This window comes from Sebastes umbrosus, chromosome 6, assembly GCF_015220745.1.
Source record: "Sebastes umbrosus isolate fSebUmb1 chromosome 6, fSebUmb1.pri, whole genome shotgun sequence".
Classification (NCBI taxonomy): domain Eukaryota; kingdom Metazoa; phylum Chordata; class Actinopteri; order Perciformes; family Sebastidae; genus Sebastes; species Sebastes umbrosus.
In genome coordinates, this window is record NC_051274.1 from 2,261,823 (window position 1) to 2,547,500 (window position 285,678).

At 42.6% G+C, this 285,678-nt stretch overlaps 5 protein-coding genes and 2 long non-coding RNA genes across 8 annotated transcripts in view; 5 read left to right on the forward strand and 2 right to left on the reverse strand.

The window, feature by feature from the left end:
- The window catches only part of usp19 (ubiquitin specific peptidase 19), a 29,548-nt gene extending 14,500 nt beyond the window's left edge, over positions 1-15,048 (forward strand). The window contains 18 exon segments of the mRNA XM_037771493.1: positions 773-1,011; positions 1,261-1,453; positions 3,384-3,517; positions 3,749-3,907; positions 4,135-4,245; positions 4,389-4,499; positions 4,627-4,728; positions 5,339-5,479; positions 5,576-5,694; positions 5,832-5,975; positions 6,416-6,807; positions 6,912-7,022; positions 7,286-7,502; positions 8,344-8,496; positions 8,669-8,835; positions 8,968-9,143; positions 11,484-11,753; positions 11,756-15,048. Coding sequence (XP_037627421.1) covers positions 773-1,011; positions 1,261-1,453; positions 3,384-3,517; positions 3,749-3,907; positions 4,135-4,245; positions 4,389-4,499; positions 4,627-4,728; positions 5,339-5,479; positions 5,576-5,694; positions 5,832-5,975; positions 6,416-6,807; positions 6,912-7,022; positions 7,286-7,502; positions 8,344-8,496; positions 8,669-8,835; positions 8,968-9,143; positions 11,484-11,753; positions 11,756-11,806 — 2,990 coding nt within the window. The 3' untranslated portion in view covers positions 11,807-15,048.
- Positions 15,049-20,176: 5,128 nt separating this feature from the next.
- si:dkey-32e6.3 lies at positions 20,177-33,612 on the forward strand. Its single transcript, XM_037773457.1, has 6 exons — positions 20,177-20,753; positions 22,215-22,387; positions 23,492-23,710; positions 25,012-25,172; positions 25,543-25,675; positions 31,614-33,612. Exons 1-6 carry the CDS (start codon positions 20,477-20,479, stop codon positions 31,788-31,790), a joined length of 1,140 nt encoding a protein of 379 aa, XP_037629385.1. The 5' UTR covers positions 20,177-20,476; the 3' UTR covers positions 31,791-33,612.
- Positions 33,613-41,771: 8,159 nt separating this feature from the next.
- Positions 41,772-243,512, forward strand: LOC119489737 (kelch domain-containing protein 8B-like). Of its 2 annotated transcripts, XM_037772518.1 has the most exons (7): positions 41,772-41,985; positions 42,113-42,210; positions 91,646-93,044; positions 182,397-182,561; positions 190,787-191,011; positions 233,696-233,797; positions 242,863-243,512. In XM_037772518.1, exons 3-7 carry the CDS (start codon positions 92,654-92,656, stop codon positions 243,057-243,059), a joined length of 1,080 nt encoding a protein of 359 aa, XP_037628446.1. In that variant the 5' UTR covers positions 41,772-41,985; positions 42,113-42,210; positions 91,646-92,653; the 3' UTR covers positions 243,060-243,512. The 2 variants fall into 2 exon arrangements, with proteins under 2 accessions (XP_037628446.1, XP_037628445.1); XM_037772517.1 differs by having other exon boundaries at positions 41,772-42,210.
- On the forward strand, positions 97,526-119,474 carry LOC119489740. Its single transcript, XR_005207246.1, has 4 exons — positions 97,526-97,538; positions 103,312-103,315; positions 104,104-104,107; positions 119,289-119,474. It is a non-coding gene; the product is annotated as an uncharacterized LOC119489740 (long non-coding RNA).
- LOC119489739 lies at positions 202,567-203,430 on the reverse strand. Its single transcript, XR_005207245.1, has 2 exons — positions 203,328-203,430; positions 202,567-202,836 (listed from the first exon to the last, which is right to left on the reverse strand). It is a non-coding gene; the product is annotated as an uncharacterized LOC119489739 (long non-coding RNA).
- LOC119489738 lies at positions 204,233-205,636 on the reverse strand. The gene is made up of 4 exons (XM_037772519.1): positions 205,327-205,636; positions 205,002-205,172; positions 204,738-204,823; positions 204,233-204,630 (listed from the first exon to the last, which is right to left on the reverse strand). The coding sequence occupies exons 1-4, from the start codon at positions 205,550-205,552 to the stop codon at positions 204,511-204,513; spliced, it is 603 nt and encodes a 200-aa protein (XP_037628447.1). The 5' UTR covers positions 205,553-205,636; the 3' UTR covers positions 204,233-204,510.
- Positions 243,513-283,079: 39,567 nt separating the features above from the next.
- The window catches only part of LOC119490516 (scavenger receptor cysteine-rich type 1 protein M130), a 21,704-nt gene continuing 19,105 nt past the window's right edge, over positions 283,080-285,678 (forward strand). The window contains exon 1 of the mRNA XM_037773964.1: positions 283,080-283,149. Coding sequence (XP_037629892.1) covers positions 283,092-283,149 — 58 coding nt within the window. The 5' untranslated portion in view covers positions 283,080-283,091. The remainder of the gene's footprint in view (positions 283,150-285,678) is intronic.

Sequence of the window (285,678 nt, forward strand, 5' to 3'; positions counted from 1 at the left end):
ATTGATTATCTGGTTACCATGGCACCTGGCAGTGGGGGGGATATATTAGACAGCAAGTGAACATTTTGAACTTTGAACTTTGTGTTGGAAGTAGAAACAATGGGCCAGCGTAAGGATGTGAGCGACGTTGACAACAAGGGCCAGATAGTGCTGGCTAGACGACCGGGTCAGAGCATCTCCAGAACTGCAGCTCTTGTGGGATGTTCCCGGTCTGCAGTGGTCAGGAAATACCAAAAGTGGTCCGAGGAAGGAAAACCGGTGAACCGGCGACAGGGTCAGACCCGAGGCTCATTGATGCACGCGGGGAATGAATGCTGGCCCGTGTTGTCTGATCCAATAGAAGAGCTGCTGGAGCTCAAACTGCTGAAAAAGTGAATGCTGGTTCTGATAGAAAGGTGTCAGAACACACAGTGAGGAGCAGTTTGTTGCGTATGGGGACCGGTCAGGGTGCCCGTGCTGTTATAATCTCTATAATTTCAAGGAAATTCCTGTTTTTCCTATAACTGGTACCAAATGATATTCTTCTAACCTCAGAGGTAATTTGCAGACCTTTAAAACTTAATGTTAAAACGGCAAAACATGTGAATTAGCTGATTGTTTGAGTGTAAATCGCTGTAATTCTATGATATGATTTCAAATTATGGGAAAGTAATTTTTTCAAAGGTATGTCCAAATGAAAAGGCTTCAAATGCTATATGTTATCCAGCCCTGTCCTGTCTCTAGTCGTAGACCTTCATCCTTTAAGCACAAGCTCCATTGTCCTCTGTTTAAGGTGCAGTGGGTGGCGCCAAGGTCGCTGTGCCCTCCAGCCCTTCCTGTATGGAGAAGAGCCAGCCAGGCAGCAGCCAGCACAGCCTCCCAGCCAAGGAGGAGCCTCCGAGGGTTGGGGAGGAGAAACCCAAGCCCCCTAAGGCCTCATCCAGAGTGGAGGACGGCGGTCTGGATGCTGTGGCTCCTCGCCCCGTCTCTGAGCACGTTGCCATCACCAAGCCAGAGCCCACTGTTAACACGGTGAGCAGAAAGATAAATACTCATCTAAACTGAAGAGATGAGGCAAAGGAAGGTACACTGGTCAGTCTGGCTGCATATTAATCAGTCTAAGAATAGAAACGGTGGGAGCAGAAGAGATATTCACAATATAAACCTGATGTTTGGATAATTAAAAAAAACCTCTATATTGCAGTGTAGTCCCAGCAGCTAGAAGGCAGAAGTGAAGATGAAAACTGAATTGTTGTAATGTGTAAATCTTTCCTGTCTCAGCCTAAACCCACCTGCATGGTGCAGCCCATGACCCACGCACCTCCTGCCAGCAACGAGCGCCATGAAGAAGAGGAGGAGAAGAAGGTGTGCCTGCCTGGTTTTACAGGATTGGTCAACCTCGGCAACACCTGCTTCATGAACAGTGTCATCCAATCCCTGTCCAACACCAGAGAACTCAGGGATTACTTCCACGGTAAAGTGCATGTAGTTTGTTTGCTTGTGATCATATTAAAAACTAATTCAAATTAGTACAGCTTAATAATATTTTAATGCTGTTCTGATAAAAAGTTGTTGACCAAATGCATCATTTATTACACTACTTTATTCTCCTGCCACAGACGCTAACCGGTTATGTTGCTAAGAAATAAGACAGGGTGTGCTTTATTAGTGCTTGAGTACACAGATAAACAGATGATGCTATGATAATTATGGCCTCATTAATTCTGGTTCTATTGGGTGCCTCTGCCCGCAGATGGTCCTAGCGACTGCTAACATGAACACGCAGGCGGTGCCAAGTGACCCACAGGAGCCAATTTAATGAGGACTCTTCCTCTCGTTTCATCTGATTATGCCAGAAAGACTGTAGTTCTGCACCAGCAGCAGTTAAAACACTGAAGTAATTGCTGCCAAATCTAGGTCACTTTGGTACGACTGTGAATTAGGGCCATTGTAGGTAAATAAAAAGGCCGGGGGAGGGGGTAATATTCAGAGAACAAACTTGAATATTCTTTGAGATTATAAAGTCATAAATATATGAGAAAAATCACCACAGACAACATCATTAAACACTGCAGTAACGTGAGCCACTGAGTGCAAAATATTTTAATTTTATATTGGTGTTTACTTATGTTCATAAAAGAACATGAAAGAAAACATGTATATGTACCTTTCAGGACCTTCACGCTCCTCCTCGCTCGGGGACCATTCTTACCATAAGAACACTACTTTAGGAGCTATGAAGGTCAGATGGCAGCTGGTGTTACCATGGTGTTGTTGGTGTTCTCTTTAATCCTTAATAAGTTTTACAAAGGGCATACGTAACGGGATAATGTACAGCTGGCCGGTCATTTTTGTGAAAGAATCCCCGACAGGGAGATGCTGCACCCCGACGCGAAGTGGAGAGGTCTCTCATCACCCTGAAGGGGTTTATTTCACAACAATGACCCGCTAGCTGTACATTATCCCGATTATTACACGGCTACCTACTGAAGAAATCAATATTTTGACACAAAACGGTCTTCCAGAATCCGACATCAGAGCCGCGCCCATAGCAACAGTCTGTTATACATAGCAACGGTCTGTTATACGAGCAACGGTCTGTTATACATAGCAACGGTCTGTTATACGTAGCAACGGTCTGTTATACGAGCAACGGTCTGTTATACGAGCAACGGTCTGTTATACATAGCAACGGTCTGTTATATGTAGCAACGGTCTGTTATACATAGTAACGGTCTGTTATACATAGCAACGGTCTGTTATACATAGCAACGGTCTGTTATACATAGCAACGGTCTGTTATACGTAGCAACTGTCTGTTATACGTAGCAACGGTCTGTTATACGTAGCAACGGTCTGTTATACGTAGCAACGGTCTGTTATACATAGCAACGGTCTGTTATACATAGCAACGGTCTTTTATACGTAGCAACGGTCTGTTATACATAGCAACGGTCTGTTATACGAGCTATGGTCTGTTATACATAGCAACGGTCTGTTATACATAGCAACGGTCTGCTATAGAGAAATTACAGAACGCCGTGATTGATCAATCAAAATCGAGTATTCAACACAGCCGTGTACTAAATGTGTATAATGTTGAGATTGTAGCAGTAACCAACAGCAAACACAAGGAGGAGCCGTTCCTGAAACACACACTGAGGCGTGTACATCTAAAATGTTCTAAATCAAATGACAGGTTTACCTGCAGTATTTTAGGCTCCGTGTTTCTAAAGTGTTTAAAGACTTTTGGATTGTTTCCACAGGAAGTCATTCCAAGGTAGTTTCACTGTGATGATGTCCCATGTGTCCATGCTTGTCCATCTATATCTAAGCTCCCAGTGACTTCTGTGATTGATGTCTGCTTCTATCATCTCATTGCTGTATTTTCGGTGCCCCTGCAGATCGAGCATTTGAGGCAGAAATCAACTGCAATAATCCTCTGGGAACAGGAGGCAGGCTGGCCATCGGCTTCGCCGTGCTGCTCAGGGCCCTTTGGAAAGGAACACACCATGCTTTCCAACCCTCAAAACTCAAGGTATACAAGCAGCACCCAGAGATATTTCCATGTGAAATATGTTCTCAATCTTTCATATTTGCTGTAGCTGCTAAGAAGTGTTCTGTCTTTGACGGCATGGATCACATTTTCAACATTCAGGGGAAATTCCCTCAGGGGAAACTTGTTAATGTTGAACGTAGTAAGGACAATATGATCTGTGTTTTAATTTCTCCTCTCTCTCCTCTTTGTGGCTTGTTTGTAACCGTACAGGCAATTGTGGCCAGTAAAGCCAGTCAGTTTACAGGTTATGCCCAGCACGATGCCCAGGAGTTCATGGCTTTCTTGCTGGACGGGCTCCACGAGGACTTGAACCGCATCCAGAACAAACCTTACACAGAGACGGTGGACTCTGATGGACGGCTGGATGAGGTGGGTGTTATTCTCACCTACCAGATTATCTAGAGCTGGTCTGGTTTTGAAATAAATTAAGTAAATTCATTGCAATTGCTGCTGTGATTAGTGACTTGTTTTTAAGTATAATCACTTCCACTTTACACAGGATCAAAACAAAGTCAAAGAATATCTTGCTACCATTGCTCCTCCAGTCTAGTCCCGCTTTGGCCTGGTGATGATGTGTGTTTTGTGTGTTGGTGCAGGTGGTGGCTGAGGAGGCATGGCAGAGGCACAAGATGAGGAATGATTCCTTTATAGTGGACCTCTTCCAAGGCCAGTTTAAATCCAAGCTGGTCTGCCCCACATGCTCCAAGGTAACGCACAGTAACTCTCCACAAAATGTTTACTTTCTTAAAAGTAAATGCTTTTAGATGTTTGTCTTGTTTCAGCAATGTCTAACCTTCTTCCTTTCACCTTCTCCTTACTTCTCACTCTTCTTCTCACTCTTCTTCTTCAGGTATCTATCACCTTTGACCCTTTCCTCTACCTGCCTGTGCCCTTGCCCCAGAAACAAAAGGTGCTCTCAGTTTTCTACTTTGCGAAGGAGCCTCATAAAAAACCCGTCAAGGTAAGATCAAATAACTGCTTTCCAGTGTGAAATAGTCAGTTAACAGTGTAATGCAGACATGTGGCTTCAGTTCTGTTCCCACCGTGACCCACGCTCTAATGTCCTGTTATGTATATGTGTGTCTCAGTTTTTGGTGAGTGTGAGCAAGGAGAACTCCAGCACTGCCGAGGTCCTCGAATCCATCTCCAGGAGTGTCAGGGTCAAACCGGAGAACCTCAGACTGTCAGAGGTTCGGCACAATTTCACACTCTGACAGAAATTTCTGATAAGATTCCCGTTTTTTCTGCACTCATTATAGGGCTGTACCAAATAGTTCCAAGCTTCATTCATAACGTTGATATTCAAATTCTAATTAATTTTTTTTTTGCATGTCTATTCATTGTGTTTAATACAAGTATTTCTGCACAGTTGCAGATAAAGTTGAGTCTTTGCTAATCAGTGTTTCTCCTATATTCATTCTGCAGCAGCAGAATTATTAGATAAAACTTCACCCAATCATTTCTCTCCTCTGCTCCGGTGTCTCACTGAGTGCGGGGCTTAGTCTAGAGGACAGACAGGTGAAGTGACGATAACGTTGTCGGTACCGGTTATAAACAGGCTCGGTAGTGAATAGTATTATACTATTAGTATTCCAGATTCCAGCGGTGGCTGCGTAGCATTGTTTGGGACTCGTGTGATGGAAACAGTTCCAATAACTCCAGAGCGCTGTAAAGTCCTAAAGTTAACATTTATTGAAAATAGATAGATGTAATCATTTCCTAAATTGCAGAAATAGAACGATTTAGAGATGGTTAAAGGACACTTGAAGGATAAATCTGGACTCGTTTGTTCACTCTCAGGTGGGGAAGAACCGCTTCCAGCGCATGTTCTTGTCGTCCCATTCCCTGGACACGGTGTCCTCCTCTGACATGTTGTTCTGCTTTGAGGTGCTTTCCAAAGACATGGCCAAAGAGCGAGTGGTGTTACTCCGAGTGCAGCAGGTAATTCAAACCAAGTCCTGATTTTTACATTTCTATAGCGTATTAAAGACGTCAGAGTTTACAGATATTGAGAGGGCTTTCTGTTTTGCCCTACAGAGACTCCAGGTCCCTAACATCCCCATCTCAAAGTGTGCCGCCTGCCTGAAGCCTCCGGTGTCTGAGGAGGACAAGCTGAAGCGGTGCACTCGGTGCTACCGCGTGGGCTACTGCAATCAGTGAGTTCTAGTTAACGCCGTCTCGGCCTCACTCCAAAGATTGTTAGGAACCATTTTGTTGGGGGGGGGAATGTGACATTTTTCTTCTTAAATGAAATCCATTAACGTTTCTATGAACATGTTAACTCTCTTCCCAGAGTGTGTCAGAAGACCCACTGGCCCAATCACAAGGGTATGTGTCGACCCAACACTGAGAACGTGGGCCTGCCCTTCCTGGTCAGCGTGCCAGAGTCCCGTCTCTCCTACGCCCGTCTCACCCAGCTACTAGAGGGTTACTCCAGGTACACAGTCCAACTTCTAGCCTTGGTGTTCGTCATCATTTAGAATATATCATTGCCCACCGGTATACATGTTAGAGCAGCTTAGTAAGATGTGAGATGAAGCCAGCAATGTTACTGATTCCATATCCAGGATACATAAACACACACTTGTGATTGTTCTATCAGTACCTGTTTTAGACGGGGGCATGATGTCATCATTACAACATGGACTCAACTTTGTGTCCGTCTCACACTGTAGTGGAAGTGGAAGTGGAAGGACAATCTTAAGTCAGCCGTCATCATGACACCCCACTAATAATTAGAGAAAATAAATGTCCTGTCACATCTACTAGTATATATTCAGTAGAGATGAAGAAGCGTGCATTGTTCATGTGTGGACTCTCTCACTTATCAGATGACGTGAGCTGATTATGGAACCTCCCCGATGTCTCTCTGTGCAGGTTTTCCGTCAACGTGTTCCAGCCTCCTTTCCAGTCAGGCAGGACATCCCCCGAAACATCCCAGTGCCGGGTTGACCTCCCCCCAATGCCGGCAGGCTCTCATGAGGGTCCGAGTCCAGGGGACGAGGCCGTGGGTGGTGGCGGTACTGTAGGAGCAGATGATCTGGAGCTGGAGAGTCCCTCTCTGCTGCCTGAATCCCAAGCAGAGTATGCTCAGGCCTCAGCCCTCCACTCCGGGGAGTCCGACTCCCTCGCCTCCTCCCAGACATCGCTCTCCACCACGCAGACTGCAGATTCAGGGTTTTCTGAGCCGGTCTCCTCCGCTTCCTGCTGCTCTCTGGACCCTCACGCTGAAAAGGAGACGTCCTGTGAGAAGGCGGTGCGGCCAGAGGGTAATGACACGGTTATCCACAGGCTGATGCTGCAGTATTTCTGTGATGGTTATTTGTTGTCTCTACATCCCGTTATTCCTCATTCTCGCCACTTGTTTTTGCAGCTGCAGTGACAGGGTATCAGCATCCAAGTGAATCAGCATCAGGTCACGCCAGCCAGTTCTACATAGCTCTGCTGGACTCCAACAACAAGGAACAGAGGCTGGATGAGAAAGGTACGACCAGAACCGTCTTCAGGACTGAAAATTGCATGTTGATTTTGAATGTCGAGTTTTAGTTGAGACTGTCAGAGAGGTGTTGATCTACTGTTCCTCTACAGTCATGTTTCAGACCATAGTTCATGGTCTATTCCACTCTCTGGATAGGCTATATGCTTTTTCACTGTGTGTACTGTTACTTAAGCTTGTACTTAATAAAGAAATACGGTCTAACACACCAGCACTGTTTTTCTCCACCCCCCCCTCTTACCCCTCTGCAGAGGACCTCCTGGTGGACCTCCCTGAAGATGGATTCCTGGAGCTGGTGTGGAAAAACAACGAGCGTCTGAAAGAGTACGTCCTGGTGAGCTCCAAGGAGCTGGAGTATGAGGAGGACCCCGGCTCTCTGAGTGAGACAGCCAGAGCGGGACACTTCACCCTGGAGCAGTGCCTCAACCTCTTCACAAAGCCAGAGGTGCTGGCACCAGAGGAGGCATGGTAGGGATCTTTACCTTGTGATTACGACCTCAAATAATCCTTCTGGTCAAAATGTCTTTAATCCTCGGGAAGGTGGTGTAAAAGGATTTATTGAGCATAGTTTTGGCTGCACAGCAGACCCAGAGAGAGCCCACAGCCCTTATGGTCCATGGCTGGAGTAGATCCTGGCAATGTGTACTTTAGGAGGAGGTCTCAGCCTGTCCAGGCACACAAAGAAACACATGTTGAACTTGTTTAAATGTCCCATATCATAAAAAGTGACATTTTCATTGCTTTTATATTATAAAGCAGGTTTAAGTTCTATATGAATACTAAGTATCGAAACACTTAATCCACAGAGAAATACACACAGCCCGTATTCAGAAACTGAGCTTTTGAAACAAGCCGTTTGTGATGTCACAGATCTACAATATTTAAACGTAAACATTCTAAATGTGTCCCAGTTTATTTCCTGTTGCAGTGTATGTGAATGACATCAGCTGACAGGAAGTAAACCTGGACCCAAGCTGTTGCCTAGCAAACTCCATTGAAATGCACTAAAATGGAGCGTTTCAGACAGAGGGTAAATAAAGGTATATTTAAGCAGACAGCATGATGAAAATAAAGTTTTTTTTAAACATTAAAGTATGTAAACATGTTCTAGTAGAAACACAAAATACAAATATGAACCTGAAAATGAAATTGAGCACGATATGTCCCCTTTAAGTCTAGTTAGCCTGAAACCGACTGACTTCTTTCAACATTTCATCCCTTAACTGTAGTGTTTTTGGTCGTTGTCTTTCACTGGGGAGCAGGGCGATGTAGAGCAGTGGTTTATATTCACACTCTGTCTGTTTTGAAGGTACTGTCCAAAGTGCCAGCAGCACCGAGAGGCCTCCAAGCAACTGCTGCTGTGGCGTCTGCCCAACGTTCTGATCATCCAGCTCAAACGCTTCTCCTTCAGGAGCTTCATCTGGAGGGACAAGATCAACGACATGGTTGACTTTCCTGTCAGGTAAATGTACCATAAAGCGTTGAATTTCCACCACATATCAATCTGCTGCACATTTTCTTTGTCTTTAACGTAAAAAGATGTGATAACATGTAAAACGTGTTTGTGATGATTAAGCCCTCGTGCAGTACTTGGGTTTCCATAACACAGCCTTGAATGTCATCCTGTCCTCTAGGAATCTGGATCTCAGTAAGTTCTGCATTGGCCAGAAGGATGAGATGCAACAACCCCCCATCTACGACTTATATGCAGTCATCAACCACTATGGAGGGATGATAGGAGGCCACTACACAGCCTACGCTCGCCTGCCAAGTGACAAGAACAGCCAGCGCAGTGATGTTGGTGAGTGTGCAGTCAGTGAGCTTTATTCCCATCTTTATATACAACTGTTGGTAGTTGTCTTCTAATCCATCCTCCCTTCTTTCCTCTTGTTGTTTTCAACCTCTCTTCCCTTCCTCCTCCTCTGTCCCACAGGCTGGCGTCTGTTTGACGACAGTACCGTGACAATGGTGGAGGAGAGTCAGGTGGTGACACGCTACGCCTACGTCCTGTTCTACCGACGGCGAAACTCACCCGTGGAGAGGCCGCCGCGCTTCCTCAGGCCTGTAGGAGCCGAGTCGCCCACTGCTGCAGGAGCTACTGCCAGCCAGGTGAGGGTCACGCCTACAGAAGGGCTTTTGACAGCCACGGTTAAGCCTTTATCTAAGGTTATAAAATCCCTGGGCTAATTCACATCTTACACCAACCTTTGAGTGGGAATATTCAGTTTAATTTGAACATCTTGTTCTCCACGCAACATTTCTGGTGATCAGAATCCAGTTTAAAGGGACCGTTTGTAACTTCTTACACGTATAAATCAATCCGGGTCGGTGTCCAATGCGCGTTCCCGTGTGGCTACGCTGTTCAGACTCAGACTCCAACACAAACTACACGGAAGCACCAAAACCTCTTGGTTGTATCTAGTGAAGCCCGTCTGTTAAACAGTGTTGGCCGCGGTCGGAGGACGCGGGGGAGACCGTAGCTTTGGTCTCCAGGACCGGAGTCTCTGCTGTACTCTGCTCCTCTGTCTGCCTGCCTTCACTCACACACCTCGCTCGTTCTCACTCCACTCTCACGTGCATGTGCGCACACTCCACACTGCAGAAGAGTTAGTTTAGCTCTGAGAATATCTAGTGAATGTACAGTGGACGTTTGTGCAGAAATAACTGCTGCAGCTCCTCCAGACCAACAGAGGTTTCCCGTGTCTTGTGAAGTGACGGGGCTCCGCAGAGAGAAACGTTATCGTCTCCGACCAAAACTCCGGTGTCTCCCCTGTTCTCTCCGGCCGCGGTCGGGAGGCTGAAGCAGGACAACACTAGGATCAGCAGTGATTCATGGAGAGACCTTCGTCTGGTCAGCTAACATTACTGCCAAGCAGCTGAAATATAGAGTGATATTGTGCTTTTAGCTGACGTGTGTCGCCTCACTGTGTTGACGGATGCTCGTTCTTGTCTATGTAGAGCGAGCACAAGCGCGAGCAACAGGACGCTGACTTTAGTTGACTTAACAGCCACAGGTGTCGCTGTTAACAAGCAATTCAGATTCTTACAAACAGTCCCTTTATTAGGTTGATAAAAGCAAAACGAATTCTTTCCAATGCTAGTGTAAAGCGTGGCAGTGTAGGCCAGGGTGAATGGATTAGCTTGGGTTGAAAGTGTTTTGGGAAAACAGCTGAACTGCAGCATCACAGTTAATTGAAAGCAAGCATTGCTCACCTGTGAAAACTGACTTCAAATAGTTTGCAGATGCGCCCCGTTAAAATCACTTTATTCTACATGATAGAGACTCAGATTGGGCCTGCTACGTTGAAAAATGATTCCAAATACTTCGCCGGGCATTGTGTGTTGTAAACGAGTGAAGTCCATATTCATGTGTTCAGATGGGGTTTGGGAAATTGATAAATGTGTCAGCAGCCACTACTCAGGAATTAGCAGTATATGTGGCGGGTCTTATGAGAGAAGCCCGTGTGTTCAGTGTCTCTGAGTACCAATGTCTCTGTTCAATTAGTCTTGACAAGAGCTCCTACTGTAAGATGCTTAATGATTACAGCCCAGTGGGTTCATAATGGAGAGATCCTTCACTGAGATAGTTGCTTCATTTGATCCCAACAAAAGCTCAGCTGTCAGGCAGCATTAGCATCTGTAGACCTTTCAATCTTTGTAGCTCCGGCGGAGTGCACGGCTTTAACGTAGTGGAATTGAAGGATTTCTGTTCAGCTGACGAGTGCCGAGAGGGAGAGAGCTGTGAATGCTCTTCAACATTAACGCATCCATATGGAGTGGAGAGGTTCAGAGGGGGGAACCTGCAGAGCACCATCTCTTTCACTCTTAATGTCTCCTATTTCTGACTTCTGCCTCTCTGAAGATGCACTTTAATTTCTGTATCCAGACGAGATCTTCCTCTCTCTACAGAAATTAAACGGATGCTGTGTTGTGTTTTTATCACATCAGTTGTCAGGGGTAACCTTGTGATGCTGATAATGACATGAGACTGTGTGTGATCTTGTGGGATAAAAGGGATCAGTGGTTTATTTTAAAAGCGTATTCACTTTTATACGCGTTGTTCAGTGAATGTATTGAAGACCACAGTCAAATTACGCCTTAACTTTCTCCTCTGACATGTACCATGTTGGTAAGTGTTGTAGCGTGTCAGGGTCAAACAGACATTTGTCTCCATGGGATTTGTCAGGAAAGGCTTCAGGAGAAGAGTTCTGGTGTTCTGGTGTGTTTGATTTACTCAACTGTGTTTACTTTTAAATCATGTGAATATCCTCCAAACTCCACAACCGTCTGGTTTGTGTTCCAGTTTGTCCCTAAACTATCATCAGGGAAGGTCATTAGCTTAATGTGACGCTGTGTGGGTAGACCAGCCTAATATGTCTAAATGTAATCAGAGTATTTGTTAGACAACGCCTTTTCCCAGAAGCTGACACCGGTTTCCGCCAATCGCAGGCCTCTCTAATATGGCGGGAACTGGAGGAAGAAGAGGAGGGGCTCGACGAAGGCCCCCGTGGACTGTCACGCTCTGCGCTGCGGAGGCGTCAGGCGGCGAGGAACCGAGACGAGGAAGACGAAGACAGAAGCGAAGGGGCGGTGCGACGGCACCGCGGGCAGAGGATGACGGACTATCCCGACGACGACTGCGTGCGCTATTTTGTTCTGGGCACGCTGGCGGCCGTGTTTGCTCTGTTGGTCAATTTGGTCTACCCTCTTCTTTACAAGTCCAACTGGACCTGAGCAGAGGCTCGTTGGTCACAGAGCAGCCAGGAGAATGAATGTGAGGTTGGTCAAACAAACAGAGCTTAGACAGGAAACTCTGGAAGAGGCAGTTTAACTTTTAATACTTCTCCACTCCTGTTGAAGAAGCCAGTCAGTCATCCGTTGGTCTTCAGCAGGTAGAACGGTTCCACCAGCACTGCTACACTTGAAGTGTGTGTAGAACTTTACCTGGCTCAACCCAGCTAAACAGCAGAAACATCCCGGTCATCATGAGAGAACCTGGTAGTTAAAGCTGCAGTAGAATGACACTATCAGCACACAGTGCCGCTACACTGACTGTAAACTATTCACTACATTGCCTCTATGCATCCTATCGACTCTTGCTTCCAGTGGATGGGTGCTTTTCAAACAGTTCTCAGATGATGAGCTCTGACAGCCTCACAGTTCAGGGGTTTCTCAGTGTGGTTGTACGAGGTCCTTCTCCATAGTCAGCGTATCACTACAGTAGATGGAGTTAGGAGAAACAGACGTGCTGTGGATGGAGGCAGCAGCAGAATGGATTTTAGACACCTAAAAGAAAGACCCACCAAGGGAAGGGTCGGGCTGGTGTCAACATTACAAAAAGGTTTGATATTAAGCCACCGGACCGGACCGGACCGGTATACAGAATTTTACCACTAGGTGTCGCACTTGACTCAGCAGCCACTCCACCAAACCTCGGAGGAGTGGTCACTAAAATGAGAATAGCCGGACCACCTTAACAGCCCACCTTAAGTGAGCCTGGGCCCAAGTTGTTGCTAGCTTCAGGGCTAACCGGCTAACCCCCTTCACTTTAATCAGCAGGTGGCAGCAAGACACGTCCAACAGTCTAAACTGTCCACACACTGTACTGCTACATTCAGCTCTAACATTACTGACAACTTCAGACTCACCGTCCGTCACACACACTCTGTCTGTCTCTCTCTCTCTGTCTGTCTCTGTCTCTCTCTCTCTCTCGCGGTCTCTGTCTCTCTCTCTCTCGCTGTCTGTCTGTCTGTCTCTCTCTCTCGCTGTCTGTCTGTCTCTCTCTCTGTCTGTCTCTCTCTCTCTCACTCACTCCCTCTGTCTCTCTCTCTGTCTCTCTGTCTCTGTCTCTCTCTCTCCCTCTCTCACACTCTCTCTCTCTCTCTCTCTCGGACCTCGGACTCGCTCACGTTACGGGCCGCCGGGCTTGCAACACACCGGCTGACAGTCCGTCTTGTCTCTTCACCCCAAAAGACACATGAACTTTCTAGCAAACAAACACGAGGTGGGGCGTGCGTCTGTTCCCCCTCCGACCTCTATTGAATGTGATCTCCATGTTGGACGTGTCAGTTGAAGTCAACGACCTCGGCTCATCAGACGCACACGTCCCGTCAGACACTCGTGGTTCCGTTAGTCCGTTTATAAACCGACATAATATTATGTTAATCATGTTGTCATATTTCTTATTACTGAAGCAGAACAACCTGGATTTAGTGTTGTGATGCCGTCGGCACAGGTTGCTGAAGTTCGGCTACTTTTTAATTTGCCAGAAGGTGTCACAATGACATGCAGAATCAACCAGGCGGCATAAAATCAAACCGATGTTAGCGCGTACACCGGACCGGACCAGCAAAACCAGAAATGGACCCAACTCGAGGCCCAACCTAATCAGTTTAAGTGTACGCTATATTTAGTATATTTTCTCTGCTTTATCCAGCCATCAGACGGCCCCTTTCTGACGGGGAACTGAAGCCATCATCTACTGTAGGTGATCCAGTGACTATGGAGAAGTAGGCTACCTCCTACAATGTGAACTATCCATTTAATCACCTTCACCTTGGGAACAGTTCACAAAATAAATCTTAACTCGAGTACCAGGAAGTCCATGAGGTGTGGTTTAAAGCAATGAAAAAAAGCTAGTAAGTGGACCTTTAGTTGAGATGTCTTACCCAACAAACTGTATATTTGTTCAGTAATGAATGGAGTTCTTATAAGCTGAGAAATGACAACGTTCTAGTCCAAAAAGAGCTCCAGAGGAAGCTGCTGTCCTTTAGTTTTTATTGCACTAACACTGTGGAGAGAATGACATCGCTGCTTCCTGCAGCATGAATATGAATATGAATATGAGAGAAGAAGTACTTCAGTCGTTATATCATGAAGCAAAGACAACGCTCTATTGTTTGTGTGACCAAATGCCTTTTTGATGTCCTTAAATTGAACACAAATGGATTGATGGGCCTTAGAAGGGCAGTTTGCCTCCAGACACCATCGACTCTTTCAGCAATACCTACTGCAGTTCACTGTTATTACATTTTAACATTTATTTTCCATTGTTTTTTTCTTCTTTTTTTTTTAAATGCCTGTCAAAGTCTGTTTTAGTTTCTTTTTAATGTAACATTTAGAAGCCATAGAGAGGTGAGGATTTAAAATTCTCAGGATGAAATGATATAATATAACAAAGGTCTAAATGAGACGAGACATTTACTGACCATGCAGTCCCGTCACAGCCAAGTTCAACGAGGAATGTGCAATTATTGATAAAGGAATTACCGTCCACCTCTGAATGTCATGTTTTTCAATGTGAAAGCTGTTGGGTATGGACAGTTTGGAGCTCTATAACATCACATTTTACATTATTCTACTCAATTATTTGTTCAATTGAAAAAACAAAACAAAAGATTTTCTTTATTGATTACAGCTTAAAATTTGTAGATGATTAGTCAGCAGTTTAAATGGATTCTTCAGATTTGAAGTGTTGAGACTCCAGCTGTCCATACTGGAGATGATGAGTGTACTGAGTGTGTGTGTGTGTCTCAGGGAACCCCTCCGGTATCCAGGTAGAACAGTGACCTTTGTTTGCCTTAAACGCGCCGTCACACTGTGGATACGTGACTCCGATATATGCAAGGCTCTACACTACTGTGGACTGTGTAAGACGTGAACAGCAGCAGTGGATCAACGGATGTTCAACTCCTGTCCAGACAGCTGAAGTTCAACTCACTACAAGCTGCTCTGTTTTTACCCTTTAAATGGTTGTTTAGGTGACTGGATTGAAATGGACCCGACTGAAGGATGAAACTATGTCTGTGTGTAGAATAATCCTGATTTAGGTCTCTATATCTGTAATATACATTAAATCACTGAGTTTTTGATTATTTAAAAAGAGAATCATAACCTATTTTACTTCCCCTGCAATAATGTATGTAGATTCCTCCATCTACACATATAGATATATATATAGATAGATATATATAAAGCATTGTACTCCTTTTGGAAATAAACTGTCCCATCTGTTTCTAGTCTGTACGTATGTTTTTTACATCCTCATCACTTCCTCCAAACAGATGAACTAAAGCAGCAACATTCACCGTTAACACTGGTTTATTTTACAGGCCTCTAGCCAGTCACTATTTGGGACAGACCTGGACCCTGAAGGACCGCCTACGTTGACCCCAGAGGTTCCCTCAGACCTCTTCGCCCACTCAGGAGAGTGTGCGGCACCGTCCTACAGCAACATGGAGGAGGTGGACTAGTCATGGAGTGGACTGGAGGGGATCCTGATCAGAGCCTGGTGATCCAGGGAGGTCCCCCCCCCCCCCACATTAACAACCGGCAGCATCTGAATCTGAGTCAACGTAGCGGTGCAGTGCTGGAAGATCTGGAGGTGGTCTTTGAGGATTCAACTGCTCCCACTTGTGAAAGACCTTCAGATGCACATATAGAAGTGTACTAACTAGACACACACATCACTGATATTCTCCCATTCATATTAACGTACCCATTGATAAACACTGAATAAGCTAGTTATATCCATTCGGTGTATGTAGTGACACGCACACACACACACAGAAGCTAACACACTTCTGTATATACTGTACATATACAGTATATATACTATATATAAACTGCTGCGTCAGGGATTCCTCCTCCACCAGCCGACAGGGTGCAGTGGAGCGGCTGCCAGGCTTCCTCTCACCAACACACCTTGAGGTCTGGTCTCCAGCTGAAGGCCTCCCTGCTGACCTGCACCACACCCGTTGATCCTCCGGCTACAGCTCCGGTCGGTCATTAGGGTACATCCGGGGGAGCTCGAGTACAGATCGTTGTAATGTGTGTACTTTTCTTTGTTGAGGTATTGCCTGGGTTGTTCCGTTTGTGGCGGGGTTCTTCTGTAACTGGGATTGGGAGTCATCTGATGTAAAGACAACCAGCGTGAGACGGGTGCTGACCTGCTACTTTTATTAATACGGAGGGCACACGCTTCTGTCTTTTGTCGCTTTATAAACTTCATTTGGCTTCTGTTGCTGTAGCGTATTCTTCTTCTTTTTTGTACTCGTTTAGATATTCGATCCTGTGGATGCAATTGTCAAAAGCTTCAGTATAAACTGAAATGTGCATGACTGCATGTTACTACAGGCTGTAAGCCCCGCCCCTGTTAAATACCCCCCCCCCCCACCTGAAACCTTTTCATTTCATTATCTCAGTTTGGTGTGAGTTGTCCAGTCTCCCTCCTCTCCTTTGTAATAGACTGCGTATATATAAAGTGGGGATAGTTGAATGCTGCTGTGGATACATATAAATGGTTAATATAAATAAAAACAATTTTGAGAACTGCTTACATTAATGGTTTTATTCTCTTTTTCTTTACAGTTTTAGTAGACATGTATAACTATTCTAGGTAGGTGTTATATCTGAGGTTTATACACCGATAGCCATAACATTAAGACCACTGAGGTGAAGTGGATAACATTGATTATCTGGTGTTGGGACCCACCATCAAGATGGTGGTAAGAAACCACATCAGCTCAGTAACCATTGGTTACTGTAGCATGATGACTCATTCATACGTACTAGTGAAATTCTATCAGGACAAAAGCAAAGGGATCCCCTTAGTTCTGCCTCTTTTTCTCTTCTCTCTTCCTCTTCTCCTTCTCCACCCCTGCTGACCTGCAGGAGGTCAGCTCTGGGCCTTTTCACCCAGACGCTGCAGAAGCAGCTCTGCTCTGATCTATGGACTGTAGCAAACAGACATAGAAACACAAGGAACTTTCTTCAAAGGCAGAAGATGCGAGAGCCTGCCTTTTGACCAGCTAACTTCAAGCAACAAGAGCTAGGAATTTAGCATCAAGCTATCAAGCTGCTAGGAACAAAGTATTGGAGCGACCTGCTTCCTCCAAACTGCGCAACAGGATCTCACACAGCAAGGACAACATCTTTGACCCAGGAACCACTTTCACCAGCCTGACCTACTCAATATTAGGCAGGCGGTCATAATGTTATGGCTGATCGGTGTATAGTCATTCTATGATGGGTTCTTAGGTTGTATTTTACTCTCCACACAGACCGTTTACCTGCATGCAACCAAAGCCTGCTCAGACGTGATTGGTCGATACTGCTCGGACTACAAACGGAAACCAGAACGCTTCTGATACCAACATCTGGTCCCTTTGCCTCCAGATTCTGCTTTCATACGCACACATCTGTTTATAGAGATCAGCTCTCGTTCCAGTTTGACTCAAATCACGAGAGTCTGAGGAAATAACAGGTCAGGAGTTAGTTATTCAGGTGGTGTTCCACCTTCCTAATGCAGTACAGAACCTGTGTGATTATAGGAGGGATCTTCTAATCCTCAAATGATCTTTAATACAGCCTACAGTTTTTATAGATAGGGTTACGTTAGTTGATGACGGTAAATGTCCCGTACGGTGTGATTGTGAATGGTTGGCCTGTTTTTCTTTGACTAAGCCTGCAGTGATGGACGCCCTGCCTCTAATGAACACTGTTTATACGGCCACGTAGAGGACGTCGATAGAGATACTTAAAGCCGAGCCTCCCATCCATACTAATGCTAAACGGGACATCGTAATTAGCAGCTAAAAAAAGTGTTAGTCTATTTAAATGTTTAGTTTCTCCTCAACATAGTAGTAGCTATAATGAGGTCAGGGCTCTTAAACCACAAGTGGACATCACACCCAAGAGAGGCGTTCAGACGTACCGATCACAAACCCCCACCACCATATCCCTGAGAGCCCTGTTACCATGGACTTCTTCTTCTCTTTTACAACCATGACATATTACCATGAACTTCTTCTTCTTCTTCTCTTTCACAGCCATGACATATCAGCTACAATAGGCTTCAAGGCTTCAAGTTTCTGAATTAAAATATCTCTTGATGTACATCAGCGTGCATCAGGAATCTGTTGCTCTTGAATTCATAGTGACTGTCAACTAAATATTACTATTACTGCTGTTATGTTTTGCTATTGTGTTATCTTAACGGCAGTAATAAGAACAATAGATGTGCTGCTCCAGTCGGCTAAACGTGTGTGTGTGTGTGTGTGTGTGTGTGCGTGTGTGTGTGTGTGTGTGTGTGTGTGTTGATGATCTTCAGGGTGGGTGAAGATGTTCTCCTGACGAGCGTGGCCTTTAGACCTTCCCAAGAGAGCACTCAGGGTTCTGTAGCTCGCTTGTTAGCTTGCTGGAGTGGAACACATTGATGTTGAGTGGAGAGAGGAATGGACAGATGATGGGGGGGGGGGGCTGTCTGGTTGAGAGCTCAGTAGTAGAAATGTTATTCCAGCAGTCTGCTGTCACATTGTGCTCTCTCTCTATATATTGCTTTAGACAGACTGAGCAGGGGGCCAATCAGTCACAGGACATCATGTGATTGTTCACTTTGTTTTCCTGCCTCCTTATCGTTGTTGTCTTGGAGACGGTCGCAGGACACTAAATCTAGGGATTATTGGTTTTTACCATTTAAGCTCAGAGATCACTGACTCCATGCTGATGTTCTAATATCTGTATGCAACTCAATATCACACCAAAGCATGTAATAGACCTGCCTGTCCACCAGAGGACAGCGTGTCAGTGGCACGTTTGGCCTCGCTGAAGTGTGGACATCACGTGTGTATAAAGGTGCAGTACCAGCAGGCGACAAAACCACATTTAGGAAAAAAATCCTGTTTGGCCTTAAAATAAATACGTAAACCAGTGCTGGAAGTGGGCCGGTACGCAGCGGTACGTAGCGGTACGCAGCGGTACGGTACGCAGCGGTACGCAGCAGTACGTAGCGGTACGCAGGGGTACGCAGCGGTATGGTACGCAGCGGTACGGTACGCAGCAGTACGTAGTGGTACGCAGCTGCGGTACCGGAACTTCTACATTTCACTCCTTGGCATACTGTGACTTTTTCATGTGTACCGGAGGTTCTCACAAGCTGCCGGTACTCTCCTCTGCCGTCTCCCTACAGGTTCTGTGGGAGATTCTTAACTGTGATCCATAACGGCACAGCGCCAGTGTATTTGTGCCGCGTGGGTTCACGTAAGGAACAGAAGCGGCGCGCGAGCTGAAGCCTGGCTGTTCACATCACAAGCGCATCTCTCCGTGCTGGTCAACTAGTGATTTTGATCCTCTGCTGTTTATTATAGAGCTGTCTGTCTCTGTGTCTCTGTGTCTCTGTCTGTCTGTCTGTCTGTCTGTCTGTCTGCTTCTCTGAGAACGAGGGGGGGGGGAATTTATCAACCAGCCCTACCTCAGGACTGTCATGGACCGTTTGCAATTGACACATTTTTTGTTGTTTGAAACAATAATAAATCAATAATTCAAAAAGAGACAGACAACCATTCACCCTCACATTCACACCTAGAGACAATTTAGAGTCTACAATGAACCTGCATGTCTTTGGACTGTGGGAGGAAACCTGAGAACCCGGAGAAAACCCACGCTAACACGGGGAGAGCATGCTAACTCCACACAGAAGGACCCAAGCAGGTTTGGACCTGTTGACCTTCATGCTGTGAGGCAGTAGTGCTAACCACCATGCCAAAATATATTGACAGTTATATTAAAGGTCCCATATTGTAAAAAGTGAGATTTTCAGGTCTTTATAAAGCAGGTTTAAGTGCTATATAAATTCTGTTCAAATATCAAAACGCTCAATATACAAAGAAATACACACAGCCCGTATTCAGAAATTGCGCGTTTGAAACAAGCCGTTAGGATTTCTGTCCATCTGTGATGTCACAAATATACAATATTTAGACCATTACTCGGTTTTAAACGTAAACATTCTAAATGTGTCCCAATTTATTTCCTGTTGCAGTGTATGTAAATAACATCAGCTGACAGGAAGTAAACATGGACCCAAGCTGTTGCCTAGCAACGCAATTCCGTTGCAATTCCGTTGAAATGCACTAAAACGGAGCGTTTCAGACGGAGGATAAATACAGGTATACTCAGGCAGACATTACGGGGAACATAATGTGTTTTTTGAACATTACAGCATGTTCTAATAGAAACACAAAATACAAGTATGAACCTGAAAATGAGCACGATATGGAACCTTTAAGTTGAGAACATAATATCAAATTTATTACAGCTTCATTTCATTCAGATAAACAAAACAGTGTTTTGTGTTTAAACTGAATATGTTTCTGTCTCATAATATGTGTGGAGAAGGTTGGTCCACGGAGATACTAACTCTCACTAGTCAGTGGAGCTCTGGGACCTTCAACCTGAAGAACTGGGGATGATAGAATCACATCATCAGCACCGGGAGGGGGCGCTCTGTCCTCTGTCCTCCATATGCCAGTCAACTATTGATCCGCAGAAGAAGAAGAGGAAGAAGCAGAAGAAGAAGGCGAAGGCCTCGGTGACTAGCAGCTGAGCCGGTCTGGTGGGTCTAGCAGCATGTTTGAGTTGTTAGACTGATCCTGTCTGTCGTCATGGAGGAGTTCAGTGAGAACTGCTGCCGCGAAGCTGAAGGACATGACGGGACAAACAGCAGAGATGTCCCTGAGCCTGTGTGTGGGACAGGGGACCCCGCGGAGACAGTCCCCCGGGGGCTGTTATCCTCTCATCAGGACCAGAGGAAGAAGCTGGTCCTGCATGTGGACCTCAACAACACCATCCTGGTGTCGGACACTGTGACGGCTCAGGGCCCGGTGGCGGCCCTGGAGGGCTTCCTGTCCACGGCCACCTGGGGACAGATGAGCGGACAAGGTAAAGTGATTGTCCCTGTTGTGTCCAATTGACACGAAGTCCGTTAAAGAATGTGTAGAACAAGTCCTCCTCCTTTAGGCTGGACACGGAGCCGAGACGAGCAGCTGTCAACAGATCCACAGCAACAAGAACTGAGCTTAGGGACATGAGATGTGTCGTTGGACCGGAGACAGATATGCCGAACAGCAGGTCATCGATAACACAACTACAGCTTGGTCTAAAGTCCTATTCTATGATATGCTCGTTATGTAGCGTGGAAGTGAACATTAAATTAACGTTTTTTTAAGTAAGGTCTGGTCTAGAGCCATTCATAGGACAGTTGATCTGTTTGTTGGAGCATATTTGAAAAAGTCTGAAACTACCTTAATGTCATAATACGTAGGAAAGCCATCCATCCATCCTCTGAATGCTCTAGGTCTCTAGTTTGATCCATCCATCCTCTGAATGCTCTAGGTCTCTAGTCTGATCCATCCATTCTCTGAATGCTCTAGGTCTCTAGTTTGATCCATCCATCCTCTGAATGCTCTAGGTCTCTAGTTTGATCCATCCATCCTCTGAATGCTCTAGGTCTCTAGTTTGATCCATCCATCCTCTGAATGCTCTAGGTCTCTAGTTTGATCCATCCATCCTCTGAATGCTCTAGGTCTTTAGTTTGTGGCTGTAAAGTTTCATGAGGCTGTGATTATCCTAGAGGTCACCACAGGTCATTTTATACAGTGAGGTCAAGTTTCATAAAATGGTCTCACTACAATGAAATGTCTCCTATGGGGACTAACATCATCACACATGAATACAGTTGGGCTCATTGGATCCACAACAGTCTCAGCTTTACAGTGATACCTAATTTATTTAATTAAACACTGTTTAGTTGAGAAATATTCAAATACACCATTTTAAAATAGGAGACAATAACACATTTATACTGCATGTGATGATCATAAAGTGGGCATGTCTGTAAAGGGGAGACTCGTGGGTACCCATAGAAGCCATTTACATTCACTGATCTGGAGGTCAGAGGTCAAGGGACCCCTTTGAAAATGGCCATGACAGTCTTTCAGAGCCAAAAATGTAGCCTAACTTTGTAACGTTATTTAACCTCCTTCATGCCAAGCTAACATGACATAGTTGGTACCAATGGATTCATCAGGTTTTCTAGTTTCATTACCAGATACCAGTATCTTCACTCTTCACTGAGAAACAGCCTCCTAAAGACGCTGAAGTCGGCCTCTCAGATGGCAGAGACGATGGAGAAATTGAATCATGAATGTTATTGACTATATATGTCCTTTGCTGCTTATGCATTTTTATTCTGTAGCAAGAGATTTTAAATTCCACTGAGAGCTTCAGAGCACCCCTGGGAGCCAGCAGGTCTCACCAGGATACTGCACTAGCCTCCTCCACTCATTATGGGATGTGTTTAATGTGCACATTTAAAACCCTGTTCTCCTCATCTCTATGCAGGGAAGTGGGAATGGCTGAGTGACTCGGCCTCCCTGCTCCCACCGTGCGACGGTGCTGTTAGTTACTACTCTCAGTTTGGACGGACGCCAGGTTTCACCTCCGCTGCAGGGCGGCGTTTCCGCGGGATTCTGGATGAGCATCTGGATCTGCTCCGCTGGCCCGAGGGCACCAAGGCAAGCATCATATAAAGGAGAACCTTGATTACGTGTTATACAATGCAGTAATGACAAACAACAATGGCACCTGGCAAGAATGAAGTGCACCATAAATGACTTGAACTGGTGTATAACACTTCCCCTTTGCCTTATCTGACTGTAATATCAACATTGATTTAAACATAGACGGTTTAAATGGTACTTTGGATATTTTCGCTATTACTCATTGTGCTTCCTCTCTTACATTCAAACTAAATATGATACTATACTCTGATTTGACAGAGTTTGTAGTGATTGACTGATTATTTCTGATTGAAGAAGGGAGGTTAAACACGCTTAGACCGCCTCACTAGGCCTGTCCTGTCCGGTGCTCACAGAGTAGGGCAATCTTGTAACAGGAGAGCCTTCAGAGAGCAGGTCCAAAGCACACTGGAGCACATGGATTTAAGGCAGTAAACTTTATTTAAAGACGTCTTCATCAGAGTCAAGACAAGACTTGACTCTGATGAAGACGCAGTTGGCGTTGAAACATTAGTCTTTAAATAAAGTTTACTGCCTTAAAGGGACTGTTTGTAAGAATCAGAAATGCTTGTTAACAGCGACACCTGTGGCCGTTAAGTCAACGAAAGTCAGCGTCCTGTTGCTCGTGCTTGTGCTCGCTCTACATAGACATGAACGAGCATCGCTCAACACAGTGAGGCGACACACGTCAGCTAAAAGCACAATATCACTCTATAATTCAGCTGCTTGGCAGTAATGTTAGCTGACCAGACGAAGGTCTCTCCATGAATCAATGCTGATCCTAGTGTTGGCTTTTCTTGCCTCAGCCTCCCTCCTTTTCTCTCAGCTGATGTGTGAGATAAGACAAACATACGGTGATGCAGATACACCAGATGTATACACGTTAAGCAACAAGTCGTACATTATGCAACTGATATTTATAGTATACTTGTGAGACTTCAGCCTGGGCTCTTCTCTCATCATGCTTGTGAATCGCTGATAGATGATAAAGTTGCTGTATAAAGATGAATTCTGAGCTTTTTGTTGTTGCAACCTCCCGTATATAGTATATATCATCCTTAATCCCAGATAGTGACTGCTCTCTGACTGTGTCCCCTGCAGGGAGACAGAGAGCTGTCTGTGAAAGGAGAGGGTGGACAGCTGTACCACTGGCTCCTCCCCTCCTTCTTCCAGCTGCTCAAAGACCTGGTGGAGGAACGAAGGGACTTTGCAATCATTTTTCGTACGTTTGGAACCGACCTACCTCGTGTGCTGAGAGCTTTATCCAGAGCGCTGAACGAAGGGGCTCATCCACTGTTCCCTGATCTGCCTGATCTCAAGGTGAAGTAGAATCACACTTATTTATCATGAAGCCATGAGTTAAAGTGAGACATTCAGTGGTGTACTATGTTTATTCTGGTAAGTTAAATTGATTACACCAACACATTTTACCCCAGCTGATAGTTTGGGGTTAATTCACCAGGGTATGGAAATGTCTGGTTTACTTATACAGTATAACTCAATATCCAATACAGCAACCCAATACAGCAACACTTCCTAACACAGACTTAAAGGAATACTTCACCCCGTTACGGTCCGGCTCTAAGACCACAGTGAATAAGAGAAGCAGACACGAGGGATTCATTAAAAGAAAGGAGTTTTATTTAACAAAGGTTGAATTAGTTTAACAAATGATACTGTCAGGAAAACGTCCTTAGCCCTATATTTGAACTTGCACTATATGTGATTTCCTTTTCTAAATATACATATTTAATGAGCATTGAGATCCAAGATTTCCAATTTACCAACGACTGCTTCGTTGTAATCGTTGTGCACGTGATGAGAAGAAAGAAAGTGTAAACTAATGATAATGTGATAATGTGACAGCCCTACTCGGGACACAAACACAATCGTTATAGAGTTTGAACCAACTGGACAACCTCCCCGAACATCCTGTGATTGTCTTCAAGGACAGTCTGCAGCAAAGCTAGTGTCTCTGTGAGGCAGTGCTGAGGCACAGTGCTGCTTTGAACTAAATGCTAACGTCAACATGCTAACATACTGACGACGACAATGTTAACGTGCTGATGTTGAGCAGGTTATGTTCACCATCTGAAACACAGGAATATCATTAGTTTACAGGCATGTGGTCTTTCTCTTTCTTTCTCTCTCTGACTCTGACTCTTCTTCTCTCTCTGTTTCTCTCTCTGACTCTTCTCCTTCTCTCTCTGTTTCTCTCTCTGACTCTTCTTCTCCCTCTGTTTCTCTCTCTGACTCTTCTCCTTCTCTCTTTGTTTCTCTCTCTGACTCTTCTTCTCCTTCTCTCTTTGTTTCTCTCTCTGACTCTTACTCTGACTCTGACTCTTCTCCTTCTCCCTCTGTTTCTCTCTCTGACTCTTCTTCTCCCTCTGTTTCTCTCTGACTCTTCTCCTTCTCTCTTTGTTTCTCTCTCTGACTCTTCTTCTCATTCTCTCTTTGTTTCTCTCTCTGACTCTTCTTCTCATTCTCTCTTTGTTTCTCTCTCTGACTCTTACTCTGACTCTGACTCTTCTCCTTCTCTCTCTGTTTCTCTCTCTGACTCTTCTCCTTCTCTCTTTGTTTCTCTCTCTGACTCTGACTCTTCTCCTCCCTCTCATCCTCAGTTAAATCTGAATATGACTCCGGGGAAGATTCGCTGCAGCAAGAGGGGAATCGTCCTGAGCCGAGGCGAGGACCGCATGTCAAGCCGTGATGGAGAAAGAGGCCTGTACCAGTACCTGAGCTCAGTCGAGGGCCTGGGCGGTTTTAATGACCACTTTGACTGGTATGCTCTCTCTCTCTCTTCAAGACACAACTAATGTGCCTTTTGTTTATTGGCAAGAGTATGGCGATATGCCGTGAAGCAAGGCAATATATTGATATTTTTTCAAATCAGATTTTAGGACTGTCGTAGTATAAAGAACAAACCACCATGTGTATAAAATCTGAGTTCAAAAAGTTCCCTTTTTTATGCCATTGGAAGAGCGGGATCAGCAATCACATTCATCACAGTCCCGTAACATCAACACACAACACAATGAGCCACTGTGGATGGATATTTCCTTCCACCCCTCTGTCCTCTCTCTATCTGTCCTCTATCTATCTGTCCTCTATCTATCTGTCCTCTACCTATCTGTGCCTGTTTTGTCGTTCAGGTGGGCCAGTAATTCCTTCTCCATCCGTGGGGGGAAGCCGTTGTGGGTCGACCCCTTTGACCAACATGTTCAGCACATCTTCATAGACCACAACATCCGTCAGAACGACGAGGATACCATCGTTCATCCCAAGGTACGTCGGGACATCAACATGAATACACCAACCACTATTGGCAGCCGTCAGGATTGTGACTATACAGTCACGCTGTTATTTTCAGTGTCCTAATTTTCGTTCCACTCTGGAGATGATTCTGTGTTTTAGTCGGAGCCAGGATCTCAGATATGGCTGTCGAACAGATAACTCTGTAAACATGCTGCGGTGGCATTTCCTTTCATGTTCTGAGAGCAAAATCTCAGCACTTTGTTATATAAGCATTGAGTCAGTGGTACTGACCTGCAGCTCTAAGAAACCTTTCTACAGATATGTGGTCATTTGGTTAGACTAGCTGGAGTGGATCTGGTGTTCCTGATGGCAGACTGGCTCCGACCCACTCAGGAAGACTTTGTGCAGCAGATTGTAGCAGCACAGATGAAACCTCAAACAGCCAATGATAAGGTCATGATCAGTCCTTAGAAACAGATCAGTTTACTCTTTTAGCATGACACTAGCTCTGTTTATAATGTGCAACTTGGTCTGTAATAAATGAACTTTATACAGTATATGCAAGGGTTTGTGATCTCCCACCCTCTCGCTCTTCACTTTAGTCATTATAATTATACGTTACGCTTCTGTTTCTTGGGAAAATGTTAACAGTTCTACTTTCTGACGATGCAACTTTATTTTATTTATAAATATTTGTATATGTTTATCTGTTGAAGTTATTTTGTACTTGAACACAGCTTGGCTCTTCATCACATACTGAAAACAACTGACCATGATGGTTTCTCTCATCTCCTTACAGTGCAAACACAGAGCAGGTGTGGTTGTTACCAAATATCAAAGATACTTATTAATATCAATTAAATTAATATTAATAAATTATATATATATATATATATATATATATATATATATATATATTAATAATAACGGGGCACCAAATTCGGTTGGTGCGGTAGGTCAAACGGCTGTTAAAGCAGCGGTGGGTAGAAATGGAGTAAATATGATTTAAAAAAAGTTTTTATATATATGTCACTGTATCCTGACAGTAGTGCATGAGACAGGTAATCTGAAAAAAAAATCATGTCCCTCGGTGTCCTCCGGTGTCCTCTGGTGTCCTCCGGTGTCCTCCGGTGCTCCTAACGGCATCTGCAGGATTTCACAGACTGGAGGAAAACAACCAATCAGAGCTGATCTGAGGTCCATTGTCCATCTGCTGTCTATAAGAGCCGGCTGTGAATCACTCACCAACTCTGATAAAACGGTCAAACTAGGCAGGGCTGATCAAATATGAATCAATATTCTGTTACTGTAATGCCTATTTCTCTCCTCAGATGTTTTAAGAAGCATCTTGTAGTGCACGGTTTAGCTGGGAAAAGGGAAAGTTTGTGACCAGGCAGCCATGTTGAGATCAGTTGAGGAAATACCAAGCACCGCCCACCAGCTGGAGCACAGCCAATCGGAACGCTCTCTCTCGCTCTCTCTCTGAAATGACCTGTGATTGGTCAAAGTCTCCCGTCACAGACTAGATGTTCTAAAGGCTGAAAACAGAGCCATGAGGAGGAGCAGAGGTCTAGTTATCTCTCAGAACACTTGAATTACAATATGCTGAAAGGTTATTATGGGATTTTTGCCCAATGATGCCAAAAACATTCCGCCTACTGCCACTTTAAAATGGCTATCAAAAGTAATTAGTAATTATCAAACTAATTATTGCGTAATTTGACTTACTTGATATTAACTCAACTCACTGGTCACTGCCTCGTGCTGCCAGTAGTGGTAACTTGCAAGACAATTGCCACCTACATGGTAGCAGGAGTTGATTTGGCTTGATGTGCCGGGGCAGCTTGTACACTACCTTAAAACCTGTCTGGTCTCATGTGGTATGAGACTGTAATCTGATACCTGGAAGACACTAGGTTAAAGGGAGAGGACTAACAAATCAACTCCACCAATAACCCTCAAACTTGAGGGTTGGGCGTGGGGCTAACAACTCTACCCCGTAAAAAAACATCTTGTTACAGAAACTAAAATGAGCAAAACTATTGTCACCAGGTCCATAGTAGATCACCTGGACTTCCTGGGAATAAGTGAAAGTCACTGGAGTGGCTCCGGACGTCAAGTGCTGTATGATGGATCTGTCATCCTACATTCAGGGCATGAGAATATCCATACACATGGAGTAGCTGTCATACTCTCAAAGGAGAAAGCCAAAACCTTGCTGGAATGGGAACCAGTCAGTGAGAGGCTGATCAGAGCGCGCCTCAACTCAAAGTTCTGCAAACTCACCATCTTGCAGTGCTATGCACCAACCAATGAGGCTGAAGAGGAGGACAAAGAGGACTGGTATGAACAGCTACAAATGGCGGTCTCTAAGGTACCCCAACACGACATGCTTCTGATAATTGGCGACATGAATGCCAAAGTGGGGACCGACAATTCCAACAACGAGAGGGCAATGGGCACCCACAGGTGTGGCGAAAGAAACAACAATGGCGAACGCCTTGTTGGTTTCTGCATGAGTAACAACCTGGTCATTGGCGGAACCATCTTTCCACACAAGAACATCCACAAGTTCACATGGAAGTCACCTGATGGTAGGACTATCAACCAAATAGACCACATTATCATTAATGGTAAGTGGCGTAGGTCACTACAAGATGTTAGAGCATACCGGGGTGCAGATGCCTATAGCGACCACTACCGTATCACTGCCACCATCAAGCTGAAATTGAAAAAGTCTGTCCCACAAGGCCAGCGACAGAAGAAAGTGAACATTGCAAAACTCCAGTATTCTAAGAACAACAAGGAGTTTGTGTTGGAACTCAGAAACCGCTTCAGCACACTAGATGCTGCCTCTGTTATGGAAGAAGAATCCACCATAAACAGTAAATGGCATGCCATTAATACCATATATTCAGAAACAGCACAAAAAGTACTGGGCTTCAAGCAGAAAGGGGCCAAAGAATGGATATCAGCTAACACCTGGCAAAAAATTGAAGAGAGGAAACAGCTGAAGGCAAAGATACTCAACACCAAGTCCCAAAGACTCCTTGAAAAAGCCAAGTCGTCCTATAAAAATAAGGACAGAGAGGTAAAGAGGAGCGCCAGGAGAGACAAGAGTCTTTGTTGAAAACCTGGCTAATGAAGCCGAGAAGGCAGCAGCCTATGGAAATCTGGGTACAGTGTACAAGATCACAAAGAGACTGTGGAAAATTTACAAGCCAAACTACTCATGTTAGGGACAAGAATGGCAACATCTGTACATTAGAGAGCGAGCAAGCAGCCAGATGGGCTCAACACTTCCAGGAAGTGCTCAACCTCCCTGAGCCAGAACAACTAGCTAACATCACAACAACGGACAATATCCTGGACATTAACATCAGCCCTCCTGACTTTGCAGAGGTTAAAACTGTCATCCTAACCCTAAAGGCTGGCAAGGCATGTGGCATAGACGGTATCTATGCTGAGATGCTGAAGGCAGACATTCTCACATCAACACGAGTTCTGACGGACCTCTTTCAAAACATCTGGAATAGTGACACCATCCCTGAAGACTGGTCCAAAGGTCTCATTGTCAAAATCCCCAAGAAAGGCGATACCAAAAACTGCGACAACTGGCGAGGAATCACCCTTCTATCAATTCCAAGCAAGGTGTTCTGCAGAATCCTTCTGAACAGGATGGAGACAGCCATTGACACCAGGCTTAGACAGGAGCAAGCGGGCTTCAGGAAGGGAAGAGGATGTACGGACCAGATCTTTGCTCTGCGAAACATTCTTGAGCAGTGCTTGGAATGGAACACACCCCTTTATATCAACTTTGTAGACTTCAGGAAGGCCTTCGACAGTGTTCACCGAAACACTCTCTGGAAGATACTACACTCCTATGGAATTCCACCAAAGATCATCCAAATCATAAAAACATTTTATGAACATTTTGAGTGCAGTGTCATCATGGGTAATACCATCTCTGAAAGGTTTTCCATACAGTCCGGAGTGAGACAGGGGTGCATCATCTCTCCTATCCTCTTCCTTGTTACCATAGACTGGATCACAACAAACACCACAGCAGACAAACCCAGAGGCATCCAGTGGACCCTGTTCTCGCAGCTGGAAGATCTTGACTTTGCAGACGATATCGCTCTCCTTACAACCAACCACTCGAACATGCAGGCCAAAACTGACAGGCTCAACAACTTTGCCAGACAGGTTGGAATCAACATCAACATCTCCAAAACTCAAGTGATGTGTGTAAACTCCACCCCTACAGCACCCATTCTTGTAAATGGGGCACCACTTGAGTTTGTGGAAGAGTTCACATACCTGGGCAGCCTCATCAGTAAAGACAGTGCAGTGCATAAAGACATTAAAACAAGGCTGGGAAAGGCTCAGGGTGCCTTCTCCCAACTCCGTTCCATCTGGAGGTCCAAGCAATACAGCCTTAAAACCAATATGCTTTTGTACAACAGCAATGTCAAGTCTGTTCTGCTATATGGCTCAGAGAGTTGGCGAGTGATCAAAACTGATATGAGGAGAGTGGAAGTTTTTCACAATGGATGCCTCAGACGAATATGCCAGATCTTTTGGCCAAATAAAATCTCCAACCACCAACTGTACAAGAAAACCGGTAGCCGGAGCATCATCAAAGAAATTACACACAGACGTCTGAGATGGCTAGGCCATGTGCTGAGAATGGAACAGGACCGGATCCCGAGAGTCACCTTAAGATGGACACCACCAGGCAAAAGAAAACCCGGGAGGCCCAAATCCACCTGGCGCAGAACTGTCATACAGGAGTTGGACAAGATGAACCTGTCATGGGGAGAGGCCCAACATGCCGCCAAGGACAGAATACAATGGAGAGAGCTCATTGAAGCCTTATGTCCCATAGGGGATGAAGAGGAGTGATGTGATGACTGGTCACGACCATTCTTAACAAAGGGAAAATGAGTCAATTAATGTGGTCTCATAAAGTATACTAAACTATCCATTTGGAACTCTGATTAATAATTAAAGGTTCCATATTGTAAAAAGTAAGATTTTCATGTCTTTTATAATATAAAGCAGGTTTAAGATCTTTATAAATACTGTTCAAATATCAAAATGCTCAATATATGAAGAAATACACACAGCCCATATTTAGTAATTGTGCATTTGAAACAAGCCGTTAGGATTTCTGTCCATTTGTGATGTCACAAATATACAATACATAGATTATTACACGGTTTTAAACATAAACATTCTAAATGTGTCCCAGTTAATTACCTGTTGCAGTGTATGTAAATAACATCAGCTGACAGGAAGTAAACATGGACCCAAACTGTTGCCTAGCAACGCAATTCCGTTGCAATTCTGTTGAAATGCACTAAAACGGAGCGTTTCAGACAGAGGGTAAATACAGGTATAATCAGGCAGACATGAGGAAAATAATGTGTTTTTTTAACATTACAGCATGTAAACATGTTCTAGTAGAAACACAAAATACAAGTATGAACCCTGAAAATAAGCACGATATGGGACCTTTAAATTAATAACTATAAAGTAAACCATGACGGTGTTACATTCAAGAGTCCCAGTAAACCACCAACAACACCAGGACCCTAAAACTAAAGAAACTAAATGATTAAACATGATTTAACATAACAAACCACCATCAGCCAACATGCATTCAATGTCATGTTTGATCCAGTCTTTTCAAGTATTCTCAACTATTGTGAGTGAATATTTATTTCTCGTCAGTGAGTTGTTGATGCCATGGTCACTATGATAAAATTATGTGTATTATGAATGTTTTTTTTTTTTTACTTGGTCAGAGACAGTATATTAATGCAAGTATTTATGGATAAAGTAGCTTCACCAGACGTGTTGGTGAGACTGTAGCTGTTTCAGAACTCCAGAAAGCTACCTGACCCCTCTCTCCTCTGGTTTCTCCCTTTCTTTCTGTGTGTGTGTGTGTGTGTGTGTTTCTCAGGTTTTCTTGGATCCAGGTGGCGCTGAGACTCGTACAGCGTGCACCTCTGAGCTCTATGACATCACACTGGTCCAGACCGACCTCCTCCAGGCCATTTCTCACCCAAGCTACTTCACTCGGCGCGTCCACATCTGCCTGGAAAACTATGAGAGGAACCTCCAGCAGGGGGCAGGCTAGGACACAGTCCACCTGTACAGTATGTTCCTGTTTGTAGGTAGAGCAGGCAAGGACACAGTCCACCTGTACAGTATGTACTGTTCGTAATGTAGGTAGGGCTGTTACACACAAAGGTTGATGACTTGTTGAAGGACTGCAGTTCATCAAACCACAGATGTGGAGGACGGTTACAAGAATAAATGAACATGAATGATAAGTAGGATTTAGATTAATCTACACACACCGTATCTGCTGCAGGGGAGCAGTAACAGGACGTCAGCGTATACGAAGGGCCCTTCACAGATGGACTGCACTGTCTGCTGTCCGAAGGTGAACCGCCACTAAAAGAGTTTTTGTCTCGATTAAGCACTGAAGTGGCCGAGCCAGACTGCATTGAAGGCTCTGTGGCTAATCACAGGATAATTACCCTAACTCTCTGAAATCTGAGTCAGACAGCAGAACTGGGGTCAGATAAAACCCTCCATGTATTGCATTAGTTGTCTTCATCTGTCATCCTCCGCGTGTGACGCTTTCATGTAGCTTCTCCTTTACTGTAAGATTGATTTCTCTTCAGCTGTCAGCCATCGTCTGCATTGTTTACATCCACTCAGAACTGAAAGGTGATACTTGAATATGTCCAGATGACTGAAAAAGAATCTGTATGAGTTTGTAACTGAAGAGAAATACCTCAAAGTGCTCCATAAACACATTATGAAGGCATCACATTAGAAAAAATGACTTCAAATATGAATACAGTCTAATGTGACTATATCAGAATCACACTAGTGGATATTATTAGACTCATAACGACAGGTCAGAGTAATCCAGCGTACTCAGTAACATCTATAGACATATCATTGGGTTGAACAGGAGTTTGTGTTTTTATTGTTTGACACACTGGATAAGTTGAATTTGTGTGGAAGTTAATAATTATTAAGTATATTATAGTGAGTACTTACTTTGCTTTTAAGGGTTTTAGGATTTACTTATTGTTGAGCTTTCAGGGGAAGTTTGAATTCCTATTTTTTCTCAGGTCAAAATTTAGAGAGACAGCTGAATGCAATAGTGTTAATAATCTAAAGACAAAATAGGGTTAATAAGGTTTATTAGAACAGTGGAGTGATGATACGCTTTTATCACGGAAGTGAAGACGTTGGTAAAATGAAAATATCCGTATCAAATTGTCATACATCACATAGTAGGTCTGTCAGAGCATCACAACATTGAATATGTTCATTTCTGAAATCATTGTTGCATTTTATAGTGAAATGATCATTATGATATAAGGGTTAGGGTTAATATTAATAATGCTGTCAATCAGTTACTAATTCTCAACAAACAGCAGCCTGCAGAGGTCATTCCTTTAATTATTATACAAGAAAACAAATATGCAATTCATGAAGGAGTGTTTGAAATGATGTCGAGCAAGTATGACTTCTACTGTCACGTATTATTCAAGACATCAAACTGTGGATGTATTTAAATGACTAAAGTTTGATCAACTAAAATACAGTAATACTGTATTTCTGAAGAATGCTTGCACATGATGCGTTGACTAAATGATCTGTAGGCTTGGTAATAAGCAATGCAACTCATTATAACTGAGCTAATATACAGTATATAAGAGGTGGTAGCAGGAGGACTGAGCATGGGAGGTTTTGCACACTGAAACTGACTAAACTAAAATATTTCAGTACTGTGCGTTAACGTCTCACCGACACCAGCTGGTTGTCATGGATTCTGATGCATTTGAATGACATCACATCAAAACTTGAAAACTGTCAGCTTATTTATTTTTCTGATATTTCCATTCGGGGTTAAATAAATGTCTGTTTTTTGTAAACTGTTTGGTGTTTTTCGTAATGTTGTGAGCACACAACATGAGATGATTGTTGGTGTCATGTAATCATTATTATAATAATAATAATAATCTTTATTTGTATAGCACCTTTCTAAACATAGTTACAAAGTGCTTGCACAGATACAATGAAATACAGACAAAATAAAAACAACAATAAAAGAACAAAACATAAAGACCAAATAATGAGAAAACGAACACCCGTAACCAGCGGTATCAAAATAATAGGTTACAACACATACTGTATGCCAAAAGAGGACAATATGAGGTGTGTAAAAGGTGCACCAAGCTGCTGCCTTATGGAGTTAAAAAAGGTTTTTAAAAGAGATTTAAAATTGGTTATAGAGCTGGCTAACCTTAGGTCCTGAGGTAGGCTGTTCCAGAGTCTAGGGGCATTGATGGCAAAGGCCCTGCCTCCCTTAGTCACCAGCCTAGACCTGGGTACAACCAGTAAGACCTTCGTCACCAGCCTAGACCTGGGTACGACCAGTAAGGCCTTAGTCAACAGCCTAGACCTGGGTACAACCAGTAAGACCTTAGTCACCAGCCTAGACCTGGGTACGACCAGTAAGACCTTAGTCACCAGCCTAGACCTGGGTACAACCAGTAAGACCTTAGTCAACAGCCTAGACCTGGGTACAACCAGTAAGACCTTAGTCAACAGCCTAGACCTGGGTACAACCAGTAAGACCCTAGGCAAGGCAAGGCAGCTTTATTTGTATAGCACATTTCAACAACAGGGCAATTCAAAGTGCTTTACAGAAACATTCAAGAACATTGCGAACATTAAGAAATAATTAAAACAGTTATAAAAACATAAAAACATTAAAACATTAAAGATTAGAAAATAAAAACAAGCTAAAAATAAAAGCTGGGATAGAAGCTAAAATTGCATAAAACTCAAAAGAGTAAAAGTTATAGTGCAGTGTCAGAATGAAAGGCCCCCGCAAACAGGAAAGTTTTAAGCTTTGTTTTAAAAGAAGTGAGAGTTGGAGCGGTCCTGCAGGTTTCTGGGAGCTTGTTCCAGATATTTGGTGCATAAAAACTGAATGCTGCTTCTGCATGTTTAGTTCTGACTCTGGGGACACTAAGCAGACCTGATCCAGATGACCTGAGAGGTCTGGATGGTTCATAACACAGCAGAAGATCAGAAATGTATTTTGGCCCTAAACCATTTAGTGCTTTGTAAACCAGCAGCAGTATTTTGAAATCAATTCTCTGAGAGACAGGCAGCCAGTGTAGAGACTTCAGAACTGGACTGATGTGATCCACTTTCTTGGTCTTAGTGAGGACTCTAGCAGCAACGTTCTGAATCAGCTGCAGCTGTCTGATCGATTTTTTAGGAAGACCGGTAAAGACGCCGTTACAGTAGTCAAGTCGGCTGAAGATAAATGCATGTACTAGTTTTTCCAAATCCTGCTGAGACATCAGTCCTCTAATTCTTCTTATATTCTTCAGGTGATAGAAGGCTGTCTTTGTAATTGTCTTAATATGGCTGTTAAAGCTCAGGTCTGAGTCCATGACTACACCAAGGTTTCTGGCTTGGTCTGAGCTTTTTAACATCACAGATTGTAGGTGAGCACTAACCTTTAATCTTTCTTTTTTGGCTCCAAAAACTACAACCTCAGTTTTGTCTTTGTTCAGCTGAAGAAAATTCTGGCACATCCAATTATTGACTTGTTCAATGCACTCACTCAGTGCTTGTATTGGACTGTAGTCTCCTGGTGATAGAGTTATGTAAATTTGTGTGTCGTCTGCATAGTTATGGTAATTTATTTTGTTGTTCTCAAAAATCTGACCCAGTGGGAGCATGTAGATGTTAAACAAAAGAGGCCCCAAGATGGAGCCTTGGGGAACTCCGCATGTGATTTTGTTCAGCTCAGATTTGCAATTACCTATAGACACAAAGAAGTCCCTGTCTTTTAGGTAGGATTTAAACCAGCTGAGTGCTATGCCAGAAATACCCACCCAGTTTTCCAGTCGGTCTAGTAATATATTATGGTCAACCGTGTCGAATGCAGCACTGAGATCCAGTAAAACTAAAACCGTAGTTCTACCACTGTCTGTGTTCAATCGGATGTCATTGAAGACCTTAACAAGAGCAGTCTCAGTGCTGTGGTTTCGTCGAAAACCTGACTGGAAGACATCAAAAGAGTTGTTTAGTGCCAGAAAGCTATTTAATTTTTGAAAAACTGTTTTTTCAATTATTTTAGACAAGAATGGAAGATTTGATATCGGTCTGTAATTATTTACTATTGATGAGTCCAGATTGTTCTTTTTGAGGAGTGGTTTGATGACAGCAGTTTTCAGGGCCTGTGGGAACACTCCTGAAACAAGAGATGTATTAACCATCTGTAAAAGCTCTGAGACCATACAATCTGATACTTTTTTGAAAAGGCCTGTTGGCAGAATGTCAAGGCAGCATGAGGAGGATTTTAGATGTTGTATGATTTCCTCCAGGTATGTCTGATTTATTGGATAAAACTGTGTCATGGTATTTGCACCAGGTTTAAGTGGACGCAGGGGAAACAAACATCCTGTACCTGCTATGGAGGAAGTGACTGCTTGTCTGATTTTGTGAATTTTTTCTGTAAAAAAGGAAGCAAATTCATTGCAGGCCCTGGAGGATAAAAGTTCAGAGGCTACTGACACAGGAGGGTTTGTTAGCCTGTCGACAGTAGCAAACAGGGCACGTGCATTGTTATTGTTTTTGGTGATGATGTCAGAGAAGAAGGACCGCCTTGCATTTTTCAGTTCTGAATTATAAATGCAAAGTCTCTCTTTATAGATGTCATAATGAACTTGTAGATTTGTTTTCCGCCACTGGCGTTCAGCTTTTCGACACTCTCTTTTTTCATTTCTTACCAACATGGTATTTCTCCATGGAGATTTTTTCTTACCAGAGACAATCTTCACCGTGGTGGGTGCAATGGTATCAATAACATTTGTCATTTTAGAATTGAAATTATCTACAAGCTCATTGACAGAGGTCCAGGGGAGGGTGGGTGTGGAAGAGAAAGCCTGAACAAATTGATCACTGGTATTTTCAGTGATATACCTTTTTGTGATTACCTCTGTCTTATCATTCCTGTGCACAGGAAGAGTACTCTCAAAGAATACACATGAATGATCAGACAGAGCAACATCCATCACTACAACCTTGGAAATGTTCAGGCCCTTTGATATGATTAAGTCCAAAGTGTGTCCCCTATTGTGTGTGGGCTCTGTCACATGCTGACTCATTCCATAGTTATCAAGAACCTGACACAGTTCTTTGGCCCCTCTGTCCTGTTGGTTGTCAACATGGATGTTAAAATCACCAACAATGACTACACAGTCAAAGTCAACACAAATTACAGACAGCAGTTCAGTAAAATCATCAAAAAAGTTTGCACAGTATTTAGGTGGCCTGTAGATATTGAGAAACAAAGCTCGAGAAGAGGAGTTCAGCTGAAGAGCGACATATTCAAAAGAAGCAAAATGTCCATAAGATATCTGTTTGCATTGGAGAGAATCATTAAACAATATGGCAACTCCACCTCCTTTCTTATGCATTCTAGCTTCGCTCATAAAACTAAAGTTGGGAGGAGTTGACTCGATAAGAACAGCTGCACTGTTATTTTGGTCTAACCAAGTTTCAGTTAAAAACATAAAATCAAGCTTGTGCTCAATAATAAAATCATTGATTAAAAAACTTTTTCCTGCCAAAGACCTGACGTTTAACAGGGCTAGCTTTAATGTGCTAGAAGCATTATTATTATTTTTTGGGACATGGTTTGGCTGGCAAGGAATCAATGCTAAATTTGATAAATTAGCACAATCAGTAAAAATCTTCCTGTTTCTTTGCAGATTCACCATTCTTTTTCTACTACTTATTAGAACTGAGATAGAAGAAGCTCTCATCACACAGGGCCCCAGCTTTTCCTGGAAACAGTCACGTGTATCATTAGCCTTGAAGCCTGGACCCAGCACATATCAATCTGTGCTTGCAACATTTTGTAAAGGAACATCCTTATCAGACTGCGGAGACAGAGGCTGATTCCATTGTGGAGGGGATGGAGGTGGTAGGTGTCGTGCTTGTGGAGATAGTGCCAAAGTTGTTCGAGGTCGACCTCGTGGGGGGATCATGGGAGAGAAAATGGGTGTAGGGCGGGGAGTAAGTTTAGTTCCAGCATTGACCAGCTCCTTCATGTGGTCAGTGAACTCCAAGAGGGGGGAGGAGGGAGAAAGGGTGATAAGCGAGGATGAGGACGCCTCCTCTTGTCTCTGCTGTATCCCAGGGCTGGCTTGTGGTGGGGGGTGAAATGATTCTCCTTGAGGTCCCCTGGCACATTGTGTTGTGTCTTCCTCCAGTGGTGACCCTAGTCACCAGCCTAGACCTGGGTACAACCAGTAAGGCCTTAGTCAACAGCCTAGACCTGGGTACAACCAGTAAGACCTTAGTCACCAGCCTAGACCTGGGTACAGCCAGTAAGATCTTAGTCACCAGCCTAGACCTGGGTACAACCAGTAAGGCCTTAGTCAACAGTTTAAACCTGGGTACAACCAGTAAAACCTTCGTCACCAGTCTAGACCTGGGTACGACCAGGAAGGCCTTAGTCAACAACCTAGACCTGGGTACAACCAGTAAGACCTTAGTCACCAGCCTAGACCTGGGTACGACCAGTAAGACCTTAGTCACCAGCCTAGACCTGGGTACAACCAGTAAGACCTTAGTCAACAGCCTAGACCTGGGTACAACCAGTAAGACCTTAGTCAACAGCCTAGACCTGGGTACAACCAGTAAGACCCTAGTCACCAGCCTAGACCTGGGTACAACCAGTAAGGCCTTAGTCAACAGTTTAAACCTGGGTACAACCAGTAAGACCTTAGTCACCAGTCTAGACCTGGGTACAACCAGTAAGACCTTAGTCAACAGTTTAGACCTGGGTACAACCAGTAAGACCTTAGTCACCAGCCTAGACCTGAGTACAACCAGTAAGGCCTTAGTCACCAGCCTAGACCTGGGTATGACCAGTAAGACCTTAGTCAACAGCCTAGACCTGGGTACAACCAGTAAGGCCTTAGTCAACAGCCTAGACCTGGGTACAACCAGTAAGGCCTGGGTACGACCAGTAAGGCCTGGGTACGACCAGTAAGGCCTGGGTACGACCAGTAAGGCGTACGACCAGTAACCAGTAAGGCCTGGGTACGACCAGTAAGGCCTGGGTGCGACCAGTAAGGCCTGGGTACGACCAGTAAGGCCTGGGTAGGACCAGTAAGGCCTGGGTACGACCAGTAAGGCCTGGGTACGACCAGTAAGGCCTGGGACCGACCAGTAAGGCCTGGGTACGACCAGTAAGGCCTGTGTGCGACCAGTAAGGCCTGGGTGCGACCAGTAAGGCCTGGGTACGACCAGTAAGGCCTGGGTACAACCAGTAACCAGTAAGGCCTGGGTATGATCAGTAAGGCCTGGGTACGACCATGTAGGGAGTAAGGAGCTCAGTGAAGTAGCTTGGTGCCAAACCAGGCAGAGCTTTAAAAGTTAACATCTTAAAATCAATTCTAAATCTGACAGGCAGCCAGTGAAGTGCAGCTAAATCCGGAGTGATATAATGGAAAAGTTAAACTGATTAGTCCGTCTCTGCTCTGACACCATGATCAATATGATCAATACGATCAATATGATCAATATGATCAATGATTACGGAGCCAACACATGGCTGACAGATTTTCAGGTACAGCTCATGGACAGTATAAATCATTGATAGGTTGTCGATCAATGTGTGTGTGTGTGTGTGTGTGTGTGTGTGTGTGTGTGTGTGTGTGTGTGTGTGTGTGTGTGTGTGTGTGTGTGTGTGTGTGTGTGTGTGCGCGCGCGCGCGCGCGAGAGAGAGTGTGTGAGAGAGACCAGGTCAGGTCCACTGGGTATTAATTAAAGAAAGTACGAAGGGAGGTGAGTACATGACTTTGTGTGATTCCATATATTGTAATGAACATTAAAAACGTCCTCCTGCTATTAAGAAGCAAATATTCAACACCATCACATTAACCAGCGTCCTGCAGCTACCTGGAGCTGCTACAGGAGGAAACAGCCTCCTGCAGCTACCTGGAGCTGCTACAGGAGGAAACCGCTACCTGGACCTGCTACAGGAGGAAACAGCTACCTGGGCCTGCTACAGGAGGAAACAGCGTCCTGCAGCTACCTGGACCTGCTACAAGAGGAATCAGCATCCTGCAGCTACCTGGACCTGCTACAGGAGGAAACAGCCTCCTGCAGCTACCTGGACCTGCTATAGGAGGGATCAGCATCCTGCAGCTACCTGAAGCTGCTACAGGAGGAAACAGCTACCTGGACCTGCTACAGGAGGAAACAGCTACCTGGGCCTGCTACAGGAGGAAACAGCGTCCTGCAGCTACCTGGGCCTACTACAGGAGGAAACAGCTACCTGGACCTGCTACAGGAGGAAACAGCATCCTGCACCTACTACAGGCGGAAACAGCCAAATGATGGATAGAATAGTTCCTCCCTCTGTAGTTTGGCATGAGATTAAAAATACAAACTGGGTTTGAAGTGAGGTTTCAACAGGTGTCCTGATTGTTGTTGTTGTCTCCTAAAGCGTTAGTGTAATTGACTGCTTCATTATGGGGGGGGGGGGGGGTCAGACACATTAAGCTCTGTCCCAGGCTGATTGGAATTGATGATAGCGGCGCTGCCGGCAATTGACTGAACATTTGATGATTTACTTACAAAGCAGATGGAGCGACGGTGTCAGCCAAGGTGACTAGATGGGAACTAGAGGATAGAACAGCTCTTTGTGTGGAACTGTAATATAAAATATACATTTATGGATCCATCATTCCTGCAGGATTCTTCTCCTCTGCTCTTGTTGAGTTCTGTTATGTTCTACTTTGCTCTGATCTGATCGGTTGTAGTATTTCTAGTGCTACGACAGAGTTCAACACAGCTCAGACTCACAATCATCACAGGAATTATTTTTCATATTTTATGTCACTTGCTGTCTTGTGTAGGAGGTGCCTTTATGATCACTGGACATTTTTACTTTCCTGATTAGAATTTGCCTTTTTCCCACCTGTTCCTTAAAGCAGCAGTGGGTAGAAATGGAGCAAATATGATTAAAAAAAGTCATTTTTATAAAACGGTCACTATATCGTGACAGTAGTACAAGAGACAGGTAATCTGAAAAAAATCATGTTCCTCTGTGTCCTCCGGTGTCCTCCGTTGTCCTCAGGTGCTCCTAACGGCATCTGCAAGATTTCACTTACCGGAGGAAAACAAGCAATCACAGCTGATCTGAGGTCCGTTGTCCATCTGCTGTCTATGAGAGCCAGCTGTCAATCACTCACCAACTCTGAACAAATGGTCAAACTAGGCAGCGCTGATCAAATATGAATCAATATTCTGTTACTGTAATGACTATTTCTCTCCTCAGATGTTTTAAGAATCATCTTGTAGTGCACGGTTTAGCTGTAAAATGAGAAAGTTTGTGACCCAGCACCCATGTTGAGATCAGGTAGAGGAAATTCCAAGCACCGCCCACCAGCTGTAGCACAGCCAATAGGAACACTCTCTCTCTGAAATGACCTGTGATTGGTCGAAGTCTCCCAGGCTAGATTTTCTAAAGCCTGAAAACAGAGCCACGAGGAGGAGCAGAAGTCTAGTTTTCTATCAGAGCACTTGAATTACAATATGCTGAAAAAGGTTATTATGGGATTTTAGCCCAATGATGCCCAACATGTACTGCCTACTGCAGCTTTAAATGTGGAACATGACCTATTTTATTTTCATTAAAAAAATAAACTGCAGTAGTAGTAGTAGTAATGTAATAACAATATTTGTGTAGCACCTTTCATACAAGAAATGCAGCTTTACAGTGATGGAAAACAAACATAATGAACATAACCGAAAATAAAACACTCCTGATCAGATAAAAAAAATAACATGCAATAGATTAAATGTAAAACATCAAATAAAATCACTTAAAGCCTCTGAATAATAATACTAATACTAATGATATTATCAGTATCAGGCCACAGGAGGGCAGCAGCGCCGCTCTGGGAGCAGCCTCACCTTTACACCCAGCATCCTTCCTCCAGGTGAGTCTGGAGGTACCTGCTACTGGTACCCGTAATGGTACTGGTCCTGGTACTGGTACTGCTGGTACTGGTCCTCGTCCTGGTCCTGGTATTGGTACTGGCGATGGGTGGGGAGCCGGAAACCAACGTCTCAAAACCAGCATGACACAAGAAGCAGCGCTGTGTGCGTGAACAGGTTCGAGTTAAAGCGGCGGTGATGAATCGGGTTGGTGGAGGACAGCGGGGACAGCTGGACAGCAGGGACTGCATGCACGCGCTGTGGTGAGTGAGGGGGGCGGGGGAGAGAGAGGAGCGCGAGAGGAGAGATGTTGATTCAGTGTTGGGAGGAGGACGGAGAGAGAGGAGCTGCTGATGGTCTCTCTGGTCTCTGGATTCTGTCTCTGAACAGGAACACGATCACACGGAGCGATCTGTCCACCGCTGTCCCCGCTGCTGACGGTCCGTGTCTTCACATTACGCACCGCTGACTGCCGGACACACAGACAGGTAAGGAGGACTGCTGTCTCCAAACTTTCCACCTCTCTGCGTCTCGGTCCATGCGGTCCAATGACGCACCGGTCCGGTCCGGGTCTGGTCCGGTCCGGTCCGATCCGATCCTGCGCTCCTACGGACTTTTTGAAGCCGCTCGTGAGACTTCGGGTTCGGATGGTTCAGGTCCGGCTCGGTCCGCAGCGGGCTTCACACGTGCTCTGTTGGCCGCGAGCTCCTCTCCGTGTTGTTGGGCGTTGCGGAGCTACTGACGGAACCCGACCGGGTCTGGACCGACCGGGTCTGGACCGGACGGGTGGGGGAGACCCACAAGTTGAATGGGACTGTTGTGGCGATACAATGGTGGATGAGGATCATCCAGCACCCTGTTAATAATGACTTAATAATTCTGATTAATATGAGAGATAATAGGACAACAAAGGGGACAGAGAGACATCAGGAGACATCAGTAAACAGAATAAGACAACACCTCATCACGGACTGTCCTTCTCAGTCACCAGCTGAGTGTCCACACCATCCACATGAGCAGCTTTTCTAAGTTTGGATGGTGATCTCTGGTGATCTCTGGTGACCCCTGGTGGTCTGTCTCTGGTGACCCCTGGTGGTCCCTGGTGATCCCTGGTGGTCTCTGGTGGTCTCTGGTGAATGTTATCTGCTACAGGGACATTGTTTCAGTGGAGTTGGAGCAGCGAAGCTTGCGTGATGATATTTGGTGCAGATTGGGGGATTTTGAGGTTGCAGGGCAAATCCATCCAGCTGTTTAGTGAGATGCGTCTTTTCTAGACAAGCCACTGCCATCTGCTGCGCTGCGTGCCCAACATCTGGATGCGGCTGTGAGTCACTGGCAGACAGACCAGAGTTTTTATTCTGTTTTTAGAGCTACCTCAACTTCCTGCTCTCTTTTTACTGAGTCCAGTGTCCAGGTAGAGTCCCTCTCCTCTGTCCCTCTCCCTCCATCCTCACTGGGTCTTCAGAGCAGCCTCCTGCAGTCTAATGGCTCCCTGCAGCTGCTGAAACTACTGCTGCTGCAGTTGCTGCTGTTGCTGCTGCTACTGCTGCTGCTGCTGCTGTTACTACTACTGCTTCAGCTGCTGCTGTTGCTGCTGCTGCTGTTACTACTGCTGCTGTTGCTGCTGCTGCTGTTACTACTGCTGTTGCTGCTGCTGCTGTTACTACTGCAGCTGCTGCTGTTGCTGTTGCTGCTGCTGCTGTTACTACTGCAGCTGCTGCTGCTGCTGCTGCTGCTGTTACTACTGCAGCTGCTGCTGTTGCTGTTGCTGCTGCTGCTGCTGCTACTGCTGCTGCTGCTGTTACTACTGCAGCTGCTGCTGTTGCTGCTGCTGCTGCTGTTACTACTGCAGCTGTTGCTGTTGCTGCTGCTGCTGCTGCTGCTGCTGCTGCTGCTGCGGTTGCTGCTGATGCTGCTGCCTGGTCTGCTGCTACTGCTGCTGCTACTGCTGCTGCTTCCTCTAACACAGATTCCAACTAGTTCCATCTGTCCTCCCTCCTCTCTCTGTCTCTGTGTTGGTGCTACTGTTCCCATCTGACCTGCAATGATTGCTCCTAACTTGGTGTGAGTTAATTTGCATAATGAGGATTACAGCTGACATGCAGCGTCTGGGCCTGTCTTGCCGGATCCAGCAGAGAAGCGTGGTGCTGTGTGGCAGCTCTCATTGTGCCAGCAGCAGCATGCAGCCCCCAATCAGGCCTCCCCAGGAAGGCTGCTCTGACACACCGGGCTCTGCCTCTGCAGACAATGACAAATGGACTGTCTGAGCATCAAATTATGCATGTATGAAATTAGCTATTGATGTTGTAGTTGGCACAATGGCTTGTTAGATATGGATTAATTAAAATGCATAATGTTTTCTTTTTTCACACCATATAAGCAGTGAAAAGGGATTTATCCAGTAATAGTTTTAATTAGCATCACTTCTGTCTGGAGGAGGAAATATATTTCATTTAGTTGGTGTTTGTTATTTATTTATTTTTTTAAATCTTGCCTTCTTTTGCTGCATAAACAGTTGAGCTGCCTTCTTTACAACTGAATGTATTCTGAAGTTCAGACCACGGGTCAGAGCCCACGAGAGGCCCCGCCGCCCTGCAGCTAGTCGGTCTTCACAGGACAGAAATGTATTTTTGATGAAGCCTTTCAGGCAAAAGACTGCATTTCACATCTGCTCTGCCTGTTTTCTCTGCTTTGTAGAGGATTTCTCTCTGAGACGATCGTCTGGTCGTTTCATGATGATATAGTGACAGCAGTGTGGCTCTTATCCTTAAATCACCTGTTATCTGTTACTTGTGATTAGGGATGCTCATTTTGAAAAACGCTTTTAACCGGTAACCGACCCTCGTTAACCGATTATTAATCGTTAACCGACAAGATTTGTGCCTCGTGCCAGCTGCAGTGTATGAGCACAACAGACAAATGAGAACCCAGTTCACCCGTCCGGGAGCGTTTATTTAGCAGCTACGATGCTGCGTGTAGTGTTGCGGACATGCTGAGAACAGCTGATGGTCTTCATGGAGCCTCATCTATCAACTAAGCTATGCATGCAGTTTTGTGCATAAACTGTGTGTACGCTCATTTCTACACATAGAATCTGATTTATCTTGTGCTTAACAATGTGTGTACATTTAGAACCACTCCTGACTGCAGGCAAACCACAAACCCTTATTAGTGTTTCACACAAGTAGGCCGAGCCTACAGTTGGGGGTAACATGCCTCCTAAATCTCTGCTAACGGCCGTAGAAGTAGAACTAACAGACTGATGTCTTTTTTATTTGGAAATCAAGGTCATGATTTCTCTCAGTGTGGAATGATTAATGTGTGTTTCTCTTGTTTCTGTGGTCGCTGAGCTCTTGTGGCTCCACATTGATTCAGAGAATCTGTTAATGACATTGAGTTATGATCAAGTTGCCTTAATAATGAACTCTGATATTTTGGTACCACTGATTGTAATTGATTTAATTAAGCCATGAATATTTTCTGTTGTGCTGAAACTGTTAAAATGTGCAATCTATGAATCACACTGAAGTTGGGCCCGATGTCTGTTTTCTGGGACACATCCTCATCCAAAGGTTCAGCACAGAACCTGTTTAAGGCAAAGGGTTAAAATCTGTTAGCTTGTTATTAGGGATGTTTTCAAATAACCGTTTAACCGTTAACCGACATTAAGCATTTTAACCGATTAACGCTATCGGTTAAAACGGTTAAGAAATGTTAATAATTAACTCAAAAGCTGAGCGGCTCAGAGGAGTGGCTCGTCACTTTAAGGAGAAAAGCTGGTCCACCTTAACAGCCCACCTTAAGAGGCGGAGATTGAGTTGCAGGATACAGGAAGTCGGCTCTGGTCTTTGGCTCGCTTGAGTGGAGCGGAAGAGTTGTAGTTTCATAGCATTTATTCACCGACAAACAAACTGTACACACACTGCTACACCTACGATCACAGCTAGAATGCCACCAACAACCTCACACTCATCGCCAACACACACACACAATGTGTGTTGGAAACTCACTAAAGTTACTCAGACTACGTGTGCGGAGGCGAGCACGAAGCCTCCGGCAATGCTAGAGCTGCTAACGTAGCACAAATACACACTGTTTGTTGGCCACTCGCTAAAGTTACGCCAGACAGACACACAGCTGACAACCTGCTAAACTAAACTAAATGTACGGTGGAGACTTTTACTGGGAAAGTGGCTGCATGTCGGCGACACTACACGCAGCATCGTAGCTGCTAAGTTAACGCTCCCGGACGGTGAACTGGAGACTCCCGTCAACGAATATCTGTTGTGCTCCTGCAGCTGGTGCACCGGTTAACGGTTAATAATCGGTTAACGAGGGTCGGTTATCGGTTAAGAACATTTTTCAAAATGAGCATCCCAACTTGTTATGTAACTTGACCTTCCGTGGCGTTAGTTGAGTACGTAAGTTATGTAACAAAAGTACAAGGTAAAATAAGTCGACATTGACTTGGTTTCACACGGGACACCATCAGCGCTCTCCTCGCTCTTTATACTACGTCAGCTGACTTCCTGAGCGGCAGCCCTGAATGTCCTGGCGCATGGTTATGTGGGTTATATACAGATTACAGAGTATTACTTTTTGTAATCCAAACAGTGAATGAGAACAGGTGTTTTTTTACCTGTCCCCATTCTGTTCCTTCATTTATTTATCTGGTAGCCGCATGTATTATTGTGCACACCACATCACACACGGTGTTACCCGACTCACTTGTCCGTTGGCCCCCGGTGCATGCTGGGAAGCTTCTGCATCCAGGATGCTACAGTATCTAAACTTCATTGTGATGTTTTACGTCTTCATCTGTCTCGGTTGCTACTTTTATCTCGACATCGAGGCTACGAGGACTTTCAGAGAGATGTGATTGGCCACATATATATATATGCACAAGTAGATGGATGTAGAGTAGGTGAGATTTATCATATGTGTGAACGTTTCATAAATACCAACATAGAACTTGTTCCATGCATGCTTTGATAAATGAGGCTCCTGAACTCTGCAAGACAGAGTTGGTGTATGAGTGTAGTACAAAATGTCTTTAGATGTGATTAAGGTGGTTTGTGTGGGACCGAGATGGCTGCTGCCACACGCACACACACACACACACACACACACACACACACACACACACCAGCCAGCTACAGACATTAACCCGGGCGGATGAGTGTGGAACTGAGCCAATATTCCCATCAGAGGATTAAGTGGGATGCTGGGATGCTTACGGTGGACAGTTTGGACATTAGCCTGCCAACACCGGTGTGGATGAGATGTCTAAGGGAGGGAAAGAGAGAGAAAAGGAGAAATGAATAAAACAGCTGGTGCATGTAGAGAAAATAACAATTAAGCAGGTCAAACAGGCAGAAAAGTCAGTAAGTGCATTTGGCGACATATGCATATTCACTTTCTGAGTTAGTTAGAGTAGAGGTTCCATACGCTCTCGTGTCTGTACGCTAAATATGAAGCTTCTGCCAGCAGTCGGTTAGCTTAGCTTAGCATAAAGACACCAGGCAGGGGGAACCGGCTAGCCTTGCCCTTTCCAAAGGAAAGAAAAATCTGCCTCCCAATGTTTAATCCATTAAATGTAATTTTCAGTTCTCCATTCCGAACCAAATGTGTCCATTTTAACCTTGTTTTGGAATAAATCTCAAAAGGGACATTGTCAAATCCAGTCTATTAAAAAACCCTGTAATAGCTCACCAAACCAAGTGGTCAGCCGGTGGTGAGAAACAAGCTAACAGGTTAGCTCACTAGTGGTCACATGACCCTCGCCTTGCAGACATTTCCCACTTGTTTCCCCTGATTCCAGCCTTTATGCTAAGCTAAGCTAAATGGCTGCTGGCTGTAGGCTAATATGTGGTATCAAACTTCTAATCTAACTCTCGGCCAGACAGCCAATAACTATATTTCCCAAAATATCCACCTATTCCTTTAGAAAGAGAGAAGAGAGAAGAGTCAGTGTACTCACCTCATTTCTATGTTTCTTCCCTCCACCTGTGAAGATGCTCACATAACCCAGAGTGTGAACCTGTTTCTCCTCAAGGCTGGTCCACATGCCAGCAGGTCGCCACCATGGTAAAACCAGCCCATTCGTGCGAGGCATTTAGCATGCAATAATTACGCCTTTCTTGATTTCTGCGTGTCATTTGTACTGGAGTTGTTCCGATATCGGGATCGGGTATAGGCAAGTACGCCAATTTATGCACCGATCCGATACCAGGGTTTCCGCCGGGCCTGAGATGACTCCCCACCAGGCCAAGGAATCGGCGAATTGTGTATTTTTAAGATATTTTTTAGGGGCGTCCTGGTAGCTCACCTTGTAGAGTGGACGCCCCATGTACCATGGCTGAGTCCTTACAACAGCGGCCCAGGGTTCGAATCCGACCCGCGGCCCTTTGCTGCATGTCATCCCTCTCTCTCCCCCTTTCACAGCTATCACTGTCACTATCTGCTAGGGGTGGAAAACAAATGGATTCACCTATGTATCATGATTTTCTTTTTTTTGAGATTTTGAAATAGATGTTTTTAATGCCAGAATTGATATATTTGCTTCCTTTTCAGTTTATGTGGAGGTAGAAGGAAGTTACCGCTTTTATTGTTGTAGTCTGAGTAACGCGAAGTCATATCCGTTCCGTATCCGTCAACCAAAACAAACCGCAGCCGGCTGCAGTGAGCCAATACAACCTGCACCCTCACATGTTAAATCCAGCGTGGTAAACACTACACATCCAGTAAAGGATGGAAACACTTTGGGTTTCACACATTGACAGGAAAAGCAGAGCTAGACATCACGGCTAAAGTTGCATGCTAACTCTGTCAAGGACAGGAAACGTTATCCTATCGCGGTAACGTGCGGTCGAGCCGGCCGTCGATCTCATCTCCGTGGTCAAATGGGCCGACGCTACAACTGTAGAGCACCCATATACTGACATTTATGTTAAATGCATTCAAACGGCCCTGATGGAGCTGATGGAACAATGAAATGTGTTTATTCTTTGATTTTTGACCTGCTGGGTAATAAATAATTCCGTCAGCAAGCGCCTGGTGGCCGGGCTTGCCACGGAGCCCGACCGGGGACACCCATGAAGAAGCGACGTGGCACCCCCCTCCTCTCCATCCTGTGGGCTCACCACCTGTGGGAAGAACTGCTGGGGTAGGGTGCGCTGCCACACGGGTGGCAGTGAAGGCCAGGGACCCCGACGGACCGGACCCGGGCGGCAGAGGCTAGCTCTGGGGACGTGGAACGCCACCTCTCTGTGGGGGAAGGAGACGGAGCTTGTGCGTGAGGTGGAGCGTTATCAGTTAGATCTGGTAGGGCTTACCTCTTCGCACAGCCTCGGTTCTGGAACCGTACTCCTGGATAGGGGTTGGACTCTATTCTTCTCTGGAGTTCTCCCCTCATTAGGCCCATTGACCCGGTACAACTGAGAGGTGGTGGGATCATGATTACAGAGACGGTGGGGGACACGTTGGCATGCACTAGTTTTATGTCCCATTCTTATATTGGGAACAATAGTCCTGTTGGGATAAAACCAATGCTTTGTTTCCAGCAGCAATAGCAGCAGTGTGTTTGGAAGAACAGCATGAGTGCACATTTGCACATTTACGACTTTGTCTCATTCCCAGCTCAATGCAGCAAATCATGTGTAATTGGGCCAAAACATAGTATCTTGATATTTTATGACAACATGCTCTAGTCTTGTACATTTGTACATTTTCTTTGAAATGGTGGTGCAAAATAATTTTTGAAAGATCTTGAGGCTTTCCACAATTGACGATGAGACAGAATAGACCTTTTTCATGTCGGACATTTTGACAAAGTGCAGGCGTGCTTAATATCCTCAACGACGGCTGAATTCTATTAATTGCAGATGGTTTCAGGGCCATATTGTGCACAAAGGCCGCTAGAATGATTGTTAATGTTATTAATTACATTTAAATGTCTGCTGTGGAAAAAAGTCTGTTGAATGAGGTTCACACACACACGCACACAAACACACACACACACACACTAAAGCCCCGGCCGGCGGCTGCCTCGCTGAACTGCTAGGTCTTTCTCACGTGTGGTGTTCACACCGGCAGCATTTCTTCTGCTGCTGCTGCTGTCAGCTCTTTATTTTTTCATGGAGATTGCCTTTCATTATGGCCATTTCATTTCATCTCATTATAAAGGTCATTTATATTTATTTTAGACAGAAAAAGGTTAAGAACCGTGTGCTCATTTGTAAATAATAATAATAATCCACCATTAAAACCCTGTACTTTATTCATTCATGGAGCTCTGCAAGTCACTGCATTTCCTACAACACTGTCCGGTAAATATTTCAGAATAAAAGCCTTATGTTAACAGATTAAGGAATTCTGTCCACAGAAAAAAAACGCTAGAGGACTTTTATTTTGAAATAAAACCGGAAGTGTTGATTTAAAAATAAATCTTTACTTTTTTCATGTCTGACATATTCTACAGATGTCTAGACATTGAAACTGTAGTAATGTTGCTGGTATGATGTCGATATACAGTCAGTAGATCACCTTCACTGTCTGTTGTTGCTGTGAACCGCGCGGCTCGGTATAGGCGAGACCTCGAATCTCTAGAAGAGACGCTGCTGACACGCAGCCGAGCCGTGCGTCCGCAGCGCTGCTCACGCGAGCTGTGTGGCTGCTCTAACCTGTTAACATGGACGCCGAAATAAAAAACAACAGTTTCAACAGCCGCCTGCTGCTGACGTTCCCTGTGGGACCCGGGCGTTAGAGCACATGGAAGTTGCATCGGAGTACTGGAATACTACACTGATTCAGCACACACTCGTACATTGTTGGATTCACAATGGACAGGGATAAATAAATAAGGGATCAAAATTGGTGCAGCGGAACCAGAGATATCCTCTTTTATTGCTTCTACACCTTCTTCTTCTTCCTTGTCAAAACCTGACGCCTACATGACCCATAATGCAACTCCACCGCTGACAGAACTCTAAGCTCACTTCTTCCTAGCTCCACATCCCCAGATTATTTTCATTTCAGACTTCATCACCTGAGGACATTTATCAGACTTCACACAGCTCCCCTGGAGCCTGCTTTAAACAACGTTTGGTATTCCCCAACACCTTTAAACACACTGGCTGTATTCGAAACCGCATACTATACTAGTAGTACATACTGATATGCAGTATGCGAACAAAAGCAAAATCTACAGAATGCCAAAAATACCCAGATGTCGTACTGATTTGGAAAAAATGGGGGTCCAGGCCCGTCCAAAAAGGTCACTGTGCCCCCTCAGCTGAATTTTCTCCTGACAAAAAACTAAACTGAAATAACAGCTAGTCTATAAGTAAAATGAAGTCATTCAGTTTGGTAATGGAAGGACTTAACACTGCAATGCAAAATAAAGCACAAAACAGTGATAGTTTTGCATTTAGGAAACAACTAGGACATGTACTTGGGCTTGATTACATTGTTTTCTATTGGACTGTCCTAACCGGCTGCGAGCAACACGGCGCTACACAGCAACACGGCGCTGCACAGCAACACGGCGCTGCGAGCAACACGGCGCTGAACAGCAACACGGCGCTGCACAGCAACACGGCGCTGCGAGCAACATGGCGCTGCACATCAACACGGTGCTGCACAGCAACACGGCGCTGTGAGCAACTCGGCGCTGAACAGCAACACGGCGCTGCGAGCAACACGGCGCTGCACAGCAACACGGCGCTGCACAGCAACATGGCGCTGTGAGCAACACGGCGCTGCACAGCGGGGCGTGACGTTTTGTCTGAACTTCTATCGGATACACGGTTCCTATTTTTTCCTGTCACTCATATTGAGAGGAACGGCTGATTAGTTTAGATAAAATGAGCCGAGAAAACCGGGTCAGTTGTCCTGGATGTAAATGAAGACATGAACTTGATTACTGACACTTTCAGCACAAGCATTGACTCTCGCAGTTATATGTAATAAAGTTCACTAGTGAAACTTTATTACGATCTACCTGTCAAAAGGAGGAAGATAACAAGTACTACTAACCCATCTTTGAGGTGGTTACGTCTTCAGCGCCAGTCTGATCTGGAGCTCACAGCTTATATGTTCCTGGTTTGTTTACATGATGTAACAGAAGTGCAGATTTAACGGATTCAGTGGACAGAGAGCGTCAGATGCGCGATGCAGCGCCATAGTTGGACGCTCGCATCCAGTTAGGACACAGTGTTAGTTTATAACCTGTTTTTGTGGACATAACAGCATGTGTATGCGTGCGTGCGCACCTTGCGCATTTTAAAATCACCAGCAACAGTGGAACCTGGACAGCTGTCAGCACCAGAGATGCAGAAGACAACAATGAACTGTGGTAACTGTTTTAGTTCCAGGCTGATGTGTTGTGGAGCTTCATGTGACAACAGAAAATACCTGTCAGATTATTATAGGTCCATTAATGCTGGGAGTCATTTAGAGCAACGGGGAGGTTTGATTAAATAATTACTGTAATGGCTTCAAGTTTTAGTTCAGTACTGAGACAATCCAGCTCAGTAGAGACATGGCTGTGTGATTATTTGCTATGATTGCTTCCACTTTTAGATGTGCCTGAAGCAAAGACTCGTCGCTGTGTGATTGCTCTCTGTGCCTGCTGCCACATGGAGTAGCGGGTATTACTCCGAGTTTGCCAGAGGCACGGAAATACATCAGCTCATGGAAAGCGATTGCTCTTTGATCGCTTCATGTGATTGCTGCCACCAGAAAACATCAGCTCTGATACGAGCTCTTGCTGGGGAGGTGTGTGAAAAGCTGCCACGATGGCTGAACTCTTCCATCAAGGAAACGGCAGATTCACCATGAAAAGATGGACGCGCTAAAGTCTACTATGGCTGCAAATGATTGTTTTCATTAATCAACTCGTTTATAGGGATGCTCATTTTCAAAAAATGTAACCGATAACCGACCCTCGTCAACTGATTATTAACCGTTAACCTCGTACCAGTTGCTGCGTGTAGTGTCGCGGACAAGCAGCCACTTTCCCAGTAAAAGTCTCCACCGCACATTTAGTTTAGTTTAGCAGGTTGTCAGCTGTGTGTCTGCCCGGCGTAACGATACTTTGTCTGCCCGGCATAACTTTAGCGAGTGTCCAACAGCGTGTGTTTTTGTGCTACGTTAGCAGCTCTAGCATTGCCGGAGGCTTCGTTCTCGCCGCCGCACACGTAGTCTGCGTAACTTTAGCAAATTTCCAACAGACCGTGTGTGTTGGTGGTGAGTGTGAGGTTGTTGGTGGCGTTCTAGCTGTGAACGTAAGTGTAGCAGTGTGTGTACACTTTATTTGTCGGTGAATAAATGCTATGAAACTACAACTCCTCCGCTCCGCTCAAGCGAGCCAGAGACCGGAGACGACTTCCTGTATCCGGATCTGCCTCTTAAGGTGGGCTGTTAAGGTGGAGCAGCTCTCTCCTTAAAGTGACGAGCCGCTCCTCTGAGCCGCTCAGCTTTTGAGTTAATTATTATTTCTTTTAACCGTTTTAACCGATAGCGTTAATCGGTTAAAATCCTTATTGTCGGTTAACGGTTAAACGGTTAATTATGGACATCCCTACTTGTTTAGTAGGGCTGAACCATTAATCACATTCAAACCGACATCGCAAAAGCTGCGATTAATTCTACACAATCTAACCAACCAGAGGGGTTGGAAACACCTGGCTCCTTGGGCTTCACATGCACACACGCTGCTCGACCGCCACGTGACACATGAGAGTAGATGAAGAAAACAGCTTGGAAAACAGCACATCACACGTAAGCTTTGATGCCAACAGTATTACCGTGTGAATATGGCCATGGTCGGTTTAAGTGTAGTCCACATAATTCCATATTACACTGTGTTATGGACAAAGCAGGGACCCAAATACAGGATTCAGACAGGGAGGTGGTGACATGGATGAATTAAAAGAACTGGATACATCGTTGGAGGCAGGGCCCCCGGTCATTCCTGTGAGAGTTGCTCATTGGCGCATGATGCCTAAATGGCTCGACTCCCGTCAGGAAAAGCACCCGGATCTTGGAGGAGTAGCGTCCGAAATGATTGGCGGAGTAGTGTCCGCTCGGTCACATGACTCGGTCACGGGGTCCCAACGTCACACCGTCGTCACGGCTTGAGCTCCAGCCTCAATCTGGGTCTCACTCACATGAGGAAGGAAAATAACTCTCGGTCTGGATCTCACTCACATGAGGAAGGAAAATAACTCTGGATTCCGATATTAGTGCGTTTTACAACTTTAAAAATGTAATGATTTAAATAAGGGCTATTAGAGTATTCGTACTGGGAAGTTAATTCACCTAAAAAAAAATTATCCGCTGAGTAACAGACATCTCTTTCCCAATGTAAGTCTATGGGAAAAAGTCTTTTTGGGTCCAGTGCATCACGTGAAGGACACGGAAGTTGCAGTACTGCCGTTTGGACACTACGAAAGTCGGGATCGACGACTGGCGCACTTCCTAGGGGCTTAAGTGGTGCTAAGACACGTAGAGGAGGATCTGGAGGATCTGGATGAGGGGCTGATGGCAGGAAGTGGGAATCGGCGGCAGCAGGGAAGAATGGATATAATGGAGAACAAGACTTGAGCGAGGAATGAGGGGGGGGGGGTTAGCCTTCTGGAGGAGCTTAGAGCGAGGACACACAGGTGTATCCTACTCTGAAGTCTTTTATCAAGTGACGTGACGTATAAATGCAGCACCTCCACATGTGGCACACAGTTTGAAGCAACTGACATCGCTCAAGATTGACGCTATGGAACCAAGGATTTCTCATCTGGCAGCTTTGGCTCCTCGTCCTCCTCCTTGTCCTCGCGTCTCTTCCTTGCATCTCTCTCTCACGTCCTCGCTGGGCGGAGCTAAGACGAGAGGAAGGGGAAGCATAGAGACACGTTAGCATAATGAAAAAAGCACAGTAGGAGGTTGCTGGCAGTGGTAGGAAGGCAGGGAGACGGGCAGGCGACTTGTAGAGCCTCTGAAGTAGTTCTCTTCTTTCAGAAGATGTTCCACAGAGCAGGAAGTCTGCAGCCACGGTCTATACTCAAAGATCATCACTCTGTAACACCACTGGAACCACAACTAGACGTAGACTAAAACCATCACTCGATCGCATCACGTCAGTCTCAGGAGTCCCATTGAGCCAGTTGAACCTCCACTCATATCAGATCAATAATTTAAGCCAATCAACCTAATAGTTTAAAACCTTCAGCAGCAGCAGGGATCAGTGTAATTCTCCTTTGAGCTCTCACTGCTTCTGCTTCTCTCTCTTTCTTAATCTTGATGAAATTAAGCCTAGCAGGGATCATTAGTGTCTTACGTTCACATTAATGCAATCATAGCTCTATACTGAAACAAGGAGCCCTCATGGATGAGTGAGCTGCTTACCGTATCACCCCCGTGGTTCTGTTTGTCTTCATGTCCTTGTTTTCTTTCTCATTCTTCATCTTGACTCCTCTCTGAACGCAGCTATCCTTTTCTCACCTCACATTTATTATAATATATTGTGCTTTTACTGCCACCGTGCACTATAGTCAACAGAACTGTGCCAGCCAGATATATTTTTGCATTTTTGTACTACCCTGTAGCCCACTCATTCCAGCTCTCCTTATTTTAGTCTTAGCATCCACCCTCACTGTCTTTTTCCTTGTTTAGTCTCTCTCTTCCATCATCTACTCTCCCTCCCTCCCTCCCTCCCTCTGTTTCTTCTTCTCTTAATTTAGCCTTACATCCTATCTATTTAAGGAAGAAAGCAGCATCTGCTGGGAAACTGCCGGGGTGGGTGGGGAGATTTGGCTGAATGGCACAGCAAGTCCCCAGATGCCCCGTTGTGGCTCATGGTGTGGAGGAAGAGCGGAAAAGAGAAAAAGAGGGAGCGATGGACTGCAGCAGATCGACAGATATGGACAGGGCAACAGCAACAGCAGGAATAAGAGAAAACAACTGTGACTGAGAGTGGACAGAGCAGAAGATTTACAATGGAAAACAGGGAGGAGAGAAAAGAAGCAGTGAGCTCCACCTCTGCTGCTACTGCTGCTGCTGCTCTTGCTGCTGCTGCTGCTGCTACTGCTGCTGCTGCTGCAAGCTGCTACTGCTGCTGCTACTGCTGCTGCTGCTATTGCTGCTGCTTCAGGCCGCTACTGCTGCTGTTACTGCTGCTGTTGCTGCTGCTGTTGCTGCTGCTACTCACCTCAGAGCTCTGCTGATCATAGAAAAGACAGTGGAAGAAGCCTTTGTCGATATAAATGGTATTTTGTTTTTGATTTAACTTCCATTTGGGCCCTTCAGGGAGTCCAAGAAGCAAGCTTTGTCACAATTTAAAACTGAAATGGTTCTTTACAGCAGACAGTTTAGACCAGGGGTCTCCAACCTTTCTTCCTCTGAGAGCTAATTTGACAAAATGAAAGAGGCCGAGAGCTACACATAACGCCACCAAGTTGCCCATCATCAATAGCAGACATCCTTTCTGTCTTACTTTCATGGTCCTTTAATAACACTGCAGCCACCACAGTCATCGCTTCTATTACAGTCCCTCCATAGGTGAAGGGCTTTGTGCTTCGTTAGGGTGTGTTCCACTAAACGAAGCCTCTGCTGCCGCGTTGGCCTTCTTCTTCCTCAGTTTGGTAAACAGAGACTGTTGTCTTTTAAGCCTTGTTTTCTGCTCTTTTACCTTCTCTGTTCCTAAACTGCTGCCAGACGGAAAGTCCTGTGAAAAGTTGCTGTGTACTTTGGTGAAGTGGCTCTCGACGTTACATCTTTTACTGACTGACACGCTCGCACCGCAAATGAGACGCACACATTTGTCATCACCCATTCCTCATTAAAATAGTATATTTGTTGCTTTTTATTGACCTGGCTATTTTCTGCGGTCATTGTCAGATCTGATGTACGCTTGCTGGTCTGCTAACATCGCCTGATGTTACTGCGTCGCTGATGTCATGAAATTTGAAAGCAGCACAACTTGTTTAATTGTCGGCCGACTGGCAAATAATCATTTTGTGTCAGAAGGAGGCGCGATGTATGTGAATTTGATTGGATAGATATTTAAACTGGTTTATAATGTGACTTTGTGTTATCAAACTTATGTCCATATTCTTGTAACTAGGGATGCACCGATACCAGTATCGGGTATCGGGTCCGATACTGTGCTAGTGTACTCGTACTCGTACTCGTACTCGTACTCGTAAAACGGCTCCGATACAACAGCACCGATACCACTTTACGGTGGTGCGCCCGACCCCGCTGGGCCGGGATCCCACCTCAGCCGGTGTGCACCGGCCCTCACTTTCATTGGGAGCCCCAATCTGGCGGCACGACGCGGTTGGGGTGCACTGAGGACAGTCCGGGGAGCGCTGTAAAGCTGTGGCCACGAGCCACCTTCACCCCGAGCCTTTCCAAGCCGACCTAGAGCCGGTCGTGGCGCACCGCCTCGTATGTGGAACTCCCCAGCCTGTCGTGTGTCGCTCACTCCCTCCAGCTGGCTGTTAACGAGGGTCTTTTGGCACAGAGAAGTACTGGTATCGGTACTCGGTATCGGAGAGTACCCAAATGTAGGTACTTGTACTTGTACTCGGTCTGAAAAAAAGTGGTATCGGTGCATCCCTACTTGTAACCTTTAGTGAGCCACTCAGACACAGGGCGGTACGAGCTACTTGTTGGAGACCTCTGGTTTAGTGACTGAATGATTCAACTTTAACCTTCTATACTTGTGCACACACAGATTTCCAGTGCAAAAGGAATCATTTCAGGTTCATGTAGTTTTACCTCCAGATAAAGTGGTCTATTATAAAGCTGTCTAACGTTCGATTGTCGTGTTTCTCGCCTCATCTGACTGCGTTGTAGAATTGTCACCTTGTTCCCAGATTCTAGCAATTAGTTTGGTAGGTACAGTATGTTGTTATCGTACCCAATAGAACTCACCGCCAAAACAACATCCATCCTCCAATAAATTTGAATTATGTTTGAAGGTTTATAGAAAGCTTTATGCCTGTAATGTGTACGAGTGTGAGAGAAATGGGAGACAACAGCCGTAGAGGAGGAAATCTAAATCAGATAGCAGAGGGAGGCAATTACCAAATAAATTGCTGCGCTCCAAACAAGATCATAACAGCGCTGGTCGTGCCAGACGGGTATGGTTTACACAAACTGTTTAGATTCTCTACACATCATGGCATATCCTGTTTGTGTCTGCATGAATCAACGGCTAGATGCACTCTAAAGAACACATGCACATAACACAACCCGTTCTCATCAATGAAATACGGCCGCTTTGTATCTGACGGATACAAAAGCTTCCTTGTACTGTATGTAGGTTTCACATACAAGGAATTTAGTGTTTTGGTGTTTAAACAAGAAACATAAATAAAGAATGGTTCGTATGGATTGAATAATAATTTATTACATGGTGCATGATAAGAAGAATAGTGCAAAGTCTTTGGCGATTAGACTCCATCGTGACATAGTATATTAAAGGGGGTAGTGATGCTGTGGTGAGATCAGGTATATTCCCCCCCGGAGTCTAGACACAGGTGGTGGTGGTGGTGGTGGTGAAGGGAGTAGCTGAAGATCCAATGAAGGGATGTAGAGCAGGCCTAGGCACTGAATATGATGATGAACCGGAGGTGATGGGGTGGAGGCGGGTTGCATTGAGTTGCACTGAAATGACAACTGACAGCAGCAGAGAGGAGAACAGTTCTAAAATTTGATTGCAACGATATGATTGGCTCAGAGAGAGCGTGGCCGAATCTGTTTGGTTATCTAAGAGTGAACCACCCACAGTCAGCTGATAGAGTAGGAGCCAGTAGATATAAGAGAGACAGAAAGGCTGTGAATGAGAGAGAGTAAAGAGAGTCTTCCTGTCTGAACCTTCGCATAAGCTTCATTTAATGTCTATCTTAGTTTGAACAATTTGTACGGTATAGTCGCACGGTATTACATTTGTACGGAGGGTGCTCCATGACGAACACAAAATGCTGTTGCACGTGGCCAGTAGATCGGCATCGATGCAGGCCCGCTGTCGGAGGGTTAAATCGGTTAACGTGCAAACAAAGGGAGTGGGTAGGAGAGGGTGTAGGGGCGCTTTGAGAAAGGCTATAAGTGTTTTAAATCAGAGTACAAGCTAGCGACTGTTGTTTTTTTCTGTCTATTATGACGACTGTCACCAGCAGAGGCACTCAGCTGGAGCTAATGAACGTTTAGTCTGTGAGTTGGCAGAACAACGAAGGAGAAACTCTTGGCCCTTTTAAGTCTCTGCTGACTGTACATTCACGCTTGGCCAAGTATGTTTTTTTAAGAAGACACACCGCTCTGTCGTTTCTTATGTTTTTGATGAAAAAATAAAGAGCGGCCTGTGTCTTTCTGCTGTTCATGAATAACCAACGCAAGACTACCGGCACTAACACCCACTGGAATCACTTTACCTTACATCTTGTTAAGAAATAAATACTTTTATTGCATCGCACTTTTTTTTTAGTGAAAATCCTTTTTAGTGAAAAACCAAATCAAACAAAAGAAATAAGGTAATCTGAAGTCATAAGGTCCCCCTAAATAAATATGGGATTAATAGAAATAAAGAGTCTGTTCTTTCTTACATGATAATTCCTGAATTTTAAAATCCGACTCTAGTTTTCACTTTCCTACCTTTCCTTCCTAGACAGGATTATCCTGATAATGGAAACTCACCACCATCAACTTATTGTGAATGTTTTTTTTTTACTACGATCAGTGTTGAATCCTATATCCTCATATCCCTACTCTGAATTGACAGTTATTACCATAACTGTTATCAACAAAATATAAAACCACTTTTGAAAGTCATGATAATATTTTAATATTATTGAGTTATGTTAAGCCTTCAATAACTGCTTGGCTTTTTTGGCCATCGTCAACTTTTAAGATGAGCTCTGGAGAAACATTATCATTCATTTGGAGTCTTATTTCTGTCCACCTGGTGAATGTATATCTAGTGATAACTCTCCTTTTAGCTCTGTTTTTGGTCTCCACCAACTTGGGGAGCGAAGGCTGGCCTGTGTTGTCTGATCTAATAGAAGAGCTACTGGAGCTCAAACTGCTGAAAAAGTTAATGCTGGTCCCAATAGAAAGGTGTCAGAACACACAGTGAGGAGCAGTCTGTTGCATATGGGGCTACGTTAGCATCTGTAGCTCTGCTGGTAGCTTTGTGCTCGTTGTAGTCACACGCATACGGTCTGTCAGCGCAGCGCAACTTCAGCAAGTTTTCTGGCAGACCGTGTGTGTGTTGTCGGTGGTGTTATAGCTGTGAACGTAGGTGTAGCCAGGACCGCCATCAGGCGAGGGCAAAGAGTACAGCTGTCAAGGCCAGGGGGTGGGGCCCATGCAAAGGTCTACGGTTGACCCTTAAATGGGATCAAGATAGAGATGTTCATAATTAACTGTTTAACCGTTAACCGACATTAAGCATTTTAACCGATTAATGCTATCGGTTAAAATGGTTAAAAGAAATATTTATAATTAATTAAAAAGCTGAGTGGCTTAACCATCATTGTGGCATGTCTTGATAAACCACAGTGGAGGTGTCAATAAATAGGTAATAAATAAGGTTCTGATCTGTCAGGAATAGACGTGGTTTTAAATATTAATAACTATAACAGACTGTGGGCCAAAATACACTAGAAGCCTGATTCTCCTTTACAATAATTCACTAGCTACATGTTTATAATCAGGCAGGCCAACTCATTAATATACACAATAATTAAGATCAGTGTATATGATGGAATAGTAGCATTAGAATGTACCACAGGTCACCAAATTTATCGTTATAATGTCGTTATAATCCGTTTATTGAAATTAAATCACAGCAGTCAGTTTATTTTGGGTTCATACCGCAGTAGCGATGTGCGATACATCAATATTTTGACACCAAAACGGTCCTCCAGAGTCTGACATCAGAGCTGCGCCCATAGCAACGGTCTGTTATACATAGCAACGGTCTGTTATACATAGCAATGGTCTGTAATACAGAAATTACAGACCGCAGAATGCCGTGATTGACCAATCAGAATCGAGTATTCAACACAGCTGTGTAATAATTATATTTAATATTTTGCCTTAATTATATATATTTGACCTTTTGTCCACAACTCCTCCTCACACTATACCTGCCACTGTTTGACCATCAGCTAACTGATTAATAAGCCAGCAAGGCAGAGCGGCGAGCAGCCATGTGATCACATGATGGAGAACCATCAGAGAGCCTCAACATTCATCTGATGGGTCAGTTAGTACAGGGACTGTCTACCTTCACAGCATCATATCTAATGACGCAGAAATATGTTTGTATATTATCTAACTATCTGGATGCCTCTTGTTCTGCTCTCATTCCAGTTTCAGTTTTCACCTCTTTGTTATTCTGACCTTCTGTGAAAAATCTCATCATCCTCCTCCTCCACTTGTCTCTTCCTTGTTTAAGTCTTGTTTCCAGGCAACCCTTGTCAGAGGAAGGAAACAGTGGCAGTGCCTACATCTGCTGCTGTATCTCTGTTTATGTTTACAAGAGGCCTGTTCTCAACCCTCTCCTCTCCTTTCCTCTCCCAACCACCCCAAACTTTTTATTAGTAATCTGACCTACTTCATGATTTCCCTTGGTCTCTTAGTGAAGGTAGTTCTCTCTCCCCTCCTCTTGATTTTTCATTTCAGAGTGATGCTGCTGCATCTTAGCAGTCGTGAAAGAGCAGTACACTGCTGTGTTCTCTGAAAACTTCACATGCAATATGAGCTGTGGGCTTCACTCTCTCTCTCCTCTCTGCTGGAAGGCACATCACTCAATATTCCTGCAGGTTGAGACCGCTGAAATGAATGAAAGAATTAAAGCCTGTCCGTCAGTGCCAGTTTCAGGTTTAGACAAAAGCAAGGGTGAAGTAGAGATAAAACGGTGTCAAGTGTTATGAATAATGCAAATATCAATCATATTCTTGAATTCAAATTAATATTTTCATCTTGCTCTACACAGAAATGCTGTATTGCATATATTCATTGTAAGAACTGTAAAGTGCGGGATGCAGACGCTGTACCCTCCAACTCTAGTCAGACCCACCCAGCATCCCTCCGGCTCCAGTTAAACCAGTCAAGCATTGGTGTTATGCGTGCGTGCATGTGTGTGTGAGAGAGAACTATGACCTCAACCCAGTAGTAGATTAAAACTTAAGGCTGACATTATGAAATAAACAGATGGACTCAGAGGATGACAGGCTGGGTTAGCATGCTCACATCATGTTGATGGTTAAGTCTCAGTGTTGTCACTAGTTCACAAAATCTAATACGAACACATTTCATCCAACTCCAGATGAATGAATTTGAATGCCAACCACAGCCTAATCCTAAACTAGGTTGTAGAAGTCATGTTTCCTTTATTTGCTGCGTCTGCGCTGACAGCCAGAACCTTCCCGCAATTTTTCCATCTATGGTGTTGAATGTAAAGTACTTCCACCCATCAGATGATGATCATGATGATCCACACGCCACAGCCCGTCAGTTTTCTCCATTTGGCGAGAACAAAGATAACAACCATAGCCTACAGAGAACAACGGAACCTCTTAGAACCCCCTACTGGAATTCAAGGCATGGCCTGTCGCGCTTATACACTAAGAAATAAAAAAAAAAATAGAAATTTAAAGTTTAATTGATGATTACAGACTGGAAATTAAAGGTCCCATATTTTAAAAAGTAAGATTTTCATGTCTTTTATATTAAACAACAGGTTTAAGTGATATATAAATACTGTGAAACTATCAAAACACTCAATCCATGGAGAAATACACACAGCCCGTATTCAGAAACTGTGCGTTTGAAACAAGCCGTCAGGATTTCTGTCCATTTGTGATGTCACAAATCTACAATACTTAGACCATTTAACAGTTTTAATGTAAACATACTAAATGTGTCCCAGTTTGTTTCCTGTTGCAGTGTATGTGAATGACATCAGCTAACAGGATGTAAACATGGACCCAAACTGTTGCCCGTGCCATTCCGTTGAAATGCGCTAAAACGGAGTGTTTCAGACAGAGCATGAATACAGGTATATTCAGACAGACAGTATGAGAAAAATAATGTGTTTTTTGAACATTAAAGCAGGTAAACATGTTTAAGTAGAAACCCAACATACAAACATGAACCTGAAAATGAGCATGATATGTCCCCTTTAATACATGTTTATCTATGTTTAGAATAAAAAGTGACAAATCTAAAAGCCACATACACTATACAACCGATTCAGCCAGGTTGGAGCACATCAGCTAACAGTTTCAGGTCCGGTTGACCTGGCGACACCTGGTGTTATCAACGGATGTAGTTTAATACTACAGCTCCCAGAGTTCACTCCTTGAGAAGCTACTTTATCAGTTGAACTATGGCAAACTAGCAGTAACTTAATACAGCTGTGATACAGCTGTAGGAGAGTAAACAGTCAACAGGCTGATATCAGTACGATAACATCACCAACATTAACGCTGCTTTACATGCATGCTTCATTTCCTGTGAGTCCTTTGTTTGTAGGAAGGCAATTTGAATCCTGTGTGGAAATGGCGGACTCCGCCACTAACAATGACAGCTTCTATATGGAGAGGTAATTACAGAAGTAAATACTGTGAATGGCTACTGCTGAAAAAATCCATCCATAAATAATATCAGAACTGGGGTTTGATGTTTGGGTGTGATATCACTGGTATTTGTGATTGTATGTGAGACAGTTTGTGTGTTAGTAGTAGACAGATGAATGTTGATTAATGGATAAGAAAATTACCTGTTTATTTTTCAAAAGCAGTTTATTTTGTGCCTTTATTGTAACTCATAATTCACAATGAATCAATAGAAGCTGAATTCTGAAGCTGTATGCTGCTTGCAGCGATGTTGGAATGATTTCCCATTAACAGTGGGCCAACTGCTTGGCCCTGGTAATGCCGCTTGGCCCTGGTAATGGCCCTGGTAATGCCGCTTAGCCGTGGTAATACTGCGTGGCCCTGGTAATGCCGCTTAGCCCTGGTAATGCCGCTTGGCCCTGGTAATGTCGCTTGGCCCTGGTAATGCTGCTTGCAGTGTTGTTGAGAACCGCTCATCACTTGTTGGCTCCAGGGAGTGACACACCAGGAACGTCAGCAGCGCGTGGCGGCTGCATTACCTGTTGTTTTTTATTTCGGCGTCCGTGTTAACAGGTTAGAGCAGCCACACTGCCCGCGTGAGACGCATGTCTCAGCTGCGTCTCTTCTAGAGATTCGAGGTCTCGCCTATTTTTGACGCGTGCCGCGTGGTTCACAGCAACAACAGACAGTGAAAGTGATCTATTGACTGTATAATGACATCATATCAGCAACATTACTACAGTTTCGATGTCTATCTCTAGAATATGTCACGGAGATGAAAAAAAGTAAAGACATATTTTTAAATCAACACTTCCTGCTTTCATTTTCAAATTAAATATGTGCCGGACAGTGTTCTAGAACATGCAGTGACTTGGAGAGCTCCATGAATGAATATAGTACAGAGTTTTAATTGTGGATTATTACTATTATTTACAAATTACCACACGCTTCTTAACCTTTCTCTGTCTAAAATAAATATAAATGACATTTATAATGAAACGAAATGTCATTATGAAAGGCAAACTCTATGTAGAAAGAAAGGGCTGACAGCAGCAGCTGCATAAACGCAGACACCGCGCCCTGATGTTCCCAGTGTGGATGAGGTGTAACGTTAGTAAAGCCAGCATCCAGCAGTAAAAGTGAACTACAGTCAATGAGCCGTGGCCTGTAAAGGTCCGCTGAGGACGACATGCTGGACTCAGTCTGCAGAGCCCTGAGGCCCTGCCCCCCCCCGCTGCTGCTAGCTGGTTTATTCAGAGTTTATTAATACTGAACGTGTCGTGTGTCCAACTCGCGCCAACTTCAACACTGCACTCCTTTGTGTCCCCATCAATACACCCACACACACACACACACACCAAGTGTGAGGTAGATCGGATGATATAGTATGAAGGACACACACACACACACACACACACACATACAGACAGTGATTCCTTGCTTTATAGTTAGATTAAAATAGAGACATATTAGATGACAACATTTTTATTTAAATGTGGGATAATAACGTCTCTAAACTAAATCGGCAATTCTCTGAGGTGGAGAACATTGTGAAAGTCACTTTGACAAAATGACTTATTTCTCATGACATAAACGCCATTAAGGACAATTGTGTGCAGTATTAGCTCTAGCTTTAGCTGTAGGAGGTATCAGTGGTACATCAGCACAACTGGACTCAGTTGGTCTCCTCAGACGGGGGCCTCTGGGTATTAATTAGAACATCAGTCAGATCAGAAAGGTCATGCCGTTAGTGCAGGTTAGTGTGAGACATCAGGGCTGGTGATGGTGATGGATGACACCAGTGGTGGAGATGCAGTACTGATAAGAAAACTAACAGTTTACACAGATAGGAGGCTGGATTAATTAGAGTGGAGTTAGGTGTAGGTCATAGAGTCGGTTGTACAGCTGATGACGGTCAGTCCCACCACGGATACACCTCGTTAAAAATGTCTGTTTGTAGAACTGTGAAACAGAAAGACAGGAACTATCACACTGCTGGATATAAAATATATATACACATTATTGTTTTTTTTGTAAGAGAGACATTTAATTTGAGTGTAGTTTCTAGTCTTTGTAGCAGCTCTTATCATCAGTAGTTTAGAGGGAGGGAAAGCCGGACCAAGAGGATTAAAGGTCCAGAAGATTAAATGGTACAGATTGAAGTGAAACAAGCAAACGTAATACCAACAGTCTTGTTTGTGCCCGTGGGGTCACGACACTGGTCACGTGGTCGCTTATCTGTTTGTGGTGTACGCTACCAGCCTTCACCCCCGATGATGTCATCGAGGCTGTCTCCGTGGAGACGGGTAGTGGAGCGACTGATTGGACAGTTAACCTCAGGGGCATCTGTGCCGCCCGGGCCTGCTGTTCCTCTGAGTGGGACTGATGGGGAATGTGCGGCGGAGAGAAACACTTTCATTTAGTGAGCCCGGCCGACGGCGTGCGTTGGTTTAATTCCCATGCAAACACATTTTTCTTTGCTCTTACGTGCCTCATTGACTGTGACCGTCCCCTCCCTCTACTTTCTGTTTCTCACCACCGTCCTCCTCTTTTTCCTGCCTGTATTTTTATGCGGTCACATCTTTCAGTAGCTGTTCCTTTTGTCTTCTTTTGTTCCTTCCTCCTTTATCTTTTCTCTTTCATGCAAATTGCAACTACTTTGCATTTAGCGTTCAGCCTTTCATACCTCTCTCCCTCCCTCTTCCTCTTCTCTGTCTGCTTTGAACGTCGTCTCTGCTCTTGTTCTTGTTTGGTCCTAATATGACTCAGCTGTACGTGTGTGCATGTGTCTCCATACCAGGGATGCTCATTTTGAAAAATGTTCTTAACAGATAACCAACCCTCGTTAACCGATTATTAACCGTTAACTGAGGAGATTTGTGCCTCGCATGCAGCGGTGTACCAGCTGCAGGAGCACAACAGATATTGGTTGACGGGAGTCTCCAGTTCACCGTCCGGGAGCGTTAACTTAGCAGCTACGATGCTGCGTGTAGTGTCGCGGACATGCAGCCACTTTCCCAGTAAAAGTCTCCACCACACATTTAGTTTAGTTTAGCAGGTTGTCAGCTGTGTGTCTGCCCGGTGGAACTTAAGCTAGTGTCCAATAAACAGTGTGTGTTTGTTCTACGTTAGCAGCTCTAGCATTGACGGAGGCTTCGTGCTCACCGCCGCACACGTAGTCTGCGTAACTTTAGCGAGTTTCCAACAGACCGTGTGTGTGGGTTTGGGCGGTGAGTGTGTTTTACCACTGTATGTGGGGTCGTTGGTGGCGTTCTAGCTGTGAACGTAGGTGTAGCAGTGTGTGTACAGTTTAGTTGTTGGTGAATAAATGCTACGAAACTACAACTCCTCCGCTCCGCTCAAGTGAGCCAGAGACCGGAGCCGACTTCCTGTATCCTGCTCCGCCTCTCAAGTTGGGCTGTTAAGGTGGACCAGCTTTTTTTCCTTAAAGTGACGAGCCGCTCCTCTGAGCCGCTCAGCTTTTGAGTTAATTATTAACATTTCTTTTAACCGTTTTAACCGATAGCGTTAATCAGTTAAATGCTTAATGTCGGTTAACGCTTAAACGGTTAATTATGGACATCCCTAGTTGTAGCCATTTGCTGTTTCATGAACTGACTTTAGGTGTATATCCAATAAAGCTATTTATCATCACTTGTTCAGGAGATATCGCTTCATTCTGCTGATATGGATTTATTTAGAAGGCTACTGAGCAGTTGGTTGGCTTGTAGGGTTGTGCCGATCGACGATGTTCAGAGAGATGGCCAAGACCTGATGCCTTTGCCAATGATCGTTTTACCATTAATCTATTAAATTATTATTATTATAAAATTTATATTAAATTCAATTTGCCCCGTCATAGTTTCACGTTGGCCTCCCCCGCATATAAGACACTTTCGATACTGACACAGACACACACCGACCAACTGACGGACATTTAAGCAAAGACCTGTGCCTTTAATATAGGCTTTGTGTCAAACACTGTTAGGAAATATAGACCTATAGAAAATGAAAATAAATAAATAATAATAATAAATTAAAGGTGCGAGCAGCGATGAACGTGCCCTCGCACCTTCCCGCGCAACGGGGGTACTGGCGGGATGCCGATTGATGTGGCCTGGCACGATGACCCAGAACTGTGATGAGTCCAATGACGCCTGCCACAAGACTCTACGACAAATTAGTTATGAAAGGGGGCGTGGCTAATGTCTTGGGGCGGGGCTATGAGTCTATTTTTGCATGTAAATGTCCTCAGGACTGAGAAATGTGGGGCAGATCGGACTATGTACAGTGGAGTTACAACAACTTCCTGTTTCATGGTGAATTGGTCAAAATGGCCGCCACGCCACGGTCAGTGAAAACTCACCATTTTAATAACTTTTCATCCTGAAGGTCTTAAGATGGTCCTGACCAAATTTCAAGTCGATCTGATTAAATCTGTAGGAGGAGTTTGTTAAAGTACGCGGCCTATAAAACGCTAAAAATGGGCAGAAATTGCACATTAAATTAAAAATGGCAGACTCCCTGTTGCGTTTTGGGCATATCTCCAAAAGGCTTTTTTGTGCATCTCCACATGTTACATCTGTCTGCCAAATTTCATAGTTGTAGGTGAAACCGGAGCGAGGGGCTACATTTTTCCAACTTGCTGGGGGCGCTAGCGAGCCATTTTACAACACCCAAGCCCGAGACCCTTAAAATATAAATTTTTTCACCGCGTCTGTGAAAGTGTGCCAAGTTTGGCAACTTTTTGAGCATGGCAAAGGCCTCAAAAAAGCGATTCCTTTGGGAGAAAAAGAAGAAACACTACAGTTTCGATAGGGCTTTCGCTGGCCCGATGTTGTCGGTGCTCGGGCCCTAATAATTTCTTCAGTGGAGTGTGCAGCATGAATGAGGATTGATGTTCCAACAACAGACTTGTATCCAGATTGTTATGCCGTGTTCTGTTATCGCTCAGACTCAGGAGAACCTCAGTTCTGTGCCACTCAGCATCCACAATATAGCTTCAGCAAAGCAGTTATTGCCGATGTGTGTGAGCCGGATCAGAATGGAGGTATTATTGCGTTAGAGCACTATTGGAATACTGTACACTGGAATGGATTGTGTTTTCTCAGAGCAATGAAAATAGCTGGAATGACAATCCTAAAAAACGCAGCCCTCTATCAACCCGCCCCGGTGGTGTTTTAGGGATGATTCAGCGTGAAACGCTGGGATCCAATTTAACACTTCAGAGGGTATTAACGGATCAACACAAATGTTTTTAACTCAACCCCACAGGAAATAATCTCTAAGTTTACTAGAGGCTTGTAATGCAGTTTGCATGTCTGTATAGTTTCCATGTAAAGCTGACAGCTGGCTCTGCACTCGGCTCAACATTTATCTTCTTGTACATGGCAGGATGTTGTCCTGGGATGACAGCTGCACACACCCAGCTGTACTACCTGGTTCAGCACGCTGTAGCAGATGGACATGAGCTACATCATACCTTTAGTTCTTAGACAGGGACAAGAAAATGTCTATGTGAGTAGAATACAGCTGAGCAGAATTAGACATCATAATCCTGTTGATGAAAATGACTGTCAAGCTTGTCATCGCTTCAGGCATTCTGGGTAATTATGATAATTAGACTCATTTTGTGACACATAGGATTTGGTTGCTGCAAAAATACAGCGTTTGTGTTTGTCACAAGGCAATAAAACCAGCATACTTGCTGTTGATGAATACATGTATACCTACATTGCCTTGAAGTGGTGACAAGACATGGACTTAGAGGACATCACACATGCTGTTGTAGTAGTGAAACTATAATATAACATTACATTGCAGACAAAGAACTCTCCCTCCTTCCTTATATAATCATCCAGCCAGAAGAACTGATCAGAAATGAAGGACAAAATCCTCATAAGCAATAAACATTGTTGACCATTGTTTTGGAAAAATAAAAAAAATGTAGGCTAAATAAATCATACAAAATAAAGATCTGACCTCCTTAATCCAGGGATGTCCACACCCTAGTGAAATCCTCCCTATGAAGAAATCATCTGCAGGAGATACATGTCATTTCTTAAAGGTCCCATATTTTAAAAAGTGACATTTTCATTGCTTTTTATTATAAAACAGGTTTAAGTGCTATATAAATACTGTTAAACTATCAAAACGCTTAAAATACGGAGAAATACAGACAGCCCGTATTCAGAAATTGTGTGTTTGAAACAAGCCATCAGGATTTCTGTCCATTTGTGATGTCACAAATTTACAATTTTTAGACCATTAGATGGTTTTAAACGTAAACATTCTAAATGTGTCCCAATTGTTGCCTAGCAACGCAATTCCGTTGCAATTCTGTTGAAATGCACTAAAACGGAGCGTTTCAGACAGAGGGTAAATACAGGCATATTCTGACAGACAGTATGAGGAAAAAAAAGTTTTTTTTTTAACATCACAGCATTTAAACATGTTCTAGTAGAAACATAAAATACAAGTAAGAACATGAAAATGAGCATGATATGGGACCTTTAATGTCTGTGCACACACAATTTCATAACTGATGCAAACAAAGGAATGAACAAGGGCTGATAGATCAATAAAATGTGCCCGAGTTATAAGACATACTGCTGGTCATCGCTGTCGGTGTGTGTTTAGACACAGAGCTGTGAGTGTTAGGAACGTCGGTGGTTGGTCCAGACTGAAATATCTCTGTGGTGGATCGTCTTGTCAGTCATAGTGTCCAGATGATGGAGCCTCATGACGTTAACCTTCTAAATTGTCCAACACTTTGCTTGATGACTAAATACTAAATACAGAACTAATGACATTCCCTTCAGCCTCTGATGTACTTTGTGTTTTGTGCTAATTAGGAAATGTCCGCGTGCTAACATGCTAAACTAAGATGGTCAACAACACACCTGCATAACATCAGCATGTTAGCAGTCTCTGTGAGCATGCTAGCATGCTGGCACAGTACAGCCCAAGCCCTCCAGGAAGTGCGTCGGTCGTCGATACCGACTTTCGTAGTGGCCAAACGGCGATACTACAACGTCCGTGTCAGTCACGTGATGCATTGGGCCCAAAAATACTTTTTCCCATAGACCTACATTGGGAAAGAGACGTCTATAACTCAATTTTGTTTGAGATGAATCAACTCCCCAGTACGAACACTCTAATAGTCCTTATTAAAAAAATGAAGAGTTTAAAGTTGTAAACGCACTAATAGCTGAATCCAGAGTTATTTCCTTTCCTCCGTTCATGTGAGTGAGACCCAGACCGAGGCTGGAGCGCAAGCCGTGGCGACGGCGTGACGTTGGGACCCCGGGACCGAGTCATGTGACCGAGCGGAATTTACTCCATCAATCATCTCGGACGCTACTCCGCCAAGATCCGGGTACTCTTCCAGGGGGAAGTCGAGCCATTTAGGCTTCATGCGCCAATGAGCAACTCTCATAGGAATGACCAGGGCCCCGCCTCCAACGTTGTATCCAGTTCTTTTAATACACCCATGGTACAGCCTCACAGAGCTGCTCGGAGCTGAACACTCTCAGTCTTGTTAACGTCTGTGTTTGTTCACCGCTGGTGAAGAGGTCTCATTATTCAGGGAGCTCAGATCGGCTACCAGTGAAACTAGCTCCTGCTTTGTTGGTGTGGTTTCTGTGGTTGCCATGGTCACAAGGCGAGTTGGAAAAAGCTCCTTCATCAAGCAGACGGCAGCAGCGGCCCTCCTCACAGCATGGCTGGAGTCGCTTCACATTGTTAGTGTGGTGAGGACAAATTTAGCAGCTTGTTCACACGAGGCTTCAACAGACATAATAGTTAAACTAAGCAAGTGAAGTCATTAGCATAAAATACATGGTTTCTCTGATCTCACAGGAGGGTTTCTCTGAGGACCTGGATATACCTGATGTGAACAATACCTGTTCTGTGTTCCAACACAGACACAAACACACATTCATAGACTCAGACCGAGCCTCTGTGGTAATGCTCAGACATGGCTGGACGTGTGTGAGCCAATGTGATATCTTCGTTCTCTCTCATCATCTCATTGGGTCAAACGTCCTGCTGCATCATGGGAAGCCTGGTTCTATTCAGCCTGCTTGGTTTTTCATGTGAAAGGCTGGAATTTAAATCTGTAATGAAGCCCATATTTTACCCCTATGTTCACTGACCCCGAATATTTTGGACTAAAGAGCACTGTGAATACAAGATCTCATTAGCTTACATAAGCACACGTCATATTTAGTTTTACAGGAAGAACATCCAGGATGTTGATATATAATATGAAGAAAATTACTTTTTGTAAAATCTTTGCACATGTTGTTAAATAGGTGCACAATATGACCAGGGAGGTGATCTAAAAGGGTTAAAAAGAGATCCAGAATTTCAGCTTCATTACATTCTTAAATACTCTCCTTCCAAAAACAAATTAGGCAACCAGCTGACCTTTTGCTAACACTGATTATCCAATCATGAGATAGATCAGCTGTAACCAGGCAGGCCAGTGAGCATGAGCGATCCTCACTAGTCTGTATAAAGAGTGTGGAGGGTGCTGTTGTGTTTGAACCTTTTACAAAACCAGAAACAAAAGAGCCAAATTGTAAACAGCTGATTAAACGGTCTGTTTATCTGCAAATTTTGTTCTTGGGCCCTCGCCCCAAACACAGGCACACGCACGTACACACACACACACACACACACACACACACACACACACACACACACATACCCACACAACTACTCCAGACAATTGCTATGCCACCATTGAGAGGCTCAGCATGCAGCTCCCATCCAGCTAACCAGCCTGTGATCAGTACCAAGGACAGCAGCTGGAGCGCTAACTGAACATCCTGCCCTGGACTCAGCGGCTCCATGTTCTCACAGACACAGATTACTAAGGGTGCGTGCTCATTTAGAAAAATGTCTTAACCGATGACCGACCCTCGTTAACGCCAAGTTCACCCGCCCGGGAATGTTAACTTAGCAGCTACGATGCTGCGTGTAGTGTCGCGGACATTTCCCAATAAAAGTCTCCAGCGCACATTCAGTTTAGTTTAGCAGGTTGTCAGCTGTGTGTCTGCCCGGTGTAACTTTAGCGAGTGTCCAACAAACAGTGTGTGTACTTGTGCTACGTTAGCAGCTGTAGCATTGCCGGAGGCTTCGTGCTCGCCGCCGCACACGTAGTCTGTGTAACTTTAGCGTGTGTCCAACAGACTGTGTGTGTGTGTTGGCGGTGAGTGTGAGGTTGTTGGTGGCGTTCTAGCTGTGAACGTAGGTGTAGCAGTGTGTGTTCAGTTTATTTATTTGAAATGAGGAGTTTTCTATACGATACCTCCTCCATCCATTTCACTACAACAACAGTAATAAGGTGGCAGCTGGCTGGAGGGAGATCACCAGAGAGCTGAACGTTTCCTACTGCTGTTGGCTATATTCAGTCATTTCCAGTAAATATCACAATATTAGACGTGTTTTCTGTTTAAAAAAGGACGATAAGTGGTCACAGCTGCGTGGTTTGTTTATGTGACGTAACAGAAGTGTATATACCGGATTCAGTGCGGACATGGTGTAGGAAGGTGATTTTTGGGCCCCTGACAGCCCCAGTGTGCCGCACTGGTTGCACCGTCAATATTTACTCTCTGTCCAGGGACAGGGACTCCTCCTCAGTTGCTCCTCCTGAGCTTTCTTTTCTTGGGGAGTTTTTCTTATCTGAATTGACGGTCTTTAGCCTCGGACACACCAGGAACGTCAGGAACGGATGGCGTGGCGGCTGCGTGGCGTGGTGGCTTTGTGATACACGTGTCGGGCGTTCACACCAGCTGCAATTCATTTGCTGTCAGCCCTCTCTTCTACATAGAGTTTGCCTTTTAATGGCCATTTCATTTCATTATAAATATCATTTATATTTATTTTAGACAGAGAAAGGGTTAAGAAACTAATTTGTAAATAATACTAATAATCCACAAATAAATATATTACTATATTACGTACTATATTTGTTCATGGAGCTCTCCAAGTCACTGCATGTTCTAGAACACTGTCCGGCACATATTTCAGAATAAAAGCCTTGTGTTAACAAATGAAGGAATTCTGTCCACAGAAAAAAATGCTTGAGGGCTTTTATTTTGAAATGAAAGCAGGAAGTGTTGATTTAAAAATAAGTCTTTACTTTTTTTTCATCTCCGTAACATATTCTACAGATCAACATTGAAACTATAGTAATCTTGTTGGTATGATGTTAATATACAGTCAATAGATCACCTTCACTGTCTGTTGCTGCTGTGAGATGCGCGCGGCACGCGTCAAAAATAGGCGAGACCTCTATTCTCTAGAAGAGACGCAGCTGAGACGCGCGTCTCTCGTGGGCAGTGTGGCTGCTCTAACCTGTTAACACGACGCCGAAATAAAAAACAACAGGTAATGCAGCCACATAAAATTGACTTGACTTGACCAATGTCGACTACTACAGTAGTAGAGTTACGTTACTACGGCTAACTACCCTGAACATACCAGAATAAAACTGCTGCTGTATTTCTATGTCTTGCCCTATTGAGACGTGTAGCTTAGTCCCATTCTCACTGATAGTATGTCTGTGGCCATCAGGTTCATATTTATGACTCTTTTACAGAGACCTTTTCAGCCAACACATGAATGCTAATGTTAATTAGCTAATGTCAGCTGGCTACAGCTGATGAAATCTGCAGTTGTCATTTCAGCCGACAAAATTGATGGTTGCCAGCTGGAAATGAGAAGCTGCTTTTGTCTGAAATCAGGGGTTCACTGTTTCAAAATGATTAAGGATTTCAAGTTGCTAAACAGTCACTGTGAGCTGCATGTGTGTCATGCTAGAGTGGGAAACTCACCAGGCATCAAACAGTCAGGAAGTCTGGGTTTAAAACAGCAGAGTACTACAGTGCATCTACAGCGTTAAAAACTGTTGGACTGATGAACATATTCTGATTAGGGTGTCAATTTAAAGTGGCATTCCACTGCCCTCTCCTCGGTCCAACTGTCACATGTCTTTAGTTCAGCATCACAGATAAGTGTTCACATTACACGACTTTACCCTGATTGTCTGCTCCGCGACACTTTTTAGAGCTCCCAGACAAAAGCCCCTGATCACAGGCAAACCGCCGTGGGCTCGCTGCTCGCACCATCGGTGCTCGAGTGTCATGTGTGAACGGTTCAAAGACGCAAGCAGCGAGGCTCACTGATGCCTCGCAGACGCATCCCAGATATCTAGATATCTAGCAGGCTAAATATCTGGACCTGTCGGGGAGCTACAGTCAATGAGAGCATGAGACAGGGGTCGAGAGGAAACCCGTAACAATAGGAACTCACTGGATGTGTTGCATTTGGAGCGCAAACCAAAGATGTTGTTGCACCTATAGGGCGTTGGATGTTTGCATGAATAAACATAACACATTACACAGTGATGATGATCTACAGAGAGGAACTAGTAAAGACGTGTGGAAACGGGCTGTTATGTGAACGTATGTGCCTAAGACAACATCAACCAGCACGACTACGTCCATCACTTCTCACGTGTTTCATAACTAAACGTAGTTTGGAGACCTCATCTGGGATTCCTCCTGGTTAGGGGAATATCAAATTCTACCTCTTAAAGGGATGCTAATATTGAAAAATGTTCTTAACCGATAACCGACCCTCGTTAACCGATTATTAACCATTAACTGACAAGATTTGTGCCTCGCATGCAGCGGTGTACCAGCAATGAATATCTGTTGTGCTCCTGCACACGTAGTCTGCGTAACTTTAGCGAGTTTGTTTTGTGAAATATAGCGACTTCAGGACTCCTGATTGATAGTGGGTTGTGTAGCGCGACAGACCTGAGATCTGATCACTTTGAAAGTCTTGTAGTGTGAAGTCGGCTTTTAGTCTGCAGTTAAACTTCTGTTTGCATTCCATGCTGTGATGTACTTGGTGAGAGATTATGAAAGTTGCTTCATATAAACCTTTGATCTGCTTATTTATTCTTGTAAATGAAATTGGCCATTGAATGTGTAATAGCGATCGGGGAAATAGTGAAGCTGCTGCAGCAGTCTGTGATTCAGTAGATATACAGTATATAGTACTGGGACATCTGGTAACCGACTACATCAGAGTACAGTTTTGTTTCAGGAGATTCCTGAATTCCCCCAAATGTTCTTCCTCAGCCTCTAAAACAGCCAACATGACGCCGTTCTTGAGCTCTTCCTCCTCCTTTCATAATAAGAATATATTAAAGGGACTGTTTGTAACTTCTTACACGTATAAATCATTGCGGGTCGGTGTCCCATGCGCGCTCCCGTGTGGCTACGCTGTTCAGACTCAGACGCCAACACAAACTACACGGAAGCACCAAAACCTCTTGGTTGTATCTAGTGAAGCCCGTCTGTTAAACAGTGTTGGCCGCGGTCGGAGGACGCGGGGGAGACCGTAGCTTTGGTCTCCAGGACCGGAGTCTCTGCTGTACTCTGCTCCTCTGCTCCTCTGCCTGCTTGCCTTCACTCACACACCGCGCTCGTTCTCGCTATTTCGCTCCACTCTCAAGTGCATGCGTGCACACTACACACTGCAGAAGAGTTAGTTTAACTCTGAGAATATCTAGTGAATGTACAGTGGACGTTTGTGCAGAAATAACTGCTGCAGCTCCTCCAGACCAACAGAGGTTTCCCGTGTCTTGTGAAGTGACGGGGCTACGCAGAGAGAAACGTTATCGTCTCCGACCAAAACTCCGGTGACTCCCCTGTTCCCTCCGGCCGCGGTCGGGAGGCTGAGGCAGGAAAAGCCAACACTAGGATCAGCAGTGATTCATGGAGAGACCTTCGTCTGGTCAGCTAACATTACTGCCAAGCAGCTGAAATATAGAGTGATATTGTGCTTTTAGCTGACGTGTGTCGCCTCACTGTTTTGAGCGATGCTCGTTCATGTCTATGTAGAGCGAGCACAAGCGCCAGCAACAGGACGCTGACTTTGGTTGACTTAACGGCCACAGGTGTCGCTGTTAACAAGCATTTCTGATTCTTACAAACAGTCCCTTTAACAGATATATCAGTTATATCATGAGTCGCCCTGCTAGATCACCAGGTAGAGCAACGTGTACCATTAAGGCTGAGTCCTTACCACAGCGGCCCGGGTCGAGTCCAGCCCAGGGCCCTTTGCTGCATGTCACCCCCCCCTTCTCTGTCTGCCTGTCTCTCTCACTATCAAATAAAGCAGAAATGCCCAAAAAATCACCCTAAAAAAAAATAACTAAGGTGACAGTACAAGAGCAGAGAAATAGAGAGAGGAGGAAATCTCAAGGGAGTAATGAACCCAGGGAGGAGGATGTGGAACACAATGCACATCACATTTAAATTATGAATGACAAGCAGGCAGCATCAAACTTTCAGACTGAATGTGGGATGCAGCAGGCAGCAGGGATGGAGGAGGAGGAGAGGGAGGGCACGGTGGAAAGCTGTCTTGTACTATTCTGGGTGCGGGGCGGACTTGGATTTCAGCGTATTGTTTGTCGTATTAGAAAACAGCCTTCACCATGAAATAACAGAGAGGAAATTATAAAGCCTTTTGAGTATTCACAGCAGAGCATCCGCTGTGGTTACTCGCCTGTCTCCACACACTTCACAGTTTGTGCATGGAGAGGCTCTCCAGCTCCGAGCTGTGGGAAGTGACACATAAACATACTTGACCTTTTTGTTGCACAAGATGTCTCGAGAGTTTGGCACACGTCCTGTTCAGAGAGGAGATCTGCTGCCGTGAATCAGCTGACCACACTTTGTGTCTGAACTCTGCACGTGTCTTAACATATTTCAGGTATTATTATAACTAATGCTTCTCTGTTAACCACATCTCACCAAGTGCAGCTGCAGAGCATATAGGCACACTAGTGAGATTAACATTGGGTGAATATATATATATAAACTGGGGAAAAAAAGTTCGGAAACTTGTGTTTGGTGGATTATTTCTCTGTTGTTCCAATGCTAATTGGCATTGTATTTTACATCGTTGGAAAGCCTGTTTATTTACCTTCACAATGATGTCCAACTTGTAAGGATCATGCATTTGTGGGATGAGCAGCACAACTGATTATGTGGGTGTATGTTATTATTGTTAACTGTAACTCATTTTTGGCTGGACTGCAGAGGGTCAGCCCTGCAAACACAAAAGTCTGTCACTGAGTGACTGACTGAGTGATGAAGTTACAGGATTGGTCGGCCGACTGTTGGAGTTTCCTCATTGGTCTTTGCTCTTTCAAAATGAAAAGGCGGAGAACAGTTCTGTGTTTAGGTTTTCTGGGGATCGTGCCAGTGGTTCAATGTATCATTACATAGTGCTGTTGTTGTGCATGTGCTATTTTTTAAGTTACGTTATGTTGTGCTTCGTATTGTGTTACCGTGTATTCACACCAAGCGCGAAGCAAATTTTCGCCTCGCTTTCCTCCAGAAATAACCACTGTTGCTGCTTTGAACATGTTGTGGAAGTCCCAGATAAACTGTAGATATCTGTATCTAGCAGGTCACACATCGCTACTGCGGTATGAACCCAAAATAAACAGACTGTGCTGTGATTTAATTGCAATAAACGGATCAAAATGATGCCGAAGTAACCACATTATGATGTTGATTTGTGTAAAAACTGAATTCATGCTTTGTGAAGTCTGTCCACAAGATGACAAGCAAACAACTTTTAAAATGCTTGTTTTCTGAATGGAGTTCAGATCGATCACTCCCAGGCTATGCTAACACTGTAGCTGCTCAACACTCTATCACACACCTTTCACATCTAGGAATAAATACAGCAGCAACAACGTCAGTGATGACATAAACTTTTGCGAAGTATGTATATATTGTTACACACCACTTATACTGTATGTTGAATGCTTTTGATATACATGCTTTAATAAAAAACTGAAATACTTTTAACCTTGCGTACTGTACAGTATGTAATACCTTTTCACCTTGTATAAAATGTATAATATACTGACTAGTAAATGTTACTATTTACTATTACTGAATGTCATTTGCTTCATTATAAGTTGTCTTTCAATCAGACATTAAGATATAAGTGGAAAAAACTGTTCATAAAATATTATAGACATGACCACTGACTATTTGTGTAACAATTTAGCCACAAATTCACATCCTGACCAGATACGGTCCAGACATATACTCGGTTTTGACCGAGTCTTGTTGTATTACAGGCCACTAATCATCCAATCAGCTGTGAGACCTTGTTGGGTTTCTCATACCTAAGTCCTGTATACTAATATTATAAAACAACAGTGCTGTTTGGATAGCTACTGTATGTAGTTCCTGTCAGAAGTTCTCTCCTTTGTGATCACAGTGAGGATTTCAAACAGCCACATGTTTGACCGTCTTCCTTTAGTCTGGCCTATTGTCGTAAAGGCCGTCAGCTGAGAGCCTGCTTCTCTTCTCCGATGTTATATTTAGTCACAGAAAAGGTCGTGAGCACTTCTTTAAATAGCTAAACTGTGTTCTGTCTGAAGATGCTGCTACAATACGCCGCCTTTCCAGGGTATTTACGTTGTGTTCGCCAAATGTGCTGGTGGTTGTAAAAAAAAAGGGGAACACTGTGACCAGCCTGGAGGCCGGCGGAGGAGGATTAGAGTCTCTGAAGATCCAGATGAGAGGAGATGTTCCCTCGCTGTGACCATGGGACTGTAGAGGACTTTAAGGCCATTAATGAAAGAGCCCCGAGAGCTCATCATCAGTGAGGGACTGACTACTCTTCTATTCATTGCTTACATTCTGAAGAGTACATGCACATACACATGTAATAGACTGTTGCTGAAAGCTATACACACTTCTTCAGTCAGATGTGGTCAAACAAAAGGCTAGAGCAGGGCTCAGCAACCTTCACTGTCAAAAGAGCTATTGTAGGCAAAAAAGATAAATAGTAATATGTCTTTAGCCGCAAAACATTTGATCATTGTGATGAAGGTGACACAGTTTATAGTCTGAGTATATAATATATAAGTCTAATGCAGTGAGGGCCAAAGAGACAATGTATTACGGAGTATTAGGGCCACATTGAGGGAAAAAACATCTGAGATTTCAAGAATAAAGTCATAATATTACGAGAAAAAAAGTCATATTATTAAGAGAATAAAGTCATACTTTACGAGAAAAAAAGTCATATTACGACAATAAAGTCATAACTTAACGAGAAAAAATGTTGGAATATTACGAGAAAAAAAGTCAGAAGTTTACAAGAAAAAAAGAAAATAACACCTCAAATTACTATTTTATAATATTATGACTTTTTTCTCGTAATATTATGACTTTATTCTCAAAATCTCAGATTCATTTTTTTTCCCTCAATGTGGCCCTAATACTCCGTCATACCGTCGTACCATAGACCTATAACAATGATAAATAAAAATGAAAATGTAAACAAAAAAACAGTTATTCATTTCCACTAATTTTTATTAAAAATCCACAGGGAGCCACTGGAGAGGGGCTCCAGAGCTGCAGGTTGCTGACCCCTGGGCTAGACCTAGAAATGAAAAGTCTGTGAGCTCCCCACATCCAACTAAGTCGTGATGTCTCTGTGAGCTCTGACGGTAGAGTTGGGGAGGTGGGAGCGGCCGCTGATCTGGAGGTGTTCTTCCTCATTCTCTATTCTTTAAATGATGTCCTCAATAGAAACACGGGACTCCTCCGGATGATGTCACGTTTATGTGACCGTCACCTGTTTGAATTATTTCAACTTCATCTCTAAGAAATCATGTTTTGTCATTTTGGCAATTACCCATGAGCCTCGGCCACTGTTGCTATGGAGAAGAAGCCAGTCAGAATCTGTTGTTGAATTTGTGAATAAATCACAGAGCCATGGTTGCAGAATTCCCGGAGCCCTGTGGCAATGAGACGCATGCATAACTCCAGAGACACACTACCAGAGACACTACCAGAGACGCACTACCAGAGACGCACACACTACCAGAGACGCACTACCAGAGACACACTACCAGAGACACACTACCAGACACACTACCAGAGACACACACACTACCAGAGACACACACACTACCAGAGACACACTACCAGACACACTACCAGAGACACACTACCAGAGACACACACACTACCGTAGACACTCTACCAGAGACACACACACTACCAGAGACACACACACTTTCAGAGACACAAACACTACCAGAGACACACACACTTTCAGAGACACACACACTACCGGAGACACACTACCAGAGACCCACACACTACTAGAGACACACTACCAGAGACACACTACCAGAGACACACTACTAGAGACACACTACCAGAGACACACTACCAGAGACACACTACCAGAGACACATTACTAGAGACACACTACCAGAGACACACTACCAGAGACACACTACCAGAGACACACTACCAGAGACACAGTACCAGAGACACACTACTAGAGACACACTACTAGAGACACACTACCAGAGACACAGTACCAGAGACACACTACTAGAGACACACTACCAGAGACACAGTACCAGAGACACACTACTAGAGACACACTACCAGAGACACACACACTACCGGAGACACACTACCAGAGACACACTACCAGAGACACACACACTACTAGAGACACACTACCAGAGACACACTACCAGAGACACACTACCAGAGACACACTACTAGAGACACACTACCAGAGACACACTACCAGAGACACACTACTAGAGACACACTACTAGAGACACACTACCAGAGACACACACACTACTAGAGACACACTACCAGAGACACACACACTACTAGAGACACACTACCAGAGACACACTACTAGAGACACACTACCAGAGACACACACACTACTAGAGACACACTACCAGAGACACTCTACTAGAGACACACTACCAGAGACACACTACTAGAGACACACTACCAGAGACACACTACTAGAGACACACTACCAGAGACACACTACTAGAGACACACTACCAGAGACACTCTACTAGAGACACAGTACCAGAGACACACTACTAGAGACACAATACCAGAGACACACACACTACTAGAGACACACTACCAGAGACACACACACTACTAGAGACACACTACCAGAGACACACTACTAGAGACACACTACCAGAGACACACTACCAGAGACACACTACCAGAGACACTCTACTAGAGACACACTACCAGAGACACACTACTAGAGACACACTACCAGAGACACACTACCAGAGACACACTACCAGAGACCCACACACTACTAGAGACACACTACCAGAGACACACTACTAGAGACACACTACTAGAGACACACTACCAGAGACACACTACTAGAGATACACTACCAGAGACACACACACTACTAGAGACACACTACCAGAGACACACACACTACTAGAGATACACTACCAGAGACACACACACTACTAGAGACACACTACCAGAGACACACTACTAGAGACACACTACCAGAGACACACTACCAGAGACACACTACTAGAGACACACTACCAGAGACACACACACTACTAGAGACACACTACCAGAGACACACTACTAGAGACACACTACCAGAGACACACTACTAGAGACACACTACCAGAGACACACTACTAGAGACACACTACCAGAGACACACTACCAGAGACACAGTACCAGAGACACACTACTAGAGACACAATACCAGAGACACACACACTACCGGAGACACACTACCAGAGACCCACACACTACTAAAGACACACTACCAGAGACACACTACCAGAGACACACTACCAGAGACACACACACTACTAGAGACACACTACCAGAGACACACTACTAGAGACACACTACCAGAGACACACTACTAGAGACACACTACCAGAGACACACTACTAGAGACACACTACCAGAGACACACTACCAGAGACACAGTACCAGAGACACACTACTAGAGACACAATACCAGAGACACACACACTACCGGAGACACACTACCAGAGACCCACACACTACTAAAGACACACTACCAGAGACACACTACCAGAGACACACTACTAGAGACACACTACCAGAGACACACTACTAGAGACACACTACCAGAGACACACTACTAGAGACACACTACTAGAGACACACACTACTAGAGACACACTACCAGAGACACAAACACTACTAGAGACACACTACCAGAGACACACTACTAGAGACACACTACCAGAGACACACTACCAGAGACACAGTACCAGAGACACACTACTAGAGACACACTACCGGAGACGCAGTACCAGAGACACACTACCGGAGACGCACTACCAGAGACACACTACCAGAGACACACTACTAGAGACCCACACACTACTAGAGACACACTACCAGAGACACACTACTAGAGACACAATACCAGAGACACACTACTAGAGACACACTACTAGAGACACACTACCAGAGACACACACACTACTAGAGACACACTACGAGAGACACACACACTACTAGAGACACACTACCAGAGACACACTACTAGAGACACACTACCAGAGACACACTACCAGAGACACACTACTAGAGACACACTACTAGAGACACACTACCAGAGACACACTACTAGAGACACACTACCGGAGACGCACTACCAGAGACACACTACTAGAGACACACTACCAGAGACACACTACTAGAGACACACTACCAGAGACACACTACTAGAGACACACTACCAGAGACACAGTACCAGAGACACACTACTAGAGACACACTACCGGAGACGCAGTACCAGAGACACACTACCGGAGACGCACTACCAGAGACACACTACCAGAGACACACTACCAGAGACACACTACTAGAGACACACTACCAGAGACACACTACCAGAGACACACTTGCTAAATTGCAAACTTTGCTAACCTGAGGGACATTTCGTGACATGGTGTCTTGCTACTCTTTCACTGTCCCTCTAGAAGAACTAAAGAAGCAGCTGTCGTCTGTCCAATAATTCAGTATTAATATACAAACTATGTTCTTTTGTTTCCTTTATTGATTTCAACCAGTTGAAATGAGATGTTGTAATTAATTGTGACATTTGTTAGTCAGTTCAGGAGCTCAGCTGCCTCTCCAGCATTCAGAGTTATTTCTGAATCCAGTTACTCTGTGATTGATATTCACATCGTCCACTAGGCAGTAGTTAAAGATTCACCTTGATACTCATTAGAATGGGAGGAAATGAAATCTGAGGACATGAGTGGGGTAACGATACCGATCAGACCACTGGGAGGATTGTTCACCAGCATTTAGATTTCAAGCAGTTATAAACCATCATTATGTCTCTGCACTCCTCCTCATCCTCACCTCCATCTTCATCCTCTATCACTGATGCTATTCTGTAAATGTTGGTGCCATAAACATCTGGTATTACTTACTTTACTTCAAGACAATAAAAGCACATTGTACACCAACATGAGCCAGTGCGATTTTTATTGCCACTGTCACAGATTGTGTCGAGGGACATTTACTTGTTTCAGAGTGTGATCACATTAACTCGTCGTTAAATCGTCTTCTTTAATATGTCGGCTACACATTAGCAAGACGGATCGCTCTCGCTCTGAGCCTCGATTCCCACGATGAGAATAAAAGCAAACATACGCTGTTAACATTTTTCTCTACGGATTGAAGAGACTGCTGACATCACTGGAGACTGGAAACTGTCCTGATCGTTTTGATTGTGAGACACGAGGGACAGAACAAATATTTGGTTCTTGTTGGTTGAATTGCAAAGTTCACCAACGGAAGCATTTTGATGTCTGTTTTGTCTGAATAGCAGCCAGTTGCTTCTGCCTCAGTAAGTGTAATCCAGTTGGTTGATTGTTATTTAAATTAAATGGCAAAAGCACAGTCAACCAGTCTTAGTCCTCGGCTCCAGACTGCGTCCCTGGTGGTTGTATTTTATGGAGAATATGGACAAGAATGGCTTGGCAGTTGACAAGGATTTTTTTTTTTTATTCTTTTTTTTTTCCCCATTTAAACCTGAAATTCTCCGATGACACCGCTGGCTCATGTAAATCATTTGTGTTTGGAAAGTGCAGCTCTTTATTGCTGCCATGTACTGATCGTTACTGAACACTCCTGCACACTTGAGGGGTGCACCCCAAACTTTGTTACTGCTGTATGGTCGTGACCCCGTGGTAGATAGATCTGTCCTACAGTACTGGTAAGCTCCATTAGAATACTCTAGTACATTAGTTGTAGTGAGTGAAAGTGTATTTTCTGTACATTGTATGTTAAAATAGCTTTTAATTACTGCACAGAAAGCTGCTGTTCGGTGACTCTGTTGTAGAGCACACCACAATATCAGTGACTCTCCGTGGTGACTCTCCTTGGTGAATCTCCTTGGTGACTCTCCGTGGTGACTCTCCTTGGTGTCTCTCTGTGGTGAATCTCCGTGGTGACTCTGCGTGGTGACTCTCCGTGGTGACTCTCCTTGGTGTCTCTCTGTGGTGAATCTCCGTGGTGAATCTCCATGGTGAATCTCCTTGGTGACTCTCTGTGGTGAAAATCCGTGGTGACTCTCCGTGGTGAATCTCCTTGGTGAATCTCCGTGGTGAATCTCCTTGGTGACTCTCCTTGGTGTCTCTCCGTGGTGAATCTCCGTGGTGACTCTCCGTGGTGAATATCCGTGGTGACTCTCCGTGGTGAATCTCCGTGGTGACTCTCCGTGGTGAATATCCGTGGTGACTCTCCGTGGTGACTGTCCGTGGTGACTCTCTTTGGTGAAAATCCGTGGTGAATCTCCTTGGTGAGTCTCCATGGTGAGTCTCCGTGGTGACTCTCCATGGTGAAAATCCGTGGTGAATCTCCATGGTGAATCTCCGTGGTGAATCTCCTTGGTGAATCTCCGTGGTGAATCTCCTTGGTGAATCTCCGTGATGACTCTCCGTGGTGACTCTCCGTGGTGAATCTCCGTGGTGACTCTCCGTGGTGACTCTCCGTGGTGAAAATCTGTGGTTAATCTCCGTGGTGAATCTCCGTGGTGAATCTCCGTAGCGAATCTCCTTGGTGAATCTCCGTGGTGACTCTCCGTGGTGAATCTCTTTGGAGAATCTCCTTGGTGACTCTCCGTGGTGACTCTCCGTGGTGAATCTCCGTGGTGACTCTCCATGGTGACTCTCCGTGGTGAATCTCCGTAGCGAATCTCCTTGGTGAATCTCCGTGGTGACTCTCCGTGGTGAATCTCTTTGGAGAATCTCCTTGGTGACTCTCCGTGGTGAGTCTCCGTGGTGACTCTCTGTGGTGAATCTCCTTGGTGACTCTCCTTGGTGTAGCCAGCTAGCTAACTGGCAGTTACACTATGGAGTACAGTACTAGGTAGGTACAGCTCTGCTACGGTGGAGCCATAGATAGAGAAGCCTGTAAACTCCTTTAAATCATGAATGATATTTATGTAAATGATCCGTCTGAGAAGCTACAGGGAGCTGCTCCTCATCGTAATACAAGCCAATTAAGCACAGCTGCTTCATATGTTGCTCACTGGTGATTATTGTGCATTAAGTAATCAGTCTCTTGCTGTATATTATCACTAAAATGTTAGCATTCACTCCAGTCTACACGTGGAGGAATGTGGTTCGAATAGTCTTAACACTTAATTGATACCGGAGGTTGGCTGTCAGATCTGATCCCTGATTTCCCACAGACTCTGTGTGCTATTTTAATCTGGACTTATAATACTTAATATGAATCAGCAGCTGCAGCCGTCCCCATCATCATCAGCTTAATGACTTTGGTAGGCATATACTGAAAGTATCTCCAGGAGGGTTTTGGCAGTATGCCACTCATGGGACGGCTCCCGGCTGATGATTATATTTCCTATCTTAGTAGAGACCCTTGGGCCAACTTCTGCAAAGTCTCTCCCTTAAAGTTCTGCTCTATATGACAGCAGCCCGGTCTCAGGAGAACAGTTAAAGTCCTGTTTTGGCTCTCTGCTCAGAAGAGATTGAGGAGTGCCTGGTGTAGTCTACGTTAATGCCACTCTGTGGCAGTTGTAGACTCTGAGGGCTTTTTCACATTAGGAACGATTGATCCGTACCGTGCCCGAGTACGATTTCCCCACATCGCCGCTCAGCTTCCACATTAGTAAAGTTGTTCCGTACCGGAGTACACTTATGTTATTATTATTATGTTGAGATCAGCTGTTCTAGTGGCGGAGCATGGTAAAACACTTCATTCAAACTGGATAGAAATTAAATAAAACTCACCAATACTGTCTTGGTTTGTATTTCCAACAATCACCAAGTCTGGTTTGATCGTAATAAACTCTTATTTCACCGAGTTTGATGTGAAAATATGCTGACTATTCCCTGCCCGTGCACACACCACTGACAGCGAAGCTGCACGAGGAAGAGTTAATCGTGCATTAAGTCGGTCGTTTCGTAAAACAGTTTCACTTTGATTTACACATTGAACATTTACACATTTTCTAACTAAAATTGAACTTGAGGATCCCTAAAGAGTCGTACTGCTGTAAATGTTCCTGCTGATTGGCTCACTGGTTGGCTCACTATATGAGGCTGACAGCATGTGCTGCTAGTCGGGACAGAGCACCCCAGGGAGTTTCGGTCATACTCACATCTGCCACGCAGGCACTAACACAGCACCATTCACAGCTGATTACCAGAGAGGATAACAGTGTGTAGCAGCTGAGCACTGGGAGAATGGGCTGTACTCTTTAGCCTACTGGTGTTATTATATAATGAAACGGCTTAATTAGATCCTCGAATCAAACACCTACAAAAGCTTCAACACAAGCATTTAATAATTCATCTTGGCCTTTAAGTTTTTGGATTAGCACCATGAATCACAGCATCAGGGAAGAGAGACAGAGAGACTGAGAGCGATCAGAGGGAGATGATATTTTTCCAGTAATGAACTGTGAACTAAATAAAAATACATTTGCATAATTCAGAGTTTGTCTGCTGATGTCTGTGGTAAACTGACTGGAAGAAATGGAGATCAACAGGAAGGACTGATGTCTCTTTTCTTCTCGGAGGTGTGAGGATGTGGGTGAACCGTTTATCATATGACGAGCTTCAGATGTTAAATTTAGCAGCGAGACTTAACCCGCATGTTGTACATCAAATGTTACCTCGCTGCCAGGAATACTTCTCCCTCTTATAACAGCATGTTTGTAACACAGCAGTTGGCTCGGGCTTGAACTGATGATAAATAATTGAAGAAGAACTAAAAACTCAGTTACCTTTGTAGTCGTCGCAGTGCTGATGCACAACAGAAACACTCATCACAGACAACAAGTGCTGGAAATATTATTCAAACAACTTCTGGAGATACAGACGCAATATAAACCATAATTATTAGCTACTTGTTGAGTGGGGCCTTCGGCTTTAACAGATCCGGAAAAGCATTGTTTAGTGCACATGTGGGACGATTGGAGCAATACATTATGTTGGAGCCATGTTTTCATTATACGAGTCTGCTCTGTCTCCACTTGAGGTAATTCCTTTTGGACAGTAGGGGGTTGGTGGAGTACGGCTGGATGAGTAATCACAGAGCAGGAGGAACTCTTATTAATAGATAGAAGCGCGTGTGGATCGCCATCAAAACTGTGGACGGACCTGATGGTGTAATTAACACTTTTTTTCCTTCTTTTTTTTACCTTTATTTATTCAGTGGGAGGTTCACTGAGAGCAATGCTCGGCGGCTGTGGCTCAGAGAGTAGAGCAGGTTGTCCAGGAAGGTTGGTGGTTGGATCCCCGGCTGTTCCGGGTCACATGTCGATGTGTCCTTGAGCAAGACACTTAACCCCAAATTGCTCCTGAAGGCATAGCCATCAGTGTGTGAATGAGTATTTAGATTAGATCCTGATGGGCAAAGTTGGCTCCTTAGCAGCCTCTGCCATCAGTGTATGAATGGGTGTGTGAATGGGTGAATGCTGACATGTAGTGTAAAGAGCTTTGAGTGGTCAGGAGACTAGAAAAGCGCTTTTTAAATGCAAGTTCATTTACCATTTACCATTTATGTAGCTAGAGTAAGGATGCCATTAGCTTAGCTTAGCATAAAGACTAGCTAGCCTGGCTAGTTGTGGTGTTACAGGGAGTCTTGTTGTCACTGTGTGGTTGCGTGAAGAACTCAGTCAGGAGGACGCTATTCATCTAGAAACAGTTCCAGCATATAACTGGTATTGTTTTTACATTTCAGTTTGTGTCCAGATGAAACAGATGAGATACAGCATGTCCTCCTGCCTCCAGTCTGTAGATATTATGACTGCACACAAATAAAAAAAAAATGGCTAATAATGAAGTACATGGAACCCCTGATGGTGCTGAAGGTGAATGGCTGCTCTGAGATCAGCAGTGCAGCTGCAGTGTGTTCCCTCAGCTCGTCATAAAGGGGATTATACTGGTTGGTCATCTTTCAATTGCCTTTATTTTTGCTCTTTTGCCACCGGGTTATACTGTATACAGTATGTATACTGTGTATACATATTGTATACACAGTATATATACTGGTCATACCAGCCACTCCCACTGGGGAGTTGTGTGTGTTAGCAGCTCATGTTGAAACACAAAGCTGGAGTGTGCCAGCGGAACAGATCTTCTCGTACAAGTGTTCCAAGTCAAACTCACTGAACTCTTTTAACTACATAAACTTGTCGTTTCAACTTGAGGATGATGAGATTTGATCATTTGCATAATCAGCACCCACTCCCCCCCATTGCTATTTAAGACTACCTGTTGTGTTCCATCTGTTAGCAAATGTCATTCATAAAAATGCCACCAGTAAAAAGAACTCCACTCTTGTTGTTGGTGTCAGTAATCATATCAGGAACCTGAACCAATGTGAATACAGCAGAGGATCACCGTACTGTGAAATAAAGGTTTAACATTAAGTCAGATGCTTAAAACATATTTCTAAAGCAAAGTGATGCAAGTGATTTTTTTCTACTACAGATACCGACTAAAATCATTGTCATGCCTCTCAGAACATTTTCCATGACGATGGTGATGTAATGAACACAATATTCAGTTTTTTTGTAATTTTTTGTAATCTTTTCTCTATATTTCAAGGAGTACTCCACTAGGGATGTCCATAATTAACCGGTTAACTGACGTTAAGCATTTTAACCGATTAACGCTATCGGTTAAAACGGTTAAAAGAAATGTTAATATTTAACTCAAAAGCTGAGCAGCTCAGAGGAGCGGCTCGTCTCTTTAAGGAGAAAAGCTGGTCCACCTTAACAGCCCACCTTAAGAGGCGGAGCCGGAGTTGCAGGATACAGGAAGTCGGCTCCAGTCTTTGGCTCGCTCGAGCGGAGTGGAGGAGTTGTAGTTTCATAGCATTTATTTACCGACAAATAAAGTGTACACACACTGCTACACCTACGATCACAGCTAGAACGCCACCAACAACCTCACACTCACCACCAACACACACACATGGTCTGTTGGAAACTCACTAAAGTTACTCAGACTACGTGTGCGGCGGCGAGCACGAAGCCTCCGGCAATGCTAGAGCTGCTAACGTAGCACAAACACACACTGTTTGTTGGCCACTCGCTAAAGTTACACCGGGCAGACACACAGCTGACAACCTGCTAAACTAAACTAAATGTGCGGTGGAGACTTTTACTGGGAAAGTGGCTGCATGTCCGCGACACTACACGCAGCATACGCAGAAATACGCTGCAATTTTACAATAATATTTTAGGGAAATACCACCCACCCCTGTCAGCTAGTTTGATGATCCTGAGCTTCTCAGGATTTTTCTGAAATCCATTCTTTCTAGACACACAAGGAGGTTCAAACGTCCATTCATATGCAAATACATCCACACATACAGTATGCAGGTACGGCCACAGCTTTAAGCTCTCTGCTGTCTTCCTCATTGCTCTTTCCCTCTCGCTGGTTAAAGGTCAGCATGTCCACAGGGCTAAGGCCACTAATTGGGACTAGGAAGAAGGCATCATTAATTATGAATATTATACTGTATATATGGTGTGAACTGGAAGATGATGACGGTCGAGGACAAACTGAGATTACATTGTGTTGCTTTTTTTCGCTCCATCCACCTGCTAAATGTCATCGCTTTCTCTGTCAATCCTCCAGTCACAGTGTGCTCGCCTCTTGCTGTGTCTCTGCCACACACACACACACGCACACACACACACACACACGCACACGCGCGCGCGTGCACACACATGCACATGCACAGCCAGCCATGTCATTGCTGTCAACCAGGCAGTAACCTCCAGGTCTGAGAAGTGACGCCAAAGCTGAAGTGTCTTAAACCTTCATTCTCTCTACCAGCCAGCTAGGGATGTCACGAGAACCGATCCTTCTGTACCAAGTCGATGCTCAAATTCTAAAAACGTGACGGTACTCTTTTTCTACAGTACCGAAGGTACCGTACGATGCCTGTAATGGTCATTGGTAGGGATGTGACAGTGAGGAAAATGTTCCCACCGGTTAATAAACTTGTGACAACACCGGTGTTACTGATTACACCGGACATTTTACAAGAAAGATGACGGTCAACATGTGCAGAGCGCTGACTCTGATCTTTAGCGTCGGGTGGCGGTGTGTCTGACCTCTCCGGTAGAGCTTTTGCTGCGGGGCTCCGCTGCGGGGGTCTACCTGGCGTCGCTGTCCCGTGCACACCGGCTGTGACGGCTCCATCCGCCTCGAGGTGATTACCTCATTAATGTTATGGTTCCCTTATAGCGTTGGGATTAAACGTGAAATATTGCCAAATAGGTGCATTTGCTTTTCGCTTCCACAATAAATCCTCTTCCTCCTGCTCCTACTACTCTGAGCTGACGGAACAGATGCATTCATGGTCAGTATGTAGTGTCCGTCGTCTGACTATCGGTTGATAACATGCCACTGATACGCCGAAATGAACAAAAAGGGTCAATTATTTTTAATTATTACTTAAAGGCTACATGCCTCTGTTTTTTGTAATGTTCAAATGTTTTTAATAAAAGAGTGAGGTTGAATTACATGGGATTTATTGTTGTTGTTGTTTTTTTTACTGTGGTATCGAATTGGGTATCGAGAATTGTAGAAATTCACTGGTATTGGTATCAACTACTAGATTTCTGGTATCGTGACATCCCTAGTGTGTAGTGAGTGACACATACTGGAGGAAATATTTGTGAGTTGAAGGATGTATACAGTATAATGTAATATAAGTGCACATTCCTCGTGGATGACTGTGTGATGAGAACGCCGTAGGTCCTCTGTTTGTTCAGCACATAATCAGGATGTTATTTTTCTTCTTTCATTTAAAATTGTAAGATTGTTACTCCAGTTCCTTGTCTGATCCGGTGTCGTCTTCTCTTCCAGGTTTGGCGCCGCCGAGGGACCCTCATCCTCTCCAAAGCCACCAGGAAGCTGCGAAGCACGCAGTTCATCAGGCCCTGTGCCTGACGGCGAGGCATAGAATGGCGCTCAGGGATTTGGAGTCCTTGTTTAATTAAGGGAAGAAAATCTTTCTTAAAATGCAAGAAAGTCTTGCAGTCATTGCACTCCCGTAGAGATCCATTTGAAGACTTTGATTCGTTTATTAAAGGTTCTTTCACTGTAGGCTCTATCACCAGGGTGCAGCTGAAGGGGACTGGTAAGCCCTGAATCATTTCCTTTTGTTTGAAGGTATAAAACTCTCTGCCATAAAGGCTTTCTGTTGGATTATCAGGGCGCTAGTGAAGGTCAGTGTTCCTCAACTCTCTCTTCCCGGAGCTTTGATCCAGTGCCATCTCCCCACTTATTCATTTTTCTTTTTCAACTCCTCCTCTCTTGACTTTGAGGTTTTGGTCGGATTAAGTATTAAGCTCGAGGACACCCTCTTCAAGCATCTTTTTTTTCCCCAGGAATATACTCAAGCAAAAACTTTAACCAAAATAACCTCCCGGCAGGATGCAGTGAAGGAGAGAGGAGGGCCGGAGTAGAGGGGGATTGAAGGGCAGATGGCTTCGCTGCTCGAAAAATACCAACAGCCGGATGAATAAAACATTTGAATAGAGAGGGAGTCGTGACATCTGGCTGAGGAGGGAGTAAGACTCTCTGCTCATTCCCTCTCTCTCTCTCTCTTTTTCTTTATTCTGACCACTCTTTCTCTCACTAGCATCCCTTTCCTTCTATCCTTCTTTCACTTTCCCGTGTCTCTCTCCCTCTGTGGACACAGGCATTCAGGCGGTCCGTCAAACAGACAGAAACAAGCTTGTGCCTCTGCTCTCGCTCAGTTGGTCCACCTTTGTGAGCCCCCTCACTCCACCTCTCCCTCTACTGCTCCTCCTCTTCTTCCTCCCCGGCGTGGTGTGTGATGGTGTGTCCCCTCCTCTCTGTCCTGGAGACATGCCTGTGCAGGAGATGGCGGTGAGTCCTGTCAAGTCCTTGTACTGGGAGCAGTTCCCCCCCATGTCGCAGCGCCGCGTCTACTGCACTCCCGTCTACCACGAAGGCCTGCTCTACGTGCTGGGGGGCTGCAGCGAGACCGGCACGCCCCTGGACAGCGTCGAGGTCCTGGACGTAGAGAGCCAGACGTGGAGCCAACTGCCGCCGCTGCCGACCGCGCGGGCGGGGGCCTCGGCCGTGGCGTTGGGGGTGCAGGTGATGGTGCTCGGGGGCATGAACCAACAACAGACCCCGCTGGCCTCCGTGGAGATGTACCACTCCGATGAGGGCAAATGGGAGACGAGGGCCGGCCTGGGTCAGCCGTCCATGGGAGCCACCGCTGTGGAGAAAGGTAAGAAAGTGGAATGTGTGTGTGTGACGCTGCTTTAAATCCCAAATGTGCGAGTCCTAAGGGTGAGGACGCACATTAACACTGTTGAGCTGGTTAGATTTGGGCGTCTGCGTGTGAACAGTGTGAGCTGCTGCTGCTTACCATTCATGTTTGCTTTGGTCCAAGAACATGTGACAGGTTTGTGTCTACCACCAGTACTCCAGTCGTCACCAGTCTTTCAGTGTATTTACTCAGTCATCAGGTTTATGCTGCTTCCTGACTTTGCATGACGGTGGAATCAGTCTTTCAGCTTCAGTCTTTCAGGCTTAAGCAGCTGCAGATGTACAGTAGTAGTAACGGGTGTCAATTGTTATTCTCGCATTGACGGAATGAAATGTAAAAAGACAACGACTGACCATTTTCTAAACCCTCCCCCAAACATCAATGTTCATCATAGCTAAGCAATTGTGAAAAGGCAGGTCTGTCGAGCTTTGGGTTTCTCTCCATGTGGAACCGGTGCACCACGTGGACTTGCAGTAAGAGCGGTACGACTTAAAGGTTTGGAGAATGGTGTCTTATATTTGTGTGTCTGTCTGCTCTAACATAAGCCACTAAAATTAGCATGCATGGCTATCTAGTTACCTAGAGTACCACCCTGGCATTACTCCCAAGGCTAGAAGTTAGCATATCATTAGCTAACAACGTCTTTATTTGGGGGTATAAAAAGCTCCACTGAGGACCAGTTTAAGGTGAGGCTAGCTAACAGCTAACAGCTCTGATCTGCTCTTGTTTGGTGAAGTACTCAAGTTAACTTTGACAAACTGGGTTTGTACTCAACCTTGAATCCTTTTGTCATGTGAAGTATAAATCGAACCGTTGGCTTGTTGGTCCATTTATAGTGAACATCTGAATGCTGCTCTGTTAGAAAGAAATAATAGTCTGATCTTACATTTTTATGCCTCCATGCCGGCGACACCGTGGCTGAAGGCGTTATGTTTTTGGGTTGTCCGTCCATCTGCCTGTCCGTCCGTCTGTAAGTACGTACGTTCATCCAGAGACCATTCTTTGGAACGCAATATCTCATGAACACCTGGAGGGAACCTCATTACATCTGGCGCAAACGTCCACTTGGACTCAAGGATGAACTGATTACAGTTTGATGGTCAAAGGTCAAAGGTCACTGTGACCTCACAAAACACATTGTCGGCCATAACTGAAGAATTCATATGTTAATTAAAGCTGCAAGCAGCGATGAACGGGCCCTCGCACCTTGTCGCACGACGGGGGTACTGGTGGGACGCCAACTGATGCGGCCAAGCACAATGAAACAAGAACTGATGCCTGCATCAAAATGGCCGCCACGGTCAGGTCGTTAAGTGAAAACTCACCATTTGAATAACTTTTCATCCTGAAGGTCTTAAGATGGTCCTGACCAAATTTCAAGTTGATTTGATTAAATCTGAAGGAGGAGTTTGTTATAGTACATGACCTATAAAACGCAAAAAATGGCCGAAAATCGCACATTCAATTAAAAATGGCTGACTTCCTGTTGAGTTTTGGGCATACTTCCAAGAGGCTTTTTAGTGCGTCTCCACATGTTACACGTGTCTGCCAAATTTCATATATGTAGGTGAAACCGGAGCGAGGGGCTCAATTTTTCCAACTTTTCAGGGGTTTCATTTTGCAACAGTTTCAAGATAACATTTTTCAACGGGTCTGAAAAGTGTGCCAAGTTTAACAACTTTTTGAGCATGTTAAGGCCCTCAAAAATTAATTTTCTTTCTTAATCCTTCGTAATCCTTACAGTTTCAATAGGGTCCTCGCGGCCCAACGTTGTCGGTGCTCGGGCCCTAATTATGTAAATATAACACAAATGTCTAACAGGATAAAATGATGAAGTGATGACATTTTGGACAGACATGGATATAAACTGACACTCGACCGATTAGAGGAGGAATACAACTACAGGGTGGTAATTATTGCTTCTTGTAATATGGAACAATGATACGAGGGCTAACGATGCTGCTCTTTTATCTCCACGTCTTCCACATATCATCAACTGGTGAGGAAGCTAACATCTTAGCTTGGGACATGTAGCTTTACCCTCGGTCTTTGTTGCATCATTCGTGGCACTGAATGCATGTAGCCATCAAATACATATTTAAGTTTTCAATCTACTCATTAAAAGTAATTTGCTAGCTACAGTTGATAAAATGAGTAACGAAGACAGACAGAGAAGCTGTTTTTTTCTGCCTCTAGAAGCCATTATGGAGAAGAATGGATGAAGGGTTAATGAAATGAAATAGAGTTAAATCCTCTCTCCACTACCTGGGATGGTAGTGCCTTCATAACATGTTTTATCATATTCTTTATTTCAGCCTAAATAACTGATTTGTCATGGATGACTGGTAGATTGTTGGTGTTTGTGAGTCAAGAGGAGCTCTAATGTGAGTTTAGTTATCCTCATACACGTTGCATGTATGCAGTCTTTGTTTGGCAGGTTTACGTGATTGCAGTGCTTAGAGAGGATTTCTGCTCTGATATTCTAAATCTGGGCCTTCACCCCGTCAATTACTGCCAAAAACTTCATGCAGGCTCATTAACAACTGATTATGTAGCTGCTTTGACATCTTCATGAGACTTTGAAAGAACAACAGCAACAACAAACTCCTTCCTCTGAAGTGGTGAAGTTAACTAATTAACCCCCACCTCCCCACCCCCCGACCTCCCGACCCCCCAGCCATTCGGTGATGGTGAAGCTGCTATAGTGTCTCTCAGAGGAGAGGGAGCTGAGTGATGGAGAGATCGATGGCTATGCACACAAACCATGAAGCTGCTGCTTCATTTGGGCTCAGGTTTCACAGTGAAGCAATCGCTGGATTCTGATGATGTAGATGCAGGGTCTGAAATTAGCACCCGCCACCCGCCAAATGCGGGTAACTTGTTGGCATTGGCGGGTGAAATCATCAGGACACCCACCACTTTGGCATGCAGGGAAAACACTAGAGATGGGAATAGAGAACCATAGTTGTCCGCTTTCTTGGCATCTCATGCCTCCGTGACCATCGATTCCTCGTATTGATGCTCCCACAGTTACTCATGCACAATGACGCGTACGCACGCTGGATCATGTTTCAGTTTGTTTCGTACCGGAGCCACAGCAGAGAGAAAAAAAGTGCTTAACAGTGTAGCGCTACTAAACTCGAGGGGGTGCACCCTATTTTAACCTGATAATGTGACACTGAAAACAATAAACCTGTGTTTAAATCAACAGAAGGAGAGTTAGTAACGTTAGCTGTTATCAGCCGTTAGCAGCACGGTCCTGATTGGATAAATAGCGGTGCTACTAACATTAACGGAGGTGCCATTGAGTTATCATTATGAGACGTTCAAAGTCTGCTCAGTAAAATGACCATTGGGTGAAGGTAAATACAACGTTATCATGATGTGTTCAAATGTAATCTCGTAAAATTAAGTTTTTGGTGAGAAACTTGAATAAATCCAGTTGTTTGAAGGAGATGTTTTCACATCAATATAAAATAGATATTAGAGAGAGAATTATGACCTGTTTAACTTCATAAAGACTTAACAAGATTTTTTTTAATCAAAGCAAATATTTAAATAATCATAATCGTTTGAATTGTGTGTATTCATGCAAATAACCACTATAGAGAAGTACAGTACAGTACTGTGTACACTACCCTCCCTCCACAGTGTAATTCGAACACTGTAATTTACAGCGCATATAATGTTTTTTGTGTAAAATATATCAAACATTGAATGACTTCAGATCTAAAATCGTATTCCTTAGCTTAGCACATGGATTTCAAAAGTGGCAGATAAAATTTCTGAGTGGCAGACAAAAAAAAATACTTGTCTGTCACAGTGGCAGGAAGTGAAAAAAGTTAATTTCAGACCCTGTGTCGATGGTCAATCTGTTGTATGTGTGTGTTTGTACAAGTCTACTGTGGTATCTGTGTGTGTGTGTGTGTGTGAGTACTACCTCACGTGCTTCAGCTGAATGTCAAACATAGCTTGTGTAGAAGAGCCGGTCGTCACGCGGTCCTCCTCCGCTGAATAAACATCCAGGACGTAAGGCTAGTCCTCCAGGCGTGTGCAGCCTGTCTGAGGCTGTGTACTCGCACAGAGGAGAGGAGAGTCGTGAGGAAGAGAGAAGAGAGAAGAGTGGGACCAAGGAAACAAGAAAATTAAGCAATAACAGGCCATAATAGGGGAAAAGATCTACAGCATATACTGTATGTACATAGCCAGATATGACACTGATAGAAGACTGAGAGCTGATGATGAACAGAAGTCAGATGCCGTGTTGAAATGGTTCTTGGCTGCAGTTTCCTGTGTTTACATGTCGGGCTGCAGGCTGTTGAGTGCTGACTTGATAAACTGAGGAGTCAATATGACCTTTAAAGGTAATAGAGACTAAGTGAGGGGATATTTCTCTCATATGCATTTTTATACTGTATTTCATACACAAGGTAAAACAAAACAGACGTTGCTGTTGAGTGTAACGCAGGTCAGTTACAGTATTTATGGGATGTTGTTTTCAGTCCACATCAAGCATTACATGTTGGATTAAATGGGTTTTATGTAATTACAGTCAAGGTTTTAAACTAGAAAGCTGTAAAACTCAAGGAAATTTAAAAATAGACAACAGTGGATTCACATTTCTCAGACAACAACTGTCCAATCAGCGCTTAGCAACCGTTACTATGAACTTATCCGCTGTAACGTAAGCTACAAACTTTGGCACGTCTCGCTAACTCGCCCACTGCTGACAGGCACAGGTTCACTATATACCAGGTCAGGCTAACGGTAGTGGTTCTGTACAGCAACCCGAGACAAACTCAAAGACCTTTTCTCTTGTAGCAATAAAAGTGAAATATGATATCTAATGTTTTACTAGCATCTACTGTAGGACATAAATAGGGTTATAGTAGAACAAATGAAGTCTGATCCTACATGTTTTCTCATTCTGCTGTCCTATAACAGGCTACCCTGCTGCTCCTTTATGTCTTCTACAAACACTTCACCTGGTGAGAATGCGGTCTCAGTCTTTTACCATAATATCATGTATAGGGTTGCTCATTTTGAAAAATGTTCTTAACCGATAACCGACCCTCGTTAACCGATTATTAGCCGTTAACCGACAAGATTTGTGCCTCACGCCAGCTGCAGGAGCACAACAGACAACTGAGGACCCAGTTCACCGTCCGGGAGCGTTAACTTAGCAGCTACAATGCTGCGTGTAGTGTCGCGGACAAGCAGCCACTTTCCCAGTAAAAGTCTCCACCGCACATTTAGTTTAGTTTAGCAGGTTGTCAGCTGTGTGTCTGCCCGGCGTAACGACACTCTGTCTGCCCGGATTAACGATAGCGATTTACCGATAAACAGAGGGTGTATTTGTGCTACGTTAGCAGCTCTAGCATTGCCGGAGGCTTCTTGCTCGCCGCCGCCGCCACACACATACAGTCTGTCAGCTCAACGTAACTTTAACGAGTGTCCGTGTGTGTGTGTTGGCGGTGAGTGTGAGGTTGTTGGTGGCGTTCTAGCTGTGAATGTAAGTGTAGCAGTGTGTGTACAGTTTATTTGTCGGTGAATAAATGCTACGAAACTACAACTCCTCCAACTTCCTGTATCCTGCAACTCTGGCTCCGCCTCTTAAGGTAGGCTGTTAAGGTGGACCAGCTTTTCTCCCTAAAGAGTCGAGCCACTCCTCTGAGTCGGACCTATTGCTCCACAGAAAAATCTTGATGGTAAATTTTCCCCGTTATCACCGTAAACACAAAGCTTGAGAGGAGTAGCAACAGTATGTCATGGGCAGGGGTCAGCAACCTTAAATATCAAAAGAGCCATTTTATGCAAAAAAAAAAGAAAATCTGTCTGAAGCCGCATAACATCTGATCATTGTGATGAAGGTAACACAGTTTATAGTTTAAGTATATAATATATAAGTCTAATGCTGTGAGGGCCAAAGAGCAAATGTACTACGGAGTATTAGGGTCACATTGAGGGAAAAAACATCTGAGATTTCCAGAATAAAGTCATAACTTTACGAGAAAAAAGTCGTAAAATTACGAGAATAAAGTTATAACTTTACGAGAAAAAAATTAATATTCATAATATTATGACTTTTTTTCTCGTAATATTATGACTTTATTCTTGAAATCTCAGATAATTTTTTTCCCCTTAATGTGACCCTAATACTCCGTCGTACCGTCATACCATAGACCTACAACAATGATAAATGAAAATGAAAATGTACAGTTATTCATTTCCATTTTTAAAAATCCACAGGGAGCCACTGGAGAGGGGCTAAAGAGCCACATGTGGCTCTGGAGCCGCAGGTTGCAGACCCCTGGTTATGGGGATGGGACTCAGTGAAGGCTGTTTATGTATAGTATATATTAGTGGTATATAATAGTATATATTTACCAAACAGAGCAGTGTTTTTTGTGAACAGTGCAGTCGGCGGTGCGTTGTAGTTCTAGTGAGCGTGGAGACGGGACTAGATACTAGTGCAGCAGAAGAGTTGTGCTCTGAAGCCCTGCAGTCAGAACACTTCCCTACGTGGATGCTGTCACACTCGTTAAAGACAAACTCCCATTAAAGTAGAGCTCATGTGCTCATGTTTTCATGTTGGGTGAAGAGATACACCAGAGTGTGTTTGTCCTCTTAGCGCCTCTAGTGTGAACAGGGACATATAAATACACACGAGACACCTCGTACTATTCAAATCATTTGTTCCATCCTCACTTTTTCCAGTTGAAGAAGAGATGTGGTGTAGTTGATAATCACCAGCAGCAGTAAACACCACAGTAGCCGGTGTTAGTTGATGAGGATTACGTCTGCTGTTGTGCATGTTAATATTAAAATGTGTCACCCAACAGGAAAACTCTGCAGCATTGTTATTGTGGAAACAGAACAATTGTTCATGTTATGTTATTTTCTGATGCCTCCTGACATCTGTGTGACAAATGACCACGATATGACCACTGTGTGTGGTGTGTTTATGTGTGTGTATTTGTGCACGTGTGGCACCTTGATTGCAGTATACTGCTTGATAGTTATTGGCCACCATTAGCTGTTAGTATAAATACAAGAGAACCTGGACAAGACAATACTTAGATCACACTATACTTCCCTGTAATCTATGTAGTGTTACAGTTACCATGCCTGGCTAAACTCAGGGATCTGGACCAGAACCTTTGAGAAACCATTATCCAGAACCCAGTCTACAGCGACATGTAAGAAAGTTTGCCTGCAGCTGAATGAGGTGAAGGTGCTGCAGTTGTAGTTGCCTGAGGGATCCAGAGTTTAAATGAGATTGGGTGTGAGGGTGATGGAGGAGCAGAGCAGCGATGAGGCTGGTTGGACACAACGTGAAAAAAGTGGCTTTCAAACCCCGTTGCTTCATTTAAATAATAATAAAAAACCTAAGGCTACTCAGGTTGTGACATGCAAAGTGTCCACTGAATTTAAACTGAGGATGTAGAGGTGACAGTGGGGATGTACCAAAGAGAAGATGTGATGTGTATACTTTCACTGACAAGGAAGCACTTACTGTATGTTAGTTGCACGTTGACGTCAATACTAAATGCATCAGCCGGCAACTGCACCTACAAAATCTGTAAAAGTAGATGCTTTGTTTTTCTTACGTGTTTATTTGATTCTAAATAGATTAACATACTAATAAGTTATGTAACATTACATCAATTTTTATCTTTTTGATCTGAAACAAATAAAGGAAAGATCCCCCCTTGGATGCTCTTCTACTATTAGATATCGATCCATGACATGTTATACAGGCATGCATGGTCAAACATTCATGAACTGTAACCACATTTGTGATCCTTTTCATTTCCTGTAGCATCACATCTTATTTGGTTCATGATCTGCAAACTAATGACCTCCCATCAGCTTCAGCTACACTTAGTGTTTAGTGCTAATTAGCAAATGCTAGCATGCTAACATGCTAAACTAAGATGGTGAACATTGTGAACATTATATCTGCTAAACATCAGCATTTTAACATTGTCACTGAGAGCAAGTGAGCATTCTGACTTTGTCATCCTCAGGCAGGCTCACAGAGCTGGTGTGGCTGTAGTGTACCCTTTGACCCCCCTGATAGCAGGATGTTACGCTTTGAGTGTTGTTAACTTGAATGAATGAGAACTAACAGGTAGAACTTTCAACTCAATCTGAATGCAACCTCCGTAGCCCTCATCCTGAACCATGCAGTACTAGTCATGTGTTTCCATGTCTTGGTGGTGCCTCCGTTAGTTTAGTTGTTGAAGTTAACGGGCGACGCCTCTGACTGCTTATCGTAGTAAAAGGCATTTTACAAAGTTAGTCAACAGCTTCACCTTCATCCAGAGTTTTTGTCATCTGCAGCGTAGGATTGAAGATGTTTCAACACATTAGACCAGTGGTTCTCAAACTGTGGTACGTGGTACGCGAGCTCTCTGTATGTGGAGGAATCAATGAAATATTTAAAAAAAAATTAATAACAAATAGGGCCGACCCATAAATCATATTTTCATCGTTATCATATGAATATGCGTGATGTACACATTGTAAAAGGCTGTCTGGAACACGATGAATAAGAAAAATCATTATATCAAGGGATGGTTAACGCTGCATCTTCTCCTCTGCTGCAGTCGGAGCTCTCCACTCACATCAACACACAACGCAGTCAGTCTGTTAACAGCTGATCAGAGAGGCCGCGGTGGAGACAGATACAACTACTCGTTACTGTAAGTTCAATAAAACTTTGCAAGTGTAAAGCCAAGACACGTTATCATTCCACCTGTTCCACAAGCATAAACATGATGAAACGGTTAAACATGTAGGAAAGCGACGTTTCAATCTGCTCTGTCTGCTGTCTCTCGTCCACCGCCGCTTTAGACAGGCACTGCGCGTTAGCTCGGCGGCTAACAGCTCACTGTAATCACGTGTAAGTTATTTAGTTGAGTTGTGAATGACTTTAGTTCCCTCTAGTGAGCAGTGATCCAGTGTTCAGTGTCCGGGGAGTTTATTGTGAAGGAACGGAAGGTGTGAAGCGGTGATGCGTTGCAGAGTGAGCCTCCGTGTTATTAATTTATTATCTTCATAAAGTAGCAGTGTAACCCTCAGCTACACAAGACTGAAACTAAAGCTGGCAGTAGGCTGTGTAGTCTCACTATTTAGGCTAGTTTGTCACATATCTTACTTGTACACTCATCAGCTGGCTGAAACCAAACAGCCCCTCTGCCCTCTATCAGCCCTAATGTTACCTGCAGCAGAGGGAGGAGGACAGAGGACAGAGGACAGGAGGACAGGAGGACAGGAGGACAGAGGGAGGAGGACAGAGGGAGGAGGACGGAGGACAGAGGACAGGAGGACAGAGGACAGGAGGACAGGAGGAAGGACTGATACTGACTGATGTCTGTGTTCTCCAGTCTTTATAAACTTCACTTAGTATTTTCATGTCAGGAATATGATTTATTTTATGAACATAGATTTGTTTCCAGTGAGATATTAAGGAGTTGATATGGTGACTTTGCTGTTATAAACATTACTGTTGCTGCTCTAGAAACAACATTTAGCCTAGTTATATTTTAAATACAGTATATGTATATGTCTAATATGCACACTTCAATATTTGTTTATTTATCGCAAGTCATATCGTCATTGCAATATTGAACAGTGTTATCGGACATTGCAGATGTTCCTCATATGGTGCAGGCCTAGTGTGAGAGGCTGCCCATGCGTAGTATGAGAGTTGTGTGGAAGAGTTTAAGTGCCAGTTTTAGTGCTACCTCTTTGTACAGCGTGGCTGTGGCTGACAAAAGTCAACAATAAGTAATATTCTTATTAGGAATAAATTTGCCTCCTGCGTGAACTGTGCATTGCTGAATAGGGTAGGCCTACGCTACCGTATTTTAACATCGGTCATAATGGTGGTACTTGGAGAGACAAATATTTTCTGAGGTGGTACTTGGTGAAAAAAGTTTGAGAACCACTGCATTAGACAGTTTGGTGTGGTGATTATCGGTTCAGCACTGTAACGCTGTGTTAACAGGAGACTTATTAGAGATTTATTGTAGAACAGCTCTGCTACTTACGCTTCGTTTCTTATCGTTGGAGAGGACATCAGAGATGAAGCTCCTCGGCTAGATCCTAACCAGAGACATGACATGTGCTCCGGACCACTGATCCAGCAGGACGCCCCCACTCTGAGTGCCTATAGTGTTGACATCCTCCCACCATCCTGTCAAGCTGTCAGGACTAGATGTGTGTAGGAAGACACACAGTGTTTACTGTGCCGTGAGCCTGGGATCATCTTTATATCCACTTTAAATGGCAGAATGATCTTTTAATGTATATAGCATTATTGAGATTGTAATAGACTTAATCAAATTATTGAATCAAATTATAATTAAGTTAATTGAAAGAATTTGACCTAACCCCGAGAAAAAGATGCAGACTAGGAATGACTGTAAATCCCTTCTGATATGTTGATCAGTTGGTACGTGCATGTAGATGATGTGGGGATAACGTGTCCTCTCTCTGGGCTCAAGTTGCTGCCGTCCTCGCTGACATATTGAAGAGTTAATTAACCTGTCAGTCCACTGAATGATGAATCAACCATTGTTTTGTTAGCAGGATTAATGGCAGCACATGAACATCTGGTGTTACTGTAGCTCGGCAGCGATGATGTTTCTGGCCTGTTGTTTTTCTCTTCTTTGCATAAAAAGGGTTAGAAATGTATAAGCTCTTATATACTGTTATAATATATACAGTGTGTGTATGTGTGTGTGTTCAGTGTGTGTACAGTGTGTGTAATGAGCATGTGTTGGGACGTGCTTTCAGCCAACGTTCACACATTGTGCTCTGGGATGAACCTGTGTGTGTCTTTCAGATGGTGGTCTGATGATTGACTTGTCTCCCCTCCTCTCCTCTCCTCTTTTATCTCTCTCTCTCTCTCTCTCTCTTTCAGAGTAGACTGACGAGGCATCATTGCTGTTTCTTGGCAACAAGTGTGTGAGCGCTGTGTTTGTTTTTAGACTCATCAGAGGAGCAGATTAGTTGTGTGTGTGTGTGTGTGTATGTGTGTGTGTGTGTGTTGCTTGTAGTGAAGTGAACACCATGTACTGTATGTGTGTAGATTTCTCTCTCTTATCCTCCCGTTCTCTCCATCCTCCATCATTAATCCCAGATGAAGTCCTCCGTCTCTCTGCTCAAACGTTGGCCCACTTTGAGTGTTTCTTTGATTCGAGTTTTGCCTCTTCATGTTGTCTTTCCCCTCTCACCTCTTCCACTTCACTTCATGTATCGGCGAAGCGTGAAACACATATCTCTCGTTCTCTGGCTTCATGAAACATGTGTATAATAAATGCACCCCCCCACTGCTCCCTTAGAACATCTAGATTTTAGTCCTCTTCATGCCGAGCCAGCATTTTAATTGCTGCTGTAGCGTGACTCTGAAGTGTCATCCTCACACTGCACTGATGAGTGTAATTTCCTTCTTCCCTCGGCCCGCTGCCCTCTCCTTCGTCATCAGTCACTCTGTCTGTCAGGTGGCCTGCTCGCTGCCTGACTGAAAAAGAACTGTTCTGCAGAGCTGCCAAGCTCCCAAAGATATGAAGTATGTTTCTACAAGGAAGAAGAGAAAGGCATGCTGTCATGGCTTCAGAGTGGTGGAGGAGAGTGTGAAGTCAGTTACTAACAAAATCACAGGGAACACTCCGCTCTGATACTGCGGCGTGTTTTACAGCAGACGCCTCCGATTCTTAGAACTTAATTAAAAATGTATGATTCTTCATCCCAACTTCCTATAGAGACGTCCACATCTTTCCTTGAACAACCTGCGGTGACCTGGTTTATGGGCTGCCGGAGCATCACAGTCTGCTGTAATGTCCTCTGTGATGTGATGATCTGCTGAGTTTGGGTCACTTTGTGATTGGAGAGGACTAAAGCCTCGGACACACCAGGAACATCAGGAGCGTGTGGCGGCTGCGTGGCGTGGTGGCTGCGTGATTCACGCGACGGGCGTTCACACCAGCTGCATTTCAGCTGGATATCTGCTGCATTTCTGCTGCTGCTGTCAGCCCTTTCTTTCTATATAGAGTTTGCCTTTTAATGGCCATTTCATTTCATTATGAATATCATTTATATTTATTTTAGGCCGAGAAAGTTTAAGAAACGTGTGGTAATTTGTAAATAATAGTAATAATCCACAATTAAAACTCCATACTATATTCATTGATGGAGCTCTCCAAGTCACTGCATGTTCTACAACACTGTCCTGCACATATTTCAGAATTAAAGCCTTGTGTTAAGAAATGAAGGAATTCTGTTTACAGAAAAAACGCTTGAGGGCTTTTATTTCGAAATGAAAGCAGGAAGTGTTGATTTAACCCCATACTTTATCAATTCATGGAGCTCTCCAAGTCACTGCATGTTCTAGAACACTGTCCATAATTCAGAATAAAAGCCTTGTGTTAACAAATGAAGGAATTCTGTCAACAGAAAAAAACGCTTGAGGGCTTTTATTTTTAAATGAAAGCAGGAAGTGTTGATTTAAAAATAAATCTTTACTTTTTTTTCATCTCCGTAACATATTCTACAGATAGACATCAAAACTGTAGTAATCTTGCTGGTATGATGTTAATATAGAGTCAATAGATCACCTTCACTGTCTGTTGCTGCTGTGAGACACGCGTGGCACGCGTCAAAATAGGCGAGACCTCTATTCTCTAGAAGAGACGCAGCTGAGACGTGCGTCTCATGCGGGCAGTGTGGCTGCTTTAACCTGTTAACACGAACGCCGAAATAAAAAACAACAGGTAACGCAGCCGCCACGGGCTGCTGACGTTCCTGGTGTTTCCAGGCTGTCAGGTCATGGAGCTCCGCCTGACTTTACTGTGATTATTCTCGGTACAGTATGTGTAATTATTGTCCTGTAAACACAGTAAATATCAAAGTGGTAAATACCTTCAGTAGTAGTAAAATAACAGAACTCCTTGAAGGAGGAGGGATAAGAGACGTCCTTCCAGGGTTTCGAGAGCTTTCTTTTATCAACACTGATGCCATTTCAGATTCCGTCTCTACCTCTCTGTGTTAACAAGGTAAAGAAGTGCTGGAGGACACAGCAGGACAGATTCCTCAGCACACACTCTCTATCTTTATCAGCAGTTTCTGTGAATCAAACAGTTGCTCTTGCAAAGGAAATTCAGGTAGCTATTGTGCAGGGTTATCTAACAAGTTCTCAGTGCGTCTCCTCAAAGGTTCTCGGTATAGCTGTCGGTTACAGTGCTGGAGTTTGCTACCAGACCTGCTCCACTGATCACCTCCTGTGCCTTTGTGCATTTTTAAATGGATATTTATTGCAGTGGTATGAAAAGAAACCCCTCTCATGCCTTCTGTGTGCATCCTGTGTGGAGACAAATCTGTGTTTTGCAACACAAAACAGCTGTCTTTGTCAGTAAATTACACTTTCATTTCATTATTCTCATACAGGCAGTAGACTGGAACTTTGTCAAATCAAAAAGCTCCATTCTCCCCCACACTTTCCTCTGCTGACCTTCATCAGACCTTCATCTCCACCAGGTACCTGAGCTGACCCAGTTATGTCTCATATTGCATTTTTGTGGACTGAATGGTTTGGAACACGTATAACCTCTCTAAACAGAATCATTCACATGGAGGATCCGGAGGCAACGGGACCAGATTTTGGTACCAGAAGCGTTCTGGTTTTCGTTTGTAGTCTGAGTAGTATTGATCATTCACATTTGACCAATCACAACTAGGGATGTCCATAATTAACCGTTTAACCTGTAACCGACATTATCATCAGAATCAGAATCAGAATCAGAATGGTGTTTATTGCCAGGTGTAAGAGGTATACACTAGGAATTTTCTTTGGTTTTGTTTCATTTTAACCGATTAACGCTATCGGTTAAAACGGTTAAAAGAAATGTTAATAATTAACTCAAAAGCTGAGCGTGGTGAAACACACCTTCAAGCAGGTAGTCCTGTTGTATTGGAGATGCAAATCCATGCCGTGCCGGGTCAAACCGAGTTAGCATGTGTGTTTGGAGAAAACCTTATTAGACTTCTGCACCTCCTCATGACTCTGTTTTCAGGCTTTAGAAAGGCTAGCCTATGACGGAAGACTTTGACCAATCACTGGTCATTTCAGAGAGAGCGCATTCCTGTTAGCTGTTCTACACATGCAGATGCGCGTGCACGTCCCTTCAGATAGTGAAAGCCTGATTCAACGGCGGAACATCCTGACGGAAAAGTTGCTATTCCAGTATTGGCAACAGCTGCCTTCACTGCAAAGCAACCCAGAAAGGGAAGACGGACTTCTAAAGAAGAGAGTCGGACAATATGGACGAAGTGTTTCAGAGATGGAGAGAAAATGTTGCTAATAGTTTAGCTTCTGCTAACCGTAGCCGGCTGCAGCTAGCTCGTGACGTGTGTTGTGTTCCTCATGTCACTGCAAAGAGTTTAAATTAGCACAACTATTGGCAATTTCTGAAATGACACACACACAGACAGACAAAGGCATGCACGTACTTACACACGCACGCGCGCACGCGCGCGCGCACACACACACACACACACAAGCACAAACATACGTGTTTATAGATAATATCAGGACTTTTGAAAAAAATGTGACAAATGGGTACGTGCCTTCCCCAAGGTCCTAGAGACGTGGGAATCAAAGTATTTCCGAGTTATGCTTCTACGAATACATCCATCTGTTGAGGTTTTGTCTAAGGCTATATTTTGGTCAGACCTGATTTTAATGCTACGGAGGCTCTAGAACACTGAGGTGAGCCTCAGAAAAATGAGGACGTCAAAAATGTCCTAATTTTTCCGAGCGTCCTGGTATTGAAGGTGTGTTATCATAGAATTGTCATAATTTGTGTTGAAAACAAGTACACACACACACACACACACACACACACACACACAATCGTACACATTTTTGAGATCTCTTTTCATTTAGCTTCAAATGAGCTGACTTAGGCTCACCCAGGGGCTAATTATCTATAGTGTGTGTTTGTGTGTGTGTGCACGCATTTGTACTTTGTGTGTTTAGTGTGTATATATGTGTGTGTACTTTACTTTGGTTACATATTCTGTTTGTCTTCATTAAAAACAATGGCTGTGTTTCACTCACTCCCACAAACACACAAAGACACCTCCGTTCAGATTATCTGGAGACGCTCACTGGATGAGCAGCTTGTTCACATCTCAGTATCTCAGCATTAAAAACTCAAAATGAACAGTTCCTTGGGGTGTTTGTGCAAACATGCAACCTTTAAGAATGGTCTTCTTCTAAAAAGGATTTCTCTCTGAGAGGCTTCTATCCATGAGAGCAGAAAAGCCTGAGATAATGACATCAAAGTGTCATTTGTCTGTGGAGACTTTGCATTCATGCAGTACTGAGGCTGTTTAGCCCGAGAAGGCTTTTCGTTTCAGTGAACTTTAAAAAATGAGACTTGTGCTCGGAACAAAGTTTCAAACTTTTTTGCTTTTCATGCTCCGCAGGAAAGCCCTAAGTCCACAGCGCTGAGCACAGTGGTTTCTATTCTAGGTGTGCGTCTCTCTGATGACAGGAGCCTCTGATAGTGTGGCCCGGCTGAGCTGAAGCGAGATGTTCTGCTAGAGGGCATAAGCTGGAGTTTCTGCATTTCATGTCTCATTCAGTACTGTGTCACTGATTATGAGAGCCATGCAGCTGAAAGGAACATCTGCATTTACTTTCGACTCACCGATTCTGATCTTCTGTGTTCGTCTGTTCTCTCTGTTCAGAGCAGCAGAACAAACTCCTGAGGAACACAAACGGGATTACTGTATGTCATTTAGAAAGATGAAACAACACATTCTTCCTCTACAAATTAAGGGATGAAATCATAATAATGCAGCCGGACTTGGTCTTATATGACCACAAGCTTATGGTGGCTAATTTTATATATATTTTATATGTATAACTGACATTACTGATTCAGGTCGCCTAATGACGCTTCTACATGCTACTTGTGCTTCTCTTACTCTAGTTTTTATTTTCTAGTAATCTGCATTTGTGGGTTCAGTGGCTGTTATTCAGCAAAAATATTACGCGTGTGTTTAGCACATTTGCTTTATACAGTACATAGCAAATGTGCTAAACACACTCTTTTTTCTCTTTTTGCTGTCTTTCCAAGAATAAGATTAGAATATTGAAGATTGATATAAATCTCAGCAGCCAGCCACTGTGGCCACCAATGACAATTAGCCGACAAGATGCTAAATGCTAATATATACTGTAGGATACATAGTGGATATGTAGTTTAACAATAGCACAAAGCATAGTGCAGAGTCGTAAAGTCAGTGACATGACTTAGTAATGCTTGTCGCACAGCAGTGCCTGTCTAGAGTTGGCTAACATTAGCCATTATAAGCTAATGGTAGCCAGACCGAGAACTTTTCAGTTGTAAAAGGTTAGGGATGTCCATAATTAACCGTTTAACCGTTAACCGACATTAAGCATTTTAACTGATTAACGCTATCGGTTAAAACGGTTAAAAGAAATATTAATAATTAACTCAAAAGCTGAGCGGCTCAGAGGAGCGGCTCATCAGTTTAAGGAGAAAAGCTGGTCCACCTTAACAGTCCACCTTAAGAGGCGGAGCCGGAGTTGCAGGATACAGGAAGTTGGCTCCGGTCTCCGGCTCGCTTGAGTGGAGTGGAGGAGTTGTAGTTTCGTAGCATTTATTCACCGACAAACAAACTGTAGACACACTGCTACACCTACGATCACAGCTAGAACGCCACCAACAACCTCACACTCACCGCCAACACACACACACGGTCTGTTGGTCACTTGCTAAAGTTACTCAGACTACGTGTGCGGTGGCGAGCACGAAGCCTCCAGCAATGCTAGAGCTGCTAACGTAGCACAAAAACACACACTGTTGGCCACTCGCTAAAGTAACGCCGGGCAGACACACAGCTGACAACCTGCTAAACTAAACTAAATGTGCGGTGGAGACTTTTACTGGGAAAGTGTCTGCATGTCGGCGACACTACACGCAGCATCGTAGCTGCTAAGTTAACGCTCCCGGACGGTGAACTGGAGACTCCCGTCAACTAATATCTGTTGTGCTCCTGCAGCTGGTACACCGCTGCATGTGAGGCACAAATCTTGTCGGTTAACGGTTAATAATCGGTTAACGAGGGTTGGTTATCGGTTAAGAACATTTTTCAAAATTAGCATCCCTATAAGAGGTAGAATTTGATATTTCTTCCTTCAAAAGTTGCTTCAACTAAAGAGCTGTAGTCAGCTAGCCTGGCTCTGTCCAGTCTGTATGCTAAGCTAGGATAAACACGCCCTGAATCTAGCTTTCTCTCTCTCTTAACATCGGTGTATCTCTAATAAAGACTAAAACAGTTATTGTTACAACACATTCTCACTCCCAACTCATCAAATACCGCCACTTGGTCAGCGCCCCCTCGGCATCAGAGACCGACCCACGGGGTACTCTCTAGGGTTACTGTTGGACGGACCAGGGACAGCGCGGTAATATACACTCATTACATGCATAGTGTCCTTTCAAAATAAACTTCCATTTTCACAGGAAGTTAGGTTTAGGCAAAACAACCTATTAGCCAGGATTAGGAAACGGTCGGGGTTGATGATAACTTTACTGATTAGTGACTCACATGACTAACGATACCGATGAGTCACGTGACTAAAGACTGACCTGACAAAATAAGTCAACGTTACTTTTTGTTTGAACCCTCCACCTCCACCTCCACCTCCACCTCCCCTCCCGCCCTGAACAGACTCTCACGCTATTAATGCTACGTGGGTTTACATTGGAGTTAGTTGAAAGCCCAGTTCGTCACTTACTGTTGCTAAAGGGCGCCTCCGTGCGTTGGTTTCTGGTACTGAGGGGCGCTGCCCAAACGGTGGTATTTGACGAGTTGGGAGTGAGACCGGGTTGATTGTTAATGTATTTTGTGATTTTGAGTCTGTTTTTTGTTGCATTTGTTAATTGCATACAAATACCTGTATATTATATAACAGCTTGGTTGTTTAAAAGATGGAAAAAGATCATCAAATTGATATCGGTATCGGCAGATACTCAAGTAGCGGTATCGGTATCAGTATATCGGACATGAAGAAGCAGTATCGAGCCATCCTTAAAACATTAACAGTAAATTGAAAGTTTTGGGGTCAGCAACTCAGAAAATATGTCTTGTGTGAAACGTTCTTTCTAGACTCATCATTGAGAAATCCACTGCAGAAGAGGCAGAGATATGCAGACAGAGTGCTTCTCAACTGGAAAAACACCCTCACACTTATCAGTATCAGTTGTGCTATTGCTCGCTCCACCTTCACATATAAACGTTCAACGAGATCCTTCTTTTGTCTACAGATACTCAGGAATTGAGGAAGATGAGAGCAACAGATCAAAAGTGGATAAGGCTAAAATAGTAGGAGAGAAAATAAGTTGTGGAGGAGCTGAAGAACATCACAGGCTGATGATGAATAACGGCTTTAGATTATCTGAGTGCTGATGTCCTTTTAAGAGGAGAGAAGTTGAGCCTTCACAGTGAAACTCTGACCCAGCACAGCTATAAGTCTAGACGAACGGGGCTTAGGCCAAACACTGAGGTGCTGACTCTTAAATGTTGAAGCCAGGATTACTTCTGCTGGAAGCCTGGTGTCTGATGATACTCTCTCCGTTTACCGTAGCCTCCAGCGTTAGCGCCTCATCCTCTCAGCGAAAACGCTTTACCAGGGGAAGCCTGGAGCCCTGTGGAGGCTTTCATTAGAAGCTCAGAGAGGGGATGATTACAGAGGAAGACCTACACAAACGAGAGCTGACAGTGTGAAATCTGACGGCATTAAACAACAACACCCACTTTCTGTAGAGGAAAGAAGGGATGCAGGGAAACAGAGCTGGAGAAGAGTGAAAGACAGAAATGAGATGCAAAGTAAAAACATGAGACACATGTAGGCAGTAGGAGACAAAAGTATATTTATTTGAACTCTTAACAGCTTTTGATTCAGTTTGATGAATGCTAGATGAATCCATGCAGGTACAGTACATTCATATGTACTGTACCTATACATATGTATATACAGTATATACATATATATATATAAATAAATAAATAAATATATATATATATATTATGATGGAATTCAAGTCTCTTTTCTTTCTAGTTGACTGGTGCTGCAGTTGCCAGCAGCAGTTGTTTGACAAAGAGGACTGGCAGCGAGCCCTGCAGGAAACGGTAAAAGAATGAGAGAAAGCCAGACATTAGGAGTACAGACAGCAGTTGGCTGTGTAGGGGGGCAGCGATTCTGAGGACACGCTGTGCTTTATAATAAAATGTATAATAATATAGACCTTTAGGTTGGCAAATAAAGCACTTCTATCAGTTTCTACATCCAGACTGAGTGACTGGGTACTGTAATCCACACCACTGGGATGGGAGCACCCACCGGGGGTGACTGGGTACTGTAGTCCAGACCACTGGGACGGGAGCACCTACCAGGGGTGACTGGGTACTGTAGTCCAGACCACTGGGATGGGAGCACCCACCAGGAGTGACTGGGTACTGTAGTCCAGACCACTGGGACGGGAGTACCTACCAGGGGTGACTGGGTACTGTAGTCCAGACCACTGGGATGGGAGCACCCACCAGGGGTGACTGGGTACTATAGTCCAGACCACTGGGATGGGAGCACCCACCAGGGGTGACTGAGTACTGTAGTCCAGACCACTGGGATGGGAGCATCCACCAGGGGTGACCGGGTACTGTAGTCCAGACCACTGGGACGGGAACATCCACCAGGGGTGACTGGGTACTGTAGTCCAGACCACTGGGACAAGAGCATCTGCCATGGGTGACTGGGAACTGTAGTCCAGACCACTGGGACGGGAGCACCTACCAGGTGTGACCGGGTACTGTAGTCCAGGCCACTGGGACGGGAACATCCACCAGGGGAGACTAGGTACTGTAATCCAGACCACTGGGACATGAAAATCCACCAGGGGTGACTGGGTACTGTATTCCAGACCACTGGGACAGGAGCATCCACCAGAGGTGACTGGGTACTGTAGTCCAGAAAGACTTACTCGGTTAAAGACGTGGGGAAGTGGAATTCCACAGCCACACACGTTGGAGACTCAGGAAGCTCTGCAGTGTTTAAAACCAGCTTCAAGCTTTGGTTAAAGTCAGCACAAACGAGTCCCCACCAATGATTGCTTTGTACATTATTTATTGTATTTATTATGCTGGATCTATTTATTATCTCCTGCTGATGGACTTTTATGTATTGTGTTGTTTTGTGTAGTCTATTTATTGTCATGTGGTTGTTTTTTGTCTTCCTGCCCAGGGACAACAGATGCTAATTAGCTTCTAGCTAACTCTGGTGTAATTAGTTTTAATTATGTGCTCTCACTGCAAAATAAACAATAGAGAGAGAGAAATAGAGGACAGAGAGACAGAGAGACAGACGTTGTCCTATAGCTGAGAGGCCAAAAAAAGAGAACATAACTTGTGTATTTAAAAGTTGAGGAGGAGACGGACAGACGGAGAAGTGAGGGGGAACCTTCTGTATTTCTGATGACAGTCTTGTGGACAGCTCTAACCGCTATGTTCACCACATCACCAACACCAACACCAACACCTCAGACTTGATCACAGCCTACGTTAACATCCAGCTAGTCAGTGACCCACACACCCTACACACTGTTGTTGTGAGGGGCAGCGAAGCCGAGGGGTTAATATATGGGGTATATAGGGGTTAATATATGGAGTATATAAGGGTTAATATATGGGGTATATAGGGGTAAATATATGGGGTATATAGGGGTAAATATATGGGGTATATAGGGATTAATATATGGGGTATATAGGGGTACATATATGGCGTATATAGAGGTTAATATATAGGGTATATAGGGGTAAATATATGGGGTATATAGAGGTTAATATATGGGGTATATAAAGGTTAATATGTGGGGTATATAGGGTTTAATATGTGGGGTATATAGGGGTTAATATGTGGGGTATATAGGGGTTAATATGTGGGGTATATAGGGGTTAATATATGGGGTATATAGGGGTTAATATGTGGGGTATATAGGGGTTAATATGTGGGGTATATAGGGGTTAATATGTGGGGTATATAGGGGTTAATATATGGGGTATATAGGGGTTAATATGTGGGGTATATAGGGGTTAATATATGGGGTATATAGGGGTTAATATATGGGGTATATAGGGGTTAATATGTGGGGTATATAGGGGTTAATATATGGGGTATATAGGGGTTAATATGTGGGGTATATAGGGGTTAATATGTGGGGTATATAGGGGTTAATATGTGGGGTATATAGGGGTTAATATATGGGGTATATAGGGGTTAATATGTGGGGTATATAGGGGTTAATATGTGGGGTATATAGGGGTTAATATGTGGGGTATATAGGGGTTAATATATGGGGTATATAGGGGTTAATATATGGGGTATATAGGGGTTAATATGTGCGGGGCAGCTCCTCATACACGTGCTTAAGATGCACAAACAGATTTTACATCTGCAGTTTGGCCGCTGATGCTGTCACAGGAATGTTTGAATGTTTGATTTAAGCGTCTTCCAGAAGGACTTTTACAGGAAGCACATAGAATGTTCTATGATCGCTGGTCTGTCTCTGGTAATGTCATACTGCCACGTTTAAACATGTTACTGCTCCTGGTAACTTCTGGCTACCACACTTGTTTCTGCATTACCCACTAATTCATCTGTTGTGTTTCGGGAGTTCTTTTCAGTAATTGGATCAACTTGTGTTTTCACTACTAATGAGCATCAGTGCACCGCTAAAAGCAGGGAGTTGTCCTGTTTAAACGGAGTGTGGCTGTGACTGAACCCTGTAAAGCAAAGGCTTTGTCCAATTCTGTTCTCTGTCCTCTTCCTCATGTCAGTTCTCATCATGTTTTTGCTCTTCCTCCTCTGCTCTGCTTCTTCTTCTTCTTCTTCTTCTTCCTATTATCCCTTTCCTCTTTTCTCTCTAATTAAACATTCACACTTTTAGCATTGTTCATGCCATCTCTTCTCCTGCGTCTGCCTCTGGCCATCGCTCCGTCTCCTCTTGCAGCCCATGCATAATAATAGGGAGCTAGATAACAGAGTATCATTGTTGTCTTGATGACACGGTCTAAATATGGATGAGAGTCTCATTATTGCTCAGGGCAGGTTGGGTGACAGATAACAATGATCAATGAAGAATGAGAATAATGAACTCTAATTTAATCTGTCTAACCTGATTCAAGGTCTGTATATTAACTGAGGTCAGGACAACAACAACAACAACAACAACAACAGGACAATAGTTTCTTTGACCACAGTGTAAAAGGTCCGATTCCACAGGATCTGATCTGGGAACAGAATAGGCAAAACAAGAGTTACATATGTAACTACGGTTCTATGAATTCTGGATGACCACCAGAGGCAGTGCTTAACACCGGATGTTATCCATCTCGTGCACGCGCAGGTCGAGTATTTAATATCAACAAAGTCACATGTGTGACCTGGGATGACGTAGCGTATCATCATCATCATCATCATCATCATCAAAGATGTCTCTACAGAATTTTCTAGCCAAGATTCCGAGTGACAGAGAACTCTGACGGTCATCCAGCAGTCATAGAACTGTAGTTACATATGTAACTCTCGTTCTATTTCATTCTTCCTGACCACCACGGGCAGTGCTTAACACTGGATGACAACTACCAACCTTGACAACCTGCCGGGGGTTCCGCCGCTGGGCTCCTTTAAGAAACCGTGTCACCTGAGTGTGAGACCCCGCGGTCTGGTTATCTACTCTAACATGCATGGCTGAAATTGCAACCACATAGACCCTTAAGGTAGAAGGAGAGAGTTTATTCTCCAGCAAAGACTGCAGAAATCTCAGTATTATTGGCACAGAGGCACTCTGAGGTACCTCCTCATGAACTCTACACCACTCCGAGAATATTTTCCATCAATTGGCATACAGTGCCTTGGTGGAGGGTGCTCTTGAGTCAGAAATGGTTTGGATTACAGCCCGGCAGAAAGCCTTTCTGAGCCGAAATACAGCCGGTCGCATCGCCTTGCACCACCGCAGAAGAACTGCGTCTGGCGAGAGCCAGCCAGCGCACCCGTTGAGAAGTGAAAAAAATATTTTGAGTTCATTATGAAACTGTGGTGGGATGAAATAGACTACGGCGGGCCTTCACAATCCAGGTTAACACTGGTGCTCTGTCTGTAACAACTTCCACTCTTCCACCAGATCTTGGAACCTGTCTGCAGAGATTTGCTCCCATTATTTAGTTATGATGAATTAGTGAAGTTAGACTGATGTTGAAGGATAAGGTCTGGCTCATAGTCATCTTTCCAATTAGCATGCAAGTAACGGTTATTATTTTCAGTATCAATAAATCTGTAGATTATCTTTTTTGATTAATCATTTTGACCATGAAATGTCAGAAAACAGCAAAAACATTTCCCAGAGCCCCTGGTGATTTTTTTAAATTGCTCGTTTTGCCCACACAACAGTCTAAAACTCAAAGTTAACAGCCGGTGGGCAGCAGAGTCCTGCGGTTTGTTTGGCTAACACCGCTAATGTAATGGTTATTTTTTGTTATATTAGGTAACATTCTCTTTACATCCTGACAGCAATCAATAAATCAAATGATCTGACAAAATAAGAAAAAAACTGGAGTCTGGTATCTGTGGCTGTCAGAGGACTGTTATAAACCGTCCAATCATTTCATTCAGCCTGAATGTAATGATTGTACGGGCTATCTACCTGTCTACTACCTGTCTACCTATATACCTGTCTACCTACCTACCCGTCTACCTGTCTACCTATCTACCTGTCTACCTATCTACCTATATACCTGTCTACCTGTCTACCTACCTGTCTACCTGTCTACCTATCTACCTGTCTACCTATCTGCCTGTCTACCTACCTACCTACCTGCCTACCTGTCTACCTGTCTACCTGTCTACCTGTCTACCTATCTACCAGTCTACCTGTCTACCTGTCTACCTATCTACCTGTCTACCTATCTGCCTGTCTACCTGCCTACCTACCTACCTACCTACCTACCTACCTACCTACCTAACTACCTACCCACCTGTCTATCTGTCTACCTGTCTACCAGTCTACCAGTCTACCTGTCTGTCTACCTACCAACCTGTCTACCTACCTACCTGTCTACCTGTCTACCTGTCTAACCATGTTTACCGTTCACGTTCATTATGATATGTGAATGTTCGTAATGATAATTGTGGGGGAGTGTCTTTGGAGGGAGGTCTGAAGTGACAGATTGACAGCTTCATTGTTTGAGTTCTATGAGACGTGGGGGTGAAAAACACGTTTGTATTCGTTCAGTCACAGATTTCAGCCATGGTCGTTGCAGACACACCTGGCTGAGATCTGCACTTTTCTACTTCCAGTTAGTATTTCCTCACACAAAGAGTGAGGAGAATTCACATTTCTTTTAACATGCTTACTTACAACCAGCCTTGACAGAGCTCTCCCCCCATCAGCACCGTTCCATGTTCCAGCCTATCTGGTTTCTGTCTGCTCCACTGGAGGGTACTACAGTATATGGTGGGACTCTGTTCATTAGTGATTCAGCTCATGTTTTCTCTGGCTTGCCAAAGACGTTTCTCTCTCTCTCTCGGATCACCTATTAAGTGGCCAAGGACCTATAGAGGTAGGATGATATATTCTACCCTCATCCACACACTCACATCAGCTACTGTCCCTCTCTTAATGCTGTCTGACTCTGACTCATTGGTTCTCATCTCCAAACTCTCCTCCTCCTACTCCATCTCCTCCATGTATAATCTAATCCTTTTATTATTCATATATCAGCTAAATCCATTTATCCCTCCAAGGGATAACGGCAATGTCAGAGTGTGAAAACCTGTAAAAGAGTTCTCTGGCTCCTCGGTAACATTGGCTATTTATTAAATTGCTTTTTTTAAATACACTTCATGACTTAGACGTCTCCGCAAAGAAAATGCACGTGATTTATTTAGTTGGATTTGACTGATCATTGTTGTCTACTGATAGAGTTGATTGTTTGGATGGTGTATGTGCTAGCTAGCTAACTAAGGTGTCTACACAGCACACTAATTCATTCTTTCAGTAGAACTATTACCCTTTCTTTATTGATAAATTAGCCTCTTTCACTACAGCAGCTTAAAGGTAAAATACACATTTTCTAAAAACTAATGTATAGACCAGGGGTCTCCAGCCTTTTCTCTTCTGAGAGCTACTTTGGATCAAAATGAAAGTGGCCGAGAGCTCCTCATATTTTATATTATTAGTAACATTTATTCACATCGCTCAGCTCCACCCAAACCAGCCGAATAAGCTTCTTTTGTGTGAACATTTAGAAAATGTTGATATCCAACACTCACATTTTGACATCATCAACATCTTACATTCAGCAGCATGTGCATGTTTTTTTTCTGTATGCATTTCTTTACATTTTCGATGTATCCAACTCACACTATTAAATTCACATCAGATTAATGTCAGAAAACCAAACCAATGTTGTTACTTATTTTACTGTCTGTCCACATATCACTGCATCACATCACTTCCCTTCACATCCCCTTCATCAGCTGTAGTTCACATTAGGGCTGTCACGACATACATTTTTCTCAATACGATTATCATGACAAAAAATATCACGATAACGATATTATCGCGATATCATTAAAAAAATTACGCACCTCTAAAATTACCTCTGCTGTGTGCTGCTATCGGTGTGTCAGTCTGACCGCTGAGAGGACAGGATGGAGTTGCCCTTCTGCTGTATTCATTCAAAATCCACCAACTCAGCTCCGTCCTGCAGCGTTGTGAGGAGGTGTGAGGAGGTGTGAAGAGTTAATTTTGTGTTTATTTATGCTTTAGAAGTAATGGCTGTGAAAGAATCAGAAAATACCGTTTAATTTCTCTGATTCACAGCTTTGTTTTCACTAACGCCGCTCCCTCTCTTCATTCATTCTATAGCTCGCTCCACCATCGTTGCTCTCTCTATGGTTGTATGTCCCACAACTGAACTCACCTAGAGAACAGCACATACAGTTTTTTAAACCTTTTTAATGTCATTTATTACACGGCGGTGTTGAATACTCGATTCTGATTGGTCAGTCACGGCGTTCTGCGGCCTGTTATTTCTTTATAGCAGACCGTTGCTATGTATAACAGACCGTTGCTATGTATCACAGACCGTTGGTATGTATCACAGACCGTTGCTATGTATAACAGACCGTTGCTATGTATAGCAGTCTGTTGCTACGTATAACAGACCGTTGCTACGTATAGCAGACCGTTGCTACGTATAACAGACCGTTGCTATGTATAGCAGACCGTTGCTATGTATAGCAGACCGTTGCTATGTATAGCAGACCGTTGCTATGTATAGCAGACCGTTGCTATGTATAACAGACCGTTGCTATGTATAACAGACCGCTGCTATGTATAACAGACCGCTGCTATGTATAGCAGACCGTTGCTATGTATAACAGACCGTTGCTATGTATAACAGACCGTTGCTATGTATAACAGACTGCTGCTATGTATAACAGACCGTTGCTATGTATAACAGACCGTTGCTATGTATAACAGACCGTTGCTATGGGCGCAGCTCTGATGTCAGACTCTGGAGGACCGTTTTTGTGTGAAAATATTGATTTCTTCAGTAAGTAGCCGTGTAATAAGCAGGATAATGTACAGCTAGCGGGTCATTGTCGTGAAAGAATCCCCTTCAGGGCGATGCTGCACCCCAGCGCGGGGATTCTTTCACAACAATGACCGGCTCGCTGTACGTTATCCCTTACATGTGCAATGGTATGGTTTGTAAAACCCAATGGACACACCAGGCAGAACCTGGAACCAAAGTCCTCCAGGTTCTTAAAAGACCTGTCAGTTCACTCATATTATAAAACCACATTTTTAAATCATGCTTCATGATATTTAGCAATACAAGTAGTTTGATTTTGCTAGGTTTTGAGATCTTGGCCACTAACACTCTTTATAATTACCATTGGTTGCTGGGCCAAATGATCCTGCACATAGCTAGCTCAAACTGTAGTTAGTTTAGGTGCTGACTGTAAGGACTCCGACCTGTTTGTGGCAGATGAAATCAACGGTACTGTTGTTTGCTGGCGGTCTGTTGTAACATTATCTGCAGTGACTTTTGGGTGTTGTTTGGGTTTTGAGTTGACGTTGCATCTATAGGTCTTTGTGCGGCACGAGCAGGCCCGATTGGTCAAGATGCCTTTCAGGAACAACATGGTCCATTTTTTTTTTATGTCTGCGTTTCAAATAATAAAAAACTCACTAAGATCACAGAAAACAACAATATTTTGTGAGGTTGATATTCAGTGAATTAGCCTCCAATCCAAAGCATGCCTGGCGAACGCACTTCCATAAATTTTAATCCACATCGATATGAGATCACATAGCGCCGGTTAGCTCACCGGGTAGAGCGGGCGCCCCCATGTATCAAATAGGCGAGTCCTTGCTGCAGCGGCCCAGGGTTCGAATCCGACCTGTGGTCCTTTCTGCGTTGTCATCCCCTCTCTCTCCCCATTTCACTACTCTCAATAAAAGGCATAAAAAGCCCAAAAAATGATCTTTAAGAGATCACAGAATAATTTATACATTATTTACACCAGCATGTTCTTTACTGTTTTACATTCAACAAATACGGAGCAGCTGAACTGAACTGGAGCTGCTGAAGCGATCGATATATTTTGGAGCAGCAATGCCAGCTCTCACTCCTCCCCCTCCATCTGTGATCGCTCCGAGCATGTTCAAGGTAGATGGTACGAGAGAGTGGAGAAAGTCCAGTGAGTCAGTCAGTGTGTGTGTGTGTTCTACTACATGCATGGATAAAACAGCGAGGATGAGTTTTCACCTTGTGAGAAGCGAATCAGATGAATAATGTAGGGAGTCCTGGTGGATCAGTGTGTTGGAAAGATAAAAGGCCGTTCACACTGCTGTTCTGCTGCACTATGGTTATGGTTATGTATGTGCGTGTACAAGGAGGTGTGCATGTTTGTGTATGCATGCGCATAAGAGTCAGGGTGTCTAAAAAAATGTCAGTATCTTATATAATATTTTGCAATCCATGAAGCCCTCAGGTGATGTGGCAGAGCAACTCTCTTCACAGCCTCCACAAATAACTGACTAATGAAAGTGAGTAACACACACACACACACACGCACACACACACACACACACACACACACACACACACACACACAGAGACTTGCCTGTAACAGCTTACGCCCTGAACCATCATGCATACTATGAATATTCAGATTGTTAGTTTTCAGATGAATTACAGTGAAGCTGTTTGAATAAGACACCACAGGAGGTCCGATATGTGAACTGTGTGGGTGGTTTGAGTTCAAGGCTACATCCACACTAATACGTTTTCGTTTTAAAATGCATAACTTTAGCTACATTTATGCCGAGCGTCCACGCTACTCTGCAGTTTTAGAACCCCTAAAACGGAGTCGTTTGAAAACGCTGATGGCGCCGTTTCAATTTGAAAACTCCGGGGTTGTGTTTTAGTCTGGACGGGTAGAAACGGAGACCTTTGAAAACGATTGTGTCCAATCAATCATGACGTGTCCTTTCCTGACTCGTCACGCTACCCTATCACGTATACCCTTTTGCGGAAGAAAGCGGCTCTGCTTCTCACTTTCTTTCTTTCAGGAAATTTGCAATTCAAATGAGTGGCGCGAAGAGAGATAAGGCAACACCTGATACCTCTCAAGCTGCTGATGAATGTGTGGCAGCGTTGCATTGAAGGGGAGAGGAGGAGGAGGAGGAGGACGGAGGAACTCTGATGGATCCATTTTGATAATGCAGGTGAGATAAATCAGGTCGAGGAGGTCAGCTGGTTCTATCTCAACAACAGAGAGGATGATTGACGACATCCTCACACAGACTTCTTAAAATGACTGCGGAAAGGTTTCATGATGAACACGAGTCAGACTCCTTCCGTGGCCCCTGTGACCACATGTACACACCGCTAAGACTTCCACCTGAGTCGTCCCTCAAAGACGTGGAGGCTTTCCTCTTGGTGAGAGGCTCAGTATCGATCACAATACAAACAGCCGAGGACAGCAGGGCAAGGACGACCAAGCTACTCTCAGCTTCAGTCACCTGATATTTCTATTAGTCTGTTATTGTCTCTGGTTCAATGTCAAGGATTGTTGGTGGATACAGTGGTACTGGCAGAGCTGAAAGTACTGGAACAAGAAAGAGCTGAGGGACTCCTGCTGAGATTATTTTGTCAACTGCAGTTTAAACACACAGAATATTTCACTCATATTAATGAACAGAGTGTTTCATGTTCAGTCCACCAGTAGGAACAGAAAGAAATATCACTGTAAAAGGTGCTCTTCTAACATGAAACAGCAGGTTGTTTTGTACAGTCAGTAGAGCTGGGCTGGATCGTGCTGCAGTCTCAATCAACTGCTCCTCCGGTCCTCCAGCCTAAATGAACAAACAGGTCGTTTGTCATTTCCTCTCACGGTGACCCAAATAGTTTTCAGCATAACAGCATCGTTTTTCAACCCCTTCCCGAACCTGTTACATGGGACAATTTTCTGATCCGCCACCGCCGCGGTAATGGATCGGTTTAGACACAAAGAGGTCGAGAGCGACCGTGGTGAGTGTGAAAAAAAGCTGACGTTAACTGTTGCTAGGAGATAGAAATGAACAGCGCTCTCCCTCCTCTCTGAGAAAGCCCCGTCGTACCAGCATTTCAAATGTAGAACTGCTGCGATTAGGAGATTAGCTCGGGTCCATCTTCACAGTACTGACCTTTCAGAAAACAGAGGAAGCTATCATAGCTTAGTAGCTGTGTAGCTCCATCAGCTCATTTCTCCCCTCTGTCGGAGCATGAATTTCTCCACAAAGAACAAAGAGTAAAGACAAAGGAACGGTCAGCGACTTAGCTCAAGTCATTTAGAAAGCTGGTTGACTTGGAGAGCATTTCCATCTTCAATAAAACTTTAAAAATCAGATGGAACGATCAACACGTTCTCACCCCCAACTCGTCAACCACCGAGGCCTGGTCAGTGGCCCTACGCTTCAAACTATGAGGCTCTAGGTACTCCTCTAGAGTTGGTGTACGTTACATGCATAGTGTCTTTTCAAAATACACTTCCAACACAGGTTTACTTAGTTTTTTAGGTTTACTTGGTCAGGTTTAGGCAACAAAACTACTTGGTTATGCTGAGGAAAATATCCTGGTTTGGGTTAAAATAAGTTTGTTCTGTAACTTACGAATGTGGCGTTAGGTGTGGACACAGCTCACATAACAAAAGTAAAGGTGGAAGTCTGTGTCAGTTCCTCCTTAATTGGATTTTCTCGCTCTTTATACTACGTCTGTGGCTCTGAGCATCTAATAATGACGCAGAAGGCTTTACATTGGAGTTAGTTGAAAACCTGTTGCGTCTCGACGCTAAAGGGTGCATCGGTATCAGACGCTGAGAGGGACGGACCGAGCGAGTTGGTAGTGAGAACAGGTTGGAATGATGAGCAATCCTGAAAACAAAATGCCACAGGAAGACTAGAGTACAGAGGAGGTAGAAGGAAGCTTAGGGAGCTACTGTGACTGGTTAGCATGTTAGTCGATAGTTTGCCGGCTACAGATCACCAACTAGCTCCACAAAGAGCCACCAAACTTCCAGACCTACACACCAGTTCCCCTCATACTAATACAAATGTAAACAGATTCATTTTCAGCATTTTCACAAATAACTAAAGTTGTAGGAGAACAGAGTCTCTTTCTTTATGGCACTCTCATACATAGGATAGGTGAATATACTATGTATAAGTACTGTATTACTATTCGACCACTCACAACTGTGATCCACATGTTATTATGCTAAGAGCAACGTGGACTACATTTTAGTATTTCAGAATAATTAAATAATTATATAATTTATCAATAGCGGACCCTTTTTAATGTTATTAAACTAATAATGTGTTACGAACCTTCTGTTGTGGAGCTTTGATGACTCCATCCTCAGGAAGTACGCCGCTGTGGTCATGTGACTTTTTTACACTAAAGAGATGGCCCTATTCAACACACACTGATAATGTAATATACATTAAAAAATGCTTTGAAAAAGTTGTTTTATTGGTTACTATTGTGACCTGAGGGATTAAATGGGATAACCCATTTAATAATATACAGTACGCCTGCTGGTGAACCAGCTGCTCGTCAGTCGGTGCAAACTATCTGTTCTTACTTTCAGCTGTTTTCACCGTGGAGTAGTGAATAAGATACTCGTGCTTCTCGGCGTATTTTCCGACATTAAAAAGGAACTTTCAAGTCTACAGCGTGTAAAAAATGTAGCAGGAAGTTAAACAAACAACGTCAAATCACTACAGCTCTGCAGTCTATGTACTGGTCACCCGCTGGGTTTCAATCTGTTGTCACTACTCATCAGACAATATACCTTTCACTGTCAAAATGTGTTCTAGGGTTCAAATAAAGCAGGAACAGCATGATAGCAGGAAGGAAAAGGCCAGAAGGGCTCATCACCCTGTCGACGTTGACACAGGTCAATCCCTTAACTTAAAAAGAACAAGCCCATAAATGATGTAAATATCATGGATGAAGACTGCTGGAGGAGAGGAGTGGAGTGTGTCTTCAAACGTTCACGCTGTAATTCTGGTATCTCAGCATGTAGAGCAGCTGTCACTACACAATCTTGGGAATAAGTTGAAACAAAAAGGAGACAGAGTCTCTGATCTAAATATGAACATGAGCAGATCACAGTATCAGAGGGGGCTGCTCTGACTGGAGCACGAGCACCGCATACTGAGTGTTGCCTTAAAAAGTTCTCAACTGTCAATCTTAACAACGGAAACTGAAGTAGCTTTATAGAAAAATAAAAGCTGTAGCAGCTCAGCCTCTTAAATCCAGCAATTAAATCAGACTTTGTTTCTACAGTATGTGTCCCAATCCACAAGATGCTGCCTGAGCTCCTCCAGGTTCTAGGAAGGCTCGTTTGTCATGGCAACAACTGCCACGTCGTCCTGTCCTCCATCCTCTCCTCCATCCTCTGCCTCTGATTCAGTATCACGGCACCCTGCAGTGTTCCTCAGATGGGCCAACGCGCTGCAAGATTTATTTCCATTTTTGTAACTGTACATTTTTAATAACATTTTTTAAATAAAAAGCAAGGCCGCATTCATATTAACATCTTTGTGTTACTTTTTCAAAAGTATCAAAAGAATACATAACCAATAATTATTATATTAATCTCCAGGGAGGAATTACATTTTTACACTTCATGTTATTTACACGCACACGCACGCACACACACACACACACACACACACACACACACACATGTACACACACACACACCTAAAATATCATTTTACTTTTGAACAGAACAAAAAACCCACATTCATCCAGTTAGTGTACTTATTATTATTCATTCATATTTAACAATTATTTATTGCTTAAGGTCAATATTTGCCTGCAGATCTGCAAAGTGATGCAGCCTAAAACATGAAGCCTCCTACATCTGTCTTCGTCTACATTCAGCCAGCGGTGTTTGGCTGATGGGAGGCGTCCATCTGTCATTAGTCAGTGCTAAATCTGATATATATCAGAGCTTTCAGAAAATGGGAGTATACAGATATGAATGTGGGATCGATCTTCTCATCGAACTCTCAGCAAGAAAGTGACTAAAGCAGATATCCCAAAATGTTGAACTATACAACTAATATTATTATTAACTAATATTTTCCCATAGTTATTAGGGATCAACAACAAGAACCAGAATGTAAATACCATTCAACAACTGTCCAGTGTAGACTGGACTGTGGGACAGTGAGGGCTTCACAGGACACACCAGTAACTAATGTGGGACAAACAAGACTCATTCTGTGCAGCCTGGAATGGGACAGGCCTGGAATGGGACAGGCCTTGTCTGCCTGCTATGATGTATTTGGTCTACAGAGGCCCCTAAATTGAGTCGCAGCATGTGTGCGGCACATACTAACCTCTGCTGCCATCACCTGACCAAGTCATCTGCCTGGCCAGCTGCTGCTCAGTATGATGATGTCAGAGGACATCACGCTCTGCCAGATCGGCTATGTTGCCTGAGTTATCGAGCCTTCACCGTGCTCTCTACCTGTTCTGAAGACCACCTGCTTGTTTTAACCCTCTGCATTATGTTGCCTGGTCTGCCTGCCTGTTGACCCAGAACACACACCGTTTTTACCACACCTGTGCAGGAAGCCAGCCGATTCATGAGCAGCTGATAACATGGATGAGGAGAAAAAGAGCAACATTTTTAATTCTGGCCTTTTGTGGAGAAATGTCTACTACTTCTGTATGGAGGTGTGTGTGTGTGGTTGCAGGGATCCTGATGTGAATGGAGTGACTCCCGTTACAGCAGAATTGTGATAAATGTCCATCTATTTCAGAGGTCAGCAACCTGCATCTCTTTAGTCCCTCTCCAGTGGCTCCCTGTGGAGTTTTAAAAATGGTTGTTTACATTTTCATTTTTCATTGTTGTAGGTCTATGGTACGACGGTACGACGGAGTATTAGGGCCACGTTGAGGAAAAAAAATAAATCTGAGATTTCGAGAATAAAGTCATAATATTACGAGAATAAAGTCATAAATTTAAGAGAAAAAAGTAACATTATGAGAATAAAGTCATAAGTTTATGAGAAGTAGTAATTTTACGTGCAATTTTCTGTTTTTCCCGTTAAGTTATGACTTTATTCTTGTAATATTACAACTTTTTTTTTCTCGTAATATTATGACTTTAATCTGGAAATCTCAGATGTTTTTTCCCCACAATGTGGCCCTAATACTCTTTAGTAGATTAGCACTTTGGCCCGCACTGCATTAGACTTATATACTATATACTTAGCTATAAACTGTGTTACCTTCATCACAATGATCAAATGTTTTGCGGCTCCAGACAGATTTTTTTTTCTTTGCCTAAAATGGCTCTTTTGATAGTAAAGGCTGCTGACCCCTAGCCTAGAGTGACGTGAAAATCACATGAATTCCGATGTGACTGTTTGCATTGTAAAAAATCAGACCTGTATCTGATTTAGGACCAAATGTGATAGTGACCCTAAATCAGAATTGATTGATTGATTGTGATTTGTGCTGTTAACATTGTTATGAAAAAACCATCTGAGTCACATACAGTATGTGCAAAACAAATCTGACTCGGGCCCTTTTTGCCTGCAGTGTGAACGTAGCCAAAATGTCTGCTATCAAAGGTCTGGTAAGGAATGCTAATGCTAAGCTAGCCAGCTACATCCATGAAAAACAGGGACAGTCAATAAGCACAAATGAGATGAAAGCAGCTATAAAAGGTGTTGTAAGTGGACTTAATGAAATAATAACTCTTAAAACCACATGACAGATGTTTAGGTAATTGCCCCTAGCATCGAAACAGCTCCTGTGTCGACTGAAAATGATGTGGATGGGACTGATATCTCTCTACTGATTGGTTAAAGCAAACCATAACAACACATGTGAGCGAGCCAGTACACATGATGGGGCAGATGTAAATAATACATGTGCAGATGAGAGGAGGAGACACTAAACCTATGATGGGTTGTTTGGTCACTGATCGTCTTCCATAGCTGATGGAACAATAAAGAATCAAAACAAGTCTGAAATGAACTAACCCTGTCAGGAGTAATGTTACTGTAGCACACTTTGGTCAAACTGAGGAGTTCAACGACATGTAAACACTGAAGAAATCTGATAACAAATAAGAATAAAATTAGAGTATAGTGGGAAGTTTGTGGCAGGTCACCAACACCAATCTGTCTTAAAGGAAGAGACTGAGGAATAATAACGCAGCTTTTTAACTTGTTGAAGCTTTCTAAAACTTTGTGTGGTGCCTGGCCGTCCGTTGAGCGAGTGTAACATCATGATGGACGAGGACTTGGAGCAGCTTTTATGGGTTCACTGAGGAGGAGACCCAGCTGGCAGCAGCACCACAACTGGGCTCTGACTTTTGTGTCTCAGCTTGTCAGAACATATTTAAGCCCAGCCAAGCTTTCAGCTATATACCTCAGCTCTCTAACAGCTACTGCCTGTAGTGGTATGGGTTTATGGGTTTTCAACACACATTCATCCATAACACACAGACACTTCTACCATTCTCCTCCTCACTGCTAAGGTACCCCATCCATGGCATCCTTCCCACTTCTCTCATATATGTAGTTATCAATACACAGTGAATTTATGTGACTGAGGCATCACATCACGTATACTGCAGCTCTCTGATTGCATCCTGAGTCGCTTTGCATGCCCTAAAATATGAAGTGATAATAAAATATGTAACGCATGTTGCTATAGAAGGTCTTTCTCTGTCTACCCAGTCAATGACGACATGCTGGGTCTTCTCTGAACTAACAGATATGAAATGATGGTGTTGCTTTTAGAAGATGAACCTCATTGCAAACCGTCAACGTACCTGAGGAGCAGCAGGAGGAGGGAACGACAGCTGATAGATGAGCAGAGAGAATGACATACTGTCATATCAACACTGAAGTTAGCAGAAAATAACAAGACATCACAGTGATCACAGTGTTTGTTTGTGTGTGTGTGTGTGTGTGTGTGTGTGTGTGCGTGCGAGATAGACCATAAAGCAGAGGATGCTTTAGAGCGGGGCTACCTTGTGATTGACAGGTCGCTACCACGGCGTTGTCCAGTCTGGACGTGTTTTTGTCGTAGAACTTTAACCCTTTCACAGTGTGTTTGTACTTCATGAAAGTTAATTATAATATTTTTTGTCGTCTAAAAATGTCTTATTCAGCGTTCAGTTGTACTTAGCTCCACCCTCTCGTGTCACTTCTGGTCGCAAATAACCAAGATGGCGACGGCCAAAAGGCAGAACTCGAGGCTTCAAAACAGCAGTCCACAAACCAAACATGGATGTATAAAGAGAACTGAATCCAGCGTTGGAGGCGGGGCCCCGTTCATTCCTATGAAAGTGTCTCAAAGGTCACATGACTTGGTCACGGGGTCCTAACTTCACGCCGTCGTCACGGCTTGGTGCTCCAGCCTCAGTCTGGGTTACATTCACATGAACGGAGGAAGGGAAATAACTCTGGATTCAGCTATTAGTGCGTTTTACAACTTTAAAAATGTAATGATTTAAAGAAGGGCTATTAGAGTGTTCGTACTGGGAAGTTGATTCACCTAAAAAAATGATCCTCTTAGTTACAAACGTCTCTTTCCCAATGTAAGTCAATGGGAAAAAGTATTTTTGAGCCCAATGCATCACGTGACGGACACATAAGTTATAGTACCGCTGTTTGGCCACTATGAAAGTTGGGATCAACGACCAGCGCACTTCCTGGAGGCTTGCAACCAACGGGTGACGTCACGGTGACTACGTCCACTTCTTCTATACAGTCTATGATTGTGTTCTATGTTTAGGATGTTGCACTGCTGTACTTTATAAACTCCTTCAAACAGCTGAAGTCAGGATCTCAGTCAGTGGCCTCATGCAGGAAGTTATAGAAGAACAAATGTTCTCTCACCAAGATAACAAGAACATATCTTGTTTTCCCAGTCTACTAAGAAACCTTTTAAAATCTGAGGAACATAAAAAAATCCCGGCAGGAATATAATATAATCAAATTGAGATTATTATATGTTTTAGAGGATTCATAATGATTGGATTATTACATTTGTGGGCTATCTATCCATCCATCACATGTTGGCATGGGCCTCATGCAGCCAATCCAATGCCACGGTATAATACAGAGCTCAAACAATAGTGACACTGTACAAATGCTTATCGACTGCTCTGTATTACATTATTTTACTTTCATCAACAAAGGAACAGCAGTCTGAATGATGTCAGACCAGATTTAACGGTATGAAGTGATTAATCCGTCTCATTAACAGTTAAACAGTTGTGAGTCAGTGTCTCCGTTCTGATTATACGAGGGACTGAGAGCTCACTAATTCAGACTATCATTTCTTCATCTTTCATTCTCCATTTGGAACATCCTCTCTGTGCTGAATTCTTTCTGTTCCTTCTTACATTAACCACCCCCAACCAACAGACCTTCACCCCCCACCTTAGCTTCCACACTGAAAGATTAAGGTCATGAAAGGGAGAAAACCGTGCAATGACAAAAATGGGCTTGATTTTCTGCTCCAGTAGAGTGATGCTGGACCTTTTCAAAGGATCGAAACAATCCCACTAACATCGTCATGTTACGTCTCTTTATTGTGTGTCTCCTGGTTTTCAGTTGTTGTCGTTGTTTTCAGCGTCTTTTTTGAATATTTATACTACAAGATGGTGAAGTCTTTAAGCTGTTGCAGTCAAGTCTTGGATTTAAAAATAATCTGCATAAGATTTAGTTTTCCTTCTTTTTATATTGTGCTGTTGCAGAACTGGTACAGCTGAGACCTGTGTGTGTGTGTGTGTGTGTGTGTGTGTGTGTGTGTGTGTGTGTGTGTGTGTGCAACGGTGTGTGACCGGCAGAGGAAGGAGGTTAAGGAAGTGAAGGAAAGAGAGAGTAAGGAGAAATGATGGGGGGAGGAGATTAAATATCTAAATATCTGTGACTCCTTCACCTCCTCCGACAGAGCAGTCAGTTCCCTCCTGTAGCTCTCTCTCTCCTCTCTCAGCTCCTTCACCTCCTCTGATAGAGCAGTCAGTTCTGTCCTGTCTCTCTCCTCTCTCAGCTCCTTCACCTCCTCTGATAGAGCAGTCAGTTCTTTCCTGTAGCTCTCTCTCTCTCTCCTCTCTCAACTCCTCCACCTCCTCTGTCAGAGCTGTCAGCCGTGCCATGTGGTTCTCTCTGTCTTGCTGCAGCTCTCTGACCTCAGTCCTCAGGGTGGTCAGCTCTCTCCTGTAGCTGTCTCTGTCCTGCCTCAGCTTGGTCAGCTCTGTGCTGATGGTAGAGGAGTCTTGCTGTGCTGTGGTGTCCAGGGTTGGCTGTTAGCTGATCAGCTCTCTGAATTGTACGAGCTCTCTCTCCAACTCTGTGAATTTCACCTTCATGTCAGTGATGGTGTGGTTCAGCTGGAGCTCCTGGGCCTGTTCTGCGCTGGCGGGCTTGTTCTCTTCAGAGGGCTGGTCAGTAGTGGGGCAGCTGGGAGCTGGGCTGGTGTCTGGCAGGGTGTGGGTGTTAGTGGGGGCAGACTTCTCCTGTTGGGCCCTTTTCTTTATAAGGAGAAAGTCCAGCTCAAACTGTTGAAGGTTCCCCTGCACTAACACAGTCCCGTTCTTATATATGTTGACTGTTGTCATGACAGTGTCTGGGTCTTCTTCTTTGATTTTCAATTTCCAGCCATTGCAGATCTCCTCTTTCTTCACAGAGGTGTAGTGGGTATTTATGGTAGAGTGCCACACTATTGGCTGGTCTGTGAGGAAGATCAGATGCTGACATCTCCACTCTCTCTCTCTCTCTCTCTCTCTCTCTCTCTCTGTCTCTCTCTGCCTCTCTCTCTCTCTCTCTCTCTCTCTCTCTCTCTCTGTCTCTCCCTGTCTGTCTCTCTGTCTCTCTCTCTGTCTCTCCCTGTCTGTCTCTCTGTCTCTCTCTCTGTCTCTGTCTTACATGAGCTTGTCAGGGTAGATCATACAGCCCAGTGTGTTGCCTTTGGCTGCTCAGCTTTTCATGGAGCCAGCGTACAAATACTGGTCCTGCATCCACACGCACGCACACACACACAGACGACAGGTGTGTACCTGTTCTGCGGTTCCATTCCCAGTACTGCTGTAAAGGTATCAGTAGGTTACTGCTAGGTTCTGCTCTCGTCTCTGTTGTTTCTTCTACAGTCACAGTGTGTGTCACAGTGTGTGTTCCTCTCAAGTCTTTGTGTTGTAATTTCATTTAAATTAAGGAGCTCACTTCATTTGAGTGCTGAGGATCATCAGAGCGTTTGTTTAGTACGGCTGGAGCTCATGAAGATAAACTACTGTAATGTTGTGGCTGCCTGGCTAAGTGACGACTGCTTAACACACACACATACACACGAACACACACGAACACACACACACACACACGCAAACACACACATACTCATACACAAGTCGCACTAGGTCTTGTGTGTTGTGAAGCTATATGTGGATGTGAATGTGAGGAAGCAGACCTCTATTCATTCTTTCAGCGTGTATGATCGGATGTGTCATTCATTTGTGTGCGTGTGTGTGTGTGTGTGTGTGTGTGTGTGTGCGTGTGTTTGTGTGTGTGTGTGTGTTTATGTGTGTGTGTGTCACTAGCTAGGACCAGGCCATCAACAAGGTGTCATTCAACAATTTATTGAAGGAAAACACGGATGATGCTTGTGATTTGTTGTATGCGGTTTAGGGAGCTTCCATCGAGGGTCCGCCGTAGCGTTCAGGCACGGCGTGGTTCACTAGTCACGGTTTCGGGTCGTGTATGAATTGTTCGGTTCATTTGAAATAAGTTATGAGACCGATGTATATTTTTTTCATGTAGAGTTAGGCTCCCGTTTATTGTCACACTACAAATCAAGGCCTATTGAAGGAGGCTGTGACACGGGTGGACATTGGTCTTGAGGTATGGGGTTTAACACACGAGCAGTGTAAAAAGAAAACCTAAACACAGAACTGTTCTCCGTCTTTTCATTTTGAAAGAGCAACGACCAATGAAGAAACTCCAACAGCCGGCCGACCAGTCCTGTAACTTCATCACTCAGTCAGTCACTCAGTGACAGACTTTTGTGTTTGCAGGGCTGGACCTCTGCAGTCCAACCAAAAATGATCAAAAGTTATGTGAAATGCAAACAGGGGTGTTTAACAAAGATAAATGGCATTGAAATAACCAAAAACGTTCAGTCTCGTCAGTATGAATTTCTTAGTTCCAGTTAAAATCCTTCATTTTTGAAGGTACATTCTGGCAACACGTCTTTCATCGTTAGGACAGCAGCAGCGTGTATGATGGGATGTGTCTGACAGTCATGTTGCAGCTTGTTGCTGGGGTGCTGCTGCTGCTACAGCTGCTGCTGTTTGAGACTGTCGCTGTGCTTTATCGTATGCGGATTCTTCAGCTGATAAACTGTGATATTGGTATTTCCCATCTTTGTCAGCAGAGTTAACACTATACAGTACAGTACAGGCCTACACCACCAACTTGGTTTGACTCTTGAGCTGTCCCATTCTGAGTCCTCTGAAGCAGTTCTCATGCCTCCCGTCATCTATCTGCTTCACTGAGACAACAGCCTGCGACCAGTTTGGCTACCAAACAAACCCACTGTGCCTGTGACTAGAGGTGGGCTGTCCCTTCCTGAAATGCTGCCATATGATTATTTAGAAATAACCTTGTTCCTGTGATATAGTACATCGTCAAGCAGTAGAACTCATTGACAGTATATTGAGGTTTATCAAGGAAACATTTGTACCCTGAATCAGTATTTATGTTGTTTATAAGTCCAGCCTTATTTACAGTTTGCTACATGGATGTCTATTGAAATAGACAAGGACGGCTGTGGCTCAGAGGGTAGAGCGGGTCGTTCACCAATCAGAAGGTCGGTGGTTCGATCTCCGGTCACATGTCGATGTGTCCTTGAGCAAGACGTAAGGCAAAGCAAGGCAAGGCAGCTTTATTTGTATAGCACATTTCAGCAACAGGGAGATTCAAAGTGCCTTACATAAACATTCAAGAACATTGCGACAAAGTGCAAAAGAACATTAAGACATAATTAAAACAGTCATAAAAAAATAAAAATTTAAAGATTAGAAAATAAAAACAAGCCAAAAATAAAAGCTAGGATAGAAGCTAAAATAGAGTATAACACACAAGAATAAAAGTTCTAATACAGTATAAGATCATTATTTGGTTTAATAAAAGGCAGCAGCAGCAATCAGGAAAGTTTTAAGCTTTGTTTTAAAAGAACTAAGAGTTGGAGCGGTCCTGCAGGTTTCTGGGAGCTTGTTCCAGATATTTGGTGCATAAACGCTGAACGCTGCTTCTGCATGTTTAGTTGTGACTCTGGGGACACTAAGCAGACCTGATCCAGATGACCTGAGAGGTCTGGATGGTTCATAACATAGCAGAAGATCAGACATGTATTTTGGCCCTAAACCATTTAGTGCTTTGTAAACCAGCAGGAGTATTTTGAAATCAATTCTCTGAGAGACAGGGAGCCAGTGTAGAGACCTCAGAACTGGACTGATGTGATCCACTTTCTTGGTCTTAGTGAGGACTCTAGCAGCAGCGTTCTGAATCAGCTGCAGCTGTCTGATCCATTCTTCAGGAAGACCAGTAAAGACGCCGTTACAGTAGTCAGGTCGGCTGAAGATAAATGCATGGACTAGTTTTTCCAAATCCTGCTGAGACATCAGTCCTCTAATTCTTGCTATATTCTTCAGGTGATAGTAGGCTGTCTTTGTAATTGTCTTAATATGGCTGTTAAAACTCAGGTCAGAGTCCATGACTACACCAAGATTTCTGGCTTGGTCCGAGCTTTTTAACATTACAGATTGTAGGTGAGCACTAACCTTTAATCTTTCCTTTTAGGCTCCAAAAACTATGACCTCAGTTTTGTCTTTGTTCAGCTGAAGAAAATTATGGCACATCCAATTATTGACTTGTTCAATGCACTCACTCAGTGCTTGTACTGGACTGTAGTCTCCTGCTGATAGAGTTATGTAAACTTGTGTGTCGTCTGCATAGTTATGGTACAATGAGTATTTAGATCAGATCCTGATGGGCAGGTTGCATGGCCTCTGCCATCAGTGTATGAATGTGTGTGAATGGGTGAATGCTGACATGTAGTGTAAAGAGCTTTGAGTGGTCTGAAGACTAGAAAGGAGATATATAAATGCAAGTCCATTTACCATTTACAAATAGTGACACGTCTCCATTTCAGAGACTGGCCAGTTTTCACCGACACATTCTTCCCACTGAACCCTGTAGATGGAGTAACAGTGGTCTTCGGTCTAGTTGGGAGCTGAGAGATTCTCCTGATAGAATAGTTCTGATGATCCACATATGTATGAGGAGAATGTTCTCATTTTTCCTACATGAGGTGTTGCAGAAACAAAAGAAAAGCTTCCACACATGACGGCTGATCCCGTCTGAAGAAGACTAACTGGTTAACCAGATATCAGTAGTAAACACAGATTACTCTGCTGCCCAGCTGCTGCAGCCCCAATCTAACATATTGGTCATGCTGATTTTAGAACACACTTTTAAATGGAGATGCCTGGGGAGTCAGTGAGGCTTGTAATTGGCTTACAGCATCTGGAGGTCCTCGTAGGAAACACGGAACCGAAGGCTTTATACTCCGTAGAGGAGAGGATGAGGACAAGACACATCAGATGCTGCCTCTTTCTACGGGGGATGAAAGAAAGACGTCTGAGGTCGATCTGAGAAAGAGGATTGAAGGAGAAAAGGACTGACATCGACAACAATCCACAGGCTGCATTGTTGGGTTCAGTTTGGGGATTATCTGAATGTGTGTGGGCGTGCATCCAGAAGGGTTTGACCCTGAATCTCTTTGGCTATCAATACAGCTTTCTTTCGGTCTCCCATTTCAGGAGACATCTCTCTCTGTCTGAATCCCTGCTGTGTCTTTTGTTCCTCTTCATCCCTCCATCCATACAGACCAGAGAGAGCCGGTTATATAACGGAGTCACTGCTGTCTTATGTGCATTAATGAGCCAACTTGTTTGCCGGAGAAGAGATGAGGGAGAGCAGGGAAATGTGAAAAATATGAAAGCAACAAACTCTGATCCCTGGAGACGCTCTCATATTCTTACCTGCATATGTTAATGTTCTGCCTCTGCAGTGAGCCGACAACCCACTTCAATGCCGGTCTCTGTGGGGGGAGTAGTCGACGGTGCACATTAAAACACAACACACAGTATCTACGGGAGATTAAAACACCTGAAGGGAAATGAATCAAAAAAAGAAATCAAGTGAAACAATACACATTGTTATATGTGTTGTCTTTTTATATTTGCATTTACTGTCTCACATAATAAACAACACTGATGTGCTGAAATGCAATACACCTCTTCACTTTGTTATTTCTGTTGATTTCAATGTGCTATGGAGAATTCGTGTCACAATGAAAAACAATTCATTCAGTTATTAATGACAAAAGGCTCAGTGCCAGCTTTAGAAGGAGGAGGAGCCGCTAGTCCCACCGGAGCTCCGACTGCAGCGAAGCCGGATCTGGTTCTGTGTCCACGGTGGGCCGGTTGCAGCCGGAGGCTGTGCTGGAGTCTGAGCTGAAGGAGTTTCTGGTGAACCTGCAGGTTTTCATCTGATTTCGCTGGAATTGGACCCGTTGGCACCGATGACCAGCGTTAAGAGGTTGAAAACAACCTCAAAATACCACTGCTCCAAACCTCATCATCGATGGCTTCTCCGTTCCATTCTCCACCCACGTCAAGAGCCTTGGGGTCACACTAGACAGCACCCTCTCCTTTGCACCCCACATTAAAGACGTCACCCAAACTGCTTTCTTCCACCTCTGCAACATCTCCAGACTCCACCCATCCCTGTCTCACTACAGCACAGAAATCCTGGTCCATGCATTTGTCACATCCCGGATCGACTACTGCAACGCTGTCCTCTCTGGCCTTCCCACCAAACTACTCAACAGACTTCAAATCATTCAGAACTCTGCCGCCCGGATCATCACCCGCACCAGATCCTCCAACCACATCAACCCCATTCTCATCCAACTGCACTGGCTCCCTGTTCAATACCGGATTGACTTTTAAAACCTTCTGCTCACCTACAAAGCCCTCCACAACCTCGCCCCCTCCTACATCACAGACCTCCTTCAGTAGTATACCCCCTCCCGTTCCCTCCGCTCAGCTTCAGCTGGTCTTCTGACCACCCCCACCTCAGCACCATGGGAGCTAGGGCGTTCAGCTGCTCTGCTCCCAGGCTCTGGAACTCCCTCCCTCCTCACATCCGGCAGTCTGACACTGTTACATCATTCAAATCCCTCCTCAAAACCCACCTGTTCAAACTGGCCATACTGTCTGTAGTGTCCGGTTGTTTTTATCTGTTTGAGAATAATTTTATCTTTGTAAGGTGTCCTTGGGTGTCTTGAAAGGCGCCACCAAATAAAATATTATAATTTTTTATTATTATTATTATTAATAATAATAATAATAATAATAATAATAATAATAATAACTAAATAGAAACAGCCAGTCTTGTCTCTGATGGTCTGGTTTACTTCTGTAGGTCATATAGAGACATCAGTGTTACATGAGACTGTTTCATAACCAGTTAAAAGTTCCTTACAGTAACTTTAAATATGACACAGTAAATACATACTGTACATCCAAAAGAAACAAATATAAAATTATGTGTATTATATTTCACCTTAATTCTTAGTTTGACTTGTTTTTCGTTAGGCATTTTAAATCTTCCATATATACCAAAGTGCACGCCCACGCCATCATCACAGAGCAGCAGGTGTTCTGGTCGCTTATTGATTAATAATACCTTCATTACGGAGTCAAAGATACCGTAGCTGTTCGCTACATGCATAAATCATCTGTCAGGGACCTCAGCATGGGATCGCACGTGTATTTAAATGATCCCAGATTTGCATTAAATATAAATGGGGCCCTCCGGAGTGTTAGTGCGAGGAAAACACAGAGCTGCCTGGCATGAAATGTAGGCCAGCATACAGACTACAGATGGAATAAACGTGTCACATACACTTAGTGCTCTTGTTTTCTCACCACCGTCCCTGGATGCCAGATGAAGCTGCAGGCAACAGCTGAGAGAGAAAGAGAGTGGAGGTTGTAGAGGAAGGAACAATGACATCCCATATTCTTAGAGCTGTATAATCCTGACAAATATCTGATATTCTTTAGTGGAGGAGGGGGGGGGGGGGGGGGGGGGATGCATGCTGCAACAAGCTGCTTATAAGAGAAACAACAACACTCTATCTGCTCACAGTGCGGCCATGTTGCACAGGTGTATACAGTCTCACAGCAAAGCGTGAATATTGCACACCTGCAGGAAGGTGCAATGTTTTGTAGTGACGGTTGTTTAACTACAGAGCTAGTTACGTAGTATAGAAAGACCACATACAGTATATATATATATATATACAGTATACAAAAGGGGCCTGATTGCAGCTGCAGCGTACTGTATGTGTCTGCTAGATTCATTATTGATTGCAGACCGTTCTTGGACTTCTGCTGCGAGTGTGCATGTACTGTGTGTGTGTGTGATGTGTGAACCTCCAGCTGGGTGGGTGTGGGTGTCTGTCAGCACCTTAGAGAAAGAGAGAGAGAGAGGGGGGGAGGTGATGGTTGGGAGAGGGAGATCTCAGTTGTGGATTGTGTTAATGAGGATAGTGATGTAGATGTCCTATGGCACTCTTCCTTCCTGCACCGTGTGCTGCTAACAGATAACAGAACAGGAGGCTCTGCTTACAGAGACAAGAGATCTATCCTCACTCACTCACTTTTATTTTGACCATTGTACTCACCTGGTTGATTGCTGTTACCTGGGGAACACGGTGACATTGCTAAAGAGAAGTTCAACCAGGCGAGACACCAGTGGTGGAACTATAGTAACTAGTAGCCCACATTTACCTCAGAAGAGTTTGGAGGTATTGCACTTTATACTTGAGTTCATGTTACAGACCTGGGCCCTGTTTCCTGATAACAATCATAGAAGTTAAGAGTGCACATGCATGATATTAAGAGCTTCTTAATGTCGTCTCTCCGTAATGCAGGATATCATGTTAAAGGTGCTAAATGAAAGATTGGGAGCAGGCCAGAATGCTGCTGAACTCTGGAGCTCCTGCAGCTCATCACCTGTCACTTTATTTATATTTATATACTTATATACTTTACATGCTGTTTTACAAACTGTTACACCTCTGCATGTGTATATATATATATAAGACCATGTTATGGCTGATCGGTATATATATACAGTATATATATATACAGTATACAGTATATATATATACTGAAAAAACAAAGTTTGGAAACTTGTGTTTGGTGGATTATTTCTCTGTTGTATCAATGCTAATTGGCATTGTATTTTACATGGTTGGAAAGCCTGTTTATTTACCTTCGCAATGATGTCCAACTTGTAAGGATCATACATTTGTGGGATGAGCAGCACAGCTGATTATGTGGGTAGCGCCCAAGAAAAATTTGCCAAAATGCTCCGTCAATGGTAAACAGTGTATTCTCATAAGGCTACCAGAAAGCCTGCAATGACTGCCCTTCACCGTCAGGCCCGTTTGCGCTGGTGTCGACAACACAGACAATGGAACCTGAACATGTGGGGGAATGTCATGTTCAGTTATGAGTCCAGGTTCTGTCTGCGAAAGTTGGATGGCAGGGTCAAAGTATGGAGACGACGTGGAGAACGCTATGCTGATTGTTGAACCGATGGAGTAACAGCTTTTGGTGGGGGCATCTTCCTCACTGGCAAAACAAGGCTTGTCATCATTGAAGGCCATCTCAATGCAGGGAGATATCGGGATGAGATTCTGCAGCCAGTGGCGATCCCATATCTCCACAATCTGGGACCTAACTTCATCCTTCAAGATGACAACGCTCGCCCCCACAGAGCCAGGGTTATCACAGACTACCTCCACAATGTGGGAGTAGAGAGAATGGAACGGTCTGCCAAGAGTCCAGACCTCAACCCAATTCAACACTTGTAGGATCAGCTTGGGCGTGCTGTACGTGTTAGAGCAACACAACCATGCTGGCTGACCTGCAACGAATCCTGGTTGAGGAATGGAACGCCATCCCACAGCAACGTGTGACCAGGTTGGTGACCAGCATGAGGAGGAGGTGCCAGGCTGTTGTGGCTGCGTATGGATCTTCCACCGCTACTGAGGCTCCTGACGGTGTATTAAATGAATAAAGTGTAAAATTGCCAATATGTCTTGTTTTTGTTCCTTGTTACTGATAGAGAGTTCAATCATCCAATCCACCAAACAACTCAAAACAAGAGTCAACACCAACAGGAGAATACACTGTTTACCATTGACGGAGCATTTTGGCAAATCTTTCTTTGGCGCTACCCACATAATCAGCTGTGCTGCTCATTGCAAAGGTAAATAAACAGGCTTTCCAACGATGTAAAATACAATGCCAATTAGCATTGTAACAACAGAGAAATAATCCACCAAACACAAGTCTCCGAACTTTGTTTTTCCAGTTTATATATACTGTATATATACTATATATATACCGATCAGCCATAACATAGTCTTCTGACCACCCCTATCTCACGCCTCCCCCCACATATCCGGCAGTCTGACACTATCACACCATTCAAATCCCTCCTCAAAACCCACCTTTTCAAACTGGCCTACTCTCTATAGTACCCATCAGTTTATCATACGTGTCTGCATAAATATGTCTCTGTCACGTCCAGTTGTTTTTATCTGTCTATGTTTAATTTTATCCTTGTAAGGTGTCCGTGGGTGTCTTGAAAGGCGCCACCAAATAAAATGTATTATTATTATTATTAACATTAAAGATCCCATATCGTGTTCATTTTCAGGTTCATACTTGTATTTTGTGTTTCTACTAGAACATGTTTACATGCTGTAATGTTAAAAAAAACTTTATTTTTCTCATACTGTCTCTCTGAACATACCTGGCGAAGGCTGGCCCGTGTTGTCTGATCCAATAGAAGAGCTACTGGAGCTCAAACTGCTGAAAAAGTTGCTGGTTCTGATAGAAAGGTGTCAGAACACACAGTGAGGAGCAGTTTGTTGCGTATATATATATATATATATATATATATATATATATATATATACTGGAAAAACAAAGTTTGGAAACTTGTGTTTGGTGGATTATTTCTCTGTTGTTACAATGCTAATGGTCATTGTATTTTACATGGTTGGAAAGCCTGTTTATTTACCTTCGCAATGATGTCCCACTTGTAAGGATCATGCATTTGTGGGATGAGCAGCACAGCTGATTATGTGGGTAGTGCCCAAGTAAAATTTGCCAAAAAGGGGCGAGGGCCTGTTCAACGCTGATCACAGCTTTAATTGTCTTTGTGTTCACAAGTGTTAAGGTTCACTTTCACTTTTGAAACAGTTATTTTAAGCCAAAACATGGCTGCTGATGTTTGGTGGTTTTGTTGCCTAAACCTAAAGAAGCCTTTTTGTTTGAGTTCAAAACGTTTCATTCGGTTTGATGTTACAACGTGTTACTTTTAAGTTTCGCTTTCACTTTTACAACGTAGTAGGTGTAGTAGGTGACCAATAACGCCTATTTAATGGCCTGATAGCAGTCGAATCAGGTGTCAAAGGTCAAGGTCAGTGTGACCTCACAAAACATGTTTTTGGCCATAACTGAAGAATTGCTGTTTGAGGTGTGGAGGTTAGTGAAGGGTTGTTTTTTAGAAAGCTGACATTTTGAGCCATGAAATATACAAATATTAAAGGTTATTCCATCTATTTTCTGACACCACTGATGTGCCCTTTAGTAAGGCATTGACTAGTGGACAGCTCCGTAGAAGTCTTTGCTGCAGCCTTGTGAATTGGATGTAGCGTGTTGTAGAAGTAGAGCCTGTCAGAGTATCGCCCCTCTGGGCAAATTAAAGGTCAACAAATGCACAATATGGCCTCTTCCATGAGCCAATTAAGCCATGGTTTAAACAACCACTGCCACTCACTGCTGCTGCTATTAATCTTCCATACAGCAACTCGAGTGGATCCAACACTCAGGTCTGTGGTTTTTCAGTGTACGAGTCCTTGCAATGCTCAATAAAAGCTCACAGAAGACATAATGGTTCAGGCTGCATACAGAAATCAAGGCCAAAATCAATATAGAAACCACCATACAGGATGAAGTATAAAAAAAGCATGCTTGTGTGTTTGTGTCATTGTGGATCACGTCCCCGCGGACCTGTGGAGGAGCTCACAGGCTCCTCTCTTTTAGTGTCTTCACAGCTCTTTGTCAGGTTGTGGTATTGAGTTATCCATCAGGATAATATCTCTGGGTCTTCTTGTTTGACTTGTCTCTTTCTTGATCCAAAGGACTTTTTCCCACGCGAATACTATTCGACCTATGGGGCTGTGGGGGAGTGGGGGGGGGGGCTCTGACCGTTCATCTGCAGCTTGTCAGTGGGAATAATTGAAGTGTTTCATTCAATAATGCATCTTCATTTATGACTGATCTTCATCTTTTTACAGCTGCAATCAGAATGTGTGATGGTTTTCCTCTGATGATGGAGGGATTACTGTCAAAGGCTGATATCTCATTTTAGAAAAGAACTTGATTTAATTCACTGTATAATCTTTTAAAGGTCACCTATTATGCAAAATGCACTTTTCCATGTCTTTTAAACATCAATATCTGTCCCCAGTGTGTCTACAGGTCACCATAGTATCATAAAAGACCATCCTCTCTCTTTTTCTTCTGCTCCGTTTGTCCGGAAATGGGTGTTGAAAATCACTTCGCAGCTTTTCCTTCTCTTCTGACGTCATTAGAGAATTGCAAGCCATGGGTTGGTTGAACCAGAGAACGCGCAGCTAGGTGACTCCGCCCCACAGCGCGTCACTCTGTGTAATCCACAACCGAACTTGACCAAAGTAGCTCCTACTAATAATCTGCAAGAACCAGCAGAACAGGCTTCATCTACTCCCATCATCTAAATATAACATGTTCTTTCACAAAGGCTTTATGTAATTACACTGTTTCAACAGCTGATATTTATATATTATATATATTTGATGTCATGCATGTAGAAGAGTACAGGTAGTAGTGACTGTAAGCAACACAACACATTTCTGTTTCACAGTCAAACTTTATTTGAGTAGACAGATGACAATATTAATTATTCACAGCATTTTTAATCATCCCACCTGTTAGTTAGTTATGTTGACATGGTACAGGAGAAAGTCTTTCAGCTCCGGTAAACTACGGTAAACTAAGCTCCGGTGGTCTGTAGTCATGGTAACACAGAGACAGCTCCTACAGTAATTAATATACCATTACTCTGATCTTCCAAACATTTATCAGGTGTCTTTTACCAGAAATAATGAACTGACTACTGTTTCACATCTTCTATTTTACACCCTGATGGTCGCTGTGTTTACACACCGTCTCATAGCGGTAGCATGTAGCTAACCCGTTAGCATGTAGCTACATGCTAACGGGTTAGCTCTGTATCTCCATGTAAACAGAACTATCTGCTCTCAGCTGTCTGCTCTCCTCTGGGATGATTCTGTCGGTCATTTCTCACAGATGGATCTGTAAAGACAGACGTAAAACAGAGTGTATGTTTACGGTTTACAGAGTTGATGCATAAGGTAAACACTGAGCTAACTAACAGAGCTATAAATAGCATTATTTACCTGAGAGAAACCATCAGGAGAACCTGGAGTCTGGACCGCAGATGTTGTTCATTTGTTGCCAATTTCTGATCAGATTCCTCCGGGAACTTGCGCTGGGTGAAGTTTCTGGTTAATAAACTTTAAAGTGGTTTTATAAACTTTTCCTAGCTGCTTCCCTTTACCTGCATAGCTACAGGTAGCTTTCTTTAGTTGCTCCAGGGGGGCGGGGAGATAGTGACTCTGTGTTGTTAAGGACGTTTGATTGACAGAAACGCTGACCAATCAGAGCAGAGTGGGAGGAGACAGGCTGTGAATCAGCTTCTGTCAAACAGAGCCTCTGAGCTGGTATATTCAGGCTGACAGTATGAGAAGAATAAAGGGGTTCCTGAACATTGCGGCATGTAAACATGTTCTAGTGCAACATTAAAATACATCTATGAACCTGGAAATGAGCACAATGAGACCTTTAAATGCTAATTATGTCGACCTACAGCACCTACGGTACCTGTCTGCCTATCTTAAACACAGCTTCTCCTAAAACTCAGATTCTCTCCCTGCCCTGTTGTGGAAACATATGATTTAAGGTCCCTTTAACATTAGCTAAGTAAAGTTCGAAAAAAAAAGTTTGGAAACTTGTGATTGGTGGATTATTTCTCTGTTGTTACAATGCTAATGGTCATTGTATTTTACATCTTTGGAAAGCCTGTTTATTTACCTTCACAATGATGTCCAACTTGTAAGGATCATGCATTTGTGGGATGAGCAGCACAGCTGATTATGTGGGTAGTGCCCAAGTAAAATTTGCCAAAATTCTCTGCCAATGCTAAACAGTGTATTCTCCTGTTATTACTGACTTTTGTTATTTACATACACTGCAACAGGAAATAAACTGGGACACATTTAGAATGTTTACGTTTAAAACCATGTAATGGTCTAAATATTGTATATTTGTGACATCACAAATGGACATAAATCCTAACGGCTTGTTTCAAACGCACAATTTCTGAATACGGGCTGTGTGTATTTCTCCCTATATTGAGCATTTTGATAGTTTAATACTATTTATATAGCACTTAAACCTGCTTTATAATATAAAACACATGAAAATCTCACTTTTTACAATATGGGACCTTTAAAGGATAAGTCTGGTGGTATTCTATATTTGTCTGATTGTCAATAAATCCCATGGAAAGACCAAAACCAACAAAGAATTGATCTAACAAGTATTGTCTGTGTATAGTAGATAATATATCTCCTTCCTCTGTGCGCTAGATGTCAGGATGCTCCTGATGGTTCCTGCTGACTTATCTTACGTCAGGATGGGAATCTCTGCTTTGTTTGCTGATTTTTTAAGTCTGATTCCTTTGTTAAGCGAGCTGGTTTTATTATTGTTTAGCGTAAATGTCAATGCACAATCAAGCCTGGTAGGAGAGCGTATAGGTGTACAGGCTCAGAATGAACACCTGGTGCTGTCGGCTCACTCTGGAAACATGTGAAAGCTTTTTGTGATTTTAAATGAAATCTCTAAATCTGCTCCTGTCGTCCTACTCAATGTTCTACAGCTACCCCCGACAGGCAGAGTGACTTCTTTCTGGTGTTTCTGTTGGTGAAAAATACAGTTTGAGAGGTATTTCTCTTTTGTTTTGCCAGCTCTTGACAGGTGACTGAAAATGTCATTATCAGACAGACACGGTGTTACAGGTGTACAAGGGAGGGGGATGGGATACCAGATTTCACCACTGAGCCTTCTGCTAGCATCGTGGGCCAAACTGATCGATCAGTGACAGGAGGTGTCCACTTGACAACCTCAGTAATGGAGCAGCTCTCCGCCCCACCCCCCACCAACTTTCTTCCTTATGACAGTCAGTCCAGACATTATTAGCGAATTTAAGTGCCATATAATCATCCTTCACTTTGAAGTCGGTTCATGTTCTTGATCACATCTCACCTCTGTGAGACAGGTTGTCTGACCTTCAGGTTTACAGGAAGTACAAGGACACCCAAAGGAGGCATTTCTTCTTCCCATGTATACGAGCATGCTTGTCTCCTAACTGACCCTCTCTGAGAACATGTCCTGTATGAATAATAGTACTGTGGAGAGACCTGGACCCTGCAGGCTCCTGCTTTATTGTGTATTTCTCTGCTCTGTTCTCACTGATCAGAACAGACTCAGGGTTGTTGCAATTGGAGGTTAACACAACGTGGGTGGTGATCAAGCTGCTCTGAGTGAAAACAGTGAGGGTGAGAAATATTGCCACACGGTCACCTACCTGTGTTTCTACCAATTATATCATTCAGTTGTCTGCAGCCAGGAAGATCAGCTTTCAGAGCAGATATAATGTTTACCACGTTCCCCATCTCACTTCAGTGTGTTGGCATGCTAACATTAGCTAATTAGCACCAAAAACAAATTACAACTGTGGTGGACGGGAAAAGGCATCAGTTTTGCAGGTATTTAGTCATTTGTATTGCATGAAAAAAAAAAATATCTGTACCAAATTTCAAAGCAGTCCGTCTAATTGTTGATGAAATATTTCAGACTGGGAATAGAAAGTGGTGGAATGAGGCGATCACAGAGCCACGAGCAGTTAGAAACTTCACAGGAAGACAAACTACATTTTCACATTGCTGCTTGATGTGAGTTTAATACAAAGTTAGAACTCACACTGAAATGTGCTGCTTTTGTGGAAGAAAAAAATAGGTAGAGGCAAAAAAAAGAGGTAGAATGAAATCGCCAGACCAAATCTGGAACCTCTTAGTTGGATTTCTAAGGGGGCGTTATCAACGAGCGTAGACCAACATGCCTCTGGAACAATTGGATAGACCAACAACCAGTTAGAACAACAAAACCTGTGACGTAGCGCTGACTACAGCGTGCAAAGATGAGCCGAGCATCAATATGTCTGTGGACGAGTGTTGCTGTTTTTGGCATCTGAATGTGTTCTCATATTACCAGTATAAACGGTTGTGATTGGCCGTCAGATGGGGAGGGGGTCCAGGCACATCTGCCAGAGCAAATAAAACGTGTTCTTGGGGGGCGTTTGAACTTTACACCAAATATTCATGACAAGACGAGTTGAAACTTGCAACTACTTGCAAAACAATGTGGTCTGCTAGAAAACCTGCCAGTTTACATAGTGGAGCGGATAGTGGAAAAATCATACAAATAGTGATACAAGCACCAAATTGGCATGATGATTCCCGAAGGAATGATTATTAAATATGAACGATTGGCCACTTGAAAATCCAAGATTGTGGCCATTTTTCAAGATGGCCGCCAAATTGACCTGCCGATAATGGTTTCTCTCATAGAAATTCATCTACTTGGTCGGGTAGGCGATCAGTCGAGTTGGTCGTGTAGCAGGAATATGACAAAGTCCATATCCAACACCAGGTGCTAGAACTGGAACTGTGGACTCTCAAGCCGCAAAAACCACAAAGCAAAGACTCAGCGGACAGACAGGAAGTAAGAACAAACTTAATGTAGGATGTTAAAGCTGTACAAATTAGATCCAGCATACCAGAAAATATATAACTCTACATCACACATTCAAATTGACCAAGTACATGCATTTCCTTAAGAAAAACATTCTCCGCGAGTAAATTTGACAGCCATCTTGACAAATGGCCGCCATATTGCAGTTAAAAATTGTTAAAACTATCAAAATTAGATCCAGCATGCCAGAAAACATCTAATTTGACACCAAGATCACTCAAATCAATCAAGTAGATGAATTTCTATGAGGTAAATCATTATCAGCAGGTCAATTTGGCGGCCATCTTGAAAAATGGCCGCAATCTTTGATTTTCAAGCGGCCAATCGTTTATATTTGCTTAGTGACCCCTCGGCAATCATCATGCCAAATTTGGTGCTTGTATCACTATTTGCACGATTTGATTGATAAATGGATGTTATCCGCTCCACTAACAACAATGCAACTAGATGAGACGGTGTATCATTTCCACAGCAACGACTCTTTACTTCAGTGTTTCTGTCAGCTTTCTGTAGCGCTGCTCCATATGCTGCCTTCACTGGAACGGGACGTCAGAGTTTCATTTCTATAAAATTTCACCAACATGGTGTTTACTGTGTCAACTCAGGAAAATGGACGCTCTCTTCCTTGGTATTACCCGTGGAGGAAATGAAGAGTTTCTTCCTCTTGAAAGCATCCATTTCTCCCAAGGATACACGGTGAACTCCTGTTTCTCATCGCCCTCTCACGGTTTCCTCCCGGGGTCACAATTCTCCCGATTTATGGCAAATTTTCACACTTTTTTTCCTTTTCGTTATCTTAGTCTGTGTCTGGAACTAAACAGTGTGTAAAGTCCTTACTGTTTCCACCCGGACAACAATAGAGCTACACCAGCTGTCGTTTCTTAGAGGAAGAGAGCAGTCTATGCTCGTGACAAGGCTCGAGACACGGCTCGGAGTTAAGCTTTGCTCGATGCAGCAAAAAGCCGTCATGGTGCGGCGCAAGCCGTTAGAAATAAACGGGTTTCAGAGCGCAGTGGCGGCGTTGTCACGTTGTGTCTGAAAGGACCTTCTGTGAGTGAGAGAAGTCTATTCCTTGCACTCATCCTCAGCTGGTCTTCTGACCACTCCCACCTGACGCCTCAGCACCCATGGGTGCTAGGACATTCAGCTGCACTGTTACAAGTTTAACATAAAATGCTGCTGCAGTGAACTTATTATTTTGTTATTTTCACTCTTTTAAAGTCACCAGAATGCAGGAAACAAGGTCTCTGAAACTTTGATTTTCCTGGGGGAGGACCCCCAGACTCCCGCTTTGGTTTTGAAATCCTCCCTTTTTTTAAGGTCTCAAGGTTGGCGAGTATGATTTCTGATACCTAATTAAATTCTGAATGTCAAATTTCTAACCGTTGCAAAACTCCTAAATATCTATTCATATGCTTTTTATAGAAGAATATAAGAAAAAGAATATAATGAGAATATAAATAAATAATAAATCTGCATAATAATAATAATAATCAACATACATTTTTAGGAAGACAATTTTATACCTTTTTTATGCCTACATTTTATTTGACGGGGGGGTGGTAAGGGACCTGGATGATGGATAGGGGGGGGCGCTAGCCTAAAAAAGGTTGAGAACCACTGCTCTACACTCTAAGAGAAGTCCGTAAAAATATGAAACGATGTACCGTGTTAATATGAAGGATTTTTCTGTATCGATTTTCCACAGCATTTTTACCCGTATTTTTAAGATATGCATTGCATTGTGGGAACACAAACCTCCGCTAGTGTGAAAGTTGGAAGAGGCAGAGACCATTACACACGGCAAAGTTTAGTTCAAATTTCGGATGTGGAGAAACCTTTCTCTCACTTCTGTGATAAAAAATCAACAATTAATGTCTAACCAGAGTGATTTATGCTAAGGACTAAACGTTAGCTCAGTGTCGTCTTAGTTGGAAATCTGTTTTGTTGTTTAGTTCAGCTGTTGTCGACCGTTAACGTTACCAGATACGCAGGGATATTTTGCTGACTCATTTTGAGACTAACGCAAGTTTGATATTGTAATTTACGTTTTACTAATGTTTATATTTTAGACTTCAGTGGACGTCAGGTAGAGTTAGCCCCGGTTTTAGCCTCAGGCGGTCCGCAGAGACCGATAGGTAATGTACAGATGCTAGCGTTAGCGTCTGTTTTCCCTCCAGAATGTAAAGGTTGGGCCTGCTATTCGGCTCGGTACGGAGGATGTACTGTACATTTACAGATATTTTCCAATTTAGGATTAACAGAAGCCTCCGTGAATGGAACATCCTGTAAATCAACAGAAATTTCAGTTGTAGGGTTGAAGAAAATGTCCGTAAACTTGATGGAAACTTGATGAAATTTTCTGCCAGGACATTTTCTGTTTTTCTACGGATTTTTTTCTTAGAGTGTAGATGATAGTTGGCCGTGGATCCTCAACACTGGCCTGACGGCGCCCGGCATCAGACTGTTGGCTGGGTGTGTCGGGGCCCTGAACCTGGTGAGTATTGCCATTGTTCGATACTAATTGAGACACAGCAGCTGTTAAAACAGAGTTTTGACACCTGATTTAATTCAATAAGAAAATAAAAAAAACAGTTTTGCTGGTCGGACATCTTGAATGACATCTATAGCCCTGTTGAGTCCAGCAAAGACTTCTCAGACAACACGTTGTGTTTCTGACAAATGACTCCGACCTCCCCTGAGCAAGTAACGCTGGCAGCCAATGAATTCTTAACAGCATGCCGTCCTCCACTAATGGCCCATTGTCAAGGAACACATCACCATAATGGAGAATAATTTGTTCTCTACCAACTCACTACCTGATATAGTGTCTTGCTGTAGTGTGTGACATGATGCCGTGTACCCAAGTCGTCTGTGTTTGAGTTAGTGCTCGTGTGTGTACTCGTATACTGTGGTTTAATAATCAGAATGTGTGTGATGGGATGTCTGCTCTGTGAAACCTGAAGGCGTGGCTCTGTAACAGACAGGTTGTAACATCATGTGGAGAACAATGTGCTCTGCTTTGGGGCAGGACTACATTTTCTGTTCGCTCCACTCGACAGTATGCAGGAGAAATGAGATATGCACCAAAGTGGCTGTCAAACCATTTATCATTTTAATAAGGCGGAGGTGGTTCTGGGGCCCTGAGTTGCTTTTTTTCTCTCTCCGCACTGCCATCTCCAGGGGCCAAATTCAGTTTGAGTTAGTGATTGTAAGACAGTACATCGCTCTACAGCTGGCTCTATGAAAAATGACTAGTGCTGCCGAAAAATATCTTCTTTAAACGTTGTTTTAATCTCACACAACCACATCTGTTTTTCATCTCTACATTGAGAAGGACTGCAGCCAAACATGGCTTTGTGTGTGTGGAGTTGACACAACGCTTGCCTTAGAAGGACAGCAACACCAGCAAACACTCCGGCTACCGGCGAGACTCAGGTGGTGACAGAGTGCAGATTCAGACAGTGTTTGAAGTGTGTTCAGGGCTGTAAAGACGACTGGTAAGTGTGTAACATTCATTACACTGCGTGATGGTGCACTGCGGTGACTTGGAGAATATCGTGTGCTGTGCACGGCTCTGCAGTGGGACACAAATCTAAGAACAGTGAGGCTAGATGGGGACATCCACAAATATCCTCTTTTTTTTTTGTTTAAAATTAATGATTTCCTTACAAGAAAAACAGCATGATGGACTGCAACTAATGATTATGTTCTCACATTAATCTGTCAATCATGTTAATTAATATCTGACCAACAGTGCAAAACTCATAAAACAGCAGAGAAAATCTGTAAATTACCACATTTTAAAAGCTCAAATGACCAAATTTTAGCTTAAAAAAACAACTTAATTTGATGAATCAGTTATCAAAATAGTTGCCGATTCATTTCTTGCAGACCAACTAATCACTTTGGCTCTAATGCCAGTCTTGGTTTACTGTTCACTGCCTTGGTTAAAGCAAGATAATTATGTTATTATGTTATGTTTTCACCAGCGTTGGTTTGTTTATTTGTCTGTTTGTCTGTTAGCAGGATAACTCCAAAAGTCCGTGATGGACTTGAATGAAATTTTTTGGAGGGGTGATGTGTGGCACAATGACCAATCCAGTAGATTTTGGTGGCGATCCGGACCATGGTCCGGATTCAGGAATGTTTTTAAGCATTACGATCAGCCAGAACATTAAGCTGCTCCGCTACGTACAGCTGATCTCAACATAAACAAAAATACACGTGGATGATGGCACAAGCTGAACGGAGAGGGGGACGGATGTCTGCGCTCTCCGAGGGCCATTGTAGTTCTTTTAACGAACATCAAGAAGGAGATTTAGATGGTTGACCGTCTGGTCAGTCCTACTGATTACCTACTGTATAAACATGACCGTAACAGTAAGGTTACATCCACATCCACCCTCGATTATGATTGGCTACCTTTTTTTATTTTTAGAAACGTCAGCATGATGACTGATTATGGTGTTTGTCCCAGCTGTTTTATTGCTGCTTCTAGTCTAGTTTTCAGTGGAATTTTAGATGAATTTAGTCCATGTGTTCCTTTTTCCCTTCCAAGAACAGTAATGTTAGCTAACATCACTGGCAGATGTTAGGATCAGTGAATGGGAACCCAAGCACAGACACAGACACAGACACAGACACAAGCACAGGCACAGACACAGACACAAGCACAGGCACAGACACAGACACAAGCACAGGCACAGACACAAGCAAAGGCACAGACACAGACACAGGGAGTGACTGTTTAAAGAGAATAGATTTATTGCGGAGATGGGAGGTGGAGATGGGGGGGAATGATGTCCGGAGGAGGTATGGGGAAACACCGAGGTGAGGCTGGGCTTGAGGGGAGCTGGGGTGAGGAGGGCGGCTGATGAGGAGTGATCCTGTGGCACAAAGAAAAACATTGCGAGTGAACATAGCACCAAAATAAGCACAATGCTGGCAAGAGATAACTAGAGGCCGGGTGGACATACTGTACTGCAGAGACGACCCAGGTATGGACAGCAGGACAAGGAGACACACACACACACCTACCCACACAGAGATAGACTTTTTCATGTAGAGTTAGGCTCCCGTTTATTGTCACACTACAAATCCAGGCCTATGGAAGGAGGCTGGGACACGGGTGGACATGGGTCTTGAGGTACGGGGTTTAACACATGCTAAGTGTAACTGAAGCTGCTGTCGTGCGTCTCTATTGGCTCAATTTCGGCGAGTGCAGACCAGATTTTACTGCGCATGTGTTGATGAAGCGTGACCCAGCCTCCTTCACGGATGAAGTGCAGAGTGGACACGATAAAGTCCAGTTAGAGGATACACCAGCATCGTTTGGCTCTGCTGTGTGGGAGCATTACGGGTTTAGTGTTACCATGAAAATGACGGAAAAAAGTGGTGGATAAAATGGCGTCTGTGTGAGCACTGTGCAACACGTGTGGCTTATGTTAGCTGCAATACTTCGGGTAGTAAAGACCAACTCCTCCCCGCAGCATTTAAACAGCCTCTACATGCAGACTCAGACTCAGACAGGGTAAAAACACAACCACAGCATCGGGGAGGTTTATAGTGAAAGATATGCAGCCTTATGCAGTCGTGGAGGACACTGGATTTCAGCATATGATTAACGTAACGTTACTTGAGCCGCGCTATAATATTCCCTCTCGCCGACACTTAAGCAACACAGTAATTTCAGCAGCACAATCCCTGTAATGTGTTTTATATTTATTCATTATTTTTAAATAACACAGTGGTACAGAAATCCAACCGTAATCCTCCTAATACTGCACTTTGAGTGAAAAAACTATTTTTTCAATTAAGAGCTGATAATCAGGGAATTGAGACATATGTTATACTGTTCTTTATTTTGTTAGTATAGTTCTGGTTGAGCTTATGCTTCAATTTATGTTGATGGCTTTAGTCTATTATTACATCATATTTATATGAAAATAACAAAGCTGCATTTTTTGTTTGCACTAATGACTGTAGAAGACCTATTCTTTCAGTTAAGATTTGACAATGAAGAAGAGTTTATGTTCCTTATGGAAGCCATACTTTTGTTAAGGCAAACATTTGTTAAATAATTTTTGCCAAATAAATGAAAAGCATGTTGAAATCAGAACATGACCTCCTCGCTGTAACATAAACTAACCGAACCGAACCAAAAACCGTGACCCCAAAACCGTGATATGAACCCAACCGTGAATTTTGTGAACCGTTCCACCCCGAATATATATATATATATATATATATATATATCAAAAACAAGTAATCTATTCAAGAGGCAGTTACCTTTTACCCGGACCAGCACATTCATAGACCTTAACCTGTTTTCTGCTCCTGATCTAAACTTCTTCCTGGTCAAGTACTTGACTATATACTAGAGCTGAATGTTTAACCCTATGTGTCCCTGAGGCTGTCCTCTGGGCTCTTTTTCGTTTTTACCAATTCCACAGAGGGATATCATTTGCAAGCTTCCCATTAATTTTTCGTGTAACGTATGCATTATGCTAGCAGTGTGGCGGGTTTAGAGCAGGAACCACTTTGCATCGACTGCTCTACATTTGCATAAAGTAAAGGTCCGGTCTAATTAATGCAAATCAGGGGGGAAAAAATGACTTGAAAATCACAAATCCTGTCAAGAAACATTTTAAACTTTAGTTCAAACGTTATACCGTGAAGAGTTTTGAGTGGAGTTAATTTTCCTTCCTTTTTAGACTTTAGAAATGCGTGAATGAATCTCCAGTCCCCCTTAAAGAGCTGCTGAATCTGATGGTTAAAGTGCTACCGTAAAGGAAGCTCTCGTGTCCGTCTAACTGCTGCTGTGTGATGTAGTGTTCTCCTTGTGTGTCTCTGTGTATTTGGGGGGGTTGTGTAAGTGCTTCTGTGGTTTGTGAGAATCGGAGCCATCTGTCTGGTTCTGCTCCGCTGTACTGGTGGAGCTGTGCTTCTTCAGCAAAATCCTCAGCGGAACATTAGCTAACGATCCCATCAAAAGTTGCATTACCACCGAGCTTACCCAGGATTACACCCTGCAGAGCGCAGCAGAGCAGCGCGCCACGCTGTCAGACACGGTGGAGTAACACGCCGTGGAGAATGGTGCAGACAACTTACAAGCATAAAGGAGACCCAAGCAATTTACTGTATAGGGTTATTTTCTCTATAGGCAACATTGAGTGTGCATCCTATAAGAGATAAAGGAGCTTTTCCAATATCTGTTTTGGGGAAATTCTAGGGGAATTTGGTGGGATTTACGTGGCCATTTGTTCCTGCATGTCCTGTGGGATATGGAGGGTTGGATTTAGCATCTATTGGGCAACAGGCAGTGAAAAACCCTGGATGGGTTGGACAGTCTGTTTCTGGGCTAACAAGATCACAAGATTACAAAAACTAAATAAATAAATAAATACACACAAATATACAAATGAAATAAAATAGTCATAGTAAAAAAAAACATATTTATAAACATAAATAAATAATGATAAATTTGTGAGGGCTGTGGTTTTGGACCCAGAAGCAGACACAGACACAGCTGGATGTTGGTTGAAAGTCAGGTGGATTTATTATAATAAAGATGGTGAGGGCGCTGGAGAAGCCAGGGGACAGGCAGGCTGCTGAGCATGGTGGAGTGGCTGGAGGAATGAGCTGAGGCAGTGTGAGGATGGCTTGATGGGAGGCTGGCACTAGAATCCAGAACACAGGAGAACACACTGTTAACACGAGAAACACAAGGAAAAAACACAAGAATTACTCTGGTGTCTATGGTACAGAGCGGCCGAAAGTATACCACATGGTAGGCAGAACAATCTGGCGAGGACTGGCAGGAAAGCTAGTGTTCTTGAACTGTGGGTTGATTAGGTGATTGTTGACAGGTGCAGAGTGCAGAGTGGAGAGTGATACCAGGTGCCTGATGAGGAAGCCGCGCCCCTGCCACACCCACACACACAGACAGACAAGGGAGGGGGAGACACAGGGGAAACAGAACACAGGAAAACCACTGGAGTCACGGCCAGAGCCGTGACAAAATTGTTATAGGTGTAGGACAGTACACCCTATCATCTAGGGCACTAACATGCATAAAACAAGCACAGGAGTTGAGCCGAAGAGTTGAACACAAAGACAAATCAGGGGTCCTTCCAATGCTTCGTTTGAAATATTCCTGGTCAAATATATACACACATATACTGTATCCATATACATACACACACCAAACTGTAATCAGCCACAAAGTTATCTGAGTCTAAGGAAACTTGACGGCTGACCCCTTAATAGTATACCGGATTTTCTCGAACTTAATAAAATAGAACATATCTCTGAGCCATTGTGGGAATGTTGGAGGGTTGCAATCTTTCCATCTAATCAAAATGTGTCTTCTTGCCACCAGCGTAGCAAAAGATAAAGGGTTTAGTTTATTGTTGTTTAAAGTGAAATTTTGTGGTACCACCCCAAACAAAGCAAGACAGGCTGAAGGTTCTAAGGATTTATCAGTAGTTTTAGAAAGCATACTGAATATTAATTGCCAACAATTAAATAATTTAGGACAATCCCAAAAGATGTGAATTAGAGTGGCCTAGTTCTGCTTGCAACGGTCACACATGGGGTCTATATATCGGATTTGGTTATTTCATTTTTTTACTGCACATTTAAAAGAGAACGGCGTCTCTTCTTGGATAGCAGAACATGGTGCCTGGCATAGTTTTAGAAGAACAGAGAATACGAGTGATTACAACAGATTCTGCAATCTGCATTTCTCAGAGGGGACATGAAGGGGACATGAAGGGCTCATGAAGGGGACATGAAGGGGACATGAGGAGGCAGTGATCAATTCCTTTATGATCAAATCCAAGACTGGCTGAAACTGTTATGTTCTAGTTCACAAAACGTGGACTCAAAAGCAGCACACCACGAGAGTCTTTAAAGAGTGAACAAAAGAATATTTATTTTAACAAAAAAAACAGGTTCCAGGTTGATCCAGGAGCAGAGTGCAGGAGTGAGCAGGCAGGTAGGTTGCAGCCACAGCTGGCAGGAGAACAGACCTGAGCACAAAGCAAAAAAACGAGGTTTAGTCCAAACAATCCCAAAACATAAGAGCAACCGCAAAGACAAGAGCCAAAATCCAGGGAGCCTGATATAGTATGTACCACTGTGGGTGACGGAACGATCTGGCGATGACTGGCAGGAAAACCGGGGTAGATATACTGCAGAGGTGTGTGTAGATTGGATGATTGTTCTCAGCTGCTCCGGCCGAGCCCGCCCAGAGGAGGAGGAGGAAGAGGAAGGCCACACCCCTCAACACACTGACAAACTAGACAAACCAGGGGAAAACACACAAGAGACAAAAGGACAGGGAAACATAGGAAACAAAAGGAAACCCTAGACTACAGGCAGTGATAACATGACAGAAACATAAGTATGGGCAAGAATCCGTAGCATCCTAGCCTCCTTGATGACTGTTGTCCAAAGGCACTTAGTGTGCCACACGTCTGGAGGTGGCGGATGAAAGCAGAATACTGCTCGGCAGCTGAAAGTAACCCAATAGCTCTAACCCTAAAGACAACCAAACTGTGAATTAGGGAACTGTGTTTGCGGGCGTTTGAGCTACGTTACTGAAACACAAGTAAAGGGAATACTTTGGTGCATACAGTACATCTTGACTGAATACGAAGCTCTGAACTGTGTTTTATTTGTCACACCGAAAAGTGTCACAGCGACGTTCATCATAGTAACTTGCAGGGAGAGTTGGTGAACTACTGTAGATGCCAAGTAAAACACTAACACACCAGGAAGATGCTAGCTTTAGTCAGTCACTATCATGGTCACAATAGCTCTCCAAACTAACTAGCTTGTTAGCTCATATAACAGGAGAGACTCCAGAGGCTTCAGAGAGAAGGTCCAAAGCTCACCGGAGCACACCGACTTAAGGCAGTAAACTTTATTAGAAGACTAACGTTTCGACGCCAACCCCCATACGGGTAATACATATAACATCAAATCCTTCATCAGCTGTCATACACATCCTGAAATGTCCTTGCGGGCTGTTGAACCATCAGGACTTAATGAAGAACTAACAACATGTTTCGTATAGCCTGAACCAGCCTTACTTGTTACTTAGCCATATTGTTTAGCACAGATTATCTATTATCATTATTAATTCAATAGGAGATGTTATCGTTGTCTATGGTAGGGATGTTTTATATCCACTTATTTATGTCCTTTTTATCTATTGATGATCTGATTGTAGCCCACTCTCCCACTGTAGACGGGAGCTCCTCACTAGGAAGTGGTATATCATACATTTAAGACTTAACTAATCAACCTTAGAATCATATGGTGATTTGAAAGCCGTTGCTTACTTTGCAGGCTGTATTATGTTCCTGGCACCATCCGGGAAGAAAACAAGTTGGAACCAGGACATTATTTCTGGAAAGAGAAGGCTTAATCACCACTAACAGAACACCTCCGTTGTATTGTGTTGGTGGCAGGAAGCTGAGAAACAGATAATTAAAATCTGGGCAGAGATACCCACTACAGGGGTTATTAAGATTGTTTTAAATGAAGGTGAATTGACCCATTAAAGTGAACATTGTGTATCCTGCACACTCGTTTAAGTGTGTGTGTGGAGAACATCGCAAACCTTCTCAGTAATCGTCAGAGAGACATTTACACACAGAGACGCTGTTTGTTTTGTAGTTAAAGGAGACGGGCTGCCGCAGCCTGTTTGTGTCAGTGTTGACACTCAGAATGACGGGTAACCGTGTCGTCTCGTCTCCGTGTTTGAACTGAGCCAAGTAAAGCAAAGCCTGCTGCCGTGGCTCGGCGTGTCACCCGCCCTGTCATCAGCCACCTCAGCTCAGCCAACACAACATCACCGCCGTCACATCTGCAGAACGGGACAGATCACACAAATCATTGGAAGTGTGTGTGTATCAGTTAGAGAGAGGTGTGTGTGTGTGTGTGTGTGTGTGTTGTTGGGGGGGCGAGCGTGTCTGATTATGTGTGTGTCATCAAGAGGAAGACGGAGAACGAGGAAGATGAATGCAGCCGTTGTGTCACTGCCGCAGCAGTCAGACTGTCACTTCAGGTTCATGTCTGATACCTCTGTTTGACAAACAAGGACAAGCCTGCACAACATCACAACTGGCTTGTCTCTGTGTCTCATCATCATCATCATCATATGCATCCACACAATTCTCTCACTCACGTACACACACAAATGTGCATGGCGAGATTCACTCACACAAGTGTGAAGGCAGTTTCCCTCTGGCAGGTACCTGTTTGCATTGATCGCGGGTTAAATGAACCACCATGTAGACCAAATCTGACATTATCTTTCATTTATCATCGGGTAAAAAACTCCAAACATTGGTTTAGAAAACATTCAAATCATAAACAATCCTTTTCTGCAATGTTTCCACTGCAAAGCATTACAATCATATATAACCTCATTCTAGCTGTCCTCATACTGTTGCTGAATACAGGCAGAATCTATTATGCTCGGCTTTGTACAAGGCTCACAAATTAAAACAGCAGTTAACGAACAGACACACTCATTACAGTTACTCCCAATCATTCCTACAGCGGCTGCAGAGGAAATCTGATTAGTGCAGCGTGCCGAGCGAAGACTGTGGAGAGAAAGCAGCCAAATACCAATATCCAATATCCAATATCCATCCAGATACAAAGGTGCTTTAAGGTATTAATGACAGCAAGAAGTTTCTCTTGTGAAACTGCACTCTCACTCTCACACACACACACACACACACACACACACCCACACCCACACACCCACACCCACACATGCACACACAAACACACACGCACACCTGTTCACTAGCAGCTGCATGTTTATGAGATTTTTACATCATTGCTATATAAAACTTCCATTTGTGTGCAACCTTCCTTCACAAAAACGTTACTGAAGAGTAAAAAAAAAAAAAAAATCTAGCTTCCAGTACTGCAAATAACACATTTAGCAATGTCAGCAGTCATATTAGGAGACCTAAAAATGAGAACATATTATAGCAGCAATGGTTTGATATGAAGCTAAATGCTAAAAGTGTCCTGTAAAAGGGTCTGTTTGTAACTTCTTACACATATAAATCAATTCGGGCCGGTGTCCCTGGGACGCTCCCGTGTGGCTACGCTGTTCAGACTCAGACTCCAACACAAACCACAGTGAAGCACCAAAACCACAATATTATACAGTCGATGATATTACACTTTTGGGTGTTATAACGGCAAGTGACCTGCGTAAAGACCCTGAGGAAACAGTGTAAATGTGTAATGTAATGTTCCAAAAAACTATAAGAATTGACTAAGTTGTCATTCCAAGAAAATCTAAATAAAATCAGTAATCTCAGTAAACCGACAAGCCGCGGATGCACATCACACAAATATGGTGAACAGAATGAAGTTGTGTTTTTCATTTATATTTTAGCATATTTTGTTGACATATTTAAACTCACAATCATTGTGATTAAAGGCCTTGTCTCAGTGAAGGTCTTCCATGTGTCCTTGTGAAATAGCTGGTGCTGTGGAGGCTTGGTGACATAGGGACTACTCACAGGACTAGTTGGTGAACTGCCTTAGCTGGCGAGCTAACGGCTAACGGATAGCGGTAGCACTAGTCGGTCACAGTAGCTCTCCAAGCTTCTTTCAGTTTTCCCTGCTCTGTGCCGTTTACTCCTCCATCGAACATCATTTCATTCAATAAAGAGGGACGAAAGAAAAGCTAGAATAGCTTCCTCTGTTTTGGACTCTCCGTCGCCTCAAAGGTCAGCACATTAACAGCCGACAGTTTGTTGTTGGCCAATAGCCAAAACCAAACAGCACATATTGTGTGTCAAACTGAAGGTTTCTATGGATTTACCACACCCCTACTAGTGAATCCACTGTTCACAGCAGCTCTGTTGAGCTGTTGTGACCAGGCTTTATTTCAGTTCTCACGTCCAACAGACTAGGAGCCTATGAGAGGCCTGGACCACCACTTCATTCAAAAGCCTCGAATACTCCAGGAACGTCATGAGCGCGTGGCGGCTGCGTATCCTGTTGTTTTTTATTCCTGCATCCGCTTGTCTCACGCACGTCTCAGCTGCGTCTCTTCTAGAGAATAGAGGTCTCGCCTATTTTTGACGCGTGCCGCGCGTGTCTCACAGCAGCAACAGACAGTGAAAGTGATCTATTGACTGTATACTAACATCATATCAGCTACATTACTACAGTTTCGATATTCTTCACATCTGTAGAATATGTCACAGACGGTGAAGGTGATCTATTGACTGTATATTAACATCATACCAGCAATATTACTACAGATTCGATGTCTATCTGTAGAATATGTTACGGAGATGAAAAAAAAGTAAAGACTTATTTTTAAAACAACACTTCCTGCTTTCATTTCAAAATAAAAGCCCTCAAGCGTTATATCTGTGGACAGAATTCCTTCATTTGTTAACACAAGGCTTTTATTCTGAAATATGAGCAGTCAGTGCTGTGGAACATGTAGCGACTTAGAGAGCTCCATGAATTGATAAAGTATGGGGTTTAAATTAACACTTCCTGCTTTCATTTCAAAATAAAAGCCCTCAAGCATTTTTTCTGTAGACGGAATTCCTTTATTTGTTAACACTTTTATTCTGAAATATGTGCCGAACAGTGTTCTAGAACATGCAGTGACTTGGAGAGCTCCATGAATGAATATAGTACGGAGTTTTAATTGTAGGTTATTACTATTATTTACAAATTACCACACGTTTCTTAACCTTTCTTTGTCTAAAATAAATATAAATGATATTTATAATGAAATGAAATGGCCATTAAAAGGCAAACTCTATGACACCAGCAGAAACGCAGCTGACACTCAGCTGACACGCAGCTGGTGTGAACGCCTGACGCGTGAATCACGCAGCCATCACGCTACGCAGCCGCCATGCCACACAGCCGCTACACGCTCCTGACGTTCCTGGTGTGTCCGAGGCTTAAGGAAAAAGTGTAAATACAAATGTGGTGAATGTCACAAGTTCCCATAGAAATAATGTGTTTGTACGAGTGGTTCTTGCATGACCAAAGCTTAATTGGTACTCTTATTTACCCAGGGAGGGCTGACTGAGCATTAGTCCTTTTTAACTGCAAGATCCACTGGTGGCGAGCCGGCGGCCCCACCGGACACATCAGGTGCTCTGAGCCTTGCAGAAGGGGACATTAGCAGTATCTCTTGCAGGAGGAGAACACTCTTTCTGTTTTCCTTTTTTAACCTTTACAGTCTCCACAACAAGCGATGTCTACGTGCACATCTCATTTTTAAGCATAGGAGATAAACAACCGATTCAGTGTCCTTGTCTGTAGTTTTAGTGTTTTAGTTTCTCTACTTGGTTCGTGCAGAGCTAAGTGAATGTGCATACAGTCTGTGTCTGGCACTAAATGTCACAGCTCAGTGGGGAGGATCAGGAAGCTCAGTGCTCTGGATGGCTCTATCTGGCTGCCACATATCAATGGCAACCAATTTTTCCTGGACAACAAGCGCTTTATCACTTGTTAGCTGATCGATGGCTGCCGATGATGCTTCATTGTGAGTTTAAAGTGGGTTCAAAATCAATGTTTGCTGACAGCGGGCCTGCAGTGTTCAAGACAAAGTTTTCACATAGCGCTGCAGTTTTCCTTTAGAAATCCTGTAAATAGGTAGTGGCAGTTTGAGTGTTTTACATTCGTAGTGCTCCGTCTGTCCCTAACTCCGTGTCAAACAGCCTTTGGCGTTATCCATTCCCATTCTGCTGGTGTCTGCAAAAAAGTTCAAGAAATATAGATTATATGCTGTTCCCCTTGTAAGTTTCTTTTTTTTTTTGCTCAGCTTCTATATTTGACATTATTTCAGTATTAATTATAACATTTTATCTACATGTAAAATGCTGACATAACATGAACTATCTCAACAACTATCGAATGATATCAATGAAGAATTTTAATTTGTCCAACACTTTTGTTTATGACCTTATACTTGCAAAATGAATGACATTCCCATGAGCCTCAGATGTACCTTGAGTTTAGATGCTAATTAGCTCATTTTAGCATGCTAACTCACGATACTAAGATGAAGAGCATAGTAAACATTATACCTGTTAAACATCAGCTGCTAGGGTTTGTCATTGTGAGCGTGTTAGCATGCTAATGTTAGCATTTTGCTAAAAACCCCACTGTGCTAAGTGTAGCCTCACAGAGCTGCTAGCAAGGATGGAGACTCTGGTTGTCAAGGTGAAATATACGACCCAAAGATGGAAACAAAGGAGATGATTAGGAATGAAAAAAGAGGAAGAATATATAGACTATAAACATTTCCATAGGGCCTTATTGTCATCATCTGAAGATGAGTGACTGAGGTGGTAAAGGTCTGCTTAAGTTACTGGAGGGGCAGTGGTCAATCATCCCTAACCACAGTAACCATAGTAACCATAGTAAGTAGTACAGTAGTACTCTGGGGATGCTGAATCTACAGTGCTGTGAGTGCATGTGATTGCAGACGAAGCCTGGCAGCCTCAGTTCTACTCTGGGCCTATAAGCTGTAGCCTACTGGGTACCAAAGAAATATTTATAATTAACTCAAAAGCTGAGCGGCTCAGAGGAGCGGCTCGTCACTTTAAGGAGAAAAGCTGGTCCACCTTAACAGTCCACCTTAACAGCCCACCTTAACAGGCGGAGCCGGAGTTGCAGGATACAGGAAGTTGGCTCTGGTCTCTCCAGCTCGCTTGAGCGGAGTGGAGGAGTTGTAGTTTCGTAGCATTTATTCACTGACAAATAAACTGTACACACACTGCTACACCTACGATCACAGCTAGAACACCACCAACAACCTCACACTCACAGCCCACACACACACACGGACACTCGTTAAAGTTACGTTGCGCTGACAGACTGTATGTGTGTGGCGGCGGCGGCGAGCAAGAAGCCTCCGGCAATGCTAGAGCTGCTAACGTAGCACAAATACGCACACTGCTTATCGGGCAATCGCTATCGTTAATCTGGGCAGACAAAGTATCGTTACGCCGGGCAGACACACAGCTGACAACCTGCTAAACTAAACTAAATGTGTGGTGGAGACTTTTACTGGGAAAGTGGCTGCATGTCCGTGACACTACACGCAGCATCGTAGCTGCTAAGTTAACGCTCCCGGACGGTGAACTGGGGACTCAGTTGTCTGTTGTGCTCCTGCAGCTGGCGTGAGGCACAAATCTTGTCGGTTAACAGTTAATAATCGGTTAACGAGGGTCGGTTATCGGTTACAATTTTTTCTCAAAATGAGCATCCCTAAAAAACACTCAGTGAACTTCAATCAGGCAGAGAACACTGGTTTACAGTTTGAGTCGAGTAATTAAAAACACTTCAAGCACAATTTTTTTCATTTGTTTTACATTTCACTGAAATAATGAACACAGCCTTCCCCTGCTATATTCTGTGATTGCTGTCAAACCAGATCTGATCTCTGCTCAGCCCCCCTTTGAACTACAGTACAAACTGTCTTTTTATTGGGCGTCAAATCAAAAGCTAATTGCCTGATTTCCTAAAGCACAGTTTGAAGTCTACAGAGGACTCTTCCATAACACATGCCCCATAATTATCATTTTGAACCCCTGCTTTAGTGACTATATGGTATTTTAGGAGTGCAGCTGGTGCAGTGCTGTCATATGAATCATTTATTTCAAAGAGACACTTAAATGTCAGTATAAGTAAAGGCTAAGGTGGTAAGAAAAGGTTCTGTGCTGCTGATTGTGAGTTAAATAAAGGAGAGAGCATGACAGCAGTGAAGGAAATGGAGAGGTCACGAAAGAAGAGCTTCCTGTTGGTTGATCAGGGCGGAGGAGTCTCCTGAGACGAGTCAACTTGGATCATGCTCTGGCCCTTCCGTTCTGGCCGCTCGGCTCTAAACTCTCTGCTCTAACTGACCGCTCCGCTCTAAGCGCTCTGCTCTAACTGACCGCTTTGCTCTAAACGCTCTGCTCTGACCGCTCCACTCTAAACGCTCCGCTCTAACTGACCGCTCCGCTCTAAACGCTCCGCTCTGGCCGCTCTGCTCTCCCTTTGGGTGCTCTGGAGAAACCTCTATATGCTCTAGTTCCCAGCAGCCATCAGCTTTACATGTAGTTGTACTGGTCAGATCCTCTGGTCTCACAGTGTGATGTGCTGGGGTAGACAGCTGAGGTAAAATGTGCAAGGCTAAAGGTAACGAAACTGAAAAGGTGCAGTTCGTTAAAAATAATGAACTGACAGAAATCGTGACCAAAGAGAGACTTCCAGAAAACAAACCAACGGAACAAGAAACTGGAAACGGAGTTATAAAAAGGAATCTGGGTCAGCGGGGGAGATAAAATATCTACTAGAAGCAACAACACAATGTGGACCAGCTAGAAATGATGGTTCATGATTATCATTTTCAGATCACAGGCAAAACAATTAATCACAGCCTGTGCAACGCCACCTCTGTAGTTTCTGTCTCACATCTTCAACTAATGAGAATACATGCAACAAGAAGCAAGTCATTGTGAAAGCTGCTGTGTTTGTGTGTGTGTGTGTGTGAGAGAGAGAGAGAGAGAAAATAAAGGCTATTTGATGAATATAAATGGATTCCATCCTTTTAGGTCAAACATCTGATGTTAAAGAGGACATATGATGAAAAACTCAGTGCTTCCATCTCATCCATCTGGGTATCTGGAGAGCTACCTTTGTTAAGGTGCGCCGTATTTTTCTCTATAGCCAATCAGAGTAGACTGGGCTTTTTCAGGAGGGTGTCTTAAAGAGACAGGAGCTAAAACGGAACGTTTCAGACAGAAGGTGAATACAGGTATATTCAAACAGACAGGATGAGAACAATGTTGTTTTTGAACATTAAAGCAAGTAAACATGTTCTAGTAGAAACACAAAATACAAGCATGAACCTGGAAATGAGCAGGATATGTCCTCTTTAAAGTAAAATGGTACTTTCTCTCAGTTTGTATACTTTGACTTTTACTTGTATACAAACATGTCAATCATACAGAAATGTTTTCACTGTGTTATTGTACTTGAAAACAACTTGTTTTCCTGCTGTACTTGTTTCAACAGGAGTTGGGCAACTGTAAAATAGATCTGCATCAAACTTGCCTAAAGGGACTATTTGTAACTTCTTACACGTATAAATCAATCCGGGTCGGTGTCGCATGCGCGCTCGCGTGTGGCTACGCTGTTCAGACTCAGACTCCAACACAAACTACACGGAAGCACCAAAGTTCTATCTAGTGAAGCCCGTCTTGCAAAACAGTGTTGGCCGCAGTCGGAGGACGCGGGGGAGACCGTAGCTTTGGTCTCCAGGACCGGAGTCACTGCTCCTCTGCTCCCCTGCCTGCCTTCACTCAGCTCGCTCCACCTCACGTGCATGCACACACACTACAGACTGCAGAATAATTAGTTTAGCTCTGAGAATATCTAGTGAATGTACAGTGGACGTTTCTGCAGAAATAACTGCTGCAGCTCCTCCAGACCAACAGAGGTTTCCCGTGTCTTGTGAAGTGACGGGGCTCCACAGAGAGAAACATTATCGTCTCCGACCAAAACTCCGGTGTCTCCCCTGTTCCCTCCGGCCGCGGTCGGGAGGCTGAGGCAGGAAAAGCCAACACTAGGATCAGCAGTGATTCATGGAGAGACCTTCGTCTGGTCAGCTAACATTACGGCCAAGCAGCTGAAATATAGAGTGATATTGTGCTTTTAGCTGACGTGTGTCGCCTCACTGTTTTGAGCGATGCTCGTTCATGTCTATGTAGAGCGAGCACAAGTGCGAGCCCGACGCTGACTTTCGTTGACTTAACGGCCACAGGTGTCGCTGTTAACAAGCAATTCTGATTCTCACAAACAGTCCCTTTAAGAATGTGAGGGAATGTCAAGTTTACTCCTGTTGCCATTAAAAATTCATTCAGCACCCACATTGTTGATGTTTAGCTGAGTGGGAAAGGTCATATTTAGCATTGTCTTGTTTAATGAAACAAATAAAGGTTATATAATAATTAGTTTTCCCAAAACGGTTTAGAGGGAAGCAGAATTGCTGCCTGGATAGTGTTCAGTGGCAACCTACAGCCCGCCTCTTACAGCCCGGACACACCAGGAACGTCAGGAGCGCATGGCGGCTGCGTTAACGGGTGGTTTTCATATTTCGGCATAACAGGTTAGAGCAGCCACACTGCCAGCGCTTCTCAGCTGCGTCTCTTCTAGAGAATAGAGGTCTCCCCTATTTTTGCCGCGTGCCGCGCACGTCTCACAGCAGCAACAGACAGTGAAAGTGATGTATTGACTGTATATTAACATCATATCAGCAACATTACTACAGTTTCAATGTCTAGACATCTGTAGAACATGTCACGGACAGTGAAGGTGATCTATTGACTGTATATTAACATCATATCAGCAAGATTACTACAGTTTGATGTTTATCTGTAGAATATGTTACGGAGATGAAAAAAAAGTAAAGACTTATTTTTAAATCAACACTTCCTGCTTTCATTTCAAAATAAAAGCCCTCAAGCATTTTTTCTGTGGACAGAATTCCTTCATTTGTTAACACAAGGCTTTTATTCTGAAATATGGACAGTGTTCTAGAACATGCAGTGACTTGGAGAGCTCCATGAATGAATATAGCACAGGTTTTAATGGTGGATTATTACTATTATTTATAAATTACCAAACGTTACTTAACCTTTCTCGGTCTAAAATTTATATAAATGATATTTATAATGAAATGAAATGGCCATTAAAAGGCAAACTCTATGTAGAAGGAAAGGGCTGACAGCAGAAACGAAGCTAAAATGCAGCTGGTGTGAACGCCCAACGCGTGAATCACGCAGCCACTATGCCACGCAGCCGCCACGTGCTCCTGACGTTCCTGGTGTGTCCGAGGCTTTAGACTGGGACTACTGGGACTACTGGGATTGAATACTAATTTAAATTATCTCTACAACAAATGGATGAGAAATAATACGCCAAATCTGTAATATCAGTAGTGGATTGAGTGGATGAGTAAGGGTGTGCTGCATGGGTGTTGGGCTGTAATAGAAAAAGTAAAACAGAAAAAGCCTCAACCCCCAGGGTCTGTGGGGAGAGGAGATCTTGACTGGAGAGACTGGAGTCAGGCCTTATAGACCTCAGGTCACAGGAGGTGGTCGGGTGTGGCTGGTGGGTGGACAAAGGGCAGGATGTTGACCGGGGACAGGTCTTTGAGTCCTATCCTGTGTGTGGTGAGTTCTATGGTGAAGTTAAAGGGAAAGATCATGGTTTTGCTTTTTTAAAATAAGTACTTACTTGAGGTTGGGGAACCTTCGTCTTCATGATTGAGTACTTTATTAAGGTTAGTGAATGACTGAGGTCATGGTTGAAAGAAACCAACACTGACTGTTGGCAGGAGTCTGGGGCTTAATTCCTATGGCTACTATCTTTGTCTCTTCAATGTTCTGTGAATATTTGCCGTTATTGGTTATTTGCTGAAACGACTAGGTATGTACATTCCCATTGACTTAAATGCATTCAGACTCTTTTTGGGCATCTGGTAGTAATAACAACTGCATCTTGGTTGATTCTGCTGCTTGCATGGGATGGATCATGTGGTCAGTGTTATCCAGCTCATTCTGTTAGTGGACGTCATGCTAAAAGCTATTTATAACACCAGCCTGCACTATCTCTGACCTTCAGCCCACACTCTTACCTTTCATCACTTCCAGTGTTTGTTGTGTGTGTGTTTGGGCATGTGGTTGTGTGTTACTGCATGAGGCCAGTGAAGAGGTGGGACCAGGTGTTGTATAGCGGTGCATGTTAGGGGTGATGCTCCACCCCATACCAAGTCATTCCAGGGTCAGTATCACTGTTATTGATACCGATTTCTGTTCTATTGTACAGGACAGTCATGTGTCATGATTTATTAGGTAAATGCATAATTAATATGCTACTTATGAATACATTTTGAGGCTCAGAGGTAGAGCAGGTCGCCCATCAATCAGAACATTGATGGTTCGATTCCCGGCTCCTCCAGTCCGCATATCAAAGTGCCCTTGAGCAAGATGCTGAATGCAGCCTCTGCCATCAGTGTATGAATGTGTGTGTGAATGGGTGAATGCTGACATGTAGTGTAAAGAGCTTTGAGTGGTCGAAAGACTAGAAAGGAGATATATAAATGCAAGTTCATCTACCATTGTTAAAATCTTAAACCCCCTGTGTGTTAGAATACAACGAACAACAAATGTTGATTGTGTGAATTCTCCTAACTAACAAGATCGATACATTTTTGGAGGTGGATCTCATCATCGATGCTAGTATATTACTCAAAATAAAATGTAGTATTGGTAGTACCAATTCTTTAGGTATCGTCTTTCAGCCACTAGTGCAAGTTTGTATGCATATATTTTTTTGCATATAGAGAGAGAGAGCGAGTATGAAGTTATCGGTAATGTTACAGCTGTTAACGAAGCAGTGCGCTCACGACACTTCACCCCCCACCCTAGCCCGTCATATACCCTCATATAGCTATTGTACTGTATGTACCATATACCATAAGAGAAGTAGGAAAGAATAAATGTGTACACTATAATGTCAGCAGACTTTCCCTGTACGGTCATTTACACTGAAAGTACTTCACATTTTATGTTCGTAGGAACATTTTGAGCAGCTTCTCAGCAAACCTAATACGGAATTTGTTTTTTGAATCATATGAGGAATTATTTGGTAACGTCATATATTCAACAAGACTTATTTAGTATATAATGTGTAATAAATTATTGTTGTAATGCCGTGAGCTGCTGTCAGTGTCCTCTTTTTGTCTTTTTGCGGGAGACTTGGCACTCCTGCACAGCATATTTTCAGTACTACTAAGTTATGTTCATGGGTGCAGGAAAGAGCTGAGAATTATGTACACATGTTTAAGACGTGTTCAAATCACATGCTGTTGATTTCAGTGAGTTAAGAAAAGGGCTTGACAATCCCTTTTCACTGAAGTTGACCTGTCCTTTACTGAGTCCCTCTGCCGTCGGCCTCCCAGTGCAGATAGCGTGACTAATTGGCGTGTCTAACCTGTTACACTGCAGCCGTCAGCTGACTGCTCTTGATTTAAAGGGGACATATTATAAACAAGTGAGATTTTCATGTTTTTTTTTATTATAAAGCAGGCTTAAGTCCTATATAAATACTGTGAAAGTATCGAAACGCTCAATCCACAGGGAAATACACACAGCCCGTATTCAGAAACTCTGCATTTGAAACAAGCTGTCAGGATTTCTGCCCATTTGTGATGTCACACATATACAATATTTAGACCCTTTAAGCAGTTTTAGACATAAACATTCTAAATGTGTCCCAGTTTATTCCTGGTTGCAGTGGATGTGAATGTGATCAACTGACAGGAAGTACACATGGACCCAAGCTGTTGCCTAGCAACGCAATCCTGTTGCAATGCTGTCACAATTCCGTTGAAATACACTAAAACGGAGCATTTCAGACAGAGGGTAAATACAGGTATATTCAGACAGAGGGTGAATACAGGTATATTAAGACAGACAGGATGACTACAGGTATATTAAGACAGACAGGATGAGAACAATAAAGTGTTTTTGAACATTAAAGCATGTAAACATGTTCAAGTAGAAACACAAAATACAAGTATGAACCTGAAAATGAGCATAATATGGGACCTTTAAAGAAACAACGTCTAATTTACAAAATTAACAAACTAGTGTTAAATGTAACTTTCCTGCCTTCCACCTGCTGTGGATATTATATTATCGATTATATTATATATATATTATAAGGCTGAACAATTTTGAAAAAAATATCTAATTGCGATTATGTTGACTGATATTACAATGGCGATATGATTTACGATATCAAAGGGAATGGTAATTTTTACATAATTATTCTCATTTTCATTGAAACACATTTAAATGATTATGGTGTGATTTTTGCGGGGATCTGTACTAAACAAAGATGTTTCTTAAGTCTGTAGAATATGATAATATTTCATGATGAATGGCATTTTGACACATTTCACCCTTAACAAATATTGCTCCTCCTGTGATTTGAATATTGCAGTAGGCCAAATTGCTATAAAATTGTGATGAATTGTGCAGCCATAATATTTAGAATGTGTACTGTCAGTTTATCAGTAGACTGCCGGCGCTCTAGTCTCTGGTCTACTATTTCATAGCTCAACCGCTCATAGCTGTCTGTGATACAGTGACACATAGTGCGTGGTGACTGTAGCTGACAGCAGGCAGAGGTTTCTATTGATCGGACATTGACGAGTGTTCATTAGGAAGAGTGCAGTGGCCTTTAAACGTCCCTGTGGGAGATCGTCTTCCATCCATCAAGACAGCAGTCATTACAGGATGGCTACACTTTGTCCCTGCCGTGTGCTTCCAGGGATGGAAAGGAACATCTTGCACTTGCATTGCTGTAGATGTGTACATTGTACAGTACACCCCAGATTCAAAGTGTTTTTTGATTCAGGGCTATACCTTTAGAAACGTACCCCTGAAACAGTCTAACCCTGACAGTTTTCTGTGTAACTTTTATTACTGTTTTTTTATACATAATTCTCTTTGAAAGGCCTGTAAATCTCCTCTCTGTCTCCTTGTCTGTCCACCAGGAGACATAACAATACTTCGACCACTCCAAGTATCAATTTGGGAAACCTGACCATTCAAAGGTATTCCACATGGCAAAGTTGATTAAAATGGTGAAAAAACTGCCATTTGGAATACCTTTAGTAAGAGGAACCCCATTATTATATAAGTCAGGGGTCAGCAACCTTTACTATCAAAAGAAAAAAAAATATGTCTGGAGCCGCACAACATTTGAGCATTGTGATGAAGGTAACCCAGTTTATAGTCTATAATATATAAGTCTAATGCAGTGACGGCCAAAGAGCAAATGTGCTACGGAGTATTACGTCCACATTGAGGGAAAAAACATCTGAGATTTACAGAATAAAGTCAGAATATTACGAGAATAAAGTCATAACTTTAGGAGAAAAAAAGTCGTAATAATACGAGAATAAAGTCATAATATTACGAGAAAAAAGTCGTAATATTACGAGAATAAAGTCATAATATTACAATAAAAAAGTCGCAATATTACGAGAATAAAATCATAATATTATGATAATAAAGTCATAACTTTACGAGAAAAAAGTTGGAATATATACGAGAGTAAAGTCATAACTAAACGAGAAAATAGTCGTAATAGTTCGAAAAAATAAAGTCATAATATTATGAGAATAAAGTCATAACTAAACGAGAAAAAAAGTCGTAATAGTTTGAGAATAAAGTCATATGTTTACGAGAAAAAAAAGAAAATAGCACGTAAAATTACTACTTTATAATATTATGACTTTATTCTCACAATTTTACGACTTTTTTTTCACGTAAATTTATGACTGTATTCCCGTCATATTACGACTTTATTTCTCTTCAATGTGGCCCTAATACTCTGTCGTACCGTAGACCTACAACCATGAAAAACTAAATTTAATTAAAAAAAACAACAACTCCACAGGGAGCCACTGGAGAGGGGCTAAAGAGCCGCATGAGGCTCCGGAGCTGCAGGTTGCAGACCCCTGATATAAGTGAATAGGCAGGACACCACTGTGATTTATTACTTCAACAAACATACTTCACACATTTTTCACGTATAATAAAAATTCATCATAATCCAATTCACAGTAATTATCTTCACAAGTGCTTAAAATGTGGAAGATGACAGTGTTTCACATGTACGTATAGCGAAAAGACCTTGCATAGTAACTTTTATGTACAAATGAAATACATAATTCATATTTAAAGTATTTAATATGGACATGCATATGCTAAGAGTGCACATGCTGAAAGGGAGAATAGCTGTGATTTGGGCCATTAAACATTAATTGAAGACAAAGTCAAAGACTGAATAAGTTTCGTTGGATTTTTATTTTTTATAACAGAGCTAGAAAGTTGGAATCTTTTCCAACTCAAAGTTGAGCATGTAGCATTATTCCTGCACAGAAAACGTGCAACCTCCCATTACATCTGAATAGGACATTTTGATAGGATAAATCAGGGGTCTGCAACCTGCAGCTCCGGAGTCAAATGCGTCTCTTTAGCCCCTCTCCAGTGGCTCCTTGTGGATTTTAAAAATGGAAATGAATAACTGTTTTGTGTTTACATGTGTTTACATAGTACATTGTCTCTTTGGCCCTCACTGCATTAGACTTATATACTATATACTTTGACTATAAACTGTGTTACCTTCATCACAATGATCAAATGTTTTGCGGCACCAGACAGATTTTTCTTTTTTTTTTGCCTTTTTTGATAGTAAAGGTTGCTGACCCCTGGGATAAAGGAATGAGAAGTACTACCCAAATGGCAGCTTGGTCACGAGGGAAACCTGGCAACCTGTTGGACCTTAAAGGGAAACTTTGATGATTTTCTTTGTAGCGTTGCAAGGTGGTTTGTGCAAATGAGCGATGTTTGGCTTCCCTTTAACACACAGTCAGCACCACCAAAGGTCAGGTTCAGCTCAGTTTTTCTTTACAAGCCCGACTTTGAGATGGAAAAGGTTCCAACTTTCCAGCTCTATTACAAAAGATCAAAAAATCCAGTGGAATGATCTGAATGGCAAACATTTTCCCCTAAAACTCTGACATTTGAAATACCTTTGAAAGGGGTGGTCAGTTTCCCAAAATGAAACCTGGTCCCGGAGACCCCCCCCCATTTGGCACACACAGTGTGAGCGGGGTCTGGAACAAGCCCAGATTAAACCTCCCTCCATGACATCTTGAAAAAAAAAAGGTGTGTTTAGGCTCTGGTGAGGAATGACTGGTTCCACACCTTCTGTGAGTCTTGTTCAGGTCACATCAATAATAGAAGTATTTGGGAAACATCACAAAGAACTGTCACTAAATATTTGTACTATATGTGTGTATGTTTTCAATATTCACTCCTGGCAATTCAAGCATGATTCATGTTTTATGGTTATGTGTAGGGACGGCTGTGGCTCAGAGGTAGAGCGGGTCGTCCACCAGTCGGAAGGTCGACGGTTCAACCCCGGCTCCTCCAGTCACATGTCCAAGTGTCGTTGGGCGAGACAAACTGTGTGTGAATGGGTGAATGCTGACATGTAGTGTAAAGAGCTCTGAGTGGTCAGAAGACTAGTAAAGCGCCGTATGAATGCATGTTCATTTACCGTTTACACCTCAGAAGACTTGGTAAAGCTGCTAGCTTGAATATTGAAATAATCAATGCTGACTTGAAGCACAAGATGGGACATGTTGACCTTTTTTCAATAGTTAATTGAAACCATGATGTTTTCCTACTCTTAAAGGGCTACTCCACTGATTTAGTGTTGCCTTTTCATAAAGTTGGAGCACTCACAAGAGAGAGATGAAAACAAGTTTAAGGTCAACGCAGCAGAGGATGAGATGCCCTCGTATGGGTCAAGCTCCAGAAATGCTGGATACTACATTTTCCGTAATTCATTAGACCTTCCTGTGTGGTAACCAACTACACCTGTCAAACTCATTGATCGTAGGTGTTTAGAGGCTCCAAACTAGGGGTGTCGGGGTATACCGGTTTTGCGGTAATCGCAGTATTAAAAACATGAAAATAGTATTATCGTGTAAATAATCCAGCCACGATATATCGTGTTTAATTCAATTTAGCTCCTGGTTTAGCTATTTCTCTTTTGTGTTCTCCCGCACGCAGTAAATAAAAGTTTGTCGCAGACATGACGTCATACAGGCCACAAACAGACTATAAAGTAAACACACCACAAGCAAGCGCACGTCTTGTCTTTGTGATTCTGTCAAAATGACGACAAATGAAAAGAAGAGACTTTATCGCCCTGCTAAAAACGTAAACTCTGCAGTGTGGGAATTCTTTGGATTGCGCAAGAAAAATTAAGTCCTTCTTGATACTGCTCCAGTGTGCAGGGAATGTGGGGCTACAGTAGTCAAAGGAGGGAATACTTCAAACATGCTGCATAGTCACCTTCACAATCATCATGCTGAACATTTCACCACCGTAGAGCGAGTTAGTTGTAATGTTAGCATAGCTATAAACATGTCAGTTGAGTTATGTGAGTACACCGTTAGCATATCTTGGTTAGTGAATGACTACGTGAGCTGGCTAGCTAACGTAGCTAAGTTGAAGCCAAGCAATGCTAGCCAACCGAGACCCGCCAGCGATAGTGAACCGGTCGGCTGGCATAGGTTGGCTTTGGCTGGCTGGGGCGTTCACTTTCACTGGCGGGTCCCGGCTGGCCGGCACTGCCCGGCTCCAACCGTGATAGTGAATGACTATGTTAGCTAGCTAGCTAATTTATCTGCTAAGTAAAGTTGGCTAACTTAATTGAGTTCTGTTCAACAAGACAGTGACAGCTGGTACTTTTCTTGTGGTCAGGCAGCAGCATCCAAGAAATGTGAGAAATCATCAGGGAAAGAAAAAAGAGCAGGTCAGCTCAGCCTATTTATGATATTCTATTAGTTCATTCAGTTCAGACACACTCACTGCCATGTAAAACACACTGCTATCTGTTGTTTTGGAAAGAAAACAAACAAACGTTGGACCAAATAAAGTTAAAGATGTATTTTAAGTGATTGCGTAATTTTTTTAATGATATCGCTATAATATTGTTATCGTGATATTTTTTGCCATGATTATCGTATTGAGAAAAATTGATATCGTGACAGCCCTACTCCAAACCAAAGCTGAGATAACCCTGATGACATCATCAGGCACCCTCCAGAACCACAGTTATACCACTATTTTTCACATAGTACTCCCCATGATGAGTAAACTGGCCTGTTGCCACGATGCCACCAGGACCACCTCTGCATGACATTCCATTTCCAAAATATATTTGAAGAAGCAGATTAATAGTACATGAATATATTTTGAGGGTTTGTCTTCTGCTCTCTCCTTTTTGACTCAGTCATCTTCCCTCTCGCTCTAAATGTATTGAATCCAGACTGAGCCTGGATTCAGGAGGCTTCTAAAAATAGGAGCACAGGTCTGATGATGTATTACTGGTCAGATTATTCTCACGTAAGCGCTCTACTAACCTCACTAGAACTCAAGAGGCCAACAGGTTGTCATTAAACAAAATGTTACCAAAGTGAGCCAAGCCTGAAGAAATGAACCCATGAAACTTTTAAGACAAGCTGAAGGAGTTACTGATCTTTAGAAAGGGCCATGCTGTGTTATTATAACGCATCTCCAACCGCTGAATCAAAGCGAAACTCTGCAGGGAACACATCATGTCAGCTTTACATGAAGCTGCTCTGAGAGCTCTGCCTTAAGGAGACTGAAGAGCAAAATGTGACAATTCTAAAAACAATAGGAGCAGTAGCAGGGCCGAACGCTGCATTGGGAGGAGTGATGAAAAAGAGATGAGAGGATAAAAGGATAGAGCGATGGGCGAGAGAAGACAGAGGGTGACAAGGGACGGATGAAGTCAATGAAACCAAATGGGAGAAATGAGGGGGATGGAAAATGATGAAAGTAAGGTGAAAGTAGCAGTAAGGGATGCAGAAAGAAAAGATGATGAGGGACAGGCACATCGACAAGAGAGAGAGAGACGAAGACGCAGAGAGTGATGGAAGATGTGCAGCAGAGGAATGTAAGCAGCAGACTGAGTTGGAAGGATCTAACTGAACTAGTGATCAGAACTAATGTGTAACATCTGCTTTCTGTCATTGTTAGTGATGATTTGTATTCTCGGTGCATGGCGTCGTGTGCACATTATTTTTTATCACTTATCTCCCGGTAGTGACTCTCGCCAGTGGTCTGGCTTTGAGCGGTGGCTCAGATTTTGTTCACAAAGCAGCAAACAGCCAGCCCATAATAACAGTGTGTAGGTTATACGCTGTGGTTGCCATGGAGTCTCCCGGGGTTACGGGCAGAGAATAAAGCGGGGTGTCTGTAATTAGAGGAGATTGCACATGATTAGAGCGCGGCGCGGCCAAAAGACGAGAGCTCACATGCAGACAGAAACATACGCTCACAGTACAGGTGAGAGGCTGCAGGTCTACAGGTGACAGTGTGGGCGGACAGGGATTGTATCACACATTTTATATAACCCACTATATCACAAATGAAAACATAAACAAAGAGGTTTACTATCTGTACAGCATACGGCACCCTCTGTCCTTTATGACCCTCGTTTCAGATGAGGAATAACTCCCCTCGGAGGAGGGATTGCTCTCTCAGACGTGCAATAGTACAGAAACGACCAACATAATACAATTATAACATAGATGATCCATATGGCAAAATTGATACATAGAATATGAACATGTATGAAGAGATTTATCCAGGAGCAGCTTCCAGGTGTCTCCAAACAGATGGAGCCTGAGCAACACCACCTTCTCTCCGCCATGAGCAACACCACCTCCTCTCCGCCATGAACAACACCACCTCCTCTCCGCCATGAGCAACACCACCTCCTCTCCACCACAAACAACACCACCTCCTCTCCGCCATGTGCAACACCACCTCCTCTGCGCCATGAGCAACACCACCTCCTCTCTTCCATGAACAACACCACCTCCTCTCCGCCATGAGCAACACCACCTCCTCTCCGCCATGAACAACACCACCTCCTCTCCGCCATGAGCAACACCACCTCCTCTCCGCCATGAGCAACGCCACCTCCTCTCTTCCATGAACAACACCACCTCCTCTCCGCCATGAACAACACCACCTCCTCTCCGCCATGAGCAACACCACCTCCTCTCCGCCATGAGCAACACTACCTCCTCTCCGCCATGGAGACCTGGGAACAGGACAGACGACACAAACACACAAGAAGCAAAGCTGAAGCACATCATCCACACAGATAGGAGGATGAAACAGACACACAGAAGGAGAGAGAGAGAGATAGGAGGAGGACGGAGATCCAGATTTAAACATCTAGAATTAAGCACCGACAGCCAGGAGAGGCAGAGAGAGAGAGAGAGACACACCCAGCAGTGCTTGAGGACACAAACAACAGTGACATCCTCTGGACCACCAGGCTTATGTCCTACTGTTGGGGTCAATCCTTCTTATCAAAGCGAAAATGATAGCCAATTGATGTAGTCTCATGAAAGTGAATCTCATTAAGTATACTAAACGATCAATTTGGAACTCTAATTGAATGAATAACTATAACCAAAAATCACAATATCTAGTAAGTTGAAGGATTTCGTAGTTCTTGTCATAGCAGAGGTTGGCAGCATTCGCACCATTAAACAGACCAGCATGTATATTCCACAAGCATTTATTTACAAGATAACAAAGGTTAAAACACACTATATTAATCTGAATAAATAACTACACTAAACAAACCAAAAAGAGCGTGTGTCCATGTGTGCGCATGTCCGGTATACGCGCTGCGTGTTCCGCTGCGTGCACAAGCATGATCACACGTGGTCAGATCAGGACAAACTTGTGAGCAGGTTGAGTTTCCTCTCTGCTGTGTATCTCTGTTTAAGGCCAGTTCAGAGTATACATGATGATGTAATGTGTGTAGGATAGGGTGACCATATTTTCAAACCCCCAAACCGGGACACTCAAGTGTACCGCACGTTCATGCACGTGCACGGGCACCCGCTAATATACACGCACTAATATGCACGAACCATAGGCGTTTTCATCAGGATGGCTAACTTGGCACACCTGTGGCGCATTTGAGCACGGAGTGGGATCAGAAAGAAGGTATTATTATAGGTGGATGCATTAGAGGCTGTGAGTGACAATAACGATTTATCACATTCACTACTTTCTCCCCCTTTAATCACAGAGCTGTCACCCTCATGACACACTGACAGTTTGGGAGTCCTGTAGAGAGTTTCCCTCAGAGGAAACGTATTGTTGTCTGGGCCTACGTACATTATTTTTCAACTTGTTTCGTCTCAGGCTATTATAAATAAAATTGTGGAGCTCAGAGGACATTTTGTCCAGGATGGAGACACCGTCCGGGTGAAAGACGGAACGGCCGGTTCTCAGGGAGTGATAAGCGGAGAGAAATGCCTGTTGATGCGCAGAAGGAACTGTGTAGAATAATTAATCAAAACGACACGTTTCATGTGCACATAAGCACGGAGGGTTCTGTGGATCAAAACTACACTAAATGTAATCAGTAGATATCTGTTGTGTCCGTGCGTAATTGTGGCTTGACCACGCGCAACACCACTCTCTATAGAGACTGCAGCAGTGCACTGTGCTGGCTCTCTGTATACTTATCTCACGCGCACAAATTAATTAATGAGTGGAACATGATAAACGTCTATGTAAGTATAATATTATTATTTTAATTGTAGTGAAAACCGGAAGAATTTGTTAGTGACTGTTGAAAACCGGGACATTTGAGTGTTTTACAGATATGTGTCGGGACTCGGGACACGTCAGCTTAAAACCTGGACCGTCCCAGACAAACCGGGACGTCTGGTCACCGTAGTCATAGGTCATGGGTTACAGTAGCCTAGAGTTACTGTTTAAACCTTGAGTCCATGGGCAGAGTTCAGGGCTCAAGGATCCTTGGAAACTGGAATTTTGAGCGGTGAGTCCGACTCCCAACATACAAGATTTATCATAAAGTCATACTGCCAGTATTTCTTGGTGTATGCAAAATTGCACCCTTATAAACGTTTACAAGGGCATAGTTGGCTTCATAAGTGGGGGGATGCAGTGAAGTCAGGTTCTTCAACCAAAACGACAAAATCAAAGCTCTTAACACAGAAGACAGAGACACAGGAGACCTGTTCATGTCCGTCTGAAAGCACAGGTCAATGTTGGTTTACACTCCCATAGTACATTGAACCACCATGTTTTCCTAACACCTAACTAAGTAGTTTAGTTGACTAAACACTGCAGGGCACTGGTTGCTCATGTTGCTGGACATTTGTAAGAAAACACACACACAAAAAACTAAACAACTTTTGATAAGATATCATTGGAACCGTTGTATGAGGATGTGTTAACTACTAGGACCACTGTGTTTTATTGCCTTCTATCTTTGACTGAGGGTCAATTCTATCATGTTTTTACAGGAAGATGCACTGGAAATAAAAACACACCAGAGGTGAAAGTTATTTTTTCCGCCCTGACTAATGTCTGACGTGGTAAACAAGTAATTTGAAATTGAATCTGTAGTGATCTCTTTGGATTATGATCTATCTGCACTATGATCATCAGGTATGTATTAATAAACAGTCAGTGTTTAGGTGGAAACTGGGTTGGGATAGATTGGGCCTGGGTGGTTCAAATTCCTTTTGTACCTTGATAATGAATAATGTGAATGGAAATGATGCACAGTACTAGTAGGGCTTATAACGTATCACAAGAAGAGAGAGCTTTAATATATTTGGACCAATAATCTAGTACTACAGTGTCGGAACATGCCACTTCTTGTGATTTATTGCCTGATAAAAGCCAAACGTACCACATAGAACGCATTTAAAAGAAAACTTTCCCAGCTCTCCTCTGGGCATGGTAATGCTTTTTTTCTACATTTAATCTCAGTGAAAACAGGTCGTCGTTTCATTGAACATGGAAATGCTTATCAAACTGCTGTGACAAAGGAGCCTTGGAAATGTAAAAGCTCAAGTAAAAGCAATTTAGTCTGACAGACATTTTGACAGTCCAACAACACAAGGCTTTCATCCAGGAGGCCGCTGTTCGAGTCCCGTGTTCACAACCTTCAGTCTCATTTTCACTGAACAAACATGGTAGTTTTAATCCCAACCATGTTGTTCTCTCCTAAACCTAACTATAGTGGTTTTGTTGCCTAAACCTAAAGTGACATGTGACGCCGCCAAGGGGCATGACAAAGCGGCAGTATGTAACAAGTTGGGATGAGAACGTGTTAGAATGCGACATGCTTTCAGAATCAGAATCAGAATCAGGTGAATCAGATATACACTAGGAATTTGCTTTGGTTTGTTGGTGCACTTGAGCAGTAAAAATAACGATAGAATAGTTAAAAATGTTGGAATAAAATGGTGGGGGGGGGTTGGTATTGTTTCCCTCTCCTACGCCTCACCGCTCGGCCACAGCACCAAGCAAAAAGTCCATTATTACCGCTGAAGGGGCCAGAAAAGTGGGGAAAAGATCTGATTGGGTGGATTCCCTGAGGTTAAGGATCTCTTCTCTTGAGAAAACAATCCGTGAACGTTCACCAAATACTAAAGAAAAACAAAAAAAACAAGAAAAACAGCGCGCACCAACTCGCCGAGGCAGCTGTAGTTAGCGCCATTTTGGATGATAACTCTTTCAGTTGTCACTCCAGTACTCCAGCAGTGTGACAGTCCTTTGTTTTCTCCCCTATCTGTGCTTAAGTGGTGATTTAGAAGATCATTGTTACAATTTTTTCATAATTTTTCATTGTTCAAATTTAAGTGCTCATCTGTGCAAAAGATGAAAATTATATGAAAGGTAGTTGAAAGCCATCAGGAGGACATCACCCAGGCCATTCAGGATACAACACCCACTGATGATTACAATGACACCGATAGAACTATAATACCTTTTCATTAAAGGTGCTCAATATGGAATTCAGTGCATTTCTGTTGCCTCCATACGGCTCTCAACATGGCGATGGCTGAGCCGGCGGCTAGCAGCAATCAGTGCTAACAGAGCTAACAATGTTAACCTTGGGGGGTGGGGAGGGACCTGCGAGGTCGGGATGGGGCTATCAGCTGTAACCGCCGTGTGAGAGCAGTGCGCAGAGTGGCGGCCGTGAGCTAGTCAGTGGAGTCACATGCTCTAACATGCACTAAAAGACCAGAGAAGCTCTGATTAAGGGGGGGGGGGGGGGGGGGGGGGGGGGGGGGGATTAAATCACACACAGAGGGAGAGAGAGACTTCATTCTCTGCTCAGGTAGACATTACTCCTCTATATAGACAATAGTTGATGATGATATATTAATGCTGATATAGACTCAGGTAAACATTACTCCTCTATATCTTTACATAGACAATAGTTGATGGTATATTAATACTGATATCATAGACTCAGGTAGATATTACTCCTCTATATCTTTATATAGACAATAGTTAATGATGATATATTAATGCTGATATCATAGACTCAGGTAGACATTACTCCTCTATATCTTTATATAGACAATAGTTAATGATGATATATTAATGCTGATATCATAGAATCAGGTAGACATTACTCCTCTATATCTTTACATAGACAATAGTTAATGATGATATATTAATGCTGATATCATAGACTCAGGTAGACATTACTCCTCTATATCTTTACATACGTTGATATATTATTGCTCTGGGTGTCGTATAGAGAACCTTTAGGCTCTGCACTGAATGTTCTACAGACATTCATGATCCCCAGAACGTGAAGCATCCTGACTCTGGTGATCACCTGCATTTTTCTCCGTGAGGTTGATATTTGGGGTTTTGAGTGAAATGTTAGACGCAGACTCTATGTGTGTAATATAAAGGAGATTTTACCAAAAACTACCAAATTAAAAGTCATTGTATTAATTCCCCACTGGTGAAAATACAAATGAGGCTAAATGCAGGGCATATAAAGCTATTTATAGACAGCTCATTACAGCACCAGGCATGCTTACATTGTGGTAAGTGTGGCCCTTTGCAATTACAGTATTAGCACTCTGCTCAACCCACATAGCTCCCTGGTGATTTAAAAAAATAAAAGGGGTTACTAGCCGAGGAGTATACTGTATGTATATTCTCCTCCGTTCCCGCCTTGCCCCGCCTCTCCACCTAGATGCATTGCGACACACTTTATGGGATGAAAGTGTCCTTATCGCGTCATTTATTTTATGTACAACAGTAACATTTGATTTACTGTCATAACCGCTCATCACACTTGTGTTGAGCTGCACTCCGAGTGACAGATTTATTATTGCGTTTTTCTTCACAGTTTAAGTCACAGCTCTGTGGATGTGTCTGACTGACTGACACGCTCACCCCCTCTCTCTCTTTCTGTTTCTCTCTCTCTGTCTCTCTATCTCTTTATGTCTCTCTCTCTCTCTCTCTTTCCCTCAGATTTACGTTGTCACAACTTCCAGAGTGCTAATGGCCTGTTAATCTATAACACTGTCATCTCCTCCTCTTGTCTTCCACTCCTCCTCGTCCTCCTCCTCCTCCTCTCCTCACCTCATTTTTCCTCTCCTTTTTTCTCATGCCCCCAAGGGATGTTTGCGGTGTCCTTGTGAAAAAGTTTGTCAGACCTGGGCATCAATATTTCAAGTTGTTTGGATGACTGTGGACGCATGAGACAGATAGCAGACATGACAGCTAGACCAGAAATGGCAGGACGAAAGGCCACAGCGATGCATCACTTCCTCCGGTTGTTTGGAGAGGTGTCGGCATCTCAATTTAACGTCTGTTGACGACATTGTTGCACCAAGAGAGTGAATTATAATAATCTCTTTAAAACTGTGTCTTGCGTGTGTCTCTGTGCAGATGGAAAGGTGTACGCGTTGGGAGGTATGGGAGCCGACACGACGCCACAGGCCCTGGTGAGGGTTTATGACGCAGAGAAAGACCAATGGCAGCCGATGACCTCCATGCCCACGCCGCGGTATGGAGCCACGCCCTTCGTAAGAGGAAACAAGATCTTCATGATGGGTAGGAAACAAGATTCTATCATCTAATTTCTCTCTTTATTTATCATGTAATTTCTCAGTGTTTGACTCACCCCCCGCCCACACAGCCATGCAACCTTTTGGGCTAAAAATGACACCACTGACATTTGTCGACAAACTAACAAAACATCAAAAAGATGTAAAATATGTGACATACATCGATGAAATGTCTCAGCAACTATTGGATGGATTGCCATGAAGTTTGGTTCAGGTTCCGCCAGCTGCCTTTTGGGACCTAAAAACTCAGTAAACCTCGACTCCTTCATCCCTGCCAGAGAGCGCAGGTTCAGATGAACTTCAGCATTTCTTTGAACGCTATTAACAATGACACATCTTTCCATCGTTTGCTCTGACAGTCCATATTTCTGACTGCTGTCTACCTAGTACCTACCAGTAGTACTGCTGTGTACCTAGTACCTACCAGTAGTACTGGTGGTTTGGTACAACTGTAGCTAATGTCACCTGTCATCTTTATGGTGAAATATTATTGATGTTTAAAAAAAAATGAAATAAACAAATCAGCACCCTTTTCATCAGCATATTTTCTTAAAGCTCCCTGTGGAACTACTCTTCTATCCCACTACTAATACAGTCTCTGTGACATCACCTGGGAAATTCAGATTAGCATCAGTAGAGCGAGGACGTGGAGGACGTGTTCTGTCCCTTTCTCAAGGACATCGATAGCTGATGACATTTTTGAAGTGCCTCGACTATCAGGCTCTGGTGTTGTGGGACCGTCTTCTGATGCCCACTCAGAGGAGATAAAGGCATAGTGACTCTCCCTAAACGTTGTGGTAGTAATCAGTCCAGGCTGCCATACTTCGTTGCTCTCATGCAGAACACACACCTACTGAACCTGTCTAGAGATGTGCGAGTGTTGTGCTGTTTTCACCAGTGTGACTTTTTCTCAAGATTCAAGATTGAAGAGTTTTATTTGTCCCGTACTCATACAGGATGTGCAGTGAAATGTAAAGTGGCAGTGCTCACGAGATTGTGCATAACAATATCAACTATTCAAATATTTAAAAAATGTAGTAAAAATTGTAGGGACAATGTCAATATTTACAGTGAGAGGGGTCTATACAATATGGAATATAAATATAAGTGAGTGAATAGAATTGTGATGAGTGTGTGTGTATGCTCTGTATGTAGCCCTATGTGTGTGTGTGATCGTGTATGGATAAGGGGGCAGCATATGGCGCTCGGTGGGCGCCCTGGAGAGGTGTTTGCCTGACCGCAGCAGCTGGAACAGTCCGATGTTTGGGTGGTGAGGATCCTTTATAATCCTACAGGCTCTGGTTCTGCACCACCTGGTGTACAGTTCCTGCAGAGAGGGGAGTGTGGCCGAACGCACTCCCCTCTGCAGAGCCCTCCTATCCTGTACAGAGCAGTTGCCAAACCAGGCAGGGATTTTTCCTGTCAGGATGCTCTCTACAGCTCCAGAGTAGAAAGACTGAAGGATCCTCAGGGAGACTCTGAATTTCTTCAGCTGTCGGAGGTGGTAAAGGCGCTGCCTGGCGGTTTTAGAGCTGTGAAATGAGCTGATGGAAAGACAAACTGTGTCCGTCAGGTCCGAAGAGTCTCCCAGTCCTGGTACAGTATTGATCAGCAGGACAGAGTTGGAGTTAAAAGCTGCTCTGTAGGAGAGAAAGAGGAATGTGTGTTTGTATTGTCCTCCAGAGCACGCTTGTCATCTGCTCATTTTCCACCATGATCAGAGGTTACGTTTGTTCTCGTTGTGTCTCTTTGGGGGGGCTGTTACTGCTCATTGACACTTGATCAAAAACTGCTGAGAGAGAAATTGGAATCACACAAGGCGAGAGTACGATCATCTCATCTCGCTGTGGAAGCATTTTGCAAAAAGATGAGTTCATTTCACTACACGCTACCAGCGACAACACAGTCCACATTCAGCACAAAGTAGCTGTAACCTCCTGAGAGCTGGAGCAGAGAGCAGCTTTCCATATCAACCTGTTTTCTCCCACGCTCCACCGGAGGGGCAGAATATCTCCACACGCTGCGGACTCTCAACACAACATATTCATTCATTTGGCAACACGTAGTCTGCTTTTAGAAAACATAAGCAAACTGACTGTATTGTAATACAATTCACTAGATTTACTCAAGTACTGTACTTAAAGGTCCCATATCATGCTCATTTTCAGGTTCATGCTTGTATTTTGGGTTTCTACTAGAACATGTTTAGATGCTTTAATGTTAAAAAAACACATTATTTCTCTCATACTGTCTGTCTGAATATACCTGTATTCACCCCCTAAAAGGAAACGCTCCGTTATAGCACATTTCAATGGAATGGCAACAGAATTGCGTTGCTAGGAAACAGCTTCGGTCCATGTTTACTTCCTGCCAGCTGATGTCATTCACATACAATGCAACAGGAAATAAACCAGGACACATTTAGTATGTTTACGTTTAAAACCGTGTAATGGTCTAAATATTGTATAATTGTGACATCACAAATGGACAAAAATCCTAACGGCTTGTTTCAAACACACAATTTCTGAATACGGGCTGTGCGTATTTCTCCGTATATTGAACGTTTCAATACTTTCACAGTATTTATAAAGCACTTAAACCTGCTTTATACTATAACAGACATGGCAGTCTCACTTTTTACAATATGGGACCTTTAACAAAGTTCTAATTTTGTAATTAAAGGCTAATATTTTCCCCCTATGTCTATCAATTTAAATAAAAGCTGTGCTATTTTGGGAAGTGCGCTTAATTGTTAGATGAGAGGTTTGACTCTGAGCAGTTGCTAGGCAACAAGCAGAAACCAGGAAGTTCATGTGCCCAGTTTGGCTCGTAACCCCCCCCCCCTCCCCGTTAAAACAGAAAACTGATGTTTTTTACACTTTGTTTTGTACAGAAATAAACAAACAGGATATAATGTGTTGACTTGTCATCCTTAGAGGTGGAGCCAGGCTAGGTGTTTCCCCTTGTTTTCAATCTTTGTGATAAGCTACCTTTGACGTTGAGCACACATCAGCTGCGCCGTTGTACTTTTGATTATTTGATTTATAGTCATACCCGTCTAGTCTCAAGTCTTACTGGGAGATTGTAGTGTTTTTTTTTTTATTACCAACAGGGGAGTTAAAATCTCAGGGACTGTCACACTACAAAGAACATTAACAGTGTCGTTGTAATTGTAGCACATGGCCTCAGCTTTGCTCCTGACAGCGTTGTCGGAGTCGGTGGGGGTTTTTGCCTGGCATTAAAGGAAGTGCTTTCTGGTGTGACCTCTGCAGCACTGTGCTAGTTTAGATTAGTGCTGGACAGCTACTGTTTATAAGTGCATCATCAGTGGAGTTAGTGGAAGAGCAGCAAGACTTCTTCTCTGAAACCAAACCTAAAATAAAAATATGATAAACATGATTCAGTGAGAAGAGCCAAGTCATTATGTATCCCTCTGTTTCTCTCTCTGTCATGTTGTGTAAATATAATGCCTGTTTACGTGCTGTAAAGTTTACCGTGCCTTATAAATTCATGCTGCTTCTTCAGTTTGGATCAGTGGGTGCCTGAACCCCCCTTTGATTTAAATGCTGTGTTCCCAGACAGCAGCAGACTTACTGGCATATGACATAAGTAACTCCTCAGGCTTCATACTGCTTCAAAATTGTGTGTGTGTGTGTGTGTGTGTGTGTGTGTGTGTGTGATTTTGTTGCGGTGTCAGGGCTGGTAATCAGCACAGAAGTGCAACTGAAAAGAGGCTGTCAACAAGTCAAGACTGATCAAAAGGATCAAAAGTTATTCTGAGTAATAAAAAGATGCACATAAACACAGATACAGTATTTCCTTTATTTCGTGAGTATCTTGAATGAAGGAATGTGGGATATATATTAAAGGTCCCGTATTGTAAAAAGTGAGATTTTCATGTATTTTATATTATACAGCAGGTTTAAGTGCTATATATAAATACTGTTAAACTATCAAAATGAAATACGAAGAAACACATAGAGCCTGTATTCAGAAATTGTGTGTTTGAAACAAGCTGTTACGGATTTCTGTCCATTTGTGATGTCACAAATCTACAATATTTAGACCATTACACAGTTTTAAACATAAACATTCAGAATGTATCCCAGTTTGTTTCCTGTTGCAGTGTATGTAAATAACATCAGCTGAAAGGAAGTAAACATGGACCCAAACTGTTGCCTAGCAACGCAATTCCGTTGCCATTCCGTTGAAATGCACTAAAACGGAGTGTTTCAGACAGAGGGTAAATACAGGTACATTCAGACAGACAGTATGAGAGAAATAATGTGTTTTTTTAACATTAAAGCATCTAAACATGTTCTAGTAGAAACCCAAAATACAAGCATGAACCTGAAAATGAGCACGATATGGGACCTTTATTGTAATGCCACCCTTCTGCAGCTGCAAAGACAGATAAGGAGGTACCACAAAGACAGATCTCCTCACTCCCTGAAGCTCTTCTTACTACTGAAGCTATGTGTCAGTTAACTGCAGATAAATCAGAAATGGTCACTGTTTATACCAGCCAGCATCCATACCTTCATCTGGTACAGCTACAGCAGGGACAGCAGATATATTATTGTAACAATAAGCTTTACAGCCTGTAAGAACACAAAGAGAAAACAGTATTTCACCTGCTGACTGTGTGAATTATAAAATTCAAGTCAAAACAATTCAAATAGGACAGGACAGGACCAGACAGGACAGGACTGGACAGGACAGGACAGGACCGGACCGGACGGACCGGACAGGATGCAATCAAACCCACTTCTGGCATCAGAACCATGGACGTATTCTAAGAACATCCATGATCAGAGCACGGTCGTGTCTATCGTTTTTCCAACCCACTTTAGATGCAACCATGGCAACATGAGCCCAACAGTGGGCTGCTGGCCAACTGCTCATTTGGGCTCATTTTCTGCAACCAGTGTAGCATGAAGGCATGGTGGAATTAGCAAGGTAGCTAGCTAACCAGCCAGCCGCTAAATGAGTCAAATTTAAGAACTTAAAGCTAGAGTTGGTAATCTTCTCCAAAAACATTTTAGTTGTATTTATTGAAATTCTCTTTGCATCCCGACAGCAATCAATAAATCATATGCTCTGACAAAAAAAGAAAAAAAAATCTGGCATCTGTGGCTGTCAGGACTGTAATAAACCGTCCAATCATTTAACTGACCCTAACCCACAGCAGCCATGTTGGTTGTTTACGTCCATAATGATAATGTTGGGGGAGTGTCGGTGGAGGGAGGACTGACTACCTGTCTACCTACCTGTCTACCTAACTGTCTACCTACCTACCTACCTGTCTACCTAACTGTCTACCTACCTGTCTACCTACCTACCGGCCTACCTACCTACCTGTCTACCTAACTGTCTACCTACCTACCTACCTGTCTACCTAACTGTCTACCTACCGGTCTACCTACCTACCTGTCTACCTAACTGTCTACCTACCTACCTACCTGTCTACCTACCTGTCTACCTACCTACCGGTCTACCTACCTACCTGTCTACCTAACTGTCTACCTACCTGTCTACCTACCTACCGGTCTACCTACCTACCTGTCTACCTAACTGTCTACCTACCTGTCTACCTACCTACCGGTCTACCTACCTACCTGTCTACCTAACTGTCTACCTACCTACCTAATGATAGTGTTGGGGGAGTGTCTTTGGAGGGAGGACTGAAGGGACGGACTGTCTACCTGTCTACCTACCTGTCTACCTGTCTACCCACCTGTCTACCTACATAATGATAATGTTAGGGGAGTGTCTTTGGAGGGAGGCCTGAAGGGACGGACTTTCTACCTGTCTACCTACCTGTCTACCAACCTAATGATAGTGTTGGGGGAGTGCATCATCCAGCATCACAGTTCCATAGTGCAAACATATTAGTAAAAAGGCACAAGTAAGTAGTACAAAGTATAAAAAATATACCAGATATAAAAATACCAGGAGATGAAGAAAACTGTTAAAGATGAATATAGTGCAGGGTAACAACTGAGATACGGGACTATTAAAAATGTGAATATAGTTCAAGAAGTGATATAGTGCTGGATAATAAAATATAGGAGATATAGAGACCAGGGGAATAAGAAATGTCAAATATTGAATATAATGCGGGACAAGAACTGAGGTAGAGAGTTGTTTTGTTTTTTTAAATGGACTAAAGTGCAGAATAAAGCTGTACATTGTTTGTAGAATACAGTAAAACCAGTCTATAAAGGTGCAGAGTAGAGCTGTTTGTGGTGTGCAGAATTAAAAACTAGCTCAGTCTATTAAATCCATCAAGCAAGCTTTATTTATATAGCACCTTTCAAACAAGTCAAATGCAATTCAAAGTGCTGTACAGACAATTGACAAAAATGTAGAATGTTAAAAATGGATTTAGAGACTAATGCACACCAAAACAACCAATCTAAAAGTTCACTGAATAAGAAAGCAATACAAAATCGGTATTTAAGATAATAAAAGATAAATAAAATACAAGGAAATAAAAATAACAATAAAAATAAAAAAAAGTTAAAAAATTGAAACTACAAAAAAAAAAGCAGATTTTATTAAAATAATGACATTTTAATAAAATAGAATAAAATAGGTAATGATCTGTACTGCGGCTGCAGGTAAACCAGGTTTTGGTGGGATTTCCCCAGCGGGGGGGAGGGCGGTGGCTCTGTATGCGTCCTAGAGTCGGTCGCGGCGCACCGCCTCGTATGCAGGACTCCCCAGCCTGCCGTGTGTCGCTCACACCCTCCAGCTGGCCATTAACGAGGGTTTTTTGGCACAGAGAAGTACTCGTATCGGTACTCGGTATCGGCGAGTACCCAAATGTCAGTACTTGTACTCGGTCTGAAAAAAGGTGGTATCGATGCATCCCTACTCCTGGCCCTAGCTTGATTGGTAATGAGCGGTATCAATGGTCTCATCAAACTCTTGGCAAGAAGGCAAGTCATTTTCCCAAAATGTCAGATTATTTATTAAAGAGCGTCCAATCAGATTACAGCAAACCAAAATAGCTTAAACATGGAATAGCCCAAATGTCTCTGGGTTTAGCCCCCCTTATAATGGTACACTCATTTGAAAATAAATGTGGCTTTTCTTCATCATTTTTCTCTGTTAGTTCTGTCAGTTAAACAAATGACTTGGTACTTTTGGTCGGCTACTGACTTATTCCATCAGTGAGTTATCTCAATGGAGCAGCACAGTTTCTCTTTTTACGATAGAGAAAGTCCTACAGAATATACAGTATACTGTAGCTACATACTGCGTATAGTTAATTATATTGTCAGTGTGGTTTTCAATGCCTCAGTATACTGAACATGTATATTATAATCAACAGATCTTTCTCTCACACCTCTGACTCTGAAGCTTCCCACTCAGGTCGACTCTTTGTCTCGCTGCCGCTATCGATCTCCGTGCCACCCTGCCTACTCCTGTTGACCCTCTGCCTCTTTCTTCTCTCACTCCTCCACATTCTCTTCCCTCTATTACTTTTTTTTACTTTTTTCACAAATTTCTCTGTGTCACTGTCTCATTTTCCCATCTTCTACCTCATTCTGCCTCTTTCTTCTTCATCGTCTTCTTCTCTCGTTACCTCTTCCATTTCGCCCTCCTTCCCCTCTTTGACTTTTTTTTTACTCTCAACACCCCTCTGACTGGTCTCAGCCTCGCCTCTCTTTTCTCCATCATTGACATTCTCATATGCTCTCTCTCTCTCTCTCTCTCTCTCACCACTTTACCTTCCCCTTGCTGTTAGATTTTACAAGGTTAAGTTATGATCTGTGAAAGTAAAGAACTTGTAGGCGTCCTAGGGGAGCACCCTGCTGCTGCACTCTGCTTTCAGTCTTAAATGAAATGTGGTCCCGGCGCTGGCCTGCACGCTTGTCAGGCTTCAAAATGTCAAGGAAACTCTGACTGACAGAGGCATGGGATTAAAAAGCTATGAAAAGAAACAGGAAAGGGAAAACAAAGACAAGCAGTGTCAAGCAGAACCACAGACTAATATTCCTGGAAAGGTATGATCTGTTGCTGATATAATCTTGAGTGAAGTACGGCTGCTTGTAACAACTAAATGTAGTGATCCAGCAGGTTATTACCAGATCATATTCCCAGTAGATTTTAACATGTCTAAGCTCTGTGGACATGTAAAGCCTTGATATCATCAGAAATGTGTCTTGACCCTGTACCTGAACATTCTCCTGCCTCCTCCAGGTGGTCGTCAGGGGAAGATGCCGGTGACGGCGTTGGAGGCTTTTGACCTGGAGATGAAGAGCTGGACACGCTACTCCTGCATCCCAAGCCGGAGGGCCTTTTCCTGCTGCGCCACCAATGAGCGAAGCCTCTTCAGCCTGGGGGGCCTCCAGCAACCGGGCCCGCATAACTTCTACTCCAGACCTCACTTTGTCAGTACCATGGAGGAGTATGATCTGGATCAAGGCAAGTGGTGACATAACTATACATTCAATTAAACTACTATTTTTAAGGCAGGACTGAAGGGTGGGACTTCCCATCTGGAGGACCTGCAGCTTTAGTATTACAGTAGTAACTGACCCAGTGTAGGGAGCTGTCCGGCACAATGAGGTCCGGGGTGACTGTCATCTTCTGTTAACCTGGCTGCGTCCTGTGGCTCCACCTGCTCCTTCACCATTTGTGTTGAAACAACGTCACGTTAACACTGATGGAGCTAGTAGTTGACTGTCGCTGACTCACTGAAGTTGAAATCCCCAGAAATAGAAGTCCAGTATGTAACTGCTGAAAAATGTCGAATGGATGCATCTAGTGCTGCCGGTGGCAGCAGGAGGACTATTAGAGTAGCAGCAGAGTTAATACAGGACCACAGCATTTGGAGACCAGTGAAGGTTTTGCAGCTGAAGTGGTAGGCACAAGACTACATTGATATATACAGTATGTATAGCCTATATATATCGGTGGCGGCGGGGGAGGGAGGAAAACCAACCCACGCCGGCATGTTATTTTACACTAGTGGGATACTTATCTCTACTTTCTCTCTTTATCAAACAACAACAGAACCACAGGTGCAGTTTGCGTTGGTTCAGGGGGGGTCACTGAACCCCCTACAAATGCATGTAATATAATAATATAATGCTTATATTGTTATAATAAGGTAGAACTAGTAATTTATATATTAAAATATAAATGAATGGTCTTTTTTTGTTTTCTTTGCATATGGTATAAGTGTAGGTACAGTATAAGCGGGATAATGCCCTTCAAGGTGTTGAAGATTAGAAGTTAATGGAGACCTCGTCGGGCATTATCCCTTACATGCACTGTATTATTCACCTCACAGCAACATTGCTATAAATTCTGATCTGACGTGATGTAAATAACCATTATCATATTATAAAAGTTTCATGTATTATTCTAGAAATTATGATGGTTAATTTAAAGTGGCAGTAGGCAGTATATTTTTGGCATCATTGGGCAAAAATTCCATAATAACCTTTCAGCATATTGTAATTCAAGTGTTCTGAGAGATAACTAGACTTAAGATAAGATAATATAAGATATTCCTTTATTGGTCCCGCAGTGGGGAAATTTGCAGTGTACAGCAGCAAAGGGGATAGAGCAAAAAACAAGAAGCATCAGCTAACATAGTAAAAAAAGAGCAAAACAAAGTGTAACAATATATGAACCATTTAAATAGAACACTTCTGCTCCTCCTCATGGCTCTATTTTCAGGCTTTAAAAAGTCTAGCCCGTGGCGGGAGACTTTGACCAATCACAGGTCATTTCAGAGAGAGAGAGCATTCCTATTGGCTGTGCTCTGGTCATGTGACCGGATTTTGGCGTTCCTTCACCAGATTCAACAATGGCGGCGGCGTCACAAACTTTGTCATTTTACAGCTAAACCGTGCACTACAAGATGATTATGAAAACATCTGAGGAGAGAAATAGACATTATAGTAACAGAATATTGATTCATATTTGATCAGCGCTGTCTAGTTTGATCGTTTGGTCGGAGTTTGCGAGTGATTGACAGCTGGCTCTCATAGACGGCAGCTGGACAGTAGACCTCAGATCAACTCTTACTGCTTGTTTTCCTCCGGTCTGTGAAATCTTGCAGATGCTGTTAGGAGCACCGGAGGACACCGGAGGACACAGAGGACAGAGAGGAACATGATTTTTCTCAGGTTACCTGTCTCATGCACTACTGTCAGGATATAGCGATCGTTTTATAAAAATAACTTTTTTAAATAATTTTTGCTCCAATCTCGCCTACTTCAGCTTTGAGTAATCACATTACTTTTATTCTTGTATAGCGTGGCGATATGGTTCGCTGGTCCAAATTTCATTGTCCAGGGCTGTTTTAATTTTCAGTCCGTCCCTGCAGGACTGACCACAAGGTTGGAACGATGAATAGAATAAAGCACACTAACACAGCTGGTGAGGTGTTGGCCATAAGAAAACATTCAAAACAGAGGACAAGACAGGTCACACACTCATAGTCAGATTAGAACTGTGTGTAACCCATCATTCCTTTATAATGTACTTTTAGGAAAGAAAAAAAAAATAATAATAATAATTATATATATATATATATATATATATACTGTATATATATATACTTTTATAACAGTAATTCTGTCATGGTCTGGCTGTGCCAGAGGACATTTGACTTGTTTCCTGTTTGTTTAGATCTTGTGTTCCTCCTTTTAGTCTATTAGTTCTGTATTAGTGATTTCATTTCATTTGTTCCACCTGTGTTTAATCATCCTGCCCTCCTTGTGTATTTAAGTCTCTGTGTTCCCCTTTGTCTTTGTCAGTTCGTTGTCGTTCCTGCCTGGTTCGCCTTGTCTCTCGTTTTACTCGTCACTCCTGCCATGTTCCCAGTTTAGTTTTTGGTGTGTTTCATTTGTACTTTGTTGTTTCCTTGGATCTGGACTCTGCTTTTGTTTTTGTCAACTTTGTTTTGTTCCACCAGCTTTACAATTAAAAGCTCGCTTTTTGTTGAATTCACCTGCTTGCTGGATCTCTCTGCGTTTGGGTCCACCTTTAAAACCATAATCTTATGAAGTGACGGGGTTCCGCAGCGAGAAACGTTATCGTGTCCGACCGGGTGCCGGTGTCTCCCTGTTCACTCCGGCTGCGGTCGGGAGGCGATAACGTTTCTCTTCCTGCCTCAGCCCCGGCACCGACGCTGAGGCAGGAAAATCCAACACTAGGATCAGCAGTGATTCATGGAGAGACCTCCGTCTGGTCAGCTAACATTACTGGCAAGCAGCTGAAATATAGAGTGATATTGTGGTTTTAGCTGACGTGTGTCGCCTCACTGTTTTGAGCGATGCTCGTTCATGTCTATTTAGAGCGAGCACAAGCACGAGTGCAAGCAACAGGACGCTGACTTTCGTTGATTTAACGGCCACAGGTGTTGCTGTTAACAAGCATTCCTCAAAGTTACAAATAGTCCCTTTAAATATACAAGGAGGGCAGGATGATTAGACACAGGTGGAACAAATCAGGGCAGGGCAGACAATCACAAAAAAGACGGGAAAACAAACAAAGGTAGGAAGTAAAACTAGACATGACACAGGAGGATTGAATTTCAAACTATAACAGGAAACACTACAATGCAGACAAAATAACAGAAAACCCAAATCCAAGAAAACCAAAATCACTAATACAGAACTAATAGACAGGAGGAACACAAGATCTAAACAAAAAGGAAACAAGGCCAATGTCCTCTGGCACAGCCAGACCATGACAGAATCCTTCTTATTTTGATTCATTTGGATACATGAGAAGAGAGCAGTTGCTTTGTATGCAGCCCTAAAGAATTGTTAGTTGGGTTCATCAGAGTGTTTGCAGTTCAGCCCTGGAGCACTTTGAATGGAGAGATCTGTTCTGTGCTCGTAATCCAACCTGAACACAGGAAGACTATCTTTAGTTGAGTCAGATCATATCAAAGCTGATGGTGATGCTGATGGAGGAAGTCCTCCTGCACCAGATTTCTGACCGGTGGAAGCTTTTTGCTGATGAGTTACGGCTCACATGAAATGAGAGAACTGAAGAAATGCATAAATGCAGTGTGGGTAATATGTCTGCTGATTTAGATGAGGCGAACACATCAGTTGCTGAACATCTCTGAGTGATTTTAACTGTATGCCAAACTCCTACTTTTTTACTTTAAGGCTGCATTTTGCTTTGCTGTGAATGTTTAGCTCCTGAAACAAAAATAATCATTACCTTGAGAACAGACTACAAAACTTTTAATTTTTTCAATTACAAAACAGCAATTAAATGACCCTTTAAGCGACTTTTGAAACATTTGACGGATGAACAGGTTTTTGATAGATGTGAAAGGCTACTCCATAATTTGGTTACCCTAAATCTTATGGAAAATGTACCTCTACTAGTGAGACATTCAGGAGGATGAACTGCTCAGGAATATTTCCACCAGAAAGTATCTTATAAATAAAAAAACACATATTTGAGAAATATTGATATCATAAATAGTAAGAATCTGGAGTTTGTGAAATAGAGGAGCAGAGGAGATGTGTGACTCTGATCGAGTTGCAATCATCACAAAACATTTTTGGAGAACTAAAATTTGATGAAGGTTTGTAGGAAAAGTACTCGCCCAAACTATATTACAATATGAAAGATAAATTAGACTGTAATAAAGAGTAAGGAGGCAGTTTGTTAGAGAAAAGGTTGATCTGCTATATGATAAGCTTTGATTAGCTCACATTTTTATTTAGTGCTACATTTGCTGCAAATCCCATTTGAAGCACCATGAGTGCCTTCATCTTATATTAGGCTGTTATTAACGAGAACATAACCTGTATTCTTTAAAGTTTTCTTAAAACCCACAAACATGTTCAGAGTCCTGAACGCTGGCTGCCCTCTTTGACCAGATTGGATGGACGGCTAGCATGTTGAGCAATCTAAGTAAATCTGGTTGTAATGTACAATATCTAATAATCACATCTAATAATCATATCACTTACTCCCAGTAAGACCCTCCAAGTCCAAGTAAGACCCTCCAAGTAAGACCCTCCCAGTAAGACCCTCCCAGTAAGACCCTCCAAGTCCAAGTAAGACCCTCCAAGTAAGACCCTCCCAGTAAGACCCTTCCAGTAAGACCCTCCAAGTCCAAGTAAGACCCTCCAAGTAAGACCCTCCCAGTGAAACCCTCCAAGTAAGACCCTCCCAGTAAAACCCTCCAAGTAAGACCCTCCCAGAAAGACCCTCCCAGTAAGATCCTCCAAGTAAGACCCTCCCAGTAAGACCCTGGCAGGGTCCGATGCAGATAGAACATGAGAGGACCAACCACTCTAACCAGTAGTACTTGTAGATTCCCACATTGGTCTGATTTAGTGGAATGTTTGGTCACCTTCATCCAGGAGACAATCATCCGCTGTTCCGTGAAAGAGAGCTGTTCTGTGATTACGCTCTGTAATAGAGGTTGTAACCCTCTGGGCCTCCGCTAATACTAAGCAGGTTCATTACCTGTTCATTTCTGTACAGCCAGAACGCTTTAATCAGGGCGATTTGCATTTAAATGTTCCCCACATCAGCTCACAGCACTGATGAGAAGCAGAGCAGCACGCGGGGTTAATGGATGTTCTGGCGTTCGCTGCGAGTCGTTTCCGTGTGAAAACAGTATCTTCTACTAAAAGAAGACAAAAAAAGCTGTAGCATCGACCCTCGGTCTGGGTCAACGCACCTGTAAACATCATTACTGTGTCAGAGGACTGGATAAAGTAGAGTTAGAGTTGCACAGCATTATGGGTATATTTGGGGCGGCTGTGGCTCAGAGGGTAGAGCAGGTTGTCAATCGGAAGGCCGGTGGTTGGATCCCCGGCTGCTCCGGGTCACATGTCGATGTGTCCTTGAGCAAGACACTTAACCCCAAATTGCTCCTGAAGGCATAGCCATTAGTGTGTGAATGAGTATTTAGATTAGATCCTGATGGGCAAAGTTGGCACCTTAGCAGCCTCTGCCATCAGTGTATGAATGTGTGTATGAATGTGTGAATAATGCCATGTAGTGTAAAGAGCTTTGAGTGGTCGGAAGAATAGAAAAGGGCTATATAAATGCAAGTCCATTTACCATTTATTTTGATGTCATCAAAACAGCAACCGGTTCTAACTATACTATGACTACTGATTTGGTTAAATAATAAAAAATAAAAATGTTCAGTTTGGATCCTATACTGATAGATTAGTCTTGATTCAAGGACTTCAGCTACTGGAGGATTTATGGACCAAAACATGAACTGCTTTCTAAATGGTCTCGTTTTGGTTCCAGAACAAAAAACAAGTCACTTGTTACTCAACGTTTCACCAACTTTCAGTGAAATCTGGACAGCAGCGTAATAGAATTGTGATTGGCCCCGGTGCAAATCTTTTCTTGGGCCTTCGCCCCAAACACAAGCAAACGCTCGTGCACACACACGCACGTACACACACAACCACTCCAGACAATTGCTGTGCCACCATGGAGAGGCTCAGCATGCAGCTCCCATCCAGCTAACCAGCCTGTGATCAGTACCACGGACAGCAGCCGGAGTGCTAACTGAACATCCTGCTCCATGTTCTCACAGACACAGATTACAGTAGCTGCACATTCTCCAACATATGACACGTCCTCTATTGGGCAGTTGTGAGATCAAGGTCTCGGTCAGACCGACAGCTGTAACTGGCCACCTCTGTTCCAGGAGGTGCTCCGGCATGAAGTAGGTGGAGTTCTGTCGTGTCGAGACATCTTTGATGTGCTCGTGTTCAGCCACTTCCTGTTGCTTTTGTTTCTCAGTAAAAAGAAGATGAATTCGAGGCTGGAGAGTCATCTTCGCCGAAGTATAGTGGATGTGCCTATAGAGAGAAATGCACACGTCTAGTTAAACATGCAGTACCCACAAACACATTAGCCTATACATATACTACATATATATATATACAGTACTTACTATACTATATACTATAATACTATGTAGCTCATATGGAAATGTATTTCTTTAGTGCCTGCCTGCATAACCTTAACTTTGCATTTCGTTAATGTTAAATAGGCCATTCATTATTTAGCATAATGGAATAATAATATTAGGCTAGGCTAGGCTAGGCTAGGCTACTTACATGCTCCAGATGATAAGTCATGTTTGAGGTTGACGAATGATACAAACAAACAAACAAACAAAGTTTGCATGTCACCTTCTTCATGCTCGAAATGATCCCTCACTTTGGATGATTTGCTGACCGACATGATGAGCTTTTTAATGACAAGGTGCACGATCAGATGGAGTTTTTTTTTTTTTTTCTGTGACTAATAGGCTAATGAAAAATTGCTCGACTAAGACTTTTTTATTCAGCGAACGTTTGGTCTACTATTAGGGGGCAGCTCTACATATTGGTGACGCCATTGCACATTAATTTGCATAAAGCGAGGGAGAGAGGAGAGGGAGGGACCCCGTGCTGTCGGACTGTGATTACTCAGAGCAGCATTGGGAATGAATTACAATTAAATATATTTGAATACATTTCTTGCTTCTTCCCTGATGGTCTCAATAAGTCGCTGAATTTGTGCTAGTCGCTTTTTAGAAATAAAGTTGCTAAGAGGGTCTGAAAAGTCACTAAATAGCGAGAGAGAAAGTTGCCAAGTTGGCAACACTCGTTTCTCCTTAGCTCATTTAATTGTCTTTTTTAGTCCCTCTGCCCATGTGGCTCTGAGTATTATAGGCCTTATAGGAATAATCTGGGAAATGGAGCTTGTACTGTAACTCACTAATGAGAAAGAAAAGGACACCGTCAATACGGTAATTAAAATGTAATCCGCAATTTGAAATTACAACATTTTTACATGGACAAGAATGATGAAAGGGAATTCTCACTGGAGTAAAGCAGCACAATATACAGTAACATTTTACAGTACCATATGTGTACTTTTTGTGCTTTATAATTAGTATTATTGTGTGCCTACATTTCCTTCCTATCAATAGATGGGTAATCATGGAGGCCCAGTAATGCAGAATATTCACGTTAAGGTGTTACGGTCCTGTCTTTGCCAAAAAGTTGACTGACAAGTGAAGGACTAAAGTCCCCCTTATTCTCTGATATAAAGTGGTGATTGGTTTGTAGTGAAGTCTGCTCCTTCTTTCACTCTCCATCTCCATCTGTGAGGGTGGTCCACAGCTCTCCCCAGCTCAGAAAGCTCCTGCCATGTATCTGCCATCTGAAGCAGGTCACTGGGTTGATTTGATATTTCATATCTGTCTCCTTTCTCAGCTGTAAAGTCACGCAGGGCTGTTCAGCTGAAATTCACTCATGTGGATTTTAAAGTTCACACTGGCAATAAAGCTTTAACCCCCACGGCCTGCAAACCTTCTTCCCTGAAATGGCATGCCAATCAAGCATGGTACCCCCCCCCCCCCCCCTCAGAGGGTTGGCATGCAGCGCTTTGATCTGCCAACAGATTACCTGTAGTGGGAAAGATATGTCAACCCATTCTTGCTTCCTTTCCTTTCCTTTCCTCCTCCCTCACTTCCTTTCTTCCTTCCTCCCTCCGTCTGATCTCAGTGAAGCATTTACAGATTCGACTTCAACATAACTTAAAACCACTTTGCAAACTGATCTGAGCTTCGGAGGTTCTGTCAAAGAGTTTGGATATTTCCAATGACACTGCAACAGGAAATAGACTGGGACACATTTAGAATGTTTGTTTAAAACCGTGTAATAATCTATGTATTGTATATTTGTGACATCACAAATGGACAGAAATCCTAACGGCTTGTTTCAAGAGCACTATTTCTGAATACGGGCTGTGTGTATTTCTCCGTATATTGAGCGTTTTGATAGTTTAACAGTATTTATATAGCACTTAAACCTGCTTTATAATATAATTACAATATGGAACCTTTAAGTTACGTTACAAGTGTAATTTTTAAGCCAAACCATACTGAAGAATCTAGATTTAGATACCAGAGTATTTTCATAGTGCAGCCTGGTCTCACTCCAAGGGTGTCAAATACCAACGCTTGGGCAGTGACCCTCGGTGTCCTGATAGCGACGTCCTCCTCTGTGCACTACTCACTGTTAACAATCCGATTAGCAACTAAAGACGTGACGCTGGAGCTGGAGTAGAGCGACAACGTGTACGACTGGATTGTTTCACAAGTTTCGCCAGTTTAGCTCATTTTAAACAAATAAAAAGCGAAATCGTCATCAGATGATAGCCGATGGGTTCAGAGAATGGCTCCGCCTCTTTTACTCTCCACACAGACTGTTTACCTGCATGCGACCAGACCCTGCTCAGATGTGATTGGTCAATACTACTTACACACGTAGGCAAAATTGTTGGTACCCTTCCGTTAAAGAAAGAAAAACCCACAATGGTCACTGAAATAACTTGAAACTGACAAAAGTAATAATAAATAAAAATTCATTGAACATTAACTAATGAAAATCAGATATTGCTTTTGAATTATGGTTCAGCAGAATCATTTAAAAAAACAAACTAATGAAACTGGCCTGGACAAAAATGATGGTACCCTTAACTTAATATTTAGTTGTACAACCTTTCGAGGCAATCACTTCAATCAAGTGATTTCTGTAACTCTCAATGAGACTTCTGCACCTGTCGACAGGTATGTTGGCCCACTCCTCGTGAGCAAACTGCTCCAGCTGTCTCAGGTTTGAAGGGTGCCTTCTCCAGACTGCATGTTTCTGTCATGTTCTGGCTGTGCCAGCCTCTTATTATTTACTTTTGTGATTTTGGATTTGGTTTATTTGTATATATTTCCGGTGTTTCCTGTTTTATTTTGGTAGTTCACTCCTCCTGTGTCTTGTCTGGTTTTACTTCCCTCCTTTGTTTGTTTTCCCGCCTTTTGTTGATTGTCTGCCCCGCCCTGATTTGTTTCACCTGTGTGTAATCTTGTCTAGTATTTAAGTCTGTGTGTTTCCCCTCTGTCCTTGTCGGTTCGTCTTGTCTTCCCAGCCCCGTCTACCTTGTCCTCCGTGTCTCTTGTTTCCTCCGGTTCTGGTCCTAGTGTTCCTCCTGCCCGTGTTCCTAGTCTCTTCTGGTTTGTAGTTTCATGTTGTTCTCAGTTTGGTTTTTTGGTGTGTTTCATTTGTACTTTGTGGTTTCTTTGTATTTTTGTTCTCCTCCCTGTTTTTGTGGTTTTTGGATCTGTTTTCAGCTTAATTAAAGCTCGCTTTTATTTAATACCTACCTGTCCTGCCAGTTACTCTGCATTTGGGTTCAATGTTAAATTCATCCTAAACGTGACAGTTTCAGCTCCTTCCACAGATGTTCAATAGGATTTAGATCAGGGCTCATAGAAGGCCACTTCAGAATAGTCCAATGTTTTGTTCTTAGCCATTCTTGGGTGTTTTTAGCTGTGTTTTGGGTCATTATCCTGTTTGAGGACCCATGACCTGCAACTGAGACCAAGCTTTCTGACACTGGGCAGCACATTTCGCTCCAGAATGCCTTGATAGTCTTGAGATTTCATTGCACCCTGCACAGATTCAAGACACCCTGTGTCAACATAACCTAGCCTCCTCCATGTTTCACAGTAGGTACAGTGTTCTTTTCTTTGTATGCTTCATTTTTGCGTCTGTGAAAATAGAGCTGATGTGACTTGCCAAAAAGCTCCAGTTTTGTCTCATCTGTCCAAAGGACATTCTCCCAGAAGCTTTGTGGCTTGTCAATATACATTTTGGCAAATTCCAGTCTCGCTTTTTTATGATTTGCGGCCTCCTCGGTTGTCTTCCATTAAAGCTGCAGTGCGTAGAAATCCGGAAAACGCAAAATCCTGCATCCCCTCGAGCTGCTCTCTCCTCTCTCTCCTCTCTCCGCTCTCCCCTCTCTGTCCGAAGCCCCTCCCCCCACACGAGAACGGGCATATGCACGCGCTTCATACGTGCTCGCTACATCTGAGGAGGCTACCGCAGCGAGCTACACATTACCTTCTAACGACATCAACAGTTACCATGGCTGAGTCACAGGTGAGAAAAATACTTTGTCACAGACCACATTTAGCTACCACGGACAACTTTGAACATATGACAACAGACAGTATTTATGCTTAGTGTAAAATAACGCTGGAGACCGACGTCAACAAAAGCTAAAGTAGTGTAAGACTTTGCTGCATTTGAAGTGTTTTGTTTATAGACCGAATAAAAGCAATTGTTTATTTTCTAGACGAAATGACGAGCTAAACTTTAGAAACAACGTAGCCCAATGTTTTATTCAATCTATAGCATAGCTAGCTGGCTAACGTTAGCCAACGGCCAGTTGCTTCTTCAAGTTTCAGTAACGCTATCTTTCTAACTTTAGTGTTTTTTAGTCTGTATAGATAACTTTACACATCTGAAAATAAATAAAACCATGACCATGTTATTCATAATGGAAATGGTAATTTTACATCTGTTACATATCTATTACTAACAGAGCACCGTCGAGTCAGATCCTGACTATGTCCTGGAGCAGTCGGCTACGAATGGAAGAGGGAGAGGAAGAGGGCGAGCTAGTGGACGTGGCAGAGGGTCTGGCCGGGGGAGAGGACAGAGTCAGCTTGAAGACCCTCTGGCTGAAGATGACTTCAGCAGAGTACAACTACTACAAGCTCGACGGATATCAGATGAACAGGTATCTCAAAATATAACATGTCCATACTTTATATCCACATTATGATCATTATTGTTTATTCATAAATAAAGTAATACTTTTTCCCTGATCTAATGTCTTTCTAGGCCAGAATCCAGAGTTTGAGCCTGCAGCAGTGTCGGGAGCTTCTGGGGAGATGTCTGTTCAGGGATCCCAGCCTCATTTTTGATCTAATGGTCAGCGCTCCTCCACCAGGTCCTCCTGGCCAGGACCCCAATCAACCTGTGATATTTTTGTAGAGTATTTACATTTTACTTATTGTTATTCTTGCCATTGTTTTTGTACAAATAAATCCATTGAAGGATGACCACCTGCTTTTTTTGTTCATGACTGCCAGTGTCAATACCATGCAGTAAAAAAAATTCAGCTCACTTGGGTAACACTTTTATTACATTCAAAAATATAGATGACAATCCCAAACATTCATAACACACCACAAAAAAAGTTTAGAAAAAGGTAAATTAAAAAATAAGTACACCATCTTTCAGTGGGGCTAGGCCTATAGAACATGTCTGACCCCTGGTCAGTATTTTTGAGTGGTGGCCATAGTAGGGGTGTAGGTGGGGTCGACTCAGGTGAGGTGTCGCAGGGGTCACATCTTCTCCTATGGGCGGCTGCTCACTTAGGTAGTCCTTGGCCTTGCGAATGAACAAAGAATAGCATGTTAGAATTTTGAAATCAGTTGTTTAGTTTTGACTATAACGTCACACATATAGGCCATATATATAGGCTATAATATTTTTTAAAAGGCTGCTGTTATGCATATATAATAACTTATTTAGCATGCAACTCTATGCTGGTCTTTTGTTGGTTGAGAAGATTCTTACTCTGCCTCTCATGCTATAGTACCATATTATTTCAATGACAACATGTCAATACGTCTCTTTTTGTGTGTCAATGCGTGATGTCTTTACATTATCATAAATTATACCTTTCATATAACATCTCTGTAGTCGTCAAAAAGCTGCTTGTAATTAACAAAATCTATATGCAACCTTTATCAACTAAAATCAGAATCAGTGTAATGAGAAACTATTTTGTGAAGGCTGCAAGGGTTAGTGTGAAAACATGCAATTTGGGTTTCTGAAGAAGGGATGTTGAATGAGGCCCACTGAAAGAACTTCTATACCTTGTCGTCGACTGACTTGTGTGTGCAGTAGCTCCTCTGTGGTTGGAGGTGGAATACCACATAGCAAACCATACTGCCGCGGGTCATCAGGCCTCTGGCGTCTGACACGCGGCATGCCTCTGTCTGCTGTGGTGCGGCTTCGGAGGATGGCCCTTGTCGACCTTCATTGTGTACAGGCTCCACTTCCGCGACTTCTTGTTGTACAGCTTCCGGTATCTGACATAATGAAATTAGCATATGACCGAAACAGGAAAAGATGGTTATTGAAAAATGAATTTGTGATAAATTTGCAAAACTGCTGCCTGTGCAAGGGCAACATTCATTATAATTATTCATGTATAAATTTGACCTTATATTATAAAACTAATATATTTCCGTTTTAGTGGGTATACTGTTGTCAATTTTAAGAACTTACTCAATGGAGCCATCAGCTTTTCTCTGCACTGGTCGGTGGACATGATGATTATAATCCAAACCAGCAAGCAGGGTGCGAGCTGAATAGACGGGCGGGGTGAAACTGAATCTCTTGCTGGCATACATCAGTATGTGGTTGTGAAATGACTCAAGTTCTGCTGTAGACCTAAACAGTAAAAAACAAGTGTTAGATCTTTTATGTTGTCATTAGTTGATACATATAGTCACAATCAGTGGTGGACAGTAAAAAAATAAAAAGGACTTTGATCAAGTCACTGCATGATTTACAATCATCTGTATTTTAGAGATTTTTCAAAAAGGGACCCACTCTCTGCATGATCTTTCCCAAGATTTACTCACTTTTTTCTTCCCTATGTGGGTTTGTAGGGAGTAAGCCAGGAGCTTCCTTTGTTTGAGTTAAATACTTTTGAACATAAACATTACATGTAAAACCCATGCCCACATACCTAAATCCCAGGTACTTCACTACTTGACCCAGCCAGCGTGCATTTAGCACTATCTCAGTGAGTGCTCTGTGTGCCACAGATCCCTTCTCTATCCATTCCTTGTCCCTGTTGTCCGACAAGGGTCCATGGTGACAGGCGCCAAGAGCCCACTCGTGTTCTCCTGTGACGTGATGGAGTAGGCCAGCCCACATGTCCTAAGAGAACAATAACGCATCAGCAATGATCCGACACATTACGCTGAAATGATGTCTGCAGCTGTGAAATATTTCTGGCTCCACAAGTGTAGCAATATAAATAACAGTTCATATAGTACTTACAAAGAAGTCGTCATAGGTTGCCGACATTTTGGCACAAAACCAAAAGTGGTTACACACATCCTTGCTCCAAATGAGTAAAATGGAGCACCCCTTCTGCTGGCTCGCCTGACCACAGAATGAAATGCAAAAACAATCAAAGAAAATTATTGGTGTAAGCAAGTTTTGTGACAAAGTGACAATGAGTTCAAATGAAATACATTCCATAATATTACCTGGTGGATCTTCTTTCCAAGGTTTTTCGATCCGTGCCACATGTCAAGGGTATGGCGAACTCCCCATGACTTATATATGCCCTTGGCTGTATGAACAGTGAACAAAAGACATTTGTAAGTACAGACATCTACACGACTCCTGCACAAGTCAACACACATATTAAAAATGAATAACAAACTAAAAACCTATATACGTACTAAAGAGTGCAGCTATCTGGCTATGAGCATCAGTACATATTTCGCTCAAATTTCCTATTTCCTGACGAAGTGTGTCAAAAGTCCGGATGAAGGCTTCCTTCTCCATGATGACACTGTTCCGCGCCGTTTCACGTTTGTCCACTGTCACCATGGAGATGATGTCTTTAGAGTCATTCTCCATCACACTATATGTGCAGTACTGTGCACAGAATCCAGGGCTGTCCATCCGACCATCTCCTTTTAAAACAAAACATAAATAATCATTTCAGAAATTGGAACACACTTTTTTTATGATTCACTCTAGTGGATATGATACTGACCACTTCCGGTTGTACAACAACCGGTATTTGTCAGTATCATATCCACAAATCTATGTCAAAACAGAATTTACCCAGGGCCACGACACTGGCTTTGGGCTTTAGCTGGGAAATAACTAATCCTCGCTTTTCTTCCCAGAACTGTTTTATGGTGTCCACACAGTAGGTGTCCTGTATTTTGAAAAATGTGGACCTTCCCACCATCCCCATGTTCATAAATTTGAACAGTAATGCCACTTTCGCATAATTGTTTCCAGAGAGGAGGATATTGACAGCCAACATGAAGTCCCCTATCAGCATCCCATACTTGAGAGCGGACTGTGAACTCCAACGCCACACAATATGACCAAAGGGAAACGTCTAGAAAAAAAAGAAGAGTGACAGAAAGCAAAATGGGTTTTATTGTGCATATCAAAGCTTAGTGTGGTGCTGCATATATTTTGCACTATACAACACATAATATGGGCAAAAAGTACCACACACTCCAAAGTCATGAAGTACATATATTTTCCAAAAATGGCTGTTCCTGGCTGGTGTCAGCTCAATGTACAAGATTCTTCACAGCCTTGCCCAATTCCCACCAAGGCAGTTTGTAACAGTTTGTGATGCAGCAATTACAATTTGCTGCTTACATTGTTAAAATATTTTAAAAAACAACATAATATCAATACTGTAAAATAAATACTCACCCACTCAATGATGGCAGCTGTGGCCCTGGATTTGACTGTCACCTGAAAGGGTCCATGGGCCTGGCACGCTGCATTGGTAACAGGGTCCTTGGCGGTACACATGGGGATGGGCAGCAGAAGGTACTCAGCCAGCAGCTTCAAGTTTAGATGATAGGCAATAGAAGCTGGCTGGCCAATGACCTCGTCTTCTCTCTGGGGCTGGAGCTTTTCTGGCATCTCAGGTGCATCTGTGAGAGTCGGACCGACGTCTGAAGAGTCATGCACAGTGTCCTCCATACTTATGGCTGGAAGTGCATCCAAGCGAATGCTCGTAGAGGGGAGGGCACCACCAGTTCTGTTGGGAAAATATTATGAATCACAAAAAAAGCACTGTGAAATGGATACATAATTTCAGACATGTAGGACACCTGTTATGTAATTACATTCCTTGCACTCACTGAATGTGAACATAAGCTATAGGCCCCTCCCGTGACACCAAAAAAAAAAGAAAATGGATGGATAGATAATTACACACACCACAGTGACTTACCGGACACACAAAGGGAAGATGTAATCAGCATCACTGTCGTCATCACTGTCGACTTCCCTGGTCTCCTCCTCCTCCTCCAAAGATGAGACAGACTCTGTCTCTTCAGCGTGGCACAAGGTGTCATCTGCCCAGTCAGTGCTATAGACAGGATAAAATTATTTAGTAATATTATCTTGCACCAATATACAAAGGGGCACATGCTCAAAATATAAAGAGGAAATTCAAAAACAGATAAACTTACATGGAATTCTGAATGTCGTTGAACTCCTCTACATTGATGCGGTCAGCATTCAAATCAAGTGATGCCATACTAAGCACAATGAAATAATAAGAGAATAAGATCACATTACTGCTCATCACAAACTCTGAGACCAGAATATAACCACCAAGAATGCAGGATATAACTCATATGCTACCATATTTGTCACTGGCATGGAAAATATACCTTACATCAAGTTCCTGTACTGATCCATCCTCATTGTTGCTGGTATCCAGCTCTCCAACACCAGCTACTGAGAAGTCATCATCTCTGAAAATTAGGGAATCAAGTTTAAATCAAAATGAACCAGAGGGAGGGCATCTGTCTTGACAAGTTCAGCTGGTTTCCCAATGATTCTTCATGTGGACATCAATGGAAAGGCATAAGCCAATTCTGATTGCACATAATAGCCAAAAAAACAAAACAAGTTAGACTCACCGGTCAGAGAGAGATTCAGCCAAAATGCAAGATACTGCTGGGTCTGGCAGTCTGGCAAAGTGTCCAACCTTGTGTGGTGTTGACATTACCCTTATCTTCTCATAGCTGTAAAAGACATACATACAATACCATTATAGATTTTGATCATATATGTCATTGCAAAAGGAATATAAAACAAAGTATACATAAGAAATGATGACATTCTAGGCTGAGATTACTAAGAAATGACTGTACAGGTTGTGAATGAGGGTGAAACCTAACTCCATTGCTGGTGGGGTTTAGTGTTGTGGGGGGGAGATGAAGCTTAGCTTGCTTATTGTTGAAAAACAAATAAAATGGGAAAATATGAATCACAAAATGGAATGTAATTTGGAAATCAGGACTCAATAACATATAAATAATAGTAATAGTTTAGTTCACTAAATAATAATTGCTGTAAGCCCTGTTCACATTATGACTGTAAACACAAATAACTATCCAGGGGGCGGATGTTGCTGGGATAGGGGATGGGGGATGGGCATGGGGTAGTTTGAAGGCTGTTTGTTTTGTGCAAACCACGAAGACTAAAGAAACTGGTTTATAACAATATGAAGGCTAGATTATGTCGGTGGAAAACGCGCTTCCCCCATGGGACAATAAACAATACTGAACGGGGAATTATGAGTAGTGTTACTCATACAGGTATAAGTAGCGTTACTGTATGAGTAACGCTACTCATACAGGTTACTGTATGAGTAGCGTTACTGTATGAGTAACACTACTCATACAGGTTGCTGTATGAGTAACACTACTGTATGAGTAAGGTTACTGTATGAGTAACGTTACTGTATGAGTAACGCTACTGTATGAGTAACGCTACTCATACAGGTTACTGTATCGAGTACTACTGACTGTGATGTGTCGTTATATAGCGGCAATTCTATGGGAATTACCGTCCGTTATTTCTCTTAGTAAACTTATGGGTCTATAAAGCCCTTTGAGATGACAGACTGTGATTCAAAGATCTAGCTACAGTAGTTACATAAACATAAACATGGACTTGAATTAGCCGCAGCCGCAGCAAGCCTCGGGCTACGGTTAGCAGAAGGCTAACGTACTTTCAACCTGGCTACTCATCGCCTGCTTTCACGGTAAAGCTACCTACAAACAAATCAGTACAAAACATTTAGATATTACAGGAAAACGAAGTTAGTAGCTTACCTGTCCAGGAGAAGAACTGCAAGCTCGGAGTCCAACGTGAGGCCGATGCTGTCCCGGAGATCTCTCCACCGCTGAAACGCTTCGCCGATATTGACACGCGTTTTATTCCGCTTATTGTCGGACTCTCTTTTGGACTGTCTTCTTGAAAAGTCTGTCTTTCTTTTTTTGGGTTGTTTTGAGGTGTAGGCAGTTGCTGCCAATGCTGGAATAGCAAGCTTTTCAGTAGGTTGTTCCGCCATTGATCGAGTCTTTCACTATCTACAGAGACCAGACGTGAACGCGCATCTCCTTTTGTGGAACAGCCAATAGGAACGCTCTCTCTGAAATGCCCTGTGATTGGTCAAAGTCTGCCGTCACGGGCAAGATTTTCTAAAGCCTGTAAACAGAGCCATGAGGAGGTGCAGAGGTGTAGTTTTCTCTCAGATCACTTGAATTACAATATGCTGAAAGGTTATTATGGATTTTTTGCCAAATTATGCCAAAATATTGTTGCCTACTGCCACTTTAAGTCCACTTTGGCTCAAACAGTGACGGATGGTGCAATCTGACACTGATGTACCTTGACCTTGGAGTTCACCTCTAATCTCTTTGGAAGTTGTTCTAGGCTCTTTGGTTACCATTCGTATTATCCGTCTCTTCAATTTGTCATCAATTTTCCTCTTGCGGCCACGTCCAGGGAGGTTGGCTACAGTCCCGTGGACCTTAAACTTCTGAATAATATGTGCAACTGTAGTCACAGGAACATTAAGCTGCTTGGAGATGGTCTTATAGCCTTTACCTTTAACATGAAGGTCTATAATGTTCTTTCTGATCTCCTGAGACAACTCTCTCCTTAGCTTTCTGTGGTCCATGTTCAGTGTGGTACACACCATGACACCAAACAGCACAGTGACTACTTTTCACCCTTTAAATAGGCAGACTGACTGATTAAAAGTTTGATGACACCTGTGATGCTATTCACAGGACACACCTTAGTTTAATATGTCCCTATGGTCACATTATTTTACATCTTTTCTAGGGGTACCATCATTTTTGTCCAGGCCAGTTTCATTAGTTTGTTTTTAAAAATGATTCTGTTGAACCACAATTCAAAAACAATGTCTGATTTTCATTAGTTCATTTTCAGTGAATTTTTATTTATTATTACTTTTGTCAGTTTCAAGTAATTTCAGTGACCATTGTAGGTTTTTCTTTCTTTAACGGAAGGGTACCAACAATTTTGCCTACGTGTGTAGACTACAAACGGAAACCAGAACGCTTCTGATACCAACATCTGGTCCCGTTACCTCCAGATCTGTTTATAGAGATTACCTTGCACATGATTCATATGTGATCGGGTGAATCTGAAGATCAGTGTGTCCTATCACAAAGTCTTCTCCCCGGCCGTTTCCTTTCAGTGTTTTGCTCTCTCTTCCTGTCCATTCACACAGTCAGCCTCCTCCTCTCACTTTCACCTCCCCATCCATCTCCCCTGGCCTCACACTTTTTAAATGTCTCCACTTTTTCCTCGCTTTCCGTCTCATTGACGTCTTTGACTGTTTCTTCTCACCGCTGTCCTCTGTGGCCCGGCTCTGGTCACACTTCTGTTTGGACTAAACCTCCTCAGGAGCAGAGACTGACTCTGACCGCAGGATTCTCCTGCAACGCTGAGAAAATCAGCAACAACAAATAAACCATTAGAAACATTGTATATACATACATACACACATGTATATATATATATATATTCTATGTATAGAAATAAGTGCAGAGGTGAATAGATATTGGAAGGTTCTACTGTCCTAATCTAAGTCCTCCCTTATGCTGCATTCACACTACGAGCAACTAAAGTAACGAGCTACGTCGTCAGCGAGTCGCCGTTGAAGTGTTGGAGCACTCATTGACGTAGTTATGTCGTTAAATAGCACTGGGAACCGGCTAACAGCATTTTTTAGATGGAACGGAACAAGGTGAAACAAACTATATGATTGGTTATAAAGTTGAAACCAGTTCAGCTTTATTTGTAGCGTGTCACGCAGCGACCTGTCAGCCGTCAGTTTGTTACTTCATGTCAGCGGCTTCCTTTGAAAATGACTGGTGAGCTGTAGCTGTGTCGCTGGTAGTGTGAACACAGCGTTACTGTATGGCAAGATAAATACATTAAACCCACAAATTAAAACAATATTTTCACAAACCATTTCACTAGCCACGACGTTATTTGTAACTAATCTACATTTCGCTGCATCTGCTCCACGTGTCCACACTGATTAACAGACAATTAATTACACAGTAATCAGCTCAGCTTTGTTATGAGGAGGAGCGCTTATTGATTAGGAGAGAAGTTGAGTTTGTGAAATGTCAAAGAATTTATTCTGTTTACTTTACCTGCTCTAAACCCCCCCCCTCTCCTCTCCTCTCCTCTCCTCTCCTCCCTTGTCTTCTCTTCCTTTCTCTTCTCTTCTCTTCTCTTCTCTTCTCTTCTCTTCTCTTCTCTTCTCTTCTCTTCTCTTCTCTTCTCTTCTCTTCTCTTCTCTTCTCTTCTCCTCTCCTCTCCTCTCCTCTCCTCTCCTCTCCTCTCCTCTCCTCCCCCTGTCCTTCCAGTGCTTGTTCAGAGGAATGCAACAGGTCATCACAGTGACTTGTTATCCTCCTACATGCTCTACTCTTCATGCAGTATGGCAGCAAAGATGTGACGCTGCAGACATCTGTATGCAAATGGTTTTTATGGTAATTATATTCATGCATATTGAACTGATCTTCTAACTGACGGGTGCTGCAAACAGCTGTAATTATGTTAAGTATGAAGCTGAATCGGTGTTACATATCTGTTGTCTAAGTATGTGATTAAAAGAGCGGCTCTCTGTTCAGCCTGTTAGTGGTGAGGACATGCTGTCACTGGAAGCCTATAAATAGACCCTGGGGAGCGCTGCTGAGGACAATGTGTGTGTTTGTGGTTGTGTGTGCATTTGCTTGTGTGTGTGTGTGTGTGTGTGTGTGTGCCTCATGTTAACGAGATGATCACAGTGGTGGGAAGCTATTTTGAGAGGACAGGAAGTTCAGGCAAATAAAAAAATCTGTTATTTTACTGAAATGCTGGCAGAAATGGTGGTGGTTGGTTGTTATTAAAGATTCCCAGCTGTGGTCAAACGTGTCAGAGCATGTCGGGAGCAGATGAGCGACTCTGTATGGAGAATAAAGATTCATTATGTGATACTAGATATCAGGCAAGGGAGCCTGAAACCAGAGCTCGTCTCATCATAATGTACAGAACACGTCCTCTGAGCTGGTGGTGGATGCTGACCTCCGACTGCATCTCTAACCGCTGAATCCAGCTAATAAGGAAAAGCTTCTTCATGTGATGATTAGAAACAAATAAACACTGAGTCGCTGTGTAACGCTTGTGATATATTTGATTTCAATTAAGGGCTCATATACTACTAATTGCTACCCTGTGTGTGGTTGTGTGCATCCTCAGAAGTTAATGCTACGTGTCGGCACCAGCGGACAATAACAGTGAACAGTGGGGGTCAATCAGGATGTGAAGTTAGCTCAACAGTTCACCAACAACAAGAAAGTTTTACAGAGGAAGTAGAACTTTTTCTGCAATGATGTCAGCGATAACGTTACAACAGCCTCCTGGAGTGTCACCGTGTTTAGTTAGGGCCAGAGCACCAACGGCGTCGGGCCAGCGAAGGCCCTGTTGAAACTGTAGGAATTCTTCTTTTTCTTTTTCATGCAAATGAATCGACTTTTTGAGGACCCTTAACATGCTCAAAAAGTTGTTATACTTGGCACACTTATCAGACGTAGTGAAAATTTGATATTTTAAGGGTCTCGGGCTCGGGTGTCGTCGCTAGCGCCCCCTAAAACTTTGGAAAAATTGAGCCCCTCGCTCCGGTTTCACCTACATGTATGAAATTTGACAGACAGATGTAACATGTGGAGACGCACAAAAAAGCCTCTGGGCGGTATGCCCAAAACTCAACAGGAAGTCAGCCATTTTGAATTTAATGTGCGATTTTCGCCCATTTTAACGTTTTATAGGACGTGTACTTTAACGAACTCCTCCGACAGATTTAATCAGATCGACTTGAAATTTAATCAGGACCATCTTAAGACCTTGAGGATGAAAAGTTATTCAAATGGTGAGTATTCACTGAACGACCTGACCGTGGCCATTTTGAGCCATTCGCCATGCAACAGGAAGTTGTTGTAACTTCAGCATACTTTGTCAAATCTCCTCCAACTTTCTCAACCATGATGGTGGCCCAGGCACGATGGCATTTACATGTCCATATAGCCTCATAGCCCGCCCCAAGACGTTAGCCATGCCCCATTTCATAACTCATGAACTCTTGTCGTAGAGTCTTGTGGCAGGCGTCATTGCACTCATCAGAGTTCCGGGTTCAGTGTGCCTGGCAGCGTCAGTCGGCGTCCCGCCAGTACACGTGACGCGCGGGAAGGTGCGAGGGCGCGTTCATCGCTGCTCACAGCTTAAATTATATTTATGTTGTTCAAAATCAGAAGTCCATTCAGGAAGATATGCTTTTTAATCCTACAGTGAATGCAGGCGCGTAAGCAATCGATGCAGCCTGCATTACAGCCCCCTTTTCTATGCATCCGTTCAAAGACAGAAATATGAGCGTATGAAATATGATACGGGATGATTCTGCAATGTTGTGTTTTAAAACAGTTAGCAACAATCCATGCATAGTATGCCCTTTAAACAACATGGGAAATATTAACAATTACTGTCACATATCCACTCATGTATCAGGCAATAGAGAAGCTGTCTCATCAAGAGCTGACATCTAAAGGAGTCATCACTCCAACAATCAAACATGGCCACACATAATAACACAAGAACTGGAAGTACCACCTGCATGAGGCACATGAAAAGCAAATTGCTGTGATTTTTGTGATGTACTTTTATTATTAACATTTTCGGTTAACGTGGCCCTCTAAGCACAGAAAAGCGTTTGTGACCTCAAGTGATATGAATCCCATTTTAAGTGCAAAGAAAAATCAGCATTCATCTTTCGGAGGCATAAAACACTGACTGTGTGCTTTTCACAGCACCTTTGTGCCTCAAAGCACTCCCAAAGACAGAGATACAGGGAATGAATATTTTCAGTGTAAAATACAGAACTCATATCAAAGCCACCATATCGGTGCTGAATGTAGATTCAGTAATGACCGCAGGGCCGCGTCTCTCCACTAGAGAGACTAGAGAGTATAAGGAGGTGATTAAATCAGCTGTCAGACAAAGTCAAGGTTTTATCAAGAGGTTTGGAGACACACTTGACTCGCCCCGCTGCCACACACACCCAGTAACACACGTCGGATTGAACGCAACCTCTTAAACTCTCTCCATCTCATCTTGAAAATGACCTTGTCAGGGTGAAGCGATTATCCCTCTCCAGTACAAGAGTGTTTCCATCAGACCATCAGTCCTCCTCCGGGCCGCTTGCCCTGTGAATATGACGGTTGGTGTTGACTCTTTGACCCTGTGCTTCTGTCCCACATACTCTCCTCTCTGACCCAATCTCTCTCTGTGACATGAACAGACACGCCATAAACACTTGTTCTGCCTACGTCTTTATCACTTTGAAGGGTCATTTCACCTAAATAATGAAACAAACTTTAACAAAACAAAACACATTATTTTCTCATTTACCTCCAGTGACACCTGACCACACACGTCATCTATCAGTCAATGCTAGTTTCTCTCAACCATGATCATTCCCTAACTGTACTCATGTACTTATTATTTTGACCCCAACTGTGATCTTTCCGTTCCAAGCAAGACCCCCAGGAAGTGCGCCGGTCGTCGATCCCAACTTTCGTAGTGGCAAAACGGCGGTACTGCAACTTCCGTGTCAGTCACATGATGTATTGGGCCCAAAAAGACTTTTCCCATAGTCTTACATTGGGAAAGAGACATCTGTAACTCAGAGGATCGTTTATTTAGAGGGGAATCAACTCCCCAGTACGAACATTCTAATAGTCCTTATTTAAAAAAAATCATTTTTAAAGTTATAAACGCACTAATAGCTGAATCCAGAGTTATTTCCCTTTCTCAGTTCATGTGAATGAGACCCAGACCGAGGCTGGAGCGTCATGTGACCGAGCGTACGCTATACTGCGCTTGTTCCATATAGCCCGAGATCCGGGTACTTTTCCAGGCAGAAGTCGAGTCGTTTAGGCTTCATGCTCCACTGAGACACTTTCGTAGGAATGAACGGGGCCCTGCCTCCAATGCTGGATCCAGTTCTCTCTATACATCCATGATTCCAAGTCCTTGTTAGGGTCACATTGAGGGAAAAAACATCTGAGATTTACAGAATAAAGTCGGAATATTACGAGGAACAAAGTCGGAATATTACGAGAATAAAGTCAGAAGTTTACGAGAAAAAAGAAAATAACACGTTAAATTACTACTTTATAATACTACAACTTTTTTCTCTTAAATTGATGACTTTATTCTCTTGATCTCAAATGTATTTATTTTTTTCCCTCAATGTGGCCCTAATACTCCGTCGTACCGTCGTACTACAGACCTACAACAATGATAGATAAAAATGAAAATGTAAACAAAGAACAGTTATTTTTTTCCATTTTTAAAACTCCACAGGGAGCCACTGGAGAGGAGCTAAAGAGCCACATGTGGCCCCTGTCCTAACCAAACCTCCCTACAGCAGTGTCAGCTCAGTAAACTAGTGATTAACAGTTTTGGAAGACACTAAGTTGTCTTTCTGGAAGGTTGTTAAAATGACGTATTAAATCATTTCATTTGGAGGATTGTGGGAAGAAACCAAAAGGCTTGAGGCTGCTGCACCGTCTGACTACATCCTACCTACCACCTGCAGGCTGTGAGAAAGGATGTTTGTAACGTGGTAGAATCAACCTGTTAACAATAAGCACACACACACACACACACACACACACGCACACACACACACACACACACACACACACACACACACGCACACACATGCTGAGAGGCTAATGGACCAGGACTCTGGTCTCAACTGGCCCCTGTGGGCTGTGATTGAGCTATACCTTCAGCTTTATCCACATTCTCATGGTCTCTCTGTTGGAGGGTGGAGGTGGAAGAAAGAATGTGGTGGAAGAGAGAAGGAGAGGTAGAAGGAGGGAAAGAGAGAGAGAGAGAGAGAAGAGTGAGCCTTTCTGTGACTGACCTTCAGAAACAGAATGAGTCAGAGGAATGAGCAGATGGAAGTTGGAAACAGTGAAATGGAGACAAAAACAAGTAGAGAGACATTTCTTCTGTCATCTCCACTAGTTATTATCACATAGATGTGTTGATTATATTAAAGCACTAGCTGCAGAGTAAATCAGTGATACTCTACCTTAACCCGGCGGGGGAGAGATGTAGGGCGATGACTCAAAACCCCTTCAGCCACTGCCAGACCGGCTTCAGAACTAGGGATGCACCGAAACCACTTTTTTCAGACCAAGTACAAGTACAAGTACTTACATGTGGGTACTCGCCGATACTGAGTACCGATACGAGTACTTCTCTGTGCCAAAAGACCCTTGTTAACAGCCAGCTGGAGGGTGTGAGCGACACACGGCAGGCTGGGGAGTCTCGAATACGAGGCGGTGCGCCGCGACCGGCTCTAGGTCGGCTTGGAAAGGCTCGGGGCGAAGGTGGCTCGCAGCCGCAGCTTTACAGCGCTCCCCGCCTGGACCTCGCCGCACCGTGATGGGGCTCCCTGCTCCCGGTGCGTCTGCCGACCGGGACGGACTGTCCTCAGTGCGCCCCAACCGTGTCGTGCAGCGGCCCACGTAAAAGGCGCCAGAGGTCTGTGGCAATATCGCAACCCACCCTACCCGTCTTGAAACACGGACCAAGGAGTCTGACGCAAGCGCGAGTCAGAGGGTGCAAGCAAAACCCCGTGGCACAACGAAAGTGAGGGCCGCACCGACGGGGAGGTGGAGCGTGAGGACCCGAAAGATGCTGACGAGAGGTTAACGTTGCGCTGCCGTAAAGTGATATCGGTGCCATTGTATCGGAACCGTTTTGCGAGTACGAGTACATGAGCACAGTATCAGACCCGATACCCGATACCGGTATCGGTGCATCCCTATTCAGAACCAAAGACCTGCTGTCTTTTGGTCAGCTTTACTCCCCCGCTGTGTGTCTTCTCTCTGCTGCTCTATGAACAGATTTCAAGATTTGATGTTTGGATATTGGATGTTACTTTTTTTCCTGCTCTTTTGTGAAGCTGTGCACTCTTGTGAAGCTCTTTCCTTCCAACATGTTTGGCTTTCTCTATTTTGATCTCTTTCACCATGCAACGCTGTAGAAATAGGTGACAGTCAAGTGGGTGACAGTGAATGAGAGACAAGCCAGAGCGTGTGACCCAGATGGATCTCTCTTGACTGTCATTGGTAATCCTTGATCTCACTCTGAAACAAATTCTTTGAAAACATATTCCCTTTTCCTTTCTATGACTATGACCTGACTACCCGTTGTTGGCTCACAGATAAGTCAACATAATTGTGTTATAACATTATTAAATTGTTGAATGATGCATATTAATGTACAGCTGTTGTAATGAGAAAAGGTAACCAACCGCTGTGCTGCAGCTTCTCACTGAGCTCACACAGAGTTTCTTAATTCTGCAGAGATCAGCTCGGTTGATGCGGATAATGATGAGGCTCGTTGCCTCTGCGTGGTTCAGCTCAGCTCCGATCTACTCCACTCTGGCACAAGCTGCTGTCCTCTAATCGTTGTCCACTGCAGATATACCCCGTCTATGTAGGCAGGACTCTTAGCTGACTGGCATAGCGACGCCACATGAAACTTCTGTGACGTCATCTTCGTACTTCTTCATCTCAGCTTAAAGGACCCATATTTTAAAAAGTAAGGTTGTCATGTCTGTTATAGTATAAAGCAGTCCTATATAAATAATGTGAAAGTATTGAAACGTTTAATATACGGAGAAATAAGCACAGCCCATATTCAGAAATTGTGCGTTTGAAACAAGCGTCAGGATTTCTGTCCATTTGTGATGTCACAAATATACAATATATAGATCATTACAAGGTTTTAAACGTAAACATTCTTAATGTGTCCCAGTTTATTTCCTGTTGCAGTGTATGTAAATGACGTAAACAGTGTATGTAAATGAAGTAAACATGGACCCAAGCTGTTGCCTAGCAACGCAATTCCATTGCAATTCCATTGCAATTCCGTTGAAATGAGCTAAAACGGAGCGTTTCAGACAGAGGGTAAATACAGGTATATTCAGACAGACAGGATAAGGAAAGTAAAGTTTTTTTTTTAACATTACAGCATATAAACATGTTCTAGTAGAAACACAAAATCCAAGTATGAACCTGACAATGAGCACTAAATGGGACCTTTAATAATGCCAAGAAGCAGGGCTTTATATTTGAGTCAGTATATACTGTAAATGTGCAATTCTTGTCTGAATCCTTCCCAGTTCAAACGTTTCCAGATCTGCCGCTGGTTGAGTCCCACGCATTGACATTCACTTTCATGGATCCATCTCCAGTAAGACTCTGAGACGTGATGAATTTGCAGTTGCTCCTTTACGTTCTGTCTTCTGACTAACTGCTGCAATTAAATCATTTAAAGGGACTGTTTGTAACTTCTTACACGTATAAATCACTGCGGGTCGATGTCCCATGCGCGCTTGCGTGTGGCTACGCTGTTCAGACTCAGACTCCAACACAAACTACACGGAAGCACCAAAACCTCTTGGTTGTATCTAGTGAAGCCCGTCTGTTAAACAGTGTTGGCCACGGTCGGAGGACGCGGGGGAGACCGTAGCTTTGGTCTCCAGGACCGGAGTCTCTGCTGTACTCTGCTCCTCTGCTCCCCTGCCTGCCTGCCTTCACTCAATACACCGCGCTCGTTCTAGCTCTTCGCTCTTTCGCTCCACTCTCACGTGCATGCGCGCACACTCCACACTGCAGAAGAGTTATTTTAGCTCTGAGAATATCTAGTGAATGTACAGTGGACGTTTGTGCAGAAATAAATGCTGCAGCTCCTCCAGACCAACAGAGGTTTTGAGTGATCATGTCTATGTAGAGCGAGCACAAGCACGAGCGCGACACTGACTTTTGTTGACTTAACGGCCACAGGTATCGCTGTTAACAAGCAATTCTGATTCTTACAAACAGTCCTTTTAAAGTCCAGGATTTATATATTAATGTTTTTATTAACATGAATGTTTCTGTGTCAGTGCTCTTCATCTTCATTTAGGTGTGGTTGATGTGAAGTGTGTCCACTTAGGCTCTGCTTCCAGTGGGTGGATTTTCGTATACAGTCCAGCAGCTGATGGATTTCCACATGTTTGCACACTGGGAGGTCATTCACAGTACACTCTGTGTTTTCTTTCACAAGCCAACCGCCTGAGCAAAGGGAATCTGTAAGGATCAGAGTGGAGAGGAGATTATCATTCGTGGGAACATTAGTAGATCTGTTCAGAGGCGTCAGGGTGCATCACGATATGGCCATGATTAAAGCCCACATCGGCTTGCAGACCCACTCACTAAGTATGAATATTTATAGGATTACTGAGAGGAGACTCATTAGCAGACCTAGTAGAAACCTGCAGCCTTGTGTCTCCTACCCCTGAGTTTCCCATAAAGCCCTGCTGGATAAGACTGAGCCGCAGTAATCGGTTTGTTCAGGATCATGAGCTGGGCAATATCTTCCCTCATTCATCAGATCCTCATTCAGCTCAGGTTGCTGTCTCTGTCCCTCTGTCCCTCTGTCCGTGGGGCTGTCCTCGGTGCTTCATGTTATGAATGAACACATACTCTCATCTCTGGACTCACAGGACGTCCTGCAGGGTGTATTCTGTTTCTCCTGATTGCTTTTCATATCCTCACAATGTAATAAATGATAGTAGAGTGCTATTAATGAAACCTGCATTGCAAGCTGTAGGCCTACATTCATCTGTGTGTGTGTGTGCGTGTGTGTGTGTGTGTGTGTGGGGGGGGACTAAAGAACATGCAAGACAAAAAGAGTTGTGATTTACCAGTAAACAAAAACCTAATAAAGAAAACATGTAACACGTGATTTACCAGTAAATAAAACTAGTAAAAATAAAAACATTAAAACATGATTTACCACCGAATTCTCGATAGATCATGTGAAATTGCATCCTCATAATGTGGATCATTTTTTAATTTAGCTTGGATTGTACTTCTTTCATAGATGGAATTTGGGAGATCTATGATGGCTCTGTATTTTAGAATAGGTACAAACTAGACCTGATAGCATTCCATTATAAGGGTTTTCTTTAGATGACAGATGCGGTACTACTATAACACATGATACCTCAAACATGCAGATACATCCTGCACTCTGCCTTTCACACAAAGGGGGTTCTTTCAGCTCTCTTGTGGTTTGAACTGGTTTGTTTAAAGGGACTGTTTGTAAGAATCAGAAACTGCTTGTTAACAGCGACACCTGTTGCCGTTAAGTCAACTAAAGTCAGCATCCTGTTGCTCGCGCTTGTGCTCGCTCTACATAGACATGAACGAGCATCGCTCAACACAGTGAGGCGACACACGTCAGCTAAAACCACAATATCACTCTATATTTCAGCTGCTTGGCAGTAATGTTAGCTGACCAGACGAAGGTCTCTCCATGAATCAATGCTGATCCTAGTGTTGGTAGTAGCTCAGCTTGGCTTTGGAACCAGAGCGTCGCTGGTTCAAGTCCAGTACAGACCAGGTACAGACCAGGTACCGAGGTACGGACCAGATACGGATCAGTTACTGAGGTACGGACCAGGTCCAGAGTGGACTATAGCTGAAGAGGTGCCAGTTCACCTCCTGGGCCCAGGTGACCCCTAACAGCTTGGGGGGGGGGGGGGGGGGGGGTTTACTGCATCATTCTGACATATCAGATCTCACAGATAGAACTTGAACTGTGACTAGATTTAAAATCTCAGAAAATATTCAAGCTTTTTTTCTTTTAAATTTACGACATCAATCTCACAAATTCAGATTTTTCTTTCTTTGAATATTAACCCCCCCAGCTCCATAATCATTATGTTTTACCTACAATGGCCGTTATACGCCATCTTAGATTTTGGTCTATTCTTTTGTAAATATATAGCTACTTTGGCTTTGCAGAGCGATACATCTTATAATTAAAATACCTTAAAATGTCATTGACCTAAAAAGGAGGACGAGCTGTCTTCACACTACAGCTGACAAATACAACATAATGTGTGTAGTATTAGGCAACATTTTTCTGCTTGTGTGAAAGAAATCGGCTGACTGGTGTTTCCAGGTGTTTCCAGGTGCTAGTGGGTTGTGATGCTCTGCAGTCAGCTGTTTGATATTTCTGCCTGAAATATTCAATCTATCAGAATATGATCCCAGAGAGGGCCTGCTGTCATTACCACCTCATTACTTCGCCAATATCTTCCCATTTCTACCTTGTGATGACATCTGGAAACCGGGGGGTGGGGGGGGCTGGAGGTCTGTATCCTTCCATTGGGCAGATGTGTGTGTGTTCAAGTGTGTGTATTGGAGAGAGAGTGTATGTGAAGATGAATTTGTGCATATTCTTGTCCACATCTGGCGGCATGCGTATTAGAATCTGCTCATCTTTGTGTGCATCTGTTTGAAGTGAAGGCTTGTGGCTTAACCTGTGCGTGTGTGTGTGTGTGTGCTCCTGCTTCCGTCTCATATGCCTTTCTAAATGTGTGTGTGTGTGTGTGTGTGAATGTGTATTATTGAGCTGGGCGATGGGTCCAGAGTGAAGTGCTGGTGGAAGGAGGAAGATTGATTGTGAGCTTTAAATAACACATTCTCCTCTCCTCCAGCTGAGTCCACCAGACACGTATCTGCCCCACACGTCACTCAACTCCCCAGCTCTGTGTGTGTGTGTGTCAGTGTGTGGTTGTGTGTGTGTGTGTGTGTGTGTGTGTGTGTGTGTGTGCGTGCTGTTAGTCCAACAGGAACAAGAGGGTTGTTGGCCAAAGTAAATTATTGCCTGCTCTTTGCTTTTCCCCAAAGTTAGTAGTTGCTCAGGGTAACGGAATGAATCATCTGTGCTGATGAACGGCAGCATTCCCTCAAAGCGGCTCATTTGTCCTCTGACAAGTTAAAGCAGCAGAGACAAATGTGCATGTGAGTTTCGCTTTTTATGGGAGAAGGGTTCACTCTGTCTCTCGGTAGCTTTCTGCTCGACAGGCTTTGTGAGAGACTGTGTGTCACAATCACTTCCTGCCACTGTGACAGACAAGTATTTTTTTTTGTCTGCCACTCAGAAATTTTATCTGCCACTTTTGAAATCTCTGCGCTAAATGAAGGAATAACATTTTAGATCTTAAGTCATTCAATGTTCAATATATTTTACACTAAAAACATTATATCCATCCATCCATCCATCTGCAACCGCTTATCCCGTTAGGGGTCGCGGGGGGGCTGGAGCCGATCCCAGCCGACATTGGGCGAAGGCAGGGTACACCCTGGACAGGTCGCCAGTCCATCGCAGGGCTGACACATAGAGACAGACAACCATTCACGCTCACATTCACACCTACGGGCAATTTAGAGTCCACAATTAACCTAACCTGCATGTCTTTGGACTGTGGGAGGAAACCGGAGTACCCGGAGAAAACCCACGCTAACACGGGGAGAACATGCAAACGCCACACAGAAGGGTCCCAAGCCGGATTCGAACCTGCAACCCTCTAGCTGTGAGGTGCCAGTGCTAACCACTGCACCACCGTGCAGCCCTTAAAAAAAAAAAAAAAACATGGTGAATTACAGTGTTCAAATTACACCGTGGAGGGAGCGTAGTGTACACAGTACTGTACTGTACTTTGTTATTATCATCTATAGTGGTTATTTGCATAAAAACACAATTTAAATGATTATGTTTATTTAAATATTTGCTTTGATTAAAAAAAATCTTGTTAAGTTGTTATGAAGTTAAACAGGTCATAATTCTCTCTCTAATATCTATTTTATATTGATGTGAAAAAATCTCCTTTAAACAACTGGATTTATTCAAGGTTCTCACCAAAAACTTAATTTTTATGAGATTACATTTGAACACATCATGATAACGTTGTAATTTACCTTCACCCAATAGTCCTTTTGCTGAGCAGACCGTGAACGTCTCATAATAATAACTCAGTGGCACCTCCGTTAACGTTAGTAACTCCACTATTTATCCAATCAGGACCGTGCTGCTAACGGCTGCTAAAAGCTAATGTTACTAACTCTCTTTCTGTTGATTTAAACACAGGTTTGTTGTTCTCAGTGTCACATTATCAGGGGAAAATAGGGTGCACCCCCTCAAGTTTAGTAGCGCCATGCTTTTGAGCGCTTTTTGTCTCTGGTCCAAAACAAACTGAAACATGATCCAGCGTGCTTATGCGTCATTGTGCATAAGTAACTGTCGGACACTGTCGTGTCCCGTGTGTCCCGTTACACTCAGCTGTTCGTGTCCCGTGTGTCACATTACACTCAGCTGTTCGTGTCCCTTGTATCCCGTTACAATCAGCTGTTCGTGTCCCGTGTATCCCGTTACAATCAGCTGTTCGTGTCCCGTGTGTCCCGTTACACTCAGCTGTTCGTGTCCCGTGTATCCCGTTACAATCAGCTGTTCCTGTCCCGGGTGTCCCATTACACTCAGCTGTTCGTGTCCCGTGTATCCCGTTACACTCAACTGTTCGTGTCCCGTGTATCCCGTTACAATCAGCTGCTCCTGTCCCATGTGTCCTGTTACACTCAGCTGTTCGTGTCCCGTGTGTCACATTACACTCAGCTGTTCATGTCCCGTGTGTCCCGTTACACTCAGCTGTTCGTGCCCCGTGTGTCCCATTACACTCGGCTGTTCCAGTCCCGTGTGTCCCATTACACTCAGCTGTTCGTGTTCCGTGTGTCCCATTACACTCAGCTGTTCCAGTCCTGTGTCCCATTACACTCAGTTGTCCCAGTCCCGTGTGTCCCATTACACTCAGCTGTTTATGTCCCGTGTATCCAGTTACAATCAGCTGTTCCTGTCCTGTGTGTCCCGTTACAATCAGCTGTTCGTGTCCCGTGTGTCACATTACATTCAGCTGTTTGTGTCCCGTGTGTCACATTACACTCAGCTGTTCATGTCCTGTGTATTCCGTTACAATCAGCTGTATATGTCCCGTGTATTCCGTTACACTCAGCTGTTCATGTCCAGCGTATCCCGTTACAATCAGCTGTTCATGTCCCGTGTGTCACGTTACACTCAGCTGTTCGTGTCACGTTACACTGAGCTGTTTGTGTTCCGTGTTCACAACATTCAGTTCATTTTCACTGTACAAACGTTGTAGTTTTTTTCCTAAACCTGACTATAGTGTACAGTGTTTTGTTTTGTTGCCTTGGGCGTGACAAAGCGGCGGTACAGTATGTGACGAGTTGGAATGAGAACGTGTTGCACATCTGACCAATCTCTGCTTAATTGTCGGTTTCGGGAAGTTACATAAATGATCTGGTAGATAACTCCGACAAGTGTGGGGGTGGGTGGGGGTGTTTGGCGGTCTGACAAGCACTTCTTTTGAAGCATACTGGCCCCTTAAAACAGGAAGTTCACAGGGTTCTGTCTTTGGCCCATCTCTTCTCAGTTTATCAATAAATGATTACAATAATCATTTAGTAGACCAGATTGATTAAATGACAATATATATATTATATATATATATATATATATATAATATATATATGTAACATGTTTCAAAAGTAAAATATCTTGGTTTGAAGTTTGATTCCCTCTGAAAATGATGATGAGATACATGTTAAATTATATGGTGAGCATGGTTGTAAAAGCAAACCTACTGAACATACTGCATTCATCATGACCTTCTCACAGTATTATAGCTCACAACTAGCTTCCACAACAATCAAACCTTTCACAATAATATGTCATCATGCAATTATAATGTTGGATAAGAAGCCACCACTGCCATATTCATATCCACAGAGATGACAGGAAACAAATGGACAGAGACAACAAAGGTCTGATGAATTGCCTCGTGTAGTTAGAAAGAAGTGAGGTCCCCCGGCTGATTGGACTGTTGTCAGGCTATTAAATAGGCGTTATCAGTCGCTATAAGCCCCATAGATGTGGGTCAATAGGGGCTTCTACACCCACTAGTAGGTTTTATCAGATTTTATCACCTATTCACTTGGTAGATCACCGAAAGAAGGTATAAAATTACACGACAGTGACCTCTAGCGACCGTAGTAATCATGACAGTAGTTTTGTTGCCTAAACCTAAAGAAGTTGTAGTTTTGTTGCCTACACCTAAAGAAGTTGTAGTTTTATTGCCTAAACCTAAAGAAGGTGTAGTTTTATTTTCTAAACCTTAAGACGTTGTAGTTTTGTTGCTTAGACCTAAATAAGTTGTAGTTCTGTTGCCTAAACCTAAATAAGTTGTAGTTATGTTGCCTAAATCTAAAGAAGTTGTAGTTTTATTGCCTAAACCTAAAGAAGTTGTAGTTTTGTTGCCTAAATCTAAAGAAATTGTAGTTTGATTGCCTAAACCTAAAGAAGCCTTTTTGTTTGGGTTCAAAATATGACGTGTCATTCAGTTTTACAACATGTCAGAACATGTTGCTTTTAAGTTTCACTTTCACTTTTACAACATAGTAGGTGTAGTAGGCCCCTAATGACCCACGTCTATGGTGCTTATAGCGACTGATAACACCTATTTAATGGCCTGATAACAGTTGAATCGGGTGGCTCACCACCTCTGTAGCTCCTCATCTCTGCTAAATAAAGCTCCTTCAGGCACATTTGGGGACTTGTGAGATTGGGCTATATAAATAAAGGCTATTGGCTCACGGTTACATTAGTCGCTACTAGCATAACACACCTCAATCTTTGAACCGTCGGCATTGTGGGTGATTTAGGCACCAAGTTTGACAAGGAAGGAGAATGTGTTGAATAAAAAAGACAATTTCTCTGGTTGGGACCAGGTATCTCTGCTTCCGCTGCATCGATTTGACTGTTTTTTCAAACTGTTCATTTCGAGTCTGACAATATCAAGTGTGATGCTAATTGTGTGGAGTGCAGTTTTAACTCCGAGACCACCAGGGCATCCCAAGCTCTGATCATTTCATTAACGAATTGAATTTTATATTATAGGCTCATATGGACATGTAGCACACACACACACACACAGACACACACACACACGCACACGTATCAGTCAATCAGAGAGAAAGTGCTGAGGCTGAACTGAACTCAGACAACAACACCGTCATGGCTGTTTCTGCTAAATTTATCTATAGACGGCACTGGGAAGAAAAGGAAAACAGCAAAAATTACCAGCTTGCATGTCTGTTTGAAGGCTCAACTCGTCACGCCTCCCCGCCCGTATATCTGCGCTATGTACTGTATATTATCTGGCCTTTCAATTTTCCACAGCTCAATAGCTGATGTGCTGCAGCCAGCATATCTATTAGTGAGCTGCTGCTGGCTCTGCCTTCCCTCCTCTGACTCACAGATTACCATCATGCTACTTTCCCTACAGCCAGCACTACAGCCGTTTGTGTTATCTCAGAAATATTCTCCTCCTCTCCTCTCCTCCCTTCTCCTCTCCTCTCCTCTCCTCCCTTCTCCTCTCCTCTCCTCTCCTCTCCTCTCCTCTCTTCTCTTCTCTTCTCCTCTCCTCTCCTCCCTTCTCCCCTCCTCTCCTCTCTTCTCTTCTCCTCTCCTCTCCTCCCTTCTCCCCTCCTCTCCTCTCCTCTCCTCTCCTCTCCTCTCTTCTCTTCTCCTCTCCTCTCCTCCCTTCTCCCCTCCTCTCCTCTCCTCTCCTCTCCTCTCCTCTCCTCTCCTCTCCTCTCCTCCCATCTCCTCTCCTCTCCTCCCTTCTCCTCTCTTCTCCTCTCCTCCCATCTCCTCTTCTGTCCTCTCCTCCCCTCCCTTCTCCTCTCTTCTCCTCTCCTCCCTTCTCCTCTCCTCTCCTAATTTTTCAAGATGGCTGTCAAATTGATCTGCCGATAATGGTTTCTCTCATAGAAATTCATCTACTTGGTCGAGTAGGGGAACAGTAGTCCAAAGTTTCGTTCCCTGAAAGACCGGATAAGCAGGAATATGACAGGCTCCATATCCAACACCAGGTGCTAGAACTGGAACTGTGGACTCTCAAGCCACAAAAACTACAAAGCAAAGACTCAGCGGACAGACAGGAAGTAAGAACAAACCTATTGGAGGATGTTAAAGCTGTAAAAATTAGATCAAGCATACAAGAAAACATATAACTCTACATCACACATTCAAATTGACCAAGTACATGCATTTCCCTAAGAAAAACATTCTCCGCGAGTAAATTTGACGGCCATCTTGAAAAATGGCCGCCATATTGCAGTTAAAAATTGTTAAAACTATCAAAATTAGATCCAGCATGCCAGAAAACATCTAATTTGACACCAAGATCACTCAAGTTGAATAAGTAGATGAATTTCTATGAGGTAAATCATTATCAGCAGGTCAATTTGACGGCCATCTTGAAAAATGGCCGCTATCTTGGATTTTCAAGTGGCCAGTCTTTTATATTTGCTTAGTGACCCCTCGGCAATCATCATGCCAAATTTGGTGCTTGTATCACTATTTGCATGATTTGATTGAAAAATGGATGTTATCCGCTCCACTAGATGGGGAGATCAGCGTATCGGGTGTTTCGCTGTTCATATCTAACGGGCTGTTAGAGAACGAGCCAGCAAGCTCGTGGCCAGGGGTGCGGTGACAGAACGCGGTGCTGCGAGGGGGGGGGGCTCCTGCAGGTGCCACTGGTTCACATTTTGAGAATAATGAGAAAGAGGTGGAGGAACAGAGCCAGGCTGAGGAGCGACAGGTTTCTGTGGCTGCAGAGAACAGCAGCTCTCAGTCTGTAGACACTGAAGAACGTTCACAGCCAGAAGTAAATGTTGAGGAAGCAGCTTCCACAAGTGTTGCAGGCAGAGATCACACTGTGATAATGAATGAAGGACAGGTTGTGTCCAACAGCCAGGTAACATGAGGACGACATGGATTATGACTCCGAGTCAGACACAGTATCTGTGGGTGAAACCTCTAACAGGTTCACAGATCTCTATTCTTCAGAGGACATCAACCAATTCTTAGACAAAACATTAAAAGAATCTTTTACAGTGAGCGATTACTTTGGTGACACTGGCAAGTTCATCAGATCTGTGAATGGACTTCAGAAACTGGTAGGTTATGACCTGTTAGATGAAAGGAAACATTTCCGCCTCAAAAAGCACATTACCACTATGAGAAAAGAATAAAATGGTAAAACTGGTAAAAAGACTAAAAAAGTAATATGATCATGTACAGCACAGTGTCTTCCTCTTCCTACTGTTCTCGGCTTGTTTCATCTAGACTGTTCCTCCCCTCTGACCTCTCCATGCGGAGCCTCAAAATTGGGTCACAAAAGGGCTCTAATATCTCAGGTCTTCACTCAGAAAAGGGTTGATGTGCTGTTTTTGCAGGAGTTTGCTCCAATTACCGGGGTATCACACTGCTCAGCCTCCCCAGGAAAGTTTATTATAGGGTGCTGGAAAGGAGGCTCCGACCGATAGTCAAACCTCGGATCCAGGAGGAACAATGCGGATTCCGTCCTGGCCGTGGAACAGTGGACCAGCTCTTGACCCTCGTGGGGCTGTTGGAGGGTTCATGGGAGTTTGCCCATCCAGTCTACATGTGATTTGTAGACTTGGAGAAGGCTTACGACCGTGTCACCCCATATTCCTGCAGTACCCCCCTGTGGGGGGTACTGCAGGAATATGGGGTACCAGGGTCATTGTTACGAGCCATCCGGTCCTTGTATAACCAAAGTGAGAGCTGTGTCCGTATACTCGGCACAAAGTCAAACACATTTCCAGTTGGTTGTCACCATTTGTGGTTTTCATGGACAGGTTCTCAAGGTGCAGCCGGGGGGAGGAGAGTGTCCGGTTCTGGGACCTCAGAATTGCGTCTCTGCTCTTTGCAGATGATGTGGTTCTGTTGGCTTCATCGAACCGTGACCTAGAGCACGCACTGGGGCGGTTTGCAGCCGAGTGTGAAGCTTTGCAGCCGAGTGTGAAGAGAGTCAGTACCTCCAAGTCTGAGGCCATGGTTCTCTGCTGGAAACCGGTGGACTGCACCCTCCGGGTGGGGAGTGAGTCTTTGCCCCAAGCGAGGGAGTTTAAGTATCTCAGGGTTTTGTTCACCAGTGGACAGGCGGTTCGGTGCAGCGTCTGCAGTTATGCGGGCGCTACGTTCCAACCCTCACCTATATGGTCATGAGCTTTGGGTAGTGTCCAATACAAGCGTCCGAAATGAGCTTCCTTCGTAGGGTGTCTGGGCTCAGCCTTAGAGAGACAGTGAGGAGCTCAGACATCCGGAGGGAGCTTCGAGTAGAGACTCTGCTCCTTCACCTCTAAAGGGGCCAGCTGAGGTGGTTTAATATCTGATCAGGATCCTCCTGGATGCCTCCCTTTGGAGGTTTTCCGGGCATGTTGAGCTGGTAAGAGGCCCCAGGGTAGACCCAGAACACGCTGAAGAGATTACATATCTTATCTGGCTTGGGAACGCCTCGGGGTCCCCTAGGAAGAGCTGGAAAGCGTTGCTGACGAGGGGGATGTCTGGAATTCCCTGCTTAGCCTGCTGGCCCTGCGACCCGCCCCCGGATTAGCGGAAGTGGAAATGGATGGATGGATGGATGGATGGATGATGGATGGTTGGATGGATGGATGGATGGATGATGCTTGTAACTGGTAATCAGTATTTTGATATATTTGATTAAATTTCCTGAATGAGATACTGAAATGCCTTAACCCCAAATACAGCAGTGTTTCTATCTGCGTAGCAAGACTGCTACTACCGTGGGTTCCCTCAGCACAAACACAGACAGGACAACAGGACAGTCTTTAATTCACGGCTGATGACACACTCTTTTACAGTTTTTCTCGATTGTTTACACACATTTTCTGAAAGCATGCCTCATACTCTCAGAACTCTACACACAAATAAAAAAACACACACACAATGGGCAAAACCCCTCAATTCTCCTGCAAAATTAAACTTTACATTCAAAACAATGTTATTTCTTCTCAAAATGGTATTTTGTTTTCAAATGACACACACAAACCATCATATGAATAGACATTTATAAGAACCAGTTGAACACTGATGTGCTCAATGTAAAACACTATGATGAATGGAAAACACTTCTTCTCCATTCATCATAATGACTTAGGCCTTTTTTTTGTTCAGTGTTACACTTACTACAGACAGTACATACATAAGTGTGTTGTAAAATATTTTAGAATATTGTTTTTATACTCAGAACACACAAATACACGGTAACAAATATATTTTATTTTCCCCACAAAAACAATGTACACAGTGTACATCCCAACCAACACAAAGTTGCACATACAGTGGTCTACATACAAAACAACAGAGGAATTTACTGAAAAAAAACGAAAAAAAAAAACTATGCTGCATCCTCTCTTCTGTTTCGGTCTGGCCACAGCACCTCATCCACATCACAAGCAATGTTTGCCCTTTTATGCTAAAGCTCTGATTGCTAATTGTAACACTGTGTGACAGGTGTTTGCCCATGTGATGAGTCAGTGTGCATAGTAGGGCAATTGACTTTAGAATTTTGAATGACAGTGTGTTCCTTGTGAAAACGAGATTTTCTTCATGAAAATTGTGCCAAATGCAGAGAATTGTGTGTAGTGTTTTGAAAAGTGTGTTTTAGAACTGCAATTTGCGTTCCCGTTCCCGTTCCCGTTCCCGTTCCCGTTCCCCTCACCCTTTCAAAATCCATGCTTTTCATCCACAAGTGAAAAACACAGTTTAAGACTAGTAGGCTGCAGCACTGTGGGGAAGAAGACTACTACAACCCACACTGATGGGTACTCAACATCTGATCATTTGCAGCATTTTGCATCATTTACATTGCTATGTAAACGTCTATGCAGCACATTTTTAATGCTGTCGTGCATTTTGTCGAGGCTCTTTGCAGAGGAGACGTGGAGGAGTGGGAAAACGGATGTGTCACTGCGTATAACTGTCCCAAATATAGAAATGTAATCTGCTGTAGTGGGTTTCCAGCCAGAGAAAGAGGGAGGGAGGTCCTGAGGCGGACTTTGTTGTGCTGTCAAACACAGGTCTCTCTCTTATGAACTCCATTTCTTTCTCTATTTCATGTCTGGATGTGATATGATTTAATGTTCCTTTTTTAATAGCAGATTCTGCACATGCGTACAAAGACATTTGCAAATTTGAACGCAAAAAGTAAACAATATATGTTCTGTTCTATTCTGTTTCATCTTCCTCTCTTCCTCTACATCTTCCTTTCATCTTCTCTCCCTCTGTCTCGCCGTGACCTTCGTTATTCGTTAATTTGTTGTTGTTGTTTTAGGCGGTGTCCAAAAACCAAGACAAATACAGGCAAAGCAAGGATTGTGAACTTTTCTGGGAGTCATTAAGACAAAGATGGTGAGAACTCTCACAAAATACATTCTTTCAAGTACTACTAAATGAATAGTTCAACATTTGGGGAAATACTGCTACTATTGTCTTTCTTGCCGAGGTAGGTGAGAAGATTGATAGGCCATATGAAGCTAGAGTTAGCTTAACTTAGCTTAGCATAGAGACTGGAAAAGAAGCAAGATGTTGTATTGAATAGTGCGTTTTAGAGCTTATGAATATTAAAGAGTCAGATGTGACCAGGTCAGTTCAGTGACTGATATCTCTCTGATTGAATTTGTCGTTTGACGTTTTCCAATCAATTAAATTTAGTTTTGGTATTAATGCAGCGTTCAGCAGAGTTTATGAAGCACCCGGAAGATTGTGAAAATGTAGGTGTTGTCTAATTCAGATTTAGAGCCTATTGATGGATTTTTGTAATTATTCTGGCATCTAATATAAATTATAATTTTTTTTTTTAAACTGACCTTATTTATTAACTGACTAAATTTGTTTAGGGGAGTTGTTTCATGGGGGCTCTCTTGTTGGGTCTCTAGATGCTATGCTATATATACAGCGGGTAAAATAAGTATTGAACACGTCACCATTTTTCTCAGTAAATAAATATATTTACTGAGAAAAAGGTGCTATTGACATGAAATTTTTACCAGATGTTGGTAACAACCCAAGTAATCTATACATACAAAGAAACCAAAACAAATAAGTTCAGAAATTAAGTTATGTGTAATAATGTGAAATGACAAAGGGAAAAAGTATTGAACACGCTTACTGATATTTATTTAATACTTTGTACAAAAGCTTTTGTTGGTAATGACAGCTTCAAGACGCCTCCTGTATGGAGAAACTAGTCGTATGCATTGCTCAGGTGTGATTTTGGCCCATTCTTCCACACAAACAGTCTTTAAATCTTGAAGGTTCCGTGGGCCTCTTCTATGAACTCTGATCTTCAGTTCTTTCCATAGATTTTCAACTGGATTCAAGTCAGGTGATTGGCTGGGCCATTCTAGCAGCTTTATTTTCTTTCTCTGAAACCAATTGAGAGTTTCCTTGGCTGTGTGTTTGGGATCATTGTCTTGCTGAAATGTCCACCCTCGTTTCATCTTCATCATCCTGGTAGATGGCAGCAGATTTTTATCAAGAATGTCTCGGTACATTTTTCCATTCATCCTTTCTTCAATTCTGTGAAGTTTGCCAGTACCGTATGCTGAAAAGCAGCCCCACATCATGATGTTCCCACCTCCAAACTTCACTGTTGGTATGGTGTTTATAGGGTGATGTGCAGTGCCATTTGTCCTCCAAACATGGTGTGTGTTATGGCATCCAAAGAGTTAAACTTTGCTCTCATCTGACCAGACTATATTCTCCCAGTATTTCACAGGCTTGTCCAAATGTTGTGCAGCAAACTTTAAACGAGCTTCAACATGCTTTTTCTTCAGCAATGGAGTCTTGCGTGGTGAGCGTGCATACAGGCCATGGCGGTTGAGTGCATTACTTATTGATTTCTTTGAAACAATTGTACCTGCTAAGTCCAGGTCTCTCTGAAGCCCTCCACAAGTGGTCCTTGGCTCTTGGACAACTCTTCTGATAATTCTTTCACTCCTCTGTCAGAAATCTTGCGAGGAGAACCTGGTCATGGCCAGTTTATGATGAAATGATGTTCTTTCCACTTCCGGATTATGTCCCCAACAGTGTTCACTGGAACATTCAGAAGTTTAGAAATGCGTCTGTAACCAATGCCATCATTATGTTTTGCAACAATAAGGTTGCGAAGGTCTTGAGAGAGCTCTTTGCTTTTACCCATCATGAGATGTTTCTTGTGTGACACCTTGGTAATGAGACACCTTTTTATAGGCCATCAGTTGGGACTGAAACAGTTGATATTAATTTGCACTGACAAGGGGTCGGATTCATTTCTAATTACTGATAGATTTCAGCTGTTGTCTTGGCTTTCCTTGCCTTTTTGCACCTCCTTTTCTTCATGTGTTCAATACTTTTTCCCTGTGTCATTTGACATTATTACACATAACTTAATTTCTGAACTTATTTGTTTTGGTTTCTTTGTATGTATAGATTACTTGGGTTGTTACCAACATCTGGTGAAAATTTCATGTCAATAGTGCCTTTGGAAATATATTTACTGAGAAAAATGGTGACGTGTTCAATACTTATTTTACCCGCTGTATATATGTCTCAAGATAACTTCTGTTATGATTTGACGCTGTATAAAATATATTGAATTGAATCAAATCAATCAACTAATCATGGTGAATCAGACCTTGTTATCACCCAAAATCATTAATGCTCTTGTTCTAGCAGCAGGTGGACAGCCTGAAGCCAGAAGAGTGGTCGCTGTTACAGCAGCAGATGGACCCTAACCCTAACAGCCCGGACACACCAGGAACGTCAGCAGCGTGTGGCGGCTGCATTACCTGTTGTTTTTTATTTCGGTGTCCGTGTTAACAGGCTAAAGCAGCCTCACTGCCTGGGTGAGACGCACGCGCGTCTCAGCTGCGTCTCTTCTAGAGAATAGAGGTCTCACCTATTTTTGACGCGTGACGCGTGCGTCTCACAGCAGCAACAGACAGTGAAAGTGATCTATTGACTGTTTATTAACATCATATCAGCAAGATTACTACAGTTTCGATGTAAATCTGTAGGATATGTTACGGAGATGAAAAAAAGTAAAGACTTATTTTTAAATCAACACTTCCTGCTTTAATTTCAAAATAAAACGCAGCCACCACGCCACGCAGCCACAACGCGCTCCTGACGTTCCTTGTGTGTCCGAGGCTTTGTTAACCTATAGTGTTGTAATGAAATGATGACTGACACTATGTCCTCTCACCTCCGGCAGGTATCTGGATCAAACCCAGCCGAACATCCAGGATGAGGGAGAAGAGGGCTGACTTTGTGGCAGGATGCCTGGGAGGAAGGGTAATCGCAGCTGGTGGTCTAGGTCAGCACCTCCTTTCCTTTCCCTTCTTCAGTGTGTTCATTTCTGTCAATTAAATGCAGTGCTGTGCTTTGACCCGAGAAGGAAAGAAAAAAAGGGAGGAGAGACAGAACAACAATCCAGGTCATGCTGTGATTGATTTCCAATGTTGCAGCACCTTTTGTCTGCTAATGGACATGCCTTACAATGTGAGGTGTGGGTACGTGATGAGTAATCTGATCAGTGTTTTACCGAAGCTGGAGTACAACAACAATGTTTCTGATTTATACTCCAGCTCCAAAAAAAGATGGATTCTGCATTTCCCATAATGCAACTCTATAGTGTCTTTTAGCCTCTTGACAGACCGCTATGACCTGCAAGGCGAGGGTCATGTGACCGACGGAGAGAGCCGAAGGAGTCAGTAGGCTAGTTTTCCATCCTTGTCTGTAGAAGAAGTGAAACACTGAAGGAAAACTGTCTTTAATAGTAAAACTTTCTACAGCAAACAGGAAAACACCCCTCTATTAAGTAATATTCTGTGTATATATTCCAGCAGCTCTGTTCAGACTGTCTCGAGAAATATCTGATAATGAAGACACACCCCGTTGTCACTGTAATAATTAGACAACGAAAAGTAATTTTCAATAATCAATTACTACAAAAAAAGATGTCTATGTCTACCATTATTTTCAAATGTAAAACTGACATTGTCAAACACGCAGGCAGCATGGTCTGTGAGATAACATTCAGCGGCTCGCACAGTCGATGGCGGTCCGCTGGCTGTAAACATGCTAGCGGATTTAGCTAGCTAGCGGTAGTGCTATAGCTCAGCTACCTCAGTTGGTCATGTAATCCGTGCCTTCAGGTCTTAGAGTCTCCCTTACCTCCATCATCACCCATAGAAATGTGTAGCAGAGGTTATATTCTGACTTTAGAAAACTCAGAGAAGAGAACAGGCGGAGTAATCCTCACCACAAAGTCACCAATCGGTGGATTACCTCTTTAAATCAAATAAGCCATATAATCACTCCCATTACTATCACTTGTTGATATATACACACACACACACACACACACACACACACATATATAGCCTATATATATACAGTATCTATATATTGGCTTCATCTGATAATAACAGGCCTCCCCACTAACAGACAGTAACGTTGTCAGTGCCGTCTTCACACTACAACACTACAACTGTGATTTATCCCACACACCGCACGCATGCTCACACACACAACCAAATTAATTTTCCATTAACTTTCCATTTTCTTCTCGACTGAGCTGCGTTTGTTAAAGTAAATATAGTGTGGAGAGAGACTGCACAATGCTACAAATTAATCAGATATCAGCTTTTGTCCTCGACGACATGCTTGTTAAGCAGATATTGACTCGCTGTTCCGTAAGATTACACACACGTGCAGTACAGAATACAGTATACATACAGACACACAAACTGCTGTGGTAGTTATAGAATGAATCTTGACAGATTAAAAAAACATGCAGAACAGTGTCTCTCTGTATATACTGTATACACACACACACACACACACACACACACACACACACAAACAAACAAACAAACAAGGCCCAGATAAAAGGCAGAATGAACAGGAATCATTTTACTATGACAAGTCTACACTCTAAGAAAAGTCTGTAAAAATACAGGACAATGTAGGGGAGAGTGGGGTAAGATGAGCCAGTGGGTAAGTTGACCCACCCCCTGTATCTTGGCAACTGTGATTATGTTTTGTCATGTGACCATAAATTCAGGAAGTACCCATCATTTATATCTTGCTGTGACGGAGTTAAGCACATGGGAGAAGTAGTAAGTACTTTTTTACACCAAAAACAGTTTTTTCCCTATCAAAGTAAATTTTCTGCATGTCAGGAATAATGACTGTTAGGTCAAAGCAAATTTATCCAGGTCTAAAAAAATATATTATACATGTTGGTGATTTACTAAGGTATAAAACCATGTTAATCACTTTGCTAAATATTAGCCTGAATTGCTAAGCTAGGCCATTTTTTCCAAAATGGTAGCTATGGGGCAAAGTGAGCCAAAGGCTATGGGGTAAGTTGAGCCACTGGCACACTAATATTCTACTATTATTCCGAGCCACTGGCTCAATTTACCCCACCATAAATTAACCAAATTAATTCTCTGAAATATAAAATGGTATTACCGTTGAGTGTTAGACAACTTGGTTTGATTTTTTTATGTGTTAACCTTTATAGAAGAGGGAGATAAAGGAAGTAAAAACAGTTGGTTACAGTGGAACAGCAGAGGCAAAGAGGGTCTTCACAGAAGAGGTAGAGAAGGAGCTTGCAGACCATATCAAAAAGCTGGCTGAACAGTTCCATGGCCTTACTCCAAAGAAATGCTGTGAACTGGCATTGGAATTGGCAGAAAGAAACAACTTTCCTGTCCCCAACAACTGGAAAGAGAAGGGTTTAGCAGGTAGGCCTAAAATCAAAGCGTACAGCAGTTCTGAGGAGAATGATGTTCCCATCCCATTTGATGACACTTCTGAGCATGAGAGTTCTAATGATGAGAGAAGTGAATCAGACATCTCAGATCTGTCAGTTGGTGACTTTGTCATTGTAAACTTTGTATCCAAAGGCAGAAGCTACCATTACATTGGCTTGGTTGAGAGCCTGGAGGGCAACGAAGTGAGTGCAAGATTTCTCAGAAGAATCCGGGGGAACACTTGACGTGAGAAGCCCACCTTTGTATTCAAGGAAAAGGATGAGGCATCTTTTCTGCTGAGTGATGTGCTGAAGGAGCTACCTCAACCTCAAAAGGCTGGAGGAACTGCAAGGAGGGAGCAACAGTTCATATTCCCCTGCAACCTTGATGACTGGGATATAGTCGAATATTGAATGATATTTAGATTTTTCAATGGTCTTGAAACTCACTAGTGGTTTGTTCTCACAAGTTCATAACTGTGAAACTGTTTGTGAACACACTTATGCTGAGGTTTAAACTTAAAAACTCAGATGTTCAGTTTACCCCACGATGGCTCAACTTACCCACTGACTTGGATCAACTTACCCCTTACCTGGGGCAAGTTAAGCCACAGGAGCACTTTTTTTGGGAAGGTCATTTTTTTCAGACAGCTTTGTTATGGATGTATGCTGATCATTTCATTTGATAGGAGAGATCCTGAATTTAAGGTTCAAGTTTTCATTCTGCTTCTGTCTCATTTTTCCTAACCTCGAGGACAGCATAAGCAAAAATTGGCTCATCTTACCCCACTCTCCCCTACCGTGGAAATATGAAGGAATTTTCTGTATCAATTTTTCAAAGGACTTTTTCCCATATCTTTAAATACGCATTGCATTGTGGGAACAACAACCTCCGCCAGCGGGAAAGTTGAAAGAGGCCGAGACCATCACACACGACAAAGTTTAGATTTGGAGAAACCTTTCTCTCACTTCTGTGGTAAAAAATCAACAATTAAAATCTACCAAACCAAAATGATTTATGTTAAGGACTAAACGTTAGCTCAATACCGTTTTAGTTGGAAAGCTGTTTTGTTTAGTTCAGCTGTTGTCGACCGTTAACGTTACCAGATACGCAGGAATATTTTGCTGACTCATTTTGAGACTAACACAAGTTTGATATTGTAATTTACGTTTTACTAATGTTTATATTTTAGACTTCAGTGGACGTCAGGTAGAGTAAGCCCCGGTTTTAGTCTCAGGTGGTCCGCAGAGACCGATAGGTAATGTACAGATGCTAGTGTTAGCGTCTGTTTTCCCTCCAGAATGTAAAGGTTGGGCCTGCTATTCGGCTTGGTACGGAGGATGTACTGTACATTTACAGAATTTTCTGTTTTAGGATTAACAGAAGTGTCCGTGAATGGTACAGAGGACATCCTGTAAATTAACAGAAATTTCAGTGGTAGGGTTGAAGAAAATGTCCGTATCATTTTCTGCCAGGACATTATCTGTTTTTCTACGGATTTCTTTCTTAGAGTGTAGGTATGTTACATGCTGTATTTTGTCATCTAGAAATCATCACAGCATTTCTTTGTCCACAGCTCAGACTGACAGATAATAATGTAAAGGGACATCAGTTAAGACTCTGTGTGTGTGTGTGTGTGTGTGTGTGTGTGTGTGTGTGCGTGTGCGTGTGCGTATGCATATGTGTATATGTGTGCGTGTGCGTGTGTGTGTGTGTGTGTGTGAGAAAGAGGAAAACAGCAGTCTTGTCATGCTGAGAGAGACAGTTAGATTCAGCAGGCAACAACAGAGAGAGAGAAAGGAATGAGAGGATTGAATGAGATAGACAGGAATGAAATGGAAATGTGTGTGTGTGTATGTGGGGGGGGTTTCTAACATGAAGATGGAGTGTGAGAGGACAGGAGGTAGATATGTTGTGTTTTTCTCTGTGCGAGTGTCAGCTGTGAGTCTGGCTCACCATCTAATCCGTGGGGATATTTCAGGCTCGTGACTCATCGCTGGTTCAGAGCTCATTTCCAACCCTCTGCCTTTTGACTTGGGAAATAAAAGAAGAAAACACATCCACAAAGAACAAAGAGCATCTATAATGCAGTTACACTGTATGTGTGTGCACATTCAGTGGTGGCTGGTGACTCCAGAAATCGGGGAGGACGGGAGGAAAACCAACCCACATGGGGTCGTGTTATTTGATTTAGTTATTTCTCTTATTAAAATGGAGGAGGAGCAACCTCCTCTGTCAAATATATACACTGATCAGCCATAACATCAGGTCAGCACGGGCACCCTGACCAGTCTGTGGCTACGCAGCCCCATACGCAACAAACTGCTCCTCACTGTGTGTTCTGACACCTTTCTATCAGAACCTGCATTAACTTTTTCATCAGTTTGAGCTCCAGCAGCTCTTCTATTGGATCAGACAACATGGGCCAGCCTTCGCTCCCCACGTGCATCAATGAGCCTCGGGTCTGACCCTGTCGCCGGTTCACCGGATCTCCTTAATCGTACCACTTTTGGTAGGTCCTGACCACTGCAGACCGGGAACATCCCACAAGAGCTGCAGTTCTGGAGATGCTCTGACCCAGTCGTCTAGCCAGCACTATCTGGCCCTTGTTGTCAATGTCGCTCACATCCTTACGCTGGCCCATTTATTCTGCTTCCAACACAAAGTTCAAAGTTCAAAATGTTCACTTGCTGACAATATTATGACTCTATTATTATTAAATTAGGACTTTATTCTCCTAATATTAGTTTTTTTCTCAAAATATTACAACTTCTCAGAGAACACAGATATATGATATAGATGTTGATGTGCAGAAATCTTGCTGAAACACATATTAAATTAAACCCATTTAATGAATGAATGAACCATTGATTTGAGTAGGTGCCACACACACACACAACAAAACAGAAGATGGAGGAGTAAATCCGGCCTACATGTGTGTCGACTCCGCGGGGATAAACATTTGAAAGCAGAACGCCTTTGTTCCATTATATCTTTTTATCCGAATTGTCACCTGGCGCCTGATTTTTGTGTTTTCCTTTACATAAATAAAGACATCTCCTCCATAAATTGATGTTAAAAAGGCACAGATTAGTGTATACAAATTCAGGAAATTAAGTCTTCTCCTGTTGGAGGACCCCCAGACCTCCCCCCAGATGTTAAAATGAAACGTACGCCTTTTTATGAATTTGGGCCCCTGTCCCTCTAACATCTTCTGCACGTCCCTGTCTCCTCAACCATCACCTGGGACTAAGGCACAGCATGGTGGTGCAGAGAAAGGCCAGGCTGTATGTGGTGAATCATGGGGACCAGTGGCCTGTACTACAAAGCCAGTTCAACATACCCAGGGTATCTTCTCGTTATCTGGCTTCACTAACCAGAACAAACGAGATCACGCTAAGCGGTCCTACGAAGGTGGTTATAAACTCGGTAAATCAACCCAGGGTTTCTCTGTCTGGATATGAGCGCGTTCACATGAACGGGGCGGTGTTTGCAGTTTATGACCAATCACAGACATGGACAAGTCTACTGTCAGCAGAGCGGCACATTTTACAAAGGAAGAGTAAACTATAATAGACAAATACGAAGAAGTTAAACACATAATCCAGATTAGAAGTAACACAGTTGAAGCTGCCAGATGTAGGAAGAACAGCTGGCAAAAGAAAAAACTCCCGATGTGTGAATGCATAAAATAACAGACTTATTAATTAAATGGAACACTTAAAGGTCGGTTATAGTGTCTAAATATAAATAGCATCAAGAAATGTAATGGATGAATGAGTTACACCTCATTATGCCCATTAGTAAATAACAGGCGTGTGTGACTATTTCAACCTTCTTTCAGCTGCGTCCTCGTCTCCGGCGGAGTGAAACGAACTCAAGACCAAGTAAAAAAATAAGTATACAAATATAATTCAAAGCGGTAAACACCAACAGCATACAGCCAGCTGTCCTTCCCGCATTTGTCGGTTTAAACTGTGTTGTTTTTAGTCTGGATTATGACTTAAACTTCTTCATATGTGTGTAATATTATCATACAATCATCGCACTCAGCTGTGATTAGTCAGTAAGCGGTGATTTCATACGAGTTGATCTCTTATCTGGAACATAACCTGCTCCAGAGCAGGTTAGCTGTTCAGCATCAGTTACCATGGCGATCTACCCCGGTAAGACGTGATCCACCTTCGTAGGACGGAAAACCCTGAAGGGTTAACCCTGAAGTTAAATAAAAAAAAAGATTGTACTACGAATCCTGCTTCGTAGTACAGGCCTCAGGTTGAGCTGAAAACTTATCTCGCTTATTCTACAAAAACATTACTGACAAAGAACTGGAGGAAGCGAGACACCAGGTCAAGGATGAGTGCTGTGAATTACCTGCTATAATGTGATCTGTTCTGCAAAGAGGGCATGTAATGACCCTATTTACAGCACACATCAAACATTACCACAGACTCCACCAAGGGTCTTCCTTTTGACCTAAAGTGTTGGGCTGTTGTCTGGCTGTCTGACAGCTGAAGCAACAGGAGGTCAGAGGTCAGGGAGAGGTGGACAGAAAGAATATATAAAAGAATAAAGAATAAAAAATATACACTTCAGTCTGTGGACCGTCAATCAAAGCACCGACCGGAAGCCTTTGAGCAGCATACAGTATGTTCAGTTCTAGTGTGTGTGTGTGTGTGTGCATGCGTGCGTGCTTGCGTCTTCATAAGGCTGATAGAGGAGCCGAGGTCTGAGCAGTTAAGGCCCAGATTTCTTTGAAAAGGCCGACTCGGCTCCACTTTGTTCTTCCAACCAAACAATGATAACAGTCTTCCACGGACACAGACACACAGACACACACACACACGCACACACGCAAACCATCCACTCATCAGTCCATATCATTCAGGGACTCGCTGTGATGTGGGTCTCCATGGAAACGGCAACACCTTGGCGCTGGCTGATGTATAATGACAGAGAGCGTTGCAGCTGAGGTGAGAGAGAGACGTACCATAATTCTAGCTCTGATAACATTACAGCTCCGTTCTGGAGGAAGCCTTCTGGTTCTGCCGTCTGTCCGGGAGCATTGACCGACTCCAGTAACGCACATGAAATTAATATCCTGCAACATTTACATATAAATTAATCTTTGTTTTTCTACTTTGCATTTCTATATTGTAGAACAGTAATTCAACTGGAGGCTTTCAGGACAAATACAGATCGTTTTCTTTGCTTTATTAAACCTACAAGTTAAAGGTCCCATATTGTAAAAAGTGAGATTTTCATGTCTTTTATATTATAAAGCAGGTTTAAGTGATATATAAATACTGGTAAACTATCAAAACACTCAATCCATGGAGAAATACACTACACACAGCCTGTATTCAGAAATTGTGCGTTTGAAACAAGCTGCTTTTCTGTCCATTTGTGATGTAACAAATATACAATTACACGGTTTTAAATGTAAATATTCGAAATGCGTCCCAGTTTATTTCCTGTTGTAGTGTATGTAAATAACATCAGCTGACAGGAAGTAAACATAGACCCAAACTGTTGCCTAGCAACGCAATTTCGTTGCAATTCCATTAAAATACACTTGAACGGAGTGTTTCAGACAGAGGTTAAATACAGGTATATTCAGGCAGACAGTATGAGGAAAATAAAGTGTTTTTTGAAAATTACATAATGTAAACATGTTCTAGTAGAAAACACAAAATACAAGTATGAAGCTGAAAATGAGCACGATATGGGACCTTTAACGTTAAATTAATGAGTCAAGGAAACAAATTCCTGACTATGGAAATAAAAGATTTTGCAGATTAGTGCTGTAAAGCTGAGACACATTTCAACAGCATTAATAGATTGTATCCTGTGACTTGGGGGGGGCAACCCATTATTGATTTATTATCACGTTACAAACAGCTACACATCCAGCAGACACGGAGCAACATCAGCTTTATTTGAGTCGTGATTCTTTCCATCGTCCAATGTCCGTCCAATATCCCCTCCCCCCAATATATGATTATGATATATATATCATTATATGTATTGATACTTGGAGACTATTTCAGTGTGTTTACGACAGCAGGGGGAGGTGGAGTCGTGGGGATTATCCATCACATGAAGGTCTTTACATGTGTGTATGTCTGGAGGCGATATTTAACAGTTTATAGTTTAGAAGACAAGTCGCTGATGAGGTGTGTGTGTTTGTGTGAGTGTGTGTGTGTGTGTGTGTGTGTGTTTCCACTATGGAAGCAAATATGACCATAAAGATTTGAATCTTGTGAGAAACTGAATAATAATTACTATTGATTGTTGATTAAAAGCCACTGAAAGCACTTAATGATTTTAACTTAATTCATGTGAATATATATAATTTTAATTTTATTGTTTTATTAGTTAATTTAATGTTTTAATTTATTTTAATTTGATTTAATAAGCTCAATACAGCTTAAAAAAATCAAAAGTCAAAACAATTGGTTTGCTTAAATTGCCTTTGTGAAGTTGTGACAGTAATATTCAAGCCTTGAATATTTCTATGTTTCCAGTTGTTTTCCAAACTGAATTAAAGACCTGGCTAATGGAGCATCTGAAACATAATTGCTGTCATCCTGACATGTCACTCTCCATTTTGCAGGTAACGAACCGACGCCGTTGGGCACGGTGGAGAGCTACAACCCGGTGAAGCGGCGCTGGGAGTATGTGGCGCCCATGCCCACTGCACGCTGCTCCTCTGCCCTCCTGCAGACAGCCAGCATGCTGTTTGTCATCGGCGGAGTCGCCCAGGGACCCAGTAATGCCGTGGAAGCGCTCTGCTTACCGGAAACAGTGTGACACATGCACACGCGCTAACACACACACACACACACACACACACACACACAAGAGTTCAAACTGGCATTGGTATTTTATTCATGTGTGTACATAAACACAGACGAAGACACATGAAGGATCCACAGATTGAGACTTTTCTACCTTTATGTCCAACTGATGGATTTCCCCGTGTACACTGGGATGTAAGAAGCTCTTTTTGAAATTCAACAAGCATTTTCTTTCTGCAGAGACAGTTTTGAGACAGAGCTGGATGAATACTAAGAGGAAGGCCTGCTGTGACTGGCGAGGACAGACAGGAAACGGACAGCTTTTCTACACTGGGGAAATCAGAAGAAGAAGAAAATGAGCAAAAAAAAAACAGACACACGTGGTGTCTGGAGAAACAACACGCCTTTGAACTGTTGAGCATTTTTCAGAATAAAAGCAGGGTACTTTTCTGGATATTAAAAGGAAGATAGGGCCATATCTGTATCTCCTCTTCGCGGCAGCGTCGCTCTCTCCGCAGCTTGCTGCGACAGCGAGCTCGGACACTTTTCTATTTCTAGTTTTAGACAGTGACAGTTCTGGGAATGTGAAAGTCTGTTCTGGTTCCTCTTTAATTTCTTTCATATCTGTGAAAGTTTGCACTGCTAGCAGGCGCTACCACAGTGTCAACAACAGAGGCTCTTACATGCGTTCACACCACAGGCAACTCAAGCAGCTGCTAGTCAGAAGCCCATGTGTTTCTCCAACCAGTGAAGCGTTGGCCGACGTTGACCACAGTCACTGTGTTTCCTTTATTTCTAGTTGCAGAAAAGCTGACTGTGGTCGAACTTGTCGGCACCTTGCTGTTGCTACCCATCTATCCGCCTCTGCCAGCACCACAGCAAATCAATCCCAATCAATCACCGAGATTGTAGCACAGCCATGTCGTTGCCTGTGGAGTGAATGCAGAGTTCCTCATAACTGCTGCACTGAAGCATCCAGACAGATAAAAAGCCGCCTGACATATGACATTCCCCTTGAGTGTTAGGATTGATAGCAGTACATTGTATTTCCTCAACTCAATGTCAGCCAGATGATGGATAGAATGAGAAGAGCATCTTCAGGTGCTGATACCTGGGCAACATTTTGAAGCAATATTGTTATTCTAGGTTTTAGCAAAGAAGATATATATTTTTTAAATAGGACAAACTCACACAGTCTGTATGGATTAGATGGTATGATTATGGTTTCATTGAGTCAGTGTTTTCCCAGGACTATCATTTTTGGAAGGGTAGTGGACAGACCTGAAATAACCTGTTTTGGTCTAACCCCAGTGGGCTATCAACATCACAGCCGCTGCTGCCTATTTGCATAATCAGTCTTAATAGTCGTTTGGGTCTAAAATCGTCACTACCTGTAGGTCTAAAAGAAGACTGAAAGGTCTGTGGCTTGCTCGGGAAGGAGAGCTGTGGTTAAGCAAAGTGTATCAAAACGCCCATAGAAACGTTTGACTTAATCCTGCAGCATATTCCACTCCTCTACCAGTCTGTATGTTCACTGTGTTCCAAATAATACTCACTTTGCCAATAAACTGCTAGATATGCTGCTTCCTGCACAGCTTTGAGGGCGACAGCATGGCACAGAAGTAGTGTATTCAGCTATCAGTGTTGGGCAAGTTAGATGAAAAAATCAAGTCAATACAGATTACATATGACTCTTAACATGGTTATTATATTCCTTAAAGGGACTGATTGTAAGAATCAGGAATGTCTTGTTAACAGCGACACCTGTGGCCGTTAAGTCAACGAAAGTCAACGTCCTGTTCCTCGTGCTCGCAGTTGTGCTCGCTCTACATAGACAAGACACACGTCAGCTAAAACCACGATATCACTCTATATTTCAGCTGCTTGGCAGTAATGTTAGCTGACCAGACGAAGGTCTCTCCATGAATCAATGCTGATCCTAGTATTGGCTTTTCCAGCCTCAGACTCCCGACCGCGGCCGGAGGGAACAGGGGAGACGCCGGACTTTTGGTCGGAGACGATAACGTTTCTCTCTGCGGAGCCCCGTCACTTCACAAGACACGGGAAACCTCTGTTGGGCTGGAGGAGCTGCAGCAGTTATTTCTGCAGAAACGTCCACTGTACATTCACTAGATATTCTCAGAGCTAAACTAACTCTTCTGCAGTGTGGAGTATGCGCTCATGCACGTGTAGAGGTGGAGTGAAAGAACGAGAATGAGCGCAGTGTGTGAGTGAAGGCAAGCAGAGGAGCAGAGTACAGCAGAGACTCCGGTCCTGGAGACCAAAGCTACGATCTCCCCCGCGTCCTCCGACCGCGGCCAACACTGTTTAACAGACGGGCTTCACTAGATACAACCAAGAGGTTTTGGAGATTCCGTGTAGTTTGTGTTGGAGTCTGAGTCTGAACAGCGTAGCAACACGGGAGCGCGCATGGGACACCAACCCTGATTGATTTATACGTGTAAGAAGTTACAAACAGTCCCTTTAACTAATTAGTCAACAACTAAAGAAATTGGTAGCAGGTTACTCAGCCTAGCTCCGTCAGGTGCCTATAAACAACTCCGAAAGCCTCCACACCCACACACCTCCGACACGTTCTCACTACCAACTTGTCAAATACCGACGCTTGGTCAGTGACCCTACACTTCAAACTATGACGCTCTAGGTGTCCCTCTAAAGTCAGTGTAGGACGTGTAAGGGACGACGTGTCAGTCTCCACTCGTTACATACATAGTGTCTTTTCAAAATAAACTCCCAATGTAGGTTTACTTAGTTTTTAGGTTTACTCACGCAACATAGGTATTAGGTATTGGAAAAGATCATGGTTGGGGTTAAAATAAATACATTTTTAGGTAAAATAAGTAGGCCTGGGCTATGCTTGTTACAGTGACTGGAGTTAGTTAAGTTCTGGAGTTACGTAACAAAACTAGAGTAAAATAAGTCAACGATGACTTGGTTTCACACGGGACATGAACAGCGGTCTCAGTCCAACCTCCCCTCCCACCCTATGCACACTTTCTCTCTCTTAATACTCCGTTATTGGCTCTGGCCGTCTAAATACTGACGTGGGTGGGTTTGTGTTGGAGTTGGTCGAAAGCCCGGTACGTCTCATACAGACACTAAAGGGTGTCTCCATCTTGTAGCATGATGCGTTGGCATCCTACAGCTGCTACAAATAACAATAAATGTTGCAGGCGCATGAGAAACAGAATTGAACCATTATGTCTCCGATACAGGAAACTCTATTTATAAAGATCCATATGCATTCACAGAGGGGAGAGAGAAACAGACTGTAGATACGTTAGAGACACAAAGAAGTAGTGCACAGGAAGAGGGAGTTATCTCTCTATCTAGCACTGATTGTTACACACACATGCAGATATTTTTCCCTGTCACGCCCCGCTACATACATGTCTCTGGTCTGCACCCTGGCAGACCTCATTAACACAGTCACACATCTATCGCTGTCACAGAGCACTGAAGCTGCTGGAGCTCAGATCAGATGCCATGTTGACAGTTGGTTATTTCTGGTGCTGCATTGTGTGCATCTAATTGAAGTGTGGTAGGTATGAGCCCGCACACACACACACACACACACACACACACTCCAGCTTGTACGAAGAGCCAACCACAGACCTGTAAGCCCGAGTGCAAGAATGCAGTGAGTCACTCACACAGTTCTATCTGGCAACGATCACAAACACCTGGAGAAAACACAGAGATGATTTAGTCTGTAAACAGCTCCGGACGGGGACTGTGGCCCTCTCCATCCACACTGATCAGCCTATTTAAAGGGACTGTTTGTAAGAATCAGAAATGTCTTGTTAACAGCGACACCTGTGGCCGTTAAATCAACGAAAGTCAGCGTCGGGCTCGCACTTGTGCTCGCTCTACATAGACATGAACGAGCATCGCTCAAAACAGCGAGGCGACACACGTCAGCTAAATCCACAATATCACTCTATATTTCAGCTGCTTGGCAGTAATGTTAGCTGACCAGACGAAGGTCTCTCCATGAATCAATGCTGATCATAGTGTTGGCTTTTCCTGTATCAGCCTCCCGACCGCGGCCGGAGGGAACAGGGGAGACGCCAGAGTTTTGGTCGGAGACGATAACGTTTCTCTCTGCGTAGCCCCGTCACTTCACAAGACACGGGAAACCTCTGTTGGTCTGGAGGAGCTGCAGCAGTTATTTCTGCACAAACGTCCACTGTACATTCACTAGATATTCTCAGAGCTAAACTAACTCTTCTGCAGTGTGGAGTGTGCGCGCATGCACGTGAGAGTGGAGCGAGAACGAGCGCAGTGTGTGAGTGAAGGCGAGCAGGCAGATGAACAGAGTACAGCAGAGACTCTTGTCCTGGAGACTAAAGCTATGGTCTCCCCCGCGTCCTCCGACCGCGGCCAACACTGTTTAACAGACAGACTTCACTAGATACAACTTTGCAGTTTTGCGTAGCCACACGGGAGCGTGCATGGGACACCGACCCGCAATAATTTCTATGTGTAAGAAGTAACAAACAGTCCCTTTAAATCAACTGCACTGTGACAGTGTGTCGGTGTATTTTTTGTCAGGGATGTATTTAGAAAAATAGATAAAGTCTGGCAAAATGGCCAATTTATTTGCATGTAACTTGCTCATACAGCAGTAGGCTGGGTATTGTCCCGTGTGAAACCAAGTCAACGTTGACTTATTTGACTTTACTTTTGTTACGTATTTTCAGTACTTAACTAACAGCAGTTACGTAGTTATTTTAACCAAAACCTTGATCTTTTGCTAACCCTAACCAAGTAGTTTTAGTCTAAAAACGAAATAAACCCACATTGGAAGTTTATTTTGAAAAGAGACTTCATGCTTGTCGTCCCTGACACGTCCTACACTGACACTAGAGGGGCACCTAGAGCGTCACAGTTTGAAGCGTATAGGGCCACTGACCAATCGTCGGTATTTGATGAGATGGGAGCGAGAACGTGTTGAAATATCCGGCTCATTAGCTGCTAAATGCTCCACTGTGTTCACCAGCTAACTGTCGTTGTTAGTGTGAGACTGGAAACAAGGCTGATGAGAGTTTTGAGACTCGACCAAAAGACTAAACTTGTGAGCTGAAAAATCAAAACAATGAGCTGAAAGACGCAAAACGGCTCTGAAAAAGCCTTTCACATTTCACATGGTAATTCCATGGTCAGTGTATCTTTCGGTCATTTGATTTTCTTTTCACAAACGGATATTAAAAAACAAAAAAATTGTGGTTATTTGATTTTTATTTTAAAATACAAAAATTAATATTGAAATACAAGACGTTGTTCTTAATCGGAGTCAAAAATGGATGAATTAAACTTTAAAAAAACGGGTTGATTTTCATTTTCTATTTCTAAAAACAAAAAATAAAATCACAAGAAGACAGAAAAGAAAAAACGCCCCGTTTTCTTCTTATTCTGCGACCGGCAGTTGCCATTTACAAAGTAAAAGCGCGTATGAGGACGGTGCTGTGATATGACCATGTCTTCTTCCCTGAGATACACTCTTTTATTGTTTCAAAAAACTACGTACCAATCCATGTCCATCACCTTCAGTTACACAGCAGCACCGTGCTTCTTTTTCTGTCGTACGCAGTACCGTCCTCATCCTACGCGCTCTTACTTTATGAAAAAATATATATATATTCTGTATTCTTGTGATTTTAGTTTTTGTTTTTAGAAATAGAAAATTAAAATCACCCCGTTTTTTAAGTTTAATTCATCCCTTTTTGACCCCAATAAAGGAAAACGTCTTGTATTTCAATATTATTTTTTGTATTTTATAAACGAAAATCGAATAACCACTAATTTTTAGTTTTTTTAATATCCGTTTGTGAAAGGAAAATCGAATGACCAAAAGATACACTGACTTTCCATCTATTGTTCAAACTATTTATTAGTGGAGCTTTACAGCTGCATTTGTTGTATTTTCTCTAAAACAAGCTGAAAACACATCATCATATTATATGTGCAGCTGTGATGTCTACATTCATGGTTCTATGTGTGCATTTGTGTGATTGTGACTGCATGTGGGCGCATGTGAGCACGATTGTTATTATGCTTGTGTGTGTGTTTGTGCAAATTCCTGACACCAAGCCACCCTCACCGTCTCATTGTGTGAGCTGTCTGGAGGATGTACAATGTCTCCTTTGCAGACTTTGTGTTTCTCCGGCTCTTCGATACAGTTTACACACTGCAGCCCCCAAAGGATTCTGGGACATTGCCAGAGCTAGCTCTCTTTTGGGTGTCTGGTTTGTTTTTTCTCTCTGACCCTGTCAGTGTCACATTGTTTTTAGAGAAGATGCCTCATAAATCTGGAATTTCTCTTTCAATAGAAAGGATGCCTCATGAATCTGTATTTCTGTACGTGTCACGCTCTTTACTCACTGGCGTGAAACCCTTCTACTGCTTCTGACAGCAGGTTGAGAAAAACAGGATGCTTCAGTACAGGTAGCAGCTAATTACACGCTGTACTTTCTTAGCAGACCCATGAGCGGATGATGCACAAGTATATGTAAATGTGTATGTAAATGTCTTCTTACAGGACTAGTAGAAAGCCAAAATGTATTGTTGGACCTGCTTCAATATGGTTTTAATTAGCAGGAGTTTCTAGGGTGACATTTTTCAAACTGAGTCTGAAAATCTGCAGAACCTGAGGCACAGGGCAATTTTACAAGCAATAAGTGCCCTAAAATTATTATGCAGGTTTTTAATTCCCACACAGAATAGAGCAATGTTGACTGGCAACAAATGTGCAAGTACAACACAACTCTTTTTCAGGCACGTTTTTATTATCTGGAGCAAACGGACGTGACTTGCATTGCCTCAAAAAGTTGCCTTGTGTATCATTACCTCTCAAACATTTGTAGATACAGTATGTACCCTCTTGTCCAAGATACATTCGGGGCCCTGTTTTAGTGTAGGCACATTGTGCATGGCACGCTCTGTGCCTTAATTCACAAAAATAATGCCCACAGACTCAGGTTCTGACTAAACAACGGGGATGCATTCAGCACAGTGCAAAGAGGCTGAATTTACACTGTTTTCAGTTTTATGAATCCAATGCAGAACTGTGTCTTATATTTGACAATAAAAAGCCTTTTTTTTTTTTTTTCGTGCGGGCTTACTTAACACAGTTTCCTGGGCAACAGGGACCAGTGTCGACACCCGCAGGTAGCATAAATGTGTTCCTCTTATATCAGCATAGCCATGTGTTCTTGTTCTTGTTTCCTATTTGGGCCTGTAGTTGAAAGAATATATCAAACATCCCCCTTGATTATTAATGATTAGGTAACCCAGGATTAGATATAATTGTATTTTTCTGTTAATTGTTCATGTTTGTTCCTTATTTTGGTTTGTGTTGTGGATTGAGGTCGTGAGGTGACAGATGTGTTGTGGTGTTGTCCAGATCTGAGCTGGGTTCCCCAAAGTGTTTGTCACTAGTTATTTGTTCCTGCAGAGCTTCGCTTGGGTGGATGTTGGAGCACATATTTTAAATGGAATTCTACCGAAATCTGTTTACTTTCACCATGTTGCTCAGATGAGATGCACAGTTTGTATAATACAGAGAATGACAATTATGTAATGTCGCTATCAAATATATTTAGTATGACAAGAAAGACAACAGAGATATATTTGAAACAAACAAGCTGGCGTGTTTTATTTGTATTTTAATCTGTTGAGTAATTTATAACCTTCTGGGTTTTCACACCAAAATGGTCATCAGCAAAATACAAATGAAAAATACAAATGAATTTCAACACAGAATAATAATATATATATATTTTAATTATGTGATTGAACCAAGATGCGTCACATAATCACAATCTCAAAACCTTCAGTGCTGACTGTCATCTTCAGTGATGCGTGTTAAAGTGAAACTAGTTTGTACAGACATTTTGGGAAACACAAACCCAGAATCCTTCTCCTGTTCTAATCTCTCTCTAATCTCTGTACTGTGCTGTTTCCCTACAGTGATTGACATGGTAGAAACCTGGTAAACTGCTTTGTGCTCTCAGTGGATCGGTATTGCCATGTGCTCTGTACTGTATGTGCAAAATGTGATTTGGGAGGTTTACTGAACTTAATGAAATGTACTGAAGGTGATGAGAAAGATTGAAAACTAAACATAAAGAAGGGTGGACTCCACTCACTCAGATGGCGTGTGAAGGGAGATGTAAGACAATGTGTGTGAAACACTAAAAAGTTAAATATATCCTTATTTATGTTATAACGCTGCACACTTTTTATTTTTATCCCTATAATTATGCTGTTTAAACATTTGGTTGTAGAAACACATGCATAACCCCTTTCAGTCAAATACACTCACCCACACACAGTCACTTCAAATATATTCACTGACACTAAATGAAGCCCACAGCACTGACTGTACTAACAATGACTAGAGTCAGATATGACCCAGTTTAACAGTACTGAGAACATACAGTATATATTCAAAATGGCCTGTTCTCACTCCCCAACTCACCAAATTAGGCAGCTTTGCCCGACGTGTCAAACTATGGCGCTCTCTGTGACTGTAGTTATGGCAGGAGTAAAGCAGGAAATCAAGTGATGTGATATGAAGATAGATGCAAGAAGGACACACCCTCAAAACGCTCACAGTTTGGTTAGGTTTAGACACAAAAAACTACTTGGTTAGGTTTATACACAAAAACTACTTGGTTAGGTTTAGACACAAAAACTACTTGGTTAGGTTTAGACACAAAACTACTTGGTTAGGTTTAGACACAAAAAAGAATTGGTTAGGTTTAGACAAAAACTACTTGGTTAGGTTTAGACACAAAAAACTACTTGGTTAGGTTTAGACCCAAAATCTAGTCGGTTAGGTTTAGACCCAAAATCTACTCGGTTAGGTTTAGGAAAACAACATGGTTTGGGTTAAAATAAGTACGAGCATTCGGTACGTTATCTCAGGGGGCATGTCTTGTTGTAAAGTGGGCATGTCGTGTAGCCTGCCAGGCTGCAGTTGGACCCTTCTCCTCACACAAATACAGGACTCACCCAGGAGAGTGGTGTTCGTCAGTGCCGTAGTCAGCGGCGGAAAAATGTTCAACTACAGGCACTCAGAGCGGCTGCACAAAAAGGTCGGAGCATAAACGCTGTGTACAGCGTGTTATGGGAACAGTGATTAAGTCAAACATGATTGTGTCATGTAGGCATAGATGACACGAGTTATATAGGATACTTGGGGAGAAGAGCGAGATGGTTAAAACACCTGATATTCCCTCAGTGGTTGTACAAATAAACAAGTCTTTCAATTCAATCTACTACCATCAGGCTGCTTGTTTATTTTATTTGTACAACACAAAGTGCCAAATATTGTAGCAGTCAAATACAAATGTTAAAATTAACTAAAAAAAGTTAAGTAGTAATCAAACACTGGTGCCATAGGTTTGGGGATTCTCAGCTGCACTGCAGATGTCCATTTTGTCCAGAGCAATTGTCTTAACATCACCATTAAAAATTACATTTAAAATTAGATGTAATGTTTGCAGTATTCACACAGTACAGTAAAATGTGTTCCAGGCAGAACAGCGTGGACCACCCCAAAAAATTTGGCTTTGTGTATGCGCACACGCCCTGACCTCTGCCTCAGATTGTCTGGGCTTTGCCCCGGACCTTGTCAAATAAAAATACCCCTGGTGTTCGTGTCCCATGTGACACCATTTAACTATGTTATTTACTAATGTGACTTAGTGAAGTTATGTAGGCCACGTAACGTTACTTACTAACGTAAGTTAGTGAGGTTACGTAGGTTCCGTAACGTTACTTACTAACGAAAGTAAGTGAAGTTCCGTAGGTTCCGTAACGTTACTTACTAACGTAACTTAGTGAAGTTTCGTAGGTTCTATAACGTTACTAACTAGGTGGAAGTGTTCTCTGGGCTTGCCTCAGCACAAATGTGAAGACATTTTCAGAATCGGTCAGACCGTTTGGCTGAAAAGTGAGTTTTTCTCATCACCCTATATATAGTATTTGGGCACATGGGACTACTGTTTTTACAATAGGCTACATTATATTTGAGCAAAGAACAGTTGTCCCATGTGCCCAAATACTAGTTATAGTATGATAGGAAAATATCTGTATCTCAGAAACTACAAGGAGCACAAACAAGTATTTGGTATCTATGAACTCATAATAGGTTGAAAATCAAAGATATGCACACGTGTGAAAAACTATTTCATACGGGAGACGTTTAATAAACACAATGTTAGCATTTTTCCTAATTAGAAAAAAATAATCCTGACTTTGACTATTGTTAAAAGTGTGATTTTTCACGTGATCTAAAAATATCAAAGTTGTATTGTCAGAAACTTGCCAAAAGTATTTCTGTACCAAATTTCAGACTTTTGACCAATCAGAACAAATGTTGGCATTTTTCCTTATAAATAGGTTAACTACGACTAAGATTTCTTTAGTTGATTAGTGATTTTTTTGCTTTCTCATGCTGAATGACTTATTTTTCCAAGAAACGTATGAGCACATCTCTGGTACACACAAGATTTAAAGTGCTGCTTTTTTGTGATTTTTTGTGGAGAAACTCAGTTTTACAGATCTGACGATTAAATCAACTAATTGATTAGTTGACAAAATCATGTGAGTGTTAGTCGACTAAGAATTTCTTAGGTGAGGACAGCCCTAATCCAAACCATTATCTTTTCATAAACCTAACCAAGTAGTTTCCTGTGAAAACAGAAGTTTACTTTGAAAAGACATGTTATACGGATATTGACATGTGTAAAACTGACACTAGATTGGTACGTAGGGCATCACACTGATCAAGCTGCCATATTTCCCCAGTTGGGAATGAGAATGTGTTGTTCAAACAATACAGTATATAACAGAAAAAAATAAATACAACATAAATATACACAATGGTATGACGTTTATTGCAATTAGATTATGTTCTCTGAGACACATGTTTCAGTTGTTTTACAGTAATATTAGAACACTAATTTTTAAACATTTAAAGGGGCACACGTCCAATTTTACACACATGAAGATCAGTTTACTTCTCATGAGGAGTACTACAGTACATAGCCGGTGACAACAGTTGTATAACGTCGTCTGTGGCTTAGGATGGTGCTTTCTACTGGAGAGAGAGAACTAGCGTTCTAGAGAACTGGTGATGTCATCAGGGTTGTTTGGGTTGGAGTTGAGGAATAACACTTTTCTTTGTGTTTAAACTGGGTGCATGGAAATTGAAAGACATGAGCATTTACCAGGCAGGGAGGACTTTAAGAAAGTCCATCCATCCATCTTCAACCGCTTATCCGGGATCGGGTCGCGGGGGCAACAGCTCCAGCAGGGGACCCCAAACTTCCCTTTCCCGGGCCACATTAACCAGCTCTGACTGGGGGATCCCGAGGCGTTCCGAGGCCAGAGTAGAGCTATAATCTCTCCACCTAGTCCTGGGTCTTCCCCGTGGTGTCCTCCCAGCTGGTCGTGCCTGGAACACCTCCCAAGGGAGGCGCCCAGAGGGCATCCGTGCTAGATGCCCGAACCACCTCAACTGGCTTTGTATGAAAGTACCATACGAAATTGCTGGAATACCCCTTTAAAAAAATGACATCATAAAAATGTGTGGCTCACTTGCTCAATGGCAGTCACATGCATTACATTTAAATGAAATACAGATTCCACACAGATATCAGAAAATTATACCATTACATACAATTATATATTCACAATCACTACCTCTGAAACATGGCGTTATATCATATGAGGCTTGGAGAGACCATTTTTAACTTTAAAGTCCATTTTACATAATCATAGAAATGAATATTTCCAATCAATGAGATATGATTAACCTTTCCCTTAACAGTTTGACATTTTGGGAATAATGTTTATTCTGTTTCTTTCTGAGTTTAATGAGAAGATTGATACCCTTCTCATGTGTGTGTGTGCATGAAGTATGGAGCTAGAGCCTGGAAGCGATTAGCCTAGCTTAGCTTAGTTTAGCTTAGCATAAAGATTGGAAGCAGGGGAAACTTTGTATACAAATAGAAATGTAAAAAAGCACAATTTATGGTTTTAGAAGAAGTTACCTGCTGTAACAATTTTTTGACAAACAACACTTTTATCACACGTAGGTCAACTTCTGCATCTCCGCTGGTTGCCTGGCATCCACCGTGTCACTACCAGATTCTGGGAAGTCACTGACCCCAGCTGTTGTTTGCTAAGAAATTGTTAACTCCCTCTAAAACCACATTTCTGGTCCTGTACAGATTAAAGAAATGCAGTGTATTCATTACTTTAATTTAGAGGAGTTGGTAGGCGGATCTTTGAACAAATTTTAAGAGACAGGCTAGCAGTTTCCCCCTTCTTCCAATCTTTTTTTTTTTTTTAAAGTTATTTTTTGGGGTGATTTTTAAGTATTTATTGATAGGACAGTGGATAGAGTGTTGGAAAGGGGGAGAGAGAGAAATGACATGCGGAAAGGACCACAGGCCGGATTCGAACCCAGGTCCACCGCTGCTAGGACTGAGCCTTGGCATTACATGGGCGCTCGCTCTACCGACTGAGCTAACCAGCCGCCCCCTTCTTCCAATCTTGATGCTAAGCTAGGCTAGTCACCTCCCGACACTAGCTGTATACTTAGTGCACATACAAGAGACTGGTATTTATCTTCCTATATCTTCTTACTCTCGGAAAGACAGCAAATAAGCACATTTCTCAAAATGTCACACTATTCCTTCAATCAACACACATTTTGTGAATTTGCTGACTTTGACTGTATGTGGCCTATGAGATCATCACATCATTACGTAGAAGCAGAAACTAAGGCATACTAGAAACTATGGCTTTGAATACATTTCTTTACTGTCAGATGTGACCCCAGCTGGCCATGTAAGGGTTAAGCATCCCTAGTCATGCTAATGATCTTGCTAATGTGAGATGCTTTTTCTGCAGCACATATGTACAAAGTTATTATAACATAATTAATGTACTCGATAATCCCTTGAAGAACAAAATAAGGTTAGTCTAGTGCCTGTTTACAGCAGAAGGAGTGTTTCCTTTTCGTTACCCGCTCACACACAGACAAAGAGAGTGAAACAAGACGGGACATGCCAGCATTACTTTTGTTATTATAATTCATATTATAATAATAATAGTAATCGTAATAATATTTTGTTGTGGTTGTTGTTGTAAGTGATCGATGTGACACTGCAGTGTTTTCTTAAACTGTTGGTTGAGGTGAAACATGCAGAAGAGAATGAGAAATGTATCACGATGTATTAAAACTTCCAGCGAAAGGCAAAACGGAATTAGCTTCAGGATGTGTTGGGGTGATGTAATGTACACATGGAAAGGCCGGAGCCTGCCAGTCACATTGTTACACCAGTGATACAATCAATGGGTTAATGTTGGGTTAAAGTTTCATCAAGAGCAGGTATATGATGATGATGATGATGATGATAATGTTGTATGAAAGAACTAGTGACGATCATAACCAACCTCCCTCCTCTCTACAGTCTCACTAGAATTAACCAGAAAAGAGGACAAAAGTCAGACAATTACAGGCATTCTCCTCTGGAGCGTGAGCTGCGACCATCGGCGAGTCTGTTGTTGTACTCACCTGTCTTATGCTCCACAACTTGCTCAAGCTCTGCTCATTCTTTCTCAGTGAATAACACATAGTCCCCTCTAACTTGTGGTCAAACATCTTAAGCTGAGTTTGGCTCAGCAGTTACAACTACGGATGTCATGATACCATAAATCTAGTGGTCAATACCAATACCAGTGAATTTCCACGATTCTCGATACCCAATTCGATACCAAGGTAAAAAAAACAACAACAACAACAATAAATCCCATGTAATTCAACACGTACTCTTTTATTAAAAACTTTTGAACATTACAAAAAACTGAGGCATGTAGCCTTTAAGTAATAATTAAAAATAATTGACCCATTTCATTCATTTTGGCGTATCAGCGGCATGTTATCAATCGATAGTCAGACAACAGACACTACATACTGACCGTGAACGCATCTGGTCCATCAGCTCAGAGTAGCAGGAGTCACACACGGGACGAGAGAGTTGACAGACCGAGAAAAGGCAGAGGATTTGTTGTCGAAGTGAAAAGCAGACGCACCAATTTGGCAATATTTCCTGTTTAATCCCAATGCTATAAGGGAACCATAACGTTAATGAGGTAATCGCCGCGAGGCAGATGGAGCCGTCACAGCCGGTGTGCACGGCGCAGCGGCGCCAGGTAGACCCCCGCAGCGGAGCCCCGCAGCAAAAGCTCTACTGGAGAGGTCAGACACACCGCCACCAGACGGTAAAGATCAGAGTCAAGATCTGCACATGTTGACCTTCATCTTTCTTGTAAAATGTCCGGTGTAATCGGTAACACCAGTGTTGTCACAAGTTTATTAACCGGTGGGAAATTTTTCTCACTGTCACATCACTACCAATGACCATTACATGCATCGTATGGTACCTCTGGTACTGTAGAAAAAAAATACCGTCACGTTTTTAGAATTAGGGCATCGCCTTGGTACCGAAGAATCGGTTCTCGTGACATCCCTAGTTAAAACTGTGATAGAGAGAAAAGCTTGTGCCTATGCTTTGCTAGACCCGGCATGCACCCGTTGGTCACGCAGCATGTGGGTGTGTATGAGTTAGGTGACGATGCTAGACGGGTGGTGTATTCAATCAGTGATTGATTAAGGTAGGCTATAGATGCAGTAAGTTTCTTACCTTTACAATAACGCTAACCTTAACTATAACCCATAATGAGGTGATCCTGTAACGGTCACGGACTGCTGGGCCCGGCCCTGGTGCGACACTCAGCTCTTCTTCACTGCTGAAGCTCCATTTCTCCATTCTCACGTTACTTTTACTCTGCAACGGATACGACTTTAATGCTTGAGATAAAAATACTTCAGTAAAAGTTAAAATACTAGTAATTACAAAAGTTTTTTTTCTTTAAATACTCAAAAAACTACAAAAAACTACTTTGTTACAGTAACGAGAGTGAATGTAATTTGTTACTTCCGACCTTGCTTATTAAGAATAATAATGCCCTGTTTAATGAAGGGAATATAAAAAAGAGCCTAAAACTATCTTTGCAGCATTTATTCAGATTACATGCTTTGGGTGCAAATAGATCCACATCAGATCAGTTAATTTAGCATTTCTGTAATATCTTTGGAGTGGTGATTTGACCGCGGGTCAGTCAGGGTGATGACATATTGTAGGTGTAGCTGTAGCCAGCGTCGACGTGGCTGGCAGGCTTTGGTTTTCAGACCGAGTCGTGGCAGTGACTCCAGTGCAGTAGTTCAGTGCCTATACTAAATGTGAGGTAGTGCCTCGACTATGAATCCTGTTCTACAATAAACTATTTTGACTTGCTGTCTGATTCCATATGTCCTGTGTACTCTTTTTTCTGTCTGACTCCAGCACCTTCTTGAGGGGAAGAAGAGTAGAAATAATGACAGGAAAGACAGATTTCCATGCCTGCCTCATAAAGGTCCCATATCGTGCTCATTTTCAGGTTCATACTTGTATTTTGTGTTTCTACTAGAACATGTTTACATGCTGTAATGTTCAAAAAATCCTTTATTTTCCTCGTACTGTCTGCCTGAATATACCTGTATTTACCCTCTGTCTGAAACGTTCTGTTTTAGATCATTTTGACGGAATTGCAACAGAATTTCGTTGCTAGGCAACAGCTTGGGTCCATGTGTACTTCCTGTCAGCTGATGACATTCACATAGGCTGTATTCGAAACCGCATACTGCATACTACTGAGGAGCGCAGTATGCAGTATACAGTACATACTACATACTGCATACTGCGTTCCTCAGTAGTATGCAGTATGCGGCAGTTAAAGTGATGTATTTGCAGTATGGTAGAAGAGGCTTTAGCCTTTAAACCAGCTCTTAAAGCACTGGACAAAAAAAACAAACTCGTACCACTATTACAATATTATCAAAAAATACAACTTTGATTTTGTTGTTTATGTTATGTTTGTTTACTTTTAAAGATACTGCATGTTTAAACCATTTATTCAAACAGCTCATAATGAAGTCCGACAAACAGGATCATCAACGAGGGGAGACGGGAAATATAAAACATTCAACCACAACATTTATTAGTTACTCAAACTGCTTTTCCAGTTACAGCAACCAAACAGTGGACTTATCTCCCTACAAATATTAGAGGAATGTTAAAAAGGGAGTGTGTTTCAATCCACGTACTTCCAGAAGTACACTTCAATGTAGTGCACTTTGTGCACTCTGTACTCACTTGAGTAGTGCGTAAATTTCAACGGGGTAGAGTCGTCTCAAATCGAATACTCTGCGGCGCACTGACCGGAAATGACGATCGCAACATTTGACCGTGGCTCGCTACCCGCCAAAATATCTTCTGAAAAAAAAGAAAGCAGAGTGGAAATTACGTTTCCAACGTCGTCGCCTACGCCTACGATGTGTCATCCTGTTGGCTGAAAATGCAACGGTATGTTTACGTATTGTATTGTTTTATTCTGTTATCTACGTCTGTTTGAATAGTGGTCGTGGCTCTGCCCTTCCCGCTACGTAGCCAAGATGGCGACAGTTGAGTGTGGAAAGTGTGTCTGTACTTCCCAGTGTGAACGCACTTATGCACTAAAAATAGTAAGTGTAAGTACAGAAGTACGTGGATTGGAACACACTGAGGGTCATGTTGTCTCAGCAGGTATCTCTCTGCCCCGTCAGAGGCTGCTCTTCCCTCTCCTCTTTCCTCGCCACTCTGCTGCTCTGTAGCCGCTCTATGAGCATCACTGGCCGGCTCTCCAGTGAGCTACGCCCGCGGGCGATTGTGGAGCTTTTTAACTCAAAAAAGGCAGATAAACACAGGTTCCTGTTAATGTATATGGACATCTGTGTTGTGATATTTAAACAAACTATCCGTCAACAGGGAAATAAAAGCCCCTCGTCTACGAGACCGGAGTGAGCTCCAGCAGCTCATAGCGGTCTGTGAGCGTGACTACCTGGCTGGAGAAGCAGCGACCCCGGCAGGCGCTCGCTGGCTGTCACAGCATTTTATGGAGCTTCTAAACTCCGACAACGGTGAAGCAAATGTTCGATTCGCCATCTAACTTCGTAAAACTGCCAATATTAATAATCTACACAGTTTATTTCTCGCCTCAAAAACTTGAAGTGAATTTAGTGTTGAAATAGCTACAAAAAACGTAAAAAACTAGCAGCTTTTGGCTGCTGTTTTTGTACCCTTAGCCTCTGTTGTTCCAGCGCTTTGCATTGTGGGATACAGTAGGCGAGGTAGAGTGGCTGATGCATACTGGAGAATTTTTCCAAATCAGTACGACATCCGGGTATTTTTGGCATACTGTAAATTTTGCTTTTGTTTGCATACTACATACTACATTTTGGCCAAATCAGTACGTACTACTAGTATAGTATGCGGTGTCGAATACAGCCATACACTGCAACCAGGAATAAACTGGGACACATTTAGAATGTTTACATTTAAAATTGTGTCAAGGATCTAAATATTGTATATTTGTGACATCACAAATGGGCAGAAATCCTGACAGCTTGTTTCAAATGCAGAGCTTCTGAATACGGGCTGTGTGTATTTCCCTGTGGATTGAGTGTTTCGATACTTTCACAGTATTTATATAGGACTTAAGCCTGCTTTATAATAAAAAAAACATGAAAATCTCACTTTTTTATAATATGGGACCTTTGAGAGGCGTAGCGGGGGCCGTCATCAGGAAAATGTCACCTGATCCATAATAGATGAAGCTGACATCAAAACCCACTTCAAACTCAGCACATGGATGGAGTGCTCCTATGGAGAGGGAAAAAATAGAATGAGCATTTCTTTTCTCACAGTGGTAATAACTGGATATATGCTATATCTCCTCTCTTCTTCGCACTCAGTCTGTCACACAGAATTCGTGTCATTTAAAATACAAGCTGCAGTCCTCAGGAAACAGCTGTTAGCACGGTGATGTTATGAGTGAGATGATGCTTTCAGTCTCTCACATTATCTCTTTAGCATTTCAGCATGTTAGCAGCGAGGAATCGGCTGCAAATGATTTACAGCCTTCAGTCAATGTTCACCATGAATGGTTTGAGCATAACTTTGTTGTTGTAATTGAAGTTGGACTGTAGATGAAGGATCATGCTTGCATTATATGGACTTCTTGAAGCAACAACAAAGAACAAGAAGTTGCAAAGAGGTGTTAATTGAGGGTTCACTAAGCCCACATCCCCTTTAGTTAATGTGCTACTCTCTGTTCTCTCTCGGCATATAATGCAGTTTACAAGAGGTAAACAAGAGCAGGATGCTCATTTTGCCAGATGAACAACTGTTGCTGTGGGTAACTAGCTGACTGAGCTAATGTTAGCTCCATGAGTTGGTTGAGAACTGTCTCAAGCTGACTTCTTACAGCTGACTTCTTACAGCTGCAGTAGGCAGTATATATTTTCCATAATAACCTTTCAGCATATTATAATTCAAGTGTTCTGAGAGAAAACTAGACTTCTGCTCCTCCTCATGGCTCTGTTTTCAGGCTTTAGAAAATATAGCCCGTGACGGGAGACTTTGACCAATCACAGGTCATTTCAGAGAGAGAGCATTCCTATTGGCTGTTCATTCAATGGAGGCAGCTGTCAATCACTCATCAACTCTGATCAAACGGTCAAACTAGGCAGCGCTGATCAAATATGAATCAATATTCTGTAACTGTAATGTCTATTTCTCTCCTCAGATGTTCTCAGAAATATCTTGTAGTGCACTGTTTAGCTGTAAAATAAGAAAGTTTGCTCCGGCTTGGTGTTTCTTCAACTGATCTCAACATGGCGGCCGGGTCACAGACTAATGCTTTGAAGGGACTGTTTGTAACTTCTTACACGTATAAATCAATCCGGGTCGGTGTTCCGACTGTTTTTCCTGGCCACAGCGCGCTTGGTGGATCTTGTTGGGTCTCTAAACTATGGTGTACGGTCTAAGACCTGCTCTATATATAAAGCGTTTTGAGATAACTTCTGTTGTGATTGGACGTTATATAAAAATAAATTGAATTGAATTGTTCCATGTGCGCTCGCGTGTGGCTACGCTGTTCAGACTCAGACTCCAACACAAACTACACAGAAGCACCAAAACCACGAAGTTGTATCTAGTGAAGCCCGTCTGTTAAACGGTGTTGGCCGCGGTCGGAGGACGCGGGGGAGACCGTAGCTTTGGTCTCCAGGACTGGAGTCTCTGCTGTACTCTGCTCCTCTGCCTCCCTTGCCTTCACTCACACACCGCGCTCGTTCTCGCGCTTTCGCTCCACTCTAACGTGCATGCGTGCACACTCCACACTGCAGAAGAGTTAGTTTAGCTCTGAGAATATCTAGTGCTTCTGTGTAGTGGACGTTTGTGCAGAAATAACTGCTGCAGCTCCTCCAGACCTACAGAGGTTTCCCGTGTCTTGTGAAGTGACGGGGCTCCGCAGAGAGAAACGTTATCGTCTCCGACCAAAACTCCGGTGTCTCCCCTGTTCCCTCCGACCGCGGTCGGGAGGCTGAGGCAGGAAAAGCCAACACTAGGATCAGCATTGATTCATGGAGAGACCTTCGTCTGGTCAGCTAACATTACTGCCAAGCAGCTGAATTATAGAGTGATATTGTGGTTTTAGCTTTCGTCTGTCGCCTCACTGTTTTGAGCGATGCTCGTTCATGTCTATGTAGAGCGAGCACAAGTGCGAGCAACAGGACGCAGACTTTAGTTGACTTAACGGCCACAGGTGTCGCTGTTAACAAGCCATTCTGATTCTTACAAATAGTCCCTTTAATGTTTCCAGCTGTCTTGTTTTAAAATGACAATCTTGTAAATGAGGTCTTAGATTAATTATTAATGAATATATAATGTACTTTTGGTATTGGCATTGGCATGATATTGTGCTGAAACACCGAGGCTACAGCTGCCATGTCCCAGGCAGAAAGACAGCATCCATGTAGAAGACAGAAATAAAGGAGCAGCATTGTTCTTGTTGCCTACTGCAGAACAGTACATGCTAGATACTCCTGGTAATGCAGAATCAATAGTGCTGAAATTGTTAGCTGATTAATCGATGTCAGTCTGGTTTGTATATTGACTAGGTCAGGGGTCAGCAACCTCTACTATCAAAAGAGCAATTTTAGGCAAAAAAAAAAAAAAAAATGTCTGGAGCAACAAAACATTTGATCATTGTGATGAAGGTAACACAGTTTATAGTTTAAGTATATAGAATATAAGTCTAATGCAGTGAGGGCCAAAGTGCTAATGTACTACGGAGTATTAGGGTCACATTGAGGGAAAAAAAATCTGAGGTTTACAGAATAAAGTCATAACTTTACAAGAAAAAAAGTCGAAACATTACGAGAATAAAGTCAGAATTTAACGAGGAAAAAAGACGTAATATTACCAGAATAAATACATAACTTTACGAGAAAAAAAGTCGTAATATTACAAGAATAAAGTCTCTACCTTACGAAAAAAAAGTCATGATATTACGAGAATAAAGTCAGAACTTAACGAGAAAAAAACTCATAATATTACGAGAATAAAGTCAGAACTTAACGAGAAAAAAACTCATAATATTACGAGAATAAAGTCATAACTTTACAAGAAAAAAGAAAATAACACTTAAAATTACTACTTTATAATATTACGACTTTTTTTCTCATAAACTTATGACTTTATCCTCGTAATATTATGAGTTTATTCTCGACATGTCAGATTTATTTCTTTTCCTCAGTATGGCCCTAATACTCCGTCGTACCGTCGTACCATAGACCTACAACCAATGAAAATGTAAACAAAAAACAGTTATTCATTTCCATTTTTAAAACTCCACAGGGAGCCACTGGAGAGGGGCTAAAGGGTTGCAGACCCCTGGACTAGATGCACATGCACTCAGAGACTTGAGGATGTTGGTGTTGCAGGGGGATGTTTGCACCACTAGGTGGCAGACACAAACAACTGTATCAATTTACAGTAACAGAGGACGCACTGTGGATGGCCAGCATGTTTATTAAAAAAACAAACAGATTTATATAAAAATGAATGATACATGTAGGGGACAAGTGTAGAAAAATGAAAACCAGTGATGTATGCTATAACAGCCTTGTTGCCACTTAATGTGGGAAGCAGAGTGACTCCTGCACTGTTTGATTTGTTATTGCTAGGTAACTGGAAAAACATGGTACCACTTCATTTTCTTTCACCTTCTGCCATAAACTACTTTTCTATCTTCCATTTCCCCGGCCTTCTATTTGGTGCTGGCTTGATGTCAACCTTGTTAAACACAGAGAGCGAAATCAATGGAAGAAATGGAATGGTTTTAGCTGCCGCACTGCTCGTCATCGTACCTGTTGATCCTGTCTCTGATACGTCCTGTGTTATCAAATACATAGACATGCATTATTTTTACGATACTTGTTTAAGTAATCATGCACTTAATGATCCTAATTAATTCCAGCTGTCAGCATTCACACGCATTTTAAGAGGGAAATGCATTTTCTAGTTTCGACTTGCTGTACTATGACTTTTTAATTACTTTTTATTACTTTTTTCAAAACACTATACTTTGACTTTTTTATGACTTTTTCTACATACTATATTGTGACCTTTGTCTCTCTCTCTCTCTCTCTCTCTCTCTCTCTCTCTCTCTCTCTCTCTTTCTCTCCCTCTTTCAAATTCAAATAAGCTTTATTACCATGAATGTTCAGGTTACATTATTGCCAAAGCGGAATACATATATTAATATATTATTGAATAATTACATTTCACAAAAAAATAATCACAAAATAACCACAATCACAATATACCAAATACATTTTAAATATACATTCTTTTACAGATGTAGTTAATCAGAAACATGTTCGGAGCTTGTAGCACCTCTTATTGTATGGCAACAGTCAACATATTTTGCAGCTAATATTGCACATTGATTTTTCTCCCCACATAAGTATGGTATTTTCTGAGGATCGGGGAGATGGATGAACTCAGGATATATGTTATTTATTTTTTCAAAGAAAAGATCTCTCACATCCTTATATTTTTCACAGCACAGTAAGAAGTGAGATTCTGTCTCCACCTCTCTTGTACGACGATGTGAACACAGCTTTATCTGTGTTTAGCAATGCAGTTCATCCGTCTGATATTCTTATAAAGCATTTCTTCTTTCAGTCTGTTCAGGAAAATCACTTCAAATTTAACACTTTTGACAGTAATATGGTTTAGCTTCCAGCTTTTCTAGCAATGTATTTCAGCTCTTAGCTTCTTTTTTTATTTTTATTTAGTGAAGCAAGTATTGTTTGTATTTAAAGAGGAGAAAGAAAAGGGCGAGAAAGAGAGAGAGGGGGTGGAGGGATGAGTATTTTTCGTGGCAGGGGTGGCTTATAATATCTCATGGTCCCACAATATTATGTTATCATATTTTGTCTTTATATATGGGTCTTTATTTGTATTTCTGAGGTGTCTACTGTCGCCCTTTTGCCCATTCTGTACAGCCCCCAGACCCGTCAGGAGAGAGCCTGTTCCCTGTTGGGAGAGGGATTGTTTTTTTCTTTTTCTCCCCTTATCTTTCCCTTCTTCCTTCCCAATTCATTTTTTTTTTTTTTATTTTAATCCGGACGTCAGCCAGGAAATAAGGAAAGGGGAAGGTGGTTGAATGTATTTTTTGCAAGCAATGCTGTATTTATATGTGATTATTATAATAACAATAATAAGTAAAATAAATAAATTATCCAGTAAATAACTAAATAAATCAATTAATTAACCCATTCATCCACCATCTAACCTTCCGATTGATTCATTGTAATAATAGTAATAACAATAATGGTTAACAAAAATATATATATATATATATATATACATATACATACATACATATAGACACACATACATACACACATATACACATAACAATAAGAAGAAGAAGAAGAAAGTTAAAAATCAAAATATAAAAACATATATATATGTTGATAAAGTCTGAAGGTAGTGAAAACATAGTAGTAATAATAGTGGTAAACCAGTAGACAGTATACTAATAAGAATAACCAAAGTAATACTAGAATTAAAGCAACAACCCAAAAATAAATAAATTCTAATAACAATGATAATACTAAAAGAGGTAAATTGTAATATTAATAAAGAACATAATATAATAATAAAGGAAGAGAAGAGAGAAAAAACAACAACAACACAAGTAAGGTTATAATAGTTGAAGAGAGAAAAAAAATGTAGTATGAATAAATAAACAAGTAAAATACATTAATGTTAAAAATAATACCTGAGGGGAATATTGACATAGTAATAATAATAATAGTAGTAACCATAACCATGACAATAACCATGGCAGTAATAGCTGTAATAATAATAATAATAATAATAATAACAATAACAATAATAACAGTAGCAATAGCAGCATCAATAATAATAATATTGATAATACCTATAGTAACATTAGTAGTTGATCAATAAATAAGCCACTTAATTAATTTGTTAATTAGTAAAATAATAATAATGGTAGTCGTAATAATATTGACAAATGGAGAGGAAAGAAAAAAACAAATAAACCAATTAATCAAGTATTGAAACAGCAACCAATTAATCAATTGTAATAATAATAATAATAATATTACCACTATTATTATCATTAGGAGAAAAGTCAAAATAGAATGAGAATAGAAACACATATATGCGTGCTAATATTGTCTGAAGGGAGTGAAAACATAGATAGTGATCTAATATACTAATAAGTTGGACACCCATTATGCAATAATAATTGATTGATAATCCATATGATATAGCCATAATAACAATAGTATAGTATAGCAGCACATGTTATACTAAAACAATAACAATACCAGCAATCATACAAAACAAATTATTAAAAAGAAAAAGATAAATAAATAAATGAATTATAAAAACATACAAAACATACAAAATCCCATTGGTTATGATGGTGGAGACCAGAGCAACGTTTGTGCGAGTTGTGTGGGGAGGCTAAGAGAAGAGAGAGAGGGGGAAAAAAAGAAGAAAAAAAAGGGATGACGCACACATAAAATAGTTAAGAGATAGGGTTTAGGAAAGGAAGGAGGATGTGGTCGATGATGAAAGTGAACAGAGTGTGAATAGATGATGTGTTGAGGGATCAAATGTGAAACAGTTTGGTTCTGAAATGTTGAGTGTATGACATGCATATGACTGCAGCTCTTAGCTTCTTTAGGTGATGCGGTTCAGCTTCCAACTCTGCCAGTTTTACATTTCAACTTCTAGTTTTTTCAGCGGTGCAGTGTAATGCATTTGTGTGTGTTTTTTTTTTTAGGTTTTTTAGCTTTGCAATTAATTTCAGCTGTCAGCATTCACACACATGTTTCAGCAGGACATGCATTTTCTAGTTATTCTTGTTCACCAGCCTTTAAAAATATTAGAGTGCTGTTCATTACAATGCTATTATCAACATCTTCCGTCTGCCCTGCTGAGATCTAAATAAGTAACTTCCACAACATGTTTATCATCGCCATTACTTGACATAATTGAAATAATGCTATATGAATCTGTGTCAGACCAGACATCATGGGGACTACCCGGGTGAAAGAGGTGATAGGTTGGTCATTAATCTATAATTATCATTCATCATTTATGTACCTCTTACTGTGAAGCCTATTATTATGTCTGCCTGGAGCTAAAGTGAGGACATAAAGAGCTGCTTTGGAAACGTTTCCTCTAATTTGCAGTGCATCACATGCCAGCTGAAAGTAAGAGAGAGTACAGTGTTCGTCACCTTACTCTTCAAGTCACGTTGGTTGAACAACGGCCCAGCAGTTTCTGCGGGGGTGTTTCTTTTTCACTTGTTGCTCTGTGCTGTCACTGTCACCTAACCATATTTGCTCAGCAGTCTAAATGGCAGAGGGAAAATTAATTCTACCGAGCGGATGTTATATTGCAAATCTATGGCGTAGCAACGGGTGTGCCAGGGTGTGCCTGTGCCACCCAAAGAGGCAGCTGGCAGACCCAAAAATCAGATGCAGAATTAATTTTTCGTTAGCCTTACTATAACAAGTTACTATTACTAAAGAAAACAACACGCCACTATCCATCTGCAGCCATTGTGTGTAAAAAAAAAAGGCTCTCATCAGGGCGGAATTTTAATGTGAAAGACAGGAGGACACAGTTATTAGTACGGGCACAAATCCTCAAAAGAGCTTCAGTTTTTCAGATATACCACTACCCGAGGCATAGAACAAAACACGGCCATGTTTTTTCATAATTTTGATGATAATTGTCTATCAAAAATGTTTTATACAGCAAAATACAGCAAAACGTGATGAACATGATCATTATATTTATTTATATTTATTTACAGGCAAAAAAGTGCAGAATTTTGGATTTTGTTCAAATTTGGTGATATCTGCCTACACCTCTAAGCAATATCAAAATATGTATAGTATTTATCATAAAACTAGAGCCTAAAAGCTTTTAAATACAAAGTTGTAATAGGCGGAAATTTCACACAGACACCTTTTTTAAAAGAAAGTGACTTATACTAAGATAAGATAAGATAAGATATACTTTAATTGTCCCCGTGGGAAATTTTTCCTGGACTCCGTCCAACTGCAGTTACAAACACTAAATTAAAACAGCATCAACAACAATAATAAACAATTCCACATCAGACAGGGAAACAGTTTCACAGAAAGAGATGTTTCAACACATACACAGTCTATGTACATAATGGCACATACTATCACACACACTATCACACACACCATAGCAGGTATTGCACCGGTAGTGCACTGCACAGTCTACTGTGTTGCCCATATTGCACAGACAATAGTCTGAATGTAATATCCAATATAGATATAGCTATAGATAGACCATAGATATAGTATGGTGGTATGTTGGCACAGTTCAGACCATCACACTGATTAAGACACTTTGTAAAGGTGCTGCAGTAAAGCAAGATGGGTGAAATGCACGTTTTCATGTTAATATGTAACAAAGTATGTACAAATAAACAGGTTTTTTTAATCACATTTTACTTCTGGAGATATGTGAAAAATACAATTTATCTCCATTAAACCCTATGGAGCTCAATATTTCAAAATGCCTCAATGCTTTTTTCTTTTTTTTTTGACATTTCTGAATTTATTTTTTGAATTTTCATCACAAACAGACAAAAAAAACAACAACAAAAAAGTAACATCTACAGACAGACTCACAAACATACCAACCCCACATACAGAATAATAATAAAATAAATAAATAGAATTAAGTAATACTAATAAAATAAATAAAATAAAAAAAAGACAACCACCACAGGATAGCCAGACTAGACAGACAAAGACAGACAAAATGCCTCAATGCTGAAACTTGACACTCCGAGCTCCACTCGAATATATACTGTTACCACTTTTAAAGATTTTACACAGATATTTGAAATTCTTCTTCATTTTGAACTCATTCTCATTTCCATATACTCATTCTCTGTCATTTACATTCTGTAAGATAAGAAGTATAAGAAACAGATAAATATAAACAAGATACAAACATGGCTGTTGCCGTACTAGATTAGCTACAAAGCTTCTGAAAGGGACATGATCGCAGTCATGTTCCTCCTATCGCCCAGCGACGGTCTTAAAATAGTCATCTGAGTACTTTGATGTCACGTACGAGCTCAGTGGGTTTTACAGCAGTCTACCTGTGGGTACATGTGGACATAGTGGTAGTACTTGACTGAACCTACAGAAACAGAGACAACTTCAATATTCTACATAAAGTCTTTGAAGCACTTTTTAAACAGAAATAAAGAGAAGAACTAATGAAAGGAAACGACTCACTGCAGCACTCAAAGTAGTGAAAACAGTCACGAAGTCGAAGTGTGTACTGAACCTAAAACCTGTAACGGTCTTTAGGTTTTTCTTGTTTTTGGTCAGAACTCGTTGTTTGACAGGTTGTGGAAGGCTGTTTAAACTATAACAATTCATCACAGCCTATGAACTCATATACTGTCTTTTATATGCCAAATCTAAATTTGGCATATAAAATAAAACATAAGACATATGAAACAGGTGTTATGATTTAAATAGGGTGCAGATTTTTGGTTAGTTTTGGTTGTTTTTGTTTAATGGGAGTATGAGTGTCATATATTCATGTGTGAATGACTGTGACCAGAGGCATGTGCAGCTCCGTCCGAGGAGGAGGAGGAGAGAGAGATACTGTATATAGATAAATAAATAAATAAATTAATTAATGATTGAATGAATATATGAATAAATGTAATTATGTTGATAAGTAAGTTTAATAAAATATTGTTATTAATAACTCAATTAATATGAACCTTTAGGAGGGAGCTGGTCCACTGCGGGTTATCCCTTCTCATCCCCAGACCCTCTGGGAGGGAGCCAGTCTATCATGATGGAGTTTATTATGCCGTTATTTATTTTATTATTTTCTTTCTAGTTTTTCTGTTGTTTTAGGGGATCCTGTCCTCCCAGATGTCAACCTGAACAGTCAGACATTTTTTTTTTTCGAGAATAAAGTCATAATATTAGTTTACCAGAAAAAAGTCGTAATGTTATGAGAATAAAGTCATAATATTATAAAGTAGTAATTTTACGTGTTATTTTCTTTTTTCTCGTAAAGTTATGACTTTATTCTCGTATTACAACTTTTTTTTCTTGTAAAGTTGTGACTTTATTCTCGGAATGTTACGACTTTTTGTCTCGTAAAGTTATCACTTTATTTTTGTAATATTACGACTTTTTTTCTCGTTAACTTATGACTTTATTCTCATAATATTACGACTTTTTTTTCTCGTTAAGTTACATTTCGTAGTAGTACATTTGCACTTTGGCCCTCACTGCATTAGACTTATATACTATATACTTAGACTATAAACTGTGTTACCGTCATCACAATGCTCAAATGTTTTGTGGCTCCAGACAGATTTTTTTTTTTGTCTAAAATGGCTCTTTTGATAGTAAAGGTTACTGACCCCTGGCCTACATGCTAATGTTAGAGTTAGCTCAGTGAATGATAAAAAAGGAAGGAAGAGTACAAAACAGCTATCTTCCATCTCTGGGCGTGGACCGGTGCATCAACCCGGTCTCACTCCCAACTCATCAAATATCGCTGATTGGACAGCGCTCCTCGGAGACCGCTGCACGGAGGCGCCCGTTAGCAAGAGTTTGTAATGAAACGGGCTTTCAACTAACTCCAATATAAACTCACCCGCGGCGTTACTTGACGTTGGAGCAGTGACGTAGTGTTAATAGCGTGATAGAAACACAGGACTTTCAACCAGCAGACCGCTGTTCATGTCCAGTGTGACGCTAAAAGTAACTTATTTTGTCACATGAGTCGTCGGTATCGTCAGTCCTGTGAGTCACGTGAGTCGCTAGCCAGTGAAGTTAACATCAACCACGAGCGTTTCCTAACCCTACCTAAGTGGTTGCGTTGCCTAAACCTAACTTCCTGTGAAAATTGAAGTTTAATTTGAAAAGACACTATGCATGTAACGAGTGTATTTTCACACGCCATCCCCGGTCCGTCCAACAGTAACCCTAGACGGGTACCCCGTGTGTCGGCCTCTGATGCCGAGAGGTGCTGACCAGGCGGCGCTATTTTACGAGTTAGGAGTGAGGATGTGTTGGTGCCATAGAAGGCAAGGCAGCTTTATTATAGCACATTTCAGCAACAGGGAGATTCAAAGGGCTTTACACAAACATTCAAGAACATTGCAACAACGTGCAAAAGAACATTGAAGGTCCCATATCGTGCTCATTTTCAGGTTCATATTTGTATTTTGTAAAAATACTTCATTTTCCTCGTACTGTCTGCCTGAATATACCTGTATTCACCCTCTGTCTGAAACACTCTGAAAGACATGAAAATCTCACTTTTTACAATATGAGACCTTTAATACATAAGCTTTGATTTAAAAGAACTAAGAGTTGGAGCGGTCCTGCAGGTTTCTGGGAGCTTGTTCCAGAAATTTGGTGCATATAGAAAAACTGAACGCTGCTTTTGCATGTTTAGTTGTGACTCTGGGGGACACTAAGCAGACCTGATCAGATGACCTGAGAGGTCTGGATGGTTCATAACATAGCAGAAGATCAGACATGTATTTTGGCCCTAAACCATTTAGTGCTTTGTAAACCAGCAGCAGTAGTTTGAAATCAATTCTCTGAGAGACAGGGAGCCAGTGTAGAGACCTCAGAACTGGACTGGTATGATCCATAGTCTTGGTCTTAGTGAGGACTCTAACAGCAGCGTTCTGAATCAGCTGCAGCTGTCTGATCCATTCTTCAGGAAGACCAGTAAAGACGCCATTACAGTAGTCAAGTCTAGTGGAGCGGATAGTGGAAAAATCATCATCATGCCAAATTTGGTGCTTGTATCACTATTTGCATGATTTGATTGAAAAATGGATGTTATCCGCTCCACTAAAAAAGCTGAAGATAAATGCATGCACTAGTTTTTCCTTCAGTCCTTTAATTCTTGCTATATTCTTCAGGTGATAGTAGCTGTCTTTGTAACTGTCTTAATATGGCTGTTAAAACTCAGGTCAGAGTGACTACACCAAGAAGAGCAATATATAGATATATAGATCTTATGATATACACACACACGTACATACACACGTACATACACACCCACTTGTTTGATAAGGCACTTCCTATAAAGATCCTGTATAGATAATGCATACCGGTACTCTTCTCTTGCAGCAGACAGTGGGGGGGGGGGGGGGGGGGGGGGGTTTGGGGGGGAATCTAAAACACTAAAAACTGAAGAATGTAGTTTGTGGTCCTACTAATAAAATACATACTTTAATTACTTTAATTGCAGCAATTCATCTGCACAAATTCAAAAGTATATATATATTCTTTTACAACAAAATACGGAAAAAATTATAAATTACAAAAATAAATGATGATTAAATTAAATTAAAAGAACCTCGGCACCTTTTATTACCAGTAATAATTGTATATAGTAATTTGTCTTACAGCTGTTATTTTCAATAACGTCACTGGCCTGACAAGTTATTGCAGTTTTGTGTAAGAGACTTTCACTGAACAGCTTCAGTGGTGAGAGGCTGTTAAACCTGCTTCACTGTGCCATCACACCATTAGTGTTGTTTCAGTGGACAGTTTTACGTCCCATTAATCCTCCAGAGGATATCCAAACCTAATACTGTTTTCCTTCTCTATTCACACTCTATTTAAACATTAATTCACACCGGCACCCTTTAGCACTGGTAGACGCACCGAGCGTTCCATTAACTACCATGTAAACCAATCCATAGCAACAGTAAACACAGAGGGAAAGTGCGCCGGGAGTTTGGAAAAGACACACCGGTTGGACGAGAGGGGTCCAACAAACACAGGGCCGCTGTTTGTGTCCTGTATGTTAAGTTTCACATTACAATCAGCTGATCGTTTGTGTCATTCAGCCACATTTTCACTGTACAAACAGTTTTAATGCTATGTATAACAGACCATTGCTATGTATAACAGATTGTTGCTATGTACGATATGAATTGTCGAGACAAAAAAGTGAATGGTGATATCAGGGCATAATAGGTACTACGTACATACGGGCTCCGGGTCTGAAGCTGCAGCCTCTTCCTGCTGCTGTGCAAGGCCTCTGGAAGGACGCTGAGTACGCCTCATATCTTCAGGGTACAACACATGCTAAAATCTGGTCTGCCCTCGCCGAAATTGAACCAATCGCAACATGATCGCAACGCACGGCCGCAGCTTCAGTTACGCTGCGCATGTGTCATACCCCGAGAGCAATGTCCGCCTGTGACCCAGCCTCCTTTCATACGCCCACACACACACACAGGGCAGTCAGTGAACAGCTGATCAGAGAGGCCGCAGTGGAGACGAGCTGAAAACTATGCCCGTTGCTGTAAGTGCAATAAAACTTTGCAAGTGTAAAGCCAAGATATTACATTATTATTATATTAGTATTATTATACGTTATTACACCTGTTCAACAAGCATAAACACGATGAAGCGGTTAAACATGAAGGAAAGCGACGTTTCAATCTGCTCTGTCTGCTGTCTCTCATCCACCGCTGCTGTTTACACAAGCAGAGCACGTTAGCTCGGCGGCTAACAGCTAACTGTTAACACGTGGAAGTTATTTAGTGGAGTTGTGACTGAAACTAAAGCTGGCAGTAGGCTGTGTAGTCTCACTGTTTAGGTTAGTTTGTCATGTATCTGACTGGTAAACTGATCAGCTGGCTGAGACAAAGCCCCCCCCCCACCAGCCCTAACATTACCTGCAGCAGTGAGTGACATCAGCAGAGGACAGATGGAGGACAGAGGACAGGACAGGACTGATACCAGAACAAATGGAACTATAGGGCAAACAACAGCATTGCTTTGTATTTAATGTCTTTTGAATAAAAGGCCATTTTTTCAGTCATATATTTTCATCATTCAAGTTTTGTTAAAATTTTTGTTATAATATCGTATCGAGATCGTGAACCCAATATCATGTATCGTATCGTGAGCTGAGTGAATCGTCACACCCCTAGTTGCTATGTATAACAGACCGTTGCTATGTATAGCAGACTGTTGCTATGTATAGCAGACTGTTGCTATGTATAACAGACTGTTGCTATGTATAACAGACCGTTGCTATGTATAGCAGACCGTTGCTATGTATAACAGACTGTTGCTATGTATAACAGACCGTTGCTATGTATAGCAGACTGTTGCTATGTATAACAGACCGTTGCTAGGTATAGCAGACCGTTGCTATGTAAAGCAGACCGTTGCTATGTATAACAGACCATTGCTATGTATAGAAGACCGTCGCTATGTATAACAGACTGTTGCTATGTATAACAGACCGTTGCTATGTATAGAAGACCGTTGCTATGTATAGTAGGCCCCTGCTATGTATAACAGACCATTGCTATGTATAGCAGACCGTTGCTATGTATAACAGACCGTTGCTAGGTATTGCAGACCATTGCTATGTATAGCAGACCGTTGCTATGTATAACAGACCATTGCTATGTATAACAGACCATTGCTATGTATAGCAGACCGTTGCTATGTATAACAGACCGTTGCTATGTATAACAGACCATTGCTATGTATAGCAGACCGTTGCTATGTATAACAGACCGTTGCTATGTATAACAGACTGTTGCTATGTATAGAAGACCGTTGCTGTGGGCGCAGCTTTGATGTTGGACTCTGGCGGACCATTTTTGTGTCAAAATATTGATTTCTTGTGTAAGTAACTGTGTAATAAGCGAGATAATGTTCAGCTAGCGGGTCATTGTTGTGAAAGAATCCCTGACAGGGCGATGAGAGACATGATGAGAGTGCAGCATCGCCCTGTCGGTGTTTCTTTCACAACAATGACCCGAAAGCTGTACATTATCCCTTACATATCTTTATATAGACAATGGTTGATGATGATATATTAATGCTGATATCATAGACTCAGGTAGACATTACCCCTCTATATCTTTATATAAACAATAGTTGATGGTATATTAATGCTGATATCATAGACTCAGGTAGACATTACTCCTCTATATCTTTATATAAACAATAGTTGATGGTATATTAATGCTGATATCATAGACTCAAGTAGACATTACTCCTCTATATCTTTATATAGACAATAGTTGATGATGATACATTAATGCTGTGATATATCTTGTATATATATATATATATATACACATATATATATGTGTATATATATATATATTGTATTGGCAGGGAATCCAATCTGTCACTAACTACAGGAGAAGCACGACGAGGACAGAAGCTCGGAACACCACCCTTCCAGACAACCTCAACAGCTTCTACGCTAGATTTGACAGACTGTATGCAGACTCGTCCCCACCTCGGATGAGGCCGAGGATGGTTGGGTCAGACACCCCCTCAAAAGCCCCCCATAACCCTGATGAGACTGCATTACAGGTGATACACACACAGGTTCTGAGGGTTCTGAAGCAGGTGAATCCACGCAAGGCAGCTGGACCTGATGGAGTGTCACCGAGAGTCTTGAGGGCCTCTGCTGAACAGTTGGCAGGGGTGTACACAGACATCTTCAACACCTCTCTCACACAGGAAACAGTCCCTAGGTGTTCCTCAGTGGCCATGAAGTGCATACTTTTCTTGGATTACAGCTCCGCCTTTAATACAATCCGGCAAATGAAGCTGACTGTGAAGTTAGCTAACCTCGGGGTCCCAACAGCCACCTGCAACTGTATTTTGGACTTTCTGATTGACAGACCACAGGTGGTGAGGATGGGAGATAAGATCTCTGCTGAGGTCACAGTCAGCACGGGAACCCGTCAGGGCTGCTGCCTCAGCCCAAAACTGTTTGCACTATACACCCATGACAATGTTTCCACTGAGAAGAACAACATCATTATTAAGTATGCAGATGACACAACCATCCTCGGCCTCATCCGAGGTGGGGACGAGTCTGCATACAGGGAACAGGTCAAAAAAATCATCAGCTATGGAGAGGACAACGACCTTGTTCTCAACATAGAACAAACAAAAGAACTCATCGTGGACTTCAGGAGGAGAGCCCCCCATCTGCAGCCTCTCATCATCCAGGACACAGAGGTGGAGCGGGCTGACAGTTTGAAGTTCCTTGGCCTTCACCTGACTGACAACCTGAGCTGGGCCAAAAACACTACTGAAACAGTGAAGAAAGCTCAGCGGCGGCTGCACTTCATTAGGCTGCTGAAGAAGGCTGGACTCAGATGTCAGCCCCTCATCCTGGCCTACCGAGGACTGGTGGAAAGCATCCTCACCAGCGGCATCACGGTGTGGTTTGGGAATGCTACCCAGGCTGAGAGGAAATCGCTGCAGCGAGTCATAAAAACTGGAGAAAGAATCATTGGCTCTATCCTCCCCTCCATGGACACGATATACACCCAGCGCTGCAGGAGGAGGGCACAGAGCATCCTGAGGGACAGACACCACCCAGCTCACTCTCTGTTCAGGTGGAGGGAATCAGGACACAGCCTGAGGCACCACAGGCCAGAGAGCATCTCCACTCTCAGAGCACGCTTTCACAACAGCTTCTTCCCAGCTACAATAAGACTGGTGGCAAAGGACGTTAAAGAGGGACACAAATACCCCACACCTCACCTCACCTCCATACCATTACTGACACACAGTACACCTGAACTGAATGGACTGTAATGCTGTGCAACATGCTGCCTTCCACTGTGTAATTGTCTGAAATATATTAATTATTTCTTTTTTTAAATATTTTTGAGAGTTAGAAGTTCTTTTAACATGAACATGGAGCATATATACTGTATATTTGTATTCTGAGGTATCGTTCCTATGCAGAGGGTAGTTTAGTTTAGTTTATTTATTGACTACACTGAGGGCGTTTTATATTTTAATTATTTATTTATTGTGTTGAGTTGAATTTGCTACTTATTTTGTACTGTAATTACCTTGTGCCTGTTCTACCTTTTTTACTTTCTTAAATTTGACTCGGTGTAGACTGCTCAGTATTCCAATGTACTAGGTGCAAATGGCAAATAAAACTCTTGAATCTTGAATCTTGAATCTTGAATCTTGAATAGAGAACTTTTAACATGACTGCAGTAATGACCACTTACGTCATTTCTGTTTATTATCCAGCAGCCAAATCATGCTGAAAACAGACATTTAATTAGTTTTTTTGAGGAGGTAAATGAACATCCGTCTCTTGTTTTAACTTTAATAAATAGAATACATGAAAGCCCCAGTCTATATGTACACAGCTATTTTTTACTTCAAATGAGCTCTAATAAAAACACAGTTAGCAGTCGATACTTTCATGTTTCCTGAGAATACATCTGATGCAGAAGCAAGTGTGATATTACTATTTCCTGCCAAGATGGAAGATTCAGTTTCAAAAACACAACCGTGAGGTTTTGTGGCTTTATTTCTGCTAAGCTAGCCCCGCTCACAGGCTAGTGGTTGAGTCAGTTACACTCAATCTCTGATCGCCTCACTGATAAATGTTCAAAACGCCTCTGCATGAGTCATACGCATCACATTGAGATCACACATTCAGAATGTTCTGCCGTAATATTCACCTGTTTTCATATCTATTAAAATAACTATTCTTTTTTGGGATATTTAAACAAGACAGCATCTAATCTCAAAACCATTTTGTTTACTAGTGAATAAAAAGACATTTTTACATTTGGGATGTGTCTAATCATTGAACCTGTGTGGACCTGATATGAAAAAGGGGCACAACTGCAATGCACCTACATCACAGAATATAGAAACACATTAATACATTTTCAATGTATAATGCATACAGTTTATTTTCCATACCATACATACAGTATAGTACATAACTTTTCCATACCATGCATACATAGCGTGATTGACAGTATATGCATGATACTTCTGCTAACTCTGAGCTGAAGTGTTCATCTTTACCTTGATTTTGTGCTTTGAGTCTGTTAAAATAAATGAAAATAAAAGATGAAAACTTGCACAGCCACAAAATAATCATTCACTGACAACAGCAATTACATCAATAAGCATAAAGGCTATAAGGTGGAACCGTTGCTTATTACACCTACAAAAGTAACTAAATAAAAAAAACAAGCAGCAAACAGTCAATATAATAAATACAAGCATTTGTGTAATATCAATATTGAATATCAACAGATTACTTAAACAAACAAAAACACTTTCATAGTTTTATTAAAAAAATGTTTTACATTCTTTTAAATATAAAATATATAATAAATTAAAACAGGGTTCTACTTGTTGACAAATACATGAATAAACACTTACATTACGGTGTGTAAACCATTTGGTAAATATTTATGTTCTACTTATATATATATATGCTAAATACAGGATATGAAGTAAAGCGTAAATACTTTTTACTCCACTACATTAATTTGACAGTTACATAAAAAATTTAGATTTTTTTCTATTGTATTATTATTATTATTATTATTATTATTATTATTATTATTATTATTATTATTATTATTATTGCCATGTTTCCAGTAATTATTATTATTATTATTGCCATGTTTCTAGTCATTATTATTATTATTATTATTATTTTGTGTAAATATTTGTGTTTGTTGGTTCATTGTTATTATTTATGTCATTTATTTTCTTCTTCTATATTTTTGTGCATATACACATACATTCATACGCACCCATCACACAAACCTTTTTCCACTTGTCATCACACTATTCGTTTGTCAACTTCCACCTTCAAACATTACTTCCTTCTCTAACTACACTAATCTCTCTGACTCTAATACAATGTATAATAATAATAATAATAATAAGACTTATTATTATTATTATTATTATTATTATTATTATTATTATTATTGTTTGTGTATTATTTATTTATTTATTTGTACCTAGTTTTTTTTATTTTGTTTTTTTTCTTATTTTGTATTGGGGAGCTTTGTTGGACCAGACTGTTCAGGATGACATCTGGGAGGACAGGGTCTCCTAAAACAACAGAAAAACTAGAAAGAAAATAAGAAAATAAATAATAAACTCACTCATGATGTACCGGCTCCCTCCTAAAGGTTCATATTAATTGAGTTATTAATAACAATAAGTAATTAAACTTACTTATCAACATAATTACATTTATTAATATATTCATTTATTCATTCAATCATTTATTTATTTATTTATCTATTTATCTATTTATTTATTTATCTATTTATCTCTCTCTCTCTCTCTCTCTCTCTCTCTTTCTCCTCCTCCTCGGACGGAGCTGCACATGCCTCTGGTCACAGTTATTCACATATGAATATCTGACACTCATACTCCCATTAACAAAAACAATCAAAACTAACCAAAAATCTGCACCCTATTTAAAATCACAACACCTACAACCAAATTGTACATTTTTAAGTCCCCAGATGCAACTGCAGAACCCTGGGGTGCTTTTTTACCTAGCCAAAAACATTACGGTCTCCTTCATCATTTCAGTTTAAAATCCTGAGTCAAGCGCCAAAAATAACTGAAGCCATGCCAATGAGTTGGTCATCGAGGCTCTGCACCTGAGTGTGTATGAGAAATGTGTGGTGTGTGGTTGTTTTGCACAGAGCTGAAGTTGTTGGGCGTAAACAAATAAACATATGTCTTATGTTTTATTTTATAGTCAAATTTAGATTTGACATATAAGAAGACAGTATATGAATTCATAGGCTATATGATGAATTGTTTTAGTTTAAACTACCAAATGTAGTAAACGCAGGGCTCATTTTCTTGCTTTGGGTAGTTTTACACTTTAACTTGCTGATAATACTTGTTATGTTAGCGGGGTATGTTAACTTTTTCAACACAGGGCTTTCACAGTGAAGTACTTTTAGGATCTCAATACATCATTGCTGAGAAACAGCAGCTGAAAATAAAGATTTAAGAAAAAGGCAAAGACACAGTGTTTTACCGTTGCCCTTTAACAGCTAACGAAAGAGCACTTCAGAGCAGTATTATCTAACCTAATGTGTGTTTCGCAAGTATGGTTCATTTCTTACTTATTGGTGTGTTAAAGCTCTGGAAAGTCTGAAGCCACAAAGCCACAGCCCTGTGCAGCTATATTATATATATTTTTCCGTTTGCACCTGTAACCACATTACACATCCAGTAAGAATACTACAAGGTCAAAATACTCCATTTAATAAAAGTCTTGCATTCAAAATATATTTAAGTAAAAGTACAGATCAGCAAAATGTACATAAAGTATCAAAAGTGAAATGAGAGATTATGCAGAAAATGTCCCCTGGGACTGAAATAATGTTTGATATGACATAATGAGATGAGATATTTGTAACTATTTAATATACAGTTGGATAGTTCAATCAGTGGTTCCCAACATGGCAGACGGGCCCTCTACAAAGAGAATTCTGATAACTCTGAGAAGGATAAAGAAGAATTATGTTATGTGTTTTTGGTATTTTGACCTGTGTTTTCTTCTTTCTCTGTTGTGTTTTTTTTAATATATATATGTATGTTTGTTAAAATCGTTCAAAATACAATAAAAAAAGGAGTTAAAATGATGTCTGTCTATACTGTATATTTATACGAGTGAACTAATGCTGTATGTAATGTAATGTGGCCCTGCTCGGCTCCTGAGGTCCTCTGAACAAGGCCTGCCAGTTGTACCTGGGTCTAGACTGGGACCGGCAGGGGACTGTGTGCTAGCTGTCCTGGGTCTAGACTGGGACCGGCAGGGGACTGTGTGCTAGCTGTCCTGGGTCTAGACTGGGACCAGCAGGGGACTGTGTGCTAGCTGTCCCGGGTCTAGACTGGGACCAGCAGAATATTATTATACTATATATACTCTATACTTTTTATTGTATTATACTCATAACCTTTTATTCTTCTGTAAAGCACTTTGGAACCATGGTTTTGAAAGTTGCTATATAAATAAAATTGGATTTACTAACATATGCTGCGCAGTATCCTTCAATAAACCCATTTTCTACAAAGTGTCCAGGTTGAATGAATATAACATCTGAGTAATTAATATACATTTATTTTCTTTGTGATTCTTCCTCAAGTAATGTCAAAGTAAATGAAATGACCCATTTAATGCAAAGAATCAAACTAGTGTTGATCTCTCTGCTGAGGAAGCCAGACACCATCTGAGCTGTTTATAGTTTCAAGATGCTTTTTGATAACAGGTAGCAGGAGGTTGGTAGTTTATCTTTCTTTTTTTTCTCAGTAAAATAATGATTTGTTTCCTGGAATATTAATAGCTTGACATTTCTCTGATGTAAGTTGACATTTGTCTCTGCCGAGTGTGTTGCTTCTTAAAGCAAAGTCTTTGTAGCCTACTGAAGAACTTATTCCCAGATGTCAGAGTTTCATACTTAAAATAATTTTACTTTATTAAAGACAGAAAAGTTATCATATATTACTGCCGTCGATTAGACAACTATACAATATGTTGTCTGCTGTGTGTAATGACGGCGACTGAGATCTCAATCCAAATGAAACAAATATCATTCAATTTTTAATTCATTTCTCAGTTATGGTATATTGTATTTTTTTTTGCTTTTTTGTTTTAGGATATTGTACAAGAGTTTGGGGACTTACACAATGTAATCGTTGTATAAATAAAACTGATCCCAAAAGGATATTTTTTAATTTTAGATTTTTTTGTTTTAAAGCAACTATTGACATTTATTAACTATTATTATTAATAATGAATTTAGTTTACCCAGTCATTAGAGAAATAACATCCATCTGTGTTGCCATGAAATACTTGTGATCTTATTGATGACAAAAAAGACATTTTAATCAGATGCAACTTTAAAGAACCGGAATAAATTTAAGACATCAGGTTTCGTGCTTTGCATCATTCTCCAGGTGCCGTATGCATGACGGCAAAAAGGATTTCATTTATTTAATGTTTGTTTAATGGCTGTTTCCATATATGTATATATGGAAACAGACATAAATAAACATTAAATAATATAAATTATATACATAATATATAATAAACATTAAATATATACTGTATAATGTATAATATACATTAAATATATATATACAGTATATATATACAGTATATATATATATATATATATATATATATGGAAACAGCCATTAAATAAACATTAAATAAATTAAATCCTTTTTGCCTTCATACATACGGCACCTGGAGACTGATGCAAAGCATGAAACCTGATGTCTTAAATTTATTTATTATTTGATTTACTTATTTCAATTTATATATATACATTTGAGGACGTGGAGTAGAAAAAAATAATGCAAAACATAATTGTATTTATATATATATATATATATATTTATCACATATAAAAAAGTGATTAATTTTTGTGTCATTGTTAGACAATATTGGTGAGTCTAACTGTGACCATGCCCCACATGCATGTAGTGTAACAGCTCATCTCCATCCTTGGTGGGCTGCACATCCATGGCAATATAAAGCTGAGCCCATCACTGGTCTGCCTCACTCTCTAGTCATGAGCTGTGGTGACAATGTGGTCCCTCCTTCTCCTCCTCTACACAGCTTTCACTGAGCCGCTGATCACACAAGGCAAGTTACAACTATTCTCTTCAGATTTTTTTTAATCAAGCTTTAAAAGTGTAAGAGCCACAATCGGACAAAGTTTTTCTTCTGTTTTTGTCAGCATCAGTTTAGATGAACTATTCTGCTAAGTTTGCTGCATTCTGTGTCATGTTAGAAACTGATTAATAGAACAAAATAATGGATTGGTAATTTCTTTTGGTATTTCTTGATGTGTAGAAAGAAATCCCAGGATAGGCAGTTACCTATTTAATCATTGAAACGTGTATGAAAATTGCCAAAAGTCATTCCACACGTCTTATGTCCGATCAATGAATTAATAGCATGTAAAAGTGTTGAGGTCAGACCTTCATATAGAAGTTACAGCAGGACACTCCTGGCTCAAATTGTCATTCATTTATAAATTAGCGTTAGCATGCCTGAGAAATCATAACGTCAATAAAGATCACTCTGATTCTGATTTGGGTGAAATTTGAATAAATTCTAAATTGATCTTAATTAGTTTTGGATTAAATCATTTACAAAAGATTGCAATGAAAGATTATTCTCATATAATTTATGATCTCATTCCAGTGTGCTTTGCACAAGGTCTATTATTCGACGCGTTTACTTTTAATATTCTTCTTCCGCCTAAACCTTTGCCGCACTACTCTTCCCGCAGCGTTGCCAACACCTGTACAAAAAATACATCAAAACGTGCGGAATGATCGTGTGCTATGACTTTTCTAAGAGATTCGGGCAGCGGTCTCTGAAAAAATTATGCGAAAGCGTGATTTCTTTCTCCATAGGAATGATTGGAAAATCAACGTGAAGAGAGCTCAAAAACACTCCTCTTTGGGGCCATACAAGGTCGCCATACTTTAACGTAGAAACATGATTAAAAGTTTAAACGGGTCATGAGATTGGGACTTTATTGGGCCAAATGGGTATTTTGATAGCTTGCACGGTTTTCACGAAATCGCAGTTTACGTTTTATGAAATTTTCAGCCGGTTTCAGATTTTATAATGGGTGTGTATTGCGTGGATCGTTAAGGGCTAGAGTGCGTGACATCACACCTAGAGTGCAGGAAAGCTTTAAAACCTTTTAAAAATTTTCCAAACAAATTGCTCCCTAAGCCACAATTTTCCCTCTTTATAGATAATTTTTTCATCAAATTGTAGGAAATTTGGTGCTGGTTGCAGTCATGTTGCTATGGAATCAGTCGGACTTACACATTTGGCGATAAATGCCTGGAAGTGACAGCAGCTCCAGGCTACCTTCCCATAGGGGCTCATGTTAAATTTCAAAAACATTTTTGGATCAGAGCAAATGTTACTAATTTTGGAAACTGCTGCTGAGGTCACAGTTTTGACACTACACACACAAATTTCGCACTGTTCATCAGAGTCCTTACTCGTCTCATAAAAAATGTAAGCGATAGGAGTCACGTTTTTGTCTGAGAAGCACTTTTATTGCACATATGTCTATGGTTAACTCCTATTATAAGCTGTCTGACTGAGGACACTTAGCAGTGTGTGTGTGGCCTATATATCTCAAACACAAAGGCCTATTATGAATAAATAAAATCAACCGGGATTTGGACAATTACTATTAATTATGAACGTACAAAAATACAATTAATATGCTCTCCTTAAACCTACCAGACTCTATGGAAGTCTGACTCTGCCCCCCAGCGTCCCGGCACCAGCACCAGGCACACTGGTTAAAATTTCTTGCGAAATTTTCTAGTTTAATTTAGTATCATTACTAAAACACATTTTCAATTACCAATCAAAGTTCTTAAGAGGCAACACAATTACTTCAAGAAAATAGCAATAGATAAATAATAATAGTACATTTAAATATTCCTCTATTCAGCCAGATACAGAATTACAGGCGTCCATCTCCACACAAAAATATCCTTTTTCATTTGCAGTTGTGCTGTCATGTCTTCCATTATGTTCACCTGTCTCAGTCTCTTAGTGCTTGTTCCACTGTTATTATTACTGCCCCTGGTATTATTAACAATAATACACTGAAGATATATAAATGATTACCGTCGTTTGGGAGGATTTTACTGTTTGTTTTTCAGAAACTAATAAATGCCTGTTTTATGTATTTGGTGTAGTCGTGAAGGCCCACAGCGTCAGACTGCCATAGAGAAGACCTCCATTCTTCTCAGATATTTTAATAGAACTTTCATAATTAGCTGTAGCGTACAGTTGATTTTTAATTAAAGGGACTATTTGTAACTTTGTACGCGCATAAATGTAGCGGGTCGGCACACATGCGCGCTCGCATATGCGCGTTCGCGTGTAGCCGCTGTACCCTTCTCCTCTGCCTGCTCGCCTTCACTCAGACAGCTCAGCTCGCTCTACCTCTAGACGTGAACGCGCGCGCACTCCACACTGCAGAAGAGTTAGTTTAGCTCTGAGAATATATATAATATATATATAATTTACGTTGTCTTCTCGTTACCGACCGGGTGCCGGTGTCTCCTCTGCTCTCTCCGGCTGCGGGCGGAGAGAGCAGGGAGACACACTGGAGAGCCCCGCTGC

Excerpts from the sequence above, each read along its gene's own strand:
- si:dkey-32e6.3 (XM_037773457.1), top strand. The coding sequence starts at position 20,477 with ATGGAGGAGTTCAGTGAGAACTGCTGCCGCGAAGCTGAAGGACATGAC. Across the intron at positions 20,754-22,214 it reads GGGACAGATGAGCGGACAAG|GGAAGTGGGAATGGCTGAGT; the intron begins GTAAAGTGATTG and ends ATCTCTATGCAG. Across the intron at positions 25,676-31,613 it reads ATACCATCGTTCATCCCAAG|GTTTTCTTGGATCCAGGTGG; the intron begins GTACGTCGGGAC and ends TGTGTTTCTCAG.
- LOC119489737 (XM_037772517.1), top strand. The coding sequence starts at position 92,654 with ATGCCTGTGCAGGAGATGGCGGTGAGTCCTGTCAAGTCCTTGTACTGG. Across the intron at positions 93,045-182,396 it reads AGCCACCGCTGTGGAGAAAG|ATGGAAAGGTGTACGCGTTG; the intron begins GTAAGAAAGTGG and ends GTCTCTGTGCAG. Across the intron at positions 191,012-233,695 it reads GGAGTATGATCTGGATCAAG|GTATCTGGATCAAACCCAGC; the intron begins GCAAGTGGTGAC and ends CACCTCCGGCAG.
- LOC119489738 (XM_037772519.1), bottom strand. The coding sequence starts at position 205,552 with ATGCTGATAGGGGACTTCATGTTGGCTGTCAATATCCTCCTCTCTGGA. Across the intron at positions 205,173-205,326 it reads AGCCAGTGTCGTGGCCCTGG|GAGATGGTCGGATGGACAGC; the intron begins GTAAATTCTGTT and ends TTGTTTTAAAAG. Across the intron at positions 204,824-205,001 it reads CCGGACTTTTGACACACTTC|CCAAGGGCATATATAAGTCA; the intron begins GTCAGGAAATAG and ends CTGTTCATACAG.